At 29.5% G+C, this 288,358-nt stretch overlaps 2 protein-coding genes across 2 annotated transcripts in view; one reads left to right on the top strand and one right to left on the bottom strand.

Annotated features, from left to right (window-relative positions):
- The window catches only part of LOC122271476 (agrin), a 405,090-nt gene extending 370,228 nt beyond the window's left edge, over nucleotides 1–34,862 (top strand). Inside the window, exons 16-29 of the mRNA XM_087168482.1 lie at nucleotides 4,351–4,611; nucleotides 7,584–7,769; nucleotides 11,867–12,065; nucleotides 12,845–13,057; nucleotides 14,290–14,411; nucleotides 15,515–15,622; nucleotides 22,374–22,508; nucleotides 23,530–23,779; nucleotides 25,669–25,780; nucleotides 28,587–28,890; nucleotides 31,163–31,262; nucleotides 32,546–32,779; nucleotides 33,559–33,662; nucleotides 34,602–34,862. Coding sequence (XP_087024608.1) covers nucleotides 4,351–4,611; nucleotides 7,584–7,769; nucleotides 11,867–12,065; nucleotides 12,845–13,057; nucleotides 14,290–14,411; nucleotides 15,515–15,622; nucleotides 22,374–22,508; nucleotides 23,530–23,779; nucleotides 25,669–25,780; nucleotides 28,587–28,890; nucleotides 31,163–31,262; nucleotides 32,546–32,779; nucleotides 33,559–33,662; nucleotides 34,602–34,738 — 2,465 coding nt within the window. The 3' untranslated portion in view covers nucleotides 34,739–34,862. The remainder of the gene's footprint in view (nucleotides 1–4,350; nucleotides 4,612–7,583; nucleotides 7,770–11,866; nucleotides 12,066–12,844; nucleotides 13,058–14,289; nucleotides 14,412–15,514; nucleotides 15,623–22,373; nucleotides 22,509–23,529; nucleotides 23,780–25,668; nucleotides 25,781–28,586; nucleotides 28,891–31,162; nucleotides 31,263–32,545; nucleotides 32,780–33,558; nucleotides 33,663–34,601) is intronic.
- Nucleotides 34,863–95,562: 60,700 nt separating this feature from the next.
- On the bottom strand, nucleotides 95,563–210,877 carry LOC107448483 (agrin). The gene is made up of 29 exons (XM_087168484.1): nucleotides 209,517–210,877; nucleotides 168,148–168,183; nucleotides 160,657–160,869; nucleotides 158,523–158,756; nucleotides 156,898–157,113; nucleotides 155,461–155,676; nucleotides 154,057–154,269; nucleotides 151,351–151,445; nucleotides 147,604–147,718; nucleotides 142,425–142,667; nucleotides 137,527–137,772; nucleotides 135,722–135,889; nucleotides 134,590–134,682; nucleotides 132,751–132,912; nucleotides 131,702–131,845; nucleotides 129,167–129,418; nucleotides 124,328–124,528; nucleotides 123,248–123,452; nucleotides 121,158–121,370; nucleotides 119,463–119,587; nucleotides 110,296–110,403; nucleotides 109,359–109,493; nucleotides 107,537–107,783; nucleotides 106,118–106,229; nucleotides 105,394–105,697; nucleotides 103,717–103,798; nucleotides 100,916–101,149; nucleotides 99,649–99,752; nucleotides 95,563–98,155 (listed from the first exon to the last, which is right to left on the bottom strand). The coding sequence occupies exons 1-29, from the start codon at nucleotides 209,905–209,907 to the stop codon at nucleotides 97,998–98,000; spliced, it is 5,265 nt and encodes a 1,754-aa protein (XP_087024610.1). The 5' UTR covers nucleotides 209,908–210,877; the 3' UTR covers nucleotides 95,563–97,997.
- Between the last annotated feature and the right edge of the window lie 77,481 nt (nucleotides 210,878–288,358).

Raw genomic sequence — 288,358 nt, forward strand, 5'->3', positions numbered from 1 at the left:
GTTTTCCTGTTTACAAATATCAAAAATCTTTTTAAGATGGGTTAAATGTTCATCATAAGAATTAGAAAATATAATGATATCATCAAAGTAGTTTGTAGCAAATTTAATTTTATGTTTATTTAAAATTCTACGAACTGTACGTTGAAAAATGCTCGGGGCATTCTTCCAGCCAAAAAGTAATCTTAAGTATTCAAATAGACCATTGTGAGTAGTGAATGCTAATTTCTCAGTGTCATCAGGATGAATACGAACATGATGATATCCCTGTGATAAATCTATTTTAGAATAATAACTACTATTAGACAATTTTTCTATTAAAGTTTGTATTAAAGGTAGAGGTTCGGAATCTGTTTTTGTAATTTGATTTAATTTCCTAAAATCTATACATAAACGACTCTTTTTATTTTCATCTTTTTTAAACACTAAAGTTACTGGGGCAGCATAAGGGGATGAACTTTCTTTTATAATGTTATTTTTTAACAATTCCTCTATTTGTAAATCAATTTCCTGTTGTTGTTTTGGGGATGTTTTGTACGGCCTTAGAGATATAGGTAAATCTGAGTTTAACCTGACTCTTTGCGGTTCCATTCTAATTTCTCCTACGTCATGTTTGTGTTTCGCAAAAATATCATCATAACTTTTTAAAATTTCTTTTAAGTCCACATTTTCTATCTCGCTTTCATTTTTTATTTTTTCGTCGATATTAACCTGATAATGTATGCATCCATTACCTAGATCTATCTTCGAATCATTTAAAATTATTGGACATTTTTTCTTTTTCCTATTTGTCCTTTTCCTTTTATTTTTGTTACCCTTTACATTATTTTTTTCAATGTTTACTTTTACTGAAACATCTTCAACTTTTCTTTTTTCAACATTTTTAACCTTAACATTTTGAGAATTTTGCTGTCTAATGTGCAAAGATAAATTGTCATTGTTAGAATTAGCAGAGGTGATCAATCTCTTACCAAATTGAGTAACAACTGGCTCGACACAATCAATAAACAAACAAAAATCTTTGCAAGTCTGCAACCCAAGTAACGCATATGGTAAATCAGTATCAATTACAAAAAACTTAACTGACTTAAGAATTTCGCCTAATTTAAGGGGAAACTCACAAATTTTGTTAAGAGTTAGTTGTCTTTTCGTTTGGGTAACCTTTAATTCCTCTCATTTTTTAATAGGAATATTCAATTTTAACACCAAATCTTTTGGTATTACATTCAATGTTGACCCGGTATCAACATTCAATAATATCTCTTTGTTTATTTTTTCATTTTCATTTTGTTTTGGACGTCCCTTTAGGTATTTATTTTTCACTTTACCTCCATTTAGGTATTCATTTTTAACTATATATCCATTTAGGTACTCATTTTTAACTATATATCCATTTAGGTACTCATTTTTAACTATATATCCGGATATTAGTAATTGCTATTGATTACTTGTCATATTTTGAACGTTCACATCAACCACATTATTAGGGTAGTTTACACACGTGGAGCCCATGTGAAATTGATTCAAAAGTCCTTTCTTTGAGCAATATTTACATTGATTCAATGGGTTCTCCTGTGTAGTATGATGTATTTTGGGTTTTGTCACATTCGGGGTTACATTTTTATTTTTAGGACAAGCCGGGGCTTTATGTCCTGGTGCATTACACTTAAAGCACTTAATGTCATATTTCGGGTTTTCTAACTTCTTAACATATGGTCCCTTAATAGCTTGAAATTTATTTTTATCTAAGTCACTTTTAATTTTTTCATAAAGTTTAGGTTTTTGTTTAAATTCAAAAAGATTACTGGCTCCATAAAGAACTGTTATATTATTTGTTTTATTATTGTTTGTTTACTGTTTTATTATTTGTTTGGTCTGGTATTCCTTGAATTATGTAAGTGATTAGAGCTAAGTCATCAATATCACTTTGAGTGACTATTTCTCTCATTTTAAGGAAATATTCTTGAAGAGTTTCATTAGACCTTTGTTTTCTTTTTTGCAACATTGCATGTACTTCTGCACTATTGCAACTAAGTCCAAGTTCTTCAAGCAAAAGATATTTTAATTTTTCATACGAATTTAACTGAGTTTCACTTCTAATTAAAGTTAATGCATTTTGTTTCATATATCTTTTTGCAAATAAAAATTTTTGCATATCAGACAATTTAAATAAATTAGCATAAGTTTCAAAATTTTCAAACCAAGAATTTATGTTATCATAGCGGTTTCCATTAAACATAGGGGTAACTGCTTCAATATCTGAAAAACTAACTACTAATTTTGTTTCATTTTCCTTATTTATATTATTACTAGAACTTTGACTATAGGATACCATATCTTCATCAACACTACCTTTTGTACATATAGAATTTAAACTAACTTGTGTAAATTGATTTACATAAGTTTTAGTTGGTAAATGTGGTTCAAAATCAGTTTGAGTTTGTTTACTTTTAAATTGAGTAGCTTCCTCCTCATCTTCGGAGGGGTTTTCAATTACTATAGAATTTTGTAAGTATTTAAAATCACATAAACAATTTAAAATATGCTTGGCAATTTCCTCCTTATTTCCTTCACTGGAAATGTTAAGAATGTCTGAAATTTTGACTACATCCGAAAAATTAAAAGTATCACAAATTTCTTTTAGTTTGTTTGCAAATTCATTATCGTTAGTTTCAAAAGAAAATTCTGAAAAATTTAGAATTTTGTTACGGTTTAATCTAGACAAATCATTTGGAAACAAAAGTTTAAATAATAATTTAATTTTGTGTGCCTTCGCTACTTTAATTGACGTTTGAACCACATCTATTTCTTTTAAAAACATTTTAAAAGCAGTATAAATGCACTATTCTATCATAAAAAATAAAAAAAACAATATAAACACAAGAATGCACTTCATATAATACTATGATTCATTCAAAGATTCGTAATAATAAAAAAAAATTCAGCTTATTAAAAAATGCAATAAAAATTATTCATTACCGAGGAGAAAAAAAAATATGCAGATGTTCACGGGATTCATTTTTGTCACACTTCGAAGAAGAAAATAAATCTTTTTCCTATGAAGGAATTTTCCATAGGAGCAAAAGCTCCTCTAATTTTTCTAATAAAAAACGCGCACATAATTGGTTTTCTTCTTCTATATTTTGTTTTCACAACATTTTCTTTATCCCTCGGTGCCGACTCACTGCACTTTTTTTTTCTTTTTCACAACATCATGATTAGGACTTTTCTAAAACACTAATCCGCATAAATCGCACACTTCCATTGTTTTTTGGGCACTAACAGGCACAAAACTTCATGAGGGCTCAGACAAAAGCGAACGGTCTGACTCCATGCATCAGCATTCCAGTAGCGATAAGGAACAGATTTTTGACGAAGGGATGAGGAATCCTTCAGAACGGCGTTAGGCGATTTCTTCCGGGTGTATAGGATGGGAAGCCTTTTCATTTTTTCCCCACAATCGAAAACTTTTTAATCTCAGAAGTCCAATTAAGTTTTTCTCTTCTATTCAAGGGGGTGAAAAAGGGAGTTCTAAGGCGACGAAGTAGCAGTCAGTTTAGGCCTAGCTTCCACCGCGAAGCCACATCCTTGGCGGCTGATAATAACGGTGTATCCACACCGTTATTGTTTTACTTAATTAGTAGTCAAATCAGCATGATTAAGGAGTCCAGTTTCAGCATAATATTTTATTTTACTAAACGATGGAGAAATAGCAGTTTAACCCCTCTCCAAAGCGGGAGAGGGGGAACACATATCCCGTCTAAGCTGACGGATTTTCTTTAAGCATGATAAACAAAAAAAAGCCACGCAAAAACACTCGGTCCTGCGTTTTATAGGATGATTACAAGTTGTAAAGCGGCCAGTCATTATTGCCTTTTTCTGTATTCTTACGCCTCATCAATTTATTTATTACTCATAGCAAATCGTTTAATCTTTTCTTATATGGAAGTGAAAGATCTTAAAATAACTTCTCTTTTGAAGTATAAATCTAATTATTATTCATTGGCATGTTTTTAGCCTTGAAGTCCCAAAATAGAATTTCTACCCTTATCCTTTACTAAAGATATTTTATGAAAAGGAATGAAGTTTTAATGCTTTTATTAATACAAAAGTATTTAATTTTTGTATTACATATATATATATATATATATATATATATATATATATATATATATATATATATATATATATATATATATATATATATATATATATATATATATATATATATATATATATATATATATATTCGAATTCGAAATTAAAAAAATGCTGAGTTTAATTGTTATGCTTAATTGAATGTCATTCATTTATTAAGCTTGATTGGATTTTACATGCATGATTATTCCACAGCTTCCATCGCAAAAGCAGTGACAGGGTCATGTGATGAGCTTGAATGTTCCCATGGAGCTGTTTGTAAGGAAAAGAACGGTCTTGTACAGTGTAATTGTGATTTCAAATGCACTAGTGATGATAAAGGTACTAAAGCTCCAGAAGATCTTACGGTGTGTGGCTCAGACGGTATTGCCTACGGATCTGAATGTCAACTACGACTGTTCAGTTGCCGTTACCAGAAGCCCATTGAAGTGATTGGAGAAGGACCTTGTACAAAATGTAAGTGTGATACTTAATAGTGGGATTATCTGCTATAGCAATTTCGGTACTTTTCCGTTAGCCTGCCGCAAATGTCGCCAAGTGTGAACCAAACGCGAGCCAAGCGAAGCGAATGACAATACAGTCAACGGGAAAAAAGTCGAAAACGTTCAACTATAAACAAATATTCTTTATAGTAAGCGAAACAAGTTCAACTATAAACAAATATTAATGAATTGTAAACGAAACAGTTTTTCCCAAAAGGAATGGGGTGGCGGCGGTCTTCCTGCTGTCGACCCAATTTTGGCTCCGTCTGCGGAGGGTTTGGCACTGCCGCTCTTCAGGTTTTGGATCAGTCGGGCATCCTTTGCTCTCGATCGCGACTATGGTGCTCCAATTCTTGTGTGACTCGGGGCCTTGCCCGGTGTCCGCATATTGCTTGGTCCTCGTGCCGAGCTGGATTTCAAGTCGACAACGGGGCATCTTACATTTGGCGTATGGGCCTGGGTCGCCGTAACTAAATTCCCTTACCCAAAAGGAATGCTTATAATAATTGGTGCTTTGTTTTGAAACGCGCTTCGTTTTGAATGAATTCAGATAATAGAGCACGTGGCCCCTAACTAATATTCCCCTTATGGTTGTAAGAAATTTGGCGAAAATCTACATTATTTGGTAATTTTTCGGAAAAGTGCCGTTATTTCATAACATTATTATAAGGAAAATTTATCAAAGTAATTTCGATTTTTACCTTTATCAAAGTAAGGTGTGGAATTGGTTTAGTGATTATTTCCATTCAGTTTTGTTGATATCCCGTATCTTTGCTTTCTATGACATCAACTTTTGTTCATCGCATTTTTAGTTTACCCTTATGGGATTGGTCTTTGATTTATTTTCTTATTATATTGGTTTATTTCGAAATCGTCATGTATAACAGGGGCCTCCGATTATAAACTGTTACCAAATCTTATATTAAGCATTAAATTTCAAAATTTTTTTGGCAAATTTATTATACTTTCACTAATTTAAACTCTGTTCTCTAGCAGTATTGACTTCACTATTGATTTTTCAGTTTCTTACAGTATATACTTATTGTACCTAAAAATATAGTTAGTTCTTATAGTTATATTTATACTTGTTATTGTTAAATTTATTTTAATTTATTTTACTTTACATTAATTTATTTTACTTAAATTTAAACCCGTTTTACTAAATTGAATTTGTATTTTATTCCCATATTTTGTGAGCGACTTTGTGTTTTCTTTTTCGAATTCGCTTTGATTCACGCCTGGTGAATCTAGAGAGTGAATGACTATTTTCGAGTGCTCAAAATATCTTGATTTCTCTACTTTAACAATTTTCAAAATTTGTGAAGCTACCAAGTTACAATGACCAAGTAAATTTATGTGTGTTAATTATTGTACTTATTCCACGCATTTATTGAGCTTTTAGTTTGTCAAACGCAATCTTACGATGCGGGAATGAAATTTATTTAATTTTCAGTATAAAGTGAAATTTATACGCATTATAATATTTACTATTAAAAACATGTGTATATGTTTTAAATAAGTGTTTATTAATTTTACTTTTCATAGTCATATTTTTGTATTTAAAATAGCTTTCTCAGTTTTAGTTGCTTGTATGTTACATGCATTTGCCATATCTATTGATTTATGCTTTTCTCCGTTGTAGAAGCTATTTTTTTAAACTTTTTTTCTTCCTTTTCACATTTACATCGATTAATACTCAATAAAAAAGCAACTATTGAAATCAAGTATTTTACAACAATAATTTTTATTGAATTATTCAAATTTATTTATTGATATGTTATTTCAATTTTAAAGAGCATTATTTAATACGCTTATAGCACATGTTTATTAAATTTTTATTTTCATAAACAAATTATTGATACTATAACAATACACAGTTAAATTTTAATTCCAACAGTTATTAATGTATAAATATAATGCTACTTATTACTAAAAAATATTTCAGAAAATTTTAAATTTTCCTTTAGAATAGTTAAAAAATTCTTTTTATTGGTATTTAGTGTTGATTTATTTTGAATATTTATCGCATTTATAAACACAAATCTATTACATTCAATTTGTTAAACGTGTGCTTAATTATATTAATTAAATTAAAGCTTACAGTCCGTGGACAAATTATTAGACGCACTAAAGATTCTATGTAAAATCTTAATTATCATATAATACTTTACAGCTTTATAGTTTTTACACCGGTTTGCACTTTTTTACGTTCGTGTATTAGTTTTTTAAATTAGACGATACATATATATAGAATATTTATTATATCAGGTATCATATTAGTATATTGTAATAATTCGATCAAATTATTAGACGCACTGTAGTTTTTTAATAATCACATGCTTTGCTCGAGTTTATAGGCAATACTTTTATATTTAAACATACATGTAATGAGGTTTCATTCAGGAGATTTTTTATATGTTTCCTATTTGTATTTATTTTTATTGGAGTGCGTTACAATGTTAACCAATTGATACACGAACGTAAACAAGTGCAAACCGGCTTCAGTCGTGTAAAAACTGTAAAACTGTATAATATTGCATTATAATTAAGATTTTACACAGAATCTTTAGTGCGTCTAATGATTTGGCCAGGGACTGAGCATTTCAGCATTATTTCTATAAACTAAGTATTGCTTTAAGTGTATGCATACTTAGTACACATTCGTTAAACAAACACAATAATCTTAATCCACGAATTACGGAATAGTTAAATTTCAATTGTAATGTCATTATATATGCATGTGCACAGTTATAAAACAATCAGTACTAAAATATCCTATCATATTTTTCTTTAGAATATTTAAGAGATTTATATTTAATTCTTTAGTTAGCGTTTATTTTAAATATTTATTGCACTTTCAAACACAATTCTCCAATGTATATTCAACATTCAATTTATTAGACGTAAGCTTAATTGTGCCAATTAACATAATGGTTTGTTGTGCAGTTAATGTTACGCAAGCTACCATAGCTTTTCCAACTACCGCTCCCCCTCCTCGTCAATCAACTGAAGCCTCAACTGCAACTACAACGGCAACTGAAACGAAAATTGTGAGAGAAATTACAGAGAGTCCTTCCGATAATTTACTGCTCACATTGAAACCTGCACTGAAATTTCCGGTTTTTCCTAGCGGTAAGTCTTCTTTAATTAACGAAAGGTACGTATAATTACACGTTTGGACAAATGATTTCAAAGTTTGAAGTAATAAAAGTAAAACTGAAATTTCTTATTCGCCATTTTCTTTTTAAATTTAATATTTTAAAATTCCTATTAAATAAGAATTAAATAGAACTAGTAGTAAATTTTTTTTCAGTGAAGTAAATTTCATTTTATTTAACGACAAAACAGTAAAAAAGTTCAGATCAAATTTACAGTACTGTTTGGTATTAATATTTCTGATAAAAAAATATATAAATAAATAAACAAAGCATAATTTTGGTTAATAAAATCAAAATGTACGGTATTTAAACCATTCGTTTGGTAATTTTTTCGCTCATATGGTAACAGTTTACCAAAAGTTCTGTTTTCATAATTATAGTTCTGAATTTTTCTCAGGCTTAACAATTTACCACTGTAAAAATACATTAAAACTGGGAAATAACTTGCATGGTTCAAATTATTAATTTTCAAACCCATGTTCTTGCTTAATTTCTTGAAAAAATATATACTAATATATGTTAAAAAAAATCCATTTTTATGGTAAATAAAAGTCATGCTTTATTGTTATTTTTACCAAAATCACTACCGATTTGCTTTGGAAAAAATTACCAAGATTTGTGTTTCCATAGAGGCAGAAGCATGGTAACTTTTAAGACATTTTGGTATATTCTGACCAGTGGTTAAGAAACTAAATTATTTTTGTAGTTTACTATAACTTCAAGTACTTTATTACAAATGTAGATAACTACAGCTACAGCTATTTTTTTTTTAAATGTAGTGACTGCAAAACTTTCAAAATTAATAGCTACTTCACTACTTTAAGGAGACAAACTTTGCTGGAGAACTTAAGTCACACCTACGTTCAAAATGGTTTTGGATCAAAAATTGGCTCACATTAAAAATGAGGTTACACAAAAAATTATTAGTAAAGATTTATTCATGTTCACATGAGCCAGTTTGTCTTGTAAAACAATTTTTTTTTCAATTTCTCCATTAAACTTTCAACTTTCAATGCCGTCCTCGACATCGAATATTTAATTTGAGAAATATTGGGAAATTATCAAATATTAGAAATTTTGTTAAGTGCTTTATGCTCTTTTATTTCCTCTAAGAAATTAAGTGAATCGAAAATACGTTCCCTTCTTTTAAAAGTGTTTCACGAGTGTGCATTCGCATGTGAAAGTATGACCAAAGTGATAAATTATCTATTATACGTAATGGCTGACCTAAATATTATGAAAAAAATATGCAATTCTTGTTAATTCACAGGGGCATTTTAAGATGCGTCCTCCCCTATACACCCGCGAAGATTTCTACCCTTCAAATTCAAAAAATGAGTAGTGTTAGAACCCTGTTTCTTTACTAACTTTACGTAAAGAGTAGTTGTCAGGAATCTCTACAACTACTGTTTATTTTTGTATCGCACTGCTCACTATACTATTTTTTTAAAGTAGCACTCTACACTACTAACTACAATAAAAAGTTTACTACAATAGTTTCACTACTTGTAGTGGTGTACTTCCGACCACTGTTTCTGACCATAATTTTTTTTTCTCCGTGTTTGGTTAATGAATTAAAATTTATTTAATACACTACTTAATTCAAAATAAATTTTTAGCTATGATATACTATAATTTCCCCACAGTTTTTGCAAACAGTAATATCTTAAACCCTCAAGTCTTTAAGTGTTATCAATGTTTCGAATCTGTTTTTGTTTAACTAACCACTGCAATATTAACTTCTTCCATGCCTAAATATGCTAATTAAATCTTAAATTTATCATTGACTCTGCCTTCGATAACTTTCTTTTATCTATAACGACTATCATCATATGAATAGTTAATTCAGACTCCTCGGAAAATGTTGACAAATGCGTTAAGCGAAGCGCCTGAAAGTGGTATACGTCAGAAACGTATTAAGGAGGTTTATGTTCAGCTGACTAAATTAAACTTATGTTTCCTTTAACTGTTTTAGTTAATGTCTGAACATGCTAATTTTCTCTTAATTTATCATTAAATGTGCCTTTTATCTATAATTTTAAAGAAGTAGCACCAACCGTCGTATGAAACGCGAATTAAAGCTCTACAAAAAATGCCTTAAATTGCTCAACGGATAAGCAATGTTTTGAACCTTTCTTTCGACTGATTAACGAATTTAAACTGAACTTACTCCTTACCATTCTTGTTAATATCTGAGCATGCTGATTTGATCTTAAAATTGATCATTTAAAATGCTTTTTATCTATAATTTGAAGGAAGTACCACCTGCCATCAAAGAAACGCGAATTAAAAGCTCCACAGAAAATGCCTTAAATTGCTCAACGGATAAGCAACTCTTCTAAGAATTTTAGCATATTATAAGCTCATGAAACGTAATCCAAAGCAATAACTAAAATTTAATTTCGAGGGCTCCAGCTCGACGGATCAGAATGTGGGGGAAAACTAACATGAATTAAACTAACATGAGCCATCGAATAATGAATTAAAACTAAATTGCCAAAACAAAGTATTTATTAAAAACTTTAAAATAAAAACAGACTTAGAACATACTCGAACTTCCAAAATAGTTGGGAAAAGAAACTATGCGCCCCGAAGCTCGCATAAAAGCTAAAGTAATAAAAATAAATAAAACCTTGAATTATTTGACGATTGAATTCTAAGGTAAACACGCTATACGAAATCGCTCATCCAACTGACAAGGAGACAAAATATTGCAGTTAGCAAGAATTTCAGAGAGCTTGCGTTACAGAGCAACAAATAATAAATAAGAATAGATTTCTTCTAGCAAGTTATTGTTAAATTATTCATCTACGGCTGAACAAATACCACCTACCCGTCAAAGAAACGCGAATTAAAACTCCACAAAAAATGCCCTAAATTGCTCAACGGATAAGCTATGTTTTATAAACCAGGGATCGAAAAACAGCCCGTCCGCCCGTCCTCGGCGGTCAAAAATTCCCCGCGGACAACGAATTTCTCGAATCCGACGTCCGCGCGGACTGCCATTTTCCCGTTAATGTTCGAGTTACATTTTCAATTTTTGTTATCTTACAAGAGTCTTACAGGTTACAAGGCAGCAAAATGACCCACAATACAGCAACATACTGCGCATGTTGGAATTGATGTTTTCTCTGTCTGGGAGTACTGCAGCGGTTGAAAGGGGCTTTTCAGCAATGAACTTACAAAAAAACACATTATGTACTTGTCTTAAACAAGAAGCTTTAAACGCAATTATGAACATCTACCTAAATGGAAAACCCCTTTCATATTTTTGTGCAGAAACCTCCGTAAATCATTGGCTTGATTGTGGAACTGGCAAACGTCATATTTGATTCATTTAAAAAACGCAGTACCCTCGGATAAATTGACATTCCAGATAACTTGACCTTTGTCATTTAAATAAATTATTTCATAAAAGAAATACTAGGTGACTATTAGTAACGTAGTATTTCTTTTATTACTGTATAATGTAATCCTAGTAAGTACTAATTCATTGTGCAATTTATATTAATGTTTGTAATAAATAAGAGAAAATTATATTTTTATTTATTTAGAAGCTATGGGTTAGTTTCAAAGGAGGACGGGTTCATTGTTGGACAAGCCGTCCTCGGGGACGGGTAAAATTTCTGAGTTTTTTCGAGCCCTGTTATAAAACCTTTCTTTCGACTGATTAACGAAATTTAATTATATTTACTCCTACACACTCTTGTTAATATCTGAACACCCTAATTTGGTCTTAAAATGTATTATTTACCATAATTTTTCTTTTACATAAATGTTAGAGCATACCCCCTACCATCATATGAATCGTGAATTCCGATTCCACAAATAATGTTGACAAATGCTTAAAACGTTTGAAAGTGTAGGCTTAAACTAAGTTTTAAGCTCGTATTTGTTCGTCTAACTAAATTAAACTGCATTTACTTCTAACCTAATGCCTGAATACACTAATTTAATCTCAAAATTCATCATTGACTATACCTTTTATCTATAGCATTAAGGAACAATCTGATTATTTAAAGTCCATAACTTTAATTAAAATTAATCGAGTTTTTTTTTAACAATCTTTAGCTAGTCCAATCTCCATGCCCTTTCTTGCCGGAGACTCTTACCTTCAATTACCAAGACTGGAGGCGAAAAGTCGACTCGAAGTTGAGATCGAAATCCGACCCTTGGCAAATGATGGAATTATCCTTTACAATGGACAGAAGGCTACAGGAAGAGGGGATTATGTCTCTCTTGCCATCAAAGATGGATATGTCGAATTTAAGTAAGGGGAGACTAATTAATGAAAGTCGCTTTAAAACCTTTATGTGAAAAGGCAAGTCGTTTGGGAGAAAATCCTTCTTCAAACTCTGATGCCTGTCTTTATGCTCTAGTTAAAATCGATTATTAATTCTGGTTAGAAATTTCAGTGAATTTCTTAATAAACTTATTCTAATGGTGTGTTTTTTTTTCAATGGTTAACAGAATTATCAAACTTACACTTTAAGCGAAGTTATTTAATAGTTTTTGATTTAAAATGAGGTTTGAAATATTTGGTGCTAAGGAACTGTCCTTCGCAACAATGAAATATATAATTACTTTTATTAATAATCAGCTTCTGATGCTATAATATGTCAAGATTGAACAATAAATGTTTGACTCAGAGCTATTTAAAAAAAGTATCATTTTTCTTTATAAAAATATACTTGTAAGATATGCTAGTAGAAATATATTAACCACAACAGCTTTCTCTGATGTCTTTATACTCTTTTTAAAATTCATTATTAATTTTGGTTTGAACTTTCAAAATGGAATGTTTTATAATGAGATGTTTTTTAATAGTTTCAGAACAATATTATACAATCTTTATATTGACCTAAGTTTAAAGATTGGTTATCTCCTTGCTTTCGATTATAAAATAAAGTCTTTATTTATCAAATAGTTCAACAAACAAATTTTTACAATTATTTCATCGGGGATTGCATTCAGCAAGATTTTTATAATAATCAATAATTACGTGGATTTTAATTTCTTAAGTAATAAACTTGTAACTTTTTATAACAGGTATGATTTGGGAAGTGGTGAAGCGTTTATAAAGTCATCCGAAAGACTTCATCTCGGGCGATTTCATCGAATTACAGCCAATCGATACCAGAGAGACGGAATTTTAATAGTTGACGGTCATGATGAAAATGTCGGTGAAAGCAGGGGAGCGAAGAGTTTCTTAGATCTGAATGAAAATTTATACATAGGCTATGTTCCTGGAAATGTCAGATTGTAAGTAAAAGTGTTTGATTCTGCATTAAATTAAATGATTCAAGAATTTTAAAACAGAGTGTTCAATAATCGCTGCCTTTAATATATATATATTTTTTAAATTCCGGGCAAGAATGAACACAAAAATACAGAAGTGACATTGACATACATTTTAATAATTTCAATAATTACTGCTTGAACCTTAATGGCTCAGGGGATAGAGCGTTCGCCTTATAATGAGGTGACCCGGGTTCGATTCCCTGCGATGGTTAGTCGATACGAATTCCGCATCCGGCTTGCACCGACAACAGTGCTGACGTGAAATATCCTATGTGGTAGACAAATCATGGGTTAGAGTCCCCTTGCCGTCAGGCAAACAGTGGGAGTTTCTTGTGGTCTTCCACTTCATGTAACGCAAATGAGGGTTAGTTCCATCAAAAGTACTCCACGAAGGAAAATTTTGCCTAATACTTGATCCAGGAGCCCCTTTGTCTTCTGGATTGGGCTCAAAATTACAAGGCTACGGAGTTGACCATTAGTAGTCGCAAACCCAAAAACAGGGTCGGCTGTTCAACGATGGTTATAAAATAAAATTAAATATTTACTGCTTAATTTACTACCTACATACTTAAGCGTACAAAATACATACAAAATTACTACTTAAGCAAGAGAAGAAAAGAAACGAAAAACTTTATTGAAGCATAATGACGAGGAAAGAGAGATTCAGAACATTCGAAACCTGTTTGATTTCCAGAAAAAAATTAGAAAAAAATTGAAGGTCATTTTTAATGAATATTTTCAAGTTGCATAGGACAATTGAATAATTGTTATTGTTTTTATTCCATTTTTCTTCATCAGTGATGTGTCGAAGTTTAATAAGACTATATCAATTCAAGTTCTCTTCGTTATTGGTTGAAAATAACTAAATTGTCATTTAAAAACGATAATGTATATACTTATGATAAGGATTTTTAAACTGTGATTGCAAAATTCCCTGTGCAATCATGCATTGTAATATCTTATTCCAAGACTATTTTTCTTCTTTAATAATTTACTTTATAATGTAAACACTTAACTAGTTTGTATACTATGTTAAGATCGCTGCAAAGAATTATATTGCTTACAGTGTTCTCAAAAAATAACTTATTGTTTTTTGCATAGTTGTTGTATGTGTTATGAAGCAGTTTATTTTAACATTAACTGAGATTTTTTTTATTCAAATCAATATGTTTTCTATGAAAGTATCTTTTTAGAATTTATGATAATATTGGAACAACGCATGGTTTTCATGGTTGCATCCGTTATCTGAAAATTGGGGGAAATTTTATGGATTTAAGATTCCCTGGAACTAGAGTCTTACATGCCGAAAATATAGGTAAGATATCTTTAAGATATGTACTTAAAGGCAATATTTTCTTATAAAAATTAATTTTCGATAACAGTCATAAAATATTAGAGAAAAAAATTATATGCTTTTTAGCTTTGATTATTTGAATTTCTTACCTATTGTACTCACTTTGCTTACCTATTGATAAGTATCTCTGCTGAGTGCTCAGTAATAACAGTTATTAGAATATATTCATAGAAAATTTATGTACATAATGTAAAGGCAAACTATGCTGAGTACTCAGTAATAACAGCAATTAGAATATATTTATAGAAAATTCATATATATAATGTAAAGGCAAACTATTTTATTTTTCTAGGCAAACACTTTATTATAAGGGCAAATTATGCTAAGTACTCAATAATAATTGTAATTAGAATATATTTATAGAAAATTTATATGCATAATGTAAAGGTAAACTATTTTATTTACGGATAGTATACGACAACGAAGTCAAATAAAATTCAAAACAAAAGGATTTTATCAACAAAAAAAAAGATCAAGTTTCTAAATTTTACCAAAACATATAATATATCGTATTTCTTATTGAAAGACCCAAACGTGAAGTTTGTATAGAAAAAATCAATTACTATTGACGCTATCCTTTTTGCTTAAAATATGGTTATAAATCTTTACATAAACTTCATAAGGTTTAATCCACGCTTCAAACATTACAAAATCCAAATCCTCTTATTTTAAGAAAGAGTCTGCAAATGTGCGATTTAAGTCAATTGAAAGTTAATTTCAGGTTAGCTAACACAAGCAGTCTTTTTCAACAAACTTGCATTTATAGTTATAATAAAAACATTACCATTTGTTTATAATATTTCTGAGAGATGGAGCTCTGCCAAGTAATGCTTTATTTTTAATATTCTGATACTGTAAGGTTAACATTACTCTTCATTATTGTTATTAAATATATTTTTCTATTATAAAGCTTTTTATTATAACTTATGCTACTCACTGATCTCATGTGAATTGACGAAAGACTGAATGGACCCCGAGATTATTGAATTTCACATCATTATCAAAAACTAATTGATTGGAAATTGCAATAGTTCTTATTGTATGTTTTTTTTTTTAAATTTCAGAACGATGTAGTGACGACAGTTGCTCAAGCATGCCTTGTCTTAATGGTGCTTCTTGCATATTGTCAGATGAACACATGTACTTATGTAATTGTGCACCTAATTTTTCAGGTACAGTTTTTAAAAACTTTAAAACCGCTCTTTTACATTTTCAGTTGATTAAAAAGTAGGCTCATGTAGTGAAGTCTTAACAGTTATAAAAACGCTGTGTAAAACATTTTTCTTAAGAACATTGAAGATCGTAGAAATTTCAAAGAACTATTTTTAAATAAAAATTATTTCTAACTAAAGGTACGATTATATTAATTTATGAGCTTACTTCAAAATTACATAGTCGAATTCTGTAATTTCTTCGCATAATGTTATTGCTAACTCATAGTCAACATGGGTTAACCCATCTGTTAACCCATGTTGACCCAGCGTGACATATATACCTTGCTAATTACAAGAATTCTTCTTATCTGAAACAAAATTGTTTTCATATCAATCAAATATTTTTTTATTCTTTTCCAAAATCAAATAGTTTTAACAGGAGGAAATATTCATTTAGCTAAAAAAAATAACTGCTTTTTTAATAGGAGCTTTTTTATGACGCGTGACAGAAAAAATTCCATCTTGAATGGGTTTTAATGACAGACTAAATGAATAGATATAATTTATATTGAAGATTGAGTGCATTATTTAGTTGCATTACTTCAACTACATAATTGATTTCAACATAATTGATTTTAATAATGTGTTACCGAAAACATTTTTGGATAGTGCAGAATTAATATTATGAAAAAAATTATTTCCTGGAGACTTGTAAAAATGATTCAAATCTTTATTTTTTATTTTATTTTAAATTTTTATAATTTGTTTTCACTTTTTTGAATTTTTGAAATAATTTAAAATTTTATAATAATTTTGAATTTTTATAATTTTAACTTCTCACATCTTATGAACACTCAAATTAAGCAGTATTGCCATCAACGATGCTAATAATTTTCTGAAAACTAAAAATAAAAAATATTCTGAAAATTATTCTTTAATTTTTTATAAGGTGATCACTACATGTCATTTTTCACACATATTTTTTTCGTTTACTATTAGTATTCTTATTTTTAGTTTTAAAAATGATTAATTATAAAGATTCGGATACCTGCAAGTGACGTAGTGTGGGTTTCTCGATCCTGATTAGTTGTAGAAACGTGACATTTGTTTACGTTAGCAACTGTTCTTCCCTTTATATTTCGAGTAAGCCAAGGAAATCAAGTATCAATTCTCTTATGCGGCACATTTTAAATTCTTTCTCAAAGATTCGTTCTCAAAGATTTCAATTCTTTCCCTATCTATTTACACAGAGACTTAACAAGAAGACAAGCACGAAGTCATGTGGAACATAAACAAACTAATTATGCATCGAAGTTGCCAGGTACAACAAACAAAAATATATTACTATTACAATAAAAAACATAAACAACTAATAATATTAAGTTAAGTAAACGAAATAATTATATTTCAACTAATTCGATGGGCGATACGACTCTCTATTTAATTAACTTATTGTTATTTAACATTCTAACTTATATAGAGAAACTTAGCTCAACTTTAATGCACCATTTTGCTTTTAAAGATCGTCATAGCTCACATGTGTATGGGAGACCTCCTTCTTGAAGTACCTAATTGTAATAAAAATTGCTAATAAAAAAATTTAATATTGAATACATTTAATTTGAAAAGGACGCACCTGACACCTTTTGTCAAAACATTAAGATGATACTTATAAAAGTGCACCGTTTATGTTCCAAGAAGGATTTCAATAAAAATCTTAGTTTTAAAAGAAAAATAAATAAATATAATTTGGGATAAGTTACCATAATTTGAAAACTTACAATCTTGAAAATATTTTTTTAAAAATCCCAGCATAGTGAAACAAATCCTTCCCGGATGCGTATAAATTGGATATCTTATCAGCGGCTTGAACTCAAGTATCTAAAGACAGGAACTCAAATATTAAATAAATTTTAACATATAACGACTTTGTTGTTCATGTGTAATACTTTATATTGGGTTCTATTTGCAGTATTAATGAACTGGTATTTTTTTTTTTTTTTTTTGAATCATATGACATACACTCGAACAAAATTTCGGGATAAAATATATTTGTCGCAATAAAACATTTGCATATTTATGTGAAGCTTATTGAGGTCAACAAATGAATTTAAAAACAATTCTTTAAATAAATAAATGTACTTGAAAACATTTCTTTAAATAAATAAATGGGTTTTTACCTCTAAAATATATTTTAATGACATTTTATTTAAAAAAAAATTAGTATTTTAACACTGGCATTTCAATAAATGTTTTTGAAGTGTAATTTTTTTAGAAACCAATTTTTGAACGTAGAAGGAAAACGTAGTAAAAATTGCGGGTTCATCATCCGTATTTAATTGGTTGAACAATCTTCATCTAACTCTTATCCTTTAATGGAATATTGTACGTTTTTAAATAAATTGATGACTTGGTTTCTTATGATTCCATTATTTTTTTTTTGAAAAAAAAAGTTCAAAATGCAACGGTGAAATGTAATTAAAATTTATCTCATTGTGAAAATTCGATTGTTTAGAGAACTAATTAGTAGGTTTGAAATGGAATATCCATTCACAATCGGATGACAGTTTAAGTCTTTTCCAGTGAGTTTCATCTAACTAACGAGTTTGTTAGTGTATTGCCATTACGGAACGTAATTGAAGCTTTGCATATTCACTACGATTTAATACCATAACAACGATAACGGCTGACATGCATGAAACTGGTTCTTGCGTAGAATCAATTTAAACGAAAACCCCGGATTGCGCTTTAGGTTAAAATCTTATGAATGACTCTGTTATATAAGAATTTGAGTGTGAGATTTCGCTATTCCATTTGCCTTCAAGCGAGATCATTATTATTATTATTGACATTCATAATTTAAAACGATGATTTAGTTATTCTATCAAAGTTATTTAACTTTTATTAAAACTGATAATGTGTGCATTTTGTGGGAAGCATTGTTATGTCAAAAACTGTATGAATTAATTGTGGATTATTCATGCTTGAGAGGATACGAAAAAAGCTTAGATATTCTATTTTGTTAATTTTGTGAGCGATTTAAGGTGATTAGAAAAAAAAGTGTCACCCCAATTAATCTCGAAGCTTGGGATGGGTGTATGGCAGTATAATGCCGTGTGTCAGGAAATTGAAAGTGAAAGCGACAAAAAATTTAAAACTGAGATTTTTTCACATCGGGTTTTTCTTGAGATAAGCTACATATTGTAATCTTTTTAATTTATTCTCTCAAGAATTATTTCAATTGCATTGTAGGTTTACTGCTGCTTTCTATATTACATATTATTCTTTATAATGCGTCTGTATCGCTAAATAATAAAAATGCAATTGAAAATGAGTTTAAGAAAAAAGAAAGCAGAAAACAAACTTACCGATGTGAAGTAAAAGTTTAAATGCCTTCAAAATAAATATATTAATCTAACAGTTACAAAAGATATAAAACAGTGCTTATAGCTTAAATCATGCAAAATAATTTTTATTAATATTGAAAAAATATAAAGCAAATTATATAGCAGTGCTGCCGCCATCTATGAAAAAAAAAACACTTCAATAAAAAATTTTATATATATATATATATATATATATATATATATATATATATATATATATATATATATATATATATATATATATATATATATATATATATATATATATATATATATATATATATATATATATATATATATATATATATATATATATATATATATATATATATATATATATAAGCCAAATATTTTCTATCAATGGTTGAATAAAATTGCCATAATGGATTTTCAGGTTCCAGTCTAATATAATGTTCATGCCATTCAGTGCAAAAAGGCATGATATCATGAAGCATACTAAAATTCAGCATGATTGCAAAAAGCCGGGTAACCACATGGTCTTTGCACCGCACTTTCAAACCACCCTACCTTCTTTCTCGTAATAAACCTGTTTACCTTCTCTTCAATTTAAAGTAAGCCACCTTAGAATGCGCATGCGCCAGTATTGTTTTCAAAGCATCCTTAAGCCCAAATTTAATAATTCATAAGTTCAGCTTTAGTAATAGGTTAACAACAAAACCAGTGTTTTTGGTAGAAAAGTATTATCCTTTTGAACAATGACTATTGTATTTTAAATGTAAATAAAAACTAAAAATATGACAAAATATTGTTTTAATTATTATCAAGAGTAAGAAAAAGAATATCTTTAGGTACGCTAGGTATGTTTAGGCATGGGAATATATTTTAAAGAAACCGTACGACTTGTTGCTAAATTATTATCACATTCTATTATTTCAAGGAGGTAATCGATTTCATTTCATTAGTTTTTAAAAAAATTTTAACCCAATTGATGAAATGATACTATAGTCGTTTTTTACATTGCAATAAAAAAAGTCGTTATGAAAACTTTAAAACGAAGCATGTAATTTTCCTTTCTTTCAAATACAAATATCTTTACATGCATTAAGAGAAAACTAATCAAATCTTCAAACATATCGGGTAAAATATTGCGCATTATTGTCTGAAACTTGTATATCAATAATAAATTTGTTAAAATATGGTATTAATAAATGCGTTAAAATATTTGCAAATTCATTAAAATATAAAACTCGGAAATGCTAGTAAATGAAATGGCTATTCAGAATTTAAATTTTGCTGACAGAAGTTCATCTTGAACATATAAAATATTAATTGACTAATATCATCAGAACAGACTAAGAATTTTCTATTCAGAAAGATTTCAAATAGTGTTTAAATAATTGAATATTTCTCATTCAGCTTTATTCGAAGTTTAGAGATTATTCATATAAAAGGAAGATACCTGATCTAATGAACTGCTTGGAGGGCTTTGAATATGAGTTGGAAAATAATTCTACCTGAAAAGATTCCGGTGTCCACTTTCTACGGGGTGCAGATTTTGAGAATATTTCTACTCCTTTAGGATTAAAATAGATAGGATGTAGAATGTTAGAAAGTTTTAATACTCTTTAATGAATATTCTGCTATTTACTCTTATTAAATATCTGCAGTCGGACCGGATAAAAGAAAAGGAAATACCCATTCTATCATATATTTTTTTTATTTCAAGAAATAAGCATTGCCAAAAGTAGTCAATAATAGAATGGTGATTATTATTTTTTTTTTGTGTGTATTTCTCCTTAACGATGTAGCAATTTTTCTCCATTAGTTCATAACTTATTACTTTTATTTCAATTACCGTTGTTTTTAAGTTGCTTAGTTTTGTAAAAGCATAGTTTAAATGTATAACTATAAAAAAAAACTAAACGCGCATGGTGTCAGATAGCTTTAGAAAGATAAATGCAGTGCCCTATGCTTCCACGCTCAAGATGGCCATCGATTTTATTTGCCGTAACGAATAAAAACATAATTTAATATCAAATAACGTGCAATAAATTCTCTTTTTGATTAATAAGAGCCATAACCTAGAAAAAATCACTTATGTTATATATATAAAGAGTTTAATAAAACAAAATAAACTGCAGTTGCAATTTATTCTATTAAAATAATTGCAGTTGCAATTTATTTCAATAGCGAGTTCTAAGACAATTATAAAATTCCATTTTTCAAGCCTCTCTCAAGAACAATGAAGTTAAAATTTTTGTTCTATTTTTAGGATCAGTGGCTGAAATTGCCCTGTCACCCATTGCCTGAGTTTCAGGCTTCAATGGTTTGGGAAACAAATGGTTCTGGAGTTGTAAGAGAGTCACACTTAGACTTAGAGATTTGAGCAACTTCAAGGAGTAAGGCACAACGACCAGAAGTCTATTGTACGAGTACTTGATCATTTAAGCGGAAAAGCTTTCAGACTGAAATAAAGTTCAGGAGTATCCAGACCTTAACACAATGTTGTGAGAAATGCTCAAATCTTTCAGCAGAAAAGATCTCGCAAAGAATATGTCGTGAAGTCTCCTCTTCAAGATGAGAATCACGACAAATTGGGTCGAGAGCAATGCCCATAAAGTAGAGGTATCTCTTGAGGGTGTAGTGACCAGTGAGAAGACCAATTACCTTTCTCAAACTGCTCCTGTTAATCTTAAGAAGTTATTTTTGACGCACACCGGGTTTAACTCATGATTTAACTCTTTAGGAGACAGACAGACTTTTCATTTTATTATTATAAGATACATCACCAAATTTCAATGCTTTCTCTAACTTTATATTTTTAGTGTATTTTGAAAACGCATATTTTTAAGCACGGAATTTTAATTAAGTTAAAATTATACAGAAATATTACTTTTTTTTGTTGAACTTTTTCTTTTCTTTTGTTTTTGTTTTATTTTTACATTGACGTATGGCAGCGCAGCCGAGTGGTTGGAGTCGTTGTCCTGACGAGACAAGGATACCGAGTTCGATCCTAAGAACTCGAAGAAAATGTAAAAATCTACAAATGTAATATAATCTTTTATTTATTATTTCTGCTTCTCCTAGAAAATTTTAGAATGTTCTAAGTTGTCATTTTCTGTTCCGTTATTGAGTCCTATAAAAGATCAGGTGTTTTAAGCCGAAAAGCCAGTTACTTGGTTCCCTGTACGTTTAAAGGTTCTTAATAAATGTCTCTAACTTTCTGGACTGATTAAATTCATTCTACGTGACAATATAAAATCAAAAATGATCAAATAAAATAAAACAAGTTTTTATATATAATTGGTATTTTTTTAGAAATAACTGTTGATTTATTTTACCCGACTGTTTATATTACTGTACGAAATATTATTAAAGCAATAAAATAGATCAATTTTGAGTCCAAATTGTTTTTATTTTAGGACGTCACTGCGAGTTCCAATTAGATCCCTGTGCTTCTGATCCCTGTGCCTATGGGGGAACTTGTATATCTTTACAGGGGAACAAATATTCTTGTCTGTGTCCCGCTGGTAGCACTGGTGATAATTGCGAAATCGGTGAGAAATTCCTGCTTTCCCGAGTTTTATTATTTAATGCCAAAATATTTTTTTAAATAATTTTTTAGTATTATATACAGTCAAACTCCGCTATAGTGAACACGATTTAAAGTAAACTCCCGGACATTGTGAAATAAATGTTCGCTCCCGTGCCTGGCTACACCCCTATAATGTTATTTTTTGTGGATATAGTGAACCAAAAAACGAGACGAAGTTGGGTATTAGGGTCTTTTTTCTGTCTTCGACTGATTTTCTTCATTTTTTTTAATAAGTTTTAAATTTCTACTTCAAAATAAGTACATATACCGATTTTTAGAACCATCAATTGCATGGAATGTAGCCGTAAGCATTTTTTCCCTATTGCTTCATTATTGAATAGGCTCAGCATTCAAAGAAGCCGCAATCTACCAGTATCTGGACAAATGCTTCAAGTCAAAGCCGATGAATTTGCTAAACGATTTGGTGAGAGTAATTTTATGTGCTCTAATGGCTGGTTAGACAGGCTTAAAAAGAGGAATAACATAAATACAGGAAAAATTATCGGAGAATGGGGAAATGTTTCCATATCTGATGTTAAGGATTGCTAATCAGCTAAAGATTACTATTTTTTTTTTTGTACGCAAGACGAAGAGTAATAAAAAATAAAAGTTAACACTTATTTTGTTACTACGAATTATTTTTCAGTCATTTTTGTATTTCATTTTATGGATCTTTTATTTAAATAATGTTTAATAAAAGGGAGGAGTTTGGAACCATTAGTTAAAATTGTTTGCGGAACGGATATAGTGAAGTGCCGGTTATAGTGAACCGAAATTTCGATACCATGAAGGTTCACTGTAGCGGGGTTTGACTGTATTTTATTTTATAGCCGTCTTTGAACATAATAAATTTACCGTGGTTTATTTCTGATATTTCTATTTTTCTTTTCATGTGCCAACTATGAGCTATTTCTGTTTTAAAACTTATCTTTAAATCATTTGTTTTACAATTTTATGACAAATTTTGAATATATTTACCACAGAAACTTCAAATACCGATGAATCGGGAGTAGTATTAGATTTCTATGGAGACAGTTACTTGGAATTCCCAACCCTGAAGCGCTCAGCCCATACCTTGAGTGTCGAAATATGGTTCTTAACTAGAACAAATAATGGTCTGCTTCTTTACAATGGACAAAAGCCCAGAGGAATCGGAGATTTTGTGGCTTTGACAATAATAAATGGATTCTTGCATTTCACTTACAATCTTGGAAGCGGCAAAGCAGATATTTCGTAAGTGATACTTATTTTTAAGGATGTAATTAGTTAAACGTACTCTGTATTGATGTATTTATTATTTTAACACCCTCTGAATCTGGTTCTATTCGACGCGTTTTTAGTTGTGGATCTCGCACAAATTTTATTTTCAAACAATTGAATTTATTTTATTAATCATCGAAATATTTTTCAATAATTCTTGCAGAAAATTATATTAGCGCTGATTTTATGAATTGGATCGCGGTCCAATATTGGGTCTCGCACAAATTCTATTTTCAAGCAATTAAATTTATTTTATGAATCATCAAAATATTTTGTTTAATAATTCTACAAAAAATTATATTAGCTTTGATTGTGTGAATAAAAACAACAAATTTTTTTAAGCATCGGAATATTACAGGGCCATTTATAGTATATTAAAATACTAGTTTTTATTCTATTCTTAATGAATATATGAAATTGATGTAATTTCTCGTTGGTTCTGTTTATTAATATTTGACAAAATCATTCCTTGATTTTAAATTAAGATTAGCCATCAGATCAATATTTCTTAACACCTAATGAAAATTACGTTAATATTTTCTCACCATTTTTTTGTTTGAAAATCAATTTTGTGTTATAAATTATGCATATTTACTTAGTTTACATCATTATTTTTTTTATTTAACAAGGAACAGATGCAAGTAAAGGTTTTTTGAAATATTTATTACCTAGATACTTTTTAATTATCAATTTATACTTTTCTCTATACTTTATAAAATTTATCCTTCAATATCTTTAATTGGCTTCTAAAATAAAATGCCCATTTAAAAATCTTAATTATTAATAAATTTAGAAAATAAGTATTCTAAAGCTTTATAACTTTAGAAAAGAAAAATTTTATGATTTGACAAAAATGGCATAAAAGCGCTGCTGTTTTTAATTTTCGAATTCGCATTTTTAGCTAAAACGCTTCCTTTTTAGACTAGTTGATTATTCTACTAAAGTTTGGGATGTGTAGTAGATTACTTTACTGTAGATTAAAATGTCTTGAGTTTCGTTGATTTGTGGATAAATTCAACGCGCGAAAGTAGACTTATTTAATAGACTAATTTAGAACTTGGGTTGTTAAAGTAATGTAAAAAACCGACACTGAAGAAAACTGAAATAACTATTAAATTATAATTGTAATATGCATTATCAGCCTTGTCATTGAACTAAGCAAAAAAAATATAGCTAACTCAAATCAAGAATATTATTTATTCATTTAAATTATTCAAGAAGTGCAAATGACTTTCCACGATACATGTTTCCTTTCCTCATTCAATCATCTAAATTGTTTTCAGAAAGTGCAAACGACTTTCTATGTTATACTATTTTTTCATCGTATATTTATTTAAATCGTTTTAAAAAAGGGCAAAAGACTTTTTATACCAATTTTTTTAATCGTATATTTATTTAAATCGTTTTTAAAATGTGCAAAAGACTTTCCACGAGCGATCGTTTTTTTATTCCTTCTAATTAATTTTAATTACTTAAATTTAATCATTATTTATAAATTATTATGACTTCGATTCTTAATAGCTCAGAATCAGAATTTTAATATCAGGAATACTGAAAAAAAACTGAGATAGTATAAGAATAAAACTAATTTGTTTATTAAATTATTAAGGAAATGTCTAGTTTCTCTTTTATATGACATATTAATTATTAAAATTATGCATAGTGACTGTTCAATAATTCAAATTCTTTAACTCTAATGCAGCCATTTAGAAGTTTTGAGGTAAGTGCTATATATTTGTTTTCCCAATTTTTATTATTTTCTAAAATCGTTTTTGTATCGTAAAATCGTATTCTTTTCTAAAATCGTTTTTGTAAAATCGTTTTTTTATTTTCTTTTTATTGCTTTAAATATTTTATTGTAGATCTCTTGAACCAGTTAGTTTGGGTGTGTGGCACTCTGTAAGAATATCAAGATTAAGAGAAAAAGGAATGTTGCAAGTTGATCATGGCCCAGCGATTGAGGGGGAGTCAAAGGTAAAATAAAATATGTTTTGATAAATTTATTAGAAGTAATTGATTTTTATTAAAGAAATGACGAGATTTAAGTAAATTAATTAACTCAGTGAACTGTTATCAATTTATTATTTTTTTGTTTTATATTACTTTATTTTATATTTTATAATATTTTTTAATTTTATTATTTTTAATTTATATTGTTTTAATTTATAATTTTTTAAAATTATTTTTTCCATGCCATAGTTAAGAAAAGTTTTTTCCACTGGTCGTTTACAGATTATATAACAATTATATTTTACTTAATATGAATAATATTATTTTTTGTGAAAGATAGTTTACATCGTTGGCAGCATTGAATCAAAGTAAAGTTATCATGGAATAACATAATTTAAAAATGCGTACGAATCTATAGCATTTAGAAGAAGAAGCATTGCAATAATGATGCAAACTCTTTTTCAACTTTTCCTTTGTGTTTATTCAGTATTTTTGCCTTCCTTGGTGTTGGAATGCTACATCGAATTATTTTAAAACTCCAGAACCATTTATGCTGAAATTGGTTCTGAAATTTGAAAATAAACAACAATTTAACCCTCGATCCTAAAAATCGTTTATACGTTCATGAGAGATGATTAGAAAACTATTATAACATATGATTTACTTAAAAAAAATTGTGATTTAATTGTTTTTTATTTAACGAACTGGATTTTTTAATAAATATCTAAAGTTTTTTTTTAAATAAAAAAATTAATTATGAAAATATAAAAATATTGCATTATAATTCTTAGGGGAAAAAGGGATAAATTGAAAAGAACTATTTATTTCTGAAAAAGAAGACTATGTTTTAAGAATACAAACTTTGTTGATAATACATAATTTTTTCATAAGATTTATAATTCAGTTTTGAAAGAAGTTGCACTCTTTGGAATAAGAAAAAAAAAGTCTTGTTTTCATAAACTTCTCGTTCGATCCAGAAAAGGCTTAACACTCCACTCAGAATAAGTTTTAACCCTTTGACGGTTATGAACGAGTTCGGCTCGTAATCGAATCGTGCTTCATAATGCGCTCAAACAAGTTCCGCTCGGGAGCAAGATTTCGACAGTAATGGTTAGTAACAAGCACTACTCGCGTAGTGAAATTTTTCCCCAATGCGCGCTGACGAGCTGAGCTCGTTCGCCATTATTATCCTGCTTTTATTATGTTAAAAACGAATCCTGCTCGCGAAACGTAGTTAGTTTTACTCCCTACAGATGGAATGAATTTCTTTTCATAATGAAGGGGGAATTAATTTTTTTACGTTGTTCTTGTCCATGAGTATTTTGGCGCGTTTTTCAGGATGTTTGTAAAGTAAAATGGCTGAAAAGTGAAAGTTAGATAATTATAATGATGATTATGATTGTGATACAGAAAGCTCATCAAGCTTTGAGTCTGATGAACACTTTGTTCACAGTATTTAGGTAATTACTGTATTTAAGTGCTTCATAAAGTTTTATATTAGTTGTATTTATTTAGTCCTTTCAATTTAATATTTGTCTTACATTTATAATTAACTATTATTTGTGTAATTGATTATAATAATTTTTTAATTTACTATTAATAATTATCATTTATTAACTATTTGAAAGTACGTAAAAACTGTTATTTATGTACTACAAATACTTTAAGAAATTTTTAAAACGCGTGAGGCGAGCTAACTACGGCATCGCCAGAGAAGGGTGACATTTTCGAAGGAACGGCTGGGGAAAACAGCTGCCACATTCCACTACTGTTTGCTCGTAATACTGCGCGAATTAATGAAACGAAAACTGCTCATTTTCCTAACCGTCAAACGGTTAAAAGAAATTGCACGATTTGGAATAAGGAAACAAATCTTCTTGTTTTGATAAACTTCTTGTTTGATCCGGAAAAGGCTAAACACTCCATTCATAATACGTTTTAAAAGAAATTGCATGCTTTGGAATAAGGAAAAAAAAAATCTCGTTCTGATAAAACACAATACCGAATTCGGTGAAAAGCCATAATTATAACTAAAATATAAGTTGACTATATGGATGATAAAGTTGTATCAGGTTAAGATTGCTAAAATTTTAACTAGTGTATCTAATTTCAGACCAGTTTCTAAGCAGATGCGTATGGGAATGGGAAAACAAGAATTTCAAAAATTGTGTTTTAAACATAGGAAACAATACTTTACTTGTGTAGATAAGAATATTCAACCCGTAAATAAGTATGAATAAGTAATTATATTTTTTGTGTAGTATATATACTAAAACCCTATAGATTTCGAAGATATAAATTCTGTGAAATTAGTTTTGGTTTCCTCCACATTCAGCATAAAAATGCATAGGAAACATTGCATTCCTTCAATAGTTAACTTTTATTTTGTTTGAGCTTTCGAAAAAAATTCGATGGCTTCTAAAGCTGTCAGAACTGAGCTTAGCTTCCATAATGGGCAAGTTAATCATTAAAATTACCTATTATGGATGCTAATGACCATTAATTACCTATTATGGATGCTGATGTCCATTAGTGTCTATAATGGGCATTTACCGTAAGTTTTTAAACAATTTCAAGCTTTCTAATTGATTTCATATTGTGCTCTTTTTGCGATAAAAAAACATTCCTCAATTCATTCCTGAAAAAATTCGTATAAAGCTCTTATAATTTAAGTTTTTCCATAGAAATTGTTTTTCAAAGTTTTCTTATAAATAGTACAAAAATACACAAAATACCGATTGTAAAAATAAAAAGAAATTTATCTGAAGTTTAAAAGTCTTATCGCATTGGTGCATGCTCTGCATGAACGAACATTCATATTCATTTGCAGGGAGCTTCGTACGAATTGAATCTTGGTCAACCATTCTACGTTGGTGGAGTTCCAGACTTCATTCCCCTGAAATACACATTGGTGGTGCAAGAAGGTCTCAATGGAGCGATTCAAAGAATAATCGTCAATGATGAGGTATGGGATGACGTACTCGGTTTGGCAACTGGTCAAAGAAACATCGAATTCTATTCAGGTCCGCCATGTCTTCCTAATCTTTGCCAAAATGGCGGCCATTGCATTCCTAATCTGAATGATTTTAGGTGCCAATGTTCAAAAGGATATGGAGGGAAAGTATGCAATGAAAGTAAGTGCAACTATTCAAGTATAGACACGTTTCAAAGGTATATACAATCCCTGGCCGAATCATTAGACGCACTATAAGATAAGATTCTATATAAAATCTGTATTATCAGTTGATACTATACAGCTTTAGTGTTTTTAGGTGACTGAAACCGGTTTGCACTTGTTTACGCTAGTGCATGGGTTAAATTAGACGATATATGATATAAATTTGACGATAGGATAAATGAGACGATATATTATATAAATATAGAATATTTATTCTATCAGGCATTATATTAGTATATTATAATAATTAGTTCAAATGATTAGATGGCACTGTAGTGTTTTAATAATGACATGATTTGCTCAAGTTTATAAGCATTACTTTTATATTTATGCAATGGATTTTTATTCGGGAGATTTTTTATACACTGATACACTTCCTATTTGTATTTATTTTTAACTTATTGCATTGCAATGCAAACCGGTTGCATCAGAGTAAAGACAATACAGCTGTATAGTCTCACCTGATAATTATAATTTTACATGGAATCTTGTAGTGCGTCTAATAATGTATCCAGGGACTGTATCAATTTTAACGAAGCTGACACCCATACCAAAGAAATGTTAAATGAACTATAGTAAACAAAAATTACAAAATATATCTATATTTTATTCATTCATTAACGATCGTTAAATCGAGAAACATTTCATTGAAGATCTCAAGACCAACTTGCTAATATTTTGAAAGGGAATTTGAATATATCTGATTAATGGAATTAAACGGAAGTGTTGTTTAAATGGGAAAATGGGATTAATATATAAGCTTATAGTAAAATTACTATATATATATATATATATATATGTAAACAATAAATTTTTTTTCCCGGTTTTATTTTTCCGGTTTTTTTAAATAAAATTTCATCAATTTTTTTTTATTTTTTATATATAATTATTATATAAACTGTTTGTTATTTTTTACTTATTATTCGCCCCCCCTTTTTTTCCATATGTCTATAATTGTTCTTTGTTTTATTCTTCATTTTGAACTTTTATATTTATATATATATATATATATATATATATATATATATATATATATATATATATATATATATATATATATATATATATATATATATATATATATATATATATATATATATATGTATATATATATATGTATATATATATATATGTATATATATATATATGTATATATATATATATATAGCTAACTATATTTATTATAGTAAAATTACTACATAAATGTTTTATTATTTTATCATTTACCGTTAACTTATTAAATTCTATTCTATTTTAATCTCTCACTGTAGGTAACTTTGAATACGTGACATAAATGGATTTAAATGTATCTTTTGTATAAATTGATTCATAAGAGAACAATTTTTATAGTCATATAGTTTTTTTTAAAAGAAATTAAAATTTGAGCTTTAAAGAGCATTATGGGTTTTTTAACAGCAAAGTTTACTAATGTTGAATTTTTATACTCAATATCATAAAAACTACTGATTTTTGGAAGTCTTTTTCATTGAGCTTGATGTCGGTGATGATGCAAAAAATTCATTCTTAATTGAAATAAAACGTTATCATGCGAAGAATCAATGCATTGTTAGCTTAAAACGTGATCCTGTAAAGAATTCATATATTGTTCATTTAAGTAAAACATAATTTATTGCTAGTTTATATTATATGTGTTCATGCAAAGAATTCATACATTGCTAATTTCAATGAAACTTGATCATTCGAAGAATCAATACATTAGTAGTTTAAATGAGACATGAACGTGCAAAAATTTATGTATTGTTAATTTAAATGAATCGAAATTATGCAAATAATTCCTATATTTTTTAATTTTAATGGAACGTGATCTTGCAAAGAATTCATACATTGTTAATTTCTAATTTCTGTTGAATATCGTGTTTTACAAATTTTATTAATAGTTGAGATACAAAATATTGTTTATAGCTGAAGAATCTACAGAAATGATTGATGTTTACTTAAACCTCATATATTGTTAGAATTCATATATTGTTAATTTAAATGAAACGTGATCATTCAAAGAAGTTACACATTATTGTTCAAATGAAATATTATCATGCAAAAAATCCATGCATTGTCAATTTACGTGAATCGAGATTATACAAATATTTCATTTATTTTTAATTTCAATGAAACGTGATCTTGCAAAGAATTCATACATTGTTAATTTCTGTTGAATATCGTGTTTTATAAATTTTATTAACAGTTGAGATACAAAATATTGTTTATAGCTGAAGAATCTACAGAAATGAGTGATGTTTACCTAAATCCCCCAGTCAGATTTGAAGGATCCACTTTTATGCAATTTTCAGAGGGCATCAAAGGGATGAAGTAATTATACCTGCTATTTTTATACTTCGAGTTCCAATTCATTTTGTACAATCTATGTTTATTTTTTATTAGTGATTGCATTTTACAAAATATTTTAGGATAAAGTTGAAAATAATTATATTTACGTATTAAATTAATTTCTCCATTAAAAATGAGCAATTAAAAGAAAACAAAAGTATCTTATTATTTTTTATGTCAAAATATTTATTAATAATTTTTTTGTTTGTTTTTATGCATTTCATATTATATTTTTATGGCACATTTAGACTTAACTCTCGGCATACAATCTCCAACTGGATCAACTAATGAAAATAAAATGAACTATTATATAATTTTTAAAAAAAATTCAAGCGTAATAAATATTGACCCACAGTAATATTTTATTTCCTAAATTGTGAAATTTCTGTGATAAATATAATAATTTGAATTACTGAAATTCACAGAAAAATCGCGAAATTCATAACTTAAGTGGCAGTTGTTTGGAGGTAATAAAATTAGAATATTATAAAATATTAGATGAAAGTGGGGGCATACATTCCTATAATTAATAAATTTTTTTTATAAGATTGTATAAGAGTTTTGAGTGTTTGAATGGAAATAATTAATTTAAAAAATAAATATTTTAAAATAATACATCTAAGATTTATGCGCAGGTAAAATATTTTAGAATTTGAATTATATATATTTTTTCCACTGCCACCCACAGCTGTCAGAAAATTTCAAATTCATATTTCTCGAAGTACCCATAACTGAAAATTTTTTTTAGTGAAATATTTATAACTTTGGTTGTTCAAAGTATTATACTATTTTCTTAAAATATTTTCTATTTAAAAATATTAATTATAGTTATTTTATAGATGTTAAAACATAATAAGTGATGAATGCCTTCTCCATATTGTAAATAAAAATAATTGATAAATATTATAATAATTTTTTTAAATATTTTCTATTTAAAAAATATTAATTGTCGTTATTTTATAGATGCTAAAAGATAAAAAGTGATAAAGAACTTCTCCATATTGTAAATAAAAGCAATTACTAAATACTACAATATTTCTTTTAAATATTTTCTATTTAAAAAATATTCGTTATTGTTATTTTATAGATGTTAAAACATGATAAGTGATAAATACCTTCTCCATATTGTAAATAAAGAAAATAAATGTCTTAAAGTTAAAAATGTTTCAGTTTTGTTTTCTAAGTATAGTTACATTTATTTTTCTGTTTCTATATTCTATCTGGTATCTATATATCTATCTATATATTTTTTTTTCCTCCAATAGATTCTCTAAAACTAAAGAAAACATCATTGAAATAGTTTTTCGTACCTCACACAAGAGCGGACTTATTCTTTGGATGAATAAGGGGACGAATGTGAGAGGAGATTATTTGGCCATTGCTTTAAATAACGGATACGTCCAACTTAGTTACAATTTAGGAAAAGAAATCAAGCCACTCATCTTGGAGAGTCCAGTCCTAATTGATGATAATTACTGGCATACAATAACAGTCAAAAGGTACAGTATTTCACACAACTTTATCCTACAACTTCTTGAATTGTCATTTAATTAAAATTAAGAAAGACTACCAATATTTAGAAAAATAAATCATGCAATTAATATAAACAGTTGACCATTTTATACAATATCAAATACTAATGATAATGGTACTTTTTATAGTACCGAAAGTAGTGGCTGTTCTTTTAATTTAACTATTGTTGATGGTATTTGGTTTAGTATCGAAATGGTTTTGTCTATAAAATATGATGGTTAACTGTTTACACTGTTAGACTATTTGTTACACGTGCTCTTCTTTTCGAGAAAATAGATCTTAAAAAACCTTTCTATCCCGATTAGCATTTTGTTGTTTTCGTTAGGTCTTCCCAATACGCCATAAAAATACTCGTATGACTCGTTTGAATTTATCCTTACTTTAGGCTCTTACTATTTTATCCTTACACTATACTCGTGTAAGTCTTACTATATTTTAAGAAAATTTAGCTGAGAAACTTTTTCTATTGCAAATCGCATTTTTTAAGTATTCTCAATTATATATTAAAATCCTGAACTTACAATCGATACATCTTGTTATACTCAGAAATGTATCAATAAGCTCTTATTGATATATATTGATATCTGATATATTTGATATATTTTGATGTATTTGATATATTGATAATATATTGATTTTTTAAAAAATGATATTTTGATATATATTTGCTATAATGATATATAGCAATAAGCTATTTTTAATTTATTCCTTTTGCCTTTTTCATGCTTTAAATTTTTATTGACAGGAATAAAAGACTTGCTCACCTTATAGTTGACAATTTTCCAATTGTTTCGAAAACATCAGAACCAGGGGCAACAGAATTAAACACGGATGGAATTCTATGGATAGGTAAGTATATTTAATTTCACACCTGCGTTTGTTAACTAATGCTTTAATATCGCCTGATGACTAACCCTTGTTCTACATTTTCATGAAGCTTAATTCATTTATCTATCATGCATGCTAAATTTGGTTTTGTTTCAATTCATTGCGCTCTCTGATATCAAATTATAATTTTTTTCAAATCATTCTATCAAATTTGAGCACAATGTGGGTAAGCAAGGTGCCAAATATTAAAATCAAGAGCTTATAATACCTCGTGTGATTATTAACTAGTTGATGTTAAAATGGAGATTATATAATAACCATTCTTATGTGCTTGTATTGAGAAGATAGAATGTTACAATACGAACTAATATTTTGGTAACTATTAGTTTGCATCTGCGTCGTTTGGTTTAAGAGAAAACTGCGTCATTTAATTACGACAACAATAAATATTTTGAATGAATTTTTAGCATAAGTGTTTTCAATTAGTTCAAGATACCCTCACCTTTTTTTCAGCCTTGCAATGTTATATTCATGAAGTCGAATATCCCTCATTGATACAGTCGTTTGTCGTAAAAACACCTAAAAAAAGTAGAAAACATCTAAATTGCTTTATATTTTAAACATTTTACAATGTTTAGATAGGACCCCAAATAAGAAAAAGTGTTTTACAATTTTAAATATTTAATTACATTTATCACTCTATTATACACTTATACATATTATATTTTTAACATATTACCGTGTTCATTATGATCCCAAATAAGACTTTTAATGTGTTTTACAATCATAAATATTTTATCACTTTATACACTTATACGTAGTATAATATTTTTAACACATTACTATATTCATTATGATACCAAATGAAAAAGCCTTCAAAGTGTTTTACAAACATGATTATCTTATCACACTACCATAATTAATAGGTTAATAAGTAACGGGGCTCTTAAATTGTTTCAGGTGGTTCGTCAAATGTGCCTTCCGGTTTACCGGATGCATATTACCGCGGTTTCCATGGGTGCATCTCTTCAGTTACAGTTGACAGTGAATCTCTGAACCTATCTGCAGGTTTTTTCAAATACTGCCACCCCTCTTGACAACCGGAAACGAAAGTATATCTACCTCCCAACACTTCCGAGTAATCTGCAGAGTCTGCAGTAACATAACAGAGCACAAGAAGTAAAAAAAAAAAAAAATATTAAACTTCGAATGAAACGTGCCGCCCAGATATGCAAATTGTTCTGCTTCCAAAAACATTTCTGTATGTTTTATGTGTGTATGTGTCATTTTATGTGTGATATATAAGATTGTTGATATACAACGTTGATATTTAGCGTCTCACTCTATGTGGAAAGACCAGTGTGGATGTTATTTAGGTTACCAGCAGAAGATATTCAAAGTTTCAAAAAGGTGTTTAGGCTATATATCAGAGAAAGAGGATGTATAAAATTGTTTCCTATGAGCTAGTCAAGTTGAATGTAAAAAATAAATCCATACTGCTCTATTTTCAGAGCTCTCAAAACGGGACAGTGTATCATATCAATGAAACCATAAGAGCTATTATATACGATGGTTGTTATCTTAAGCTATTTGCCAAAGCTAACATACATATCTATCAATCAATGAAAGATATTAATATATATTTTTACGTTATATCCAATTGTACAACTTAATATACATGTTACCGTGAATGACAGAAATCAAGAGAATGTCGACTTTCAATCAACAATCACATAGTCGCTTAGGTGAATGTCCGAAATATTTGTTATATCCGATTTGATATTAATTTATTGGTTTATGTTATTGTATTTATTCGATATTTTAATATAGGCTGAGGATAGATCAGGAGAAACCGGTTAACCGGAGGAGCACCGGTTAAATGCATACCGGGCAGCGGCACTGAACCTTGCAAAAAAACATCGATGTAAGGTATACTGACAAATATATGAACTTAACTAGACCGAACAGTGGCACTTAACTGGACCTAGTATGTATTACCAAAGAGACAATGTGATTGTCGACATTCACCGGTGGAAGTCAACAACCACCCATTTCTGTCATTCACAGTAACATAACCATATTAAAATTAACGTCAATGTTTCGTTTATTACACTGAAGTGAACATATCATTTATGACAAAAAGATATCTATAAGCAATAAGAAAATTGAAATTTAATGTACATGAATTTACATAAATTTAATACTTAACATGATTGATTTATTAATTAAATTGAAGATGATATATTATTTATGGCAAAAATTAATTATACACAAGCAATAAAAGACAAAAATATAACTTTTTTCAATCAAAAGTCTTCCTGTTTTGTCCTTATGAAAAGTAAAATAGGGTGATTTTGTACGTAAGCAATTAAAAAAAGTAACCTTTTAAAACATGGTATGGTATTCCTATGTAAAATGTATCTATTTATTGGAAAACAAATAATAAAAAAATAATGTTAAAATTTCCAAAATTTCTTACAAATAATTCAATCGTTTGTTTGCAAGAAAAGTAGTTCTTATAATAATAGAATTTTGTTGTTAATGGAAAATAATTTCCATGTAAAATACTGCAGAATAATCATTACAATAATAACGTTAGAATATGCAAATTTTAAAAGAAATAAGTCAATGGTTAATTGGCTAAAAAGGTATTTTTTCATCACATCTATCTTTGCAGATTGTTTTGTTATTTAAATACACAACATAAAATTATTTAAACAAGCGGATAATTTAAACGCTAACTTTTATAAGAACTTAGGTTTTTTGCGATTTTGTTTGCAACTTAATTCCAATAACTTCGAAAGAATTGAATACTGTCCAGCTTGTTATTTCCTTTTCCAAATTAATATTCTCAGACGCATACGTGACTTATCAAACAATACATTTTGAAATTAAAACTTTTTGAGAAGTTTGTTTTAGGCATTATTACTTAATATCCAAAAAAAAGACATTTTATGGGTTATTTCGACTTCAATACTTGATTACGATGGGAATTTAGCTCAGGCATTTGATAAAATTGGGTGCAATTTCTTGTTATGATTGACTAGTATTAGTTGAAAAAAGAAAATTTCGTCATATATTTTTATGTATTTTTCACTAAAAATGTTTTTAAATTAAAAACTACATTTATCGTTCAACAATATTGGGTACCTGCGTTTGCATTTTTATGTATATACTTCGTACTTTTAATGAAAAATTGAACTTTTAAAAATAAACTGTACTCTAAAAAGAATAAATTGCTATTAATGTTAATTATAAAACAGCCACACGTTTTATATTTTTTATTAGGACAGAACGATTTTAAGGAAGAACTTGAAATCTAATTAAAACAAAAATTAAGCATAATCATTTTTTAGAGAAATATTTTGTCATTTAAATATATAAGTAACATAAACATATCACATAAGGTTAAGAGTTAAAAATCTAAGATTATGTATTTAGTTTCTATTAACAGTTTAAGTTAATTGTTGTTTAATTTTTTATTATAAGCGATCACCTACTGCATTTATGTCAGCTTAAAAAAGTAAGTTACAGAACAGCAATAAATATATTTATGTTTTTTCATTGATTCCATGAAACATCCAACAAGTTATTCTCTGAAATAGCATTATCTATCTTTACTGTTTCCATGGCAAAATCTTAATTGTTTACGTTTAAATTGTTTACGTTGTTAATATCTATCAATATCAATATATAAAAGGTGTTTCATTAATAGAGGTACCGTTAGCCGCGCTATGTAACCGTTTGATATAATTTACTTTTGATGATTTTAAAGAACAATAAATTTGATGAGGTTAAGTAAAAAAAAAAAACGTATTCGCAGTTGTAAAATGAAATTCATTCGACTTTTGACATGTTTAAAGCATATCTAATAAAATACAAAACATTAAAATAAAGAAAAAATTATTTTTTTGATTCTCTTTTATTTAAAAATATTAATTAAAAATGAAGATAAATAAACATCTCTAAGTTTTGTCAGAACTCTTTCAGAACTTTTTCACAATTTTTAGTGTTTGTTTTGAGATTTGTCATTAAAATCTATCTTATCTTATTTGGTTAATACAGTTCCCGAAATTTGTATCTACTTATTTTATTTTAAATTTAATATTACGCATGACAATAAAGATTTTTGGCTTAATATATTAGATTATTCAAAAAAGGATGTTATGTTCTACTTTTTTTTATGTTTTATTACCGTCGTTGAACAGCCGACTCAACTTTTGGGTTTACGACTACTAACTCCTTAACCTTGAAATTTTGAACCCAATTCAGAAAACAAGGAAACTCCTGGATCACGTATTGGGAGAATTTTGCCTTAGTGGAGAACTTTTTGATGGAACTAACCTACATTTGCGTTACATGAACGGGAAGACCACGAGAATCTCCCACGGTTAGCCTGACGACAAGGGGACTCTAACCCATGATCCGTCTACCACTGAGGATATTTCACGTCAGCACTGTGGTTGGTACAAACTGGATGCAGAATTCGTATCGAACAGTCATCGCCGGGATCGAACCCCGGTTCACCTCATGGGAAGGCGTTATGTTCTACATTTTTTTTTCGAGTTAATTTACGTTGATTTTCAGATCATTATGATGGAGGATAAAGTTGAGAAAAAATAACATTTTCAACACCGCCTTTTTGCTTTTAAAAAAGATTTTAAGGTTACAAAACGTTCTTGTGACATTTGCGTTGTGTATGTAGATAATGTCATAGCTGAAGGAAATACTCTTGATCGGTCTGCCAACTTAAAATTGGAAGTTTTGATTTAATAGACGCACCTCGCTTTGGCCTTCCAGTTGAATTTCATAAAAAGCAATGAAACCAACTTTTGCACGAAACTTCATGCCAAACTACAAGAGCAGATAAATTGCAATGTCCTAACGTTTTGAGCTTGGAAAAAATTTTAAAAAAATGACGTTACTGAGTTGGAAACCCTATATTTTTCACAGAACGTTCGCCTTCCATTGAGGCGAACCGGGTTTGAATCCCAGGCGATATGAATTCCGCACCCGGCTTACACCGACCACAGTGCTGACGTGAAATATAAACGGTGGTAGACGGATCATGGGTTAGAGTCCCCTTATCGTCAGGCAAAGCGTCAGAAGTTCTCGTGATCTGCCTCTCCATGTAACGCAAATGCGGGTTAGCTCCATCAAAAAGTTCTCCACGAAGGCAAATTTCTCCCTATACTCGATCCATCAGTTCCCTTGTCTTCAGAATGGGGTTCAAAGTGACAAGGCTACGAAGTTGAACATTAGTAATCGTCAACCCATAAAATTGTGTCGTCTGTTCAACGACGGTTATAAAATAAAAAAAATAAAACTCGGTGAATTAAACAAATCCACAAAATACCAGGTAGCATATACAAATTTGGATTTGAAGAAATATTAACAATCAAATAAAAATGTATGAAATTTTGATGCCCATCACCCTTTAACATTGGTAACTCTATTAATGTTTATCTTTGTACATCATCTTTGTTGCAAAAGTACGTTTAAAAATGGATGTTTGATATTTTGATAACAATTATTTTTCGATGAAACCTAAGATGATTGAAGCAGTATCCCAGATTTCGTTTGAAACACATGAAAACGATTTCTATATACTTTGAACCATGTCTTCCATATTTGTTAATTGTATAGGTATTGTACTGTTACCACCTGTAATCACCTGTTACTAGACACGTCTTAATTAGCACTTTTTGAAGTGACGTATTCAACACTTAACAAATTAATAATATTTTTTTTTATCTGTGAGTTTTACTATTCTAACTTTCTCATGGTTGAATAATTACGAACATAGTTATGAAAATATTAAAATTTTTATTTCAACTGTATTTTAAGACACTATTGTGTTTTACATATCAAATTACTTCCCTATTAATTAGCAATTTTTGAAGTCAGACGCATGTTTCTTTGAACTCTACAAGTTTATTTAAACTTTTTATCAATATTTTATAATTCTTTCTTCAGGAATTCTAATTGTTGAATAATTATAAACATATTTAATTAAAAATTGCTAACTTTACGTAAATAGTGTTTTAAGACGCATTTCTTTTTAATTCTTTATTTATTAGCACTTTCTTAAAAGAGAAATTATGTGCTCCAACAAAATAATTATAACACATAATTATAATTTTATATCAACGATATTTTAATAACTTTAAATTAATTTTGATATTTGAATATTTATGAATCTAATTATAAATAAATTATAATAAATTAATCTAATAATAAATTAAGGAAATTGTGTTTCAAGGCGCTATTGCGATTTTTTACTAAACTTTATTTTGATTTTAATTAACTTTTTTAAAATGACAGTCTCAATTACAACTTATTAATTTTAACAAATCAACAATGATTTTTATCTATTGAAATTTATAAATTCTGATTATTGAATAATTGTAAATATAAGTACGAAATCGTTACAAATTTACGAAAATTATGTTTTTAGATAGACTTTCATCAAACTACTTGGTTATTAACTATATTTTGGTTATTTATAAAAAAAATAGTTTATAAAAACATGTTATTCTAAAAATTACATTTATATTTAGTTACTTAATGTATGATAACTTAACAAAGTTTAAAATTAATTTAAGGCTCTCAATCTATTTCGTAAGTTAGATTTCATAAAAATCTTAAATAAATCATTTTATTCTAAGTAACGAATGTAACACAGAAGATTAATGTAACTAAAATTTAATAAGTAATTTCATACCTAATAAAAGACAACCCATGGAATGAAATTAATTTATATTGATTTAATTCCTAACTAAGAGGGAATGCATTTGAAGTTTCTGTAATTAAAAGGATTATTATGAAACAATGACAAGTAGTTAGAAACTCTATTTTAACAGAATTAATGTAAGAAATCATTTTCTTAAGTGAAGTTAAACTTTGTTTTTTGAAAAAAAGCTTTTTATCTTTATGTTTTGTCTTTTATACCAGATCCTTTTTACAAAAAAATTAGAAAAAGTAAAAAATAAAATATTTATTGTTAAAAAAAAATAAAAATAAGTCATATTTGAGACGGGATTATTTTATTTAGTCTTATTATTTATTTTTTTTATTGGAGGATTTATTTTGAAAAAGTCTAATAGTGGCCTAATTTGGTTTAAGCTCAGATAAGACATTTTTTTTCTAGTTTAAACTGAAAAGTGAAAGTAGAGTATGGATTAAAATTTTTCTTTATTCAGAATTAGATGTAATTGTTAAAAAATATGAAAGGGATCTTTATCTTATTAAAAATAAATAAATAATATTATTTTAATATGAACTCCAATTAATTATGGAATTCTGTTCAGTATATCTTTATGAGTATCAACTTAGCTAATGCAAAGTAAAAGGTATTTACTTTATATTTTTTTTTTTTACTTTTCTTATCAAGTTCTTTAAAACAAATTTTTTCTTATTTCTTAAGACCTGACGTATTCCATTTATTTGATTTAATTGAAAAATAAACAATACATGATTTAAATTTTTTAAAAATTGAAAAATCAAAGTTCCCATAGCAGTTTTTATGTTTTTGGAAATTTTAAACAGAAAAAAAATTCTGCTAAAATTACCCTACTTGTATGGTAACGACATTTCTTGAAAAAGAAAAAAAAACATAATTATGGTAATGAAAACAAAAGATTTGGTATTTAAACCATTCACGCGGCAACGTCTTACCGGATATTCTAATTTTCAAAATAATGTTTTTTTTTTACCACATTTAGTAACAATACAAATTTTAAAAGTAAATTTAACCAAATAAATGGTGTTTGTGTTTTGCTCTAAGGCAGGATTTCTTAAGCATTTTGGTGTGGGGACCACATAATATTTACTGAAATTCTGTTGGACCCTATGAGCAAAGCGCAAATCCGACAAACGTGAAACTGATAGCATCACAAGCAAAACAAGTAATATGAATCTATTATGAAAAAATACGTCAAGAAGTTTCGGTTTTTCTTTGTCTCTATGGTTTTTTTTAAAATTATTTTCAGATACATTGTGTAAAAATACTTAGAAAATTGTAAAGTTACTATAATAAGTTAAAGAAATATCAAAATTACTAAAATTGTCAGTATTGTCATTGCCACTCACAATTTAAGAAACTCTGTTCTTGAAGTATTATGACACAATTACCAAATTTCATTACATTTACTAACAAAGAGCATGGTAGTAAAACCATATATTATTGTTAGTTCTTTTTCCTCTAAAAATTATATTTTTTGGTGTTCCCATGCAACCAGAAACACGGTAAATTTCACCCTATTCTGGCAGTTTTTACCCTATTTTTTTCTCAGTTTATTATAAGTTTTACAAGAATTTTTCTCTTTCGTATAAATTGCTCTATATTAACAAGTAATCAAAAGTATTTTGCAACAATACTTTTCTCGTTGTATCATAAATGTGTTATTCAAATTGCAGTTATCTTTTGTAATCCTTTTTCGTGTTGTGTTATACTTTTAATCCAAAATTGATATTTAATATCTACAGCTTATATAGTAATGTGTTTTTATCTTTATTATACGTAAATGTATGAGAGAAACTTATAAAATTAATGTTCTTTATGATAAGTCTGATGTTTCTTATTAACATCGAAACTGACTATAAAAGTATTAATGAAGTAATTAAAATATATTGTATTTAAAATATATTGAAATAAAATTTTAGATTTTTTTGAATACTAATTTGATTACTGACTGCCTATTTTTCTTAACTACAAATTTTTAAACATAAAACTTTCAGAAATCCATAGTTTAACATAAATAATTTAACATAATGTGGAATTCTTATCTCAAGCAGATAAAATTTGTAACTTTAACAGTTTAAATTATTTAAAATTATTATCCATTGGCAAAATGGGTGTTGTTTTGGGTTTGATGGCTTGCTCACCTTATTTGGACGTCATCACACTTTTCGACTGTGTTAGTTTGGACGTCATCACACTTTTCAACTGTGTTAGTTTGGACGTCATCCCACTTTTCAACTGTGTTTTCAAGATTAATATTAAGCAGTGCGCATGCGCCGTTATTGCATGCGTTGCTATGGCGACCGTTACTGTTTGATAATTTTTTTTAAAATTCCTTTTTTCACTTTTAATTTTGTTATGCATTAAGCTGGTGAGTTCATTTTTGAGATATGGGACCAGAGAGATCGCAAAAATACTTCTTGAGTTGTGAATAAAAGTGAATTTTTATATTCTTTTTGTTATTAACTTATAATTACTGTCTCGACGATGATTTTTAATATAAATATGAATACTGACGAAGGAAGAGTGTTTTGTGACGTCTTGAAACACGTATATAGGCAGGATTTGAAAACCTATCCGATGACAAGAGAGAAAAACATCAATTGAAACAGTTTTTGCAACCCATGATTTGAAATGTTGTGGCGTTTTTCGCAGTCAATCCAGAAAAGGAAAAAAAAGCACTGAAAAAGCATTAGCTGAAGTTTTCTTGTTACTTTCAATACGAAACAAAACAATGCGGAAAAAATAAAATTATTTATTCAAAAGACACATTTACACCTTGAATCAGTGATTTAAGAATGCAAATTTTTTTTATTGAAGCTACTTTTGAATGCTGTGTCCTGAACATAGATATTTACAATAGTTTATTGCAATTTTACTCACTTTATCAGCCTTGCTCCAAAACAGGCTTCTTGACGTACTCTAAAAAGCTTTCTACATAAGCTTTCAAACTGTTTAAGGAGGAACTTTTTCCAAAAACCTAATCCAACTTTGGTTCTACATGCTACTAAACAAGCACCCAATCACTATAGAATCACTGCAAATAAAACTCCCTTTGCAAAAGTTTCGAAATTAGTCATGTCAGTTATTTTGCGTTTATTATAGAAATATTAAAATGTCCTCCTACCGTTTTGTGCAAATAACTTATATTTATGTTCCTAATAAATTTCATGTAAGCATGTGTTTTGTCAATCTATGCAATTAAATTAATAAATGTAAATTAACTATTTAAAATTCCAAATAAATATTATGAATTGGGACTAAATAGTTTCTTTGGTTGCTACAGTAACCACAAAACAAATTCTTACGCATATTGGTTTTATTTAAACTACTTTGTGTCACCGAAATCAGAAATTAAATCTAGGAAACCAAATCTTCGTTTAAAAAAAATTAGGATCATTTAATTTAATAAATTTTCATTTCGATGAAACTTTTTCTTTATTATCCAGAAACAAAAACTGTAGCATGGGGTTCGGCGAATAAAGTGAGCAGGGGACAGAATCCATGGTGATTTATTGATTCGTTTTGTTACAACTGAAATATTTGATCTCTAACTATATATCAGGTTGTCAAGTGTTTCACAAATTGTTCCCAAAAAAGAAAAAAATATCCTTAATTTAAATTTACTACTTCGAACTGTTCTAAAAGCATGAAATATCTTCTGCTCGGGACTGCTCCAAAATCAATAAATTTTGATTTTTTAACTTGCTTAAAAAGCAATAATTTTTTTTTAAATTGCCCTAAAACCGAAAAAAGAAATGATATTTTTGAATTCTTTCAGAACCAAAATAAATTTGACTCTTTAAATTGCTTCAAAACCTATAAAATCTAACTTTTTTTGTAACTGTTCTAAAACCAATAAAAATTTGATTTTTAAATTTTTTTAAAATAAATAAAAATTCGATCCTTTAAATTTCCCCTAAACCAATAAAAATATGCTTCTCTAAACTGCTCTGAAACTAAAAAGAAGAAGAAAAGAAGAAGGCTCAAAAAGCAATAAATTCACTCTTAATATAAATTCTAAAAATTCCGTTTGACCAGTAAAATTGCCATAAACATACCGAGTACTGAAAAATTAAAAGCATACTTCACATTAATAAGGCAAAATATTTAAAATTCCATCTTTACCAAGAGATTTCCAATACTGTATCTACGGGAAGAAAATTTATACTCCCTTTATCGCAGAAGAATCCACGCGGCTTAAGAACAATTTCCCCTTCAATCAGGCTAAAAAGAGATTAAAAAGTCTACCGATCTTTTTCCCTTCATTTAGAAAAAGAAAAATCCCCAAAAACCATCGCCTTACACGTTACCCTTTTTTTTTCACCTTAAGAGTAAAGAAAAGGGAAATATACGGGCACTTCCTCTTCATCAATTTGAAGGTAGGTAAAAGTTCTATCGTAGTAGGGGGATATCTTCCCTAGAAGCTATAATACATCGTCCGAGATTGAAATTTATCTCCCTTTAATTCACCTTGCCAGAGCAATAGTGCATGGCTTGCGGAACAACGAAAACACATTGCGAGGGATATTCTCGCTTCAGCAGGCTTAAGAAATGGGGATTATCTGTCTCAGAGAAGAACTAACTATTGTTGAACTGCAAGACAAACTGCTTAAGCTGAGGAAAGCGTACCTGCACCTGAGAGCGAATACCACAAAAAAAGGGGGGAAATGGAAGTTTTTTACATATGCATGGTTGACCGTGTAAAGCTAAGCACAGATGGCGCTAGATGGACTATTTCCGATCGATTTTTAGGCCTATGCTTGAAATAAGGCGCCGCCAAATATTATTACACTGGTAGTGTTTACAATATAACGCATTCTTTCAATTTAAAATCTCAAAGAAACAAACTAAATTCGGAAGACTCCGCTAGTGTGCTATGATGTAATCCCAAAAATTACAAACGGTGATATTTGAAACCGTGATGGCTCAGGGGATAAAGCGTTCTTCTTTCAATGAGGTGAACCGGGTTCGAACCCCCAGCGATGGCTGGTCGAAACGAATCCGCATCGGGAAAAATCAAACTTGTGAAAGGGAAAACGGTTAGACATTTCACACGAGAGGGAAAAACGAACAAGAACAGTTTTTCCTTCTTTTTAGTTTCGCAGATGTGTGCATAGGTTGTGCTCGTATTGAGATGTTATATTCCTAATTTATGATTTATGTATTTATTTTTGTCTTATTAAATTTGTTGTGTTACTAAAAAGATGTCTCCAATGATCCGTTTCAAGCTTAAACACGTTAAAAATATACTAGGGAAATAGTTTAGCATCTCTGGAATTTTAATTTGGAGCAAATAACTTTTAACTCAAAAAACAAGAGGCTTAAGAGTCAATTACCTCATAAATCCCGGCTTCTTTTTTTAGAGTAATACCCGCATAATTAAATTTGACAATTTTTTCACTTATGATTCATCTGCATTAAACCCCTACAGGTGATATATATGTCCAGCTCATTACAGTCGTTACACAACCTGGTCGGCAGGACTCCAGGTTTGAAACCAGATTGTCGAAAACTCCCCGTGTAGTAAATGGTGGCTGGTTCACGTTAAATCTGCCTGATCACAAAGTCCTTTATGTTTCCATAAATTAAACCTCTGGGAGTACTGAATTGGAGATGGATCGCTCTCTGGTTCAGGTCAAGATTACGATCAGTGGATGAATGAATGAATCCGCCCTATGAACGGGTGTGACGTAGCGATTCGGCAGAAGTAGAATTCTCGGCCTTAGATGGCGCCACTAGAAAACAAGAACAATCGTACCACTCGCCTTAAGGACGATAACAAGAACAACAACATTACAATCATAGTTATTGCGAATCAAGAGCTGTGTATAAAGTCATCGCCATTGACTGATAGTTCCTATCCAACATAATCTAAGAAGAAAGCACTTGAAGGGAAAAAAAAAACAATTTAGTTGTGTCTCACCTAAATTCATCTAACGTGATGTTGAGAGTAAAAAAGAAGGCTTTTTATTTTACCCCACAAGCTTACGTAAACTGTAACTCAACCGTTTTTTGAAAAAGGATTTTAGTGTATTATATTTTGGAAAATGTGACTGCTAATATAGTACATAGAGCTATAACTTATCTTTCAGAAAATTTAATCTCCTCTTTATCGTAAAAAGTGTTTAATTTGATTAAAATAATTTGGGTTTTGGGTTTTCTAAGTCAGTTTTTAAGTCTATTGCGTTACTGCTCATTGATTTACTTTGAAGAACTACGTAAACGCTACATTATTCAATTTTTGATATTACATGCATCTTAAATACATATCTCGAAAGTAAGCTAAGTACTATATTAGTTGTTAGGTAAGAATCATTTAATGCATGCTTATGTTATATTAAATTACTAATGTTCAATTACAATTTGTTTTAAATATATTTTAAGTAACCCTTTCAATTTTTTTTTTTAAAAAATACTGTTTTTGAACACGGCATTTATATACAGTATACTCTCGATATCTCGAACTTCGATGTATTGAAAACCGTGTTATGCCGAAAAAATATTATTCCCCTTTGAGTTATGTTAAGTTGTTATTCATGTTATGTTATTCATGTTCATTTGAATTCCTATATCGAAGAGTTTCTTCTCAAAGTCTTGTTATGTCAAATTGTTTTCGAAATATAAGTTTACTTTTTTTCGGAAAAAACACAATATAAGTTTATTGTAAGCCAATACTTTTCTATTTAATGCCTAATTGTTCTGGTCTTACTTTTAGAAATGAAATTATCTTTGTTGCATTTAGACTTATCATTACATACATATTTAATGTTAGCTATTCTAATGATTCGTGTCTCTACTCTTTAGAGTAATATTTTAGAATATATTATTCTACTTTTTAAAACATATTTTGTTCTGAACTTGTTATCTCAAAAACTCGCTATGAGATATCGATCGTATACTGTATGGCATATTTTCATTATGTTACTTCTGGTGTGTTTATCATTAAAAGTTAATCCAAATTGTTGATTATTTAATGTGTACATTCTGCAACACCCTTAATGCATGTTTTCAAAATCCTTCTGATAAATTAAATCTTAAATACTGAGTTCCCTATCTTAAAATCATCGTATAACCAAGATTTTTCTTTTTTCAAAATATCTCCAAAACACATCTCCCTACTTTTCTTTTCAGAGGCTTAGTGGTGTGATCTAATGTGATTATTGCGACTTCAATTTTTTCTGGTCCTAATATGGCGTTTTAATCCCGTTTGCACTTCATAATGTTTTGTCACAATTTGTATTATTAAATTTGTATTCATATTAAACGTTTTCTCTTTTTTTCCTAATTTAAGGGCTCCTAAATATTAAGGATTTATTTAGATTTAATATTAAATCTAAATAAATACGTTTAAATTAATTATAACAAAATATATTTAATTAAAAATATATTTTATAAAAAAATTTAATATTAAATGTTGAATATTTTAGATTTAATATCTGGAAAAAATAACCTTTTTCTTTTTAAATATAATTTTATGAGTCACTTGAATTAATCAAACAAAAATTTTAAAGCCTAATTAACGTTATTTTTTCCTTCTAATTTCACCCTAAAAAAAAAGCCAACGATCACTAAGTGTTTACATATTTGAAACAGTTATCAACAAAATATTTTATTTAGTAGCAAAACTCCTTATAAATTCGATCAAACATTGCATTTTTAATTTTTGTATTAAGCTCTAATTATCATTCTATAAAAATTTCGAGTCAAGTTTATTTACAGTATTTTTAAAAATCTGTTAATTAAATACGTGCTTATTAATTACTATTTTTTAAACTGCCGTTGAATGTTTGCATTGAGTGAAAAGAGAGATGTTTTCTCTCTTCTTTAAAACTCATTTTCTGTTAAATAATGAGAAGTTTTTCCTTTCACTTTAAGCTCTCTTAAATAATCCTTTACTGATTGTCAAGCTCACCTGTTGCGGAAGGAAATCTGACAAGTTTAAAATTTAATTCAAAACGTATTGCTTTAGATTATTTATTATAAATTTATTTTTATTTCATTGAATATTTAACAATTCAATAACTACGCTTTTAATGCAAAATGCTATAAACATTTATTGTTTAAGAAAATAATAAAATTAGTGCTACTTTTTTTAGCGTATCTTAACATTTACTAAATTTTTATTGTATGTAATATAATAATAATTCAATAACTACACTTTTAATGCAAAATGCTATAAACATTTATTGTTTAAGAAAATGATTAAATTAGTGCTAGATTTTTTAGCGTATCTTAAAATCTACTAAATTTATATTTTATGTAATATAATAATAATTCAATAACTACACTTTTAATGCAAAATGTTTTAACATTTATTGTTAAAGAAAATAATTAAGTTAGTGCTAGTTTTTCAAACGTAATTTAAAATTTACTAAATTTATATTTTATGTAATAAAATAAACATGTTTTAGGCTAATTTTATTTTATAACCGTCTTTGAACAGCCTACCCAATTTTTTGAGCTTTAGACGACTAATATTCAAATCCATAGCCTTGTAATTTTGAACCCAATCCAGAAGACAAGAAAACTCCTGGATCATATATTGGAAAAAATTTGCCTTCATGGAAGATTTTTTATCAAACTAACCCGCATTTGCTTTATACATGGAGAGGAAAAACACGAAAACATACCACGGTTAGTCTGGCGAGATGGGGACTCTAACCCACAATCCGTCTACCACTGTGTATATTTTACGTCAGCGCTGTGGTCGGTGCAAGCCGGATGCGGAATTCGTATCGCCTGGGATTCAAATCCGGTTCGCCTCAATGGAAGGCGAGCGTTCTAGCTGAAAGATGCCAGCTGAAGTGGAATTTGTATCGACCAGCCATCGATGGAATTTGAACCCGGTCGCCTCATTTGAAAGTGAACGCTCTATCCCCTGACCCATCACGGCTCGCTTTTGTCTAATTGGAAAATCTGTCACTTTCTAAATGTCACCTCTATTTTGCATTAAACCAGCCTAATTAGAAAAGTCTCACGTGTTTTTTTATTTTAATTTTACGGCCGTATATTTTTTTATCTTATTGCAATCAGTGCATATGAGACGCGATGGCTCAGGGGATAGAGCATTCGTTTTCCAATGAGGTGAACCGGGATTGAATCCCAGCGATGGCTGGTCGATACGAATTCCGCATCCGGCTTGCACCGACCACAGTGCTGACGTGAAATATCCTCAGTGGTAGACGGATCATGGGTTAGAGTCCTCTTGCCGTCAGGTTAACTGTGGGAGGTCCTCGCGGTCTTCCTCTCCATGGAAACAAGTCCATAAACAAATGCTGGTAGGTTCCTTTAATAAGTCCTCCAGGAAGCGAAGCTTGACCCCCACCCGCCTCCGAAAGGAGGCATCCAGGAAGTACTGAAGATCGTCGCTGGTGCAATCCTCGAATCAGCCGGTGGACCCAACGGCGCATGGACACGAGGCTCCATGGCCCCGAGTCACGCCCGACAAAAAGCAACACAATCGATCGACGGACAGAGGAGGCCGAAAGGGACAAGTCCGAGACGGGTGCGGCGGTGCCATGATCGGCTGCAAACGACTCACGAGGAATGTGGCACCGAGAGACAACCGCCACACCACGACCCATCGAGGCATCCTCCGACTGGAAGGCCACAAACCACCAAAAACTTTATTCAAAAATACATTAATCAAAATCGTCCGCCGACTTGACGGACTCACAAAGAAAAATATAATAATAAAATAAAAGATTTGAGCACCCTGGAAGGGGTGGAGGACGCCATGTTCGGCTCACAAAAAGTGGGGGTAAGTATTACTTGTATGAGATTTTTTTATCTTTAAAGTCCTATTGCCCTTTGGTTGGAGAGACACTTCCTTGTATGTGCCGTATGGTTGACGTTAAGCTTTAAGCTATATTTTCTATTTGCAATGTCGCAATTAATTCACTTGCTTTTAGTCTTACATTTACTCATTCTGTGGCCCTCGTTACCGCAGTTGGCGCAGGTTTCGTTATTATTGCAGTCTTTAGCCATGTGTTCGAAACGGTTACATTTGTAGCATCTCAGAGGCCTTAAATATTCTCTTATTTTGTATATGGACCAACCAATCTTTAGTCTTGGCTTTTGCATGATGCGCTTAAAAACACTAGGATCGACTTCGATTACCCAGTGTTTTCCTTTCCTGCTTTTAATGGAAAAGCACACTTCGAATTTTCTCGTCTTCATCTCGCTGTTTTGCTCGTCAATTTTAGTTTGAAGCTCTTCTTTGCTCCTCAATGTCAAAAAGTATGACTCTTGGGGACTTGTTGGGTGGTATAGTACAATTGTACTCTTCTTCAAGGCCCGAATGTTCAAATTCGTCCTTAATCTTTCCGTTTTGGTTACTGTTCTAACTACAATGCCTCCGTCTTTGAGTTTTTTAATGCCCTTTATTCCGACTTGAAGTTCTGCTGGGTCAACGTTTTGCTTTATTGCTCTTTCCGTCTCCTCTGTTATAAGAGGTTTAATCGGACGTACGACTACTACGTGTTCTCGGACTACACGTTGGGTCTCAGTTTGAGTATTTCCTCTAGCTGTCTCAGCATAGGTTTTCTTTGGTCTTTTCGCATTCTTGCTAATTATTTGCTTTAAAGCATTTTGAGCCTCATGCTGCAAAACCCTTTGTGTATGCCAAGACTTCCCCTTGACTAGTAACTAATTGAGCGTAGCAAAAGGCAATCTTATTGAGATCTAGAATTTTCGTTACGTCAAGCTTTTTGTTATAATTTTCATTTACGAACTCTTGATATGCAGTGTTTCCGCCTTTATTGACCATTGCCTCTGTGAAAGATAGAAAGACTCCTCAAAATCCTGGCTGTCGCTCATGAACTCAGACTTTGAGTTCAAAGTGGTTTGCTTAAAGTTTTGCAGTTAAGCTCGAAAGTCAGCTCTTCTTCCTGACTCCGTCTCACGGAGTGAGCACTGTATATGGATGAGCTGACTCTGTACTCAGTCTGAGCACAAGCCAGGTGAGCTGTCTTCGGTCTACCGTCCCCTCTGTCTGCGTTAGCCACCGAAAGGTGTTACTCCCTCGTACCGCGAAGACGTGCAGAGCAGGTGCTGTAAAGCTGATTTAGATGGTAAGTGGTAGACCTCTTTAAGAATTCGACGCAAGGAATAGACTCTTGGCCGTTGTTCCGCTGCGAGTATTCGTTCTCGAAATACTTGTGTTAGCTCGTTCGAATTCTAAGGGACACGAGGGACACCTCCAGGAAGGCAAATTTCTCATAATACTTGATCCAGGAGTTCCTTTGGATTGTGTTCAAAACTAGAAGGCTACGGAATTGAACATTAGTAGTCGTAAACCAAAATTTGGGTTGGCTGTTCAACGATGGTTATAAAATAAAATAAAATCAGTTCATATACTTATAGGTTAATTCGAATGTGTGCAAAGAATTACTTAACTTGAATTTACTTTGGTTGGAGCAACTGTTCTTTCGGCAGACTTACATCTCGTGGCACTCGAGCTGAGGAAATCAAGGCCGGTCTGAAATCATCTTACTTATGGCTCAAGCTGAATGTTTTGTCTTGAACCGAAATAGCCTGGTTGGTAGGGCATTGGGGCTCATGTCCAAGAGGTCGATCCCCGCCGGCCAAAGTCTTCCCGTGTAGTAAAATGGTGACTGATGTACGCTAAATCTGTCGAGTCACAAAGTCATCCATGTTCCCGTAACATATCTCACCTTTGGTGTTATTGATCCAGGAGTTTCTTTGTCCTCTGGATTGATTCAAATTCCCAGAATTGAGTTGACTGTTCAACGACGGTTATAAAAAGTGTTCTGTCTTTGTGAATGAACACGAGGGAACTTGAACGAAACATCGAAGCAGGTGATTTCGTTGAACTTTTTTTATGTTGGTTACGATTGCTTCAGTATCTAGGATTCGTTTCAGTATTTACGAGATATTCTACATATTCACCGGAAATAGTTTATAAAATAAATCAATAGGAGCACATTTAATGAGCTCAGGACATTTTAACAAAATTATTTCAAGCTTTTCCAATTCTTTTGACTCATCAAATTTCGTCTTCTTGCTCGGGTTCGCAATCCATTCATTTTTTTTTTACAATTCGAAACTGATCCTGGATTTCATTGACACTGACAACTCCTTTATAAGCGATATGCACTTCTCCGCAGACACAGAATGTATTAACAGGATAAAATATTTTCATCTGTCTTTTGCGAAATAATTAAATTACTTGCTTCGTCAAGGTCTTCTGGCCAACAAATATCGATATCTTCAAAATATAAGTAATAAAGGTTTTCTAAAAAGGCTTTTTGTATCGTTATCTATCTCTTGGACATGGTGCAAACAGCAAGCAGAATTTATAAATGAGGCAAGTAAAAAGCATGTCCCCTATTTTTTAACTCATTTGGTAACTTATATGGTAATGCATCAAGGCAAAAAATATGAATGACAAAATTCAGGAAGCAGAAACTATCAATACAAGGAATCTATTAAAATGTCATTGTTCGGAAGCTATTGAAGAACTTCATTGAGGTTGAATTTCATTCCCATCATTGTCAAATAACACTGCTTGAACGCCGTCACCTTATAGGTAAGAATTTTTCTCTCAATCGGTCGAATTTCAACAAAAAATAATGATTATGCCACTTTCCACTACTGTTTGCTCGTAATACTGCGCGAATTAATGAAACGAAAGCTGCTCATTTTCCTAACCGTCAAAGGGTTAAAAGAAATCGCACGATTTGGAATAAGGAAACAAATCTTCTTGTTTTGATAAACTTCTTGTTTGATCCGGAAAAGGCTAAACACTCCATTCATAATACGTTTTAAAAGAAATTGCATGCTTTGGAATAAGGAAGAAAAAAATCTCGTTCTGATAAAACGAAATACCGAATTCGGTGAAAAGCCATAATTGGTAAGTAAATGGTTTTAATGAAATAAATAGTAGTGAGGAAATAAATAGTAATGAAATAAATAGTAAGTTCCCTTTCCATAATTGTGTTGTGTAGCCTAGTTAACAGTAATTATAAAAATCACGTTTCTACCGAGATAGAAGCATCGAATGTCGATCTTAACAGAAAAAGAAGAAAATTAAAAAAATAAATCGAGGATTCATTTCGATATTTCGTAATTATTTTGGGGGGAGCTAAGCAACCCATTCTAACCAAGTGTTTGCCACCAAGTAGCTCATTCCAACTTCTGAAGCTCATTCCAGCTTCTGAGCTGCTTAACCGGAAGGAAGTGAGTTCGTGTATAGTTTGTCTATACAAAGAACTCCCCTCGCTACGAAGTCTAAGGCCGTCTGTTGCTATTGAAACAGGAAATGTCGCATTTCAAAGAGGGGAGCTTCTTTCTTATCTGATTCCCTTTCTCTCGCCAAACTGATCCAAAACCTGTCTTAAAAAATGACACAACACCCCCACTTGAAATAGTTTAACCTAGTAACCATAGTCAAGGTCCCTATTCCAGGCGAATGGCTAGGGGAGTTCTTTACATACACAAACTGTAGGTACCCGTTTATATGGAACCGCTAAGCAACCAGTTTGTGTATGCCTTTGTTTGTGTATGTTTTACTTTGGAAATTTAGAGGAAATTAAGGAACTATTAAGTTATTGACGGTAATACTAAATTTTTACCTTGAATGAAGTTTCAAATTTGAAACAAGCTTTCTTTACAAAATAAATAGAGCAAACTAAAAAAAAAGTGTCATTTCGATATTTATTATTAGAAAGTTTTGAAATAATAATCTGAGTATAACTAGGTATAATTAACCTAATTGACAACAGTGCTTAATGACGCGTTTTTTATCAAGATAGAAGTTTCAAATTTGGATATTTTGTTCTTCATGAGATAATAAGGAGAAGAATTACGCGACTTAGATAAATGTGCCCATACGCAAATTAAGCTGATGCCCCGCCGCAGTCAAGCAATCCACGCAGCACGGAAGGCCGTAAACAGGACTCAATTGGCACAAGGCCCCGAGTCATGCAAGAGTAATAGCACCACATGTCGTTGTCAATGAGCGAAGGAGGAAGAAATGAATCGAGAGTCTGGACCCACAGGGCGGCGGCGTCAAACCATCTGCTGTCAGGCAGGGCCCGACAGCAGTGGGCGTCCCCCACCCCACGATCCATGAAGGCGTCCCATGACTGAAAGGCAACAACTAACGCTTTATTTAAAACAAAACTTGCAAAATAGAAGGTGTAAAATACAATAAATGAATTGTAATAAAATTTACAAAATGTTGTAGGACTGTCCTTACGGGCTCACAATTCCGGAACTCAGGAACAATTTAATATTTGGTGTTTCGCTGTATTCTTTCCTTGACCCACTGCCTTGGCCCACTGATGTACAACTTTGGTTCCATGCATTGTGATTAACGCGTAGCTTCATGTTGTATCTTAGGTTCGCTTCATTGCAGTTGATGCAGGAGCTCTTGCTGGTGCAGGTATCTCTTTTGTGTTCTATTTCACCGCAGTTGGCACAAGTTTCTGGATGTTCGCAGAACTTGGCCAGATGGCCTAATCTCTTACATTTGTAAAAGCGTGGTGGTCGGATGTATTCTTTTATGCTGATCATTGTCCAGTTAAGATTAAGTCTGCCTCATTTCATGATTTTGCTAAACACGCTCAGTTTCGTCTCCACTACCCAATGGGTGCTCGATTGTCCCTTAATCGAAAATTATACTTTGGGTTGTGTGCCATCGAATTCTTTATTGAACTGTTTTAAAATTTTCTCTAGGTCTTCTTTGCTTTCTATGTCTTCCACCTCATAGAGTATGACTCTTGGGTTTCTTCACTTGATCTCTTCACATCTATATTCCTCCGTTAGGCCTATTTCCTCTAATTCCTCAATCAATTTCGTAACGTCGTTCTTCTTTTCAACCTTTACCAGGATGCCACCGTTTCTTATTTTTTCCCCCACTTTTTTTAGACCCAACTTAAGATTAGAGGGGTTGATTTTTTTCCTTGACTACCTTCTAGATGTCGGTTTCGATCTCTTCCCCCTTGGGCTTGATGGTAACGCAGTGTTCCGCAGTTGGTCCCAGATCCCCAACACGGTTGCTCTTTAGCGTGTCTGAATAAGTATTTTGTTGCTTGCTCTTTGACTTTTTACCTTTAATTTCATGTCTCATGCTCTCATAATACTTTCTTGCCTCATGCTGAAGCCCAGGACAACACCTCGTTCTGCTTAGTAATGATGTCATTGAACTCAAATGCAATAGTGCATAATTACGTAGCTAAGACCAAGTTCAGTGGTTTATTTTGGTTTTTGTTGATGAGCAGTAATAGTTTTTCCCTCATGAAAACACCGGATATCGCCCAATCCAGCATGGATTCTTCAAATGAATCATTAAAAGTCGATGTCGCTCAGGGACTCAGACAACACTTTAAAGTTTGTTAAAAGCGAGCACTGTATATAGGTGAGCAGTTAAAAAAAAAAGAAAATATTTCGAAGCTCAAAGAAACTTCAATTCTAGAGCTAGAAGCAAGAAGTCTCTGTCTGCGTTAGCCGTCGGAAGACGTTTCACCCTCGAACCACGATGAGGTGCAGAGCGGGTTTAAAATAAAAGTAAATTTCATGTTCATTGGTAGACCTTTTAAGAGTTTAGCACAGGGAATAGACTCTGGGCCTTGTTCCACTGTGGGTATTTGCTTTGCAAAGTACCTTTTAATGCTTCTTACCAAACTCTAAGGGACTCGAGGGTAATAAGAGTAATAATAAGAAAAACTAATAGTTCATGGGACAATAAGAAAAACTAAAAAAGATTCATTTCAATCTATATATACATTTCTCTTACACGGCGACAAAAAAAAGCCTCATTACAACTCCCCGAATGGCATCGCTAGAAAATCAACCAATGATTGCCGCTAAAAATGTCACATGCCAAATCTAGCTGAGATGGCTCAACATATAGCGCTTTTAAAACCGGAAAGTGAAATAACCAGAGAGAGCGTAAGCTAGGCAGAAGTGAGTAGTCTTTGTCGATAGATCTCTATTTTAGTATTTTGTCGAAAGCGCTTTTTTTCACGAATTTATATATTACGATTTTTGATTTATATCACGAATTTATTTGTTTTACTAGAATTTATTTGTTTATGCAGGTTTTTCCATTGCAATGCACTTATTTCAATTTTTAATAGTGATTAACCTTTAACCTTTTAACCTTTTTAAAGAGATATCAGTTTTAGAAATTTTATCTTAAGATTTTATACTATAGCACATTTCTAATAGGTTTAACGAATTACATGCCATTTATTTGAATTCAAATTTATTTAATGACTTAGTATTTACTAAAAAGATGTAATTTTTTTTAAAAAAAATAAAAAGCTGTTATATGGATTTGAATGATTGTTTTGAATTCTTAGAATTTTGTGCATTTGCAATGTACCTAAGTTAGAAGCGAGCGAAGATTGAGAAGATTGATTGAGCGAAGATTGAGTTAGAGTCCATATAAGATTGGGTGGCAATTTTCGGGGGTTGGCGAGCGTTAGCGAGTAGGGGGCGCAGCCCACTAGTATTTTATATTTATTGGGGAAATGTGCCTACTTGACGATAAATGCTAAATACTTTATTAGCTTTGGCCGTCATTAAAGTGAAATTTAGTTTTACCAGGCTTTGTTTTCAGCAAAATTTCAAAGATGGCGCTACCAAAGTGAAACTTAAAACTCTTTCCCTCTTTTTTTTCTTCTCTCCTTTATAATGATCCGATCCTATTTCATTTACCCCTTATTTTATTTTGTATAAAGAATGTTTTAATAATTTTTATAAACTTCTATAAAGAATGTACTTAAAATTACTGGATAAAAAATTAACAAGACTATTAAAAAAAATAATTTGAACCTAAAATTTGCCCTTTTCAGAAGTTTGATTAGTTGATCCAGTCATTTGGAAACAGCTTAAACGATTAAAAATCAGATACTTTTCCATCACTAGGTATTCAATATGAGGACTCTTCGTAACTTTAAGTTATTAGTCTGTATAATTAGAAAAATTCTATTTTTAACGTTTTGTGTTCTGAATGTGAAACATTTTACATTTGTGAATAATTGAAATAACAATTCATCATATTTAATTTCATAAAAAATAAGGAAGGAATGGATCTATAATATTAATAATTTTTAAACTGTTTAATGTAGAAAAAATTACAACCTGAATCATAATTTACTGTTTTTTCGAGAAAGAATGATGGAAATAACAATGTAATAAATGTATATTCTGGGTAACATTATAGCAGTAATTTTTGTTTCAAAACTTTATCATATGCCACGTCTTTTCATATGTCACGTTTTTTATCATATGCCACGTTTTTCTCATATGTCAGGACAGGAACTTTAAAAGCCTTTTGTAGCCTATATTACTATATCTTTATTTTTTTAAGAAGTTTTCGTCTTGTATAAATTTTGCTTGAAACAACAAAACCGTTGTTTCCAGTTGTGCTGCCATCTATTGCATAAAATTAAATGTTCAAATAATACATATTTTTCAAAACTTAAATCATTTATCTTTCATAACAGAATTTCCTTCATACATGCAAAATTCCACAATTTTCCTTATTTTCGATACGTAATAAATCATTCATAGTGAGGGTCACCATAGAATTTCACTGTTTATAAATACTAGTAGATAAACTTAAAAATGACGGAGAATAACGCAAACTAATTGAAAGTGTAAAAGAATCTAAAAATTTGACGAATATGAAATAAATTACGAAAAAAAAATGAATTATCATTATATTCGCAAAAAGTATTGAACGAAGTATGCTATTAATTACCCGAATGAATATTATAAAGTTACATAAACCTGTGAGACCGGAATTTATTGCAGACGATTTTACCAATAAGAGTAAACTTGAATCTACTGCTTTGTGTTATCCATGTGTGAAAATTAACTCAATTTTTAAAGCAGATAGCACGGTTATCTTAAGCTATTCAAGGTTACGGCAGAAATCGAGCTTGCGATTGTTACGGTTTTGAATGTTTGGCGGAAAGCTATGGAGCTTATCGGCTATGAAGGCCTCTGTATTTTTTCTTTCTTAATTCAATCAGTTCTTAACTTTGCACCAGCTTAAATATTATTGTATTATTACCTTAAAAGAGATGAAAAATTCAATATTTAATTGCTATTTTTTCACAGTTTAGTATTTTCTTGCAATAATAGTTTAAACACAATTTTGCTAGTTTTTTCCTTCAATGAAAACATCTTTTGATAAATAATATATGTTATGCAATGCATATATGTTACGGTTTTCATTGCTTATTGTTTTGTCATTTTGATTATTCAACTTTTGCTTGCATTTATTTTATTCTAACAAGATGGGGATTTCGAAATTTTTCTCATTGCGTTATTATCTACTTTTATTGTATCTGCCAGCTATGTACCATCAGGCTGTAACTGTTAGCTATCATGAGCCCGTTTTTGCCAGTCTTTCGGCATACAAGGCAGGTACTTTATTTACATAGCACTAGAGCTGCACAATGGGCTATTGGCGATGGTCTAGGAAACATCACTGAGGATGATCCGAAGACATGCCATCACAATTTTGATCATCTGCGGAGGGGATGGCACCCCGGCTCGGTAGCCCGACGACCTGCACGCGAAGTCGAGAACTTTACGGTAGAACAGTTTAACGAGGACATATACCGCACACTCTTGGTCCCTCCGCAGACAGATCCAAGAGGTCACTCACCCGCACATTGACCGCAGTCAGTGATGCTTGACTGCCGTGATCTGCTAGGAAACGTGTCTTAACGATTAGTCCGCTGCGGGACCGTATGGAATTAATAAATATATTTGTCAAGAATTATTTCGAAAATATTCCCTTAAATAACTTCCTACAGTTGCCTGAAATAGCTTAATACTAAATGTGAGAGTACCAAATTATTATTCATGTATTACAAACATACTGTGTAAAATTAGAATTTCTGTTTGTCTCTCTGACGTGGAATGGCCCATAGATGGATATCACAGAGAAAATAAAAAGGTTATAATTGGGAATCGAACCCGCAGCGTGCGATTTAATCCTTTAAATCAGTATTTTATTAAACATATTTTTTCCATTATTTTGTATTAATATAGGTCAAAACAAGTGAAAAATATTACAGTTAGCAATTAATTTATGGATATGAAATTATATGGATATGACATTTTTGTGGATATGAAAATTTATGGATATGACATTTAATTTGGGGATATGAAACGCTAGCATGAAACACCGATGTTTTTTTTCTGAGTTAAAGGTAATATCTTCCAAACATTTCAAAACAATAATGTTTCAATTTTAAACTTATTTGTTGGGATTTAGATATAAGAGAAACAGTTATTTGTCTTAAAAATGTCTTTAATTTAGAAAATCATTGATAAATTTTTGAATTTGAATAATAAAAAAATTAAAACTAATTTTTTGGGGTTTTATATTTTAATACAAATATTACTCTGATAATCTAACAGATTTTTAGTACCTTTAAGTGTCTTTTTTTTTAAGTAAAAGATGTAAAAATTCATTTAAGTAAAAGATGTAAAAATTAATTTAAGTAAAAGATGTAAAAATTAATTTAAGTAAAAGATGTAAAAATTCATCGCAGAAACAAAATTCATAAATCTTTAATCCCACGATCAAACCGGGTTGGGCCTCCCAAGACAAGCAGTGTCACCTCTTCACTTTCGAAATGCTCCGTCCCGCAGTGGACTGATCGTTAAGACACGCTTCCCAGCAGATCACCGAAGTCAAGCATCACTGACTACGGTCAGTGTGCGGGTGCGTGACCACTTCGATCAGCCTGCGTAGGGATCGAGGGTGTGCGGTATTGGTCCTCGTTAAACTGTTCTACCGTAAAGTGCTCGACTTCGCGTGCAGGTCGTCGGGCTACCGAAGCGGGGTTGCCATCCCCTCTGCAGAGGATCAAAATTGTGATGACATGTCTTCGGATCATCCTCAGGGATGTTTCCCAGACCGTCGCCAATAGCCCATTGTGTAGCTCTAGTGCGACGTAAATGAACAAACAAACAAACAAATCTAAAAGCTCCGTAGCGTTTCGGTAGTAGGTTCGATTTCCACTGTAATTATGGGTATTTTTTTTTTGGTGTCCTTCCCCTCTTTGCTATTCGTTTTTCGACTTTACAAGGGCTTATAAACTGTGTTGAATAATGAACAAACATGACTATATATATATATATATATATATATATATATATATATATATATATATATTCGTAACAATGAATAAAAAAGGTGCTTAACGGGTGGGGGGTTCGTGAGACCGTTCTATCTAACACCCCAAAGCTTGGAGATAACTTATTCGAATTCCGCAGTAACCATCGATGCAAATTTGTGTTGCCCTTCTCTCAACTCTTGTATTCTTCATCCTATCAATAGTCCCACGTCCCACTAGAGTCGACGAAATAGATTACCTGAAGAGGTCAACGAAGTCAAGCTTCACTAGAAGTGGTCAAATTGTTTGACCTCTAACCAGACGGCTACCGAAGAGGTGGAGAAAATATCAAAATTGTGATAACATGTCTTTGGATCATGCTCGGAGTACCGCAGTGAAATAATCGTAAAAACACGGTTGTCAGTGCATCACTGGCTGCGGTCAGTAAGCGGGTGGGTAACCACTTTGATTAACTTACATAGGGACCGAGAAAATGCGGTATCGGTCCTCATTTAACTGTTCCACCGTTGAGTGCTTGCCTTAGCGTGCTGGTTGTCGGGCTACCAAAGCGGAGGTGCCATCTCCTCTACAGAGGATCACAATTGTGATGTCTTCGGGCATGTCTTCGGATCATCCTCAGAGATGTTTCCCAGAACGCCGCCAATAGCCCATTGTGCAGCTCTAGTCCGACGTATATTGAGTACTACTACTTCTATTATCTTGACAAGGTTTCAAAAGCCATTTTTTATAGTGAGCACAGATCCATGCATATGTAAGAATAATTAAATGAATACAGTGCGAGATTACCGAGAGGCTATAATGTCTAGTACTGCATCAGTGAAAGTAATAAGTCTAATTGATCATGGGTCAAATTGAAGGTCATCGACACTTGCAAGCGAAATTAATTGATTTAAAATAGAACTATTGACTTCTCAATGATCTGTTTCTTTCAATTGCTCTGCTTATACGAGACAAAAGCGTTACTTATTTTCAGTGTAGAATTGAATCGAATGTCTTGATATAAATTTATTTATAATATAAGAAATTGTTGGTTATAAGTTTCATCATATATTATAAGTTATGCCCTAAGGTTGATGACTAGACTAATTATTTAAAAATGTATTAAAGATTTTTTGTGTACATAGAAACAAGTTTCTGTCTATATAGAAATTGAATTGAAACTTTTCACCGGTTTAAAATACTATTGTGTATATAGTTTTCAAAGAAAACATTTTAAATGACGTAAGCTGTGATGCTTGACTAAGTTTGCTGATTGAAGAGATAACTTCAAAGTTTATTAACTATGTTGTCCCAGGGGTCGAAAAAGACGCTCGGAATGAAAAACGGAGGTTTGATTTTGATTTAATTTCTTTACTGTATTATTTAATTTAGTTTGATATGTGTATGTATGATATTTGGCATTCAGAGCAATTTTCTTAATACACGTAACGTTTAATACATATAATATCTTTTTATGGTTGCCAAAAACTTACATGGTTAGCGTTTTTTTTTTTTTTTTTTAAATTTATAAATTTTTGCACTAATTGAACCCAAAAAAAAGCCCTGCAGTTTGGATGCATTTCTAACAGTGATGTTTTTTTAAAAAGCTGTTGATTTTGCTTGACAGATGTTAAACCAAGAAAGACTGTAAATTTTAGATTTATGAAAATTGTGATTTTTACAGCAGCAAATTATTTTAAAACTGCAGATATCTTTTCATTTTTTATTATTAATAAGAATTATGTGTTTAACTACAATAAAAAGATTTGTGTTATGTAAAATCTAACGAATTTTAAGAAAATGAAAGTTAGCGCAAGAATGAAAAAAAAAAGCATGTGAGAGAACTAAGTGAATTACTTTCCAATTTTATTCCGATATTTATACTTCATAGATATAGTTTATAAATATTTATAGTTCAATATACATATGTCTATAGATATTTATAACTCAAAATTTTAATTTTTGACTTTTAAGATTTTGATTTCTCAAATTTTAAATTTTAATTTTTAATTTTTTTGAAATTTTAAATTCATTACTTTTGTTTAGTATTTTAAATTTTAATGTTTGAAATTTTTAAAATTTAAAATCCTTTAAATGTTGAATCTCTTGTTATTTTAATTTTTAAACTTTCTTACTTTATTTACAAAATTAATATTTTTTTCAATTTTAAGTAACTTTTTTTTTATTGAATACGCAATTTTATATATATATATATAGTATTTTTAAAAATTAAAAAAACTTCGTGTTTCCAGCGAGCATATACTGTTAAACTTTTCGTGAAATATTTCGCGTGTATTTGCTTGATCAATAAAGTGCAGTGGTACTGCCAACATTTAATTACCCATATTTTTTGTGAGCATCCGTTAGTTATTTTTGATGTGTCATGTCAAACAAAACTAAGGTTGAATGTTAAATTTCCTAAACCAGCTGAATCTGTAAATCTGTCTTTTATTACCATAATCATCACTAAATTTTTACATTTGATTACACACTTTATTTTGAAGTTTTCAAGGAATTAGTACACATATTTAAAGCAGTATGATGTTGTATTTAGAGATCATTGATTTTTACGATTTCTATGGTTCTTTATTTTATCAAGTTGGCTATAGCTTTTGAAAGTAACTGTAAAGGAATAATATACTTTATTATAAAACTTCACTTGGTTTAAAAAAATATGAAGATTGAACTAAAAATCGACATTTTTCAAGCGCTAAAAAATAGGCGCCCATTCTCATGACTTGCCAGACATAAATGAGAAATACAAAAAGTGATTTGAAACTTAAAACCTAAGTTCGAATCACTCTTGTTTTCCTCATTCATGCCAGACAAGTCTTGAGAATGAGCGCCTATTTATGGACGCTTAAAACATGTCGATTTTTATTTTCGTCATATTTTTTAAAGTTAACCGAAATTTTTTTATGAAGCTCAATAATATTTTTTAATGGAAAATAAAGTTTTTAAAAACTATTAGGACACGTTTTCGAAAATTAAATTTAAAAAAACAATAATAATAATTTTTTTAATCAGGTTGAAAAGTAATAAATTTGAAAATCAAAATTTTACCAATTCTTCACTTAATTGATAAATTAGCATTAGTCTTTGACAATTTAAAATTAGACAATACATAAATTTAATAATAAATAAAAAAAGTACTTTGCTTTCGACTCATTCCCCACTAACGATGTTCTGTTATAACTGCCATTGATATATCTAATTTAAATGTCCTTGCTAAGAATATGGTCTGAAAAATATGCACATTGTGGACTCCAATTTAGTGTTTGAGAGAGGAAAAAACAGAAATGTTACAGAACTATGATGAATCACTACTGAGGGAGGAAGAACTAAAATTCAATTTCAAACTTGGGGATATCTATAATAACTCCCTTTCATTTTCGACGGCAATCAAACAGGTTCTGGTAATTTCAGATGTGCCTTTCTCAGAAGTTATTTGTTAGAATTCCATAGTATTTATGTGTTTTCCCAATATGAATGTCTCATTATTGACAAGGATATAAATATTTAAAAATATAACAAAAATGTATAGTTAATATAATATTATGTATATTTAATATGTAATAAATTTATTTAAAAAAAAAACTTGAATGGAAAAGCTTGCATATTTTAGAAACAAACTCATCTCTTAAAAGTTTAGCTTTATTTCAAAATATTATATTAAAAATATTTAAATGGTAGTATAAAAGGGAAAGAAAATCGTTTATAGAATTTAACAAATATTATTTAATTTTGTTTTTAATTTACGTCTAAAGAAAACGAACAAAACAAATTAATTTTATTAATTTGTTAAACGCGTGGTTGATCAATTGATTTCTATGGAATAAAATAATTAGGAGGAACAGGACAGTTATTGTTACCAATAAATTTTAAATTCCAAGACCAATTTTAAATTTGTTTCAAAGTAATTTCAGATTAAGGATTAGTTATTTCAAGTCGAAGTTTTGTTTTATTAAAATATATTTTATTGTAGTAATTTTATTGGAGGTGTCTTTGATACTATTTTTTGAAACCCACTTCTTTCTTTATTTAATTTCAATATTTATTATAAATTTGAATGTTAAATAGATGTAATATTTTGTGAAGGAAAAATTGCTGTCGAAGATAGATCTCTTGTGGAAATAAACATTGTAAATTTAAAATTAATATTTTGGAAAATTTGAAGTTAACATATGAAACTAATTTTTTTAATCTAATTTTTACTAGATTTTTTCAGAATTTTTTTACTGTCCCCTATGTTCTAAATTGTCCCTAGTGTCTCCTCTCATTCTTTTCTAGGTACTATTAGAATTTTCGGAGTTGTTTCACATTGAAACATAAGTTACAAAATGTGTCATTTACATTATTAAAACATTGAGCTTTAATTCTGAATATTTATATCGATATATCCATAATGAAAATTATAAGTTTTAAAATAGAAAACTGTCTTTACTTCATTTCTTCAACTGATCGATGTTGAATTCTCTGAATTTTATAGTGCAAAATAATGTTTTTAAAAATTTACAAGAGATGGCAGCACCACGGATTTTTCCTTCTGAACCATATATAAAATAATAAGACTATAATTATATTTAGTTAATCATAGAGGAACTGAGTCTTTATCATCTTAAATAAAAGGACTTCATTAATTATGCTATTCTATTGAGATTGAGTATGAGAAAGTAAAATTATTTGAATATGCTATAAAAATAAAAATTTTCCGCATTCCTCAAATTAGACTGTTAAATCACATTTTTAGCAGTAGATGGCGTTAAAACGAAATCTTATTTATTGTAGAATGTATTTTGAAAACATTTTGCGAGGTGATTCGTTTGATTTGGATCGCTATAAATAAATTCGTTCGCTAAAAGTGAACTTTAAGTATTTTTTAAATATGGTATAGAAGAAAGGAACATTGAAAATTGAAGGTAAATTGTAGCCGCAAAATACTTCAATCAGATCAAATATTTGGGCGGAAGAATTTTGTAAAATATGTGAGGTATTGTTTCGAAATTAAAGTTATAATTTTTATTTACGTTTCAAAGAAATTACTTTAATTAATATAATTTATTAATTCAAACTTATTAATTAATATTATTTAAATAGAATTATATTTAAAGAAAATTAAATAAGTTAACTTTAAGTATTGAAATAGTGAAATTGTAGGAGACATTACAGAAAAAAAAAGCATTGCATTACTAAATTCTGTTTAGAATAATATAAAATAAAATATTAATAAATTAAAAACCTGCAAAAAAGTATTTGCAAAGATATAAGAACTGTGAATGCATTATTTTACTAAGCCATTATGTTGTGAAAAATGAAAACTATTGTGCTCAAGCGTGTTATGGTGGCGCCATCTATGATCATTTGCAGAAACTTATATTAAGATCAAAATATACAAATTCTCTTCATTATTGCCGAATCTTCTTAAACAAATTAGAATCAAATCTTTCATTTTTATTTTCACATTTTTATCATATTTATTTCATCTGAATGTTCTTATTTTTAAGAAATATTTTTGGTGATATTACTGAATGAGTTTTGTTTTCGATTTTAAGGGACATGTAATCTATAAATTACATGCTTACAGCCTATAATATAAAGGCTGATTTACTATAACAGGAAAAAAAGGAAATTAACTTTACTCTCTAGTTACTTTATGTACAAATTGAAATCTTTGTTAAATTCTTTAATTATTTTTGTTATTAAATTTAAGGGCCGTTAATAAGGTATAACGCACATATATTGGATAATATACTGTTTGATTGGCGAAGATCGTGCAAAATGAGAATGAACACTATTTATTTGTTATTTAGCAAAAACCATCTATATTATATAAAACGCTAATACGTACGTATGTATCAATAAAACCGATTATATTTCTTTTCTCGCTCTGGCAACAGTTTTCATTTTTAATTGATTGGATTCGGCGCGCAAGAGCACGTAGTGAGCATCATATGGCTAATCTATATTATATAAAACGCTAATACGTTTTAATTGATAGGCTTCGGCACGCAAGAGTACGTAGTGAGCATCATATGTCTAATCGGGTGAATTCTCATCGATTTATCAAAAAAATTCTCACAAAATAATCTTTATCGAAGCCGATGCTTTACATCCGGCTTTCAGTACTATTTCATATTGTTTTACAATACATGGTTTTAGCCCCTCTGGTGGGGAAGACTTTAAAACAAAATTTACAACAGTTACTTTTCTCAACAACTGAAATTTAGAATAGTGTGATTAAGAAAAATATGTGAACTGTTTGCAATTTCAAATTAATATTGAAATGCACAGGTTTAAAATTTTCTACAGTGAAAAGTTTTCGGAACTTCAGTGTTCAAAAAAGTATACAAAAGCTAGGCGTTAAGAACGTATCCAATGATCGAGCAAAGCGAGCATCGGATTGCGAAGCAATCCGAAATGAACTGCGAAAGCAGTTCCGGGGGTTGGCGAGCACCAGCGAGCAGGGGGCGAAGCCTCCTAGTTTTATAATAAAAAAGAAGAAAACAAAACTCTGCTTTATTTAATGCTATATTTTAAATGCATATTAGTTGCGAATTAATATAAAATATCAATTTACTTTTCCCTTATGATAAATTTTATTTGTTCTCTTGTATATTCAACATTTTTATGTGTAAAAGTTTATATATACCCTGCTCAAATGTTGTGAAAATTATATTTGTCAGTATAAGGCGCGGATGTTACCAGTTTCAATGTGCAAAAATTTGAAGCCGTGTTTTTATTTTATGTTTTATAACTTGTTGAGGGGGTAGACAGGAACATGTTGAGGGGGTCGATATGCGGACTGTATTTACGAATGATTAAGTACAAACGATAACTATTTAACAATTTATTAACAAACGATGAATGACGCCATTTGAAGACGTCCGACTATATCAAAAACAAAAACAACAAGAGCTCTTCTTTCCGCCAAATGAAAAGAAAAACGAAGCCAAAGCCGATAGAGGCGCCAACATACCGCCCGGCTTTGAAATATGCATTTCTAACAAATACATACACAACAATAAATGACAATTTATAATGCAAATGACAAAAAAAAAAAGTTACAAATTTATGACTAAATAACCAAATAACATAATATTTTTCAAAAGCAAACTAAATGCACACAATCACATTCTTTATGACAACAATGAGAAAAAATAAACATGTAAAACTAATTAATTGTAGACTCATTGATAGGTAAAACGCATATATTTGATATGCACTGCGTTTAAAGAAACCTTGTGCAGTTTTTACAATAACAACTCGAATTTTTCCATCATTTCCTGGGATAACCTCATGGATACGACCAATAATCCATGAACAAAGGGGTAGATTATCTTCTTTAATTAAAACTAGTGTTCCTGGTTTAACATTGTTTTTTTCGAATAACCATTTACTTCTTTGCTGTAAATTATTTAGATAATCTCTTGACCATTTTTTCCAAATAGTTTGATTGATTTTTTGTATCCTTTGCCACCGAGAGAGTCGATTATCAGGAATGTCTGCAACAGGAAATTCCGGAATACTGTTTATGGGTCGCCCAATTAAAAAATGACTGGGAGTTAGGGTCTCAAAATCATTGGGGTCCGAAGAAAGGGGAAAAAGTGGTCTACTGTTTAATACACCTTCAATTTGGTTTATAACCGTTAAAAATTCCTCTAATGTTAATTTAGAGTTTCCAATAGTTCTTTTCAAATGGTGCTTAAAAGATTTGACTCCCGCCTCCCAAATGCCACCAAAATTTGGCGATCTGGGAGGAATAAATTTCCAAACAACGAATTCATGGGATAAATAAGAAGCAAGATTTTCTGAATTTTTAACAATATCATGCAATTTTCTCAATTCAGATTGAGCACCAGTATAATTTGTGGCATTATCGGAAAATATAATAGAAGGCAGACCTCTTCTCGCGAAAAACCTTTTAAGGGTGGCAATTAATGCTTCTGCTGTCAAATCACTTACTATTTCCAAATGAATGGCACGAGTAATTAAACATACAAAAATTACAACATAGATTTTGTTTAAGATTCCCTCCCGCTGATTTTTATATTTAATAAGAAAGGGACCGCATAAGTCGGTGCCAGTTTTTGAAAAGGGAGGGCTTATGGTAACTCTTTCTTTCGGTAAAGAAACCATAATTTGCTGTTCTATCTTAGGTTTAGCTTTGAAACATGTTATGCAATCGTGAACGATTTTTCGAGCAGTGTTCCTACCATTCAGGGGCCAAAACTCTTGTCTAACACAATGAAGCAAAGTTTGCGCACCAACATGCAAATTTTTTAAATGAAAATACTGGAAAATTAAAGTAGTTATTTTATGATCTCTTGGAATTAGCAATGGGTGCTTTTGATCATAAGATAAATTCGAATTGTTGATTCTGCCCCCTACTCTAACCAAACCATTAGAATCAAGAAAAGGATTTAAATTACTTACGTGGCTGTCTTTCAATTTTTTTTTATTTTTTAATGCATGTATCTCCTTCCTAAATACAATTACCTGTACTAACTTTACTAGAGAAAGCTTTGCATACTGAAGTTCCTCTCTAGTGATGGGACCAAACATCCATTCCTGTTTCCGACAATTAGAAGTGAACCTATAAATGTAACTCAAAATACGATTTAGTTTTACAAAATTATTACTTAAAGTGAGAAAACTATTAACAAAGTCTGAGTTGGAAGACAAAGTAAGAGTTATATTCGATGATTTTTTAAGTTCAAGCTCATAAAGTTCACTGTTCAAAATTTCAATGGATTGTTGATCTGTTGGTTGAATGTCTAAATTCGATGGTCCAGAGAACCACAAGTCCAGTGACACCAATTCGGAAGGATCGATTCCTCGCGAAATCAAGTCAGCAGGATTCTCTTCAGATGGTATATGTCTCCAGTGAAAATTATTTGAAAGTGTTTGAATTTTGGATACACGATTTCCAACAAATGTTTTCAATTGGTGAGGAGATGAGTTAATCCAAGCCAAGGCGATGGTAGAGTCTGAAAATAAAGTGACCTCTTTGATATCCATTCTTAAAGCAGCTATAACTTTTTGAACTAACTTAGCAAGTAAAAGGCATGCACATAACTCCAAACGAGGTACGGATATTGTTTTCAAAGGTGCAATTCTAGATTTACTGGCTAGGATTTTAAAGGCAGAGTTAGAACTGTCAGCATAAAGATATATCACAGCTCCGTACGCTAAAGTGGAGGCATCAGCAAATCCAACGAGAGCAATTTTCTTAACTTTAGAGGTTAGAACATATCTGTCGATTCGAATGTTCTCTAATGCTTTCAGGTTACTGACAAAACGATTCCATTCTCGAGCAATGTGCTCCAGCAAATTTTCATCCCAATTAAGGTTTTGAGCCCAAAGTTTTTGAAGCATTATCTTAGCTCTACTGATGACGGGTCCAAGAAAGCCAATTGGATCATACAACCTAGCAATGACTGACAATACATCTCGTTTGGTATAGGTTGATTGTTGGGACACGCATACTTTGAAAGTGAAAGTATCTTGTCCCGGTTGCCAAATTATGCCTAGTGTTTTAGTAGATTCTTCAGTCTCGAAAGAGAATTCTTCGTTAAAGTTGCTGTCATTGATCAAGTCCCTGGAATTCGAGTTCCATTTGTGCAAGGTCATACCACAACTATCAAACATTTTTACCAATTGAGTCTTTAACTCTAAAGCCGATTCAAGATCTGTTGATCCAGTAACTACATCGTCCATGTATAAATCAGAAAGAACAACTTCTGAAGCAAGAGGGTAATTCAACTGTTCATCCATTGCTAACTGCTTCAATGTTCTAATGGCCAGAAATGGAGCGTTTTTTGTTCCATACGTAATTGTTTTCATTCTGAATACTGTAGGCACTTTGTCTTCTTGAGTTTTCCACAAAATTCTCAATAAATCTCTTTGAGACGGATCGATTAATATTTGACGAAACATCTTCCTAATATCAGCTGTTGAGGCAATCTTGTGTTTTCGAAATCGAACAATCAAATCAAAAACGTTTTCTTTCACTTCTCCGGTTAGCAATATGTCATTTAAGCTTTGTCCTGTCGATGTAGGCGTAGAGGCATTAAATACGACTCTTAGTTTTGTAGAAGTTTTGTCGGGGCGAAAAATGCCATGATGTGGCATATAATATGATAAAGAAGGTGAAACATCATCTACAACCTTTTCCATGTGATTCAAATTTTCGTATTCATTTATGAATTCACAATAAAGTTTCTTCATTTCAGGATTGGTGTTCAATCTTCTCACGGTCTGATTCAAGCGTTTCTGAGCTATATAACGAGATTCACCCATAGTTTCCAGCGCTTCCTCACGAATAGGCATTTTGACCATGTAACGACCGCTTTCTGCTCTTTTATGATTCTTTTGAAAGTGACTTTCGCAAAATGCTTCTTCATCACTCAAAATTCGGGAATTATCTATTTCTTCAATTTCCCAAAATTTCTTAATGCTATTTTCAATGTTTTCTGCACGATAAACTAAATTACAATAATGTTTTGGATTTTTGGATTCATATGAACCACTAGCAATAAAACCAAAAACAGAATCTTGAAATGTTAAGTTTTCTGAAGTGCGATATTTATTTTCTTTAATGATTTAAAAAAAATGTTCAGCACCTAAGATCATATCAATTTTTCCAGCCTTAGCAAAAGAGGGATCAGCTAATATTAAATGATTGGGAATAATAATATTCTGTAAATTCAAAGTGTTAGATGGAATTAAATCCGTAATTTTGTTGACTACTAAAAATTCAGTGCGAAGCGAAAACGATGAATCTTTATTAGAAACAAGAGCATTCAATTTATATTTAACATTTGTTTCATTTCCTCCTAACCCACTTATTGGAATATTTATTCTTTCTTTTTTCAATTCGATTTTGTTTGCGAAATCCGAAGTCATAATATTTACCATACTTCCACTATCCAACAATAATCGTCCTTGAACGAAACAGTTACTCACAGGATTCCAAATCCAAGCTAGAGCCGTTGCGAGAATTATGTTTTTATTTCTACAAGTGTTTGTAGTAGCGAACACATGAGATATTAAATTATCATTCGAAACATTATTTATGTCCTGAGAAGTTGGATTACAGACTGGCGCCTGCGATTCTTGCTCTATTAGAGATTCCGAATGAATCTCCGTTTGGCGAAAATTATTTTCCCTGCGATGCAATAAGGAATTATGCTTAGCTTGACAGAATTTGCATGTAAATTTCGATGGACAGGAATTCAGTTTATGTGATGCATTTAAACAATTAATGCACAGATTATTTTTCTTAACAACATCAAATCTGAGTATTGGTGACATTTTTAAAAAAGAGGGACAGTTGTAAATTAAATGGTCCTTTGAACACAAATGGCATTTATTGCAATTCGATTTCACAACAAAGTTGCGTGCTTTGTTTTGATGTTGAATATTCTTAGCTTTATTCACAAAAAAGTTTCCCTGAAGATTTTCTAATGTTTGACATCTTTTTTGAATAAATTCCATAAATGTATTGAATTTTGGAAGTTCAGTAGAAGTTAAACTCATTTCATACTGTTTGCGACTTTCCTTATCCAATTTTTGAACAGTTATGTTAATTATTAATTGTTCAACAAGATCATTAGTTTCCAATTTCTTTAACTTTAAACCTCTTAAACTTTTATTTAAAGTATCAATTAAATGTCTCAATTCTTTATAAGATTCTACAGAAATTTTTTCAAAATTCAAAATGTTCGAGATATAATTGTTTACAATTAAACGAGTATTTTCAAATCTTTCTTTTAGGATTTTCATCAAGGATTCAAAAGTATCTTCTGGCGTTTCAATATATTTAGCATCACCTTTTAAAGCTGAACGTAAATAAAACAATTTCTGCATGCTATTTAAAGACTGATTTTCAGTTATCAAACTATCAAATTGAAGCTTAAAGTTATTCCAATTTTCGATTTTTCCATCAAAACAAGGCAAGCAAATGTCTGGCAATTTAACATTTATTTTACTAGTACTTAATTGTTCATTGTTATGCAAATGAGAAATATTAGAACTTCTTGAATGAAAAAGTCTTTGTAAGCTTACCTTGCAGGATTCTATTTGTTCCTCCATTTCATCAAAATGGGATTGATAAGCTTCTAATTCTTCATCCTTCAAAATTGAATAATAATCCAGTTTTAAAACTTCAATTTCTTGAAGAATTAATCCTATGCTATCGATACGAGATTGCAGTTCGAGACAATCAGCCTCATTTCCATTTGTAGAAATAAAGCTTTCCAACCTAGTTATTTTGCTTTTAGAGCTACCACGACGACGATTCAATTGTTTTAAGCTCTTTTCATATTGTTCCTCAGTGTTTGAAGTATCAGGCATTTTTATAAATCGAAAATGTGAGTACCAAAACGAAGTTATGACGAAACGAAAACGAAAGTTGATCAAAATTGTTATTTTCAAATTATATCAGGTTTTAACTCCGGGTAGACAAGAACATGTCGAGGGGGTCGATATGCGGACTGTATTTACGAATGATTAAGAACAAACGATAACTATTTAACAATTTATTAACAAACGATGAATGACGCCATTTGAAGACGTCCGACTATATCAAAAACAAAAACAACAAGAGCTCTTCTTTCCGCCAAATGAAAAGATAAACGAAGCCAAAGCCGATAGAGGCGCCAACATAACTGGTATTGAACAGCCGACCCAATTGTGGGTTCACGGCTACTAATGTTCTACTCCGTAACCTTATAATTTTGAATCGATCCAGAAGACAATTAAACTCCTGGATCAGTACCCCCAGAGGAATGATTTGTTAAGGGAAATGGAGGACTTTGTGAACCGACAGATTACTCGTATATCAATCACCATTTACTACACTGGGAGTCTTCGGCCGGCGAGGATCGAACCCACGACTTCTTGAACATGGGTCCAGTGCCTTACCAACCAGACTATCTCGAGCCCCTGAAAACGTGTTTAAATATTTTTTAAAGCTTTTTTTGAAAAATTTCTATCTTCTATAACTAACTGGTAAGAGTCGTGGTAGCTCAATGGATAGAGCGTTCAACATCCAATGAGGTGAACAGGGTTCAAATCCCTGCTATGGCTGATAGAAGTGAATTCTGCACCCGGCTCACACCGACCACAATGCTGGCGTAAAATATTCTCAGTGGTAGATGGATCATGGGTTAGAGTCCCCTTTTAGTCAATCTAACCGTGGAATGTTTTCTCGGTCTTCCTTTCCATGTAACACAAATGGGGGGGGGGGGGGTAGTTCAATCAAAAAGTCTTCCTCGAAGGCAAATTTCTCCTAATACTTGATCCAGGAGTTCCATTGTCTTCTGGATCGGCTTCAAAATTACAAGGCTACTTAATTGAACATTTGTCGTAAACACAAAATTGTATCGGCTGTTTAACGATGGTTATGAAATAAAACAAAACTAACTGGGATATGTAATCCTTTTTATTACACTATATTTTTAGATCAGAGATGGGGTAGAGTCAGTAATTGAAATGTTCGACTCCAATCCCGAACTTTTTTGAGAACATTCTATGAAAAAGTTACTTGCGTTTTATAAAAAATGTTTTTTTGTAATCGAACTTTTAGAGAGTATTAATATTATTAGTAACTAAATGTGTATTCTAAATATATAGATGTTTTTTTAAAGTACGATTAAAGTTGAAATTATTTTAATTAAAATTTCTCTTTCTGTTATAATATGAAAATGGAAGAAATTAATTTTAAAGAAATATAATTGTGCAGAATATTGAAGTTGTGAAAAGAGTTTTGTATCCCACATTTACATTATTTAGTGATATTCATAAACTATTCTTATGATACAATAAAATCATAATTCATTTATATATTTTTAAATTATCTTCTTTACTTTAATATCGATTTTAAAGTAATACATGTAGCAAAATATGTTTCACAATCGCATTCTGAGAATCGAATGATTAGATGCAGATTAACACCGAGTTAAGCCTAGGCACTTTAAATAAAATATTTTTTCTAGAACACCGTATAACAATGTTTCATTATTTCTTTTCATTTATGAATAGCCTTATTTTTTCCTATGTTACATAACTGAACACATAATACTCTACACTGCTCTAAAAAAAAAAAAAAAAAAATCTATCACTGACAATTCAACCTTATAATGCTGATAAGCACTTTCGTTTTCGTTTTACTTCTTTTCATTTTCATTATTCTTTCGGTAACTCAACCGCTGTAATATCTGTGTTAGGTTTTAGATATATAATTTTAAATTCGCAAAATATAGCATAAGAATGTTTCGATAATTGCTGCAAGTGCAACTATTATCGTGTCAGTGATTGCTGTCACAGTCAGCAAGAGTTGCGGATTCTTTTTTCAAATCCTTATTGGATATAGCAAAGAATGTTTCAAATTCTTAATCTAATAGTCGAATGGATGGTAGCAGATTAGCACAGAGTAAAGCCTATACATTTAAACAATGATATTCCCGTGATTGCTACCACAATCGTCAAGAGATGCGGATTCTTTTTTCAAATCTCCTTATTGGATATAGCAAAGAATGTTTCAAATTCTTAATCTAATAGTCGAATGGATGGTAGCAGATTAGCACAGAGTAAAGCCTATACATTTAAACAATGATATTCCCGTGATTGCTACCACAATCGTCAAGAGTTGCGGATTCTTTTTTCAAATCCTTATTGGATATAGCAAAGAATGTTTCAAATTCTTAATCTAATAGTCGAATGGATGGTAGCAGATTAACACAGAGTAAAGCCTATACATTTAAACAATGATATTCCCGTGATTGCTACCACAATCGTCAAGAGTTGCGGATTCTTTTTTCAAATCTCCTTATTGGATATAGCAAAGAATGTTTCAAATTCTTAATCTAATAGTCGAATGGATGGTAGCAGATTAGCACAGAGTAAAGCCTATACATTTAAACAATGATATTCCCGTGATTGCTACCACAATCGTCAAGAGTTGCGGATTCTTTTTTCAAATCTCCTTATTGGATATAGCAAAGAATGTTTCAAATTCTTAATCTAATAGTCGAATGGATGGTAGCAGATTAGCACAGAGTAAAGCCTATACATTTAAACAATGATATTCCCGTGATTGCTACCACAATCGTCAAGAGTTGCGGATTCTTTTTTCAAATCCTTATTGGATATAGCAAAGAATGTTTCAAATTCTTAATCTAATAGTCGAATGGATGGTAGCAGATTAGCACAGAGTAAAGCCTATACATTTAAACAATGATATTCCCGTGATTGCTACCACAATCGTCAAGAGTTGCGGATTCTTTTTTCAAATCTCCTTATTGGATATAGCACAGAATGTTTCAAATTCTTAATCTAATAGTCGAATGGATGGTAGCAGATTAGCACAGAGTAAAGCCTATACATTTAAACAATGATATTCCCGTGATTGCTACCACAATCGTCAAGAGTTGCGGATTCTTTTTTCAAATCCTTATTGGATATAGCAAAGAATGTTTCAAATTCTTAATCTAATAGTCGAATGGATGGTAGCAGATTAGCACAGAGTAAAGCCTATACATTTAAACAATGATATTCCCGTGATTGCTACCACAATCGTCAAGAGTTGCGGATTCTTTTTTCAAATCCTTATTGGATATAGCAAAGAATGTTTCAAATTCTTAATCTAATAGTCGAATGGATGGTAGCAGATTAGCACAGAGTAAAGCCTATACATTTAAACAATGATATTCCCGTGATTGCTACCACAATCGTCAAGAGTTGCGGATTCTTTTTTCAAATCTCCTTATTGGATATAGCAAAGAATGTTTCAAATTCTTAATCTAATAGTCGAATGGATGGTAGCAGATTAGCACAGAGTAAAGCCTATACATTTAAACAATGATATTCCCGTGATTGCTACCACAATCGTCAAGAGTTGCGGATTCTTTTTTCAAATCCTTATTGGATATAGCAAAGAATGTTTCAAATTCTTAATCTAATAGTCGAATGGATGGTAGCAGATTAGCACAGAGTAAAGCCTATACATTTAAACAATGATATTCCCGTGATTGCTACCACAATCGTCAAGAGTTGCGGATTCTTTTTTCAAATCTCCTTATTGGATATAGCAAAGAATGTTTCAAATTCTTAATCTAATAGTCGAATGGATGGTAGCAGATTAGCACAGAGTAAAGCCTATACATTTAAACAATGATATTCCCGTGATTGCTACCACAATCGTCAAGAGTTGCGGATTCTTTTTTCAAATCTCCTTATTGGATATAGCAAAGAATGTTTCAAATTCTTAATCTAATAGTCGAATGGATGGTAGCAGATTAGCACAGAGTAAAGCCTATACATTTAAACAATGATATTCCCGTGATTGCTACCACAATCGTCAAGAGTTGCGGATTCTTTTTTCAAATCTCCTTATTGGATATAGCAAAGAATGTTTCAAATTCTTAATCTAATAGTCGAATGGATGGTAGCAGATTAGCACAGAGTAAAGCCTATACATTTAAACAATGATATTCCCGTGATTGCTACCACAATCGTCAAGAGTTGCGGATTCTTTTTTCAAATCTCCTTATTGGATATAGCAAAGAATGTTTCAAATTCTTAATCTAATAGTCGAATGGATGGTAGCAGATTAGCACAGAGTAAAGCCTATACATTTAAACAATGATATTCCCGTGATTGCTACCACAATCGTCAAGAGTTGCGGATTCTTTTTTCAAATCTCCTTATTGGATATAGCAAAGAATGTTTCAAATTCTTAATCTAATAGTCGAATGGATGGTAGCAGATTAGCACAGAGTAAAGCCTATACATTTAAACAATGATATTCCCGTGATTGCTACCACAATCGTCAAGAGTTGCGGATTCTTTTTTCAAATCCTTATTGGATATAGCAAAGAATGTTTCAAATTCTTAATCTAATAGTCGAATGGATGGTAGCAGATTAGCACAGAGTAAAGCCTATACATTTAAACAATGATATTCCCGTGATTGCTACCACAATCGTCAAGAGTTGCGGATTCTTTTTTCAAATCTCCTTATTGGATATAGCAAAGAATGTTTCAAATTCTTAATCTAATAGTCGAATGGATGGTAGCAGATTAGCACAGAGTAAAGCCTATACATTTAAACAATGATATTCCCGTGATTGCTACCACAATCGTCAAGAGTTGCGGATTCTTTTTTCAAATCTCCTTATTGGATATAGCAAAGAATGTTTCAAATTCTTAATCTAATAGTCGAATGGATGGTAGCAGATTAGCACAGAGTAAAGCCTATACATTTAAACAATGATATTCCCGTGATTGCTACCACAATCGTCAAGAGTTGCGGATTCTTTTTTCAAATCTCCTTATTGGATATAGCAAAGAATGTTTCAAATTCTTAATCTAATAGTCGAATGGATGGTAGCAGATTAGCACAGAGTAAAGCCTATACATTTAAACAATGATATTCCCGTGATTGCTACCACAATCGTCAAGAGTTGCGGATTCTTTTTTCAAATCTCCTTATTGGATATAGCAAAGAATGTTTCAAATTCTTAATCTAATAGTCGAATGGATGGTAGCAGATTAGCACAGAGTAAAGCCTATACATTTAAACAATGATATTCCCGTGATTGCTACCACAATCGTCAAGAGTTGCGGATTCTTTTTTCAAATCTCCTTATTGGATATAGCAAAGAATGTTTCAAATTCTTAATCTAATAGTCGAATGGATGGTAGCAGATTAGCACAGAGTAAAGCCTATACATTTAAACAATGATATTCCCGTGATTGCTACCACAATCGTCAAGAGTTGCGGATTCTTTTTTCAAATCTCCTTATTGGATATAGCAAAGAATGTTTCAAATTCTTAATCTAATAGTCGAATGGATGGTAGCAGATTAGCACAGAGTAAAGCCTATACATTTAAACAATGATATTCCCGTGATTGCTACCACAATCGTCAAGAGTTGCGGATTCTTTTTTCAAATCTCCTTATTGGATATAGCAAAGAATGTTTCAAATTCTTAATCTAATAGTCGAATGGATGGTAGCAGATTAGCACAGAGTAAAGCCTATACATTTAAACAATGATATTCCCGTGATTGCTACCACAATCGTCAAGAGTTGCGGATTCTTTTTTCAAATCTCCTTATTGGATATAGCAAAGAATGTTTCAAATTCTTAATCTAATAGTCGAATGGATGGTAGCAGATTAGCACAGAGTAAAGCCTATACATTTAAACAATGATATTCCCGTGATTGCTACCACAATCGTCAAGAGTTGCGGATTCTTTTTTCAAATCTCCTTATTGGATATAGCAAAGAATGTTTCAAATTCTTAATCTAATAGTCGAATGGATGGTAGCAGATTAGCACAGAGTAAAGCCTATACATTTAAACAATGATATTCCCGTGATTGCTACCACAATCGTCAAGAGTTGCGGATTCTTTTTTCAAATCCTTATTGGATATAGCAAAGAATGTTTCAAATTCTTAATCTAATAGTCGAATGGATGGTAGCAGATTAGCACAGAGTAAAGCCTATACATTTAAACAATGATATTCCCGTGATTGCTACCACAATCGTCAAGAGTTGCGGATTCTTTTTTCAAATCTCCTTATTGGATATAGCAAAGAATGTTTCAAATTCTTAATCTAATAGTCGAATGGATGGTAGCAGATTAGCACAGAGTAAAGCCTATACATTTAAACAATGATATTCCCGTGATTGCTACCACAATCGTCAAGAGTTGCGGATTCTTTTTTCAAATCCTTATTGGATATAGCAAAGAATGTTTCAAATTCTTAATCTAATAGTCGAATGGATGGTAGCAGATTAGCACAGAGTAAAGCCTATACATTTAAACAATGATATTCCCGTGATTGCTACCACAATCGTCAAGAGTTGCGGATTCTTTTTTCAAATCTCCTTATTGGATATAGCAAAGAATGTTTCAAATTCTTAATCTAATAGTCGAATGGATGGTAGCAGATTAGCACAGAGTAAAGCCTATACATTTAAACAATGATATTCCCGTGATTGCTACCACAATCGTCAAGAGTTGCGGATTCTTTTTTCAAATCTCCTTATTGGATATAGCAAAGAATGTTTCAAATTCTTAATCTAATAGTCGAATGGATGGTAGCAGATTAGCACAGAGTAAAGCCTATACATTTAAACAATGATATTCCCGTGATTGCTACCACAATCGTCAAGAGTTGCGGATTCTTTTTTCAAATCTCCTTATTGGATATAGCAAAGAATGTTTCAAATTCTTAATCTAATAGTCGAATGGATGGTAGCAGATTAGCACAGAGTAAAGCCTATACATTTAAACAATGATATTCCCGTGATTGCTACCACAATCGTCAAGAGTTGCGGATTCTTTTTTCAAATCTCCTTATTGGATATAGCAAAGAATGTTTCAAATTCTTAATCTAATAGTCGAATGGATGGTAGCAGATTAGCACAGAGTAAAGCCTATACATTTAAACAATGATATTCCCGTGATTGCTACCACAATCGTCAAGAGTTGCGGATTCTTTTTTCAAATCCTTATTGGATATAGCAAAGAATGTTTCAAATTCTTAATCTAATAGTCGAATGGATGGTAGCAGATTAGCACAGAGTAAAGCCTATACATTTAAACAATGATATTCCCGTGATTGCTACCACAATCGTCAAGAGTTGCGGATTCTTTTTTCAAATCTCCTTATTGGATATAGCAAAGAATGTTTCAAATTCTTAATCTAATAGTCGAATGGATGGTAGCAGATTAGCACAGAGTAAAGCCTATACATTTAAACAATGATATTCCCGTGATTGCTACCACAATCGTCAAGAGTTGCGGATTCTTTTTTCAAATCCTTATTGGATATAGCAAAGAATGTTTCAAATTCTTAATCTAATAGTCGAATGGATGGTAGCAGATTAGCACAGAGTAAAGCCTATACATTTAAACAATGATATTCCCGTGATTGCTACCACAATCGTCAAGAGTTGCGGATTCTTTTTTCAAATCTCCTTATTGGATATAGCAAAGAATGTTTCAAATTCTTAATCTAATAGTCGAATGGATGGTAGCAGATTAGCACAGAGTAAAGCCTATACATTTAAACAATGATATTCCCGTGATTGCTACCACAATCGTCAAGAGTTGCGGATTCTTTTTTCAAATCCTTATTGGATATAGCAAAGAATGTTTCAAATTCTTAATCTAATAGTCGAATGGATGGTAGCAGATTAGCACAGAGTAAAGCCTATACATTTAAACAATGATATTCCCGTGATTGCTACCACAATCGTCAAGAGTTGCGGATTCTTTTTTCAAATCTCCTTATTGGATATAGCAAAGAATGTTTCAAATTCTTAATCTAATAGTCGAATGGATGGTAGCAGATTAGCACAGAGTAAAGCCTATACATTTAAACAATGATATTCCCGTGATTGCTACCACAATCGTCAAGAGTTGCGGATTCTTTTTTCAAATCCTTATTGGATATAGCAAAGAATGTTTCAAATTCTTAATCTAATAGTCGAATGGATGGTAGCAGATTAGCACAGAGTAAAGCCTATACATTTAAACAATGATATTCCCGTGATTGCTACCACAATCGTCAAGAGTTGCGGATTCTTTTTTCAAATCTCCTTATTGGATATAGCAAAGAATGTTTCAAATTCTTAATCTAATAGTCGAATGGATGGTAGCAGATTAGCACAGAGTAAAGCCTATACATTTAAACAATGATATTCCCGTGATTGCTACCACAATCGTCAAGAGTTGCGGATTCTTTTTTCAAATCCTTATTGGATATAGCAAAGAATGTTTCAAATTCTTAATCTAATAGTCGAATGGATGGTAGCAGATTAGCACAGAGTAAAGCCTATACATTTAAACAATGATATTCCCGTGATTGCTACCACAATCGTCAAGAGTTGCGGATTCTTTTTTCAAATCTCCTTATTGGATATAGCAAAGAATGTTTCAAATTCTTAATCTAATAGTCGAATGGATGGTAGCAGATTAGCACAGAGTAAAGCCTATACATTTAAACAATGATATTCCCGTGATTGCTACCACAATCGTCAAGAGTTGCGGATTCTTTTTTCAAATCTCCTTATTGGATATAGCAAAGAATGTTTCAAATTCTTAATCTAATAGTCGAATGGATGGTAGCAGATTAGCACAGAGTAAAGCCTATACATTTAAACAATGATATTCCCGTGATTGCTACCACAATCGTCAAGAGTTGCGGATTCTTTTTTCAAATCTCCTTATTGGATATAGCAAAGAATGTTTCAAATTCTTAATCTAATAGTCGAATGGATGGTAGCAGATTAGCACAGAGTAAAGCCTATACATTTAAACAATGATATTCCCGTGATTGCTACCACAATCGTCAAGAGTTGCGGATTCTTTTTTCAAATCTCCTTATTGGATATAGCAAAGAATGTTTCAAATTCTTAATCTAATAGTCGAATGGATGGTAGCAGATTAGCACAGAGTAAAGCCTATACATTTAAACAATGATATTCCCGTGATTGCTACCACAATCGTCAAGAGTTGCGGATTCTTTTTTCAAATCCTTATTGGATATAGCAAAGAATGTTTCAAATTCTTAATCTAATAGTCGAATGGATGGTAGCAGATTAGCACAGAGTAAAGCCTATACATTTAAACAATGATATTCCCGTGATTGCTACCACAATCGTCAAGAGTTGCGGATTCTTTTTTCAAATCTCCTTATTGGATATAGCAAAGAATGTTTCAAATTCTTAATCTAATAGTCGAATGGATGGTAGCAGATTAGCACAGAGTAAAGCCTATACATTTAAACAATGATATTCCCGTGATTGCTACCACAATCGTCAAGAGTTGCGGATTCTTTTTTCAAATCCTTATTGGATATAGCAAAGAATGTTTCAAATTCTTAATCTAATAGTCGAATGGATGGTAGCAGATTAGCACAGAGTAAAGCCTATACATTTAAACAATGATATTCCCGTGATTGCTACCACAATCGTCAAGAGTTGCGGATTCTTTTTTCAAATCTCCTTATTGGATATAGCAAAGAATGTTTCAAATTCTTAATCTAATAGTCGAATGGATGGTAGCAGATTAGCACAGAGTAAAGCCTATACATTTAAACAATGATATTCCCGTGATTGCTACCACAATCGTCAAGAGTTGCGGATTCTTTTTTCAAATCCTTATTGGATATAGCAAAGAATGTTTCAAATTCTTAATCTAATAGTCGAATGGATGGTAGCAGATTAGCACAGAGTAAAGCCTATACATTTAAACAATGATATTCCCGTGATTGCTACCACAATCGTCAAGAGTTGCGGATTCTTTTTTCAAATCTCCTTATTGGATATAGCAAAGAATGTTTCAAATTCTTAATCTAATAGTCGAATGGATGGTAGCAGATTAGCACAGAGTAAAGCCTATACATTTAAACAATGATATTCCCGTGATTGCTACCACAATCGTCAAGAGTTGCGGATTCTTTTTTCAAATCCTTATTGGATATAGCAAAGAATGTTTCAAATTCTTAATCTAATAGTCGAATGGATGGTAGCAGATTAGCACAGAGTAAAGCCTATACATTTAAACAATGATATTCCCGTGATTGCTACCACAATCGTCAAGAGTTGCGGATTCTTTTTTCAAATCCTTATTGGATATAGCAAAGAATGTTTCAAATTCTTAATCTAATAGTCGAATGGATGGTAGCAGATTAGCACAGAGTAAAGCCTATACATTTAAACAATGATATTCCCGTGATTGCTACCACAATCGTCAAGAGTTGCGGATTCTTTTTTCAAATCTCCTTATTGGATATAGCAAAGAATGTTTCAAATTCTTAATCTAATAGTCGAATGGATGGTAGCAGATTAGCACAGAGTAAAGCCTATACATTTAAACAATGATATTCCCGTGATTGCTACCACAATCGTCAAGAGTTGCGGATTCTTTTTTCAAATCCTTATTGGATATAGCAAAGAATGTTTCAAATTCTTAATCTAATAGTCGAATGGATGGTAGCAGATTAGCACAGAGTAAAGCCTATACATTTAAACAATGATATTCCCGTGATTGCTACCACAATCGTCAAGAGTTGCGGATTCTTTTTTCAAATCTCCTTATTGGATATAGCAAAGAATGTTTCAAATTCTTAATCTAATAGTCGAATGGATGGTAGCAGATTAGCACAGAGTAAAGCCTATACATTTAAACAATGATATTCCCGTGATTGCTACCACAATCGTCAAGAGTTGCGGATTCTTTTTTCAAATCCTTATTGGATATAGCAAAGAATGTTTCAAATTCTTAATCTAATAGTCGAATGGATGGTAGCAGATTAGCACAGAGTAAAGCCTATACATTTAAACAATGATATTCCCGTGATTGCTACCACAATCGTCAAGAGTTGCGGATTCTTTTTTCAAATCTCCTTATTGGATATAGCAAAGAATGTTTCAAATTCTTAATCTAATAGTCGAATGGATGGTAGCAGATTAGCACAGAGTAAAGCCTATACATTTAAACAATGATATTCCCGTGATTGCTACCACAATCGTCAAGAGTTGCGGATTCTTTTTTCAAATCTCCTTATTGGATATAGCAAAGAATGTTTCAAATTCTTAATCTAATAGTCGAATGGATGGTAGCAGATTAGCACAGAGTAAAGCCTATACATTTAAACAATGATATTCCCGTGATTGCTACCACAATCGTCAAGAGTTGCGGATTCTTTTTTCAAATCTCCTTATTGGATATAGCAAAGAATGTTTCAAATTCTTAATCTAATAGTCGAATGGATGGTAGCAGATTAGCACAGAGTAAAGCCTATACATTTAAACAATGATATTCCCGTGATTGCTACCACAATCGTCAAGAGTTGCGGATTCTTTTTTCAAATCTCCTTATTGGATATAGCAAAGAATGTTTCAAATTCTTAATCTAATAGTCGAATGGATGGTAGCAGATTAGCACAGAGTAAAGCCTATACATTTAAACAATGATATTCCCGTGATTGCTACCACAATCGTCAAGAGTTGCGGATTCTTTTTTCAAATCCTTATTGGATATAGCAAAGAATGTTTCAAATTCTTAATCTAATAGTCGAATGGATGGTAGCAGATTAGCACAGAGTAAAGCCTATACATTTAAACAATGATATTCCCGTGATTGCTACCACAATCGTCAAGAGTTGCGGATTCTTTTTTCAAATCTCCTTATTGGATATAGCAAAGAATGTTTCAAATTCTTAATCTAATAGTCGAATGGATGGTAGCAGATTAGCACAGAGTAAAGCCTATACATTTAAACAATGATATTCCCGTGATTGCTACCACAATCGTCAAGAGTTGCGGATTCTTTTTTCAAATCCTTATTGGATATAGCAAAGAATGTTTCAAATTCTTAATCTAATAGTCGAATGGATGGTAGCAGATTAGCACAGAGTAAAGCCTATACATTTAAACAATGATATTCCCGTGATTGCTACCACAATCGTCAAGAGTTGCGGATTCTTTTTTCAAATCTCCTTATTGGATATAGCAAAGAATGTTTCAAATTCTTAATCTAATAGTCGAATGGATGGTAGCAGATTAGCACAGAGTAAAGCCTATACATTTAAACAATGATATTCCCGTGATTGCTACCACAATCGTCAAGAGTTGCGGATTCTTTTTTCAAATCTCCTTATTGGATATAGCAAAGAATGTTTCAAATTCTTAATCTAATAGTCGAATGGATGGTAGCAGATTAGCACAGAGTAAAGCCTATACATTTAAACAATGATATTCCCGTGATTGCTACCACAATCGTCAAGAGTTGCGGATTCTTTTTTCAAATCTCCTTATTGGATATAGCAAAGAATGTTTCAAATTCTTAATCTAATAGTCGAATGGATGGTAGCAGATTAGCACAGAGTAAAGCCTATACATTTAAACAATGATATTCCCGTGATTGCTACCACAATCGTCAAGAGTTGCGGATTCTTTTTTCAAATCTCCTTATTGGATATAGCAAAGAATGTTTCAAATTCTTAATCTAATAGTCGAATGGATGGTAGCAGATTAGCACAGAGTAAAGCCTATACATTTAAACAATGATATTCCCGTGATTGCTACCACAATCGTCAAGAGTTGCGGATTCTTTTTTCAAATCCTTATTGGATATAGCAAAGAATGTTTCAAATTCTTAATCTAATAGTCGAATGGATGGTAGCAGATTAGCACAGAGTAAAGCCTATACATTTAAACAATGATATTCCCGTGATTGCTACCACAATCGTCAAGAGTTGCGGATTCTTTTTTCAAATCTCCTTATTGGATATAGCAAAGAATGTTTCAAATTCTTAATCTAATAGTCGAATGGATGGTAGCAGATTAGCACAGAGTAAAGCCTATACATTTAAACAATGATATTCCCGTGATTGCTACCACAATCGTCAAGAGTTGCGGATTCTTTTTTCAAATCCTTATTGGATATAGCAAAGAATGTTTCAAATTCTTAATCTAATAGTCGAATGGATGGTAGCAGATTAGCACAGAGTAAAGCCTATACATTTAAACAATGATATTCCCGTGATTGCTACCACAATCGTCAAGAGTTGCGGATTCTTTTTTCAAATCTCCTTATTGGATATAGCAAAGAATGTTTCAAATTCTTAATCTAATAGTCGAATGGATGGTAGCAGATTAGCACAGAGTAAAGCCTATACATTTAAACAATGATATTCCCGTGATTGCTACCACAATCGTCAAGAGTTGCGGATTCTTTTTTCAAATCCTTATTGGATATAGCAAAGAATGTTTCAAATTCTTAATCTAATAGTCGAATGGATGGTAGCAGATTAGCACAGAGTAAAGCCTATACATTTAAACAATGATATTCCCGTGATTGCTACCACAATCGTCAAGAGTTGCGGATTCTTTTTTCAAATCTCCTTATTGGATATAGCAAAGAATGTTTCAAATTCTTAATCTAATAGTCGAATGGATGGTAGCAGATTAGCACAGAGTAAAGCCTATACATTTAAACAATGATATTCCCGTGATTGCTACCACAATCGTCAAGAGTTGCGGATTCTTTTTTCAAATCTCCTTATTGGATATAGCAAAGAATGTTTCAAATTCTTAATCTAATAGTCGAATGGATGGTAGCAGATTAGCACAGAGTAAAGCCTATACATTTAAACAATGATATTCCCGTGATTGCTACCACAATCGTCAAGAGTTGCGGATTCTTTTTTCAAATCTCCTTATTGGATATAGCAAAGAATGTTTCAAATTCTTAATCTAATAGTCGAATGGATGGTAGCAGATTAGCACAGAGTAAAGCCTATACATTTAAACAATGATATTCCCGTGATTGCTACCACAATCGTCAAGAGTTGCGGATTCTTTTTTCAAATCTCCTTATTGGATATAGCAAAGAATGTTTCAAATTCTTAATCTAATAGTCGAATGGATGGTAGCAGATTAGCACAGAGTAAAGCCTATACATTTAAACAATGATATTCCCGTGATTGCTACCACAATCGTCAAGAGTTGCGGATTCTTTTTTCAAATCTCCTTATTGGATATAGCAAAGAATGTTTCAAATTCTTAATCTAATAGTCGAATGGATGGTAGCAGATTAGCACAGAGTAAAGCCTATACATTTAAACAATGATATTCCCGTGATTGCTACCACAATCGTCAAGAGTTGCGGATTCTTTTTTCAAATCTCCTTATTGGATATAGCAAAGAATGTTTCAAATTCTTAATCTAATAGTCGAATGGATGGTAGCAGATTAGCACAGAGTAAAGCCTATACATTTAAACAATGATATTCCCGTGATTGCTACCACAATCGTCAAGAGTTGCGGATTCTTTTTTCAAATCTCCTTATTGGATATAGCAAAGAATGTTTCAAATTCTTAATCTAATAGTCGAATGGATGGTAGCAGATTAGCACAGAGTAAAGCCTATACATTTAAACAATGATATTCCCGTGATTGCTACCACAATCGTCAAGAGTTGCGGATTCTTTTTTCAAATCTCCTTATTGGATATAGCAAAGAATGTTTCAAATTCTTAATCTAATAGTCGAATGGATGGTAGCAGATTAGCACAGAGTAAAGCCTATACATTTAAACAATGATATTCCCGTGATTGCTACCACAATCGTCAAGAGTTGCGGATTCTTTTTTCAAATCTCCTTATTGGATATAGCAAAGAATGTTTCAAATTCTTAATCTAATAGTCGAATGGATGGTAGCAGATTAGCACAGAGTAAAGCCTATACATTTAAACAATGATATTCCCGTGATTGCTACCACAATCGTCAAGAGTTGCGGATTCTTTTTTCAAATCTCCTTATTGGATATAGCAAAGAATGTTTCAAATTCTTAATCTAATAGTCGAATGGATGGTAGCAGATTAGCACAGAGTAAAGCCTATACATTTAAACAATGATATTCCCGTGATTGCTACCACAATCGTTAAGAGTTGCGGATTCTTTTTTCAAATCTCCTTATTGGATATAGCAAAGAATGTTTCAAATTCTTAATCTAATAGTCGAATGGATGGTAGCAGATTAGCACAGAGTAAAGCCTATACATTTAAACAATGATATTCCCGTGATTGCTACCACAATCGTCAAGAGTTGCGGATTCTTTTTTCAAATCTCCTTATTGGATATAGCAAAGAATGTTTCAAATTCTTAATCTAATAGTCGAATGGATGGTAGCAGATTAGCACAGAGTAAAGCCTATACATTTAAACAATGATATTCCCGTGATTGCTACCACAATCGTCAAGAGTTGCGGATTCTTTTTTCAAATCCTTATTGGATGTAGCAAAGAATGTTTCAAATTCTTAATCTAAGAATAAAACGGATAGTAGCAGAATAGCACAGACATAAGCCTACCCAAACCTCAAAATTCTTGATTATCCCATCAAAGCATTTTGATGGTTTATGTTGGTTTCAGTGCGATTCATGATGGTCCAACATCATTTGATGGTCACCATCATCCAGCATTTTCCATTATGCTCTCATGGTTTTTGATATGCCAACAAACTTCCATCATTTCCTGATGAAAAATGCTACTCTAATACTATGATGGTAAACCCCCAAGAGAAGTTTGATTCTCATGGACCAACAATCCATGATGATTCCAACTATACATTTCCATGATGGTTTAATGGGAATTGTTGTTGTTTCTCAGGAACAAAACATTGAAACAATTTTGTCGTTTTTTTATTTTGGACCATTATAAATCAGTCCAAATTCCTACATTGGGATGATGGTTGCTCATGATCGTTCCAATATTTTATTTCTAAGAAACTATCATGGAAATTTCTGTGGGTTCAATATGAACAAACCATCAAAACATGTTGCTATTCTTATGTTGGACCATCATTAGTCAGCTCGAATTCCTAGATCGGGATGATGATTTCTTATGTTGGCTACCATCAAATATACAATGGTTCGTGATGGAATTATTGATTGTTAACATCAGGATTATGTTGGCCCGTCAATAGAAAACCATCAAAAATTGTGACTTGGGCATGCAGTTAAACTATTACAAGTTTTCCCGAAGTACCACGCGACAATTAATTTCTTACTGTAAATAGTTATATTATTCTATAAGCCATATTATTCTTTATTCTTAATTGAACGCTGTTATTCTATACCACCGTTACTCTCAAAACCAAAGCTATCACGGACAATCCAACCTTATAATACCGATAAGCTCTTCTTTCTGTTTCCTTTTTCTCATTTTCGTTTATTCATTCAGCGACCCACCGTCTCTACCTATCTGCCAATTGAGTACAGAGGATATAAATTGGGAAAAACTCCGAGGATGGAGTGCTAGGCGAATTCCAGGCTGTAAGTGCTCGTCTAATGCGCTTGTCTAATCCGGGAAAGGGGCGTGAAAGTGCTTAGGGTTAAGCCCCGGTACGCAGCTGTTTGCGGAAGCATAAGAAGGCGAGCAGGTTTCAGGGGTCCCAGATAATCCGGGACGATATTTTCGACCGCATGATTGAACACCTTCTACTTTAGCAGACTTAACAAAAGAATAGGACAAGAGGATTGCATAACCAATAACGATACAAATGGTGCAAGTCAAGATCTATAGGGTTTAAAAATTTTATATAAAGCAATTGAACAAAAAATAAACATAAATAATAATAAATAAATGTATATAAAAAAATCACTGATCAGAATACAATTAATCAAGTTTTAAAAAAATCCTCTATAGACTAAAATTTGTCTAACATTCACACATTTTTCTCTTATAAACCCATCAATAGAAATTAAATAGATGTAATGAATATTACGTAGCTCTTCATTTTCTAATAACTCCAGTTTCATTTATTTTGTTTAATCTATAAGTTGACCACTTATTTCAATTAACCGCAGAATCTATGCACAGAAAGTAATTAATTACTCGAGTGTCATTGAATTTTCTTCATAAGTGATTCTTAAAACCAAATGGTCAGACAACATTGTTTTTCTACTTTGTAAAAAATAAATTAATGAATGGTAATTAATCTTCTTTAAATTCTAAATAAAATTTTAAAGTCATGTTAAAGAAATTAGTTGCATTTATCTATATTTTGATTTGTATTATGAATTAAATAATATAAGAAATAACAAATAATAATTATCTATAAGTTGACCACTTATTTCAATTAACTACAAAATCTATGCACAGCAAGTAGTAATCTTAAACTGGTTTTGCTGCGCTTCTATCTTCATCATAGTTGGGTCTTAGAAACAAACGGTTAGATAGCATTGCTCTTCAAATGTGTAAAACTAAGCTTTTTTTTCCACGGGCTGTTAAAATGTTCTTTATTTTATTTTAAGATCAATGTAACAATATGTCACTATTCTTTCTTTTACAGCGGCTTAACTACCAGATACCTTTGATACATATGTTACAAGTATTCTGAAGGAGAAAAAAAAGTCACAGTTCTAGTCCTTCTAAACCATACATCACTTGTCAATGTCATTCCCTAACATTTCGCCTTATAAATGAAACTTTCATCCCTGGGATCGAAGTTTTTCCCTTCTTTTTCTTCAAAAATGTCCGATTTTCCTTTCCCCATTATGTATAAGAATCCATGTTCAATTCCCCTCCATTTTTTTTTCAAACAGCATTTTTCTTCCTTTTTCCCTTTACAAGTGATGTGTTAGCTCAGAAATTGGGGGATTTCAGCCATTTTGAGATTACCCAGTTTGCCGTGTGAAAAATTGTTCTAGAGCCTTTGAGTTTTATGCTATAAATCCATTAGAAATAGGGAAGATGTAGTCTTTTACTCAAAAGCTTCCTTTCTCTCGAAATTCAAAAGTGTTTCTTTTGTTTATAAATTTATTAAGTTTTCTGTCGTTTGAAGAGTATGTTGAAAACTTTATTTCGCATATCTTTGTCTATTTAAGCATGCACAAACTCTTAATACAGTTTTTTGAACTTTTGGTTTATGTGTGTACTCCGTTAGTTAAGAAAATTAACGAAAAGATCATTGCGGTATAGTATTCAAGTAATCATCCGCGACTATATAATAGTTCCGTTTTATTTCGTTATCAAATTATACGAATATGCTTTCAAAACAATATAAAAGCTTTTAAAAGTTAAACATGTCAGACAGAATTTGTTCTATCAATTACGATATATGTGATAGAATTATTAAAAAAAAGAATATAGTTTCGTAGTTTTACTGGAATTCCAGACTTCGACATATTTCTAAGAAGAAGGAGAACATTCGTTCTTTAAAAAGAAACAACTATATGACGTTGCAAGAGTATTGGATTTGATTGAACCAGTGAAAATAGCGCGTCTTATGCTAACATGAAATTAACAAATCAAATGCGAGATAAAGAATTTTTACTTTTGTTTCGCGGTTTTAGAAAATCGTCTGCAAGAAACAATATTTAATTCTTTCATCAGTTTCCTTAAATGTGAACAGAAAAGCGTATATTTGTTACGAGTTTTAGATATCATTTTTATTAATTCTTACAGCTTGTCACCTGATCATTCAATAAGTTTGTTTTCCCCATTTCACACCGTTTAAGAAAATAAGCAAAAAACGACTGTGCAACGTCGTTTTGAGAGTTGGCGATGTTGATATTCGTTCGCGCTGGAAGCTTGACATTCATTTGGCAAGCACTTAGATACAAGCAGGCTTTCTCCATATGGATAACGGTTTTTCTAAACTTGCAACAGAAAATAGTTAATGTTTTATAAATTGCGAGAAAAAAAAATTTTAATTCCGAAGAAATAAAAATTTCATGCATTCTTTTTGCTTTAGAAGGGTTTCTTTTATTTACAAATTTATTCTTAAGTTTAGTTGAGTTTTCTGATGTATATTAAAAATTTCATTTCGCATCTTTTGACATAACGTGATGACCAGCATTGTTTGCTAACATTTTAGTTTTTGTGAAGTTAGCATTGTTTCAAAAAATTTGCGACATACAAAGAAAGGGAATTTTATGAGTTCAGTTTTCCCTACCAGATGGTTTTTGTTTCATCAACAAAAATGGGAATTTTTCGAATTCCATTTCCTTCAGAAGTGTTTCTTTTAATTACAAATTTAATCTTAATTTGAATTCAACTTTATGGCGTTTGTGGAACATGCTGATTTTTTTTTATTTCACATCTTTTGTTTTAACTAAGAACACTAAGCATTTCAGTAATGTTTGTTAAAATTTTTGTTTTCGTGTAGTTAGTGTTGCTCCGAGGCAAAAATTTTCAAATTCCGAAACAAAGGGAATTTTTCGAATTCCCTTTCCTCAAGATATATTGCTGTCATTTACGAAATTTCAATTCAATATGTGGAATTCGCTAAAAAAAATTTTTCCGTAAAATTGAAGTTACAAAATGGCTAAGAGGCTAACAAATAAAATCCGATAAAAGGGACTTCTGAAAAAAAAAATTTGAAATTTTTCTTTCGTTTACAAATTTATTTTTACAATGAATTCAGTTTTCTGGTATTCATGGAAATTTTATACTCGAATAGAAATTATGCAGAAATAGATCTTGGTTAATGCTAAAAAGGTCCCCAACAACAAGTTTAAAATAATCGCACACCAGAAAGCACGCACCGTTGTCAAATGTGTAATACAAAATAAAAACATTCTTTTTGCCTTCATTTCTTTATTTTTTTTATAATGTAGTTCACCAATCATCTTTGTTTTATAGTTAATGTACTGAACAGAATTTTTCTTTAAAAAATATGCATTCTTAGCAGTTTATTTCAATACTATTGTATAATCAGCTGACTTAGTTATTGTGAAACACTTCATCATAATCATAAATTGGCGTTGATTTGTAAGAAACCAAAAACTCTGTTTTAATTCCCAATAATTCCATTTGAAAGTGTATAAGAATATATTATGACAAATGCTAACATTAGCCTAAAAACACAATAAAAATAACTGCATGTCAACAAATTAGTAAAAAAGGACGTAATAAAGGCCGCATTTGTCAAAAGTGTAATTAACACCAAAGCCATTGATTTGCTTTCACGAATAGTAAACAATTATCTAAGTCCATTAGTTAACGTACGGAAAGTTTCTCTATTCGAATGCGCATTCTTGGTTGTTTATTTTATCCACCCTTGTTGTTGGTTGTTTTCTGCGTTTAGAGGGGCCTGACTTAACGCCTTTTCTTCTTATCAACGCTTCTGATAAGGAATAGACGCGGACAACTTATCTTTCTCAGAGTTGGTATTTGTTCTCTGTGAGATGTACTTCATCTTGTAGTAATCACACGTTCTTGGCTTTCGACAGTAATTGGCTTTCTCGAGAAATTCGCCAACCTTAGCGTAGAGATTTTGGCTTTCCCAAATGCGAGGAAGGATCATTGTTCATTACATTTTCGCAGTCCGTATTTTTGTCTCTGTCGGGCAGTAGATAAAAGGCAATTCGTTTATGTCGTCAACTTTGATTGCTGACATTATCGCAGGCGTTTAAGGTGATGCTATTTTTTTTTTTTTTTTTTTTTTTTTTTTTTTGGAACCGCTTGAGTTCCTTCACTAATAGAAAAAAAAATTGCGATAAAATAGATTCAAACATTCCAAGGTTTCATTTAAGGGTTCTTTTTGATTAATAAATTTTTTGATTTGTAAATAATTTTCACAAGTCAATTTTATTTTTCCATTTATTTAGAATAATTTTGTTATTTGATATACTGTTGATATACTGAAATACCGTACATTTTTAGTTTATTCAGTTATAATTATTTATTTAGTTATTATTATCTAAATTGAGAAAACAAATGAAATTTAAATTATCTAGTTAATTTCGCATTTTTTAATAATGTTATTTTATCTAGCTATAATTTTTGAGCTTTTTTGTGTAAATAATTTACACTAAAATAAATCTGGTAAATTTGTGGCACTAGACTTTTTATATTGAGAAAGTTATTAAATTCCCCTGGACGCAAGAAAAAACTATATATTGTTTATTAAATTTTCGCAGTCAGTTTTTTTTTTTTTTGGTCTCTGCCGGGCAGTAGATAAAAGAAGATTGCCTTATGTCGTCGTCAACTTTGATTGCGGACATTATCGCAGGTGTTGAAGATGATGCATTTTTTTTTAGTTTTGAACCGATTGAGTTCCATCACTAAAAGAAAAAAAAGACAGTGAAAAAATAGTTTCAAACATTCCAAAATTTCATTTATGGTTCGTTTTACTTAATATAATTTTAGATCTCCAAATAATTTAGAGATTAAAACTGGCTTGTGAGAAACATTTACACTTATATCCATTTATATAGTATGATAGTATGATCTTCCATTTATATAGAATGATTTTGTTTTTCGATATCAAATAATGAGCATTTTTAGTTCATTCAAGTAAGATCTAAATGAAAAAAAAATAATTATCTATTTATTACATTTTATTTAATTATAATAATTGACATTGTTTTTGTTTAGCAAAATTAGAGCTGGAAGATTTTTTTTAATTTTGCAGAATTTTGTATATTTTTTATTATGTAAAAAGTAGTTATATGTTTAGCATTTTGATATTATTACGCTTTATAAAAAAATGAAAATATTAAACATATTCTAAACAAAGCCAAGAACATATATTTTCTACTGGAGTTAATTTTTTAAATCGTTCCATATACATAAGAGCTTTCAACTTCAAGTTCGTCATGGATAAATTTAAGTCTTTCGTTTCCAAGTTATTCATTTATTTTGAGATTAGGAAAACAATTAGAAAATTTAAATGAAAGCGTTATTGAGATTAAAATAACATATATTTCCGAAATTAAAATTTTTTTTCATCCAATTGCATCACACTATTTATATTTCGAGATTACGAAAACCATTTGAAAATTTACGAGGAAATGAGATAGAATATTAAAATTGCAATGGATGTTTCTGAAAATAAATTTACTTATTTTAATTATGATCTTCCTAATTTTTTGAAATCAGTATTTTTTAAAATGAATCATTCTTTGAAATGGCGTAATACGCTTTGGAGAATGGTGTAATACGCTATTGTTTGAAGCAGAAAATGTTAAATCAAGACTTTTATTTTTTTAGAGCTACGCTGAGCATTTTAATTATACGTTAATTTAAACATTTTGTACATCAATATTTTTTTACACGCTTCATTCTTTAAAATGGGGAAGTATACTATGAGTTGTAATTTTGTTTGAATCACAATTTAGAACTTCTATTTTTCTACTGTTTGAATCACAATATTCGAATTTATTGGATATTAGTATTTTTTTATGATAGTCATTATCTAAAATAGTGTATTACAAAATTTAGTTGAGATTTAAAAAAACAAACATTTATGAACGCAATTTAGCTGAAAATAAATCAGAATTTTAAAATTTTATTTCACTAACCTATCATCAATTTAAACGTTAATTAAACATCAATTTAAACTTTCATTAAGGAATAAATCTTCAGATAATTACGAACTATACGTGCAGGTGTCTCTGATATCTTTCTGTCTTTTTTTAGGAGATATTCTGTTTTATTAGTCTCCTATAGTTTATAGAAACTTTTAAAGTTATTTTCTTTAGTATAAAATATCGTAACTTAAAACAAATGTGAAATAAATAATATCATTGAACTTCTTTTCAAAAAAGTTTATTTCCTCGGTAAATACAGTGCCATACTTTCGTAGTAAATTTACATCTTATGTTATATTTCTCTGTGGAAAAAATTTCGTGTCAGAAAATATTTGAAATTATCATTGATAAAAATTTATGAAAGTATATATATACACATTTTCAATATTCGGAGAATTGAAATTTAACTAAGCTACTCAAATTTCCATTGTCATATTTATGTTACCGGCATTGCATGGAATGCCTAGGCATTGTATAGAATGCCTAGGCATTGTATAGAATGCCAAAAATTAGCCGGCAAAGTATGAAATGATTTATATTTCACACATTGCCCAGGCATTCTATAGAATGCCAAATGAGAAACTGGCAAAGTATACAATACATCTCCGATTCGTCAAAATGTCATTCAAAAGTGACAAATTCAAAACGTTATCCGATTTGATATTAATTTATTCGTGGATATAATTGCATTTATTCCATATTTTAATACTTACTGACGATAGATTAGAAGAAACATCAGTGTAGGGTATACCGGGCAATGGTATACCGGGCAATGGTATACCGGGCAATTGTATACCAGGCAATAGCACTTGACATTAAAAAAACATCAGTGTAGTGTATACCGGGCAGTGCCACTAGACCTAGTATATATTTCGGACATTTACCAAAGGTCTAGTCATACTAGGTCTAGTTAAGTGCCATTTCTGGGTATACATTTGCCCTGTATATCCTATACTGATATTTTTTTAAGGTCAAGTGCCATTGTCAGGTATATATTTGCCCGGTATACCCTACACTGATGATTTTTAAAGGTCAAGTGCCATTACCCGGTATACATTTGCCCTATACTCCAAACACTAATGTTTCTTCTAATCTATCGTCAGTAAGTGTTAAAATATCGTAATAAATGTATTTATATCTACGAATAAATTAATATCAAATCGGATGTAATAAATATTTCGAACATTCACCAAAGCGACTATGTGATTGTCAACATTCGCCGGTGAAAGTCAACAACCACAGATTTCGGTCATTCACAGTAACATGCACATCATTTACATATTAACCTCATCAGGACGTTTATGTCATACTTTGCCTAAATAGCATTTGGCATTCTATAAAATGCCTAGACATTTTATACAATGCCTAGAGAAAGTATGTAATACTTCTCCCATTTCATACTTTGCCTAAAAACATCCGGCATTCTATACAATGGCGGCGTTTCATACTTTGCCGGTAACATTTATATTAAACCGAGAAGAAAATTGTTGTCCTTACATCTACAATCTGTTGCTTAAAGCATCATTCTTACAATGGGTATAATACGTTGTGAAATACATAAAACAGTAAATTGCTTATACACACAAAATATTTACATAAATTGTTTACAAAATATATGTAGCGTTCTATAATACATAGTTTTTATTTCTTAAAAAATATCAAAGGTAGTTTATCATTTCCATTAGAATTAGAAAAATGTTTAAAAAGTATCAAATTTAAAAGTTTTAAGAGTTCAACAAACTTTTAAAATTTCTAAAAAATCCCTTTCCAAAACAGTTTCTTTTTAAGGAAGCAGTTTTTAGTGCCGAAATTCTTTTGAATTCTTACATGCAAAAAACATCCATAGTTTTCAAACATTAAAACATCCGTAACTTTATAGTTTGCATTCACACACGAAAATTTTAAATTTATATGAAAAATTCAAATTTATATTGTGTTCTGAAATGTTTCGTGAGCGCAGCACATAAATGGCAAAGTCTATCAGCTCTTTTTCAGAAAGTACACCCAAAGCCACTTAGAAAAAACTTTTCTGGTCATATCTTCTAGTCAGTCATCTGGTCATAACTTATCTGATCAGAGCTTTATTATTTTTTTTAAACAAATTTTTAGTTGATGGTTTCAGTTTTCAATTTCTGTTCACGGTCTTAGCACACATTTCATGTATTAAAATTGGTAATATTTTAAGTTTGCAAAACGCACAGTACTTGATCTTGTCGTTTATCCAGAGACTTTTATCCAAGACAGTACTAAGTAAAAGTAGCTGGACGAGACATTTATCTGTGACTTTTTTCTAGCTACAGTCAAAATGACCAACCTCACCTTGGTACCACAAGAGTTGAATATTGGTCTTTTTAATATTATTCCGCATGGATTATGTTGCTAAAAGCTAAGATAGTATCTTAAAAAGTTTTAAGAAAACGACGCATTGTAAAAGTTTCACATTTGCAGTGGCAACATAAATTTATCTGAAGTCACACTGTCACACCTTTGTAGGATTTCAAATCAAGAAAATGTTCCAAAATCCCGATAATGATGCAAAGCCCCGATATTTTTGGGGCATATCACTTACTTACGACATTAAAGTTTTTTGCCAGTAACTAAAATAATTTTTAAAAAAAGTGTCAATGTTTCTGATGGACGTTTGCTTTCAAAACATATCAATTCATAACCTTTGAGCTTTCGCACCTTTGAGTGCTTCCTTTTTCAATGATTAGTTGATGGGCCGGACTTTTGTCGATAATAATTGAATCTATGCAACCAGAGAAACCGCTATAATAATCAGATGGCAATCCTAGTGGTAATTTTGGAGCGCCACCTAAAGTAAATAAAAATATATATATAGTTTCTGATTTGCAGTGGTAAGTCTCAGCATTATTAAAACTAGGTATATAATATATAAATAATTCGATTTATATAATTTGTAATTTATCTATCGTAATTTGTATAATTCGATACATTTGATAAGCATTTCCTACAATTTTTAGTCAAACTTTTCTAAACATGAAACATGCAATGGCTCGTGTTTAAATGAATGTCTTAAAAATTTCACCGCTTATTTTTTCAAAACTATATATTTTACACTTAAATATATGATGCTTTCTTAAAATTCCGTTGTGCTTATGATTTTCTTCAGTTGCATGATGATCTCCTAATGTAAATACTGCAAAATACCAATATTATTCAAAATCCTACAAAAAATTATAGTGCGTTTAAAAAAACTAATAAAATTACCTTTTTTGAAAATGGCGGATTGTTGAATTGTATTAGTATAATTTTGAAAAACAAATCTAGAATAATGAACACTGTATTTCGTTTTTAAATTCCTTGCATTTTATACATGCTTTGAACTATTCGCTTATAAAGCGAAAGATAATTTACAATATTTTTATTATTTCACATTAAATACATATTAACTTCTTTATAAAAAAATACATTATTATTTCAGATTACAATTTTTTTATATATAAAATAGGAGACTAAGCAGGAAATAGTAAGAGTCGAAAAAGTATCAAAATATGCATTAACCTGCATTTTAACATTTTTAACAAATGACTACTTTTTGTAAAAATTTTCTCATTGTTAAAATCAAAAAGCTAGACATTACAATAAAGAGAATTAACCAGCATTGTTTACTTCGGTTACATGTTCTACATTGTTTATTCCTCTCTTCATCAACGGAAATCAATGTAAGCTTCTATTTTCGAAGACGCGAAACCAAGTTTAATTGTTTTCCAACATAAAGACTTTCTTAATGCAATACATCTTTGAAAACAATCGAAATTTCTAAAGAATGCTTATGAAAGATTCCGGTATCTCATAATAAAGAGGAACGATATATTGTATTTCTAATAATGAATAATCTTTAGGGAATATACAATAGAATGCATAATTTTTCTATTTCTCTGTGCGTTTTTGATAGATTCAGTAAAATAGAATAAGGTAATAAATAATATAATAAGAGCATATTATAAAATTTATTTATAAATTTACGTATTCGGTTTTTTAAAAGTCACTCAAATATCCTTAGTTAGCAGCTAATGATATTTCAAGTAGTTCTATGACTATTAGGTTGACCATAACTTAAACAATTATTTAAATTTTTAAGATATTTTATTTTGTGAAGATGCTCACGTGATCGTACTCAATCGTCAATGGGGTGTGAATGTTCGTTTCCTAGTTATGAAAATCAATCAATGTAATTAATATAATAAATAATTCGGCATAGTAAAACTAAAATGACGTAATATTGTATGGAAACCACGCAGTACCGTATAATAAAACAAGTACAAATAAATAAAGTATACTAACCTATCCATAAGACCCCATCAGTATGTAAGTCTATTGATCCTGATTCTGATACATTTGAAGCAAAATAATTTCTGTCCACTCTTATTTCTCCAAGACGCTTTCGCCTAAAATAATCGAAAAGCAAAACTATATTAATGTTAACAATATACTATAGTATATTTTCTCAAATTTAGACGTCATTACGTCACACAGAATGAGTGTTTCAAGTAGAGTTTAAGGAACATCAAAAGCATAAGGATTGAGATTTGCACCACAATCCGTAGCCTAGCCGGAAATATGCTGTCAGGCCGGAAATATGCAATTTTTATTTATTAGCTAAAATTTCGTTAATTTCATTAATTATTGCTAATTATCATTAATTTCATTAATTATTGCTTATATTAATTACATAAATTTTAATTAATTTCATAAATTATTATGTTTGAAAATTGCATTCTAATAGCTACAGATGTTTTGTTGTAGATTATTAATTTGGCGACTAACTTGCAGAGGTCGTATGTAGCGTCATTTTCGATGATAAGTTGCTCTGTGATTTGCAATATTAATGGTGTACTTAACTTCCTTTCTAAATTTACAAATGAAATTGAAAATGAATAACCCTGTATATAAAGTATAGCTTTTATATTATTTCATATCAAACAATTTTAATATTAAAATAACTATCAGCTTTACATTTTTGAATTACACTGGTGTAAGAAATTCAGAGAATTTGCAGGCTTGGTCCTTTATCTCTAGAACTAATTGGACCAATTTTAATGAAATTTGATCTGTAAATACATTGATACACTAACAAAACAAATGACCATTCAACAATTGTAATACACACGCATCATCGTGTGTAACACTCGTTGAAGTCGGAAGGTATGAAATTTGTCACAGCAGAATTCAGGCCAATTGCCACAGGAAATGATAAACTGCCTTACGTCAAGATCATGCTGCAAGGCCTGTATATGCGTAAGAGGGGACCCTATTCCCTATTAACTCAACTTTTTTTTGTTTATTCTGCAACCGCTGTTTCATATTTACAGACCTTAAAGAGTGTTACGCACGATCATGCGTGTGTATTGTATTACAATTGTTGATTGTTTATTTGTTTTGTATTATCAATGTATGTACAGATCAAATTTCATTAAAATGGGTCCAGTAGTTCTAGAGATAATCGAACAAGTCTGCAGATTCTCTTAATTTCTTACACAAGTGTATATTGCCAAATATTTTTTAAACAATTTTTAGCAGCAAGTAATGAATAGTGTAAGAGACTTTATACCTGTGAAATGAAACTGAATGCCACAATCCATCATCCACTCTTTGATCAACCCTCACAGACAGAGGATGCTTTTGTTTTCCAAGCTTGAAATTGAGTTCTGGAAAACCATCAACAATTGCAGCAGCCAGATAATCATTCTGCAGATCGGATCCCTCATTTGTCCAAAACAGTAAACCAGAGGAAAAAGTAGTTCGAAATCGAACTTGGAGTCTGTTTGATCTGCGTCTTCTGGACCTATTAAGATGCATAGTAGTATCAGCAAGTACAGTAAAATCTGTTCCAAGTTGACTGCTCGTGAGACTACAATTTGATAATCCACATCGAAAAGTGGTCGACTTATAAAGAAGGGAGAAAAAGTTCGCAATCGAACTTTGAGTTCGTTTATTCTTAATAATTAAGAGCTTTAATAGTAAATAGTGTAAACAACAAAACTTTTAATGGTGTTTTTTGTAGCAGTGCATTGAGGAACAAATTCTGCTGTACTGTTAAACTTTAATTACTCGTATTTACTTTGATAATCTCTAAAACGTTATAACATTTCAGTTAAAAACTAGTTATTACCCATTGGCAAAATGGGTGTTTTGGGTTTGATGGCTTGCTCTCCATATTTGGACGTCATCACACTTTTCAACTGTGTTCTAGAGTAATAGTAAACAGTGCGCATGCGTTGTATACGTGGCCGCTGCTGTTTGACATTTTTTTTAAAATTCTTTTTACTTTCTTTTTACCAGCTTGCATTTTTAATGTTTTTACGTAAGATTAATTTTAAGTATTTTTATGTTCTATATATGATTAACTTGTTCATAATTACTCTCTTGGCCGATGAATTAATATGAATATGAATATTGAAGAGGGAAACGAACTCTGTAACGTTTTAAGAAATGTATATTTGGTAGCAATTGAAAACCAATCCAGCCCTTTGAACGTGAAGAGGGCAGAAATCAATTGAAGCAGATTTTTTCAACCCACGACTTGAAATGTCGTGGCTTTTATGACAGTCTGTCCAGGTTAAAATAATTACCAATGGGTAACCAGTATTTGCTATAAAAAGCGATCACATTTTATTAGCTATTTTTAAAATTATTTATTTATTTTTATTTTTTTTAGCTTTTTTTTAAATAGTTATTTAACATAGGAAATAATTTAAAATAAATATTGATAGATTTCATTGCTCTCAATCATTATAATCTGGAAGCTTTTCAGAATAAAAGATTTTGTTTTTGTTCTATTTAATTTATTTGATGCAATTCATTTTGATATATATATTTATGATATTTGACAATATTTTGTGATATTTGAATGATAATTTATGAAAGTAATGGTTTGAAAATCTAACACTTCAACACTTTGAAGCAGAATTTTTTTCGAAAAAACATATTTTTCCTGTTTTTTTTTCTTCATTATTTTGTATTAATTTAGGTCAAAATAAGTAAGAAATATTATATTTTAATAATCTATAATTATGAAACACAACATGAAACACAGGTGTAGTTTTATTCTGCGTAGAAGGTAAAATCATCCAAACATAGCTCACTTCCAAACTTTTCAAAATTGCACTTATTTGCAGTTATTTAGATCTAAGAGAAGCAGTTATTTATTATTGAAACTTCCTTAATTTACAGAATCTTTTATTGATAAATTTCTGAATATGAATGAGAAAAGCTACTTTTTTATATTTTATATTTTGGAACAAATATAAAATAGACTTTTTTTAGTCACTATTAGACTACTTTTTATTCTTAAATTCCAAAATATATTTTGGCTTGTAATTAGAGCACCAGAATAAAAATATAAAAAGGACACCGGTGTCCCAACTGTGTCAAAAGGTTAAGAAATTTACTAGTGTGTTGAACCATATTATGATTCAAATTAGTTGTAATTTTAATATGGGTGCTGAATTAAACCATATTACCGCGCAAATCTGTCCTGTTTAAATCTAACTACAAAATACAATGTTTTAACTTTAATTGAGATTCGATACTATGTAAAAGTTGCAGCAAGTTTAAAGGGTGTTAGGTTTAAGGAAACTAAATTATGACTTAAGTCCCTAGCGTTGACAATTCTGATCCCCACAATAAATAGTGAAAATTTCAATATTTTCGCCATTCACTTTGAAGCATGAAATATTTCTTTCACTCCTTAAATACACTCCATGATTTGTGACATTGGACTCCTATAATTCGATACTCACGCCTAGATGGCAGCACCATTCAGCTGGTCACAAAATAGTCTGGCATTTCTCATCTCTTACGAAAGATGAAACAACCAGATAAAGTAATTAAACCATTCACCCCGGTTCATTTAATAAATCATAACTCAACCACAACATACTTCAAAGCCCGTTACCTAACGAAGAACAATCTACGTGTAAATTTCTTTTTACGGTGTTGAAACCATGTTAGTTGTAAATGGTTAAAGAAAAGCATAATGTTGTATTCACGGTTTTTTAACCATACTAGTTGTAAACAGTTTAAAACTGTAAGGATGAAAAATGTCTTTTACAGTAAGCTTTACGGTTTATTGGATGGACGGCTATTAGTTATTTTACCGTAATTTTAGAATGAAATTTCCTAGTACAGTTTTGTTACTACACCTTCTTTTCTGAGAATATAGTTATTCACACAGACAGAAAATAATATTAAATTTATATTCATTTCGCTTTGATATTCAAAGAAATAAAATGTAAAGTGTTAAAAGCTTTCAAAATTTAAAAAAATAAATATTTTTAATTTAAAAGCATTTAATTCATTTGAGAAAAAAGAGATAGTCTTTAAAATGAATTGGGGTAAAGTGTAGCTTACCCTTTAGTGTTGGAGTAAGGGAAAGTAAGAAACGTTGTTCCGTTAAAAGATATTGCTCGTAGTAAGCCATTTCCACTAATACCTAAATTAAATAAAGAATTGTGTAATTTAAAACATAAAAAACGTACTAGTTTCCATTTTTTTGCTCTTAAAAACTATAAGACTTACATAAATATTAAATTAAAAGATATTTCAAGACGTATGCGCTATATTTTAAACTTTTCATTGTGCAGTCCGCAAAAAAAAGTGAAAGAAACACTCTAAATAGCTTAATCTAATGGTCAATTTTTCACGTACTAGGACTCAGTAGGTGAATTATTTAATATGCTAATTAGGTAGTTCAAAAGGTATTTAAAGATATGAAATCGGGCACAAAAACAAACTTTCTCTGAATGAACATACCTTTTTTCGTCGGTTTGCTGACTCCCGATATGTAAGAATTAGCCACAATCTGGGAAATATGGCTATAGAAAGCGGTCCAAAAGAAAAAAAAACGGTGCAAAATTTGCATCGCGGGGAAAGCTGTCCAAAATTTACACCCCTTAATGTTAATTTTACTTTTTGCATATTTCGCCATATTTCGAAAAAACCTTTTATGCGAATTGAAAAGCATTCGGACACAATTGCGAAATTCTTTTGTCCACAGACAATTCTACACACATAAAAAAATAAAATAATATTTATTTTTATTTAATAATAGTCAAAGCAATTTTAAATTGTGAGATATCCAAATATTTGCATTTTTTTTTAGTATGCATTTTTGTATGGAAAAATACAAAATTTGGACGAAATTCGTCGAATAATTTCTAATTCGATTAAATTCAATTTCTCAGGAATTATTTAACTGATTTCCTCCTAAGTTTGTATTTTGCCGAATAAAATTATATGCTTCAAAAAAATTTAAAAATTTGTATACCTCAGAATTGAAAATTGTCTTGACAATTATTAAATAAAATAATGAGAAAAAAAACAATAAATAATTATTTAAAACTATGTTTTGCATGAAATTATCTTTCGATAAACAAATTTTATAAGAACGTGCAAATTTTTTTCAATTCATTTAAAAAGTTCTTGAGGAATGGAGGAACACGCAAAAAGTAAAGTTAAAGGGGTCCAGATTACGGCGTTTCTACTTTGTCTGCACACCTTAGAATGAGAAAATATGGAAATGCGATGGTTCAGGGTCGCTGCGAGTTAGTTACGAATCGCTGTTAGTTACGAATCCGCATCCGGTTACACCGATCGCAGAGCTGACTTGAAATATCCTCAGTGGTAGGCGGATCACGAGTTAGAGAAAGTTAGAGCTCTTAGTTAGAGCTTCTAGACGAGTTAGAGCTCTTTCATTAGCCCTTTGCCGTCAGGCTAACCGTTGGAGGTTCTCGTGGTTTTCCTCTCCGTGTAATGCAAATGAGGGTTAGTTCCATCAAAAAGTTCTCCACTAAGGCAAATTTCAACCACCACTTGATCTAGAAGTTCCCTTGTCTTCTGGATTGGGTTTAAAATTGCAAGGCTACGGAGTTGAACATTAGTAGTCGTAAACCTAACAATCGGGTCGGCTGTTCCACAACGGTTATAAATTGATATAAAATTAGAAAATATGGATAATATTTTCCCCTATCAACAAGTGTATTTTGTGAAAAAACTCATTTTTATGAAATTAAATAAATGTATACTTACGTTTTTCACATTGTTTTCCTGTATACTTTTGCGGACATCGACACTTAAAAGAAGTGAATTCAGGAATACAGACGCCACCATTTAAACATGTTCCATGTGCGCATGGTTCTCCTTTAAAAGCTTTTACTCCAACAGACTTCACCGCTCTTTCATTTAAATTGCTCCAATCTTCACCATTAAACACAATTTTTTGAATTGCACCATCAAAACCTATGGTTATTCTCGAATCTCTGTGCACATATTTAATATGGGGTACTCCGCCTATATACAGTGGTAAAGAGAGGTTTAATTCCGCCAGAGGGGGCTGTAAATGAAATAAAAAAATGTTGAAAACATCTATTCAAATAAATTAAAGTAATATAACCGTTCATAACTATATAAATTGCTTTATCTTCAAAATAACATTCCATTTTAATTGATAAACTATTAAAAATGCTTTTTTTGTAAGTATTTATCCATTACTGTTTTTGTTGTCTTATACCATTTAAGCAAGGGTTGCGGAAGAATTCAGAGAGGAAAATATATTCAGTCAATATTCATTCAAACTAAGGAAAAGATATTCAGTGTGCCATTCTATTTAGATTTGTATTTTGAACACTCGATGTTCAGATAGATTATAATTAACCTTTTTCTTACAGCTGGTACAATAAGTGAACCACACGTGATAGTACATCATAGTATACCGTAGGCAAATTGTTAAATATTTCTTATTAATTTTACTTACTTTTGATTTACCAACTACTGTACTGTCATTGTCTACCTTCAATGTTCCTTGTCTTCTGAGACGGCTAATTTTAATAGAATGCCATTGATTTAGAGAAATTTGCCTGCGGGAACTGAAACAAAAAGAATGTTAAAAATAAATATTGCATTTTATAAAATGTATACAAAATGTTAAAAGAAGTGCTATCTATAATTAGTTTGCAAAATAGTTAATGTCCCTACTTCTAATGATGCTCCGAGCAAAATTATATTATAATTAATTTCCCGATAAAATTACTGCAGTTCATTCAATGACTTTTATAAAGGTAAATAAGGTGAACAAAACTCGATGGGTTTTTATTTTGATTCATTGATTTTAAATGTGTGAGTTTTTAAAATTTAACCTAATAGACTGTCTTGACATAACCTAAACGAATGCAATGACCTTAAAAATTTTCATAAAACTACTTTTAAACAAATTGCTATATAAGCAACAGACATTTTATTATATTTTAAATGAATGGTTTTCATGCCATGCTCTAACGATGACAAAATTACCAAATTTTTTAATGTATTATAAAACCTTATTTTATTTCAAATTTTGCCAAAATCATCACCATAGCTCTTCATTAAAAATTATCGAGCTGTTTAGTTGGTTCCATTAAGCCAGAAATACGGTAAATGATACCATATTCTGGTAGTTTTGACCATACATATTTTTTCAGGGAATTATTAGCTTCTCCTAGAATATACAGTCCACGGCAAAATTATAAGACGCACTCTAAGATTCTATGTAAAATCTTTATTATCAGATGGCACTATTCAGCTTTATTGTTTTTAAGCGGATGAAACCGGTTTGCACTAGTTTACGGTCGTGTATCATTTGGTTATATTAGACGACATATAACATAAATTCAACGATTGGATACATTAGACGATATATTATATAAATATAGAATATTTATCATATCAAGTGCTATATTAGTATATTATAATAATTAGACCCAATTATTAAACGCATACTGGTTTTTAATAATTGCATGTTTTGCACGAGTTTGTACGCAATACTTTTATTTTTAAACATGCATGTGATGGGGTTTCATTCAGGATATTTTTATATACTTCCTATTTGCATTTATTTTTAACGTATTGCATTACAATGTTAACCAATTCATACACAAACAAATGCAAACCGGTTTCAACCGCGTTAAAACAACAAAGTTGTATAGTATCATCTGATAGCTAAGATTATACATAGAATCTTGTAGTGCTTCTAATCATTTGGCCAGGGACTGTAGTTGAATGATGTTGTTACAGAAAAGACCACAAAAAAATACCCTGACGGCAAAGTTCCCAGAACAACATTCATTTGACCAATGGTTAATAAAAATTGTTAAACATTTAAAGAAAAATCGAATCATGAGTTAAAAGTTGTTCTTACGTTATGTTGATAGCTCCACTTCCCAAATTATATATAAAATTGGCGTATCCATTTTCTAATATTAAAGCTATGAAATCTCCTTTTTTATTCATGAGTTGACCATTATAGAGCAGCATTCCGTTTTCCATTCTTGGATAAAACCATATCTCTAATGAAAATGCATGTTTTGCATTCTTTAATGTTGGCATTTCCAAATACGAGTTGTTTCTGAAATCTGGAACTCTCATTCCAATGGAGTGCTTTTTGGCTGAAATAAAAAGACACATTTATTATATGAAGTGCTTTTTTATCACTCGCTCTTAACTTAAATTTTTAGAATCTTTATTAAAATTAAGTAGCTTTAACCGCTTCCCTGATTATCCCGAGTTAACTCGTGTATGTATAGATTGTAAATATTTATTATCCCGAGTAAACTCGGGCATGGCAGAATTGTTCAAAACGTACTGTTTTTATTCAGCCGGAAGAAAAACAAAAAAATAAAAATAAAATAATAATCTGCTGTGATTGGAAGTTTGCCAATATTTGTTTGGGAGTTTTGCTATTTGTGGGACTGCAGACGTGTTGTACAATTGTATAATCTTTTGTACAATTGTATAATACGATGGTGGATGAATTGATATAGAAAAAAAAAAGTTTAAAAAAATGGCGTTCGCGAGCGAAGGGGAAAGTAGTGCAGATGATTTTTCAGATTATGAAGATGTGAACATATACAAAGACTAATATTTAACTTTTTTTCATTTGCCCGAGATCATTTGGGATAGTAAACTAACTGATGGTAAATTTAATATTTTTTACACGTAAAAAAATTCAAATTTCAACTTAGAACTTGAGTATTATGATTTGTTTTAATTCCTTGTATTCATAATTAAAAAAAAATCTGTCGATTTTTTGCATTTTTTTAAAAAATTGGTTAGGGGAGCGATTAATCAACATGTTAAAGTAAAGCACTGCTGTGTCGGCAAGTTGTTGGCGTAGGGCAGTGTTTCCCAAAGTGTTCCCGTACCCCCAGGGGTACGGGAACAGTTTAGCGGTGGTACGCGTTCTGATACGAAATATCAACAAACGAAAATTTCAAAAAAATTTATTTGAAAAAAAAGCTAGCCATGAAAATTTACGATTACGTATTTTTCTATTGGCTATTTTTTGCAGAGTTAACAGTTAATAATGAGTGGCATCAACAGCTAGTTACGTTTTTTAACTTTAGTGCAATTTTTTATAGTAAAAAATACACTAATTTTTTTATTAGTGGTAAAAAGCGTTACGGGAAAGGGTGCACACAAGTCATAAGTTTGGGAAACACTGGCCTAGGGGGTCATGGTGTATAGTTTCTCATAATTTCCTGACCGATGAGATGATAGTGACAAAGTGGAAAGCTTAGAGCGCCAGCCACTTTTACCACCCAAACAAACTAGTATTTATCTCTATGAAATCTTGTGGGTTTCAAATCGCATCTATTAGAACCCTGATCATTTACAATGACAGCTAAATGACATAGCCAATATGCTATCACAGCTCAATCTACGCATTAAACATTAATTGAATCTATATTTTTATGATAAAAAGGAAATATGTTATTACTAAATGACGAATTATTCTCATAGTCTAACACTTTTAAGACATGACTGAAACCACTAAAAGTATTGTTTTCGTATTATATTAAACGAAATTATTTTTATTTTTGTATTTATAGCCTACTTTTTCTATCAAATAATCGTTTATTAGATTTTAATTTCATTTGTTACTAGTTTTCTAAAAGTATATGGTAAGGGCAGTGCATAAAAAACACCTTATAGGACACTGATCGTTAAATTTACCGACTTACGTTTGTCGCATAATTTTCCTGTTCGTCCTTGTGCACATTTACATGCAAAACCTCCATCTAATAATTCTTCACAAACTGATCCTTCTCCACAAGGACTTTTACTACATGGATTTTTACTGAATTCACAATTATTGCCTGAAAGAAAAATGTTTATCTTATTCAAAACATTATCCATTAATCCTGAAAGAGGTTTTACTATGATTATAATAAATTCGTCTGAATATAATGTAGTATTCAGTTACTACCCGTCAGTTATTTAGTCACATACACAATTACTACTAAATTAATATACAATAATATACAATAAATTAATACAATTATCAAAAAAATATTGTTCATAATCTGTATTATATTCATAATAAATACTCAAACAATATTCTTCATAACATTACTACAAAATTCAAAATTATTACCTAAAGGTGTTTTCGTATAATTACTACTAAATGTATAATTATTTCCAAATGCATTTTTTTTACATTTCTGCCTAAATTCTCAATTATTACCTTTAAATGTTTTTAATGTAAGTTTTATTTTCAAAAAAGATGTTACTATATACGAGTGTGTCTCACATATTTAGAAATGGATAATTTTGTAAGGAAAGATTATTGGTGATCGATATCTGAATCGTATAATCATAAAATCACAATGCACGGACATAGGTTACACGATTAAGTAATTTTCTTATAATTAATCTTGCAATTATTAAAAAAAGTTGTGAAAGTTTTATTTTTTGCAAAAAACTAATTCAAAATTTCTTAAGATAGATATTCAGTGCGATGAATTTATTCTGTATTAATTTTGAAACGTATTTAGGATTTATTTACTAATCCTGCTTGTTTTCTATACAACAAAGTTATTTAAGAAAATAAAATCTAAACTAGAATTAAGTAATATATGTTTGCAGATGTAATAACGTTGAAATAAATTGTATAAGTACCTGTATAGTTTTGAGTACACTGGCATTTGAAGTTGTTTTCCTCATGAGCGACGCAAGTCCCACCATTTTTACACTGCATCATACTACATTTATTTTTTGTACAATCACCTATATAATATATTACAAACATAAATTGAGCAAAGTATTCTTTTGCATTTTTTTACAAAATATAATAATTTTTCAACATTATTTGCTAATACAGTATACTCTCACTACCTCATGAGTTAGAGCCCCTTTTCCGTCAATCTAACCATGGGAGGTTCTCGTGATTTTCTTCTCCATGCTCGTTAGTTCCATCAAAAAAGTCTTCCACGAAGGAAAAATTTCTCTCAATACTTGATCCAGGAGTTCCCTTGTCTGCTGGATTGGGTTCAAAATTACGAGGCTATGGAGTTGAGAATTAGAAATCGTAAGCCCATAAACTGGGTCGGCTGTTCAAATATCTCAAAGTTGAAAAGACGCTAAAAAAATTGAGATAGCGAGTTTTCGAGATAAAAAGTTCAGAACTAAATATGTTCTAAAAAGTAGAAAAATAAACACTCTATAACAAAAAAATCGACTTGCCAAGAAGCAATCATCTGATTGTTTTGAAATTTCGTATGCATGAATGTTTTGAACAGATCAGGCTGGAATGATGCCGACTGGGAACGTATAGTCTTTAGCGACGAATCCCGCTTCCAACTGCGTCCTGACGATCATCGAAGACGTGTTTGGAGACGCACAGGGCAGAGGGAGGATCCTGCCTTCACTATTGCACTCCACACCGGCCCTCAACAAGGCATTATGGTCTGGGGTGCCATTTCCTTTGACAGCCGGACTCCTTTGGTCGTCATTAGAGGTACACTTACTGCACAGCGGTACGTCAACGACATCCTAAGACCTGTTTTGCTACCAATCCTTTTGCAGCTCCCTGGGCTGGTTTTTCAGCAAGACAATGCCAGACCACTTACGGCACGTGTTGCTATGAACTGTCTGCAAGCTTGTCAAACTCTTCCTTGGCCTGCCAGATCACCAGATCTCTCTCCCATCGAGCATGTCTGGGATATGATGGGAAGGCGATTGCATCTGGACGGAATGTTGATGACCTCGTTCGACAATTGGATCGAATTTGGCAGGAAATACCGCAAGAGACAATCCGGGAGCTCTATTGGTCTATGCTACGCCGTGTGGCAGCTTGTATCCAGGCTAGAGGCGGGTCAACACCTTATTGAACTTGTTACTGTAACTCTGCAATAAATTATTCAATTGTTCTGAAATTTTAATCGTTTACTATTATGTACAGTCCGCAAAAAAAAAAAACGAATCACCCTGAATAACTTTCGTTCCAATGATCGGATTTTCACGAACTAAGTGTCAATCTTAATGGTTCCTGGGGGTGACCTCAAATATGCTAATTAATTAGTGCTAACTATTAATTAAGTTACGAAATCAGACACAAAAACGTACTTTCTCTGAATAAACATGCACTTTTTTTTACATATTTGGATTTCTTATCTTCAAAATATAGGGGGTAGCCGCAATCTGGGAAATGTGGTCCCCATAGTTTGGTCAGGAGATCGATTCAAAGTTCGTACCCCTTAATGTTAATTTCGCTTTTTGCGTTTTCAGTCATATTTTCAAAACTAATGAAGCAATTCAAAAAAAATTGCACCCACTCATAAAACTCATTTACCCAAAGATAATTTCAAGCAAAAAATAATTTTTAATAATTATTTATTACTTTTTATTATTTAATTAAAGTGAGGATGAAAAAATATTGAATTATAAGGTATGAATTTTTTTATACCATATTAATCTACATATTTTTCAATTTAAAAATCTAAAGTTTCAACTGTTTTTATTTATTAGAAGCTGAGAAAAATTAAAATTAATTATTTTTAAAAAAATAATTTGGCGACAATAATGAAATAACAAATTGGGGCGATTAATATTAAAATGTGATAAACTTGGGAGGAACTTGACTTCGCGCGCGTAGCGTAAAATTTCATTCATATTTTTTTCGCTAATAATCGTTTGATAATCTTTTCATTTTTATTTCTTTCACAAATACGAATATCCAAATACGATGTTTCTTTTTTAGTCATTTAATAATTTATTTGCAATTTAGTAGGGAATTTTGAATAGAAAGCACTTTATTCAACAAATGTCTAGTTTTAAAAAAGCGTGCTTCTGATTGAATACACCAGATTGTGGTTATTTAATGTGATTATTATTTTTTTTTTCATTTTTTTTTTCAATAACTGATACAATTTCAATAATATACATACGTATGCATAGATTTGGAATAATATATTTATCAATTTCTTGAATATATATTTTATAAATATTAATAAAAATACGTAGTCAACATTTTAAAACATCTCTCACAACATCGCAAATTTCTCAACGTCTTATAGGGTAAACTAAACAATGAAGGAACACTTAAGCTTAGCTTGCCTTTAAAAAAAATTCATAAAAATTTCAAAATTTGTAATTTTAGCTAAATGATGGTGTCGACATATTTGTTATTAAATGCAAATTATGTAAAAAAAAGTTAGATAACTTACATAATATTGTTTTAAGCTTTTGGTGGTTTAAATAATAAGTAGTAAGATGACCAAGTGAAGGAACTGTTCTTACCAGTGAATAAACACTAAATTTTCCAGAGAATGAACACTTAAAATTGAGAATGTTTGATGCTCGTTAGGAATCCATAGGCCACACAAATGTCTAAAAACAAGATTTTTCTTGGAATTACGACATATAACCATAGTTAATGTGGAAAATAATACTTTTTTTTTCAGTCGTGGAATGGAAAGTAAAATATGTTTGAATACATAATTTTAAAAAAATGTTTTTCATTTTTTTCTCACAGTTTAATAGTCCGTTCTAAATTATGAATGTTTATCATTGTGTAATCCGATGATGTTTTTATTATTATTATAATTCGATCATTTTTTTGTTTACACTTTTCCCTATATTTTTTAAGCTTTTTTAAAATCTTTTTAAGTATTTTTTTTTCTCTTCGTCATGAGTAATTTTTTTCTTTTAATTTAACCTTCCTCTTTTTTCCAAATTTTTGGCCAATGTATATGTATCTTCGAAATTTCTTTTGATTTTCCAGTTCCATTTCCAGAATTCCTCACTGGATAATAAATGAGAAAAAGGAGTTTCGAAGTTTGAGTAAAACCCATCTCTCATTGACTAATATCTAGTAGTTACTTATGAAACCAATTGTTTTTGCAACTAACAATGCCTCAAGAGGACTTATCTCAAAATCAGTTTTCAAGATACTTTCATTATTAATGTTAGTTGTCTCAGCTTCAGAGCCAAAATTTGATTATACAATTGTTCTTTTTGAAATAAATTCTTCAATATTGAGAAAAGCTCAGGCTATTGGATATTTGGGAGATTAAACTTTTCTGTCAATGTTCCTTTAAAAATTTGCAACATAACTTGTGAGACTTCCTTCTCAAGCTTCTGAAGAAATAGCGCATCGTTACTCTCGAAGCATGCGTTTTGTTGATAAGTTGTCTTGCTCATTAACTCTTGGTGTCTGTTTTGCATGCATTTGTTACAGTCAACGTTTTCTACATCGAATGAAAAAATATCACATTTCATAAAAGCATTTTAACTTCATCAGTTGATGCCTCAAATCTTATTTAAAAATGGATGTAAAATCTTCTAGACATATTGTTTTACAATTCTTTTGTTTTCAAGATCTAACGAGATTTCCAAGAATTACGTAGAAAACTAAACCAGAAAATTTGTTTTGAGGAACAAAACTTGCTCAGTTTCAAATTGATATAAGATTTATACCAATCCAGAAGAAGCAAAATATGGAATTTGATTGCATTTTTAATTAGCCATGGGTAGAAACATTTGCAATATCTTTGTAAAATGTTGCTGCGGTCATCGTTTCATTTCATGAATAGCTTTTTCCAATGAAATATGTAGCAGGGACTGTTCTGTAATATCTCAACGAATTCTTCTGTAAGAAAAACTACCAATGGAGGTACTTTTTCTTTCCTAGGTACTTTAGAATATAAATCCTTATAATTTTTAAGGCCTCAGATTTTTCCCGTTTAAGGGCAGTATTCAACTCTTGTTTCATACGCATTGTAAATACAATCACTTTATAAAAGGATGGCAGGGCTACTTCCCTCCTAAAGATTCTTCTGAAGTTCTTAAAACCAGTATTTCGAATATTATTCTCTAAGGGAAGTTTTGCCTTTTGAAATTATCTTCGCATTGCACTGAGTTATCGGTGGATGTCGCCTTAAAAAAACTTCACCCATTTTTCACCTAGATAATTGTCTTTAAATGGATTTTTCCTACCAGTTCCCGTTAGGACATTAAAGACGGCAATAAGATAATAATTTAGCTAATTATTGGCACAAAATCCTGCAAAGAAATTTTCCATTCAAGCTTTTATTATTATATTTAATTGTTATATTTAGTTAATAAACATAGTTTATTAAGGAGTCTAAGGTATGATGTAATAACTAATCACTACATTTATAAAGATAAATAATAAATTAATTATTATTATAATTCTTTAAATAAATTTAGCAATTAAATTTGCATATTTAAATGAAATTGTTATAGGAACTTTTTATACAACACTTAACTGAATTTTAGGAGTCCTCTATGCCGCTGAACTACTAATTATCCATGTAAAATCATATTTCACACATACTATTCATTCACTGGGAAATCTATTCTCAGTGAAGGAACATGCCTGTTCCTTCACTGGTTAGAAGTTGTTGTTTTTTATTTTTAACATAATTTTGATTTATAATATGACAAAAGGTACAAGAAAATTAAAATTTTTCTTTTATTTTCATTAACTTGAAAAAATCCCAGTAAAGGAACACTTGTCTATTCATTGGTTTTTCATCGTTCGGTAATCCAGTTAATAAACACCCCCTAATCTCAGTACTTGCTTAGGTTATGATGCTTAAAATAAATAAAACGTAACTTGAATGACCACATTTTGAATTCTTTTTTTCACAATGAGAAGAAAAAGCATTATTATATGCAATTAATTGTAGTTTAAACGGATAACAACAAACACTGTCCTTATAATTTTGTCAAAGAAACAAGGCGTTGAACAGATACTAACAAATTCAAAACTTTTTCCAGAGAAGACTCAAAGACCAGGTAACTAAATGCATTGTTAGATGACTTCCTATTGTTAGGTAGTAAGCTACTGTTACCAATCAACCTAAATTGAAACGTTTAAAATCTTATTTCTAAGAAATATCTATGAAATGCTCCTTCATTTGTTGGTTTACCCTATATCATCCTAATCTTAAAAGAAATTTCCGGAAGTGTATCGCAGAACTATTTTACCAACTATTTAATTAAATTTTAACATTTTAAAATTCTTATTCTTTACCATTTTACGTTTATTATTTCTTCATTAATATACTAATAATTTTTTTAGAACTTTAATTTAGATTTTCTTTAATTTAGGTTTCCTTTTCAAATTCTAGTCAAGTTTTTTTTAAAGAATTATTGTCTGCTAGCTAAGAATAAAACCTTGTTAAGAAATTAAAAACATTCAGCTGTTTAAAATTATTTAATTCAAAACAGCTGATTATTTACTTAGCATACTATTTTTTTTTTGAAAAAAGAATATATATTATTGATTGTCCTTTTTTTGTTTCTAGTGACTTCAACTTAGATTATCTAAAATAGTGTTGATGTTTTATAAGTCACTACAAAGAGGATAAAGATACTGAACATAAAAAGCTGTGGAATAAGTAGCCAATTTTTTAGTGTCTTAAAATATCTCAGTATCTTAAATGTCGTCCTACTATCTTAGTTGTGAAATTAAATTTTAAATTATCTGATCACGTGTGATTCACTAGTTATTTCATTATATCTTTTACTCTTTATGATACCAAGTAGATTTTTTTTTCTGATAATATACTAAACTATTTAGTTTAATTTTTTACTTTAGCATGATTTCCAACATATTATTGTAGTATAATTTGTTATCGGGAAAATGCCTTATTTTGTTAAGCAGGAAATACTAAAAATTGAAATTTGTAAGGATTCCGAAGCTGTGCCAATTTTAGAGTCATCTGATTTTCAAAAAAATGCTATAAACAATACACAATTTCCGAACTTATTTTAATAAAAAAAATTTTAAAAAAAACGTGGCAAGTAGGCTAACATACTTTTTACAGAAACTGTGAAAACTAATTTTTCCTATATTTCGTCAAAAGAGGATAAGAATGATATTGCTCCAAGGGACCTACTCAATAATTTCGCTATTTCCAGAATGAAATCTGTTTGATCGAAACATATTATTCCTTGAAAATTAAAACGAGGGAAAAATTAACTTTTATTATTTATCTAAGCTTATTCCATTTATTTAATGATAGCGGTATTAAGGTTAAGGATATGCGTTGGAAGCTCCGTTTATTACTATACTATAAATGCATTAAATCATGTAGCTTGAATAATTTATTTAAAGTAAACTATTTAATAATTTTAGCAAATAAGGGTGTAAAAATAAACTCGATCGAAATACTCCGAAAGTATACCCTGAAATATATGTAGAATGAACTTTGGAATCGATATATAAAAAATACTTTTCCAAACAATTTCGAGTAGGACAGAAACGCTAACTTGTTTAAAAAGTTGTCCTTGAAACTATTTAATTTCGATTCCTGGTAGTAGGGGACATTCCTTTTTCACATTCGACTTTTGAAATTTCAATTGCAAACGGAATTTTTTTATGACCTTAAATTAAAATGTTAAGGCTTGCAGCAAAAAAAAAATTTTTTTTTACTGCATTAATTTTTTTACAAAGTAGTGAATTATTATTTTTTCTATCTAAGAACCTATGCCCATAACATATGTAAAACTTATTTTAATATCGAGTGAAATAATTTAATATGTTGTGTAACTAAATGGATAATCTCAAGAAACTGAATCGAAAATATAAAAACTTCATTGATTTAAAAAAATAATAGATGATAATAAAAATAGACATGTTTTGAGCGTTCAATAATAAAAGTCACAAGTTATCCAAGCCTGACAAGTCTTGAGAATGGGCGATTATATTTGAAAACTCGAAACATGTCGACTTTTACTTCCCTCTTCATATGTTTTGAAGCCAATTGAGTTTTTATCGTCAATTATACTGCTTTACATTTGGCTCTTGATCATTATTTTGATAAGGATTTTACACTCGTTAAAGTAAACATATGCATTTTAATATTTTACCAGGATTCATATGGTCTTTAAAAACGTAAGAACATCAATATTATAAAAGTTATATTTAACTTAAAAATTAACATTTTGACACCAGATATTTTGAGTTAATGAAATTAAATATTTTATCTTTTAAGTTTTTGTGACCCCATTTCAGTATCTTAAGGATCTTACGAGTTCTGTTTAAAAAGAGAGCATCAGATATATATAAGAAAGCAAAAATAACCATAATAGCACTATTTGGTGGTAAATGTATCTTATCGTAACTGAAGAATATGCTGTGCGACATTTTATGGTGAATTTGCGAACGTATAAGTTTCAGAATGTATCGAAACATGAGGATGCTATTTGCTAATCATCTTTATCCAAAGGAAACGATGTAACCTAAATATCTAGCAAAATGAAGCAATTTTTTAAACAATGAATCATACAATATGCAACATATTATTTCAATATCTTATTCTTAAATATAACATATTTCAATCTTTTTAAAATGCCACTAAACATTCAGCAATTCCTTGAGTTATAGAAAAAAGAAATATCGTAAATTATAGAAAACCTTGTGAATGTGCATTAGAATTATTATACAATCTACATTTTATTTTTCAAGCACTTTTTTTTTCTTCAAACTTTCTTGCCTAGAAGACTCGATTAAAGCTGTAAAAATGATTATCCGTAAAATTTTGTATATAGCTATAATAAGTTATGCTCATTTGATTTTAAGCATAAAATCCTCGAATAAATATACTAAAAACAGTGTAATCTAAATAATATCAGGTAAAAAGTTCATGTATTTAAATTCTAAAAACTATCATAAATAATTTATATATCGATTCAAATTTACTTTTCAAAGGAGATTAAAATAATATTTTTTTTGCTTTTTGGACAGAAATCCCCTAAAAAAATTGTTTATGGCCTGGAAACTTCGAGATATTTTCTATTAACAATAAATTAAACCCCTCAGAGCAATCACTGAACATTATTTCAATTTTTTTACTATCAGAGCGTGGTTGCGTAGCAACCTAGTAAAATTAAGCACTCCTCTTTTGAATTAGTCAATGGGTTATCTTAAAATATTTATTTGCGCAGGCGACTTTTTTTGGCGGTTTTCTGGACTATCGCCAAATATATAAACCTTAATTGCGGCCCAATTTACCACCCAATTTTTTTCAAATTTTGTCTACCCCCCCTAATTCAAGGGTCTAGATTCCAAATATGTAAAAAAAATTATATGTTTCTTCAGAGAAAGTACGTTTTTGTGTCTGATTTCGTAACTTAATTAATAGTTAGCACTAATTAATTAACATATTTGAGGTCACCCCCAGGAACCATTAAGATTGACACTTAGTTCGTGAAAATCCGATCATTAGAACGAAAGTTATTCAGGGTGATTCGTTTTTTTTTTTGCGGACTGTACATTGTCTTCCTATCCACCAATTTTCGTTTTAATCGAACAACTCCTTCTTGGTGCGTCGATTTTTTTGTTATAGAGTGTATTCTGAAACATGACTATAAAAATTAAGTCATGAAATGTGGAAATAACTTCTAATAATTATGTATGTAATGATTATGTAGTTGATTATAAGTCTAAATACAACTACTTTAATTTTATTTTTGAAAGTAAGACAAAAAAAATATGCATTAAATAGAAAAGTATTGACTGATAATAAACTTAAATTGTGATTTTTCTGAAAAAATTAATTTTCTATTTCGGAAAAAATTCAACATAACAAGTTTTTGAGAAGAAACTAGTAAAACTAGGAATTTAAATTAATATTAGGTAAATATATAACGCCAAGGGAATTTTTTTTTTACTTAAGAAGGTTGTCGAGAGTATACTGTACTTACAAGAAAAGAGTGAAATGTATTTAACCAAATTTTTGGTTAAAAAATGTAATATTATAATGTAAACATTATATTTAAAATCATTATTATTAGAGAAGTTTATATTGCCTTACTTATTCCACGACTTGTCAGTATTTCCTTTGAGGATGGAAATTTCAAATTTACTTCACGTCGATCAATTTTCAAACGACGTATACAACCAACAAGACCCTGATCAACTCCAATGTTTGCAAAAATTCTATGAAGCAAAAACATTTTAAGTTTTTTTTACTATAAACACTGATCAACAAAGTTTTAAACAAACCTGATCTCCATTTTAAAAAAAAGTCAATTCTTACTTAGGTCAACAAGGAAAGATTTTATTTTAGCTACTTTTTATTAAATAATTAAAATTTTTTCTCCCATATAAAACTAAAATTAATTAACTGAATTTAATTTATGAATTAATAATTGAAAAAACTGTATTAACATCAAGTGTCATAATGTAATAATGTAGTGCAATAATGCAATGGATGAATAAAAAGTATTTCATTAACGATTTAAAATTTTAATAAGATAAATATATATATAGGGAGAATGTGAACTAATTGCAGGAATTGAAAAAAAAAAGGTGCGTGGTATCAGACAACTATAAAAAGTATAAATTTGGTGACGTGGAACACACGTGCTACCACGTCATGTTCTTCATTGAATTTATCTGACACAGCGAATATAAAATAATTGAATATCTAAATGTGTGCAATAAATTGATTTAATAACTGGAATAAACCGATCCGATGTTTGAAATTGCAGTTTTTCGAAGCATCGGAAATTGTGATTTACTGAGATGTGTACGATATTTCCCGATGCATCGTTGACATCGATGTCTACAAGCCCGATGTTGAGCCTCGATGTCTCGATAGTACATCGATGTACATCGATCGCTCGCGCAAAGAGCATTTTCTTCAGGAAGAAGTGCTGTGATTATCGTTATCTTTCCCCGTCTTTTTTACATCGTGACTCATCGTTTTGCTGACATGATCCGAAGGTGATTGAGAATCGAAGTGTTGTTGAATCTCCTAGTTATGGAAGGGTTTTCTTTTAATTGTGTGTGTGTGCAAATCATGTTGATTTTTTTACAATCAATCCAGCCGTTTAATGTTTTTTAACTGCTATTTTGCAGATATCGACGTCTTTAAATATTGAAAAATAATTACAAAACGTTGATTTTTAAAAAATGAAACTTACTAATTACGAATTTACGCAGTACTAAATGTAAAACATTAATGTACCGAAACATCACGATGCATCAAAATATCGCGATGTTAGCGAGACGTGTTTAAAACTGATTTTATCAATTCCCCGAAAATGTAATTCATCAGACTATTTTAACATGTTTTTCTATTACCAATCGAAAAATTCCTAACTATTTGTAATTCCCTCATAAAGATTCCACGACATCCTAATTTTTATGTCTTTTATATGTAGCTCTTCTTGTTAGTTATTTTTGCATTAACCATAGATTTTAGCATCTTATTTAACTGAAAATAGGGCAGTAAAATTTCATTTTGCTCATGTGGTATTTAACTAAATATTTAATACAATTTCAACAGAAAAAAATTAAACTCGTTATTTGAGCTTTTCATAACATAAATATCCAATGGTAATATCACCCAAATAGACAACAAAAAGATTAAAAATATATATTAAATTTGTCTCTATGTAACTATTATTCATATTTCAATAGAAATCCAAGTTATAAAAGCATACTGAGTATAGGGAATACATATTCTAGAAATTAAAAAAAAACCATCTTCAACTATACTTACATTTTAGAAAGTCCGGGTACGTAACCAACATATAGGTTTTCGGTTAAATCTAAAGATTTCAGAGTCCCTTGGCTTCTACCAGATACGTTTTCTTGGTTTTCTATTACTAACATTCCATCTTTATAAAATCTTTTCGCAATAACTTTCACGAATTTTCCCAGAGGAATTCTCTCTGTTGATCGCAATGCAACAGTTCCACTTCCCAAATTATATCTAAAAACAATGATTTATAGCTTCAAAAATGGTCAATATGAAATACACAGTTTTATTTTAGGAAGTTTGGAATTATATTATAGTTTTAATAACATTTTGTTTCATTCTTTTACAAGTTCTGAGTGCGTCTTTCGAAAGTAGAAACTAGCCATTTTGAAACCCAGGTAAACATTTGGATCACAATATGCATTGAAAAATCTATTTTTAATTCTAAGAATCGAAAATTATGTAAATATACATCGCGATAGAGTGTGAAAAAAATTATCACCCAAATGCAAAATGAATGAATTATGCAAATGCAAATCACGATGTAATGTTAAAAAGCTATTATTCAAATGTAAGATTCATAATTACGTATGTGCAAATCACGATATTGTGTTGAAAAATTGTTGAAATACAAGATTCGTGAATTCCGTAAGCGTATTTCACGATATAGTGTTGAAAAATAGATCATTCAAATGTGGGATTTATAAATTGTGCAAGTGCAAATTGCAATGTAGTTTCAGTAAGCTAGATTGATTTATCTCGTGTATAAGACTCACGATATAGTGGACAATATAACGAAAAAATAGCTTTAAAACTAGATCTAAACTTAACTAGATTTAAAGGTATTATAAAAAGATTCGAATATTGTAATTTGAAAGCCACGAAACTTTGTGTTGTCTTATACTGTATTGTTTTTCTAACCAAAAATGAATAAGTAAATAAATAAATAAATAAAATAAAATGGTCTAACAAATTGATGTCTTATAATTTAATAGTAATATGAAGTCTAAGCTGAGTGATTATGAATTTCAATATTCTAACAAAACGATATTCTAACAAAACCATTACGCGTGTTTTTTCTTTAATAGTTTTGTTTAATTAATAAAAACTCTAAATTCGATATTAAACATTTTGATTATTATTGATGTTAATTTAAATCTTTGTTAATGCTAGCTGTTTTTATAATTTAATCTTTATGTAAAATATTGATAATATTTTAAAAATAAGTATAAATTTTTAAATAAGTAAGTTTTTATTAATATAACTTATTAAATATGAAATAAAAATTAATACTAAATAATTATAAATTTTTATTTCATATTCTGTAAATATTATTCTTTTATGATTATCGTTGAATAATTGTTATTCACTTTATTTTTGTTCTAAACATGTTCTAAATAAATATTAAATTTTATTTGAAGTTTAAATAGTAGTAGTTATATTACTATTGGTATTATTACTATTGGTATTATCACTAGTGGTAGTATTAGTAGTAATAGTTATTGAAGACTAATATATGGAGTAGTTATATTAGTCTTTAATAACTATTGATTTTGATTTTTATAAACAGTTTCATTTACTATTGGCAATGGTAATATTTATAAAAATCAGCAAAGATTTTACTTTTTATCTTTTGCTCTGAAATAAATTGCATTAAGATAAAATATTTTAAATATTTAGTTAAAAAATGAAAGAATTATGAAACAAATTATGTGCTTCATATTTAATTCAGAAAAATGTTAATCAGCTGCAAAAAGTTTCAGAGCTTCATAGTTTATCTTTTCAAACTAAACAAATAAAAAAAAACTGAAACAAGACAATATCAAGACAAGGTGAATTAAAAACTTATTTTTTAATAATTATAAGAAACTTAAACTAGTTTCGATATAATATTCTTAAACGGTACGGAAATTATGAACATCCATTAAAAAAAATTATTTTTTTGGCTTAAAATTTCCAGAAATTCATGGAGCTGGATTTAAATAAGTCCTCATTTACATAACATAAGCATAATAATTAAAGAATGAGTAAATTATGCACAACAAAAATTGTAATTTGCTAATAAAGAGAACACAAAAAAATAATAAAAAATATAAATGAAGATACAGTACCTAAATTCAACAAATCCATCTGTAATGCTTAGTGATATGAAGTCTCCGTTTTTTGTTGATATTTGACCATTATACAACAATATTCCGTCTTTTGCAAAAGTCTTGAACTCTATTTCTAGGGACATTTTAGAATAGGCTTCAAGTTTATACAATTCCATGTATGATTTTCCAGTAAATGATGGGACTTTTACTTCTGAATGAAATTCTGTAAAAAGAAAAGTTTTATGCTACAATTCTGAAATTCACGGATTAATATAGGGTGTATCTTAATCAGCGTTCTTAATACAGATGTTTTAAATCCTTGTCAAAAATGAAGACTATATTACGAACATGCAAGCTACGTAGAAACAAAATCGAAATCTTTCGAGTCATTATATAGGAAGACGATATAGAAAATGTTAACCAATTTAAATGACAGAAAAAAATATAGTATTGGAAAAGTAGAATTAACTCCAAGCTTCATATGGCAGTTAAATTGGTTTTTATATTTTACCCCACCTTCCTCAATAGTGATTAGACAGTATCGATAATATAATTCTTGCTTAAATTTTAATTTACGAAACCTGAGACGTGGTAGCTGAGGAGATAGGGCTCTCGTCTTCGAATGCGGTGACCCAGATTTGAATCCTTGTGATGGCTTGTAGATAAATTCAGCACTCGGTTTGCACTGACCATATTGCTTACGTAAAATATCCTCAGTTGTCGACGGATCATGGGTTAAAGTCATTTTTGATGTCATGATAACTGTGGGCAGTCTTCATGGTTTTTCTCTATATGTAACGCAAATGTGGATTAGTTCTATCTAAAAAGTCTTCCAGGAAAGCAAATTTCCCAGTACTTGATACAGGAGTTCCCTTGTCTTCTGGATCGAGTTAATAAGTTCAAGTCAGCAGAGCATTGATAGTCGTAAACTTCGAATTGGGTAAGCCGTTCAACACAGGACGATAAAATAAGATAAAAGTGAATCCTGATTCTTATTTTTTTTTTACTTTATTGTTGACAAGGATTTCAAAAATACATATTAATTGTGTAGTCATTACAAAACACTCTAGTCTTAAACAATTTAATTAAAATGCTTACTTTTTAACAAATCCATATCCGATTGCTTGTATACTGTCGATTCATTCGCAAATGGTGAGCTCGTTGTCATGTACAGATTTTGAGGAAAATTTGTTTTAATGGTCACATATGATGAAGTCTGTTTGAAGTCAGGCATTTTACCGTAACTACGTCTTTTGGGTATTCTAAAAGGAGAGTCTGTGGTGGTCACATCTGAGTCTCCTAAAAAACAGAAACCGAATTTAACTCTAAAGCATATCAGTAACCAAAATTTTCGTTATTAAAAACGTGTATTTTGTCAAGATTTTGAAACTGCGTTTAACCATCTATCATAGTGAGTTGACTGAGTTCAGTGTTCTTATTCGTTTAAAACATTAACATTTAAATGAAACCACATTTTCAGGATCAGAAGTTTTGAAAAACTCACAATGTTGGGCTTATTATGGCACAAATACTTTTAAGCTTCGTGTTCATGTACAGAAATATGCAAACTACGAACAATAATTATGTGAACCAAACAATACAGTTGCTTTTTTTTAAAAAAACATGCATGAGTTTATTAAAAATAGCGATTGGAAAAATGCAATTCTTGGGGAGTTCTCATGAAAAAAAGACTTGGCTCACACTGGCCTTCTGAGCCAGGGATTATTATTATTATTGAAAAATAGTTTTTTCTGTCAAGAATTATTTAAAATTTCCGAAATTTGAAATTACATTCGTCCTAGTTTTACAATCAGCAAAACTGCATATCTTTACTATTTCGTAAAAGAAGCTATTAATTCTAAAACACTTTTCTTAATTTTTATTATTTTTAAAAAAATAGAACTTAAATATTTTCCATTATTCATTCCTCCTTTATCTATAGTATATATTTAATTTGATTGATCAAATTATTTATGAATAAGTTAATAACTTTTTACCTTATTAATTTTTAATTAAATCTACTTGATTACATTTCGGCTTTTTCGGGTATCCATGGAATGATAATTTCATATAAAGCTTTCATTATTATAATTACTTGTTTGACGTTACGTAGATTTTTAATAATATACTAAGATCGTAATTACATTTTTACGACTCAATCCTTGCCTAGTAATAATAATGAAATAAAGGATAAATTTTTTCCGGAATAAAAAAAGATTATCAGAATTAATTTCCAATAATAATCAATTATCCCCTCTAACAATTTTTTAACGTAAAGTTTTAAGTAAATTATATTAATTTTATGATCGAAAGGCACACTCTCATTGCAATAAAAATTATCACTGCAATACAAGTAATAATAATGTTTTTGGTGATAAATAAATAATAATAGTGGTCATGGATAAGGAATATCTCTTCATTCATTTTACTTAACCAATATTATTGTGTTGTCTTAAAAATGTTCGCGAAATTCGAAGATAGAAATTTATAAATTTATCATTAAATTCAAATGCTTTGACATCATATTATATTATAAAAGAGCAAAACCACGGACATTTCTGAAATAAAAGGAATAAAAATAGTTATCTGCTAATGAAAATTCTATAATGACAAGAAAATATAATTCCATTGATAGTTATACAAATGAGTCACTTGCATCAATGCAATAAAATCAAAGCAATATAACAAGAAAAATAAAGATAATAAATATTCTTTCATTTTTCACTACCATAATTGGTTTGTTATTTTAAAAAATTCAAAACAGTGATGATAGAAAAGATTATTTTTAAATTCAAATACTTTAACGTTTACTTTAGGATATTGCTTATTTATACCTTGACCCGCCCTATTCAGGGCACACGAGAGTAGAACAAAATTTACTTTACTTTAGGATATACAATTGCTTGATATAGAACCTTCCTTATGCAATAAAATACATTTAAAAAAAATCGAATTTGGTCATTGATTAATTTAATCAGCAATTTAATATAAATACCAAAACATTTATTTTTACTTTGAAACTGAATCTCTAAACAAGTTCAAAATTTACAAAAATTATCTTTTAATAATGTGGAATTGATATTGAAATTTCTCCCAATACTAGATCAAGAAGTTCCCTTGTCTTCTGGATTGGATTCAAAATTACAAGGCTACGGAGTTTAACATTAGTAGTCGTAAACCCAAAAAATTGGGTTTGCTGATCAACGACTGTTGTAAAGTAAAATAAAAACCTAAGGAACTGTCAGCCGTAGTTTGTCATAATAAAACTACTATCCTTACGTAAATATCCCTTCCTGCACACTCCATAGTATTTAATGTTTATGGTTCTCATGTTTATGGGTCTCAGATATTGGAAACTGAACGCATCATTTGGCATTCTGAGCTCTATGTGTTGTAATGATAATTGCTTCATACTCAAAGCATGTATAAACTAATAACCATAAATTTTTCCATTATTTTTGTTAATACAATCTAATCAACTGTGCGCCTTGAGTTTAAAAATAAAATTACTTTCCTTACTTAAATATTCCTTCCTCCACACTCCATAGTATCTAATCTTAATGGGTCTCTGATATCGGCAACTGAAAGCCTCATTTGGCATTCTAAGCCTTATGTGTTGCAATGATAATTGCTTCATACGTGCCTTATAAATCAATTGCTTCATATCGAAGCCGGTATAAGCCAGTTATCATTGCATTGCCCATTATTTGTGCTAATGTAGTCTAATCAGCTGTGAGCTTCCAGTTTATGAAAATAAAACTACAATCCTTACGTAAATATCCCTTCCTCTACTCTCCATAGTGTCTAATGTATATGGTTCTAATGTTTATGGGTCTTTGATAACGGCAACCGAAAGCCTCATTTGGCATTCTGAGCCTTACGTGTTGGAACGATAAATGCTTCAACTGGCCTTGGGTTTATTCTGGAAGCTGGTATTATTATTTTGTTCACTATTTCTACTATTATTATCTTATAAACTGTGAGCCTATAGTTCATTAAAATAAAACTGCTATTCTTACTTAAATATTCCTTCATACAGATTCCATAGTATCTAATGTTTAAGAGTCGCTGAATTCAGCGAATGAAAAGCCTCATTTTGCATTTTGAGCCATTTGTGTAGCAATGATAATTGCTTCCTGCTGGCCTGGGGTTTATTTTGGAAGCTGGTATTATTAATTTGTCCATTATTTGTACTATTATTATCTAATCAACGGTGAGCCGATAGTTAATTTAAATAAACTACTATTCTAACTTAAATATTCCTTCCTCCACACTCCATAGTATCTAATCTTAATGGATCTCTGATATCGGCAACTGAAATGACTCTCCATAGTGTCTAATGTATATGGTTCTAATGTTTATGGGTCTTTGATAACGGCAACTGAAAGCCTCATTTGGCATTCTGAGCCTTACGTGTTGGAACGATAAATGCTTCAACTGGCCTTGGGTTTATTCTGGAAGGTGGTATTATTATTTTGTTCACTATTTGTACTATTATTATCTTATAAACTGTGAGCCTATAGTTCATTAAAATAAAACTGCTATTCTTACTTAAATATTCCTTCATACAGATTCCATAGTATCTAATGTTTAAGGGTCTCTGATATCGGCAATTAAAAAGCCTCATTTGGAATTCTGAGTCTTATGTGTTGTAATGATAATTACTTCATACGTGCCTTATAAACCAATTGCTTCAAGTCGAAGCCGTTATAAGCCAATTATCATTAATTTTCCCATCAATTGTGTTAATGCAATCTAATCAAATGTGAGCCAAGAGTTCATGAAAGTAAAACTACTATCCTCACTTAAATATCACTTGCTACACACTCCATATTATCTTGGTCTCTGATATCTGCAACCGAAAACCTCATTTGGCATTCTGAGCCTTATGTTTTGTAATGATTGATTCATACTCGAAGACAGTATAAACCAATTATCATTAATTTTCCCATTATTTCTATTAATACAATCTAATTAACTGTCAGCCATAGTTTATCATAATAAAACTACTATTAGTACGTAAATATTCCTTTTTACACACTAGTGTATAATGTTTATGGGTCGCTGATATCGGCAACTGAAAGCTTCATTTGGCATTCTGAGCCTTATGAGTTGTAATGATAGTTGCTCCATGCTAGACTTTGGTTTATTCTCGAAGCTCGTATTATTAATTTGTCCATTATTTGTGCTATTATTATCTAATTAACTGTGAGCCTATAGTTCATTAAAATAAAACCTTCCATACGTAAATATCTCTTCTTACACACTTAATAGTACGAAATATCAGTGGGTCTCCTGTTTATGGGTCTTTGATATCGGCAACAGAAAGCTTCATTTGGCAATCTGATCCTTATGTGTTGGAATGATAATTGCTTCATACTGACCTTGGGTTTATTCTCGAAGCTCGTATTATTAATGTGTCCCTTATTTGTGCTATTATTATCTAATTAACTGTGAGCCTATAGTTTATTAAAATAAAACTACTATTTTTATTTAAATATTCGTTCCTACAGCAGTCTCTGATGTTTATGGGTATCTGATATCGGCAACTGACAGCTTCCTTTGGCATTCTGAGCCTTATGTGTTGTAATGTCTTGAGCCAATTGTTTCATATCGAAGCCGGTATAAATCAATTATCATTAATTGTCTCATTATTTGTTTTAATGCAATCTAATTAACTGAGAGTCTATAGTTTATCAAAATATTTACGAAAGCCTCATTTGGCATTCTGAGCCTTATGTTTTGTAATGATAATGTAATGGGTGCCGTATAAACTAATTGCTTCATATCGAAGCCGTATAATATCATATATAAACTAATATCATGTATAAACAGTGTTGCATAAACCAATTATCATTAATTAGCCGATTATTTGTGGTAATGCAATCCAGTCAACAGCGATTCTATAGTTTATCAAAATAAAACTACTATCCTTACTTAAATATCCCTTCCTGCACACTCCGTAGTGTCTGATGTTTATGGGTCTCTGATATCTGCAACTGAAAAGTCTCATTTGGCATTCTGAGCCATACGTGTTTCCGTCGTATCCACACACAGGATCTCTACTGTCTTCTGGTGAACATTTAAAGTCACAGCTGCATTGGGGTTTCGAGTCCCTCTCCACACACCGGGCACCGTGATAGCATTCCAAATCATCACAAGATTCTACCGTTGTATTCACTTGAGATTCTAGAAAGGAAAAAAATCAATCGCAACATTAAATTTCATTTTTTTTTATTCTTGTCACATTAACTTAAATGTAAAGAAGTCTTCCAGAAGGTTGACTAAGGTAAATGTATAGAATAAATAAGTCCTATAATAGAATTAGAAATTATCGTTTTCTTAGATCCACTTCGATTGGGTTATACTTAAAAATCGACTTTTTCAAGTAAGTACAAATACTGATTATTTATAGTGATGTATTGTGCGTTTAAGCAGGCTTTGGCATGCATTAAAATTCTTTATGTATTTAACAGCAAGATTTTCGGAAGCAGATCAGTTTTTGATAGTTTAAACTGCAGCAGTAAAAAATCTATGATCATTCAGTTTTTTAAAACCTTATTAAATGAATCGTTATAAGGTGTACCAGATAATTGACAACTCGAAATATATGTGTAATATAATAGAATTACGAGTTTTTTTATTCACACACACTGATTAAAAATCTTTTGTTAACAGGCTTCCCAAAGGAAATTCACACGTATATTTATAATTGTGCATTGTGTGATTGGGAATTTTACGATGCAACATGGTTTGCCATAATTAGAGCTTACGTATCTAGTTTTTACGCAGCTTTTGTTAAAACCCAACTAAACTATCAACAATTCTTCCAAAATGTTGACGATTTCAATTCTATGGATTTTATAACGGAATTACGAACCGTTAACTATGTTCCATTTGTTACAAACTACTTCAAATCTTACTTCTGATACAAATTAAAATGTTCTGACTCAGATATTAATCGCCAGGCTGGAAATTGGCATTCATAGTTGCATTATATTATGTGCAGGGCTCGAGCTAAGCATTTGCCAACTCGCCAAATGCGATGAAATCGTAAATTTGGCGAATAAATTGGGTTTTGGCAAAAGTATTCGCGAATGATTTTTTCCACTGAAAAGAAGTTGAAATTTTGTCAGAATGAATTTTTCTAAACAAATCAGTAATTTTTATTCGATTACAGTAATTTTTGGAGGATACGCCGCAACCAATTAGAATTGGATCCAAATGATATAAGTCTGAAACAAACTACTGAAAAATAGTTTTCTATGGAAAAAAATGAGTCATTTAAAAATTGCATTTGGCGAAGACTTTCGAAGATTGGCGAATACTTTTTGATATTTGGCTAATTTACTGGCTGATGATTTGAAATCCTTAGCACGGGCCCTGCATCAGGTGCATATAATTACAAGGAAATTTTTGGACACTGGTAATTTATTTGACGATATTAATCATAGTTAGAGCTTCAAATAGCATGTTTTACAACAATAAAAAGAACGCTTTTAAGAACGCTAAAAAATTGCACCTAGCTTTGCATTTAAGAAACTTAATCTAATACTCTCTACACTTTTTCTTATAAGTTTTAAACAGTTTTGTGCTGTTTTTAACCGTATTTCATCAGCTTTCCATTTCAAACACTTGTTTTGGACTTAAAAAGACCAACCTTTATTTATGAAGTAGTTATTACTTACTCATAATAATTAATATCTAAATTATTTCAGTTATTTTCGAAGTGTTTGTTAGTGATTTAGTAACGGAAAACAATATAGAAACTGGTCATTAATATTTTATTTTGATTAGCATTTTTATTCATTTCAAATTTTTTTTTGTCAATTTTTTCGTGAAATATTTGACCTAAATGGTAAAATATTAGAGAGAAATTTCTTTAATGTAAGAACTGGAAGTATGAGCTTAAAAGTTTTCATAAACATTAAAAAATGTTATTGATAAAAATATTTTTCATTAACTATTCGAGCACTCAGTAATGCAGAATTGGAAAAGTACTTGATTTAAAAACATTGTTCTCATTTTTTTAGTAATCAAAGTTTTGGGTTATTTTATAAAAAATATCCTTTTTTTAAATTTATACAAACTATTTTAATTTATAAAAACTATTTTAATTTATACAAACTCTTTTAATTTATACAAACTATTTTAATTTATACAAACTCTTTTAATTTATACAAATTATTTTGAGCAGCAGGTCATCACTAGCTATACATTTTAGGAAAATATGATCGCCTTTTTAAAAATAATTAAACCATGTTTTGCAATTTTATTAGTATTGTTCACACATAATTTCACTGTTTTTTTTTTTTAATTTTGGAGGTACATTTCTATGCGACAGTAGACATTAATTTGGAATCTTTATTGTATTTAAAGTTGCAGAGCATACAACCAAGTGCTAAACAAGAAAATCGGCTGTTAAATGATCAAATCCCACTCATGGGGACAAAAATTCAGAATCGCACTTACCATCCATGCATCCATCAGGACCAAGAATCGTACCCAGAGGACAAAGATCACATTTCATTCCCTGAATGCCATGTTTACAAACGCATCTTCCCGTGTTTTGTTCACAGTCGTCTCGTATAGATCCATAAGGGTTGCAATTGCAATCTGTAAATTATTTCTAATGAGCATTTTTGTAAAAAATGAAAATTATAAAAATAATTTAAAATAACTGAGCGGCATAGCTATAAAGATTGAAAATAAAAGATTACATATGAATGATGAAAATTGATTAAAAATTACTATTGCGATTTATTATTGAAATAATTGATGGAAATCATTGAAAACTGCTGTCGTGAAACTTTCAGATATTATTTTGAATTACTTATTGTGAATACGAATGACGAATGTGAATAACTATTCAAATTTACGAATCAATCATGAAAATTACTAATCGGAACCAGTATTGAAAGTTACTAATGAAAATAATGATTGAAAATTGCCAATGTGAATGAATATTGTAAATTACTTATAGGAGTCACTATCAAAATTTAATAATGGGAATTATTATTATTAATAATGTGTACTGCTATTGGAAGTTTTTGCTGAAAATTACTAATTAAACTATTAAAATATAAATTGAAGCTTTAAATATTAGACCTGAAAAATTCTATTAAATGCTAAAAAAATTAATATTATAATTAAAAAATTTAGAAGTGAAAATTTCTAAAGTAGCGAAAAAAATATACATATTAATAAAAAAAATATTCTCGTACCTGAATATAGAATTACTTTCAAAACACTACTGTTTTTAAAAGTCTATATTACAAATTTTTAAATAATTAAAATTTAAAATGAAATAAAAAATGATAATTGGTAAAAATTTTTGAAAAATTGTCAATTGTTTGGGACTAATTAGAACATGTAAAATTACCAATGGAATTACCAATTATGTAGAAAATTGTTACGAAGAAAGATTTGAAAAAATATTCCTAAATTACTTACAAAAAATAAATACTAATAAAAATGACAAGTTATGCAAATGGGCAAACAAGCATTTAAATGATATTTACGGGCACATCCGCTATTTCCGTTTAATATCTTGTGTAATCCCCAGTAACCTGGTTCACAGCGATCACAGCGAAGTCCTCCAACTCCTGGTTTGCAAGGACATTGCTTCGATACCGGATCACAAGTTGAACTGTAAGAACCCAATTTATTGCAGTTGCAAACACCTAAGAAACAGAAAGTAACACTTTTAATATAGTATTTTAACTAAAAGAAATAGCATACATCACGTAAGAAAGACAGAAGTAAAATATATTGTCAGTACGTAATTTGGTAGGTAGTTAACATAAGATTTTGTAGGCATTGAACTTAGGCCTTGTTTTGAAGATTGATAAAAAAATTGAACTATAAGACCCCAATTTTTTGCAGTTATAAAAGCCTAGAAATGTTTCCATGAGGTGAACCGGGTTCGAGCCCGGCGATGGCTGGTCGATACGAATTCCGCATCCGGCTCGCACCGACCACAGTGTTGACTTGAAATATCCTCAATGGTAGACGGATCATGGGTTAGAGTCCCCTTGCCGTCAGGCTAACCGTGGGAGGTACTCGTGGTCTCCCTCTCCATGTAACTCAAATGCGGGTTAGTTAAATCAGAAAGTTCTCCACGAAGGCAAGTTTCACCCAATACCTGATCCAGGTGTTCCCTTGTCTTCTGGATTGGGTTCAAAATTACAAAGCTACGGGGATGAGCATTGGTTGTCGTATACCCAAAAATTGGGTCGGCTGTTCAGCGACGGTCATGAATTATAAAAATAAAATAAAAGGGAATTATAAAGTTAAGAGAAATCATACTCAGCATGGAGAAAAAACGGCGATAATCGAGGTTACCTGTAAGCAATTTAGTATTTAATTACATACAGTGTTTTATAGGTATTTAACATAGTTTTCTGAAAAACTTCAGCAAGAGGTGTGATAAGAGAAAGAAGCGCCTGACCAGGTCCGTACACTAAGAGATTATTATGCGTACGCTCGAGTCCGTACAATTTTCCCCGTTATGCCTAATTTAATTTAAATATTTATTTAAAATCATTACTGCAATTAATATGCTGAAATTTACAGTTTATAATCACTGATAGTGTCTGAATTTACTGTAATGAAATGACCACGATATAAAAAAAAATTGCAATACTGATTCAAAACATACAAAATACTATCTAGCAAACTGCAAACGCCTACGTAAACCAATGAGCATTCCATCATTTTCACACTCTATCAAAATATAAACAAATACCCAAAATGTAGTAATACTCTTTTATTTTATATTTTATAACCGTCGTTGAGCAGCCGACCCAATTTTGGGTTAACGACTACTAATGTTCAACTCCGTAACCTTGTAATTTTGAACCTCTCTAGAAGACAAGGAAACTCCTGGATCAGTACCCCCAGAGGTATGATTTGTTATGGGAAAATGGAGGACTTTGTGAAACAACAGATTTAACGTGCATCAGTCACCCTTTAATGCACGGGGAATCTTCGGCTGCCCCACGACCTCCTGGACATGGGCCCAGTGCCCTACCAACCAGGCTATCCCGGCCCTTGTTCAAGCCTTTTGGAAGAGCTGAACACCCGCTGTTGTTACACACCTTTAAATAACTAAGATTAAAAAAAAATACTAAAAACTGAAAGTGAATATTGAGTTAATCCTCTATAATTTGTATTTAGAATGGACTTCAACCGCCATCAAGTGTTCTTTTATTGAAATAAAACGTTCATAATAATGATCATGGGCTGCTTGAGTCAGAAAGACTCCTCATACATGCGATACCATAGGACGTGAAGGGACCGTACCATGAAGGGGTTAATAAAGGTAATACTTATGAACATCCCTTTAACATATTACTTACTAGGACAACCACCATTATTAGGTCCTTGCACAGGATTCCGGTGATCAGGGCAGCAACCAAATGGCGTATCTTCACAACTTTTTATTAAAGGAGCTGAAATATTAAACAAGGAAAATGTTAACACGCAGAGCTAAATCATTTTTCCAAAGTAACGACTTGACACAGAATACCACGACTGCTAAGTATTATTGATATTTAGCAGTTTAACCCTAAACATACGAACACTTAATCTATATCTATTTCTACCATAGCCGGTCAAATGAAATGACTTTGTTTCTTGATTTAATGCATGAAACATGGATGTTAGGAAGGAAATAAACTAAAAAAAAAACTTTATTACAATTAAACAAAATTGCCAATTTTTATGTATTACAAACACAAAGAATAAGAATTTTTAATTCATTACTCAACACATTTTTTACATATACACGGTGTTTCCATTGTACATTTTCCGCAAACATATTTCTTCTAATTATTATTAATTCTTACATATTCTTATAATTATAAGAATGTGTAAGAATTATAATTCTTATAATTAATATTATTTCCTGTAAGAACTTGTGCTGTCTTAATTGTTTCGACATTTTTTCTGGGTAGAAACTAATAGTTAGTTAAAAATGAAGCTAAGCTATCAAAATAAAATATAAGCTACTTACCAAAACCTTTTGTTTTTGTCACTTTTTCTTACACAATAATATGCCAATCTAACATTTTAGGTACTTTCTTGGAGTTTGAATTCACAGTTATTCCGATTGAACTAACTACGCAACAGTATTTGCAGAAATGTGCAAACAATCAAATGCAATACGTTGAAGACGCATTACATCATAATTTCTGATAAGATAACCGGAGCAATAAATTTTTCTTCCAGTCAAATGACCGGTTGTGGAAGAAGTAGGTATGCGACAAGTACTATTCGAAGCACACAAAATACAAAAAAAAAACAACAACATAATAATAGAATATTAACTGTATTAGTAGAAAAGTCATGAAGTCAAATGCGCATAAACGATAAGATTATAAGCGCATTTTCGATGCAAAAGTTCTTAAACGGCCATTTGATCGATTATGTTATGTTTAGTGTTAAAATAATTGAGGTTAAAATTCTAAAAACAAATTTTTCAATAATCACCTGCTTTACAACATTTGGCGAAATATTCAGTAACATGGCATACGCTACCAGCAGGGCATAGCTTTGAAATTGTTCCCGTCTGCCCGATACCTTTGCCACAGTAGTAATCTTTTCCCGTTGCCGGGTCTGTTACTGGTGGTTCGCCGTCGCATGGTATATCGACGTGATCTATGAACAGTGAAATACATAGTTTATAATGTTGTAATGCACTTTCAATAATAATATTTTTAATGTTGTGTAAAATGATTCACAAAAATTCCACTTTCTGAAATATGGCAAACACATCAACCAGAAGTTCTTGTTGAACTATGTCATTAATAGCTTCCGGTATTTCCTTTGAATTTCTCCATCAGGTTTAAAGAGAAATTTTAAAGCAATAAAGACCTAAATTTGCAGCCTAAATAAGCTTAAGGTTTATTTTGTTTTCGTCATAAATTTAAAAAAAAAAAAAAATTTCTAAATTTGTTTCGAAATTTTTTCTCACTAGGGCAATTTAAATGAAGATTTTCGAAGCTTTAACTAGAAATGTTTTTTTTTTAATTTTAAAGAGGTTGAAATACAGTTGTATTTTTTTTTTTCATTTTATTGCTCCTTGCTTAGTGATATTTGTAATTAAAAATTAAAATGAGTAAACTCAATATGCGCTGTAAAATGGGAATAAAAGTCTATCCAAATACTTACACTCATATTTTAAAAATCCCGATAAAGTTGTCCTATGCAATGCATATAACATTTTATTCACAAGATATAAATGTTTTACTTATCGTTTCATTCTTTCAAAGTGTTTTAACCCTAACTTTAAAAACCTATTAAAGTTGTTTTAGTCTGCAGTATTTTAAAAACCTTGGCTTAAATTAATATTTAGGATAGCTTTCTATTTAAAAAAAAACTAATAATAAAAATAAATAAATAAAATGACATTAACATCAAATGTAACGTTTATATAATAGCTAAATCAAACGATAAAAACAAAAGTGCAATACTATAATTCATTTATTATTCATTTTTATATTTTTCTCATTTTTTTATTCTAAGTTCTCATTACCAAATCAGTTTTAAACAGTTCATTCTTCTATTTTTTCTTCTCGATACTAAACAGTTGAAATTTCAATTGACAATGGCTAAAACAACAATAAATAATAGTTTTAGCTAAAACTTTAAAATTCTAGCAACGTTATTTTAGTCTGCAAAATTTAAAAATGACTTAGCTTTATTTAATCTTGATAGATTACTACTTCAAAAACTATAATATGACATTAACATTAAATATAACGTTTATATAATTGCTCAATTTATTTGCAATCTACTATTAAATCAAACAATAAAAACAAAAGCGCATTATTATAATTCACTTATTATTCATTTTTCTTTTTTTTCCCTTCTCATTGCGAAGACATGTGAAATTTCACTTGTGAAATTCCGAAAACAACAATAAATAATAGTTTTAACTCAAACTCATTATTAAACAAACTAATTATTTAGCAAAGTTATTTTAATCTGCAAAATTTAGAAAAGACTTAGCTTGAATTAATCTTGATAACAGTTTTCTATTTCAGAAACTATAATATTACATTAACATGAAATGCAACGTTAATATAATAGCTCAATTTATTTGCAATTTGATATTAAATGAAACGATAAAAACAAAAGCACATTATTATAATCCACTTATTCCTCATTTTCTATTCTAAGTTCTCATTACTAAAACAGTTCTGACCAGTTAATTTTTCCATTTTTTCTTTCATTGCTAAAACAGTTGAAATTGCGTTTGACAATAATAACAGCAGGCAAACATTATTTCTCACCAACACAAACTTCGCGTGATGATGTCTCTATTCGCTTCTGTAACAAACATGACTCTTCTCGCATTCTGCATTCATTATCATACATTCGTCCATCTGACCCACACACGGGTTCCTTAATTGCCGGGCAATGGAACGTGCAGACACAAAAAGGTGCTCCATCCACGTTGAAGTCACAAGTACCCCCATATTTGCACTGTTTATCTTGACAACTGCTAATTTTCCTTTCCTTCAGAGCTGGTAAATTGCCTACAAGAATAGAAAAAAAATTGGTTCTGAAAGTTTCACAAACACTACTCTAGGCTCATTATAGTCTGGTAATTGTTCTTGAAACACCTAGAGCAGTACTTGGCGCAATTTATCATTGGCTGTTTTGGCGGCAGATCGTTTATATGATTTAGTGGCACTCGGTATTGTTTTTGTGAATAATTCAAATGAATAATTTAGAACGTAATCTTAGGTGGATGCCTTTTTCCATTTGGCTCTTGGAAATCTTTTAGAAGTACAATGTAAATCAAATTCGTATTAGTAATTTAAAACAAATTTTAGTAAAATGACCTCGGCTAATATTCGAGAGTTCGTATTCATAATTAAAAACAGTTATTTCTAAGTTTAAATTTATGATGTGACTTCCACCTTTTTTAAATACAGTCGGGCTTCTATTTAACGAACTTAAATTTTGCGAATTTCTCTATTTGTAGTTTTTTTTGTCGAGGAATCAAGAATATTTTGGAAATTTCCTCATAAAATAACTTCCAAATAGCGAAGTGAATTTTTTATATAGCGAACCTTTCTTTGAGATACACTTTCCCTATTTCCCAAAATATTTCAGAACATTTCAAAAGTATTTTACGGGGACCTTGAATTGATTTACGAAGCCACTTAGCTTATTCCTTTCCCTTTTTGCTTGCATTTCAAACGAAAAACTCAGACAAAATTGACGGATTTTATCAGTAGCAATTAAATTTGAAAACGCATGTGGTAATGTATGTTTAAAATTATTTTCATAATAAATGCAGCTATAATTCTATACATAAATTTAGTTTTTTTTAGTTGAAAATGTATGTAGCAAGGATACAATGGATAATGTTTTGCTCTATTCTTGCTTTCCATGCAGATTTCTTTTATGGTTAAGATGTATAAAATAAATAGTACATACTAGTGGAGAAGATCAAGTTGTATCAATTGCTATTTAAATTATATCTAGTGTTTATGAATTGAAAACCTGTTTTGTGTTGTTTAATGTACTTCAAAATATGATTTTCATTTAGCGAATTTTCCATATAACAAACTTCTTATCTGGATTTTGCAGCTTCGTTAAATAGTGGTCCGATTGTATACTTCTTAATAATTTTTGAAACAATCTTGAAAAAAGTATGTATTGTTTATAAGTATATTCATTATTTATCTGAAGAAATCAACAATTAAACCAATATTTGATCATAATTGCACACTTTTTGAATATTTAACTTTTTCGAGTGTTAAAAAGAGTACTTTTTTAACCCATGATAACTAAATTCAAATCACCTTTTTTAACTGATTGAACGAGTAACTCATCATTTCGCTCATGGTATACGAACTGTAGAGTGCTTATTTTTATTTATTTTTCTTCCTTATTTATAAGTTTAACAAATTAAAGCAATTTTTTAAAAACCCTTATACATTTTATATTAAAAGGGTTAATTTCACATTTTCTATACTTAAAGACGTTAAACTTTCTGTAAAAACTAGACTTCACAAAATTGGATAAAATATGCATTGTAATTGTTTAAATATCTAATGTTTAAGGGTTTTTCATTCTATCTATTTAATTGATTTAAGGAATTAAGTAGCATATTTCAATAGCTATTTTTTTAAATCAGACTACATTTTTTCTATGTAGGAAAACATAGTTTCAAAATTTGGTCCCACTTTAATTACTTTTTTTCTCCATGAAATTGGAGAAATATTTTAAAAATATAATGCCATGAAGTAGCATGGGGAAATTAATCTAAAGTAAGTGAAAACCATCAGACATACATAATTTTTCTTAAAAAACACAAGGAAAAAATAAATATAGCATAATACATATATAAGCAGAAGAAAAGAACAAACAAAATGTGAACGAATGAAAACGAATATTTATATAAAAACAACAAAAAAATACAAAAACAATATAAATTCAAGAAAGGAAAGCCATTCTTGAATTTAAGAATAGAAAAATGTACATATATGCCTGCAAGGAAGAAAAAGATATCAATAAATTCAAAAATTTTGATGGTTTTCCATAGATGAACCATCATAATCTTGATGGTAACCATCAATAATTCCTTTCTAAGCCATTTTTGATGGTAACGAACATAAATAACCATCACCCCAATGTGAGAATTGGGACTGATTTATGAGGGTCCAACATAAGAATAGCAACATGTTTTGATGGTTTGCTCATGTTAAACCAACAGAAATTTCCATCATAGTTTCTTAGAAATTAAAAATTGAATAACCATCATCCCAATGTAGAGATTTGAACTGATTTATGATAGGCCAACATAAAAAACCTTCACGGAAATTTATAGTTTGAACCATCATGGATTGTTGGTTCATGAGAATCAAACTTTTCTTAATGGTTAACCATCATAGTATTAAAGTAGCATTTTCTCTCATGGAAGTTTGCTAGCATATCACAAACCATGAAAGCATAATGGAAAATGTAGGATGATGGTGACCATCAAATGATGTTGGACCATCATGAATCGCTCTGAAACCAACATGGACCATCAAAATGATTTGATGGTACCATCAAGAATTTTGACTAGGGTACACCTATATAAGCACACATACACACGTAAACAAGAAAACCCTAACCTTCCCTAACCGTAACTGAGAAAGCGAATGAATTGCCTCATAAACAGTTCAGTTAGACTAGAGCTTCCCTATCTTTATCGCCACGGACCAATCAACACTTGATAATTTAACCGCGGACTCTGAGGGATGGGGTACATTGGTTGTTTATATTTTAGATGGATTTGATTTAACAATTTAATTGTATTTAAACACGCGCGTTCGGCATTAGGTGACGGCTCTCTCTGCTCCCATGTAACCTCTCGTCCATAGAAAGTCACACAAAACCGAGAGAAATACACCAATGTAAATAAATGCATGTGTTCTTTGGGTGGCCCGTGCATTAAGAACCACTACGCTTGGCAAAGAGCAGTTAGAGTCTAACTTTGGAGATTATAAGCTGTAAGAAGGCGCTCGCCTTAAGAACTTGTGAATGAAGTACGATTATTTGTTAAGTTTAAAATAACTAGTTTAATGTGATTAAAATTTGTCTTTGCTTATGAAATGATCTGAAATACGCACAAAGCAAATTTAAGTTAATATTAATCACGACGCAAAGAAGCAAAACAAAACACTCAACACAAATATAAAAACATAACAATGGATGAAAGAAATGTAAAAAAAAAATAGTGCCATGTTATTCAAAGTTTAGAAATATAGCAATGAATGAAAGAAATGCAATAAAAGGTACACACGAAAAACAGAAAAAAAAAACTAGATGCCTACGAATTCAAGACACAAAAAAACAAAAACAAGTTGTTAGTATACAATCCCTGACCGAATTATTAGACGCACTATAAGATTCTATGTGAAATCTCAATTATCGGGTGATACTATACAGCTTTATTGTTTTTACGCGACTGAAACCGGTTTGTACTTGTTTATGTTCGTGTATCAATGGGTTAAATTAGACGATATATAATATCAATTCGACAATTGGATACATTAGACGATATATTATATAGAGTATTTATTCTATCAGGTATCATATTATAATAATTAGACCCAATTATTAGATGCACTGTAGAGTTTTAATAATGACATGTTCTGCTCGAGTTTATAGGCAATACTTTTATATTTAAACATACAGGTAATGGGTTTTTATTCAGGAGATTTTTTATATGCTTCCTATTTGTATTTATTTTTGACGTATTGCATTACAATGTTAACCAATTAATATAAGTACATAAGCAACTGTAAACCGGTTTCAGCCGCGTGAAAACACTAAAATTGTTGAGTATCACCTGATATTTAAGATTTTACATAGAACCTTGCAGCGCGTCTAATAATTTGGTCAAGGACTGTATACAATAGCAAAACGCAGGAATAAAAACAAGAATACAGTTTTGTTAGAAATGAAAAAAGGATCAGTAAAACTAAACAGGCCAACACTTAACGTATACCTATTTCTACCATATCTGGTCAAATGACCGGACTTTATGTTTCTTCATTGAATGTATGAAATATGGATGTGAGGAAGGAAATGAACTAAAAAAAACTTTATTATAATTGAACAAAATTGTATATTTCCAATTTTTATGTAATACAAACACAAAGAATAAGAATTTTTAATTCATTGCTCAATGCATTTTTTACATATACAGGGTGTTTCCATTGTACATTTGAACATTCAGTTTTTGTCACTTTTCCTTACGCAAAAATGCCAATCTAAAATTTAAAGTACTTTCCTGAAATTTGAATTCACAGTTATTCTGATTGCACTCACTACGCAACAGTCTTCGCAGAAATATGCAACTCATCGAATGCAATACGTTGAACACGCATGACATCGTCATTTCTGATCCGATAACCTCATAAAGCAATAAATTGTTCTCCCGGTCCATTGACCGGTTGTGGTAGAAATAGGTATACGACAAGTATTATTGGAAACAAAAAAAAATACAAAAAAATAATAATAATATATTAACTGTATATAATTGTTAGAAAAAGTTATATAGTCAAATGTGCAAAAACGATAAGATGATAATCACATTTTCAATCATCAAATGACGTGAACGGTCATTTGATCGGTTATGGTATGCTAAGTGTTAAACTTATTCATCATACATTTTACCACATACCTTCTTCGACTCCTAAGTTTTCAGGAGCTTCCTCACAAGCTCCGAAAAACTGTACAGACAAGTCTCTGCTTTTTTGACAAGCGACTCTCTTCATTTCGCATTCGTTCAAATAAGTTTGGCCATCATTTGCACACACGAATTGGCGTTGGTCATTGGCGAAACTATGTGGACAATCTGTTGGACACACACATTTTCCACTATCACATCGGGCTCCATATTTGCAATGAACGTGGTCACATTGTTCTGCAAGTGAAAAAAAAATAATCAAATAAATGGTTATTTGTATATTTATTTATTATTCTTGCATAAAAGCTATTGTTTAACCATGCACTGAAGTTCGAACTAAATTTCAATCATTTTAATTTCTTTAATAAGAGTTTGGGTCCTGTCATTCCGAATTCTTATATTTTGAGTCGGAAATTGTTCATTCAAGACAAAGTACAGTTCCTGGCCAAATTATTAGACGCACCATATGATTCAGTGTAAAATCTTAATTATCAGGTGATACTATACAGCTTTATTGTTTTTAGGCGGTTTGCACTTGCTTACGTTCGTGTATTAATTGGTTAACATTGTAATGCAATACGTTAAAAATAAATACATATAGGAAGTATATAAAAAAAATCTCCTGAATTAAACCTGTTACATGTATGCTTAAATATAAAAGTATTGCCTATAAACTCGTGCAAAACATGCAATTATTAAAACACTACAGTGGGTCTAATAATTTGATCTAATTATTACAGTCTAATAAAATAGTACCTGATATAATAAATATTCTATATTTATATAATATATCGTCTAATGTATCCAATCGTCGAATTTATATAATATATTATCTGATTTAACCCATTGATACACGAACGTAAACAAGTACAAACCGGTTTCAGTCGCGTAAAAACAATAAAGCTGTATAGTATCACCCGATAATTGAGATTTCTCATAGAATCTTATAGTGCGTCTAATAATTTGACCAGGGACTAAATTTTTGTGTTTTATTTCGTAACTAAAAATGTTGCCTGAACTAATTAATCAGCATATTTGAGGTTGCTCCCTCGAACCATTAAGATTGAGTCGTAGAACGTGAAGATCCGATCATCACATCAAAAGTTATTCTTGGTGGACCGTTTTCTTTATTTTGCGCACTGTTCATAACTTTGCTTAGGGTAGTATAACCCACGCGTGGATCTATTTCTACAGAACAATCACAGAACTTCTAATAAGTTGCATCTAGGCCGTGTGTCCCTTAATTAAAGTGGTTTAGGGATTTAGTGAATATTTTTAAAAGCAGCGAAAATACCTTTTTTAATAGATAACTCTTTATTTTTTCCACAAACAGTACAAATAAACGTATCTCACTTGTTAAATGAAACTAAATCTTTAATTCATTTACTAAATTAAGTCTGAATAATTCTTTCGCTGCTTGAGTTATCAATTTATAAATTCTGAATTTTGAATTGATATCATATTGATGTATTCATTTTAATTAAATGTTATACAAAACAAACAAGGAAATAACATAGTTATTAATACTTAATACGTGATGATAAATAAAAAATTCTAAATTATATCTGACATAGAAAACCATCTTTTATTAGTCAAGTTCAGATTAATTTCTAATCAGGTAAGCCGACATGCGATATATATTCTTAAATTGGTTTTTCTGAATCGTAATATTATATTTTTCGTTCCCCGAACTTAGATGGATCATATGTTTAATTTTATTGTTGCATTATTAGATTGTATTCATAATGTTACAGGGCTGTTAGCTTTCTACGCTTTTTGTAAACATTTATTCTAGTCGTAAAGAAGTTTATTGTTTATTGTATTATTTTTATTTATTCATTTATTATTCATTGTTATTTCATTATTATTTCATTGTTAATTTCATTATTTATAATTCATTTATTTATACTTATTTTCCTCGCCATAACATATAAATGAATACTATATGAAATATCTTGCGAAAAGCTTAGTAGTTGGCAGGCCTGCTGATGCTACATTGCATTCCTCCAATATTTTATTCTTTAAAATATTGCAATTACTAAATTATTCCAAAAAAAAAAAGGTTAATCTCGTTTTTTAAACAAGTGAAATGAATGCCACCATGCTTACATGTAACGTCGTTAACAATAAATATTTCAAGATCATAGAAATAATACCCCGATTGATATTTAACTTGAATGCGATGATTGTTTTTCTGTATTTAAAAAAAAAATCACGAATGTATTATTTGTGAAAACATTTATTCAATTGCTAATGATCTTGAAAAGCATGAAAATATGTATGTAAACTTATATCCCACCAATTTTTATTAATATAAATCTTTAAAACCTTTTTATTTAACCGTAAATTACAACTTCATCAAATTCGATAGAGAAAAAAACTCCATCTACACAACTACATAGCTTTCCAAATTGAGTGACAAATTAAATATCAATTGTTATCGATAAAAAGTTTCTATAATAGAAACTACATTTTTCTTGAAATAGTAATTTATTTTTTGTAATGCAATTTTTTTTAAAAATACAAAAAAAGATCTCAACGTGAAAATAATTCAATTGTTATTCTATGCCTGTTATTTTAATAAAGATTTAAATTCAAATTATCAATAAATTTTAATTATTTTTAAAATGTTCTCATTATATATTTGCAATTTTAAATTATCTTGAGATAAAACTTAATTATCTTCAAACAAAGTCACTATTTTTTGCGTTTATTTTTCCAATACTTTTTTCTTTAATCATGAAGAATAAATTCGAAGTAATCATTTTAAAAAAGTAGCTAATTAGAACTATAATGAAGACAATATTTTCTAAACAATTCATGTTTCAAAGAATGCTGAATTTTCGTCGTTTATAATCATTTATTATAAACACACAAGTAAGGAATAATTGGTTGGGTAATTTCTATTTTTTTCTTCCACGTTTTGTAAAAATTTAATCAAGAAGTTTCAGTAATAGAAATTTTTTTAAATTTAGAAACAGTACAGTATAAATACAAATAATTAACATTTCTATCACATATACGATGCAAGAATAGCTAACTTAATAATGCTTTCAAAACAGCTCTTTACGTCATGTTTATAATATTCGTAATTTTTTCTGCATTTATCTAATATCTTCTGGAAAAAAAACCATTCAAGGTTTTGTGTCATTCACAACTTCATTAATAATCATTAATTGAATAATGAATGACGATATACTTTTATCTATCATTCATTGATATTTTATATAAAGTTTTTCTCGAAAGTTTTGCCTCCTTTTCGTAAATATTATTCATCTAACCCAGTTAATATCCATTTTTTGTATCATCGTCAGACTTAGTTTAGCAAGCCATTTAGTTTCGCTTCTTTAAATTCCCATTACAGTTTAAAAATGACAAAATATAATTGATTTTTGTTCTTGTGTTATAAATTACAATAACAAATGCCTGAGCCGCGATGGGTCAGGAGATAGAGCGTTCGCCTTCTAATGAGGAGAACCGGGTTCGAATTTTCAACTATGGCTGGTCGGAACGAATCCGCATCCGGCTTGCACCGACCACAATGCTGATGTGAAATATCATCAGTGGTAGACGGATCATGGGTTAGAGTCCGTTTGCCGTCATGTTAACCGAGTGAGACCGTCAATGCAAACCAAATTGAACTCACGATATTGGGTTGCGTGTATACAGGCCAACCAAATTGATTTGTTGAGACCCTTCATCCTGTTGCCATAAAAAACTGTCTTTGAATAAGTATGGTGTTGGCTGTTCTGTCTCGACGAGCTGTTGACATGAGATATCGGTCATTATTTGCTGTGGTTGGACGTGGAAGATCTTGTCCTGGACGACGTCAATCATGCCCTGTCTCATGGAATCTATTCCAGTCTTGCAATGACCACTTCTAGCCATTTCAACGCTTCTTCGTGTATGCCCTTATTCCAGTGTACCAGTAATATATGCCTAGTTATGAATTCTGGTAAATCACGTTATCGTGACATTTTTAAGTACATTTTTCTTAAAGGTTGAATTTTACCACTGAGAAAATGCTGCTGCTTTTGCCCATAAATTCTTCTGCTGGTTTTTGTCGTCATTAAATTTTTTTTTTGCTTATAAAATTTACTTATGCTGTTCTCATATATACTTAAGAGTATGGATATTTTCTTTCAACTTAATTATCGGAAGAAATATTCGCTTACGTTCGTGAAATTCATGTGCTCATGTAATTTGTTTGAGCTGTGTATATTTAATTTTGAGTACCTATTTTGGTTTATATCGAAGAAAAAATTTATCATTAATAATGTATGATGACCCTTAATAATAATGTATTCAAAGTAGTACCAATTAACTATTCAAAAAGTATAGTAGTAATTTACAAAATTGGAATTATTTTTAGTAAAAATAAATAAAGGAAACAAAAGTAAAGTAAAAATAAATGAATGAATAATGCATTCTAAAAAAACGGATTATTTCTTAGAGAAGTGGAGAAATTCATCCGGGAGTTACTCTTTAAAATAACATTAATTATTAGAAATAATAAGGATCTTGAATGTGTGAAAAACAGAATCAACTGCAATGACCAATTTTAACACGCATTTTACGCTTTGTCTAGAAAAAGATTTTAGATCGATTTTAGATCTAGAACGATTTTAATTTTCTTAAACACGCATTTTTTACTGTGGTCATATTTTAAAACACTCATTTTAAGTCTTGTCCATTGCCCCGACCGCCCTGTGTAGGGGTCAGGGAACTGGCCTTGCATCAGAATGTTTCTGTGTTCGAATCCCGGGAAAGGCATGGTTTCTCTTCCCTTCTCTGTACTCTATCTGTTCTTACTGGGGAAGCAACTCTGGCCACACCTAATGTGGTACCCCTGAAAGAATGGCCTACAACTCTGCTCCTCAGATGCCTATATGACGAAACGTCATTCGCCAGCTTGCCATTGGTGGAAAAAAACTTTACCCATTTCCTTGAGAATTCTTTTTAGTTTGGTCTAGGTGTTTTTCGTTACATGAATTTAAAATTATGTAAACTTTCTTAAATATGTATTTTTAGCAGCGTTTCTTTTAAGAACACGCACTTTAAGTAGTTGCAAAAATAAAAAGCTCACCGACGTTTGGAATGGTTCCTAGGGTGTTCAATATTTAGAGGGGGGTTAAATAAGAATATGGAATATTATTCGCAAACAGAATATTACCACACAATCCTTTAGTTGATACAGCTATGTACTGTTGCTTTTTGCATGCATTTACTCTCAGCTCACACTCATTTGGGTAGCTCACATTATCGGTGCCACAAACAGGAGCGTCAACCTAACATAAAAACAATAAAGAAAAAATAATAAAATAGGAATATTGAATTTGAATAAACTACTATAAAATAACTTAAATTATAAAAAATAATGAAATTAATATATATATATATATATATATATATATATATATATATATATATATATATATATATATATATATATATATATATATATATATATATATATATATATATATATATATATATATATATATATATATATATATATATATATAATATTATATATATATATATATATATATATATATATATAATATTATATATATATATATATATATATATATATATATATAATATTATATATATATATATATATATATATATATATAATATTATATATATATATATATATATATATATATATATAATATTATATATATATATATATATATATATATATATATATAATATTATATATATATATATATATATATATATATATATAATATTATATATATATATATATATATAATATTATATATATATATATATATATATATATATATATATATATATATATATATATATATATATATATATATATATATATATATATATATATATATATATATATATATATATATATATATATATATATATATATATATATATATATATATAATATTATATATATATATATATATATATATATATATATAATATTATATATATATATATATATATATATATATATATATAATATTATATATATATATATATATATATATATATATATAATATTATATATATATATATATATATATATATATATATATAATATTATATATATATATATATATATATATATATATATATATATATTATATATATATATATATATATATATATATATATATACGGAAGAGCCATTACATTATGACAACCCTGCTAATAACATGTAGGACCACCTTTAGCCCTCAAAACTGCTAGCACCCGCCGTGGAATTGATTTCACAAGGTGCTGATAGGTAGTCTGAGGCATCTGGTACAAAGCGCTCACCAACTGGTCCTGCAATTCCCCCACCAACTGCAATTCCCTCACATTGCGAGGGGGTAGCGTGACAGCACGAATTTGGTTTTCCAAGTAGGACCACAAATGCTCTATTGGATTAAGGTCAGGTGAATTTGGGGGCCAAGACATCACTTGAAAGTCAATGGAATGTTCCTCGACTATTCACCCTTATGACATGGTGCATTATCCTGTTGGTAAACACCATCCCCCGAAGGAAAACTGTTGCCATTAACCTGGTCTGCAACTATGTTCAAGTAGCTTACAGACGTCAGGAATTGTTCTATGAGGATTATGGGTCCTAATGTGCCCCATGAAAACATTGTCCCTGGGCGAGAAACCATGTAAACCTGGGCGAGTCCATTGTTATAGATGGAGGGTGGTCATAATGGATATATATATATATATATATATATATATATATATATATATATATATATATATATATATATATATATATATATATATATATATATATATATATATATATATATATATATATATATATATATATATATATATAATATAGAAAATTTTAATCAAATTGGTTGCAATTAATTCTTTCACAAATTTTTATTTATTAATGTTACACATATACATAAAGTAAAACTTTTAGAGTTAGTAAGCTCCTACGAATGTTAGCACGAATTCAATACAGGAAGGAGTTAATATATTTGCAGATTTAATATATCAAAATGCATATAGAATTAGGTTGTAGATGTAGTTCAATAATGTCGAACAAGTGCTGCATCATGGGCTATTGGTGATGGTCAGGGAAACATCCCTGAGGATGATCCATCACAATTTTGATCCATTGCAGAGGGGATGACACCCCCGCTTCGGTAGCTCGATGACCTACGAGCGAAGTCGAGCGCTTTACGGTAGAACAGTTTAATGAGAACCGATGCTGCTCACCCTCAGTCCCTATGCAAGCTGATCAAAATGGTCACCCGCCCGTTTACTGCCCGCAGTCAGTGATGCTTGACTTCGGTGTTCTACTGGGAACCCGTTACTTTACGATCAGTCCTCTGCGGGACCGAATAAAATAGCAACATATGTGATAGGTCATCCTGCTTAAATGCGTTCGACTCTGGCTCAGAATCTTTCATTCGTCTTCTGGGAGTCCTAGAAGCAAATTTAGTTCGAAAAAAAATTAAATGATATTTTAAACGCCTGTCACTGGCACTTATATGCAACTTCGGTAATCCTTTTCATTGTTAGTTTCTTATATTACTGTTTGATTGGCATATTTTTTGACATGAAACCGTGATTGGTTGTTATCTAACACATTTGCATGTTTCTTTCCACTTCTGCAACAAATTGCAGTTCCTGTAATTCAAATTGACTTTGTCCCTTGTCCTTTGTGAAACCTTTGTCCAAAATGAATTTAAGAAAGTACATACTTTAGGGGTTGTAAATAAGTGTAAGCTAAAAAAAAGTAATAACACTATCGAAATCTAATGAATTTTTAAGAAAGACAGAACTATGAACATCAAAGTCTGTTTGATTACGGGAAAGAGTATAAAGATGAACTCCAAACAGTCGGAGAGTCAAACTTGTTTTTATACTGATAATACAGCCCTCTTAATGAATGATTTATCAGTTATTGATATTCATGAGGATAAAATAAATTTCATATCGAAAAATATATATTTCAGTCTTTTGGGATTATTTATTTAAGGTATCTATAGTATTTGTGCCTTCTTATTTATTTAAATATTAATTTTCGTTGCAAACGTTATACGTTTTTCATTACTTTTTGACCAGTATTCTTAAAATATGTATCAAGGGTGGTGATTCTACATCACCTTACTCGCGTGAAACTTTTCTAATGTTGTCCAACCAAATGAATTTAAGCATTTTTTTTCGATATGATTTAACGTTAAAAATTATTATCAATGATTTAGTTTATTCAAAAGATTTGTAATTTGCATTTATAAATCTGAAGAAAGACAAGTATGCAAACAAATATTGATCGCAAAGCATTTAACAAATTCTAGCAAATCACTGTTTTCCAGAATTCTGGTAGTTGTGATAAAATCCAGTAAATCACTGTTTTTCAGAATTCGGGCAATCGTGAAAAAATCCAGCAAATCACTGTTTTCCAGAATTCGAGCAATTGTGACAAAATCCAGCAAATCACTGTTTTCCGGAATTCTGGCGATTGTGACAAATTCTAGCAATTCACTCTTTTCCAGAATTCTGGCAAAAATGACAAATTCCAGCAAATCAATGCTGTTTTTCTTCAATCTGTAACAAATAAAACCGAATTCTTTTTCCCTGTCATAGAAAACTGTCACTACGCTGACAAATTCTGAAATATTGACTGAAAAAATAACTGCTTTCAACAGTAATCTCACTTTAAATGCCCTTATCTCACGATACGACTAAAACGCCGTATCTAGACCTCCAAAAATAATGGCCGTCAATCTATCTTTAGAAAAAGAAATAGAAAAGCTTTGATAAGATATAAAATGGTCATATAAAAGACGAAGAATCTATCCGGAGGCTGTTTAAGATAAATACTAAACAGTTTTTCGTTGATTGGAACTCATAAAAGAAGCATTGAGAATTTTTTTATGATTTCCTGTGAATGTCTTACCTTAATGCAAACCTCTGGACAAACACATCGAGTTTCACCCATTCCAAAGCTTTCACAGACAGCATAAAAGTCGCACTGTTGGGCGTAACAGGTATCTAAAAGAGGAGGGGTGTGGAGGTCATACACTAAATCAATTTAAAGTGAGAGAGATACTTTTGTATTCTATTTAAGAACATGGAAGATATTAAGTCTTTTTTTATGGCCTTTATCCATTACACACTCGAATTTCCCTTATCTAATGATTAACATTATATTTTTTCTGTTTATCTGGGGAGTATTTTTTGAGTTTTCTTGTGGGGAAAATAAGCTGTTAATTTCCTTTGAAGCAATTCATTCGATAAATTATTAACCGGTCCCCTGATTATCCCGAGTTAACACGGGTATATTGCAAATATTCATTATCACGAGTAAACTCGGGCATATCAGAATTCGTCAATACGTTTTGTTTTATCACGTTTTTATTCGGCAGGAAGCAAAACAAAAATATAATAATAATCTGCTTTGATTGGAAGTTTACCAATTTTTGTTTGCGAGTTTTGCTATTTGTGGGACTGCAGATGTGTTTTATACAATTGTATAAGCGATGGTTGATGAATTGACATAGAAAAAATGAGTAAAAAAATGGCGTTCGTGAGCTAAAGTGAAAGTAATGCCGATGAATTTTCATATGAAGATGTGAACATAATACAAAGACTAATATTTAACTTTTTTCATTCGCCCGAGATAATTTGGGATGGTAAACTGATTGTAAATTAAATATTTTTTATACGAGAAAAAATTAAAATTTCAACTCAAAACTTGTGCATTATGTTTTGTTTTAGATCCTTGTATTTATTAATAAAATAAAAAAATATGTTGATTTTTAGAATTTTTTTCCAAGCAAATTGGTAAGGGAAGCGGTTAATAACTTTATCAATATGTTAATACTTGTTTAAATTTGATTTGTTTGTTTATTCGCACCACGGAGAGCAATACAAAATATTAGGTTGAATCATGATAATGAATCTCAAATATGTGGTATTAGGTTGATTCATAAACGTATGTTGTAAGGCTGAAATTCGTAGTAATAGTAGCTATAAATATATGGTGTTTGATTTAGCCGTCATATATAGCATTAGGTTGTGCCTTTATCCATTACACACTTGAATTTTTCTTATCTAATCATTGACTTAATTTTTTTCCTGATTATCTGGGGAGTATTTTCTGAGTTTTCTTGTTGGGAATATAAGCTGTAAATTGATTTCGATAAATGATTAATAACTTGAGAAATATGCTAATACTTTTTTTTAAACTTTATTTGTTTGTTTATTCGCACCACGCAGAGCAATAATGTTAATTTACTGAGCTATGCAAAATATTGGGTTAAATCATTATTGCATGATATTGAGTCTTAAGTATAGGGTATTAGGAATATTCATAAATGTATGGTATAAAGTTGAGCTTCATAGTAATAGATTGAGATATAAATATATGGTATTAGGTTGAGTCTCAAGTATATGGTATTTCTTAAATGTTATATTTACAATAGAATTAGATTATATGAGATTCTGTTAAACCTGTTCTGTTAATTTGATATTAAGTTCAGTACGAAACAATTACGATTGCAAGACGCTAGATCTGTAAGAGGTTGTAACAGGTACTGCACAATACCGATTGTGCAGGTACTGCATGTGCCATTAATTAAAGTAAGAGATGTCTTTATCTTGTATTTAAATAAATCAAAAAATAATATGAATTTTTATGATCTTTATCTGATACACACTTGAATGCTTTTTATCTGAAGTTGAATATTTTTTCCCCGTATATCTGGGAGATGTATTCCAAATCTTTTAATCCGGAAAATTGTTATCTAATTTTGAAACATTTTGCGAAGCATTAAATACGTTTTCCATTATTTTTTTAAAATTTATGCATAATGTTATATTTACAGTGTTATAGTTATATTTACATAATAAAGTTATATTAATTAAAAATTCGATTTATTCTCTTATAGAGAAAGAGCAATACAGATTATTTATAAAGCTGTGCAAGGTAATATTAAATAGCCTCATAAATATATGATGTAAAGTTGTGTCGTAAAATATTATATAGTTTCTTACATTTATGACTCAGCAGCAATTCATGGTTCAAGAGTGACTCAATAGGTTGAGTCATAAATATTTGGTATTAGGTTGCGATATAAATATGTAATAAAGTTCGAAATAAATGGATAGAATTAGAATGAGTCTCCCATTCATGTCCTTACCTAATACTATAAAGGCATAGTGCTCGATTGAGTCATAAATGTGTGATATTAAGTTGAATCATAAATATTTGGAATAAGATTGAGTCATAAATATACAGTTTTATTTTGAGCCATAAATATACGTTTGCAATTGGAAATGAAAATTTTGTCTAGTCTATACTTCTAACTGGCAAAATTTAATTATCCCCAATACTCATTTTAATTAATTGCCGAATAGCGCATACAGTCATGGGGTTACCGTAAGGCATGTTTTTAAAGCTAACTTGCTGAGTGTTAATTACCAAACGCACTTCAAACTTTCTTCCACTCAATATCACCATTAAAACTGAATTAAAAATAAAATACATTCAAATAAGTTTCAATGACAGAATATTCATATCAAGGTTTTAACACCTTTCGATTTGAGGAAGTTTTAAATCAAGCAAAAATATAATTAAAAAAAAAAAAAAAACTCTACTCACTACAAAGTCCTTCATGGGAGACTATAATATCTGTTTTTTGTTCACAAGCCTCTCTTTTAAGTTTGCAGGCATTTGTGTATGAAATGCCGTCCGTTCCACAAACCGGTTCAAATTCTTCTGCACATGTTGGACATTCACAAACCGCTTGACCATTTTTTACAACACACATTGCTCCATAAGAGCAATGATGAGTATGGCAAGGACCATGCTCTCCTTTTAATTCGGGAGAAAAAATAATTAATACTTTAGAGTCTATAATAAGAATAACTTAGTTTCAAAATAAAAATAAACTAAAGTAATAACAAAAGAAAGAAAATTGAGCTAAATAGGGTAAATTTTTCATAAAGGTAGACTTTCTTGATTTTTCTATACACTCAATCGGTTCATAATATTGATACTTTGAACCATGTTATGGTGCAAACTTGATGCAATTCTAATAAAAATTAAATTTAACCATATTCTTGATATTGCAGTAACATTCGATAGTCGAAATGATATTATTGTAGTATAAAAAGTTAAAAATAATGTCGCGTAATAAAATTTAAGAACGATAATATGGTATATTGAGATAATTAGATAGGACAATGTTTCAGATAATGTTACTATAGTGTCTCTAAATCAAGTTTATAAAGCCCGGTAATATAATTCAATGGAGTACAATATAGACTTTAAGATAATTACTTTTTAAATTAATATTTTAGCATCGTATTTTTGGGCCGGAATAGCCTGGTTGGTAGGGAGTTGAACTCACGTTCGCGAGTACGGGAGTTCGAATCCAGCCGGCCGAAGACTCCATGTGTCGTAAATGGTGACTGCTGCACGCTAAATCTGTAGGGTCGCAAAGTCATCCATGTTCCAAAAACAAATTATACCTCAGGAGGTACTGGATTGGAGAATGATCGTTCTCTGGTTCAGGTCAAAATTACGATCTGTGGATGAAACAATGGATGCATGAATGGGTCCACCCCATAAACGGGTGTGACGAATGGGTGAGGCAGAAGTCAAATTCTTGGCCATAGATGGCGCCACTTGAAAACGAGAACAATCGCATCCCCAGTGCCTTAATGACCTACTAGAACGGCAATCGTATTCAATTATTTTAATGTAGAATTTTGATACGAATTTCAAACCACAACCTTCACCAAATAATAATCTACAGAAGTGACGTATACAAATTAGCGAATTGATGTACTTCATCACCTCAGGGAATATGGATCTTAACGATGTCTATGGATCAAATTCGTATATTTATTTTTATTATTAAAATAAAAGCAACTCAGCAACTTTTTCAAAAACAGGCTGTTTTAGATCATCAAGAGAAAAAACTAAGCATATTTTTCACGTTTACTGATTACAAATATGTTTTTATTAAATTTCAGTGCTATTTTTAAAAAAACAACATACCACATTCTCCTGTGTGAATGATTGTAAGTTCTTGTCTCAGAAGACAGGATTGTCTTTTGAGTTCGCAATCATTGTCAAATGTCCTGCCGTTTGATCCACAGATTGGATGCACTTTTGATTCACATGTTGGTGGACATTGGCAAGACGCGACCCCAAATTTATCGATATCACATTCTTGACCTGGTCCGCATCTAATCAAGTCGCAAGGATTTATTCCTAAAACATAAGCAACATTATACAATCATTTTCGACAATATATATTTAAAAAAATTGAAAAAAGCTTAACTTTAAAAAAAAACTGAATTTTTTATTTGATTTCCAAAGTTCATATACTTTAGAAAAAATATTATTTTACTTTTAAGTAGAGACCTATACTATAAAATGAATTTTTTTTTTGTAGCAAATGAATGTCAAATGCAGATTTATTTATTCAAAAGTTATTAAAACTAAAACTAAAAGATGCTTTTTACTTAAAAAATTGCAAATTAACAATAAGCATTGATAAGCATTGCACAGATCTTTACTTCAAAAAGACGACTGTAAAAAGCGCATAAAATGCATATAAAAACATGAGTATTATTGAAGTTTAATTCGAACACTAAGCTTTCAAAAAATGACCAAAAGACATGCTTATATTATTATGTCCTACAAATATCTTAACAGTCTAAAGAAATATAATTTTCAAAGTAAATGGAATCATGGTGGTTTCGAAATATTTCTGAGAACGTGTAAAATAATGTGTATGTCACAAGACAGACGGCCAGTTTGTACAGTAACGAATTCCATCATTAATGCTGGGGTATACAGTCCTTGGCCAAATTATTAGACGTGCTATAAGATTCTATTTAAAATAGTAATTATCAGGTGACACTATACAGCTTTATTATTTTCAGGCGACTAAAACCGGTTTGCACTTTTTTACGCTCGTGTATTAATTGGCTAAAATGGACGATGTGTAATATAAATTTGATAATTGAATAAATTAGACGATATATAAGTATAGAATATTTATTATATCAGGTATTATATTAGTATATTATAATAATTAGACCCAATTGTTAGACGTGTTGTAGTGTTTTAATAATGACATGTCATGCTCGAGTTTATATGCAATACTTTAATATCTAAACATACATGTAATGGGTTTTTATTCAGGAGACTTTTTATATACTTCCTATTTATATTTATTTTTAACGTTTTGCATTACAGTGCTAACCAATTGATACAGGAGCAATAAACAAATGTAATTCGGTTTCAGTGGCGTTAAAACAATAAAGCTATAGAGTATCACCTGATAGTTAAGATTTTACGTTGAATCTTATAGTGCGTCTAATAATCGCCTGAGTTTGTAGAGTAAAACTCAATTTAGAAATAGTAGAGTCAATCGAATTGCAAAGTTAAAAGACATATTCTGAAATGCATAGAAGAATTAAGAACCTATATTGCAGTCCCCGGAATATATAACTCTAATGCTTTTATGTGTTTTGCAAGCCTCCACCCTCATAATGCATTCGTTGTTGTAAGTTTTTCCGTCAGATCCGCATACTGGCCGGAATTCAGGATTGCAAACATCATTGCAACGGCAAGTTGGGTTTCTGTTGTCATCGAGTTGGCACATCTGGTAAGTAGGACACTTTATATTTTGGCAAGGATCTGTAAGAAAAAAGTTATTTTAAATAGCAGCTCATAGAAGAGAAATGTACTTTTCTTAAAATATTGTACAAATCTGTACAAATATTTGTTATTTTATGTAGAGTATCTACCACTATAAAAAATTAATTCCAAGTCACTAGTATGTAAGACATGATAATTCGATTCAATGTTGGGGTACCTCTTCATAAATGAAGCTTGACACTGTCCTAAACTACTTCCCCACATTGGTGACCTTCGGACGTGATGTGAACATGCCTACCTTGACAGAAACTCCCACTTCGATATGAACACGCCTATCTTGATAGTAACGTCCACTTCGATCTGAACACGCCTATCTTGATAGCAACGTCCACTTCGATCTGAACACGCCTACTTCGATGGACGGTCCCCATTGAACAGTTGACTTGCTACTTGTGACCACGACATTGTCCTCCTTACGCTGATGCTTCTCAGTCTCGATCACACACAACGTACGCACTCGACTGCTAAAGGCAACACAGGAGCGACCACGACCGTGTACTTAATACAGCTCTCACAATCAGCATTCAAGAATTACGGTGATCTTAATACAGTTCTACCAGCTTTGAATTCACTAGTGGTATCCATTCCTTGAATTCTATCACAGATATAATTCTGGTAGAGGAGTACTGTAGTCTATCTACCACTACGAAAGTGTAATTCCAATTCACGAGTAGATAAGACATGTTAACTCTATGTGGACTATGGTGGGGTACCTTTTCATAGATGAAGGTTGACATTGTCGATAGGTACTTTCCCCACACTTTACTAAAAGGAACAAAATTGGTTTATGTTACTTCAATAAGCCGAAAATGGATCGCTTTGAAAAATCAATATAAAAATATGAAGAAAATATAAATAAATAGTTTGTAGTTCTGTTTAAGAAACAAGGAATTTGTTCTCACCTAATTTCTAAATTAGTTACGTAAAAGGCGATACTATTAGGTGTTAAAACTGAGAAATAATATTTTCAGCTGCATGTAATATGATAATAAACTGAAATATTTTTGTATTTTGTTGTCTTATCGTAATATAATTTTTGTTATCGTGGTCGTTTTGTCATCTTGTGAATATTAAGTCTTAAAAATTTTTTCAAGTTAACAGCACCATCCGTTGACGAAATTTCTAACTAATTTTAAAAATTTAAACTTTAAACTCCGCATTACGCTTTTATTCCAGATAATTATAGACATATTTTGTCATGAACGTCAAGTTTAATACGAAATCTGCTTCTAAAACGTTATGAAATAAAGTCTATGAACATTTTGGAAAGTATTTTGGAGCCACGATACGAACTAAGCAGAATAGCTCCATTTTTCAATCTAACTTTCTAGAAGTGAATGTTATTTATTCTATTCACGTTACGCTGCTCTAGTTATTCTATTTCTTACCACACTGTCCCTTGTATCGCACTTTGATCTCTCTCATTTCGAGGCAAGATGTTCTTCGTAGTTCACACACATTAAGGTAGTCTTTACCATCGGTACCACATACTGGCCTTGATCGACTATCACCGTATACGGCACATTTCTCTGGGCATATGCATTCTGCGGTTCTGCCGTCTAGAGATGGTTGGCACTGTGCTCCAAAATGACATTCTTTCTCTTGGCAGGGATCTTTAAGATCTATGAAAATTAAAAAATAAATAAAAATGCAATTTATTTCAAACAATTACGTTAATTAATATATTTTTAGGCAAATAAGTTATTGATTGTAGCTTGTATGTTTATTTGTCAATTTTCTTGTGCGTAAATATTGTAGCTGATAATGCGTAGTCACAGGTTACTGACAGGTTCCACGTACTGACAGGTTACTTTTTCTAAATTATTAGGTAAAAATAAAATGTGTTTTTATTTTTATTTTTAGGCATATAGGATATTGATAAAATGCTATTGAGTTTTATTTAAACAGTGTATAAGTATTAGGCTAATAAGCTATGTATCATACACGTTTAGTCATAAAATTCATCTTATGTAAATACATATATGAAAGCTGTTAACAGGAGTGATAGTCGCAAGTTGGTAATTAAAAGATAGAATTAAAATGTGTTTTTTTAGGCTAATAGGATAACCATAAAATGTCCTATTCTTAGAATAATAAGTTATTGGCTGTAGCATATATGTTCAGTTTAAAACATAAACGAATATATTATAGCTGTTAATAGGTAGTGATAGTTACAGACAGGTTACTCTTTTTGAATTAAAAGGTCTACATTATTTTTCGTAATTCCTTTTTGAGTCAGTCGCAGACTTGTGTTAGCCGAAACATTATGAGATTTGCTTTTTAATGAAGTATTAAGTGATAAACGTATCCAACGAAAATAAAAACAGTCACTAACTACAATATTTTAATATTTGACGAAATTAGAACGATATAATGATAAGGCACATTTTTTAAATGCTACAGGACACCGGTTTTGGTGAAAAGTTTTAAGAGTTCGATTTAGGATGCTTCGGAGTGAAATGCAATGCATTTTAGTAACAACCTATTGTTAGCCAAGGGGTCATGGAGGTTAAGGTTCCACAATTTTGCGACTAACAGCATGATGGTAGCAATGTGGTCAGCATTACGTAGCGGCCACCTTTATTTGCTACAGCTGGTACCCACCGATCTGATTTAAATGAGCTTCAAACTGCCTCCGGTGATCGAACCTCAGTTTTTTGTAATGACCGCTCAATTCTTTTATCACTGAGCTTTTTGCTGCTCAATGTTATGGGGTATTGTACTATTTAGATGTCTCGGCATATTGTGTCCCTATATAATGAAAACTGAAATAATACTTGCCTAAAGGTAATAATAAGGAGCAATAAGAATCCACTTTCGGAAGAAAAAAAATTCTTATTATACAGTCAAACCCCGTTATAGTGAACATGCTTTTTAGTGAACTCCCGGATACAGTGAACGAAATGCTCGCTCCTGTGCCTTGCTTTACACATATAATATTATTTTTTGTAGAAGAGAGGAAATTGGATATTATGAACTGTTTTCTGTCTTCGACTGATTTTTGCTTCATTTTTTTGATAATTTTGAAATTTTTATATAAAATACATATACCGATTTTTAAAACTATCTATAGAGTGGAATGTAGCCATATACATTTTTTCTTGTTTGCTTCTTCTATCTCAGTTTCCCATCCCTAAATAAAGGCTTTCTATAAATTTTTTTGTACTCAAAGACGAAGAGCAACAGAAAATAAAAGTTCACGCATTTTTTGTGACTACATTTTGCTTTTTAAACATTTTTGTATTTCTTTTTATTGGTAATTTATTTAAATAATATGCAATAAAAGGGAGCAGCTCTGAAAAATTATCTAAAATTGCTTGCAGTACGGATGCAGTGAACTGCCGGTTATGGTGAATCGAAATTTTGGTCCCTTGAAGGTTCACTATAGCGGGGTTTAACTGTAACAATGTCCCAAGAGCTCTAGCAAAAATTAAGATGTATGCGTCTGAAACGACATCTATGAAAGTTAAATGGAACTAAGTAAAAAAAAAATGTCGAAACAAAATGTAATGGGTAACTTACCACAAGGTCCTTGGTGCTTAGTAAAAATTCTTTTCTGTTTAGTGCATGATGCCATTCTCAGCTGACAGTCACTGGAGTATGTAACACTGTCACTCCCACATACTGGTGCAAACACGTCCGTACATGTTTCCTGACATCTACAGTGGGCTCGCTGCGTTCGTTTGTCAACAACACACAAAGCACCATACGCACAATACATTTTTTCACATTCCGCTAAAATAATTGAAAGTAAAATAGTACAATTTTGAAGAATATTCTTTGCATGCAAATTTCTATCTAAATCGGAGTTTTTAGTGAGTGATTTGCGAACAATGCTTTTAAAAGTAAAATGAATCAATGTTGTTTTTAATTTGTACTAAAATTAAATTTAAAAAAAAAAAATTATTTAATATTTTTTTTTTCAAATTCGGTGCAAAATGTTCCAATATTTTTTTAGGAAAAGGTTTCTGGTTCGTAAACGTTCTGGTACAAAAGTATTTTCTAACTAAATTTCGCTTTAAAATAAGGAAAAAAACATGGGCAAAAAATAACGTTAATAAAGCACGAATAAAGTACGGACATGCTATAGTTTTGTTACTCTAAACAAGAGCCTTTTTCAATGTCTAAACACCAAATTGCAGTTGAAAAGTAAGGAATGAAATGTGTGCAAAGGGGCTTAACCAATAAGAACAAAGGAACAAGCTTGGAGATGATAATAATAGGAAGGATGAAAAGAAACAGGTATGAGCTGATTTGGCTGGAAATATAGGATGCGAAAAATTAAACCTGATTAGATTTCCAAACAATGATATTATGCCAGAGATTAAGCAAAGACTAAATGCTGGAAATCGCAGTTTCTTTATATTTAAGAGATTGCTACCATCAAAAGTAATAACGAGGAAAACAAAGCTTCAGGTTTATAAAACTATAATCAGACCAACCGTTATCTATGGATCAGAGACATGGACTCCAACCGAGAAACAAGAAAAAAATGTTGATTACCTAGTAAAGAAAAATTCTTAGAACTATTTTTGGACCTGTCAGAGAGGGCGATCTGTGGAGAAGACGATACAATTTCGAAATTTCAAGACTATTTAAAGAAAAAGAGAAGAGAATGACTAGAGTAGATGTAAAAGCAAAGAGAATGACTAGAACCATATATGGCAGTACTTTTACTTTCGTTACTTGTACCGCCGGTACAAGTAAAAAGTACGTACTTTTACTTGTACTTCGTTACTTTTTAAATTTAGTACTTTTACTTGTACTTTCGTTACTTTTTTAGGGAAAAAGTACAAGTATTTGTAACGGAAATGTCGAATGAAATCGTTACTTTTTTCTAAAACTCTGTAAGCTTTCTAAAAATAAAAAAAAATTAAATTAAAAAAAATGCTTATGTTTTTTTTTATTTATAAAATTAATATGCAATATATATGCATTAACAGCTAACTTCGTGTTTAAATACCTTGACCTTTTAAAATTGTCATTCCTGAAAAGGAAAAGACGACGTAACAGAAAAAAACCAGGGATTTTAAATTTTCTAAAGCTGAAAACATCATGCCAATCACCAGCGACAGAAGAATTTATGGCATACATGAGCTCAAAAGTCGAAACGGAAAGCATATCAATTTTGAATCGATATCCAATCGTAAAAAAATTATATGTGAAATATAATACTGCAGTACCTTCTAGTGCTCCCGTGGAGAGCTAATTCAGCGTGGCTAAGCACGTTCTGAGAAATTCTCGCAGCAGACTCAGTGACACAACTTTCGAAATGCTATTATTTTGCAAAATGAATAAAAATATTACTTAGCAAGTTATTTTCATTCATTTTCGAGTTTTATACATTTATTTAATACATTTTAAATAAAAAATGTTGGATTTTGTTATTACGCTTTTCAATTTTCTTTTTGAACTCACTAATAATACATTCTTGTCTTTATACATTTTTTACTAAATACATTTTTATCTTGTACATTTTTTACTAAAATTACGTATATGCCCGACCTTGTGAAACAACGCCCAGTCAAATCTCTAAGAACTATTTGTGCTATTGAAAACTATTATAATTACTATTTTAACTCTTGAAAACTCGAAGGTATTAATTTAGCCGCTGATACTAAAATTCGTTTACAAATTTTAATTATTCCGTTAGGCAGAAATGTTCGGAAAATGATTTTCTCGCATGACTTCAGCATTAGCCATTGTTACAAATAAAACTGTAGACTGTTCTGTTTCAACTTATACTGCACATTCAATTATTTTTTACTAGCTCAATGATTACAAAGCTATCTGGAACCCCGTGTTTGCTTTGTTCATGTTTGTGCTTTTAAAACGCATTTCTATAGAGTAAAACAATTTAGATAGAGTAATTTAAATAAATAAAAATAATAAACTAAAAATTAAAATCAATAGATAAAATTTCTTTTTCGTGCAAATCCATAAAAAGTTTGATATTAAAATTATATTTGATTTTAAAATTATATTATACGATTATATTATAAAATTATATTATAATATTCTTCCGAATTTAAAAATAAATTAATGTCCATAACTTTCAAAATTAAAAATAATTAAATAAATAACAACAATTTTGCAAAAACATTAAAGAACATAAGAATATTATTCAATAAAATTTTAGGTTACTTTGAATTTTCGATTTCCTAGAAATGTACTTTTAAATCGTTACTTTTTTTGTTTAGTACCTGTACTTTTACTTGTACTTTTTACTCGTTACTTTTCATAATAGGAACTTTTTACTCGTTACTTTTTTTAAAAATACTTGTACTTTTACTCGTTACTTTTTAAAAGTAACGTTGCCATATATGGCTAGGACACCTTGAGAGAATGGAGGAAAACAGAAGCACTAAGAAGATATTCAAGGGGCAGGGCCAAAGGAAAAGAGGAAAGCCGACCAAGAGGTGGTTAGACGAGGTGGGGAAAATTTTAAAGGTCCGAAACTGGAAACAAAGAGCTAGAGGCAAGCAACTGTGGAGAAATATTGTTAGTGAAGCCATGGTCCAACATGGACTGTAATACCAGGGAGTTAGTTAGATTTCCAAACACAGAGAGAAGTTGGAATTCTTGAAAAATCATTAATTAAATTATTAAAATTTTTCAAAATATTGAATGATTTCAAAAAATCAAAATCGGTAGATGAAGAAAGGGTATTGAAGGATTTTATCAGAAGAAAACTCAATCTTGATTAGAATTTCATTTTTGTAAGGCAATCATTTGATATTCTGATTTTTGGCATACCTTTAATGTTTTTTATGTCAAATTAGGGTAGATTTAGTTAGTTCAACCTGCGCTGACAAAAAATTTGTTAATTAACCTAGCTGTTGCAAAAATTTAACAAACACTAACAAGAAATGTATAAAATTTCATATCAGCTTGGTCTTGAGTATATTTAGCAAAATAAAGGTATCCTTAAATTTTGATTTTAAAAAAACATGAAAAATGCGTCAAATCAGGATTGATCGAAAATTCGATTGAATTCGAAACATATATTTGCGTTATCTACTACCACTATACTCTTCACATACGGAGCTTAATTTTTAAGAATTATTCCCTATTTTGAAAAATTCTAATTAATTATTGTTCTAGCATTCCACCCTTTCCAAATGTTTGGAAATTTATTCTCATTTTATCTTTTGCAGCCTGAGGTACCACACCTCTTTCTTGTCACCATCATCTTGTTCAAGCTTGTTCTTTTGTCCCTATTGGTTAAACGACTTAACACGTGTTTATCCCCCTTACTTTTCAACTGTCTTTTGATGTTCAAAATAATAGGGTATACTTTGTGTTAAGTTAACGAAATCAAAAAAATAAATAAAATAATAAGGAGATAACCTGAATAAAGCACACAAAAAATATAGAAATGGACATATTACAGCTGTAAATGAAACACACATAGAGTATAGAAATGGACATATTCAACTTTGGGTTTTATAAACAAGAACCTTCCTCCGCGTCTAAACACTAAAATCGCTTGGTGTTTAGACACCTAGGGAGGTTCTTATTTAGATGTTCAACATTATATATATATATATATATATATATATATATATATATATATATATATATATATATATATATATATATATATATATATTTGTTATTATATTATATTATATTATAATATAATTAGAATAACGAAATAAAAAAAGTAAGCAAAATAAAAATTAGAATATCAGTATTAAAATTTTAATTTAATAATATACCAAAATTATAATTTCTGGGATATGAAAATTTAAAATTTAAGCTCTGCTCTTTTGAAGTTTTTTATTTTGTTCCAATGTTTATCAATAAATTTTCTTTATTTTTTTTTTCATTTGCAATTTAATGATAATAATAATTTATCTGAATAAGGGAGAAATAAATTTGATTGTTATAAATTTTTTTTTAATTTTCAACTATCCTATTTTTTTTTATTCGAATTAGATTTTAAAAGTTCAACCACGTATTAAATATTAATAGTTTTCTACAGAATATAATTCGTTTTATTTTTGCAATATTAAATTATTTATTATTGTTAATTATTGATTAAAATCTTATTACATTCTTCAAGAAATAAACTAAAAATTAAAAGTTGTTCAATTTTTCATTGGAATTAAAGACAAAATAATTAATTCAGGAATTAGCATTTAATCTCTTTGAGAGTAGAACTCTATTCCAGCTAAAAAAAATTTACATCTTTTCTTTTTAATCCAAAATAGCTTTTTGATTATAAATTTAATTATAATTCAAATAAAAATATGGTTAGAATTTAATTAAAGCCGAAAAAGTAATTAATAAGCTTGCCATTTTACGTATTAATTAATATTTAGTTTACTAATATCTCAACAAAAAAAATCTTAGTACTTATTTCAATCAAGAAAAATAAAAATCTTCAAAGCAAATTTTTTAAGAAAGAAATTTATTATATATTTTTCCTATAGAAATTTTTTAAAAAAAAGGTATCGAGTGGTTTAATGGTTAGCGTTATTAATATAATTTTTAACAGCTTCCCTGATTATCTCGAGTAAACTCGGGCATAGAAAAATTCGTCAATACGTTTTGTTTTCTCACGTTCTTACTCGGATGGAAGCAAAACAAAAAATAATAATAATCTGCTTTGATTGGAAGTTTGACAATTTTTGTTTGGGAGTTTTACTGTTTGTGGGACTGCAGACGTGTTTTATACAATTGTATAAGCGATGGTTGTAGAATTGACATAGAAAAAAAAAAAAAAAGAGTAAAAAAAATGGCGTTCGCGAGTGAAATTGAAAGTATTGCAGATGATTTTTGAACATATGCAAAGACAAATATTTAACTTTTTTCATTTTCCCGAGATAATTTGGGATAGTAAACTGAAGGTTAATTAAATATTTTCTACGCTTAAAAAAATTTAAATTTCAACTTATATTTTGTGCATTATGTTTTGTTTCAGTTCCCTGTATTTATTAATAAAAGAAAAAAAAAATTTTTTTGCTTTTTTTTTTTCTTCTTAAAAAAAATAGGTAAGAAAATCGGTTAAGACATAATATGTGCTCCTGGAATTAACGTATCTCTTTGAAGACAAAGCTCAGTTCAATCGAAAGCACTTAAACTTACGATATCCTTTTCTTTATAAGTCTGAAACAGTATTCTGATGATAAAAATTTTCAATATATGTCAAATGAAAAAAAAAAAGTAGGGCGAAAGAATAAAATAAAGACGAAATAACTGTCTGGGGAAAGGAACGACGAACAATCTTTTAAATCGGATTTTCTCTCGGAAAGCAAGAGGCGTCAGGTGTTAAAGCTGACAGTCCCCGTTTCCGAGAATGTTCGGCCAATGGCTGGGCCCACAAAACAAGCCTCCGTCTTCTGAATTTGATCCTTTCCACTTAACAAGAGAATGGGTCTGGCTTCGACAGGACTTTTATTGGAAATACTTATCTCGTCTGACGAAGATGAGGAAAAGAAATATAGAAACTAAAAATGAATTTCGTGACAAGAAATTCGATTTCATAGTTTTTCTTCTTCTATATTTTGTTTACTACGAACTATTTTTATTTTTTATTTTTTTTATCTGTCTCAAAAAGTAGGCTTCAGCATTCTTTCGACACTTTTACAAACAACCAGCATCTAGTTGATTGTGATTGTATTTATGATTAGATTTTTCTTCTTCTTTTTTTAAAGTTTTTCGTTCTAAAAAGGTATATAAATGAACAAGAAAAAAGAAGGATTTATGAGTATGTGTGTTGTACTTGATTTATGGCATTGATAGTTAAAGCTGTGAGGCTTTCTTTAAGGATATCTTCAAAGTTTGAAATATGTAATAGAATTTTTAAAAATTCTTCCTACAATTTTTTCTTCATTTGATACTCAATATATTTATATAATGACAGAATTTTTTTCCTGTTTAAAGTTACCTTGAGAACTCAAAAGGGTATATTTTGTTAATTTCGCTTTTGACAAGGACTTTAAAAATACGGGAAGAGTATAATTAAAATTGAACTTTCATAAGATAGTAAATGAAGAACCACTTGGAAGAATGGCCTTATACTTAATCTGAGTAATCCGAGTAAATAATGGGAATTTATTTTACTAAAGAAAATAAAAGTATTTCAAAAATGACCGATAGATGGTGCTGTGCTCAATATGATATGCTGTCACATTTTTTAGAATATATTCTAATTATAGGATGCTAATTAAATTAAGTGACTACACTCCACTCACTAAACTTGTGATAAAAATGAGGGGGACAAACTTGTTCTTATTACACTACATCTGAGAAGTAGTCAACTTTGTCATTAAATTCAAATTTACCAAAGCACATATTTCAGAGCAAGTCTCATGACGAGTGCAGTTCCATCTATCGGTCATATTTTTTACTATTTTTCTTCTTTCGCAGAACAAATTCCAATTGCATAGTTCTAAATTTACTCATGTAAAATATCGTTATAATCAATGACTCCTTTTCTCAGTCCTTTAAATGCACAAATTTAATTATAATCACCCATTGTGCTATATGTTTTATAAACATTAATAAATCGAACTTTAATGAAATTATTTTTTCTTATATATTGGGACTTAATGGTTGAGAGAAAATTTTATTTTACAATAGCAATTTCTGTAATATTGCGAAATTTATAAAAAAAAACAAAAGTTAGGAACTATTCTTATTTGTTTCTAACAATATGAGGGTTACCCTTTTTTTATAACTAGGTTCGACAAAAGTTTCAGAAAATCGATAAAGGAAAAAAAAAGAAGAAGCAACGATTCAAACTATAATTAAAAACCACGCTTGCAGCCAAATAAATTTTTTCAGCAACTTTAGCTTGTCTTTTAGATGGCTTAGTATTACTCCCAAAGAAAAAGCGATTAATTTCTTTATTAAACATCCTAAAAAGTACAAAAGAAATAACAAGAAAAAAAAAGCATAACTAGCCTGATGTCTTCGTATGAACTTTAGCTTAAAAAATTAGAATAATAATAAGAGGGTTGAGGGAAAAAAATCGAAATCTATGAATATTAATATTTGTCTTACTTTCTTGGATATTCTTTCTTGTCTTGGGGGGCAATCCTAGAAAGAAAGATAAAAAAAAGAATATATAATTCTCAACTTATAAAAGGAAGTATGATGATGAAAAAAAAAATCAACCGTCTATTATTGTTGGATGGAGCAACGCATAGAAGAGGAAAATGATTTTGCATAATTTAATAACCCAGAGTTCATTACTTATTTAGCAGATCATAAGGCATTTCACACTGGAGTTTTAAGAGAACCGCGAAAATCTAATAAAATAAGACGATAGGAATCATGAAAAGAAGTTTTAATAAAATGAATTATTCATATTCAGAAGGAACAATAGAATGGCGAAGCCCTTTCTAAACTTGTTCATTTCCTCCATTTCTAAATTTGGCGAGATAATGAAAATGGAGTAGCAACCGATGAGCCAAGATCTTTGCTTACATCGAGTTTTAACACCAAAAAGAAATCTTCTTTTCTGTAGAAATTAAGACGGGTTTCGACTAGTTCTGAATTCATTATTTGCGTAACAATGTGAACTGATCTCATTAAAGCGGCCAATCTGGCGTATTGTAAAAATAAATAAATAAAAAAAATCTGTTTTATACATCATGGAGTTAACTATTCAACAAAGCTAAGCACATAATATAGTTCGTAATGTCTAATCATGGTGGATTTTAAGAACGTAAAAAAAAAGAATATATTCTTTTCGATAACATATACGATAATATTCTTTGTGTTTTTATTTTCTTTTTTTTTCAATTTCTAAATGTTAATTTAACTTATTTAACTTGATTAACTTCGTTTTACTTCGAATACAAAATGTAAATAGTTCCATTTAATACGAAGAAGTGAATGATAGTGGTTTATTTATTTTAAAAGCGCAAATGCAAATTATATTTCCTATTTAAGTTATTTACAAAGTAACCTGCAAATAATGAGGATTTTATTAAAAAAAAAGTAATATAACTTGAATGTATATAATCTTACATTGAAACAATAACTTAAGTTTCAAAGCACAGTAAAAATGTATTTTTTAATTATAAAGTAAATTTACATAATCTCATTAGAACAATCTGATTATCTTTCCAAAGAAAAGTGCACAATGTTATATGATTGTGAATATATTTACACTGAAATATACAATTTTCATACTTTAATATGTTAGTAATTTTTAATTATTTGTGTGTTAAATCAAGAGATAATAGTTAATATTACTAAAAATATTAATTCCAAATTTTTAAAATTTATATCTGAGTTTTTGCTGTTTAGAATGCAACCAAGAAATGTTTCAGTAACTAAGCTTTATCAATCTAAAGTTTAATATTATTTTCTAAAGCGCAAATTAAAATTTTAATCTTTTATGATAATTTAATTTGTATTATTAAGTATATATAATTATTTGAGAACATAAGCTGTTAAATAATAATGTTTGTTTATGATTTATTTAAAAAAAAAAAAACTCATCAAACTCTCGCTTTATTTCGATTATCCAATAGGATCCTGACTCATATTCACTCGCTATATTTTATTGAATCAGTATAGTTGGTGCAGCTCAGGCGCACAATACAAATCACTCAATCATAGTTGGGATTAACCCCTTGCCAGTGTCGCCCGAATCCAGTTCGAGCAACTACTACTTGCAGTATTTGTGATGCCCGAACTGATTTGTTTCTACTTTAGGATATTTAATTCACTATTTTCCTAATAGATGGCATTAGTGGTCGACTTCAGTCGAGGGAGGGAAATGTGGGTGTTGTTTTTGGGATATACCATACTGTAAAACATCTGTAAAACAAATGTATTCGAAATCATATTGTTGTGTTTTTACATTAAATTATACTAGTTATATTACATTTAGCTTCAGAATATTGTTTAATTTGCTCTAATTGAATAAGATGTGTGTGTAATCCATTATCTTTTTATGTGTATGTAAAAATTTCAAATACAGTAGTTATTGCATTTAAAATTATATTTTTGTAATAAAAAACCATTTTCTAACTCTTATACTAATATAAAGAGCAAAATTAAACAGTCGAAACAATTTTCCGTTTTTGATACATTTTTCTGAAATATATGTCACTGTTAAGGGGTTAAAGACGGAATGTGGTGAAAAAAATTAAAAATTGTCAAACAGCATGTTCTTTCTGCCATAGAGTATGTTCTAATTAAACAATATTTAAATAATTCTAAGTAATAATGCTTCGAATTGCAATTGAAGAGCTTGAGGTTTAAACTTAATAATTAACACTCTTGCTTTAAAAAAACTTATTAGGTTTCATCCCAGACGGGTAGCGTACAAATTTCTGAAATTTATTCTTAACAAATAGCACAATACACACATAAACACTATATTGTCTACATGGAAAGCGTGGTGTTGATTACCAAAAACTCACTTTGAAAATATTGCCTACCATTATATAGCCCCACTTTCTTAGCGTCTATCTAATACGCTTGTTCATGAAACTTTAAGAAAAATGGATGCTATAGTGACACTTTCACTCTAAAAAGTTCAATATCACATTTTTTAAAGTTATTGAAAAGTTAATTTTATTAGTTTAATTTATAATTAAAAATAAGTAAGATGTGATTTAAAATGCATAATTTGTACGTACATAAAATTCATTAAGTATCTATCAATAAAAATCGTGGCTGTACAAAAGAAGCGAGTTAGAATAGAGTCCCAGAAAGTTAAAAATGTTTAAATTTAATAAATAAAAAAAAAATTAAAAAAAAAAACGGCAATATTAAATTTATCAGAATATTTACTTTAAGTAATGCATCATGTATTATAATGTAAGTAATATATAATGTGTGTGTATATATATATATATATATATATATATATATATATATATATATATATATATATATATATATATATATATATAGATATATAGATATATAGATATATAGATATATAGATAATATGCACGTGTGTATCGCTATTTTTTTACTCCAAGTTGTCTGGAACAACTGATATCAAATCCATCATTTAATAAAGACGAGTGTAACAAAAATTCGATTGTCCTGTTCTCAGTTGTCACATCTCTTTCCAACAAATCAAAAGACAACCTTTCAGAAATCGACCATCAAATGAACAATACAATAATCAGCTTAGATTTTTAGAAGTTCTGGGACACATACTTCAACTGAAAACAGCCTCAAGAAATATCGATATACATCTCGAAAAATGTGGGAAGTAGTTTCCTTTTCCCAACAAGTACTAAATAACTTGCTTTGATAAAAGAAGCTAAAATCAGACAAACTGCCTTCTTTTTCCTTCAATTGGTCTGTCCCACCTTTCGGTATTCATTTTGCCTACCCGAATAATCTCCATCAATGCCTTCTGGGCAGGGCTGGGACACCCCTAAGCGCCCTTTCTGGAATGACTTGTGGAGAGTGGAGGCGGAGAGTATGTGACCCATGGCAGAAGGTCACAGGGGAAAGTCAGCAGCTGTACTATGTGTTCTGGAGTTAATTTCGCAGAAGCACTTCAGAATTGTGGTTAATATTTTATTTTGTAGGGGAGCAAATATGAAAGAATTAAGAGGAAATGTTAAGACAGTAATTCCGCCAGAGAAATTAACTGGAGATTTTGATAGGAGATTCAGGAAGTTAATAAATTTTCTTTGGAAGAAATTATGAAGTATTTTCCTAAAAATTAATTTTGATATTAATATTGTTTTGAAAAAAATATTTTGTAAATGATTGCATAAAAATCTAATCAAGATACTAAATCTAATAAAGATTCTCAATATTTCTAATCAAGAACTTATTTGTTTTTTATTAAATAAGGGCACAAATTACTGATATGTTCAAACTATTATTTGGCTTTTCGGAGAAAAAAAAATACCGGAAAAATTACGGTACTGTATCGTAATAAAATTTCTGGTAAAAAAAAGAATTTTTATTACGGTGTTTATGACCAAAATATACGGTATTTAAACCAGTCATTTGGTAAGGTTTCGGTTCATTTGGTATCGGTTTACTGAAAATTTTGTTTTTCTAATTTACAGTTCTTATTTTCGCACATTTAGTAAAAAATGCAAAAAATAAACTTAACCGAAAAAACGGTTTTTATACCGTGCTCTAAAGCAGCTGTTTCCGAATGGTGTTCCGAGGAACCCTAGAGTTCCTTAGAAGGACGACAGGGGTTCGGAAATTCGGGAAATTTTTAACCAGTTATGATTTTCGAAATCTGTAAATAAATTTATATTTAATTAATGATATAGTTTGGCTTAATATTTCCGTCATTTTTATGAAATTATTTAATTGAAATGCATGAAAAAAACAATGTTTTTTTTTCTTATAAGAATAAAAAGAATGAATTAAGAAAAGGATATATGCATTTATGAAAAATTTTAGTATTCATTCGCATCGAACAAAAATAACCTAACTCAACAAGGAGAAGTATGCTTCTGCGATAACTATTTTCAGCGTTTATTTTCTTTCTTTTTTGTTTTTATTTCAATAAAAACTATGTTTCATTTCATTTACTTTCAATTTATGCTTGAACTAAAATTACATTTAGAACAAGACTATAAACCACATCCAAGACAAATACTGATAAAACGATATGGTGAAAATACTTTACTTTTCATTCATTCACAAAGTATTTTGAAAATGATTAATAATATTTCATTAACCAATATGTTCACAATTGCTTATGAAATTTATTCATTAATTCTTCAGGTTCCTGATAAACTTGTTAATTTGACCACGATCATTACCAAATTGCTTCGGTAAAAAAAGACGGAGAAAAATAATAATTTAACGCAATAAATATTGGACAGAATATTTGACTAAATCGTAATAAAATTTTATTGATAACATGTAATAACTTTATCAGTACATAAAAAATATGAAAATCAAATCAATAATATTACAGCTATTGTTTCTAAAACGAAATTAATAGTTAAAAAAAAGCATAAAATATTAATTTCTAAAAGTTTTTCATGAGATTTTTTTCAAAAAATGAAGTAAATAAAAAATAAAAAAAAGTGCGTGGAGTCCCTCCACGCGGAAGAAGTTAAACTTCGTAAATTGCGACGCTAATTGTAGAAGAATCACCAGTCGTAGACGGATCACTAGTTCTATTCAACGACTCTTTTTCCTGCTCCCTAGTAAATTATATGTGTATCAAAACAAACTAAAAAAATATTTACAGAAAAACAAAATTTTTATGACTTTTATGACTTTTATGTTAGTGAGAACCAAAACAATATGGAAATGAATGAGGGAAAACTGGATTCTACCACGTGATTTCCCGGCCAATAAAAATGTAGCGTTAAACGTTTAACGCTTCCTTGTTGGAAGTCGCATAAGAAGTATAACTTCAAAAAAAAAAAAAAAATGCCAAACTAGTAAGAAGTAAGATTGGTAAAAAGTAAAACTTAAATAAATCACAGTTATTAAGGATAACTAATTAAAATTAAAAGTTAAAATTCATAAAAAAAAAACTGTCGAGATTGATAATTTTGATAAACAAATTAGTCAAAAGATAAGATCGGTAAATCACAGTTCAAACAATATTCTCAGTTATTTTAAGTTGATCCAACAAATAGCTGGGCACCAAGATATAGTCTGTCCATCAATTAAATCAGTCAAATGCAAAGTCATGTTACGAGTTCATTAGTTCAAATAAGGTTAAGTGAACCTTAAACTAAAAACCTTTTAGTTTATGGTTGATAGAAAAAAAAATATCTAATGATGTGTTGTTTAAAAAATATACATACAGTCCCTGGCCAAATCATCAGACGCCCTCTAAGATTTTATGTAAAATCTTAATTATTAGGTGATACAATACAGCCTCATTGTTTTTTTACGCGACTGAAACCGGTTTGTACTTGCTTTCGCTCCTGTATCAATGGGTTAAATTAGACGATATATAATATCAATTCGAAAATTGGATACATTAGACGATATATTATATAGAGTATTTATTATATCAGGTATCATATTAGTATATTATAATAATTAGACCGAATTATTCGACACACTGTAGTGTTTTAATAATGACATGTTTTGCTCGAGTTTATAGGCAATACTTTTATATCTAAACATGCATGCACTGGGTTTTCAATTCAGGAGATTTTTAATAAACTTCCTATTTGTGTTTATTTTTAACGTATTGCATTACAATGTTAACCCATTGATACACGAAAGTAAGCAAGTGAAAACCGCGTAAAATCAATAAAGCTGTATAGAGTATCACATGATAATTAAGATTTTACATAGAATCTTATAGTGCGTCTAATAAGTTGGCCAGTGACGGTACATAAATACAATATAAGACTGTACAATAATTATAAAGAAAGCTTTCAATTCATAATATAACCTAACCGAAAAAAAATTTCTGTATTTTAAAGACATGGTGCATTTTAGGAAAAGGTTAATTTTTTCAACTACTTCCATTTTATCACATATTTCAGAGGAAAAAAATGAGAATCACTCCCCAGGAAGTCACTTGTACACAGCTGGATCGCAAATAAGGCGGGGTCATTAAATGAACAACTGAGATTTTATTTTGTTTTTGTAGGACACCCGACCGAGTTCCTCGTGTAACGGTGTGGGCCATTGGTTGGTGGTCTATAATCGGTGAAAGCGTTGCTGGTTTTTGAAAAATCATAGATTTCTCTAGGCTTTCATAGCCTAACATAGTGTTTAATTGAAAATATTGAAAGCTATCACTTTATTTTTTTAGAATATGTTATTTGAATCTTCGCAGATAACAACGCCTTTTATAATTAATAATATTAAAATAAAATAAAATTATTCTCTATATTACTGTTTATTTTTTTTTTTTTCGTTTTGTTTTTTCTTCCTTTTTTTTCAACATTATAAAACTATAAGTTTTTGTTCCAAATTTAAATAATTTGACTGCTGTTAATTAAAATTATTGAATACTTTTCAGATTCTATATCAGATTAGATATTTTTTTTTTAGGAAGGATGCACATTTTTCAGTTTTTGGTGTGAAACTAAGGCACATTTATCACCTTCTTATATTTTTTATACGAGTATTTACATAAAATATAACGAGATTAATATTTACGAACAACGTAAATATTATGAAAACGAATTAGATTTTCTTAATTTTTTTTATTTTTACTTTCACATTATTAAATTATAAATTTTATTACTTTGTAATATTAAATATTGTAGTCACTAGCTTCAGGTGCATTAAGATTTTTGCTAGATCAAAAATTTTTTTATAAATTTAATTTTTTTAATATGTATAAACTGTGCCAATTTTTTATATTTTTACAAAATCAGGAAAGTTTTAATTTTTGAATGTTTTTTAAAACTGTAAAACTGTTAAACTCTTTTGATAAACTCAGACATTTTCAGAAAAATCTGATTTATTTTTAAACATATATTAATGTATAGACATATACTAATTTTAATTCATTTATTGAAGTTGAAGTAAATAAAAAAAAGCGTTTAAACTTTAATATAACATATATTTTACAACAGTATTGCCTCTTGTAAAATCATGATATTTTTTCTCTTATTTAGAATTGTTGTACAAGCAGCCGCGATGGCTCAAGGGATAGAGAGTTCGCCTTCCAATGAGGTGAACCGGGTTCGCTCCCAGCAAAGGCTTTTTGATACAAATCCGCATCCGGCTTTCACCGTCCACAGTGCTCACGTGAAATATCCTCAGTGGTAGACGGATCATGGGATCCCTTTGCCATCAGGCCAACCCTGGGAGGTTGTGCGGGTTAGCTCCATAAAAAAGTCCTCCACGAAGGCAAATTTCTCCGAATATTTGATCCAAGAGTTCCCTTGTCTTCTGAATTGGGTTCAAAATGACAAGGCTTCGGAGTTGAACATTAGTAGTCGTTAACCCAAAAATTGAAGCTGCTGTTCAATAACGGTTATTAAAAATAATTAAATAAACAAAACGTGTACAATAAATGAATTTATACATTTCAATGTGCCAAAAATTTAAATAAAAATTTGGAATAAAGCAGAGCTGCTCATTGTAAAAAACGTTTTTAAAAAATCTGCTTCACTCTAAGAAACTTTCCGATTTTCTTTCAACTTTACACCGTGGATGATAAAATAAACCAGATTTAATACCACATCTTGTATTTTCTATTTCTTTATGCATTATTGCAATTGAAAGAGAGCAGGCGATAATAATTTAAAAAGATCTGACGATTTTATTTTTTAAGAACTTATAAAGAAAGACTTTGTAATTACCATTCCTCTTCTCTGTGAGCAAATGTATTTATTAACTACATGAATTCAAAGGAAGTGGTTGAAATTTAAAAAAAAATTATGAAAAATACATTCTTTCAAAAGCGTTATCGAGAGCAAAGAAATACAACAAACATAATCGAGAAAGCAACAAAACTATGTCGCCAATACTTCAGGTCCTACATTCTAACTTTAAAATGAACAAAAATGTCGTATTATTTATAAATAATTTTATATAATCACTATTTCATGGTTGCGCTGTTTTCCTACTTGTTTATATTTACTTGGTAGAAAGGTGGAATAACTTGGTGTTTTAATTTACTTGGTTTTTAAAGCATAAATTAGGAGTTTAGAAGGAATAAAATGAAATAATCGGGATTTGTGTAGTGTTTTAAGAAAAGATGCACTTGCTTAAATTTATTTGCAGTGAATAAAACAAATGTAATTCCAAAAACAGATAAATTAACTTATATATGAACTGCAAAAGATCCTTCTAATACAAATTTTCTATGCAACCAAGTGTTGCCACATTTTAAGATGTTTGATTTTAAAATAACCGCATCGATTTTCTTCACCTAAAATAAAAAGGAGAAACGGATCTTAGAAAATTTCCTATTTGATTCTCTCTCCTGTCACGTGGTTTCATTAGAAGGACAAAAATTATCTTGATGTGTGCACTCTATTTAAATATTTCCTCTGTGTTTTACACTATAACTAAAATCAATACTTTCTGTGAATGTGCCAACATCCCAAAAAATATTAATACCTATGAGAGAGCAGTGATGGTTCAGGGGACAGTGCGTTCGCCTTTCAATGGTTTGGGAATGGAACGGGTTCGAATCCCAGCGATGGCTGGTCGATACGATTTCCGCACCCGGCTTGCACCGACCATAGTGCTCAAATGTTGGGTTTTTTTTTCAGACAGATAAGCTGCAGGAAACTATGGTGTTTTCACACCCGTTTATGTTTTAAGGTTATCTGCTTATAATTATTTGCCTTCCCGGTGAAACTAACTTGTCTAAATTACTTACTTTTTTTACATTCTCTTTGAAGCATTTCCATTAGACGTTATCAACTGAGAGAAAAAAAACTGAGTTCATGTTTGTTTTCAAGGTTAAAAAATTTGAAGTTTAGAATAAAAGAATTAATAAGCGACAGAAAGGAAATTTTCACGTTTCTCACGCATAATCAATTCAACGTATTAGGTATAATCAATTCAACGTGTCATTAATTACGCATAATCATTTCAAATAAGCCGCAGAATTTGTATAAATATTTTATTGTTAAATTATAACTATCCAATAGTTTTCAAATGGCTAAAGGTAAATGTGTTATTTGCAAAATAAATATCCCTCACGGATTTCTGAACATAATGATTATTTCCTATCCCGTCCCTCAAGTTATCTCTTATAATGCAGGGCGTTGACGAAATGACGCTTCAAAAACTGGGGGCGGAAAATGGGGAGCACGACCCCTTGATATCAGAGAGATGATCTGTCATGTTGCCAGTTGGGGTATTTCTTAAGCTCCGGCATAATTTACGACTAGGACGGCAAGTTGTGAGGGAACAGCCTCCATACGTTTTATTGAAGCAGCTTCTTCACATTTTTTGTCCTTTCATAATTTTACTTACCGAATATTCAATGGCTCACAAACAGTGCAAATCACATAGATGCTATATTTTGTTACAGAAAATGCTTTTCTTGTAAATGACACGAGAAAAAAGTAAGGAAACACCCAAAAAGTTCTTGATGATCAAACACCATGGCGATTTTTTTCTTTCCTTCTTGTCAGCATTCTTCCATGGGAGAAGGAAAAAGAAAAACAGGCACCCTTGGTAATTAAGAGCCCTCGGGCTCAAAACTGAATTAGAACTCGTGTCGCCCTACTTCAGTGATCACACCAAATTAAAGCCATGTCTCTTGTTGGCTGTCACTCCGGCTCTCAACGAGACTGACACTTAAAAGAAATGACATTTTATAATTTAGTTGCGCAAGACATCAATGTTGCGCTAAAAGAATAAGATTAGGTCTGGATTGATAGTCTTTAAATTTATTCGAGTGTCACTAATCGGAATTGTATCGGATACCGGAATTCCATCCGCATTATCCAAACTTCAGATAATTGCATTAATATATTCTCTGCCTAAATGACTCAGTTTGTATCGATTACATCAACGGATACTTCTGGAGTTGTTTTTTTATTCCTTATTCCGAGATTAAAATCTAGTGGGGAAAAAAATGTTTGTTCTGGTTATAATGCAGGTATAATACCACAGTTGGAAACTTTCTGCGCTTTTTACGAAAATTTTTTCCAGTTGGAATTAGGTTTCTGTTGTAATGTATAATTCTTTGCTAGGTACATTTGATGTCAGTTTCCACACCACTACATGATTCAAAAATTTGCATGGAATGCCGTTGTTTTTCTCGTGGTGAGGATTTTAAAATGTTGCCAAAATCACAAGAAATTCTAAAAGCTTCAGTTTTTAATTGTCTATCAGTTTATAAAAATATTTTGTAAAAAGAGTAGTAGTTAGCAGCCTTCCATTACAAAAGGTATAGACGACAATTTTTTTTTTCTCTTTGTAATATTTATTTAATTACTTTTGTTCTGCAAGAAAATTCTAAGTAAATCGAAAATTAATGAACCAGTGCCAGAATCGAGGCGACATTGTCGCAGAATGTTATAGAGTTCTTACATGAAGACTTTTCTTTTGAGAAGTAAAAAAAAAAAAAAAAAAAAATTCTTTTCTTTGGAATTTGACACGTAAAATTTGAATCACTTTTTGACGCTCTCAATTTAGATTGATATTATCGTAAATCCATGTAATGTTTCAGTTGTATTTTCGACAGTTATTGATATTGATTTTCACGTGGTTTTAATGAATCACGTGGTTTTGATATATTTCAGACGATATGGGAAATTGGAATCGTGCCTATGAATATTTACTTAATAAGACAATAACTCTATTGTTTTTCTGGCAGTTATTGCTATAGATTTTCCTATAGTTTTAAAAATCCGATACATTTTATACAATATTATTTATTACAACAGTCTAATCTTGAAAAACGAAACAATTGAGTAACCCCTTTTTGAAGAGCCCGATTATTCTGGTGATTTCAACGTCGATCTTCCTTTTTTTTTTTTTTTTTTTTTTGTAATTACTATTTTATGTTTTTTATTATTTGTTTAACGTGATTATTTATGAAATGTGAAAAAGCAAATAATTTGTGCGACCCCCACATAAAATTCCAGAATATCATCCATTAATATTATAAATAAAAGAAATATTTCATGTTCAATTAAAAAAAAATTTATCTACTGTTTTTTTTGTGTAAGCATAGCACTTTTGTTATTTTAAATTAGCAACATATATGCTTATTACTATTAAAAATACCTTGAAGAAAGATATTAGTGTTAGAGAGTTTTGTCACAGAAAACCTCGAAAATAGGTTAATGGCTTTATATAACAGTAAAAAAATAATAATATGAAACCTTTTCTCATTGTTATTGGTGCATTCTTATTGGAGAAAAAAATCCCACGATAAGATTTTTAAATAACATGAAAGATCGAGAATACATTGGTTATCGTCAATTTAGAATAATGCGAGTTATAATGGCTTTTACTTATGAATTAATTTTGATTATATTTTATTCTAGTATCTATTTTATTATATTTGCATTATAGAAATAAATTAATATATTAAAAGCTTAGAAAAAGTATTTATTTATTATGTTATAAGGGAATTACGTATTACATTTTTATGAGAATGTTATTCAGAAACAGTTTTACAATTTCAATTGCAGAATGAGTTAGGATATGCTTTTGAAATAAATTATACATGAAACTGTGTCCAGTCAAAGTGCGCATTTAAAATACAGACTACAAAATAGCTAGTTAATGTTATAACGCAATATAATGGCATGATTTTTGCGCTAATGCTTATTAATTTTTTTTTTTGGTGACCACTACTCCATGTTAGCAATAAGAAGTCTCTGTGTATCTCTCTATCATTTTGTGCGATTCCTGGAAAAAGTTAAGAACTTATCAGGAAACCATATTAAAGAACAATTAACTGTAAAAACTTTTACTTTCAGGAAAAGCGTGGCTTATAATTATATTACCACAAGTCCTTTTATTAAACAATAATGTTTTTTTAAATTTCGTTAATTTTTGTGACGAAAAAGATCTCCTTTCATTAAAACTATTTTTCAAAGATTATTGAAAACAGTTTTGATGTTATAAATAAAATCACTTATCTTAGAATGATATTTAGAATAGCATGTAAGTTATTCCAATTCCTCTAACAGCTTCTGAATAAAGCTATCAGTTTCTTATGAGTCACTCTGGGAGGTATTAACAAAGGCCAATCCCCCAATTACTGTTGAGCCTAACCTTAAACCAACGTTAGTTGTCAACTATTTTCTTAAACTTCGTTCAAAAATACGTCCCAAACTAAGTCGTAAATATTACCTACGCAAGAGAAATATCTTGGTCTCAAAAGCATCAAATATCCTAAGTGATACACCCTCTTCTGATCAAAACGGTGGGTCCAAATATCTCATTTCTGCCAGATATATATTTTTTTTTTTTTTAACCTTTATAAAATATCAAAATACACACTGAATTTTTTTTTCTTCGCCTCAATTTAGTGGTGCGCTATCTTTTTTTCTCAGCCTTACATGAGGGTGTTGCCGTGAAGAGTGCCTTGTAGGAATGGGTGTGGGAATCCTGTTACCGGCGTTTTGGTGAAAGATTTACGGCATTAAAGCTATTTTTAGACATTAGTGTTTCTTAAAAAAAGAGATTGTTCGGTGAGATATACTTGGATTCAATAAAGTTTATGGTGTGCTTCTCATACACATCTTAGTTTTAAGACATTTTGAAATCTGAAAGATAAAAAAGTGCACTTAAAAAAAAGCGGTAATTGTTTTCACTCTAATTTGAAAAGGGAATAAATTGTCTTTTGTATTAAACATTTCGTACGAAACAGATTATTTCTTTAAAAAGAACTTTTTTAGTTCAGTTAGCGAAAAAGAGAGAGAGAGAGAGAGAGAGAGAGAGAGAAAGAAGAAGCATCAAGAATAACTTTTGATCTAATGATCGGATTTTCTCGTACTATGACTCAATCTTAATAGTTAGAGCTGCGATGGCTCAGGAGATAGAGCTGTTCGCATTCTAATGAAGCGAACCGGGATAGCAGACGTAAAATATTCTTAGTGGTAGACTGATCATGTATTAGAGTCCCCTTGCCGTCAAGCTAACCGTGGGAGGTTCTCGTGGTCTTTCTCTCCATGTAACGTAAATGCCGCATAGCTCCATCAAAACGTCCTCCACGAAGGTAAATTTCTCCCAATACTCGATCCAGGAGTCTCCTTATCTTCGGGATTGGGTTCAAAATGACAATGCTGCGGAGTTGATCATTAGAAGTCGTAAACCCAAAAATTGGGTCCGCTGTTCAACGACAGTTATAAAATAAAATAATTGTTAAGGGGTGGTGGTGGCCTCAAATAAGCTAATTATTAAGCGCAGACGATATTTTAAGCTACCAAACCAGACAAGAAAACCTACTTTCTCTAATACCTTTTTTCCAACGGATTTGGATTTCTGTTTTAAAAATGTTGAGTGTAGCCGCAATCTGGAAATCAACAATAGTAAGGACAGGAAAGGAGTTGAACATTTAAATCCTTTACTTTTTACGTATTTTGCCAGATCTCGAGAAATGTTTAATCGAATTGAACATTTTTGCTTACAACTAGGAGATTCGTTTTTACCTAAGATAATTTCATGCTAAAAATAGTTTCTAATAATATTTTGTAAAAATTTTATTCACTAATAGTCAAAAAATATTTTATTGTTAGGTATACAAACTTTTACATCATCTTAAAAAAATAATTTTCTAAGGCAAAATACGAAATTCGAACGAAATTGATCGAAAAGTTCCTGAGAAATCGACATCATTAAAATCGAATTTTTTTAAATGCGACATCATTAAAATTCAATTTCTCAGAAAATATTCGACCAATTTTGCTCTAATTTTCTATTTAGCCACATAAAATTACATTATATTAATTGGTGTAAAAATTTAAGTACCTTACAGCTCAAAAAGTTTATGACTGTTTTTAAATAAAATAATAAAAAGTAAGACTTATTAAAAAGTTTTTTTTGCTCCAATTTATCTTAAGAAAAACAAATTTTATATTTTAGTTTAAAAACTTTTCAATTCGTTTAAAAAGGTTTCGAAATACGGCAAAATACGTGAAATTAAAATTAACATTTAAGGGGTTCAAATCTTCGACTGCCCTCCTGACCAAACTATTTTGACCATATTTCCTAGACTTCGTTTACCCCCTATATTTTTGATGTCAAAAATCAAAATTCATCGAAAAATGATATATTTATTTATGAAAAATGATGTAGGGTTTTTCTGTCTGATTTCTTTAAAATATCATTTGAAAACAAAATAGCGTCTATGAGGTCACACCCTTTGCACCATTGATTGAATTACAGTACTTGAAAATCCACTCATTAGATCAAAAGTTATTAACGTCGTTTCGTTTTTTTTTTTTTTTTTTTTTCACACAGTACGTAAGGTATAACTATTTAAACAGTTATAAAATGATTTATGCAAACAAAATATATACTTCCTATAAAAGAGATATTTTTTCAATGTAAAATGGATTTTTTTCCTATACAATGAATATTTCCTGTTAAGAAATATTTTAACTATATTATTAATATTTTTCTCTACAAAATAAATATGCTTACATGCATAAAAATGTTATTTTTAACTAAAAGTTTATGCCACAAAAATCTTTTCATTACTAAGCGCACATGTTTTAGTTTAACGCATATATTTTCTCTGTTATGTTGAAAGTTTTCTCCCTATATAAGATTTTTTTCGAGTGAAACTGGACATTTTTATTATAAAACTATGCATTTTTATTATGAAAAAAAAGAAAATGAATTTTTTCACTGTGAAAAATTGTTTTTACTATTAAACTGATAAATTTTTCGATGAAAAGAGTTTTATTCCTATTTTAAAATATCAAACTCAATGGAAAGAGTAAGAAATTATTCTTTACACAAGATACCTTAACTCCTTTATGCATAATTTTTTTTAAATCTTCTATTTCAACGAGCATATTTTTCTATGAAATTATTTAGCATTAAACGCATTCTTTCCAACTCATTCAGTCTTTGTAAAAAACTTTTCTCAGAGGGAGCAAAAATAAATGAAAAGTTTTAAAAAAAATCGATAGTTTTAAAAACGATTAAATTATATATTTTCGATCTCTTACATGTATTTCCAAATTATTTATAGGTACACTACACAGTCATTTTTTTTAAAAAAAATTTCACCAAAAAATAAACTACACAGCTTGGATTTTATCACCCTATTAAATACAAAAATAAAACTGTCAGGAAAATCCCAAAAAATTGGCACCTGCGGAAGTGAATAATTTTTACAACAAAATTAGTTTTTTATCTGGCAGAATATAGTCCGATGCAAATATATGCAAAAACATTTGTCAGAATATTTCAGTATTATGAGTTTAATCTTTTGTCAGAACAATAAATTGCTTTATTTTATCACCATGAATTGTAAAATTGATTAATTTATTAAATCAATTTGCTTTCTTTTAGTATATTTTTCTGTAAGGAATTTGAAGTCAACGTTATTTTTTTTTTTCATCACTAACACGAGATGAAGAGAATGTGTTCGTTAACAGTCAGAAAGAGAAAATATAACAAAATAATTTTTTACTTTAAGCCTTGAATTCTGTTTTAGTTTTAAAAAAATAATGAGTTTGAAAAATACTTCTAAATTAAATAAATGATATTTTTTGATAAAAATATTAAACCTTATCTACCCACAATTATAATTGTACCATATAGTCAGTACTAACTATGTAATAGCCTTAAAATAAATATCGATGAGTGATCCACAGTCTTTGTTTTTGGTCATTAAAAAAAAAACAATATGGACTTTAAATTGTATGTAGTTTAAATTCAAATGAAAAATGAATAATCAGTCAGAATACCATATTTTTCTGGTTCTGAACTGTAACACTTCGCGTTCAAAATGATAATTAACATTAAAAAATCTTTTTTTTCTCAAAAATTAAATTCCCTAATTGTAATTTTATTAAAACACATTTTATCGATTGTTCACGATTGCGGGTTAATGATCTAACACCAGTATTCAAAACACAGAGTTAGGGATCAGAATATTCTCGGGTAAAGGTTGTTCGTGAGTTAACAGTCGGTTTTTGTTTCCTTGTTGTCTTCAAAGGAGGATTTTAAAAATGAAGGTTTTCTCTTGGTTGTCTCTTAGGTTAGCCTAGGTAAAACCACGTAACTTTGTATGCAAAATAAACACATGAAGCAAAATTCAGTGAAAGATGAATTTATACGAAAAAGAGAAATAGAGTAAATATGAAATCGTAATTTAATTTCACTTGAATTTATTTCAGTTTATTTCACTTAATTTTATTTCATTTTAAACTTAGTTTTTAAAATTATTTCTATTTATTTTCAAATTTCAATTTCCAAGTAATATAATTTTCTCTTTTAAACATTTCAGTCTTCTTTAAAAAAAGCTATTGAAACTTATAGGTTATACTGGGTGTCAATATCAATTTGGAAATAAATACATTCATTCAGTAATACAAATAACATATAATAAAAAAAAATTTTCATTTAAATTATTAGAAATTAAGAAGGCAAAATTTATTTCCATTTTTTATGTAGTATAATTGCAATAAATTATTAAATCTGCATATTTTGTTTAACTTATTTACAACACTTATTTTTGTTTAGATTCATTTCCATAATAAATATATTGATATTGATTTTCAGTTTTAAAAAGGAAACAAAACCAAACTCTAGTTGCGAAATGCTTTATCTTGATTAACATAGATAAATATATATTTTTTACATTATGAAAACCAAATGCATTTTGTTGGCAAATTTTTCATCACATTCTAATAATTCCTGTTATAAATATACTTTGAGATTTCAATTTGATTTGCGATATAAAAAGTCTGATAATGTTTGTTTCATGATAAAAATAACAATACAAGAGAAAACAACGCAGTAGATTACTAAATATTAAAAATTCAGTTTACAAAATTTAATAATTTATCCAATGAAAAACTATTTTGCAAAATTAAGTCATGTTAAAAATTGCTATCTTTGTAGTGCAATTGTTTACTCAGTTTTTTTCTTCTTCTGGTTTTAATTGTTATTTGGTGATCTGTTTTATTTATTCTAACATCATTCATTATCAGGGACCACGAAACAGAGGGTAAGAGGGGCCTTCAGCCCCCTCACATTTTCTAAAAGAAGAGGACACGGCTCCTTCTAAAGCTAAAATTTTTCACTCAATATTCATGTAATTTAATTTATAATTAAAAAAAAAACAAATTTTTTTTTGTCCCAATTTTTAAAAAAAAAATTTCTTGTTCAAAAGTGAGCTCTAGCATTTCTTTGGGGAAAACTGCAACGAAATAATCCCCTACTCATATTCCCGCAAAGGAAATATAATTCCCTATTCCTGCCCGATGGGAAAATTCCGGGTTTCGTTAGTCACAGTCAGCAGAATAATAAGGATATATATATATATATATATATATATATATATATATATATATATATATATATATATATATATATATATATATTATTTTGTGATTTATAACCAAAATAGATAGCGCCAGGAATCAATATCCTATGTTAATAGATTGATTAGATATCCTCCTATTTGAACATGTCTTGTTGCATGAATAGAGAACCAATTTTCTGGCTCAAAATTTATTTCAAAAAATTTTTCAAGGTGAGTAGGTTTTATGCTATCATTTTCCTGGCTTCTTGAAATCATTAATAACAAAAACTACATAGATTTATCTGAGTTATTTTAAGAAATACTGTTGTTTTCTGCAGAATATAAACGTCTTCGTACAAAATATTAAATTAAAGTAAAGTTATATGCTATAAAATGGCGAATTTGTCTTTATCCTGGCTGTCATTTTCCTGGCTTATGAGTGCCAGGACATTGAAGTGTTACCAGAAATTCTTTTTAACTGCTAATACTGTAAAGGGGGAAAGCAAATATTAACCTAATACCAAGTTTATGTATGATTGTAATATGCTTGATGTAATCAAAGTTATTTATTTATTTAATGATTGATTATTATACACAATTTTATTCCGCACATATCAGCAACAAAAATTTTTTTGTTTCTTTCTACAGTGGATAAAAAGAATTAATTTAAGCTATTTATGGTCCATCTAACATAAAGGCTTAAGTTGTTTTACTTACTATTAACCAGGTAATATGAAATTTTCATGGCATTCAAGATTTGGTGAATTTCTATTTTATTTTTTTTCTCGAGCAAATGTCTCTAAACTACACTGCTGTCTATAAGATATTAATAAGTGTAGCTAAAGAAGTATGCAATAAAAATTTTAGATTATTTTGAAGACTTTAAATTTGAAGAAATCTTTAGGTCCGAATTGTCATGTTTTGTGAGAATCACCCATATATATTAAGTAATGTTAAAAGAATTATATATTTAATATAATCCAGAAATAGAACTTGTATCTAACGCGTAATCATTTAAAACCTTTCCCACAAAGAAAATAATAATATTGATCTAATTATCTCAGAAAATGTGATTATGTGTCTTTAGTAGCTTGCGAAATTGATCAGTCCCACGTTACTAAGATCTATTAATATTTAAATATATTGTCCAGAGAGATATAAAAAACCCTCCTCCCAAGGTTCATTCACTCTTTTCTATCTATCCACCAGCATGTAATGTTCTCATTTGTGGGCCTCTGGTCCTTACTTTAAATAAAAGTATATGATTCCTGTATATATATATATATATATATATATTAAAACAGATTCTACGATAATTGAATTTACAAAAAAAGTTACTTTTTGCAATTTTTTGTTTAAACATTTTCCCTCGAAACTTTTTTCCTTTTTTTATTCTTTTTGAGGGTGAATAAAAAAAAACTCTTGTTTATTCATAGAAACTGTAACATTTCAGAAGTCACTAAGTATTTTTCTTCCAATACAAGTAATTTTCGAGTACCCACTTCAGATCCCTTAAAAGCTCCCCTGTCTACATATTTGCACAGATTTTCAGAAGATTTCGTTTTCATGTATAATCAGAGGGAACAACATTTCTATTTAGACTTTACTTTTGCAATGAGTTCCTCTAGGAAAATAAAGCATCTACTCGGTGAAGGAATTTTGCTTATATATTATAATTTATAAATATATATGAATATATTGTGCTTAGAGAATAAATATTGCTGAGTTATAAGAATTTATAATAACTATATGAATTGTCATATTTTGAATAATAATAAATGACGAAAAGAAATCTTAGAAGAGTGCGAATTTTTTAATAATTTTTTTAAATTATGATCATTTATCCAAAATTGGTCACACCCTATTTTATTGCTCGCAGGAGAAGAGAAAAGTAGATAATGAAACGAAAAATTGATTATTTTCATTTGAACATACTGATCTTTCTGTGTTAATGTAAATATGGATCTATGTAAATAGGGAATTTATTTGCATATATTTGTAAAAATGGTGAACTTTTCGCATTTAATATTATTTTAAACTTTCGCCATTAGCATACGGCTAAGTTTATAACGCCGCACATTTCTTCATCCTCGAAGATCTAATTTTATCCTCGATTCCCCAGTTTTGTCCTCGAGCCTCTAATTTTGTACTCGAGCCTCCAGTTATGCTATCTCTGGCATAATTTCTTTTCCCAAAGGAAATGCTTCGAGTATTTTGAAAAGTATTTGGATATATAGAAAATTTTTGAGACGATTCCGATCTAGGAGATAAGATTTAAAATACAAATAAGCTAAACTATGGATAATTGAAAATAAGTTCGGATTGATTATAAAAGATTTAAAATGAGTATAATCAGTCTACATTAAATCACTAACAAAACTATAAACATAGGAATACAATTGTGTGTTACAATTTTATTAACATTTAAAAAGCCACTCCAGCTCTGCAGTGTCTAGGCCAACGGTTCCCAAAAGGAGTACCACGGAACCCTACGGTTCCGTTATAGGATGAAAGGGGCTCCAAGAATTGGGATATTTTTAGCCAATGATATTTTTATCCAATCAATAATCCATAATGTATTTAATATTTTTCTTGTTTAATTGAATCATGTAAAATGCTAATAAAAAAGTAGAAAATTAAAAAAAAAAATTCAATAATAATATATTGAATAAATTATTAAAATTTTATTAGTATTTTATCATTAATTAAATTTTATCAGCATTTATTAAAACTTTTATCAGTATTTTTCATCGAGCTTTTCAATTCAAAATAAAATAGCTAAATTCAAGAATAAAGAATTTGTTTTTCTGATAACTATTCTCATCTATAACAGTTCTTATTTAGAAACCATATTTCAGCTTATTTTAATAATTTTCCGCGTATATATACAAGAAAAAATCATATTATTAATTATTTTAATCTATAAATTAAATAATTTCAAAATAATTAGAAATATTTTTTTTACAATATAGTATATTAACTGCCGCTATATAGTATATTACAACTGCTATTTTCTTTAGTATATTTACAGCAGCTAATGAACTTTTTTTTCCGCCTAAGGGTATTCCGCCTAAGGAAGCTCGATCATTTAGAGTTCCATAGCCGAAAATAAAAGGGAACCAGTGATCTAAACTTTTAAATATTTAAAGAAAACAAATTTTTCATAGGTATTTTAAAACTTATAAGTTATTCTAATTTAAGTCTCTAAAATTGACGGATTTTTTAATATTGTTCTTAAATTGAAACTACTTGTGATTTCTTTATGGTATTTCAAATATAAATTATAGATGCGTAAGTTTTAGCACGATCATTTGTTCTCTGAAGAAATCTTATCTATCAGGGACAATCCTTTTGTTATTTGAAGTAAATATAACAATTTATAATAACCTCTTTTAAAAAATAAAAAAAATATCCTTTTGAAACATTTTTCAAATCGAAACATAGCGCCATTTTTATCTCATCTTATTTTGGAATATTTACAATCCCAACAGATGGATGATATCGAGTAACAACACACCCTTCTTCATTACTTATATATTTATGTTTTCTTCTTCATTTCTTTCTTTTCTTCAAATGAAAAATCTTATACATATGAATGAGGGAAGAATGAATTCGACAGTCTATTATCACTTATCTCGCTTCGAGATTTCCAGTTGTGTCCCGAAGGCGTAAAAAGATTTGTAGAATAGGTTGGTTGAAGCCCGAGCAATTTCAAAGGAAGGATTGGAAGCTATCATTATATGGTATTTTTCGAATGTCGGTTGATGTTTTTACAGGTTTTCTTTTTTTTTTCGGTAGCAATTGAGAATGATAAAGACATTTAGAATCAAACGAAGACGAGGAAGTTGATCGCGGAATAAATAGTAACAAAAACTAAGTAGCAAATATGAATAAAATTGTACGTAAAATCGATGTCCGAAAATAATTCTTATCATAACTGAAGTTTAATTATCTAAAAAGTAACAGATTATTAAATATAATATGCATCTAAGTTCCCAATATTAGTTAATATACGTTAAAATTGTCGTTTGCAAATTGCAAATGAAAAATAGTTAAAATTGCAAATGTCATTTGATGTTTTTTCAGGTTTTAATTTTTTCCGGTCGAAATTGAAAATGATAGACATTTAGAATTACATCGTGTGAAAATGAATATATGGAAGTACTCGTCAAATAAATAAGAATTGAAAATAAAATAAATATCAATCGGAAGTAAAATCGCAATCTGAATTTTCTTTTCTTTAATATTCATAACTGAAATTTAATCCAAGCAACACATTAATAAATATAACATGTATGCTAATTACAATTATTGATATTATACAAGTAAAATGTTTACAAAATTATTTATTATGCATTACAATATTCTCAAGATTAATTATTATATAGTTATGCATGTTAACAGCATTAGTTATTATACTGTTATCATTTTTATCAGTTCAAATTTAGCCTCGAGAAAAATAGCGATCTTAAAGCAATTTTAATTATAAAGAGCAAAATGTTTAAAATTTTAATGAATGTTTCTTGATGTTTTCACAGGTTTTATATATTTTCGGTAAAAATTGAGAATGATAAAAATATTTAGAATTGCAGCATGTCAAAACAAATACGAGGAAGCGAGCGCCCAAGTAAAATCACAATCTGAAAACAATTTTAATCATAATGGGAAATTTAATCAAAACACCGTATGTAGAAATATAACATGTACGTTATTTTATAAGATTTTGCGTTATACAGTAAAATGTTGGACGGGATAGCCTGATTGGTAGGGAGCTGGACTCTCGTTCGTGAGAACAGGAGATCGAATCCCCCCCCCCCAGTCGAAGAATCCGTATGTAGTAAATGGTGACTGGTGCACGTTCAATCTGTCGAGTCAAAAGCCGGGATAGCCTGGTTGGTAGGGCACTGGACCCATGTCCAAGAGTTCTTGGGTTCGATCCCAGTCGGCCGAAGACTCCCCGTGTAGTAAATGGTGACTGATGCACATTAAATCTGTCTAGCTGCAAAGTCTTCCATGTTCCCATAACAAATCAATACCACTGGGGGTACTGATCCAGGAATTTACTCGTCTTCTGGATTGGTTCAAAATTACAAGGCTACGGAGTTGAACACTAGTAGTCGTAAACTCAAAATTGGGTAGGCTGTAGAACGACGGTTATAAAATATAAAATTATAAAATCTGTCGAGTCACAAATTCTTCCTTGTTCCCATAACAAATTACACCTCTGGGGGTACTGGAATAGAGATTGATCGTTCTCTGGTTCAGGTCAAAATTACGATCTGTGGTGGAATAAATGGGCAATAAAAGGGTGCACAATAAACGGATGTGAAGTATGGGTGTGACAGAAGTCGAATTCTTGGTTATAGATGGCACCACTGGGAAACAAGAACAATCGCACCCCCAGTGCCTTAATGACCTACCACAATAACAGTAAAAAAAATTAAATTTTTTTTTATTACATAGAAAACGTTTACAATATTATTTATAATACAGTTATATGCTTACAATATGAGTTATTATACTGTTATCACTTACCTCACTCCAAAATTAACCGTAAAAAAAGTAGCGATCGGAAAGCGAATTTGATCGAAAGAGAAATTTTTTCACCTTAAAAGCAATATATTAATAAATAAAATATGCATATTAGTTTACAATTTTAGTTATCATACAGCAAAATATTTACAATATCCATCATTGTACTGTTATTACTAAGGATTTCTTAGTGTTATTATATCTTGTAATCATCTATCTAACTCCAATATTATCCGTAAGTGAAATCATGACATGCAACAATTTAGATTAGAAGTTAAAGTTTACCACCTCAGAAGTTGCACATTAATAAATTTTATACATAGTTTACAATATCAGATGCAATACTGTTATTGCTTAGGATATGACATTATGACATTGCTCTCACTTATCCTAACTTGGAGATTTCACATTTTAACTTTAAGACATAAAAAATGAGCAGAAAAAGTTTGGTTGAAGTTCGAGCAATTTGATATCAAATATTTCAGTGTTATGGAAAGCTATCACTAAATGGTATTTTCTTAATGTGGTTGATGTGTTTTTTTCTAGATTTTTTTCTGGTACTTTTTTAAAAAATTGATAGAGATATTTAGAACCACAACTTGCTCAATATAAAATCAGAGAATGAGGACATTTACTTGCCACGAAATATCTCACCAAGGAATGTCTTATTTTATCTAACAACAAATAGTTATGTAATGTAAAATTTATATGAATTGTAAGTAAAATGGCGATTACGAAATTAATAATTATTACGAGTGAAACTTAACTATTATATGTAATCTTAGACACATTATATGAATATATAATAGAATATTCTTTGCAGTTTAAATAGATATTTTGAAATAAAAATGTGTTTATAGTATTTCAAACATTAAAGGAAATTCTTGAAATTAATATCTTGTAATTAAATATTTTAAAAAATGATCATATTATAGACCATTTTTATATATAATTCAAAACAACGTTGATTTTAAGTGCATACTCATTCAAATAATACGCTATAAATCCGTTAAAGTTATTCAAAAAATAGAAACATAATTTAATTAAAAATGCCTTTCTATAAACTATATTTTGTATTTTAAAACTAAACTCTACTTTCAAGGAAACAGCATAGTCATTTCTTTTGTTAGAGATAAATATGCATTTCATTGGAGAATTATTGTAATTTCCATATTACGATATATATAATTTACAATTAAAGTAAGTTTAATACAGTTTAATTTTTTACTATTTTGTGTAAAGTTAACAAGTTGGTGAAATTTAAACATAAACCGGAATTTACTCAAGAGTCTGAGTAAATAGAGAATTTAAATCACTGCCAAAGCTGCGCCAATGAAATATTTTAAGCGTAATAATAAAAGAAACTCCACGAGTGTTAAGCAAATATGTTCTAAGTTCTCAAATAAAAGAAAAGTGAATTTTTAAGTGGAAGAATATGTGAATGAGTTTAGAGAATGTCATACGCACTTGAATGTTAGGATTTGATTCGCATGATTTGATTATATGTCTTATAAAACAATGCTTACTTCCGTCATTTTTATGAACAGTTAAGTTTCATTGATTTGTTTCGAATTAAATATTAAGTTTCTATGGAGATTCAGTTTTAATAATTCATTTACCTTTTATTGAATGCTTTAAAAACAGTCTTCTTAATATTCACTTGTTAGTGGACAACATTTTAATTTTCCATTCATACTTTCTTTCATTATTTGCCTATGTAATTGAAAATTTATTGCCTAGTAAGAGAATAGACAAATAATGCTTTTGTAATAAATAGAGAACTAAAATTTTCCAATTCCAATTTTTTTTTCAAAATCTATTCAGTTTTATAAAACTATCAAAAAAAGGCTGGGTGCAGAAATTTGCAAATTTGTGATAATTGATTAAACTTTTTATAACCGTCGTTGAAAAGTCGATCCAATTCCGGGTTTACGACTACAGATGTTCAACTCCGTAGCCTTGTCATTTTGAACCCAACATAGAAGACAAAGGAACTCCTGGATCAAGTATGGGGGGGATTGAATTCATTCGTGGATGACTTTTTGATGGAACTACCCCGCATATGCGTTACATGGAGAGTAAAACCGTGAAGAACTCCCACGGTTAGCCAGACGGCAAGGGGACTCTAACACATGATCCGTCTACCACTGATGACATTTTACGTCAGCACTGTGGTCAGTGCGAGACGGGTGCAGAATTCGTATCGACCAGCCACCACTGGGATTCGAATCCGGATTTACCTCAATGGAAGGCTCACGCTCTATCCCCTTAGCCACCATGGCTGGACTGAACTCTTAAAAAAGTTTTTCGTCAAGCATTAATTTTCTGACAAAACAGAATGCAGCAAGCACAGGGGACTAAACACTGGGAGTTTCACATTCGCCTGACTACCCAATTGAAATATTTGCTCCTGTACCTCAGAATTCAATGCCAGGAAAGCTGGGATGGGGAAGGTAGGCCTTGACCCTCCATTGACTGTCGCTCCACTAAGTTCAAATTTTTTTTTTGTAGCAGAAAATCTAAATAATTGATAAAGAATTTTTTTAGCTAATTTGGCATTAATTGTTATAACTATTTCGTTTTCACCCGAGTTTTGAAGCGAAACGAGAAACTCTTGATTGATTTTTCCTTTGTATATTTTTCTCAATAATACTGGGAAATCTTCGTCACATTTTATATAATGAAATTAAAATTCTTAATTTCACACAATAATTTCGAATGGAATTAAGTTTTTTAATTCGACTTTTTTTCCGATTTTGTATTTTTATTGTATTCAATAATAATGCGGAGTCTTCTTTACATTTTATAGTGGAATTTAAAATTTTAATTCAAAAAATGACATGCTTAGTATTTCCGAGTATCATTGTTTTTAAATCCGTTGTATTAGTCTCAGCTACTTATGATTGTGAGAATTATGGAAATCTATCGAAATCTATTAATACTTTGTTGGGTTAATAACGATGTCGGTAATTGTTTAAAAAAGTGTTTTGAGCTCTAATGTAATAACTAAGTGATTTATGTAAAGGTTGTATGAAATATAAAACCTGAAATTTACCTGATTCAATGTTCTACATAAAATAAAAAATTCTGTTTTTGATTGGATTTCAATATAAATCATAAAAATGAAAATATAATTTATAAATGATGCTAATAGTTACTGAAAAAAAACATACCTTAAGTAGTGCCCATTAAATATTAAAGGCAAGAGTACTATGTTATGTAAAAATTCCCTATTTCATTTTATTAATTTTTTCTATTTTCTCCATTTTTCGGTTAAATATTTCATTATAAAATATAAAAATAATCGTACAATATATCGGAAATAATAATAGAAAAGAATCTAATATTAAAAATACGATTAACGTTCGAAAAATTTAGAGTCTGTAATTCACCGAATAATTTAATATATTCTAGCAATTTAACCGTAACTCAAATTTATTTTTGCAAGAATATGATTTGTTCTCTATTAAAAAAAGAAAATTTAATTTATTATCGAAAATTGCTTTTATAGTAAGATTTTGTTTGGAAGAGAGAAAAAAAACAATTTATTTAATTTAATTATGTTTAGTCTTGATTTTGAATTCAATTCGAGATTTTCCTTTTTTTTTAGAAAATCATTTTATAAAATTTTTCTAATTGCTATCTGAATAATGTTTTAATATTAATAATACTTTATGACTCGAATTATTTTTAAAAAAATAGAATAAGATTCGAAGGAAATTATTAAAAAGAATAGAGAAAAGTAAATTTTTTGTTCTACCTTTACGTCCATTTATAAACAAGAAACGCTTTAAATTAGTATGAACAATGCATAAAAATTTAATTTAATATTATCGCTTTAAAAAAAATTATAGTTATAAAATAGTAAAAAGTTAATTTAGAACTTTAAAAAGAAGTTTTTAATTTTTAGTTTTTCTAAAAAAAAATTCTAATAATTGATATGAGATGCAAAATTTTAAATGCATAGATTCGCTCATAAGTTCTGCAAGTGAAGAATTGATGGTGCATTAAAAAAAAAAATCTAATAATTTCGAGATATTTTTTTCTGATTTTTTTTTCTGTAATAGATATTATGATGAAAAATAAGAACTATACATTGCGATTTTATTTTTTATTGAATTAAATGTTAATGGAATTAATTATACTCAAATTTCTTATATAAAAAACGAAGAATGAATGATAAATTCTGTCGATATGCTTCAGTTTTTAGTAATAAATACAATCGAAATTTTTTAAACTGCGAAACGCGTATGCTGCAAATACTAATCATATTATTCCTTAAATTTATTTTTATCATTCATAATTACAACTTAATTTTTTTTTTACTCCAGAAATTTTTTAAGTTAAAGGGAAAACTTACTTGGATTATTAATGCAAAAGGTTGTTGTATAATTCTTATTGTATTTTTTAGAATCTTAGTTAAAAGTATGCACAACTTGATGGATTGCTATGTACATATGTACACATGATATGTGCAATCCATCAAGTAGTTTATTATCGAAATTATTTGAAAAACTGCTGAGCAAAACATGATGCTAATTTAATATTTTAAAGAAATTAACTCATTTTTAATAATCTTCTTTTAACGTTTCTACGTGTCTTCTAGCTATTAAATATATTTTGATGTTTTCAGTCCCACTTTCTTCAGTAGTTATTCCTAAAAATTAGGTGACGTTTATATACTAATGGTCTTTATTATGAGTTGCTTTGTATAACATAATTTGAATAGATACTAGATTTGAAATATCTTGTACTTTATGCATGTTTTTAATCACTCAACATTTAGTTTGTATTTGAAATGCTAACCTAAAAAGGGAAACTAGATTCGAAATAATAGTTGAGTTATCACAAATCTTGTAGTTTGGCGAGTCAGGTAGAGATACAATTGTTACCGATTGTATTTGAAATAATAAGTACTTTACTAAATAAGATGCTTCATTAAAAAAGGGTGCTAAAATTAGATTTGAATAGATACTGGATTTAAAATATGCTGTACTTAATCACTCAGTATTTAGTTTGTCGAGTCAGATGAGAAAATAATTATGACTAATAATGTTTAAATAAGATGAACTGGAGATTATTTAACTGAAAGTATTGAAATAAATACTGAAAAATAATAGTTTTTCCGTGTGCCTACAGGCCGGATAAAACCGTCACTGTAACAATCAATCTAACACTGGCGCCTGTTTTTCAAGGTTTGGGTTGAGCCCTGTCTTGACAGCCTACGTGAGACCGATAAAATGATACACTGGAAAGAAAAAAAAAGAAAAAAGGAAAACCATGGTATCTAATCCGAGCCTTACACGGCCCAATGATTGAATAGGTTTCTAACATTACAAGATAAGAAGACGAATTTTAGCTGTTCGATGAATCAAAGGAAATAAAACAAGTAAAAACTGTACACTTTGTTTTAAACTTACAAACAAATTCTGTTTAACAAAAGAGTAACATCTAATATAAAGACATTTCTTATTTAAAAATTTTGCTTTGTTTCAACGGAATTTCGCAGCCTTTGTTTTATTTAGATTGTTTTGTATAGTTCACATTTTTAAAATATTGTTTATATTTATTGGGATGATTGTATTTGTTAAAAAATTAATGAATATCGCTAAAGATATTTTCCGAATGAGATGTAGAAATTTCTCCGGATACTATAAAGTATGCAAGACTCATTTATTTATATGAGGCTCGAAATTAACTGTGGCTTATGGGTCCAGGATCGTTAAGTTTGTAACCGTTAGAAAATAATCCGTAAAATAATAATCACCGTAAAACAAAAATTATTTTTCAGTGACATGTTTTGCTGCCACAAAGTGTCACACTGCTCATCCATAATTCAGCAATCACAAAATAGTATCTCTCATCATCATAATTGTGGACATTTAAATTCATTTTACTAATTTTTGTTTTTACAAAGAAAAAAATCTATTAAAGACGAGTTAACGGACCAGTAGATATGTGTACGAACTGGTAATATGTTTTAATCACTGGTTCGAGATTTTAGGCACTGACTCGCGAACCAGTAACTAAATTTTCTTAATTTCTCCCCCTGATTATGTAGTATAAACAATAGATGACTTAGCAAGTAGTCAGTAGTCAAAGTTACAAATAAATTTTTAAATTAAGAAACTGCATTTGAAGTCTGAAATTGAAATCAGATCTATTTGTTAAAATATGGCAAAATTTTGTGCAATCGTATAAATTTAAATTGAAGTAAATAGGTTAAAATATTCACCACTGTTAAGATATTAAGCCATGAAATGTTAATGTAAAGTCCATTTTTTCAATGTCAAATCGATTTTTAAGATTTGGACCTTCGGAAATTTAAATGCAATAGGAAATTAGTTCACCAGTTTTACCACCCAGTCGGAACATCTGCTCTTGCATCCCAGAGTCCTAAGGTCAAGAAAACTGAGATGGGCACAGTATGTATTGGCTGTCGCGATGGACTGTCGCGCCACTGAGTTTAGTTATAGTTAGGAAGGGAAATTAATTAATTTTTTTCCGTTACGGAATAACCTCAATTTGATTTCAGATTTTTCTAGTGTTAGTGATTTCTCAAGACACGCCAGTTTTGTATGATGTTAGAGGCTCAGGTAAGAATTTTGACAAAAGTCATCAAATTACAATTATTTTTGTATAATAATCAAATCATCATATTATGACAATAAAGGTAACATTTATTAATTTTTTTTATTTCTTCTTATTTGTCATACACCTCTGAGGATGTAGTTATTTTGAATTTGCATATCTGCAAGTAAGAACTTTGCGACATTGTTATGCATCAATTTTTCCTCTAAAAAGGAACTTATGTTAATAACAAATAAATGATACCTAACTTACGGAACAATTATTTTCTCTCTTCCGTGCATTCTGTTTCAAAATTTAGCAGAAAGTAGCTGACATTTTCAAAACTTTCAAAACGTTGCCATCTACAGAGTTAGTTGTAGGACCAAAAGAACGTGGTCAAAATTGAATACTTTATTACTAAGTAATCTTTATTTGTAATTAAAAAATTCAATGCTTAACGTTCCTTACTTTTATTTTGCTAATTTCAGGTTAGAGTACAAATGCAATTTTGGAAGAATCATATTTCATTTGATACAAGGTTGCAAAAACAATTACGCAATGTTATAAAAATAAAAAAAAGTGGTAGAAATTTAACAAGCCTTCGTGTTTTTTAATAGCATTGAGCAAATAGTTTATCTTTCTATAATTTTGAAATTTCTGTCTTATGCTTCCATTTTGTACAGAAGACAATTTTTCTACAGTACAGAAATAATTAGAAAACTACGTTAAATGCCCAGATTTTTTCTCTCCTTAGAACAAACATATTGACCCATCAAAATACAAACTACAATATTTCAAACATCCAAAAAATGTAAGCTTAACACAAAAATAAAATAGCTTAAAGATATTAAAAAAAAACACGTGACGTCACTACTACCTTATTGGCAGAGACATTTTTAGTCAATTTAACAGTTAACCAGGCATTAATGAAACAAGTGAAGCACATGACATTATTCTTTCCTCTTCAGGAAGCAACATGTGGTAAATATGACATCTTCTGGATGTCGTAGATGGATTTTAGACGTAAATGTGCAAACAGATGTTGACAAGGAGACGGAAGGAGGAAGAGGACTGTTTATTAGAAGAAAAAAAGGGAGAAAAACGAAAGGAATCAAAGAAGAACACTGACACCATCGAATGAAGTCCGGGTCAGACCCAGTTGTAATCCAAGGTTAGGCGCTGAAGAAGCAGCAGCTAAACACCTCTCCTCGTCTCTTGCGTGATCTGTTTTCACTCCTCTTATATGACCCTCATTGTTGGGTTCATTACATACCTCTTATCTCCTTAAGAAATTTCACGACTAATTTTTTTTTCAACATTAAGATAAATATGAATTAATAATCCAAGCACATTGATAGTTCTAGAATTATTAAAAAATGTAAGGCATAATATTCGTTTAAATTGATATTTTTATTTCATTTTTTTATTATATTGCAGATAATATAATATTTTATGGGTTAAGTAAAATTATAAGTTATGAAATACACAAAGTGTAATTAAATGGCTTGGTCAACACAGTGATAACACATACTTTTCAACCAGGTTCAATTTCTAAATCAAGCTTGCTCATTAGCGTTGTTTCCAAATTGTTCAGTATGATTCAGGAATTTTCTATGGGTCTGTATCAATTAAGATAGCTTATGCATTACTTTAAATTTGCATAACTTTTTATAACCATCATTGAAGAGTATAACTATAGGTTCAACTTCGTAGCCTTGTGATTTTAAACCAGATCCAGAACCCAAGAGAACTCCTGGATCAAGTATTGGGAGAAATTTGCCCTTGGAGAGGACTTTCTGATTGAAAAACCCCGCATTTGCATTAATTGGAGAAGAAAACCCCAAAAACCACTCACGGGTAGCCTGACAGCAAGGGTGCTCTAACCGGTGATCCGACAACAACTGAGGACATTTTACGTCAATGTGAGCTGTGGTCGATGCGAGCCAGTTGCAGAATTCGTAACGACTAGCCATCGTTGGGATATAAACTCTGGATCCATACCCTGCTCCACCATGGCTCTACTCTAAACAAGAAAAAAAAAACACTATACGGAATTAAGGAAAAGTGAGGTGCAGTGAAGGTATAACATCAGGGGTATAACAGGAAGTATAACATCGATTGACTAAGTAGTGCCAAAACAATTTTTTCGAATAATTGTAATTAACACCAAGAAATTTTCTTATTAACCTACTTACTTAAAGGATACTTTTTTAATCAGATTTTTATTTATATTTGCTTTATGGTGTTGATGAATTTGGCATGTAAAGCTTCATCCATATAAACAGTCTCAAACAATTTTAATACAATTTTCTGAATCGGATGATAATCATATAATATTAAAATGAATTTAAATTAGCTGTTTAATGTTTGATAAATTAGATGAGGCAATATAAGCTATTGTAAATCAATAATAAGTAACCTATGTCATAAAATATTAATTAAAATGTTTCACAATTTAAAAAGTTTTTGCTAAAATTTTCATTATAAAATATTAGATAAATTTAAATTGTTTACTTATAATTATAAGTGCTTAAAAGAGTAAATTGTTCATCACTGTTAATTATAGAGAATATAAATTGTGTCGTAAAAACCTCATTGTTTAGAAAAAATAATATAAAAATTTTCGTCGTAGTATAATACTCTTTACCAATTATTAAATATTTACTAAAAAGACAATGTCACTAGAAGATACTTAATTGCAATATATAACAACGACATTATTATATTAAAAAAAAATAGTTTTAGCTAGGATTTAATATAAATTTAAAATTCAAATATTGTTATCATTCTACGTAATTGCTAAATTTAAATATCGTAAATAACAGTCAAAATGTTGTAGGGAACAAATATAATACATATATTAATTTCAAAAGAAGAGTAAATTAATTTATTTAAAATAAAATTTGAGTCTTTTAGAATAATTTTTTATTAAAAAATTATTTGTCTAGATAATGTTGAATCGGTATGAAATGCACAAAATGGTATAAACATCTGGAGCTACAGTTAAAAACTTTGCTGATATTAAATAGTATTCTTATATTATAATAAAATAGCATATTATCTCTTATAACAATTAAATGACTAATTCCCTTTATTTGCAATTTTTCTTTACATTGTGTGTTATCTTAAGCCTGATCAAAATAAAGTAGTGGGTATTCAATTATATTTTAGAATAAAAACAATTACAATTTGTTAAACAATTGGTAGAGTTTTCAACAAATTTTTATAGAATTTTTAACAATGTTAGCCCGATTATTTAGAGCAGCTGTTCCCAATTTTTGTTTCGTTTATGGAAATCCTTTAATTATCAGTCTTCTTCCAGTTGAGCTCTGACTTTGTAAATTAAGTATATATGTAGACAATTGTAAAACGCATTAACCAATAAAAACCTTCTTTGCTTTTAAAATATTTAAGAAGTGATATGAAATTCATTCTTCGTTTGACTGTTAAGAATCTGAAATTATGTTTCATGTCCAACATTTGAATTCTTAGTCTTGAAGCTGAATGTAAGGGGATATAACAGGGGTGGCGAACCTTTATGCACCAACGTGCCATTTTTTCCAAAAATGTTTAATGAGGTTATAGAAGTGCCGTCAAATAATTTTGACTTAGTGATTTTTGGGAAAATAATGATACAAAATAGTATCAACTCTTTATTTACAATGAAAAAAAAAAACATTTTGCAGTGTCTCAGTTATACGCGCAATTGAGCTTAAAGTGACTTTCGTTGTTGCAGATAAGATGACAAATAACTTATATTAGGTGGTAAGATGTCAGTTTAAGCAGGACTGTTATTATTATTATTTTTTTTTGCTAGTCATATATTGTTAGCTTGTTTTTTATGGTTATTAATTGTTTTTCGGCATTAATTGTTAATTTTTTCGTCAATAATTGCCTATTTTTTTGTTCTTTGTGAATTTTAATTTAATTGCTAATATGCTTCATAGTGAACTTGGTGATCGGAGGCGTGCCCAAAATATTGTGTCACGTGCCATAAATGGCACGCGTGCCATTGGTTCGCCATCCCTGGGATATAACATTGAGTATGTCAGCCATCATCTATCAAAAGGTACCTCAAGATAGAATAAAGTTAACATGTCTTATATACTAGTGAGTTGGTATTTAATCTTTATTGTGGTAGATACGCCACAAATGTATATATCAGGGGTGGCCAAGCTCCTTAATAGTCGTGCCAATTTTCAAAATTAGAAATTTTTCGCGAGCCGCAATTAAATACGTATTTAAAAGGTATGCAAAAAAGGTATTGAAATTTTTTTAATGAAATTATATTTATTGAAAACAAATAAATAAAAGTACAAAATATGTGTATTGAATTTAAATATTAAAAAATGAACACATTTATTTTACTTCACTTGATAATTCTTTAAAATTTTGTGAATAATTGGTGTCAGCACTTCTCAGTAAGTCTTTGAGATGCTGGTTAGTTAATACTGATCGGTGTTTGGATTTCACGAATTTCAAAGTGGAATACAATGATTCACATAAGTACGTTGTTCCGAATATTGAAATAATTCGACAAGCAACCTTTTTAAATTCAGGATACTTCGATTCTGGTACAAATTTCCAATATTCGAAACATACGGAGCGATAATAATTTTTTGAAATATAATGGCACAAAAATGAAAGGGGAACTCGGGTACATTTATCGAGAGCCACAAATAATCCTTTAAAGAGCCGCATGTGGCTCGCGAGCAGCAGGTTGGCCACCCCTGGTATATATTGAAGCTCAGTCTTGAAACTGAAAATTAATTTGTTTTTGGCGCAAATGTATTAGGTAAGAATTAATAAAATAAGTAGAAATGAAAACAAAAAACAAATGTTATTAATGCTGAAAATGGTAATCAGGGAAATATATTTTCTTACTAACGAATTTAATTATTTTCCTTATGATTTGAAAAGGTGACTAGGAAATGCTCATGTAATATCTTATAAATGCGCAACCTTTCCATAATGTATTCTATATACAGTATACTCTCGATACCTCAAAGTTGAAGGGATGCTAAAAAAATTCGAAGAAATCGAGTTTTCGAGATAGCAAGTTCAGAACTAAATATATTCTAAAAAGTAGAAAAACATTACTCTAAAAAGTAGAGAGTCATGAAACATAAGAATAACTACTACTATTAAATATGTATGTAATGATAATTGACTTTGACAACAATTATAACTTTATTTTTTATATTTATTATAACAATTATAACTTTATTTTTAAGCTTAACACCATTATGCATTAAATCGAAAAGAATTGGTTTACAATAAACTTACATTGTGGTTTTTCTTATAAAATTCATTTTATATTTCGAAAAAATTCGACATAACAAGGTTTTGAGGAGAAACTCTTCAATATGGGAATTCAAATTAATATTAAGTAAATATATAATGCGAAGGGGAAAATATTTTTTGACATAATAAGGTTTTCGAAATATGGAAGTTCGAGAGTGTACTGTGTATTACAAAAAAAAATTATATTTTTAAAACAAATATTGCTATTTTTTTTTCATTGTCGTTTCACTTTAAAAATAATTGCATAAAGACAAGCGAAATATTACCTTAATATTGGGTTCTTAACTGGATCTAAATAAAATTACAAGTTTAAAAATGTTAATATAAAATCCTAACTTTCGAATTTCCCATCTTCCTTTGGGTTTCAAAGAATATCAACCGCTGATTGAGAGGGTCTTTTACTAACCTCAATTAATTCTCTGTTAGTAACTTCGTATGTGTGTGAGCAAATTGTCTTTTTCACTTTAAGACATTGTAGAACAATATCCATTTACAAACACGAAAAGTGTTGATAGGTTTAATGTTAAACAATAAACAAAAGAAGATGCTATAAAGATTCTAGTATGCATAATTCTAATTAGAATATAGTCGCACTTATGTGAAGCCATACAGATTAGTTTGAAGGAACAAAATAAATCTATTGTAAAGTGAAACAATGGGTTTTGTACTTTTAAGCTGCATAATCATTTATTTAAATCATTGATATGGCCTTGAGCTTTAAAAGGCAATGATTTACGATTGCTCTTAACCAGTAGTTGGAAAAACATTATTTGTTACAAATGTTATTAACTATGGCTAAAACTACTTTTTTTTTTAAACGTAGTAACGACAAACTACTTTGGAATTTTAGTTACTACTTCACTACCTTAAGGAGACAAACTTTGTTAGAGAACTTAGTTCTAAGTTAAAAATTGTTTTGAATAAGAAATTGGCTTATATTAAACATAAGAAAATACTTATTCATGTTTACATGAACCAGTTTGTTATTCCGAAGCATTTTTGCTGTTCGTTTAACCTTTTTATGCTTTTTAAACAGAGAATATTTAATTTAAGAAATGCGAAATTATCAAACATTTGATATTTTTTAAGTTCCGTAATACTCTTTTATTTCCTCTGAGAAATTAAGTCTCCTTTGATTTTTATCAAACAATTTCGTATAAATTTAAAGCATATATTTTTACGCTATCAAAGTAACTTAGTTGATCATAATTAAACATACTATATTTAAAAAAAAACTCTGTTGAACAGTTAAAAATGTATTAACAAGAATTAAAATTTTCAACAATTGCCAAATCGGTTTTCAATAGTTTAAACAAAAATAAAAGCGAAATTGAAAAAAAAAAATTAAAAGCCGCTAATATATTGCATTAAATTACCCTTCCAAAGAACGTAATTTTATTGGTTTCCATGTTTTACTCGTAAAACATGAGTTAAGTTCTGAAATAATTCAGATGTCATTTCTCCCAATATAGTAAATCAAAGCCTTTATTGCTCCTATGTTTGAAAAGTGCAGTACTGATGTAATTTTTGTCACTTTTACCATTTATAGACTATCTAAAAATTTATAACAAAAATCTATTAAAACAATAAATTAAAAAAATACCTACCTTAATTTTTCTAAATAGATCGGCAAAATTGCTGTTAAGATTTTTTTACGAAAGTGAGTCATAGTTTTTGGATACACAAAAAAGAAACCCATTATCGAAGACATAAGAACAAAAATCACCGAGGAAACAAAAAAAATTAAGTTTTAGATATTCTAAAAATCAAACTTCAAGGAAAAAAACCAAAAATTAAAGTTATAATTTTGGGTTTCAAAAACATTTTTCCTCAAAAATTTGTAGAGAAACAAAAAGATCTTGAAAAAAAAATCAAAAATTTTAACTTTAAATCTTCATGTAGAAATAGGGAGGTATGAAATGATTTTTCGTTTCCGGCTACAGGAATTTATTATCAAAACTTTGTTAAGAGCAAAAAGAAGTCAGGGAAACAAAAATTAAAATTTTAACCTACTTAAACGCTTATATGGTGAAATAAGAATTTCTTAGTTTACAAAAAATCTATCATCAAAAAATTAAGAATAAAATACTTAGAGAAAACATAACCTAAAACTCTACATGTCTTAAAAATGACTTGTAAGATTTAAAAAAAGAGAGAAAAAAACGGTTCATAGTTTTAAGCTACAGAAAATATTTAACCAAACTCTTAAGAGTTTATAACTAATTGAGTAAGTGACTATCAAAAATCAAACTAAAAACCCCTCATGGCAGCGAAAACGATTTATATTATGAATTCATAAACAATCTATCAATCAAAATTTATATATATAAAAAATAAAAATTCGAGGAAACGGAAATCAAAAGCGCAAACTGATCTCTACGATAAAATGACCTCCAAGCGAAAAATGATTCATAGTTTCAGGTTTCCAAAGATATTCTTCTTTCTGTATATCAATACTAAAATATCTACGTTAATAATACTTTAAAAATGTGTCAAAATTAGCACTCCATGGAACATTTTTAACCATCATACCGCTTAGTTTTTACACGGAACGTACAATAATGCAATATATCACCCAATTTCCTTGAAGTCACGGAGTACACAGAGACGTGACGCTCTGCTATTTAACATACCACGATTTTTTATAGTAATTTACAAGTAAAACTTCTTCCCACTCTCTTCTTTGTTCTGTTGTTTGCACGCGCAGAACACGAGCGTCTCCAACAACTCATAATTAAGTTGTTAAGATGCAAATGGACCCTCTATATTTCCCAGAACAGGGCGGTAACAAGATTCCATTATCAGGGCACACACACCTAAAAAATTGGTACCTTTTTTTAGGTTTGACAAGATAATCACGTATTTATGTGGCTATTATAATTAGATCGAATGCCACCATTCAACCTTGCTTATTTTCAGATCTTAAACACATATTTTTAAACAAATGGTTCTATGGGGTTGGTGTGAAAACTTACAAATTTCATGCTTGGGGTATGTTGCGTTTTCATATACCTTTTAAAAATCTCTTCGTACTCTAAATATTTTTTTGCTTTTTCTGGTAATGACAAATATTTACCATAAAGATTTTTATTTTATAACCGTCGTTGAACAGCCGACACAATTTTGGGTTTACCACAACTAAAGTTCAACTCCGCAGCCTTGTCATTTTTTGAACCCAATCTTGAAGACAAGGGAACTCCTGGATCAAGCATTTAAGAGAAATTTGTCTTCGTGGAGGACTTTTTTGATGGAACTAACCCGTATTTGCGTTACATGGAGAGGAAGATCACAAGAACCTCCAACAGTTAGCCTAACGGCAAGGGGACTCTAACCCATGATCCGTCTACCACTGAGTATATTTCCCTTAAGCACTGGGGTCGGTGCGAGCCGGATGCGGAATTTATATCGATCATCAAATTGCTGGGATTCGAACCTGGTTCACCTCGTTAGAAGGCGAACGGTTTATCTTCTGAGCCATCACGGCTCAATATCTAACGTTGGAAAAATCGTTAATTTACAGTAAATGAACATTACAATTATTTATATCATATATATTTTCAGTCTAAAACATGTAAAAATTAGGCATTCTTTTTTAGTTTTCGGGAAAAATCAAGTATTATATGGCTGTTATAATTATATCAATCCTTGCGTATTTTCACATCCCAAACACAGGTTTTTAAACAAAAGATTAGATGCGGTTGGTGGGAAAAATTACACCATGCGTGGAGAAAATAGCGTTGTAAATATTTTTAAAAATTTCTTGGTTTTATATTTTTTGAATTTTGGGATTATAACATCCGATATTTAAAATATAATATTTTGAATCTAATATTTGAGATATAATATTTACAATATCTACATATAATAATATTGAAAAAGCTTTAAGTTACAGTTAATATAGATTACAATTATTTTAAAATATTACTATCAGGGAAACAAACATAAAAGCTCTTAATTTTTTTTTTTTAGTTTGAGATGCTAATCACACATTATAGTGCCTGTTATAATTATTAGAACTTTCTCTGCTATTCATTTTTGCTTATTTTCACATATTAAATACACGCATATATACATAAACAAATGATAATGTAAGGTTTGTGTAAAAATTGCTTATTTTATAGGTGGAATATTTTACGCTCTTAGAACTGACTTAAAAATTTATTTTTGATTTGCTTGATTATGCCATCTAATATTTACTATACTTAGCTTTTAAAAATCGTTAAATTACAGCTATTGTAGAATATTACTATCAGGGTAGCACACGCCAGAAACAGTCACATTTTTTCCCTTCGATTTGACAGGATTATCACGCATTTTGTGGCTATTGCAATTAGATCAAAAGCCACCATTCATTATAGCTGATGTTCTATAAACACACAATTTTAAGCAAATGATTCCATGCGATTGGTGTGAAAAATTACAAATTTTGCTACTTAGATTTCGTTTTTGGAATAGCTTTAGATTTACTTTTAATACGTCTTTAATTTACGTGAATTTAACATTTAATATTTGCATTATCTAACATTTCATTAACATTACGCTTAAATATTAGGTGGACCGGAAAGTAATGTCGTTTAGGTGCATTTGATATTTGTGATCAAGATTTTATTTTTCAATCAATAATGTATTCACCCTTGTTAGCAACAACCTTTCAATGCCGAATCGAAAATGAATCGAAATGGATGGACAAAAATGAATATGTTTTAAGACAAACGAATATTTAATGCGACGAAACGGCATTACTTTCCGGTCCTCCTAATATATAGTGCGTCTTATAATTTGTCCAGGGACTGTTCTGTAAAGTTCTAGGCAATGTTTGAGAAGAATTGTTTGAGAGCGCAACCGAAGCATTGTTTGGAGTGGAGACCTGTTGATTAGACCTGTTGATCTGCTCTCCTATCTAAACTTGTGGTTGTGTAGCAATCTCTTGAGCCGATTTCGTTTCCGGATCAAAATTAAAGATAAATTCCTGATGACCGCCGTTAGTCATAACTCAATACGACGCGTTTACAACAAAATGAAAACGAATCACAATCTTTCAAAGAATTTTAAGTTGTTCTTCTAATGTGTAACAATAAATTATGAATCAAATGAACTGCTTTTCAAACAGAGAAGTGGGATTAAGGTTTTAACATAACTAGGTTTCATTTCAGACAAGCTAAATGCGCGTTCTTCGTAAGGGATGGAAAAAAAAGTAACCAATCAATAGATATGAGCTAGTCTACGCTACGAAATGATGCACAAAACTGAAAGACATGTACCGTCCTACTCAAGCTAAAATAATTTCACTTTTTTATTAATTATTGCTCTACCCGGTGGCTTTATGCTATCAGATTAAGTAAACCATTTTTTTAGAAGTTCATCCTTTCAAGATAAAGATAATTATATAATTATATTCAACTTAAAAAAGCTTATATTCAGCTTATATAAGTTAATAGAAACACGCTTGAAAATCGTAAAACCAATAAAAGAAGCACGTGGTTTTATACATCTTTTAACATATGAACTCGATACCAAAAAAATTTGTAATGAAAATAAAACTCATTAGGTAAAAAATGCAAAACAAAAAATTGCAAAATAAAACAATCAAGTAAAAGTAGAAAATAAAAATTCAAGAAAGTACAGAATAAGACTCAAAATGTAATATATAAAGTAAATAGCAAATTAATTCACTCTCATTTACAGGAATATTTCAAAAATGATTTAAAATATTTTTGTAACAAGCTTGCCAGGTTTATTTGCGTCATAATTTAAATAATCTATTTATAGTCATTAACAGACATAATAAATCATTTAAAGTTATAAATGGATTTCATTATTAATTATTTTGCTATATAAATAGCTGTTTTCTATTGAGTAGTTAGAGTTTGCTATTTACAAATTTTTTCTTAAAAGAACTATAAAAATTTTTACTAACTATAATATGTGAAAAAACATCCGTTTCTGCAACACCCGTTCTTTATAAATAGGTTTCATTATCAATTATTTTGCTATAGAAACAGTTTTCTGTTTAATAGTTAATGGCTATTTACAAATTTTTAAAAAAACTATGAAATAAGAAAAACTATAAGAAGTTTTACAAGCTATAACATGTGAAAAAACATCCGTTTCTGTAATATAAATAAAATATAATAAAATAAGATAGACATAATAATAAATCTCTCACCACTAGCAGCTGATGCAGCCTTTTCTAAATTATAGACCGTAACCCTTACTACACTGGAATTCAATCTCAAATGTCCATTGTCCATTTGATTAACAAGAAATATTCTTGTGTCCCTCTCTCGGACATCACTGTGACAGATATTAGGATCACCAAATCCTTCAACTATTACAGTATTATCTGCTAATGTCTGATCGCCTTTTACAACTCTTTTCACTTTGATCACTCCTTTGTAAACGGCAGCTCTCGATTTATACAGCCTTTCAACAGTTCCTGTAAAGATTATTCTTGCTGTTTGGCCCATCTTCTCTCTGCAGTTTTGAGAGCGACGTCTTCGACCCTCTGTGCACATCAGTAATAAGCAGAATATCGATACAGTTAGGAAAAATCTCATGATGAAATCAAAAGTTATTCAGGTTTTATGGCTAAATACCACGAAATAAAACTGCAAATCAATTGACAAAATTCAACGTCATCAAATTGATAATCAATTATATACAAGTGCAATAAAATATATCATTTGAATAGATTCAACGAAATAAAATTAAAAATCAATTGGATAATATATTAACGGAAGACACTAAACATAAAGCAATCTGTGACTTCAATAGTACCCATGTTCATTTTCATGTTTTGATCGATTGAATAGGATGCAATTTTTGTTCTCATTTTTTAAAACCATTTAGTAAATTAAACGTAATACAGCTTCCATCTATAGATCAATCAATTTCAATCGCACACTTCATCTGTAAATCAATAAAAAAATTCAACTTGATAAATTTCCAGGTTTCATGGGTAAATCAATTGATACTTTTAATATGGTATGTTTGCAACTATCATCTGTGACTCAACTAGTAAATTCAACGTGATACATTTTCCTCTTTCATATTTAGCAAATAAAATAAGATTCTTACTTCTAAGCACCATGATACCTTATTTCAGACCTTCCTCTATCTCACACCAACGAAAAAAATGTTGCAAAATTCGCAAACAAAATTCGAGGAATTCGAACACGATACGGCAATTAATAAAAATTTACACCATCTGGCTGATAAGAAACTTTAAATTAAAAGTCCATATAAACATAAAATGAGTAGATTTGACACTGATTGGCAACTTTGTCGATGAGAAATTAATATTCCGAAGAGTGGGTGTCAATGCGAATATTGGTACAAGCTTGACACCGTGTCAAATAACCAGATGGTTTGTTTTCAAAGACATCATTCTGAAAAACACACGGCACTCGATGATCTCTTACAACTTTTGATTCCGGCCGCCTACGACCTTGGCTTAGAGCGGCCCTCAGATTGGCCAAAATTTGGGACACACCTCCTTTAGTTCGTTCTTCAAAGCGGGCTTAAAATGAAATCTTTGGATTAGGATCCATTAATAATAATCTCACAAAAAAATAGTTTTTATTTTGTTTATTTTTACCTGTTAATGGCTCTTACTGAAAAGGCTCTGCTAATATATCTTAATCAACTTCGTTTTTAGATAATATTATGTTCTTATTTCATTTAATTATTTTTTTTATAAATAATAAATTACTTATAATTAAAAACATTTTGTGAAGCTTTAAGTAAAGACTCATACATCATTTTTACTGTTAGAGTTTTCTATAAAATTTTTTTCCACTAACGTTTCTTTGTCAAGTTCGCTCAAAGTTCATTCGATATTATTTCATTTAATTATTTCTTATTAATACTGAATTACTGATAAATAAATGTATTTTTAGGAACATAAAGAATTAATTCAATTTTTCTGGGATTTAAGGTTATGGTTCGTACTTAATTTTTTCTATACATGATATTTTTTTGAATTTCCTATTTTCAAACTCCCAATATATATTATTTTGAAAGTGATTTCAATTAATCTCACAGAAAAATTAATTTTTCCTTAATTACTTTTAACTGTTAGTGATTCTTATTATAAAAGCTCTAAAAATAAATCTTATTCATCCCCCCCTCGTAAATTCGTTGAAATATAAATTTAAAACAATTTCTGCTGTTCTAAGTAAAAATTGATGCAAATCTCTTAACATTTTTACCTATATTATTTTAATTATTGATATAAATTGATATTGTTTCTACACTATTCAGCAAAACTTTTGAAAAAATAGAACTTTTTATTTATGCTTAGAAATATGAATTCAACTGTTTTTCAATTGCGTACCTCAAACAATGCTTACTTAAGCAATGTAACTTTTAACATTTGGTAATGATTTATTCTTAATACTTTATTATTACTTAGGTTAATGTGGTGTTATGTTTCAAATTGGTTATTAACTTTCTTAAGTATTTTATCTAAAAAAATATTTTAAAGAATTTAGATAATGAACAAAATCTCATGAATATTTTCCTTTCTAATTGTTACAAACCACAACTGAGTTCAAATTTACAACAAAATGAAATATTCATTGCATTATACATAATTAGAATTACTTTTTTGAATTTAAAACCTGTTTTGTTTGAAACTTTAAATTTATTTAAGTTTATTTCACATTGTGTTATTATTAAAAATAAGTTGTATTACAACAAATTTTATTTACGTTTTCGACCCAAGAAATCTTTTATTTGTGAAATTTCATTCAATAAATTCATCGATAAAATAATGTTTAATGCTTGTAGCTATAAAAAGTTAAAATAAATTTACTAAAATATAAAAATAGTTCGTCATTAAATATTTTAATTGCAATTTAAGGAACTTTCAATTGAAATTTTAAAAAACTTTCCTAAAATTAAACGTTTTTATTTTTTCGTTACAAGCCTATTCAAAATATGAATAGATTAAAAGTTTGTGAAACTTTGCTCTTTCTTTTAATATATTAAACAAAACATGTTATGTTGATTGCATAAAACAAATATCAGCATAATATCAAATTAATTCAAAAATGCAATAAAATTAGCCAAGTTTCTTTCAACGAATGTGTTTACATCAGTTTCTGCGCCTATTGTTTTATTAGAGATTCTTTTTGCTAAAAAGCATTTTTGCTCTCAAGCAATAAATTTCAGACGAAAAAATAATCAGAATCATATGAAATCAAATTACTTAATATAAAAGATTATTTCATGCCAGAGTGAAATTGTTTCTTAAATTAGAGATGGTTCATAATTCAAATTAAATAATTTCAGGACAGGAAAAATATAACATAATAAAAAATTCTCAGAATAACGTTATTTTTAAGAATATAATAAATTTCCGACTTAAAGAGACAATAAATTTCTAATTTCACATTTAAATAAATTTTTTAATGTGGCAATTGTTTAATGTAATAAATAAAAATTAAAAAAAGTTAACTTGACTACTTATTTTTAAAAATATGATAATTTTATCTTAAGTTTCTTATTTGCAATAAAAACTGTCATTTCAAGAAAGAAAAAAAAAAAAATCGCTTTTTTTCTACTCAAGTTTGTTTTGACTTTTCTACTTGAGTAATATCTAATAGAGTTTGAAATAGTCTTAGTTTGCATTTCTGATTTATTTGCTTAAAATTAAGTTCAAAAAATGCATATAATTTTTTTTAAAAATCAAAAATGGTCTATGAAATAACACCTCTCTTAGAATATATCTTCAGTTATTTTGGCTAATTTTTTTGGAAACACTCGCTACTCACATTAACTATACTTCTGGTTCTACTTTTCTGTTTAAAATATGCAATATTCGTATAGAATATAAAAATATTTTTTCAGAGAAAAGGATTAAATATTATTCCGAAGAAAGCTTTGAAAAAATACATTTTAAGCAACCCTCGTTCCTAAAATGTTACACTTTGTTAATTTACAACAAAAAACCATTTTATTGAAAAAGGGTAAATTTCGTATTTCTTTTTTTTTTTTCATCTTATGGTGTGCTTTTACAGATTTTTCTTTAAATTAAGTTTTTGTGTTACATTCGAAAAAGTTTTTTTTTTAAATTTTCGTTTTTTTACGCGATCATCTATTTCTTATAACGAGATTATAGGATTTTACTTTTAATTCAAATTTTTAAAGTGTTGATAATCTTATGTTTTAACATACAAAGCTTTAAGAAAATACAAAATAATTTTTTTTTTGGAATTTATGTACTTCTAACGTGGAGAATTTATATAAAGTGAAAAAAAAAATTGTCTCTTGTATTATTTCAGTGAACCAATCCGAAATTCTACAAAAATATGCCCTATTTTTTAAAACAATGTATATCAATATTTGTTTTTCCTTTTTTTTGAAACTAAATATTAGTTATCTGAATTAATATTATCCAGATATAAAGTTTATTTTTACTTTGAATAAGGTGATCTGATTATTAACACTTTTCGAAAAATTGGTAAATATTTCGAAAATAACTTTAACATTTTTCGCTTTTTTCTTTATTCAATAATAAATTATACTTGATTAAAAAATTATTCTTTTTAATAATTACAGAAATTATATTTGTCACATGGTAGAAAAATCGTTCCACCCTCTAATCCGTAGTAAATATTTGATTTATTATAAAATTTGGATGAAACTGTGAAATTCTGCTGAAAAAAATAAGACAATAAATATTCTATCTTAAACTGAGTATTCAAAAATTTTTTTTTGATGAAACAAAAAGGTGAAGTTAGTAAAGAATGTGGGAAGTTTTGAATTTGAAATTCCATTAATGAGGTGCCAACTGTTTATTATTTTTAGCAAAATTACAGTGCTAATTTAAATATCGAAATTAAACATCGAAATTGTTCCTAAAAACATTTTTTCTCTAATAGAATGAATGCACTGGATAGAACATATTCCTTCAGCTGAATCTCATTAAAATTTCTTAAAATTATGGAATCCAAAAAAGACAATTTTAAACTCGGTGTTAAAAGAAATTCGTTCATAAAATTAAACTTTGCATGAAGTAGGTCGACTTCGTTGGAAACCAGAGTATTTCTTTTTAAAAATTAACCAAAAATAAAAGAGTGCATATGGCCCTGAATTTCACTCGCAAGAAATAATTTCGTTAAAAAACGCTAATTTCCTTTGATAGGGGTTGTGTTTATATTCTATCCATTTGTGCTTCAAATTAAATAATTATGCATAATAATAATGCATAATTATGTTACGGGTAGAATTGGCAACCAATGCATACTTGCTTTTTCTTCGTGCATTTTATTATTTTTTAAATCTTTACTCTTTGTATTTTAAATTAAATAAAATCATCTGATGCAGAAAAGAAAAGTTTTGACAAATATATTGGCTTAAATATTGGCTCAAAATTTAACCAGGGAGGAAAATAAATTTAAAAAAAATATGTGATGAATCATTTTTTTGGCATATCGTAATACCTATGCATCTAATTTTCGTATTTGTAATAAAAAATAAAAATTTTATATCAGTTTTTAAACTAAGTTACTTTAAATTATTAAACTATTTTATAAAATAAAAAAGGTTTTTCATTAAAATATGCTACTAGAATAAGACAAAAAATAAAGTAATAGGTTTCCAAATATTACTATTAACCAACATTTTTCAAAAAAATTGTAAATTAACTTTCGCAGTTAGAATAAAAATCAGATTAAAATAATATCTTGAAATTAATACACTTTATTTTTAACAAAGTTAAATCATTTAAATGCATCGCTGAAAGGAGCAAATTAAAAAATCTTAAACCTTATCTTTATATCCTTACGCTTATTTATGACTCATTATAACTTATTCGGTTTTATTTAAATACTTTAACTTTATTACTTAGGCTGCCGACAAGCCGTCGGTCAGGCGGTCGCCTTATTCGTGTAATGAACGACCCTCGGCAGGTTATGAAAATTGTTTTTTGCATTTTTTCTCATCTTGTAGTCTTCTCTTGATTTAGAAGAGATTAGAAGAAATTATGAGGCCAAATTATTAACATTCAACATGTTTTTTTTTCTTCATTTTTTACAGGAACACTTTCGTAGTCTAAGCTGTGCCTAATAGTATCTTACTTGAATTAATTTTTAACTGGCAATATATTTATTTTCTTCCGTTTATCGGTCACAAATGTTTAGAAAAATTAGTATTAGAAAATAATCAAACTATTTAAAACATATATGAAATAAAAAAATTATATTTTATATGAAATTTCATAAAATTAGTGAATTAGTGAGTATATGATAAGGAGTGATTACCCTAAATGAAATTACGCTTTATTATATATCTATTCTTAAAAAAAACGAGATAATAACGTAATTGTAAATAAGATTAAAGTGAAAAAAGTAAAGAAGGAAACCAATTTACCTGTCATTGTATAATGTAAGTGGTAAAAATAAAGTAATTTAAAATTCAGAGCTGCTATCTATAAAAAATACACTTTAAAATCAATAATAGAATTTGGAGAAATGTAAGATACAGAACTTAGAGAAAGAAAAGAAACTTATAAGAAATAAAAAAAATGATAAAGAATTCTAATTTCCACAAACCATTTAAAAATTTAATTTAAACTGAAAAAATTAAATCTGATTAGATTCAAATTAAAAATTGAATTCAATTCAAATTTCAAATTAAAAATTGAAAACTGAAACTTTAAATTAAAAAATTTAATTTAAACTGGACTTAACAAACGCAAACTAGAAGCAGACCATTTTACTGGATTTCCTACTTACATAGACTAATTGTTCATAGGTCAAAGGAGCTAACATATTTAGATAAAAAGCCGTTTATAGACTTTACCCATCTTGCAGACATTATTTCATAACAGTAAAGTTTATTGTATATATGTTACAGTAAGTGTATAGTATTACATTCGTTAGGGGTGTCTGCCCGTATATATATATATATATATATATATATATATATATATATATATATATATATATATATATATATATATATATATATATATATATATATATCACTGGCTGACCCCACACATAAAAATACGATTGTTCATGACATAAAACATGCTTGGAGACAGAGTATCTCACTAAATTGGATTAAAGCACACGCGGGGCATGCTGGCAATGAGGAGGCGGACCAACTAGCCAAAGAAGCCATCAGACTTGACACCATAGAAAATACTACCTGGCTGACCCCCATTCAGATCAAATCTATAATCAATAACCATATTATGGCTCAGTGGAAATTGGACTGGACCAACAGTACAAAAGGACGGCAGACTTACAAATTTTTTAAGGATTCAAAAACTACAAGAATAAAGGCAAACTTTTATATTAATCAGTTCTTAACCGGCCACGGCGTGTTTGGCACACACCAAGCAAGATTTTTCGGGAAATCTTCAACATGTACTTATTGCAACTCACAACAAGACATCCATCACCTAATTTTTCAATGTCCGAAATTTCAAACACGACGAGGCAACAATTTTCACAACAAAACAGAACACCAGATTTACTTTAACCTGACCTGCAGATCAATCATCAAAGACATTATCAAAACAACTTTGGAAGATACATTAAACCCACTGTAAATTTTTACTAACTCTGGCCGTCCAACTACCGTATGGATCAGCGTATCCATATCCCCTGAGTCAACTCCAATTCTCTCGCTTTAATTACCTCATCACTGGAGACTCTGGTTCGGCGATTTTGATTTTTAGCCGGGATGACTATCCTTAAAACTGGACTTTTAGTGACTTTAAAAAAAAAAAATTTTTTTTTTTTTAAATCTCATGGTGTTCTTAGGTAGGATTTGAACTGTCCTCGTCATTCACACCATTTTAATCCACTTTTACTATTTAAACACTAATTTGATGATTTAACTATTTGTAACTCGATTGTTTCCTTAATAGGCAATTTGCCCTATGATTAGTTTTTAAATTTTGTGCCTTTAATATTCTGACTAATTGAGATAACTAATTTTGTTCAAGAGTATTGTTCGCCCGCAAAGTTTACAGGCTGTTGCCATTTGACTTTTGTATCTTATGTATTTTATGCATTTTTTGTATTTTATGTTCTTTAATGTTTTTTTTACTTGGTTTTTAATAAACATTTACCCGTATGCCCTCAATTGGGGCAGGTCGGGGTAAATATTTTCAATATATATATATATATATATATATATATATATATATATATATATATATATATAGTGAATTTCCCGTCACAGAAATTAGTAGAGCTATGTTCTATATAGCTCTATTAATGACAGTACAATACAGTTTGTGTTAATGATTCCTCCAGAAACTTGGCTCAATTCAATTTGTACCCGTTCCCTGAAATATGAAGCAAACAACCTGATCCTAAAAGTGATTTTCCCGTCACAGACGCATCTAGTGAGACGGAAAAAAGGGTTTTACAGGGGAAATACAGTCTTACGATTACACGGACATAAAACACGTGTTTCTAAATCTCCTCTTTATATTTCACTCTTTCCTCTCGACGGTCCACTTAAAAAGAGGTGGTTGTAAAAACTACTGGAAAAACACAAGTACTGATAAAAAGCTTTTGGGCTACTGAGTGAAAAATTCAATCTCACCTTTTAAGTTATTTCTTGACTCTTTTTTTTTTTTTTTGCCGCCAACTGTTATCCCGTTTTCGCCGGATCTTGGCGAAGTATTTTTATGGAGTTAGTGACGATCGCTCCAAGTTTTCTTTCTGATAACATTTCTTTTTTGGACGTGTTAAGTTTTGGCTGTGATTTGTGTCGTGGGAAGAATGTTCAAGATGTATAGTGGACTTTTGAAGTTTATCGCATGGGTTAAACTTTCGTTGATGCAATTTTGTTAAAACGTGTAATATGATGTTAAGAGTTATCTTTTCCTCTTAAACTGAAAATTAGTTTTCTGACAAGTAGTGAAAAATGTAATTAAGTTTTTGAGTGGCTTGTGTTCGCAAATAAATTGAAGGAGTACGTTATTGCTTTGATAAAAATGTTTGATGAGATAATATTTAATTTTTAAAAAAAAATGGAGTGCGTTTGATTTAAACTGTAATGAAAGCTAAGTTATAAATCCAGGATTATTTTAATTCTTAACTTTAATAAAATTTTAGGAAGAACATTGGCTGTTATATTCTTTACCTTTTACAATATTCCCTTTAAATATTTATTTTTAGAATGCATTTCAAAAACTAGGTAAAAAAAATGTTTACATACTAGAGAAATTTAAGTACACTTTCAGAAATTTCTTTGAAAAAATTGTTACATAACAATTTAATTAATTGTTAATTTACCATATTGAAAAAAAAACAGTCAAAAAATTGTAAAATTATAAATAATCTGGTAAATAAAATGTTTACTGTGAGAAAAAACGTTTATTAACTGCTTTCACCTAATACGGTTAAACGGCCTGAATTTTATCAAAACCAACTAGGTCCACTTAATGAACCACTTAGTTTTTACAACTGTGTACATATTACTCCAATCAGTCGTGAAGGCTTATCTGTAAGTCTCATAACCGACAGAACTAAGGTTCGAGTCCCGGCGTTGATACCACAATATTTTCCCTGTTCGCTTTAACATATGAGGAATTTCCAGTATCCTACACACTCCAATGACAATTAAACTAAAGGCCTATATCCAGTTAAATTTCTTTTTTACGGTTTTAAAACCATGTTAGTTGTAAATGGTTAAATAACCGTATAGTTTTGTATTCATTAGTTTCATAACCATATTAGTTTTAAACAGTTTCAAAACCAGAAAGATTAAAAAATGTATCCTACCATAAGCCTTACGGTTAATCGGGGAGACAGACTGCCGCTGGTTATTTTACCATTATTTTAGAATGAAAATTCCAACAGTGTATATATATGTATACACATTAATGCGCACGTGTATAAGCAGGCATGGTAAACTATACACATGAATTAATATTAAAGAGAGAAAAGAGCAAAGACGCAATCAAAATTTATTGAATTATTAGAGAAGGTGGAATGAAATAAAGGAATATTTTAATGTCTGATGAAAATTGGGCTGATAAAATTTGTAACTTCTTTTCTAATTTCCTAAAGCATATCAGGACTATGATTCTTTTATGATATTTCTGTATACTTAGCCGAATTTTTCTTGTAATGCGAGTAAAAAGAGCAGAATTTTTCACATATTTCCATTATAAATATAAGGATATTTAAGATTTATTTAGATTTTTTTCTTCATATGTTCAGTAATTAAATCACGATATTTTTTTTAAATTACCAGTTGACACAGTACCATTAATTTTTAATAATTCATTCAAAAAATTCTGATAATGTTACCGAATCGTATGGTTATGAGATTTCTGATAAAAGAAAAACCCTTTTACAAATTATATAATCAAAATATACGATATTTAAGCCTTTCATTCGGTAATTTTCTCGTTTCTATGGCAACGGTTTTCAGTAATTTCGGTTTTTAAAATTATAGATAATAACCTGGGAAGAAAACTTAACAGACTAAATGGATTTTATTCCATGTTGTAAAGTATCGTGATAAAATGGCCTCATTTTATTATATTTATTAAATTTAATCTTATTCTACGAAACCATATTTCTTTGCCAATTTTACTAAAATTTTCACCAAAGTGCTTATGTGAAAATTACCGAGCTGGAGGGTGTTCCCAGTGGCTCAGAAACCACGGTTTTCTAGCAGTTAAACCTTATTATCAGTAGTAAAACCATTTTCTAGTAGTTTTGAACATACTTTTTCGGCACTTTTTTGATAACAGTTCGGCAACAAACATATACATTTCAGAAAGAAAGAGTTTTAAATGCTAAACTAGTTTTAGCAAGGGTGTATAAAATTCTAGTGATATGAAGGTGTTTTTGAAAAAGCAATATTTTCATATTTTCTTATTAATTTTCTAATAAAACTGTTCTTTTTTAAACAATTTAACGTTCAAAAAGTAATAAAAGAAAGAAATATTTGGAATATTAGTGCAAAATGGAATTTTTTTCAAGAACTTTCCAAAAAATTTCAAGATTTTTTTTAATTAATTTTTTGCATCATTATTTTACTTATTTTTCAGCTGCGACTATTTTTAATTAGAATTTTAAAAAATTGTGTACGATTTTTTTAAAAAATTTAAGCGAAAAAAGTATTAAATATTTACACTATTTGGGTTTAATCAGTTCACCTCCTGATATTAATAATCGAAATTGGAGGAGAGAACAATAATAACGGGATTCTGTTCAAAGTACTTCATATAAAACAATGCACAAAAAATATAAATAATTATAAATAGTTTAAAAAAAATATTAAAATTCCTTGGCAGTGGAAGCAAAGATTTATTTATTTTTTATTGAAAAAAAAATTATTCATTTTATTGAAAATATTTTTTAGTTAATCTAAATATTACATTAAAACATAATTACAAATTAATTATAGAAAAGAATATAATGCCTAATTAAAACAAATTACTGTAATATTTCAGAGTTACATAACAGCATTATAAAATCATCTTAGGTATTAGACGTCACATAAAAGTATGGAGGCCGTCTATAGGTTTTGTAATTTAAAATCGTGACCACACGTACAAGAAACAGTTCGCCATTACAATTAATATCACATTTTTGAAGAGGACTGAGGTAATTATTATCTCAAACGTCCGACAGATATGCCAATAGCTTTTCCTCCTATTATCAAACTATACATTGTTTGATAATGTATACATATATCAGTTTCTTATTTTACACGCTACCTCTCAGCACGATTCAACACGCTTAAGTGTTTAAATCGTGATATCTGGAAATTTGATTGATATCTATTCTCATCTCAGCAGCAGCTGGCGCTTTATATAATTTTTTATACCTAGAACAGTTATCTTATTTAGGGAAATTTCCGCTCTATTTTGACAAATATAATTTATGACCTTTTATTAAAGCTTGACCTAGCACTAATCTTCGAGGGTTGGAAAAAAATCCCTCTGAATTATAAGGGGCATTCAAATGAAACCTGCTCACTAGTGTAAAGTAATGGTAACGATTTTGATAACTCACAAATGTAGTTATACACAGGGCACACATTCAAAAATAGTCGTCAAAACGGTTAGCACATTTATCCCATTGCGACACTAGCCGGTCTATTCCATCTTAGAAGAAGCTAGTAGGCTGCTGTCGGATCCTGGTCTGGACCCAGTCACACGCGTCCTCGTCCGCTGTGAATCGATGCCCGCGAATAACTTGTTTCAGAGGTCCAAAAACATGACAGTCAGACGGTGAAAGATCTGGACTGTGCGGTGGATGTTCCAGCGTTTCCTACCGAAACTCGTTGTTCCTGCTTACTCCCCTGCATGTTTCGTAGAGGACGATAACTTGTATGACCACCATCTCTTCGACGTGTAACCACACTGTCGCTATGCATACGTCAGTCTCTCTACCAAAAGATGGTGCCGCCATACAGGCAGTTACGTAGAGCCCCATTACGTCTAATGCAAAGTTAGACGCACTGACTATGTTTCACTTCAATGACCCTCATAGTATAAAGAATATATTAACTTAAATTAATGAATGATATATTACTTTTTCTAATTTGAGGAATAGTTTGCAATTGATCATTATTTCTGATTTCGTTTATATGAAATTTTGATATTCTCTACAGTTTTTAAATTAATACTTGGTAAATTAAAAAAAGTCCCCCATGATTTTGAATGTGGAATAATAACTTAAATTGATTAATAATGCTCCGATTTTTGTGTTCTAATTTTTCCCTTTCTCAATGATAGACTCTACTTTTTATTTAAATTACAAAGAAAAAAAAACTATATATATATATATATATATATATATATATATATATATATATATATATATATATATATAATATGTAACAATACATGAATAGAATCCCTTTTACTGAATTTTTTTTCTTTGAATTTCGACAAATATGAGTCTTAACCTTTGCTTAAAATTTGATTTTTCACTTGCTAGTAAAAAAAAAACTTCTTTCTAAGAAAATCATAATATTTATTTGATTTAAATATTCAAACGCAGTTATTTTTGAGTAATTAAAAGCAGAAAAATGCTTGATTAGATATCTTTTAAGTAAATTAATTGTTATTTTGGGGTCATAATTTCAATAACCAATTTATTTAATAACAGAATTTCGATTTACCTGTATTTTAAATAGTTGCAAATGTAAAATGAAAATATTTTGGAAAAAATTTAATTATTTTTTAAATTTCTCACTAGAGTTTTTTATTATAATAAAATGAACTGAATATGATATGAGGTCAATTAATGCATATATTTATGCTTGTAATTTTTTAAAAGCTTCTCTTGAACAGAACGAACCTGTAGTTAATTGTGACCCAACCTAATGTTTGGACAGATATCAGCAAATTTGATTCATCTTTAGTATGGAATCAAGTTGAATCTTATTATTATACAAATTTCCATATCCTAAAGAGCTTCACCTTAATTCCATTAAGGGACTGTCAGACTATATAAATAAAGTAGGCGACCCAAGACAATGGAACTAGGAAAAAATTGGGCTTGGAGCATGGTACAAAATGCAACATGTGCAGAGGTGCCACATATCTGACAAGCTCAAGTAAAAAGAAGAAGAAGATTATACAAATTGATCCTTGTTAACTTCGGTTTCACTAAGCTGTGTTCTAATTTGAATAGAAGCATGTTTCAATCATATGACGTAGAATCATCCATTTTTATATAACTTTCTTTTGAATGAAAACTTTAAAAACTGTAATTATTTTAACATTTGAGAAAATAAAAGAATGTTTAAAGAATAGAGAGTTTTACTTTAAATTTGAAACATAACATTTAGTTAAATACATAAACTCTTGTATTTAACTAAATGACGTGCTGAAATGAAACTGAAATTGTACGTTTATACTCTAGTACTGGAAAAAAAGGAAAAACAATCGAAAGTAAAATAATATATTTACTATATAGATGTTAAATTTCCATACGTATAGATTAAAGTAAATATGTTGTGCTATCTAGTTTGCACTGAAAAATTTTCCATTCTTCATTCCATAAAATAAGAAATATACAAAAATAACGTGAGAAAAAATAGCTGATGGGGTTGGGACACAAATAATTACAGGTACTAACACAGGTTGGGTACCTACAGATACTTTCTGTTCAAACGAAATTTTTTAAAAAAATTACAAGCATTAATATACAGATTAATTGAGCTCAAATCATATTTAGCTCATTTTGTTATAATAAAAAATGAGAAAATAAAATAAAAAACATTTTTTTTTCTAAAATATTTCAATTTTACAATTGAAGTTGTTTAAAATATAAGTACATAAAAGTGATTTTATTCAATAAATTCGTTATTAAAACTATCGCTTCAAAATAGCAATCAATTTACTTAAAGGGTATTTAATCAAGCAAATTTTGTTCTTTTAATTACACAAAAGTAACTGCATTTGAATATTTAAATCAGATAAATGTTATGTTTTTCTCAGAAGTTTTTCTACTAACAAGTGTAAAGTCAAATCTGCAGAGCAGATTCAGTGTTTAGCCGTTGATGAATAATTTAACAATAACTTGTTGGAAGAAATCTTCTTATTTGTTATTTGTTGCTTTGTAACGCATGCGCCCTGAAACTCTCACTAACTGTAATATTTTGTCTGCTTGTCAATTAGATTAACGATTTCGTCGTGTTTACCTTAGAGTTCAATCGTCGAATTCTTCAAGGTTTTATTATAATACATAACTATTTGAAATTATACATTTCTTCTCCTGTGCTCGAAAAAAAACATTCGAAAATAAAATAATATATTTACCATATAGAAGGTAAATTTTCAAACATATATATTAAAGTAAATATAATGCGCTATCTAGTTTGCTTTGAAACATTTTCCTCGTTCCATAAAATAGGAAATACATAAAAGTAGCGTGAGAAAAAAAATAGCTGACGAGGTTGGGTCACAACTTACTGCAGAGGCACATTTTAAAACAAATTACGAACATAAATATACAGATTATTTGGGCTCAAATTATATTTAGTTTAACATTATAATAAAAAAATGAGAAATTAAAAAAAAATTACTAAAATATTTTAATTTTTACAGTTTAAGTTGTTTGAAATAAAAGTAAATAAAAGTACTTTTGTTCAAACAATTCGTTATTAAAACTATCACTTCAAACTAGAAATTAATTTACTCAAAGGGGTATTTGATTGTGCTTTTTATTACTCAGAAATAACTGAATTTGAATATAAATTTTATGTTTATACTGAATTTGAGATAAATGTTATGTTTATACTTAGAAAGAAGTTTTTCTATTAACAAGTGAAAAATCCAATTTGCACATGCAGTTAAATATATAAACTATTTAAAATTATACGTTTCGCTTCCAGTGCTCGAAAAAAAAAAGAAAAAACATTCGAAAGTAAAATAATATATTTACCATATAGATGTTAAATTTTCATACATATATATTAAAGTAAATATAATCGGCGATCTAGTTGCTTTGAAAAAGTTTCCTCGTTCCATAAAATAGGAAATATCTAAAAGTAGAGTGAGAAAAAAACAGCTGACGAGGTCAAACTTTTTCCACTGAGTTACTATCAGCGGATTTGACATATTGTCTCGGACCTGCAAGACCAGGCAGAAAAATGTCATGCATTGTCAACTGCAAACGAGTTACAGATTTCACGTGTCAAAACTTGAACAAAATAATTCTTCTAGCTATGTCGACAGTTTTATCATTTTCAACACGTCTTTACGTCTATTTCTTTACTTCAAATAATATTTAACTTTAAAGTTTAAGTGACTACCATAGGAACTATCTTTTGCGACCCTATGTTAAGCATCGTATGAATAAATATTAATTGTAATCGTAATTTTTTTTTTTTTACTTTTGTTCACATAATATGTAATATAAAAATATAATATATAATATAAAAACGTATAATATAATATGGAAAAAAAATGTAAATATGATTTGAACAGTTTTCTTTAAATTTTTTTCTTAAAAAACTAACTCGATCATTTAAAAAAATAATATTTCCTGTTAGATTTATAGTTAAAGCTGCAGAATTTTCATTATAAAAGTGCATACTGTGATGCGATTTCTACTAAGGTTTTCATAAAGTAAAATAAATAAAAAATTAAAAAATCTGAAAAAACCTAAAAAAGTTACTTTGATCATTTAAAACAAGTCATACTTACATTTTGACTTTTAGTAAATACTACAAAATTTTCCTTGAATAATAAAAGTAAACTAATATATAATAAATATAAAATAAAAAGCAAAATAATATACGTAAAATAATTTATTCATTCGAATTTATAGAAGTAGGTCAAATAATTAATGATAAATGCATAATTATTTTATAAAATATTTTAACTTATTTGTAAAATAATTACAATAGTTCACTTCTAAGCTTTTAAATCAATTTAAATTTTTCATGCTTTAAAATGTGATACAATATTTAACTATACATCTAAACAGGTTAACGTCCTATTCCACAAACACTTAAAAATTAATCACTACAATGGTGAAAAATGATTGCATTTAGCATATTCTCCTCTTTTATCTTTTTCCTTATTTTATCATTTCTTAAAGCATTCAAAAAGCTTACTAATTTGATATACTCTTTATCAAACCAGAAATTGTTAATACAGTTCTTTTTCTCAGAGAAAAAAAATGTTTGAAGGGCTTAGTGCAATAATAATGTAAATACAGATTCATTAGTTTAACAGTGTTTTTTACGCTATTTTCTACGCAGTAAATAACTGATTTAAAATTAGCGCCCAGTGTATAAATTAATCGTATCAGCCATATTATCCACCATAAAATGAAAAAAACAGTTATTATATCGAACTCTTTAATTATTGTCACAAAATCAAATTTCAATAATAGCAGCATGTTAAACAATCTTCTTTGTGGAGTAGGCTAATAGCAGCATTTGCAAGCAATTTCAAATTTTAAAAAAAACATGTATTCAAATGAGAAATTACTCGTATGTGTAAAAAACAAAATAAAAGAATTTCAATAATAGTAGCATGTTAAACACTTTTTTTTATGGAGTATGACAATAGCAGCGTTGCAAGTAATTTCAAATTGGAATCAGAAAACACATATTCAAATCAGAGAAAAAAATATGTAAAAAACTCTCTAATATTTAAAATATTTCTTTTCTCGTTTTTTTTCATTAAAAGTTAACATCCTTTGAAATCCCTTAGCGACATAGAATTTAAGTTTCTGACCTGAAAAATAAAGAAAAAATAAATAAACTGCACTAGCATATAGCACATAACTTAGAACGCACATTTCATCTTCTTAAGTTCCTGTGGTAAAAAAGGCGTTAACGCAAAACTCTGACATGTTAATAGCAGTCCTTGAGCAACATGAGGTTTCCACCTATTATTTATAGAAACCACAATTATTTCCTAACAAAATCTCATCTTTATATATATCTCCAGTTTTCAAAAAGAAAATATTTAAGTTGGGCTTGTTCAATCCTCATTAAAATGAAATTAATTGAGAACCAATTGAAGTTAAGTAATTAACGTGCCTAATTTAAAAGGGTTAGGCTACACTAGAGAAGAAAAAAAAGAGCACATTTTTGGTACTTTTTTCTGCGAGACAGTGGAATTATTGAAAATATTGTAAAAGTCTTTAATACAGCGAAGGAATTGGGAAAAAATTCCGTAATAATGGAAAACAAAAGTGGGTGTGCACCAATTTCTGCAATAAAGCCTTTTTTTATTAGGATAAAAAATAAACCTGAAAATTTTATAGGAAAAAAAATTAGAGGTTATTTGAAAGACTTATTTTTTCTTGATTTGCTGATTTTTGTAGGTCTTCACTCTGAAAAACAAAATCGAAATTTCCTTAAAAAGCCATCCATAATCCCTATAAAATAGTTTATAGGAAAAAAAACGTGTATTAAATATTTTTATTCAATAAAGATAGTTATTTTAAATTTGTAAATTAAATTTTACGTCAATCGGTGAAGATTTGTTTGAAGTCGGTCTATTTTGATGATGTAGGTCCAGAAAAATGCCTATTAATTTTTGTGGGCTTGTGCTGTAAGGTGTTACGAACAAGTCGAAATTCGGCTACTTAGATATTTCGTCTGATCTTAAGCCTCTTAGGGTGCGTAACCAGATTTTTCAACAAGAAATAAGCACCTTTTAAATACTTATTAAGCACAAAAAAATATTTGTAATCACCTTCCAAAAAAATTATAATTAGGATCTGTGCAGTATAAAAAATAATTTTTTTCTAACGTTCAAATTTCTTATTTATAAACAAATTTCTTAATTACAATTATAAACATAAAATCAATATAAATTTAGAAACATTTTCACAAACTTTCCATAATCACGATAAAATAACTAGTTCCTGATAAATATTGCAGCGAAAATAGTGAAAATCGTGCATTTTTCTGTAATCAAGAACGACAAACGATATGGCAAGGATAGAAAGAAAAAAGATTTTCAAAAGATAGAAAATTAAGCACTTTTACAAAACCCGAATAAAAAAGCACCTCTAAGGGCTTTTAAAAGACGTAAAACAAAAATTACTTCCTTTAAGCATTTTTTAAAAACGCTACGAACCCTGCTTTCGGTATTTTTTTTTTTAAGATAAATAACCCCGAAGACAAAACTGAGATCAGCAACATAATACGAAACTTTATGTCATTAATGTTGAAAAGCTAAATCTTGGAAAAAGAGGACTGTTCAATTATCTGGGTTCAAATACCATACCAAGGTTATCAACAATTATTTGAAAATTAAAATAAAAGAGATTCTCTCCAGAGCAAATGAATACTTCCATAACTTCAAATCTGATGAAATTTCTAACTATTGGACTATTAATTATAATTCAATTTTAATATCTATAAAACCCTAAAACGATACTTATTTTGCTATAGGTCTGTGGATGTGGGGTTTTTATCAAATAACAAAACTATTGTCTCTGAGCTGCAATGGCTCAGGTGATAGAGCGTTCTCCTTCCTATCAGGTGAACCTGGATCCATCCCTGCAATGGCAGGTCGATACGACTTCTGCACCTGGCTTGTACCGACCAAAGTGCAGACATGAAACATCCTCAGTGTTAGACCGATCATGGGTTAGAATCCCCTTACCGTGGGAGGTACTCGTGGTCTTCCTCTCCATGTAACACAAATGCGAGTTAGTTCCATCGAAGTCCTCCACGAAGCAAATTTCTCACAATACTTGATCCAGGAGTTTCCTTGTTTTCTGGATTGGGTTCAAAATTACAATGCTACGAAGTTTACTTGGCTACTCGGGCGAAGGCTACTTGGATCAGCTGTGCAATGACGGTTATAAAATAAAATTAAAAAAAAAAGTCTTGTCCAAAAACTATTGTATTTTTCATGTCTATAAGCATGAAAAATCCTAAGAAAAATACTTGACGAAGCCATGAAAATAAAGAATCGAACCTTTAGGGGACAATTTCGTAACTTTAAAATTTGTGAAGCATACAAGCAACTTAATATTGAAAGTTTCACAATACAAAAGGATTCAATGACTTGGCTACATATTTTATATCGAAATTACGGAAGCGATAAAAAAAAACTCACATTTACTCATCCTTTAAAAAATTTAAAAAAACGAGGAAAACTACACAGAGGTTACCGCAAGGTTGCCGTACTCTATAATAATAACTTTTTTGATAAAACGACTCAATTCTGGTTAATAAAATCACAATGTACGATACTGACTCCGTTTATTTGATAATTTTTCCATTCATGCGGCAACAGCTTACCAGAAATTCTGCTTTTCTCAATAATATTTCTTATTACTATACATATAGTAAAAAATACATAACTGAAAATTAAATTTTACCAAATAAATGATTTTCATGCCATTCTCTAAGATATCATGATAAAATTACCGAGTTTTACCTAATTTATCAAATTTTGACACTTAATACAAATCATATTTAATTTTTAATTTTAGCAAAATCATTGTCAAAGTGCTTTAGTAAAAGCAACAGAGCATTTTGGGTTCCCATACAGTCAGAAGCACTGAATTTTAACATATTCTGGTATGTTTGATCCTACATTGTTTCTCAGTACACCAATCAGGTAACTAAAATTAATTGAAAAAATATTTGAATTTCATATATTTAAGGGAAACCGGAGGGTGAAACGAAATGGCTAAAAATACTTTGGATGGCCTAGACGTGCGACAGGCTGCAGTGTCTTAGAGGAGGAAATAAGAAACCTTTTATAAACAAAAAATAAATAGATAAAAGAAGTCCAATATCACTAATTCACCAAACTGCATCGTAGTATAAATAGCTATCTTTCATACGTTACGAAACAAACTTATTTGAACTAAGTTATAAATTGTATTTATTGACGAAAATATTGAATAACCTGAGTTTCTAAAGAGTTTATTTATTGATTATATTGTAAAGAAGATAAAATGTCATATGACAATGCCGAATAGAAGAAAGTGTTCGTTAACTTGAAATTAATAACTTGCTCAACAAACTCTTTATTACTGAAAACTAGATTTTTTTTAAAGGCTTACATTATATAGCTATAAATAGCTTTAAATTGCAACTAAAATTAACTGTAAGATTATAGCAAAAAGAATATAAAAAGAAATAATAATAAATAAAATCGCGAAAAACTTTCTTAAAAAATGAGAGGTTGTTCTTAATTATGTAAAAATATAAAACATAAAAATATTTCCATGAATATGGGAAATTATTCTTCCGAAACAATCAGAAATAGAGACTAAAATTTGTTAAACTTTTTTTTGAAATATTAATAAAACAATTTTATTTACATTTGCTACAAAGATATTTGGCATTGAATAATGTTAGGAGTAAGGAGCAAGTAAGGAGCAAAATAGGTGGATTGCCAATGCAATAGCTTAATTGCACATAGGGGAATACAAGAATACGGCCCTATTAATCACCCTTAGAAATGAATCATACTAAAATCGTCTATTTAAAACAATGTAAAATTTTCTGTGGGAATTCTTAATTTATGAGGCATTTGAGCTTAATTACATAGTGCAGTACAAGAACACGGCCCTCTTAATCACCCTAAATATGAAAAATACCAAAAGCGCCGTTTTAAAACAATATAAAATTTCTTGTAGGAATTCTTAATTTAAGAGGCATTCGAGGATTGTGTAATTAAATTTAAGAGAATTTTAAGAGGATTGTGTAATTAAATTTAAGAGAATTTTAAGAGGATTGTGTAATTAAATTTAAGATAATTTTAAGAGGATTGTGTAATTAAATTTAAGAGAATTTTAAGAGGATTGTGTAATTAAACACATCGGGCAATACAGGAATACAACCCTATTAATCCCCCTAAAAAATGAAAAATACCAAAATGTCTATTTCGAAAAAATTAAAATTTTCTGTGTTAATTCCTAATTTAGGAGGCATTTGAAAATATTAAACTTTACTTTCACTTAGTACTAGAGGCAAAAAAGCTCATTAAAAAATAATTTTTCAAAATCAATCATTACCCACTTAAAACTGTAAACATTTAAAACCAAAATCACATTTAGCTTCAACAGTAACTCGTTTCTGATATTTAAACATTAGTCCCGTTAATTAGTTCCATTTTACGCCTACTAGAAAATTGAGGCGATGAGTGAAAAAAAAATTGTATTTCGAATCAGATCTTGAAGAGGTTTAAGTTTGTTTACACCACTTCCAGTATCTGTTGAAATTTCCTTTCTGTAAATTTCTTTTTTATTTGCCGAAGACAATAGTGAAATTGAACACCATTTTCAATGCCATGAAAATGTGATTACGCGTTCTTTGTTGGGTTTCTCTTGAATAAAGGAGGAAGTTGAAGTCGCGTTATTTGTTTGAAACGCACTTTTCAAACTGACGAATGTGGATTCCATAAGGAATTAGCAATTTTACGTATGTAAATTGTCATCAAACTTCTGTCAGTAAGTTCACATCGGTCGGTTCGTAGTGCTGACCACATTTCCACCAACATGCTGTTTATGTAAAATTGTACTTTTAATGTAAAATTGTACTACTAAAATTGTACTTTAGTTAGGTAAAATTGTAAATCACAATAGTTTTGTATTTAAACATACATGTAATTGGTTATTATTATTTATATAATTCTTATTTGTATTAATTTTTAACGCATTGCATGAGAATGTTAGTTAATTGATACACTAACGTAAACAAATGCAAACCGTGTAAAAACAATAGAGCTGTATAGTATCACATGATAATTAAGATTTTACATAGAATCTGATAGTGAGTCTAATAATTTGGCCAGGGACTGTATATTCTTACGCCTAACATTACCACGCATTACAGTAATGAAATTAATCGTAATTATGATTAAGGCCAGGGATTGTACATTCCTCTGTTTTCAGAGTTAAGACACATTACCCATCCATGGCCAATGATCTAGTCTAATTTTTAGGGCTCTATCTTTCAGCGACCATGGTAGGAATACCACGTAGTATTGACTTTGGTCAGAAAACGTGGGCAGTGCCTGAATTGGTACCCCTCTCTCTTAACTGCCACAACACAACCCACGAGAAGCACGAAAGATTTAACGTGCACCTTGCTGCGTATACACGGCGTTTGTTTTGTCGGATGACGATATCGAACTCACTATCCCCTCAGCTTTTTAATAAGCGATATGAGCGATTACACCACCGAAGTGCTTTTTCATAATTGGCATAAGGATGAACAAAACGTAAGGTAACATATAAGTAGTTGCTGCAAACTCAACCGTATAAAAAATCATATTATTTACTAAAATGTATTAATTTATAAGACGAAATCCATAGAAGAACAATTTTTATTTTTAATTATTATATTCCTCCTTTTACATAAATGTTCTAGGAATGGATAAAATAGTTATGAATAAATATTACGAGCTCAAAACAATAAAAAAGGGCTGATTATTTGCTGAAATGTGTTAATTTATAAGACGAACAATTTTTATTATTATTTATTATATTCCAACTTTTTCATCGCTGGCATAGATATGAACAAAGCTTAACCGAACAGTTTTTCAAAACTGTTATGAACTCAATACACTCATAAAAATATTATATTATTCGTTAAAATATGTTAATAAGAGAAACGAATCTTTCTAAAATAATTTTTACCTCTAAAAGATTTATTCAAACCGATACTAATAAATTTTAAAATTTTTGGTATGGGAAAAATTATTAAATTTATTCAGAAAAACTCTTAATATGTTCAATTTGTAATGAGAAACTTTGTTTTAAGAAGACAATAAATTGAGAATTAAAGTTGGTTTCCGAATAATTTATCACATCGAGGAAAAATTTCTTTATAAAAATGAAAAAATTCTTAGAAAAATTAATCTCCCCTAATTTCATTATTTAAAATAATTGTTTTAAATATGTTTCTACATAATTTAAGTTATTGATCAAGAGGCTAACAAGTAAGCATTCTACTCAAATAAAACATTAATGTTTAAGTTTTCTTACATTTATAATCTAATTAATCGATACAGAGCACAAAATTTTTGTAGTCATTAATTTCTTTAACCAATCAAAATTAGTGATTTGGAATTCTAAACTATTGTCGCAGCAATTAGAATTTACTCAATATAGTTCAATTTTGGTGATTCAAAATTGTGAATTTTCTTCACCGGGTGGGAAATTTACTCGAAATATTAGTTCAATGTTGACAATTTTGAATAATTTTTGTTTTACTCTGAGCCTAATTATTTGATAGTAGATAATTTAGATTATTGATTAATAACTGTACTGTCTAAGTGATATTAGTCATTAATTTCTTTAACCGAAATTAGCGATTTGGAATTGCAAATTTCGTCGCAGCAATTAAAATTTACTCAAAATAGTTCGATTTTGGTGATTCAAAATTGTGAATTTTCTTCACCGGGATGGAAATTTACTCGAAATATTAGCTCAATGTTTACGATTTTGAATAATTTTTTCTTACTCTGAGCCTAATTATTTGATAATAGATAATTTAGATAGTGTTTTATTTTATAACCGTTGTTGAACAGCCGACCCAATTTTTGGGTTTAAGATAACTAACTAATGTTCAACTACGTAACCTTCTGCAATCCATGATCCGTCTATCACTGAGGATATTTCACGTCTGCACAGTGGTCGGTACAAACCGGATGTGAAATTCGTATCGAGCAGCCATTGTTGGGATTCGAACCCGGTTCACCTCATTGGATGGCGATCGCTCTATTCTCTGAAAATTCTTTAAATTATTACTTTTTTAAAATTAAATTTATCAAACGGATTAAATTTTCTGCACAACTTAGATTAGTAAACAAGCATTTAACCACTATTTAAATTTCCCCTATAGTCCAATTTAACAATTTTGACGAGCAAATTTTTATCATGATTTAAATATATTTTTAAATGACTACATTTGGTAACCAAAATAAAATTTAAGTGATTAAATTGTTAAAAATTTGTTTAATGCGATTTTAATAACATTTTCTGCTAAAAATTTGTGCATGATTTCTTTTAATTATTGATTTTATTTTTAATATACCGAAGTAAATTTTAACCGTAAAATAGGAAATATAAGGAAAATGTATTATTTTTTAGAGTATTAATTTATTTTTAATTTGTTTTGCCGAAATTTTTCTTTTAAAAAAGTAATATACTCAGGACTAAATTTTCTTTCTGATTAATTTATTACTCCAGAGAAAAAAAATATAGAAAAGTTCGATAAATTCTTTGATTTACCTTTACTTCTTTATTCAAATTAACGAAGGAATTAAGCCTTTCTACATAACTTAGATTATCGAACAAGCAGTTGACAAGACGGCATTTCACTTCTTTTTTTCCAAATAAATTTTGCAGAATCAGGTTTTATCAAAAATGTTCAATTTAGCAACTTCTAACAGCAACCTCCTGTCACTAGAATGTCATTATGTTCTTAAATAATTACGTACTTCACAGAAAGGTCCGCCTTAGTAATTAATTAACTCCTTTTTTGCAAACATCATTCCGAGAATTGGCGACGTTCGTAGAGTATTTTAAATTTTTACGAGTAGTTTGGCATTTTTATTTTCTCGAAAAATTTTACTGGGAGATAATGTTTTTCCAGAAAAAAATGGCTCGACAACTCAATACTTTCTGTTCGTCTTTCTTCTTTGTTTTATTTTTTTATTTCATTTTTTAATTTTTCAAAAATTCTGCAGAGATTTCTTTTTTTTAAGATTTCTTAATTACTTTAAGCGAAAACTGTTTGCTGACGAATTCTCGTTTGTAAAGCGATCGAATTTTTTTTTCGTTACAAAACATGAAAGTAATATTTGGAATGTTTTTTTTTATTGCTTTCATTATCTTTAAAGTTATTCTTTTAAATCAGTAATATAAATTTAATATTAATAGATTTTTCTTTAAAAATAAGCTTATACGTTCTTTTAAATTTTCATAATTTGACTTTCATGATTGTTCATGGAAAAGTTAATTATAATTTACACTTTTATTAACTGAATTATGAATTCACAATTTTTAGTTTTTGAAATCTCATTAACGTATGTTTAAAATTTGTAATTAAATTGGTTTTCAAATTAGAAAACGATGAATTTTTATATTTCAGCAAGTTACTTTTAAACGATCAAACTTCGCTTTGGAAATAAAACTATTTCGGGAATAATTTGATATTTCGCAGCTATTTTGCGGGAAGATCAATTATATCGTTTTTAACTGAAGAGATAGCTAATTAATTTTCGCTACCTCATTATTTTAAAATAATTTTTTTCCCGAGATTTATTTTAAAAGTATGTTTTGTGCCTTAAAATTGTTTTCACAAATATATTTGTTTTAGGTAATGTACGAATTGCCGGTATTGTACAGCATCACAAATACTCTTAAGGAAAAATATGATATAGTTTGGTTTGGCTGATGAGATTCAAAGGAAAAAAATTATATTTTTTCTACTCTTTTTTTAAAATATAGATTTTACTTAATTGGCTACCATAGAAAATAACATTTATTCTTTTCATCATTTTTTATGAAACACAAATTTTCCTCCAAACGGCCTAATGGGTTTTAATAAATATATAATCTGGAATTTATACTGATATGTGATGGTCCGACACAAAAAACCAAATTGTTTTGATGGTATATTTATGAGAATCTATAAGAATTCCCAGTAAACCATCGTGGAAATGTATAGTTGGAACCATAATGGATCATCGTGGATTGTTAGTCAATGAGAAACAAACTTATATTGATGGTTAACTATCATAGTATTAAAGTGGCATTTTCCATCATGGAATGATTGAAGTTTGTTAGCATATCAAAAACCATGAACACATAAAGGTGTAATCACTTGTTATTAATAATCAAAGTAATATTCAGCATTTTTGCTTTGCATTAAAATAAATCAAAATAAGTCTAATCTGTATGAAAATACTTTCAACCAATGCTAATAAGTAATAATCACAATAGTTAAATGTATGAACTAATTATATTTCGATTATCATATTTCGAAGGTTTATCATTTACATTATATGCAATGTTTATGCAATAAAATACTTATAAAGACAATTTAATGAGTTATTTCTATATAAAAATAATTAAAATTAAAGCAGATTGGTATGTATTGGCCCATTCTAGTAATTAAATTTCCCCAGAGAAAGGCAAATTTCACAGCACGAGGTACCTTTCTCATATTTTTTCTGTAATTTTTATTCAAATTTATTTCTCAACATAGTAAATATTTAATTATCTCAAATTTGTAACGTAGTTAATGCTTAAAATATTAGCGGATTAGTGAGAGCTAAGGCAAAATTTATCTTTTTAATATATTTTTATTTAGAATATCCATATTCATATTTTTAAATTATTATAAAAAGTAACACACATATCTAAAAATAAAGCTTTCATAGAGAAGAAAAAAATAGATGGAGAAATATTTAATGAATTTATCTTTGAAACATAAAAACCAGTTTTTATCAATTGTTGAATCGTATTAAGGCATTCTTCCCGGCGCCTTACTGTTTCCTAATTGATCATTCCGGGGTCGTTTTAAGTTGATTAAAACTTAGAGGCGTATACATTACTAAGGTAAAGAAAATATTAAAACAAAAATGTAAAAAAATTTGTTTTATGAGAGGCATTATTTTATTGCTATCATTATTAGTTCTTAATTTCTCATTCAGTTATGTTGCCAGTATGTGTTATTTAACACCTCTTTGTAAAATGCATCATTATAAACATGTTCCAAATGGCGAAAATATTTTTAAAAAAAAAGTAAATTTACATTTAAATATATGTTTTTTTTAAATTCTAATTAGGGTAAACTAACCAGTGAAGGAACACTTAAGCTTCGCTTGCCTTTTAAAAAATCATATTAATTTCAAAACTCGTCATTTGAGTAAAATGGCAGAGTCAACATATTTGTTACTAATTGCAAATTATGTAAAAAAATTGTAGAAAACTTACATAATATTGTTTTAAAGTTTTGGAGGTTCAAATAACAAGTAGTAAGAAGACCAAGTGAAGGAACAGCTCTTACCAGTGAAGGAACACCCAGTAAAGGAACACTTAATTTTGGTAATTTTTTAATCCTCTTTATGAATTTATAAGCCATACAAATATTTAAAAACAATCCTATTTTTGAAGCTATAACATATAAATACTTGAAAAATTTTAACTTTTTTTTGTAATCATGAATTGAAAATTAAAGTGTCAACATATTAACACAAGCTGTTCATTCACTGGGAAATCTATGCCCAGTAAAGGAACATGCCTGTTCCCTCACTGGTTAGAAGTTGTTTTTCGTATTTTTAACATACTTTTGATGAGGAACATCACTAAAGGTACAAGAAAATTAAAGTTTATCTTTTATTATCATTAACTTAGAAAAAAACCAAGTAAAGGAGCACTTGTTCCTTCACTGGTTTTTCATCGTTTGGCGATCCAGTGAATAAACACCCCCTTATCTCAGTACTTTATTATGCTATGATGCTTGAAAAAAAATAAAACGTAACTTCAATATCTATATTTTGAATGATCCTTTTCACAGTGAGAAAAATAAAACTATTACGTGCAATTAATTCCACTTCAAACATATAAATACAAACACTCACCTTATAATTTTTTCAAAGAAACAAGGTGTTGCAGAGATAATAACAAATTCAAAAATTTTTTAAGAGAAGTCTATTTGACCAGGTAATCCTAAACATTGCTAGATGACTTCCTATTGTTTGGCAGTAAGCTATTGTTACCAATCAATCTAAAGAAAAACTTTCAAATTCTTATTTTCAATCAATATATATGAAATGTTCCTTCACTGGTTGGTTTACCCTAACTATATTATTTTTATCAAAAAGTAAATAGAATATTTTTTAATTGTCATAACTTTTTATCGTTAAACAAATTCAGCAACTGGCGGAAGTGTTATCCTATTATTACCATGTTTACCACGTGTATAGAGTCTAGAAAATGTATTAGTTATTAATATTTTTTTCTATAGTTGTTGATCTTTTCTTATTCTACTATTGGGTTTACTTATTTTTGTCTGTCCTTGTGTCGGAAAGTTGTCTTTAACCTTTTACAACTCCAGGACACTTTAGAATAGGATCCTGAAAATTAATTAATAAAGAATAATTTTTACATCAGATCCTAAAAATCCTTCAATATTTTCTATTAGTATGTTCGGAAGATACGTTTAAATTTTTTTTTTTTTCATAATGGTAAATGACATTAACCAATGCTATTAATTAAACTGTAGATGATTATGCTTAAGACATTAGCACGTGTTTCTGTTAGATTTATTGCACGTTACTTTTTAAAAATATTTTTGACAAGCTCAATGATCAACGTTGATGACGTCTGGTCTATTAATATTTCTAAAACTATCTTAAATTACTTGTTAATTTTGATTATAATTGTGAAGTTGAGACTTGTAGACGTGCTTCCACAAAATTATATAGTTTAAAATCGACGGTTATTAATATAAAGAAAATGTTATGTTCCAAAAAGCAAAGTTAATGGAGAAAAAATACTGATTAGCTTAGGAGAACCGAAAAAAGCCTCATACTATCACAAGCTACTAATGCTTAATTAAGTTTCCTAATTAGACCTACTAGTATTACGGTAATTAGTGCTGTTTTTAATGTGTACCAAATATAATAATACAAGCACTACTGCAAGCACCGTGGTACTGTTTTTTTACTGTTCATCTGAATAAGTAACGGAGAAAATTGCTTAATAGTGGAAAATTTTGACTTCCGTGAGTTGGAGTCAAGCAACAGCATCATGGAATATAATTACATTTAATCTTTAATTTGATGGGATGAACTTTTAATAAAGTATTTTTTGTCTAATATAATAACACAAAGCTTCCGGTAATGGCAATGAATTAAAAAGGAAAATATTTTAGCTTTATTTATTTTGTCTGTGTCGGTCGTTCAATTTTGTACATAGTTTTATATTGATCAGAGCTGCGGAGTCGGTAACTGAAATGTTCGAATCTCACTCCAAATCTTTTCCTGAGAATTCGACTCCTGCTTTGACTCCGACTCATACTTAATTTAAATTTCCACCAAATACCAGAAAAAATATTAATTGATTAATATTCTTCTTTTATTATTATTTTCAACTTTATATTATATGTATTTATTATGCTGTTTTATCTTCTCTACTAAAAGTATTTTAGATAATTAGATATCTATGTTTTTCTCATGTTCATTCTTTCATATGTTATAGATGTTTTTCTCTTTAGTTATACGCAACACAAATACATCTGAACTTAGATCGTGGTTTACTAGTAGTGCCAAGTTTACAAAAATGAGAAAATATTGGAAAAATAGAAGTATATTTTAGAAAAACAAATTAATGAATCCTATGATAAAATGCAAAATAAAATAATTTTAAAGTACTTTAAAAAAAACTTTTTTATGGTTCTGCATAAAAATTAGGATACATAATATTCCGTGCAGCTTATTGGACTCGGGAGAGAAACTTTTTTAAAGAAGGCACATGAAAAATTGATGACTTTCAATAACAAAATAATCTTTGCTTTTCCTCTGCTTTCTTAAAAAAAGTTTGGAAAAAATTCTTGCAACATATTTTAAGATAAACTTTGCGTAAAAAAAAAACATAACGCCTGGAAAACTATTTGAGACTTTATAAACTCGATTCTTAATAATAAACTAATTCTAACTTCTTAATAATAACTTTAGAAGATTTGAAAGAAAAATCAGCTTACATGCAGAGTTCGATGAAACAACAAAAGTATCCAATAAACAAATGAAGCAAACTTGAAGAGTGAAGGTCCCGCAGTGGACTGATCGTTAAGACACGGTTCCCAGCAGATCACCGAAGTCAAGCATCACTGGCTGCGGTCAGTGTGCGGGTGGGTGACCACTTGGATCAGGCTGCGTAGGGACCGAGGGTGAGCGGTATTGGTCCTCATTAAACTGTGCTACCGTAAAGTGCTCGACTTCGCGCGCAGGTCGTCGGGCTACCGAAGCGGGGGTGCCATCCCCTCCGCAGAGGATCAAAATTGTGATGGCATGTCTTCGGTTCATCCTCCGGGATGTATCCCAGACCGTCGCCAATAGCCCATTGTGCAGCTCTAGTGCGACGTAAATGAACAAATCAAATCAATGAAGAGTGAAGCAAGAAACTGCATTAGCGGTTCTGGAATTTGGTCTATAGAGTGAGCAAGCGTAGACAACTTAGTTTAAATAGTAATGCAAGTTCAATAAATAGTGATCCCATACTTTTCCACCATGGTTGAGATTCTCCATTCGTCACTGTTTTGAGATCGTTCACTTTAGTAGTGTAGTCGTGTATAATCGTGTAGTCGTGTATAAGTAACAAAAACCTTCGAATTCCTTTTTTTCTCTAAATGTTTAATTCTTAAAATAACGGAAAAACATCTTTTCCAGTATTTGTGAAACAAATTATAAACCGAATTTGAAATCCCTTAAAATGCTGCGTAAAAATTCTGATTTAAAATTTTTTAACCATACAAAAACTAATATGGTACAATAACATGCTGTACCATATTAGAAAGAAATACGATTATAGGGTGATTCAAGTCAAAACTCTTGATAGTTCCAGCAAAAAATTTTGATGGTTTATGCTGGTTTCAGTGCAATTCGTGATGGTCCAACATCATTTGATGGTCACCCTCATCCCAGATTTTCCGTTACGTGTTCATGGTTTTTGATATGCCAACAAACTTCCATCATCCCACGATGGAAAATTCTACTTTAATACTATGATGATTAACCATCAAGAGAAGTTTGATTTTCATGAACCAACAATCCATGATGGTTTCAACTATACATTTCTGTAATAGTTTAATGGAAATTCTTGTTGGTTCTCAGGGAATATACCATCAAAACAATTTGTCCTTTTTATGTTAGACCATCATAAATCAGTCCAAATTCCTACATTGGGATGGTGGTTGTTCATGATCGTTCCAACATTTGATAGAAATTCGTGATGATTCAACATGAACAAACCATCAAAACAAGTTGCTTTTCTTATGTTGGGCCCCTCATAAATCAGTGCGAATACCTACATTGAGGTGAGGGCTATTTATGCTGGTTAACATCAAAAAATACAATGGTTCATGATGGAATTGTTGATGGTTACCATCAAGATTATGATGTTCCATCAATGGGAAACCATCAGAAATTCTGACCTGGGGAAGTACAATAATATGTTTCAACTTTACATCTTATTAAGGTAGAAGATATATTATGGTTCAATACGCACCAAGAATTATAATAATATGTTATAAGAATTCCAATTTTTAGGCAGTTTATAAGTTCTCAAACCTTTTTGAGGCCGCACTGTTATTGAAAGATCTATTTCTATTCAAATCAGGTCGGAAACATTTGTCTCTTGGGCGCCACATTATTTAACGGCGGTCCTTTTTCGAAAACTGTGTGACTTTAGTGTCATTTTTATCTTTGTAAATACGTAGTCACGTGCTTCAGACAAGATTGACTGAGCTGATAAAAACAGTTTTTATTGCCTCCCAGCAAAAGAAATTTTTTTTTTCTAATCACAAGTATTTAACATGTTGTCTTTATTACGTTTTTCGTGTATGTATAAAAGCTACAAGAAATGTTTTTTATTTTACCTAAATGCTCGTGCCGAAATGCCACATAAATAATTTTTAAAAACCAGTCGCACGCAATTTTAAGCACTGAAAATTTGATGTTTTATTCCTCTAATTTCTTTCTGGATTGTTTGGAATTTTTTTTTTAATGATTAAGGCAGCACTCATTTTTTCTTAAATTGCAATTTCAAGCCTCGTGTATTAAATGGTTCATTCTGAAGTTTATTTTAAGTTTTTTTTTTAAACTTCAATAATGGCATTTTTTACAAAAAGTATGCCGATTTTCTATTCCTATGCAATTATAAGCAATTGAAATTCAATAATTTGTTCCTAGATTATTGTTTAATTAGTTTAATTTATTGTTAACTAATAATACACAGCCGTGGGATAGACGCTCGTCTTCCAATGAAGTAAACCAGACTCGAATCCCAAAAATCGAATCAGCTGGTTGTTACGAATTCCACATCCGGCTTGCACCGATAACTGTGCTGACGTGAAATGTTCTCAGTCCTCAGTGGTAGAAGGATTATGGATTAGAGTCCCCTTTCCGTCAGGCTAACCGTAGGAGGTGCTCATGGTCTTCCACTCCATATAACGAAAATGTGGTTTATCTCCATCAAAAAAATCCTCCACGAAAGCAAATTTTTCTCAATACTTGATCCAGGAGTTCCCGCGTCTTCTGGATTGGGTTCCCCGGAGTGGGTTCGAAGGCTACGTAGTTGAACATTAATAGTCGTAAGCCCAAAACTTGAGCTGTTCAACGACGATTATAAAATAAAATAAAACTAATAATACCACTCAGGTTTTCTGTTCAATGGAAGTTATACGCATTACAGATTTGATAATTTATTCAAAAAATTGTTTTTATTTATATTTCTGCATTATATTTTCGCATTTATATACTATTGTGAACATTGTAAAATTTCTCAATTCACAGAGACTTTCATGACTTGGTGACATTGAGAGAGTATCTGATCAAGCCCATGTGCAGCAGGCCAAAAGGTAGGCCAAAGAAAAGTTGGGAGGATGATATCTTGCATGAACTTTAAAGCTTTCCAACTGGAAGACCAAAGACAGGACAGAGCTGCCTAGAGAACCATTGCACGGCAGGCTAAGGCTGTAATGCTAATATTTAAGATTTACTATTAAACATTATATCTTTAGAAAATATTTTTTATTAGATAGTGTAGTATCTTTTTAAACATTTTTGTTTAATTACCGAATATAAGAGTATGAGTGATTAATCATGTTTTAATCAGCGTACAAAGAAAAGTAAAAGCAAATAAATTTTTAAAAAATTGTGAAATGTAGAACTTCTTTTCTCAAGATTACACACTTGTCTTATTCTATTTTTTTTGTCAGTTCTAAAACTATTTCATCTTCAGATTTTGGTAAACAAGAAAATCCTGTCAATTAACCTGTTAGCAGTATATTGTAAGCCTTAAATTCCTAAATAAAAAATAAAAAAATAATAAATTTACAATTTTTTCCTTTAAAAACACTCTATATATTCTAAATGATTTTTACAATATTCATTTCTTATGTATAAATTTCAAAATACAACTAATGGTCAATAACTTATAGAATAAAATTATATTTTAAGAATAATGATTGTCAAAAAATTGGAACTAATTTGACAAAAAAAATATTGTTTACTACTAAACAATTGGAAAACAGAACCCCGATACAGAAGTTTTTCTCTTTTGAATTTAATCCGTGAAAAATGTTCGAAAAAAACTAAGATTGACATTTTTGAGTTTTTGAAATACATTGAAACGTTGGTATTTAAGAATAAATAACGGGTATTATAATTATAATATAATATACACTTTCCTTGAAAAAAATACTGTAAAGAAATATAATCCTAATAAAACATTTCTTAAACAAATAACTAATGTGAGAATAATTTAACAGTAAATATCTTAAAGTTAAAAATTGTATTTATAAAATTGCTACTTGCATAATCATTTATATTCTTAAAAAGCTTTATTAAGAATGCATGTTAGAACGAAAATAAGGAGAAGAGAAATTCGAATACATTATTTTTATAAAAAGCAAAATAATATTGATCATAATAAAGTAAAATAAATAAATATTCGGAATTGATTTGATGAAACATTTTGTTATCTAACAACTAAATCTGAAAGTAATGAAATTTAAAAATTGCTGTAGTAATTGAAATACATTTTAGAATACAGTTAACATAAAACAAAACTTAGAATACAAATTGATTTAAAAATATATTTATCAAAAGCAATGGATACGACAAAACAAATTATTAGTCAACAAGTAATCGAATCGTTATTCTGAAATCGGATAATTTAATTTCAAAACTGATTTGATAAAAATCTACGCTTATTTTAAAATATATCCCTGAAAATCATATTTATCAAGAATTTTTCGAATATAAATAATGATAAACAGAGAACTTATTTAGAATTCAACTTCTTTAAATAACAAATAAATAAGTGTCAAAAATTCGAAGCTGATTGAATAAAAACAATTTGATAACCAATGAAAACAATTTATCCAGACTAATATCGCCAAATATTTTCGGAAGGAAACAGATTCGCCAATCTGGACGCATTTTTGAAAAATCCGGTTTCAGTTACTTAGCCAATTTGACGAGGCGTGTAATTGAAAAACTTTCATTAATTGAGCATCAAAGTTTGATATAGCTTCATCAAAGCTATCTTGATTGAGAAACTACTCTTTCTAAAACAGTCATTTAATCCAAGTTTCATAATTAATTCAGAAACTGACTCCAAGCTTTCTTCTTTTTTTTTAATTAAAAAGAAAAAAAAAACACTTCAGTAAAAGTTAATAGCATTATGTGAGTTTTACCATTTACTTTTCTCGTAACTATTAACACTAGTTAAAGACTTAAAATGGAAAAAATTGGATTTTCTTTATTAAGGAAAGACAAATTTCATTTCGTTTTTGAATCAGGAAAGCATAAAATAAGAAGAAAAAAAGAATTATTTTTCGGAAAAAAATACTTTAATGAATACAATTAATAAGCGTTTTTTTAATAATTTTTTAACGTAATTATGGAAGTGTTAAAAAATTGAGGGAAAAAAACATTTAAATCTATAGTTTAAACTTTAAATTGGGTACTTGAACTACAAAACCCACGCACGTGACTTATGACGTCATTTTTATCTGTATATATAGAGTATTAAAATGGCGCTAAGTTTCTCTACATAACTTAAAAATACTAATTAGCATTAAATTAATTCAATACAGAACCGTTTAACACATCGAATTTTTTGAAATATCTTCTCTCTAGTCTACTTCTGTTACTTGACTTCGATTTATTCTTTGCTTTTACATTTTATGGTAACCTTGATATACTTTTGTTTTGTGTACATTGTAACTTCGATACATAGAAAGTTTATGTTGTGCATGGCTTTGTGCCTGTCTTTGTGTTTAGTCTTTGTGTAAATATATAGTGGTAGAATTGAAATCTTTGTGAAAGATTATAGGCCGTGTTACTGAAGAGAATTGGTACTGGATAAACTTGGCTTACTCGAAATAGAATGGATATAACAGTTGCTAACGTAAACAAATTCCACGTTTCTACAGCCCATCAGTATCAAGATACCCACTCTACATCACTTGCAGGTATCCCATTATTTTTCAGAAATGAAAGAAGTTATAGACTTGAATGGAAAAAAATTAAAATAATCATTTGTTGGTTAATTAGTATTATTAATCAAACGTGAGTGAATATTATGTCACATATTTTTAAAATAATATTAATTCTCTTTATGATGACCATTTAATTTAAAATTTTAAAACTATGTACTATTTTTCTCAAAAAGATAAATTTTCATAACTCAAATTTCTGATAGAAACGAGAATCATAACTTTCTTAGATACTTAAACGAATTTCATAGCAGATATCATTATTTGCTCTGAAATTCGTTTAAGTAACAATAAGCACGAATTAATTAAACAATAAGCACTACAATGATGTTCAACGTGCTGCGTTATGTTTCAGATGTTATAGTTTAGATGTTTAATAACCGTAAAAAAGGCAAAAGCTAAGATTTGTATCATTTTCAAAATTCGGTCCAGTTATTTTTCCAAACTTGAACTGAAAATAACAAAATTATTTGTTTATTAGTTAGTATTATTAGTTAATTAATACTTCGTTAAAGGCTAATGATATAGAAGGGTGTCTGCACTTGTTTCCAAAATTATTTTCACGCAAAATAATAAAGGAATAAGGCTTTTTTTTCATTATCCCGATAACTATCATGAACTTCTTTCTGTTATTAAAAGAATAAATGTTTTAAAATATACCTTTTCTTCAGAATTAAAATATTGATGTCATCGATTTTTAAAAAAATAATATTATTTATTAAACATACTCCCAACCCTATTGCTGGCCTATATTTTACTTAAATTGTTTAAGTAAATATTTTAACACAAAGTGTTGAGTAATGATTATAACATAAATTCCTGATAAAAACGAGAATGAAAAATTTTCTCAGTTATTTTCTTATTCTGTCAGCTTAAAACGCCGCCTGGAGTAGGTTTTGAAGTAATTTATCTTTCTTGTTGGAAAGAAAAGTGATAACTTGATGATGATCGCTAATCTTACGGATGATTCCATTCCTTTTGACTTAAGGGCTCTAGAATCAACCGAATCATTTTTCACTAGGTGGCTAATGCAACTTCTTTTTTTTTTCTTTTCCTCTTATCGCAACTTTTTTTTCTTCTTTTCTTGGCTTTTTACTGGAATCAGTAAAAACATGGAACATCACTTTAGAAAAGGGTCAAAAGATTGTAACTTATTATAGCATTTTAAAGCTTCTGGGTATTTATGCACAATGCTGTAACTGGAATTGAATTTAAAAGTGTTTTATTGCTGCAATGTTAAAAAGAAGAAAAAATGTTACCTTTGTATGATAAGAAATTTGAGATTATGTTTTGTAATACTGGGGAAAATATTTTTTTATATTTTGTGTTGCATGAGATTTTTGAATGGGTCTTGGACACCTTTACGTGGCTGATTATAGAATTGCCATCAGTTTCTATCTCCAAACTACAGTCTTTTTATAAAATGGCATTTTTATGCGATTTTTGACGAAATCTGCAGTTAAAATACCCTCGCGTAAATGTTTTGAGAAACTTCTAGGTGGATTAGGATGGCATCATCAGGATTAAAATTGCATCCGTACCCTTGCCCGGAAATATCATCATACGCCGCTATGAGCGTTCCCCTATCATTAACTGTTTCTTCATGCGAAAGAGGTCATAACTTGAAAGCGATCCTAGCCGTGTATGACAATTCCGAACATGGGTTCCTATACATTTTTAAACCTCATGATCTGCCCTAGAAGTTTGTCTCCTGCTGCATATAACATTTTCAAATTTGTACGTTTCGACAAAAAATAGACTAAAAATGTCGATTCTGAAAATCTAAAGCTTCATCTATTTCCAGATATGCGTTTTAAGCTTACTCCATTGCAGCAGTGATTCTGCTTATTTATAAATTTACCCCTACACTGCTTTCGTAATTTTTCTATCTGGGTTTATTATACACTTATATATACTTGTAGACCCATTATAAAGAGTGATTTCTATTTTAGGACAATTATTCTTTATTTTGGAATATCGCATTTATCATCGTAAAGGAATACGTCCTGAAGAGAATTTTACATTTTCCCATTAAATAAATATTTCTATTTTATTAAAAAAATAATTTTATTTTATGTATTTTTATTTTATTAAAAAAATTATTTTATTTTCCTAAGTGCGTATATTACAAAAAGAATTGCATATACTTTCAGAAATTAATTTTTATCGTAATAAAGACAAGAATCAATTATTATATACACGCATGAAAAAGGAATCGTATTAATAATGCGATTTAAAAGAAAAGTGAGTTAGTTAAAATATACCACATAATCCATATAGCCCTTCAAAACCTCTTGTGTCTTTTAATTTAAAAAAGTCAGAAATTGGCTTTCAAGTTTAAATTAAACATTCAAGGTATCAAAGTTTGTACCCCCAGATATACTTAATTCCGTTTCAGTTTCAGTGTTCACTTTGAAAACAAACTCGTCAATAGATAGTGCGTAAGCAATAAGTATTATCTATTGACGATCGATATTATTAAGTATTATCTATGGGCAGAAAATTTATTTGATGTAAAAGGAGATTGCGTATACCGTCAAATAACTATTTTATGCTAGAAGACAATAGAGATACATTATGTATACAGTAAACATGCAATACGCAATGTATAAATGTTATGTTATCGGACAACAATCGGACAGTTATCGGACGATATTCTGTTATCGGACATTACGTAAATGTGGCGTATGGTCTCAATTTAAAATTATAAATCACTAGAAAGATATGTAATCAATACGCTAACAGAAATTACGTAAATATTACGCAATTAACATTAAAACAGGTTTAATTGGAGGGTGAAACTTGAAAGTGTTTTACAATTGTCTTCCCACCTTCCGCATTCAAAATTATTTTTTATATATTCTTTATCTGTGTTGTGATTAGTGAGGTTTTTATATCGTTTATAGTATTCCTTTTCGCTAAAGATTAATTCGTAACCCCCAATTGTGTGTGTTTTGGATTTCAAATTTAATACGGCTTCCAAAAATTATTTTTCAGAGTAGAGTTTATGGAACACCCAACGTAAATTTTATCAAATTGGACAAAACATTAAGTATACAAAAATTACATAAGCTGTATAGGACTAGAATAATTTCCGCAATTTTGTTATAACGTATCATTGTATAACGTATGTATAACGTATCATATGTATAACTTAAATATATAGCGTGTTACATGCATAGCGTATCATATGCATAATGAATCATATGTATAACGTATGATTGGTATCGTGTGTTGCTAAATAATTCCAAAAGCCACCCTAATAAATTTAATCATTGTAGGAAAAACAAGAAATGAACTATTTATAAGTTGAAAAACAATTTACAAAAATAATATGTTCTACATCAACTCCTTGTTAAATCTAGGGCAGGGCCCTTAAGAACAAAACAAGCCACATAAATCTTAATATGCTGTAAAGACAATTTGCAATATCAACAAACCTTACGCTAAACATCCATTACAACTAAACCCTATCATTAAGTTTTTATCCTGCGAGATTGAATGACAAGAAAAATCGAAATGATTTGATGAGGCGATAGTATCTCATCAGCTTCCAAACTAGGGAATGCCTTAAAAGCCGAAATTTATCGACATTCGGTGGTTTATTTCGGCTTTATTTGACGCCTCCAGCTCCATTGCAGTTAACCTCGTAAGCTCCTGTCATCGTAAATGATTCTCGACTAGAAATATGCTTCTGAGATTTCTTAAAAGATGGAATGCCATGTTTTGACAGACAAGTCACTTTTCCAGCTGTAAACTCTGATTGAAGGAATTTAACAAGAATTTTTCTGGTTGTTTTCGCTTACGGGTTTAAAATATCATGTGAAGCCAGTCTAAAGTGAAATATTTCTGAACCGCTGAGAAAATTGAATTTAATGTACAGTACAAGGATAGTTGACGCAATGTAACTTTTTATTGTTCTGATCTTTTTGCCCTAAAAAGATCACAACAATAAAAGTAATATTCTTAAACTTGTCGAAATTAAATTTAATGTACAGTACATGGATAGTTAATGCATTTTAACTTTTTATCGTTGGGATCTTTTTGCCCATTTAAATTTGTTGAAATTAAATTTAATATACAGTACATGGATAGTTGATGCATTTTAACTTTTTGTTGTTGGAATCTTTTTTCCCATTTAAACTTGTTGAAATTAAATTTAATGCACAGTACATGGAAAGTTGATGCATTATAACATTTTATTGTTGGGATCTTTTTACCCATTTAAACTTGGTGAAATTAAATTTAATGTACAGTACATGGATAGTTGATGCATTATAACTTTTTACTGTTGGGATCTTTTTTACACATTTAAACCTGTCGAGGATAGTTGATGCATTTTAACTTTTTATTATGTTAGTATCTTTTTACCCATTTAAACTTGTCGAAATTAAATTTAATGTACAGTATATGAGTAGTTGATGCAATGTAACTTTTTATTGTTGTGATCTTTTTACAAATTATACTTGCCGAAAATAAATTTAACGTACAGTACATGGATAGTTGATGCAATGTAACTTTTTATTGTTGCAATCTTTTTACCCATTTCTGCTTGTCGATTAAGCATCATTTTCAGGTAAAATATTTGCTCCAGTAATAAAATTTTAATTTTTGAAAAATCTGATTTTCCTATGGATATCCCTGTTTTATCTCATAAAAAAATCTAACTCAGAAATTGCTTGACTTCATTATAGATTTTCTGACTTTTAAATATCTAAGTTTTTTTTGTTAATATAATGTAGGTGATTGACGTTCTTATATACCGTTGGGTGGTTGCTTTCATTCTATCAAAAAAAAATGTTTGAAACATTGGCTTAGATATCCTTATCATGTTTGCAAAATGCCTTTGTAATGGTATTTTTAGTGTCGATCTTGTAAAAGGAACTTAAAGCATATTTTCAATCTCCAGATGTAGATTAATATGATCAGTTTCGTCTTCAAATTATATTGGGATGCTAAGATTGTTACTGACTGGTAAAAGATGTCATATTCGAGTTTTGCTTCTCTAGGATTTCGTGATCTATTCTTTGCTTCGATATTCTTTATCGAATTTAAGTTCATGTACTTTAACTTGGTCTCGTTCGTTTGCTCTAAGATTGTAAATGATAGGACATCTGCACGTGATGGATTTAGTAATGCCGTAAATAACCAATGTATACACAATGACGTATGATTCATTTCATGATTTTAAATGATTAGGAGTAATTTATAATAATGAAGGTTAGTTCGACATTTAGTTTGAATATAATCTCAAAATCTTGAAGTAACACACAATGAATATACCAGCTAGAAGTTGAGTGAGAATCAGCAAAATTAATTAATTTTCATTTAATTAAACACAAGTAGATATATTATGCTTTTGAGACCCAGTCTTGTGCTTCCTCCCGTTTCATAATTATGACACGTCATCTGGTAGATGAGCACTAAAAAGAAACTTGCAATTAGTTATAATAAGATTTAAGCATAAAGATAAATTTTAAATAATAACATTCAATTTAATTTGTTAAATTTGAGACATTTGTGTTGTACAAAATAATTTTGAGCAGGGACCCATAAATGCACCTGTGAATACTCTGAAAAGAAAAAGTATTGGGTTGGGGGTCAAATTTGAAGCATTTTTGATGTCCGAAAAAATATCAAACTTAGTTTTGGAATTTAATTGCCTGATTTAGATTTTTGGAATTTCTAAAAAAATATATATGGTTAAGAATTTATAAAAAGGAATTTTTTATGTTGTCTGGTTCATTACCAAGTTTATACAATTTTATTTTATAACCGTAGTTGAACAGTCAACCCAAATTTTGGGTTAAAAATTACTAATGCCCAGTTCCATAGCCTTATAATTCTGAACCCAATTCAGAAGACAGGGGAACTTCTGGACCACGCATTGGGAGAAATTTGCCTTCGTGGAGGACTTTTTAATGGAACCAACCCGCATGAAGATAAAGACTACGCGAACCTCCCACGGTTAACCTGACCATAAGGGGACTCTAACACATGATCCGTCTACCACTCAAGATATATCACGTCAGCACTGTGGTCTGTGCAAGCCGGATGCGGAATTGGTATCGACCAGCCATCGGTGGGATTTGAACCCGGATCACCCCGAGCCATCGCGGCTCAATTTATACGATTTGGAACAATTTCAAAAGGTGAATGCTTCTTTTAACGTTGTCTGGTCTATTACCAAGCTTTTAAAGTCAGTATGTGAAGCTTTATTAACTGCTTTTCCCATGCAGAATAAGCCTGTGAACCATAAATACGTTATGATGTCTGAAGCAAAAACAACTAACCCGTGATAGATAAATAAATGCAATTATATAAAATTACGGTCTGTGACCTGTATTTGTATTTGTTAGTTTAATGATCATAAGATTCCTCAGTGTTTAAATTAAGTCAATCTAGATGCTGACAATAAAATCACCCGAAATACCTGTGCAGAAATTAATGTTACTCACCTACAATGATTTCAATTTTTCTTTCAAAGCGATTTCAGTTTCAAAATGTATCAAGTTTGAAAATCACCTATTCTCAAGTATAGGGAAATAAAACATTGGAAACAAATTAACAATATCTAAGTAATAAATCTTTAAATTTAAAGTTAGTTAAAATTCATTGAAATCAAATCATAGCCCTCGTATGATAAGTATAGAAATTTCAGCTAATACACTTTTTTTCACAATTATGAAGGAATTTTCCAGAATAGGCTGTAGTGGAGTGAATTGCAACAATTCGGAAGTAAATTATTTGGGTTTCCAATGATGTCTACGTTTAGAAATTAGTTTTGAGGCGATAATTATGAAAATAGCGAAGGAAAAAAGAAAAGATCAGCAATCTGCAACTTGTAACGATACAAATTAATTGTTTGCAAAAATTGAATTTTTTTTTACTTGTTACTGTTTTTGACAACGTCATTTTTTCATACAAAAATTATTAATCTTTCAAATATTGATTCGAAATATTTTCTTTTCAATATTTTTTTACATAAAACCAGCATCAATGAATAAGGCATTTTGTATTTAATTTATTTTAGTAAAATTTGTATTTTCTTTATAAGAATGTGCATTTTGTTTATCAATATTTTTAGTTCATTTATGAAAATTTGTGTTTTTTTTTTAAAGAAAAGAAATAACATTTTAAATTTTGTGTGCATTTGCTTTCAAAAGCATTATTCATTTATTTACTCGAGCAATAACAATAGATATATGCCTAATAATTATGGTTCATTGTATGAAGAATATGAAACCAAACTTTTCACCGCTCTCTGGGTCTTAAGTACTGACACCATATTTTCCAAATCATGACCCATATTTTGTGGTTCAAGAATCTAAATCCGTTGAAAAAAAGTCTGCTTTCCTAGAGATTTTTGTATTTGATACTGTTACTTAAAATACCATCTCTATACTAATGAAAAATGTATGGTCAAAACTACCATAATATGGTGAAATTAACCTTGTTTCTGGCTAGATGGAGATACCAAAAAGCATGGTAATTTTTAGCAAAGCTCTTTAGTTATGGTATTGGTAAAATTAACAATAAAATATTGTTTTATGATGCATGTTAAAATTTTGTAAATGTCAGAATTTTATCATAATACCTTTTAAAATATGGCAAAAGAACTATTTATTTGGCTAAATTTATTTTTCAGTTATATTTTTTACTGAATTTGTAGTAACAAGAACAATTAAAACAAATTCCCTCACAATTTATGGTGGAATTTGGAAACCAGGAATTTTCGATAAACCTTTCCTATATGAATGGAAGAATTACCGAATGAATTTGGTTTTATTAACCAGAATTATTATTTTTGATCAGAAACATATTACTATTCAGTCCGGTAATTTTACCCGAGTTTTTAATACAATCAGCAGAGTTTGACTCTTACGGAGAATTTTATCGTTTCACTTTTTAGCTACTCAACGAATAATTTATTATTTATGAAGCATATCTATTAAAAAACTGCAATTTATTTCATACCAAATTAGCACTTTTAAGACATCTTCTTAACAATTATAAAAATATTTCGCCTTGTAGCATCTCTTAAAACCAGAGTTGTGTAGATTTATGGACTTGTTAAATAATTTTCTGTCTTAAAACTTGTTTTACGATCCATTATTCTATCTAATTTTGAAACAAAGAACATTTTTCCACGCTTGAATAGCAAATAATTAAAATAGTGTAGTTGTATACGATAGAAATAGTGTTAGACAATATATGCTATCTTTTTTACAGTAGAAGTAAAATACTCCTGCTATTCGCAATCCTTATAATTAAGAGAATGACCAAATTTTTTATGCCTTTGCATTACCCAGGTGATGATAAAATCATTAAAAGAAGAGGCTTTAAGTGAGAAGAAGAAAAATTAAAGATAAAAAAATATAATTGAAAATGAAAAAAAAAGATATTTAAATAAACTTTTTTTTTCCAATTCAGTAGGAATATCAAAAACTCATATTTACGTTTTTTTATTGCAATGAGAATTTAAGAGATTCGGAAGCATTTCAAAATGCATGAATTTTTTTGGATTTGATTCTTTGTGGTTATATACCATTTATTAATACCCAAAATATGTTCGAAAGCTGAAATCAGTCTTCGTTTAATTCAAATTATTATTTCATATACTGTTTACTATACTGAGAAAAAATTTTATACTGTTACTATACTACTGTTACCGTCATTAAAAGTACCGTACTATAAGCTAATGACATTTCTGATTGGAAAAAAAAAACTAGAATTCTGGTATTAAAAGACACGTTTAAACTATTCATTTGGTGTTTTTTTTTTCTCCATAAATATTGTAATGCCTTACCTGAAAATCTAGTTTTCAAAATTATTGTTCTTATTACCATAGATTTAATATAAAACGCAAAACTTAGTCAAATAAATGATTTTTATGCCCTACATGATATAATTATTAAATGTTACCAAATTTTATAAGTTATTATAAAAATATAGTTTATTTTTAATTTTACCAAAATTTACCAAAGCGGTTCTGCAAAAGTTACCGATCTTTTCAGTGTTCTAATAAATTCAGAAAAACTGCTAAATTTAAGATATTCTGGAAATTTTGACCATGCTCTTTTTCTCTCTGACGAAATTTTTTGTACAATATTTGTGATGGGTTTTTTCAAAATTTCAAACAGGGCATAGATGTGTTAGACTAGTTATCACTGCAAACTATGCTTGCATATACAATCCAATTTAATGTACAAATACATTCATCTTTTCAAGAATAAGGTTGAGATGATCAGAATTTTAAATTTTAATTGATCAGATGATCAGAATTTTAAATTAAATTGATTGTGATTACCAGAAATTTAAATTGTAATCATCAATATTCAACAATGCAATTCCTTCTGCACTCATCTTAATTTAAACACGAACAGACAGATTATCTTTACGAATAACCATTTCGAGTTCATTGAAATAATAATATTTTATGTGATATGTCTGCTAGAACTACAAATAAATATTATGAAATCTCATACAATCTAAGATCCAATCTGAAGTAATTACCTAATCTGTAGTAATTATTAATTTAATATTTTAATCTGAAGTAATTATTAATTTATTATTCTAATCTGAAGTTATTATTAATTTAATATTCTAATCTGCAGTTATTAATTTAATATTCTAAGTTGACGTAATTATTAGTTTAATATTCAAATCTGAAGTAATTATTAATTTAATATTCAAATCTGAAGTAATTATTATTTTAATATTCTAATCTGAAGTACTTATTAATTTAATATTATGAAAGAAGCAAAGGTTTTCAAATTTTGTGGAACAATTTATTTTATGTGACATTTTTTAGAACCACAAATATAATTAACTAATTCTATGCAATCTAAGGTGGACCTTCCTCTTTAGTCTTATAATAACCCTAGCAACAATTTTACTCCAGTTGGGTTCAAATTTGGCTCGATATGAGTCCTATAAAAGCATACACCAAGGAACCAATTTTGGGATGTCTAAATAGTTTAATATTGGTCCCAGAATGGCCTTTATAAGGCCAATATAGAGCCTAATTTGGCTAAATAATGGATATAAAATATCGGATCAGCATGACAATTCTATATAGGATCAATATCGGTTGTAAATTGGTTGTAACAAATCGGGTGAATTGGAAAATTCTATATTGGGTCAGTATCTGAAAAATAAAGGCACTTTGAACCCTTACTGAGCCAAGATTCATGAATTATGGCTCAATGAGGGCCCAAGTTATCTTGATGTGAGGGAAATTTGTTTGACGTTTTACATTTTATGTGTTTGTTAGTATATTTAGCAGTTTCGAGTTCTACGAAATAATTTATTTTTATTTGATAAATTTCTTATGAATAGAAATTCTTAACGTATCATAAATGATCTCATTGAAAGTTTAATTATTCCCGATAAATTATACACTAATATACATTATACATCCTATATACATTTTACACCAATTCATTAGTTAATGCATATGATACAAAATTCAATTCTGTGGACTAATCAAACGTTTCAAATTACGAGAAACGTAACTTATTTTTGTATGATAAGTACACTGTTAAATTTTTTTTCGAAAATTATGGTAAAATAAATGGCAGCTGTCTGTCCATCTGATTGACCGTTAAGTTTATAATAAAGAACATTTTTTTTCCTTTATGATTTTGAAACCATCTACAAAAAGTACGGTTATAAGACTATGAAAACAAAACTATATTGTTTTTTAACCAGTTACAACTAGCATTTTTCAAAAACGTAAAAAAAATAAAATTATTATTATTATTTAACTAGACATAGGTGCTCGGCTTTTTTCGTAAGGCAATGGTCATTAGAGAGTGCCGGACACTGAAAATTCTTCATGTGTTGAAGGGAATGGAGAAAATATTGTGGTGTCAACACAAGGACTCGAACTCCGGTTCTGCTGGTCATGAAATTGACAGATATGATGTGTACGCAGTTGCAAAGAACTAAGTAGCTTCATCAGGTGGTTCTAGTGGGTGTGATAAAACTCTGGTTGTTTAACCATATTAGGTGAAAGCAGTTAATAAACAGTTTTTTTCAAACTTAACAGTTTGATTACCCTTTTATTTATGGTTATTAGACTGTTTTGATTAAGTATGGTAAAATAACCATTCAATAAATTGTTATTTAACCTTTTTTTCCGAGAAATTTCTAACAGTGTATAAATATACTAATTTACACTTATCATATGGCCATTGTTATAACTATAAATCATTATTAACTAATTTTATCCGATCTAATCTGAAGTGCAAATAATTATCACATATTTTCCGCCAAAAACTAGGCTGAGGGTCCTCATTCTACAAGGCAACTTCTTCTCCATTCATCTTAATTAAAACGCGTTTTAAAATTCAATCTTAGCGAGTTCCGTTAATACGTGCTTTGCACAGCAAAAGCGTAATATGGGAGAGAAATAAAACCCACATGATGTTGCTTACGGCTTCTTTGTATCTGATGAAATGGCCAGCAAGTTTAAAAAAGAGTTTTTAAAGTATTTTTTATCTTTCTTAACTCGGAAATAAAACTGCCTAAAAATTCGCCTACACTTCGCTCCGAAGTTTTATAACAGTGTCCCAGTCATATTTTTAAGAACGAGAACCGCCTTAAGAATATGAAAAATTTTATACAAAATCCGTTTTTAGTTTCCTTTATCGCGGAAACATAAGTTAGCTTTTAGGAGGGGTGACGACCTTAAATGACATGGGCGTGTTATTACTTGGCCGATCCCTTGCGAAAAAAAGCTTCTACTCTTAAATATTCATTTTATTCAGAAAAAAAATTGAGCCCACCCGACAGGTATGGCTTTGATAGAATACGAATTTTAGGAAATCAGTGTAATGGATTGTTTGACCGAAATCGTAAAGTATCCAAAGCTTTCTGGGAGTATATCTAGCTTTAAATAAATATAATATCAAAAATAGGCTATTTTAGATAGAAGTGCAATATATTTTATGCCAGTTGAAGAATAGCGTACAGCTTTACTATGTGAATCACTCAGAAATAAATATCTATTAACTTACTAGCCAAGAACATTAAAATTAAATACTCATCAAATTTAAAAATTCTTTAATGGATTGGGTCTTAGTCATTTTTCGATTTTGGTCCAATAAGTGTCTTTTAATTTATTGTATTAACTTATTTTACTGTTACAATAAGTATTCAGTGATGTAATAATAATTTTTATTAGATGCCCTAAAATGGGGTTACTTGATGACAGGTGGGGGTTACTTTTAGATACTCGAGCTTCTTGCAAATGGCTTCAAATAGCAAAAATAATAATAATTACTCCAGAGTTTTAGTTTAAACAGCAGTCTTAGAGAGTAAAACAGATGTCGTTTCTGTGGTAGCTTATTAGGCAGCTAAAATACGAAAATCATAATTTGATTGATCTTCTTTTGCTGTCGGCTACATGTAGGAATACATTATGGTAAAACTACCGTAATTTATAGTACAAGCATTTATGGTAAAAAAAATAATAACTTTGGTAATAAAACCAAACTATACGGTATTTAAATCCTTCATATGGTAACGGTTTATCAAAAATTCTGGTTTACAAAATTTTAGTTCTTAATATTACAGGTTTAGTAACAATTACCAAATTGAAAACTACATTTAACTGAATATATGGTTTTCCTGCTATGTCTTAAGGAATCTTGACAAAATTATCAAATTTTATCACATTAACCATATTTCCACAGATTATAAAACAATACTTAATTGTTAATTTCATTCAAATCTTAAAAAAACGCTTCGGTAAAAATTACTGAGCTTTTGGTTGCTCTCAAAGAGCCAGAAACATGGTAAAATTTACCGTTTTCTGGTAATTTGGACCTTTTTTTCTCGGGTACAAAAGAAATTAAATTTTAAAAAAAATGTGTCATTCCTTCACACAATTTGTAATAATTTGCTTGATGTTGATTTTAAAGATTAATTTTAAATAATAATTTTAAGTAATTGATAATAATTATAAGATAATTTACAGAAATAATAGAATTAATAATAACAGCAGAAATTGTAGTAATAACAGATTTACACTAAATTATATATTTTTATATTCTAAATTTTAATTTCTCTTAAAAAAAAAAAAAAAAAAAAACACTACTCGTTGCAAATTTTTACACTTAATTTAGAAATTAACTGTCAATATATCTCGAAGATTTATTCTGTGCCAGAATAATAATATAGTCGTTTTTATGTCGATAAATTATTATCCATTTTGCAAAGTGTTGAGGTGTTTTGCAATCACCACCCTTAACATACGTTCTTAAAAAATACTTGTCGAAGATTGAGTTAAAAGTATACACGCATATGTTAATGTGAACTGAAGAAAAAACCAAAAACTTAATTAAAGTCTAACGAATCACTGATCAAGCAAATTGGACTATACTATAAATACGTTTTATTTCGCGGCTTAAATCGGACAATCTAAGTTACATCAGCAATTATACTGGTTTTGTTACTTCACATACCGCCTTCCTAACTATTAATTTGACTCAGCTGGATAGCGTTCTTCCCGCTCTTAAATACTAATTTTCGATTTCTATTCTACACGCTTGTTTCATACGAATTATATATTAAAAGACCAATTACGTTAAACTCATTTAATTCCCCCCCCCCATTGAAATTATGTTTTCGTACTAACACAGAATCGTCTAGAAAAGAATGTTACGAAATAAAAATCTAAATTTTTGTTCTTTCAGATTGCTTTACTCCTCGTTTATGATAATAATTTTGTAGGCTTCACCATAAATTTTTGGGGGAAAAAGGATAATATAGCTTGTAATCAGAATTTCGTAACTAGCCACATTAATTGAGCAACTAATGTTGAAATAACAAAAATAAGAAGTCTTAAAACAAATCGGTAAATAACGGAAAAAAATCCCTTAATAGTGCTAATCATACTGGTTTTGTTGTTTTTCATACCGCCTTCCTAACTATTAATTTAACTCATTTGAATCACGTTTTTGCTTCTTCAGCACTTAAATACTAACTAATTTGCAATTATGTTTCCGTACTAAGACAGAATAATCTAGAATCTAGAAAGAATGTATCAAAATAAGAGTTTATATTTTTCTTCTTCTTTCAGATTACTTTACTCTTCGTTTATGAAAATAAATTTTTCGACTCCTCCATTACTTTTTGTAAAAGGGGATAACATAGCTTGTTATCAGAATTTCATAACCAACCACATTAAGGCTACAGTAAACTCTTAATAAGTTTCTCTTAAAAAAATTTTACATTGCTATAACTTGCAGAGATTGTTTATATTTAGATAGGGAACATGAAAAAAAAGTAATTTGTTACATATTTCATGCTGTGACATGAAAAAAAAAATTTTCCGAAACAAAATGTCGATTTATTTTGAAGTTCAAATCTATCGACAATAAGCGCTACATTTTTCCTTAAATTCAAAGATTATTTGTTAATTTCAACTCTATTTACATTTCTCTTCAAATTGTATGGAAAAAAATTTACACATTTTTTTACTAATTATCATACAGAGTAGAAAAATCAATTTTCGGAAAAAAGAAAATTGTGCCCTTATTAACGTTTTGGAGCATTGAAATCACTATAAAATATGTTGTGACACCCTATTTCGAAATTTTTTCTGTAAAATTTTTTTTTATTGGTCTAGAGAAAAAAAGTTATGTAGTGTGTCAAAAATGTGAAACTTCTAAGTAAGTAAGTTCCAGTTCGAAGCAAAATTTTTGTTTTGAGAAACGCTACACGAAACACTCTCAAAAAGAAGTTTTTGTAAAAAAAAAAGCAAAATAACACTAATATTGTCAAATGCTTTACAAACTTTTATGATTTTAATAATTAAAATGCTTTTTTATATCATTTAATTAATATAAAATGGTTGAAATTAGAAAACCGATTTTTCTAGTGATTTTCACGATTTTGGGTGTCCACTGCGGCCTCAATGTGATCAAATTATGTTAAGATATAAAAATGAATCGTGAAACAAATATGTAAAAAAGAAAAAAAAACACTTTAATTTTGATAAATTTTTTCCTTTAATTTAGAACATTTATTTTCATGTACCAGATAATTTTCGAACTTTCTTTTCAATCTCTTTACTATGTTTCTGAAATGGTAATTTATGCATGAACTTAACCGTAATAATTTAAAATTTATGTTTCTGTATATTATTCTAAGCTTTAAATTTTTGAAAAACTATCTGAACACTTGAAAAAACTATCAAAGAACCAAATTAGTAACAAATAAAGTTTATAAATAAATTTAAAGAATATTATGTACTAAAAATTATATACTAACCATTCTAAAAAAACATCGTGCTTTCGAGATGACATTCTCTACAAAAATTCTGAAAGGATATATTTTGGTGGGTTTTCAACAAAGAAAGAAGAAAAAAATTATTTCAGAAAATAAAATTTCACGGCACAAAAAAATATGTTAGTGAAAAAAATTACCGCAAGCAATTTCTTGTTCATTAAAAAGCCCTTTTCACGAAGGCTTTTTATGAAGGTTGCAAAATGCGTTAAAAAATAAAGTTTCACTTAAGAAGAAGCTTTTAACTATAAAACAGTTAATTATTGATGTTGTGAAAGATGAATTCTTCGCTTGGTTTTCTATTTCGCCTACGCTAAAGTGCGTTGAGAGATTTTTTTAATTGAATAAAAGAAGCTTCAGTTTTAAAAATAAATAATAAATAATAACTTTTAAAAAATTAACTCGTAAATAAAGCTTTTATTATTTGGATAAATATAAATTGTCTGCTCAGCTGTTTATCGTAAATATTAATAATGCATCAGGCATTTCATTTAATATATATATATATATATATATATATATATATATATATATATATATATATATATATGTGTGTGTGTGTGTGTGTGTTTCTAACATTAATAAGTTCTTGTATCATGCTCTCTCTTACTTCTTATATTACTTAAATATTATTTTTTGTTTTAATACTCATTCCTTTTAAATTTTAAATGACTTTTGCCATTTTGACTTAAAAAAAATTACATTATAAAGATTTCAAAATAATATCAACATGAACTTAAGGCATTATAAAAAAGATTAATTTTAAGAAATGTTGATTTTTTTTTTTAAAAATGCCGAGATTTTTTTGAAAAATATTTTTTAAGCTTGAATGTTTGACGTAAATGTTAATTTTTTTAAAGTTTAAAAGTTAAACATATTTTTTTTTAAAGTTAAAATTTTAAATTTATTTTCTGAATATTTTTTTTATTGTACACTGGGTAAAAATATATCATATCGAATAACTTCGTTCTTATTTCCACTACTAAGCCTTATGATTCAAAGGAGGGATCTCAATTATGCCAATCAATGAAAGTCGAAGCACATTTTAAGTTACAAAATGTACTTATGTGTATGCTAAAGTAGTTTAAATATAAAGTACTTGACCTAAATAACCGCATTTTTTTGATTTAAGCATCATCTATTTCGAGCATCAAAGACATATTTTTGATCTTCAAAACACGAGTATTAACTATTATTAGCAAAACGTGGTTCTAATTCAGACAGAATCATCAAATATTGTTATATTTCAATTTTAATTTCTCTTTTTGAGTATTTTAGTGAATCGAAAGAAAAAAAATTATTGCACCCTATTAAAAATTTTGTTAGTTCAAGGATAATTTATAAGATTCCAAAATAATGTTTAATAATTATTTATTATTTTAATAAATAATCCGAGAAAAATACATAAAGATTTAAAAAGCGGCTCTTTTAAAATTTTATTACTCAGGAACTGTTTGACTTATTTCTCTTACATTTTGTATTTTGTCATTTAAAATTTCACAAGTCAAAATGGCGTATAATTTTGTATACTTTAGAATTTAAAATTTTTTTTTGAAAATAGAGTAGTAAAGAATAACAAATAATTATTGAAATTTACTTTTACATGGAATTAATTTTGGTCTGCTCTCCTGACAAAACTTTCAAGGTCATATTTTGTAGATTACGGTAAACCCCAATATTTTGATGGTCAAAAGCCCGTATTCTTCAAAGAAAGATATGATTTTGCAGAAAGTACTTTATTGTGCCTGATTTCGCAACTCGAATATCGTCCCTTTTTTATTGATTAACATATTTGAATTCACCCCTTAACTATTAAGATTAGACTTGAGTCAGTTCTTATTTTGAATTTTTTTCTGAAGGTATTTGGACTGACGGAGCTGGTCTAGCCATTGCCTAGAATAAGCAACAGCAAATATTGAGTAATGTGGTCGGAAAACTAAATTATTTTTGTAGTTTACTACAGCTACGTCTCGATGGCTCAGGGGATAGAGCGTTTACGTTCCAGTGTGGTGAACCGGGTTCGATCCCAGCTTTGGCAGGTCGATACGAATTCTGCATCCGGTTTGAACCGGCTAGAGTCCCCTTGCCATCAGGCTAACCGTTGGAGGTTCTCGTGGTCTTCCTCTCCATGAAGCGCAAATGCTGGCAAGTTCCATCAGAAAGTCCTCCACGAATTCAAATTTTTTCCAATACTAAATCCATGAGTTTCCTTGTCTTCTGGATTGGGTTCAAAATGACAAGGCTACGGAGTTGAACATTCGTAGTTGTAAACCCAAAAATTGGGTCTGCCGTTCAACGAAGGTTATAATATTAAATAAAAACTACTTTACAACAAGTGCAGTTAACTACAACCACTTCTACAAACTACTTTGAAATTGTAGTGACATTTTCACTACTTTTAAGGAACCGTACTTCGCTGGAGAAATTAATATACACCTGTATAATTTACACTGCTGGGGAAATTATTTTACACATTATATTCAACACGTTAGGAATAAAAAAATGGCTAATGCTAAACATGAAGAATTATTTAGAAATATTTATTCATGTTTACATGAGCCAGTTTTTTATTATAAAACATTTTTTTCGAATATGTTCATTTAGTCTTCAACTTTTTATGTCCTTCTTGACAGCGAATATTTAATTTAAGAGATTCTCGGAAACTATTAAATACTTTTAATTTCGTTAAGAATGCTCCTTTATATCCTCTAAGAAATTAATTTCATCGAAGATATGTTTATTTCCTTTGAAATATCCGCAATGTTTTACGAAATGATTCACAATGTCTTGTGAAAGTATGGCGAAATAAATAAATTATCTATTATTCATAATGGTTAGTTTGAATATTACACATACTAAACTCGATCTAAATACGTAATTCGTGCTAACTCACAGTCACACGACAAGGGCATTGTCCATCCACACGACAAGGTCCTTTGAATGAGTGGCGGAGATTTGTGACTATCAAATTCGAAAAATTAACTTTGGAATTTGGTAAGTATTTCACTATTGTAAGGAGACGAACTTTGATTTAGAAATTAAATTTACACACATGTTCAAAATGGTTCTGAATAAGAAATTGACTTACAATTAATATAAGAGAATAATTAAGAAATACTTAGTCATGTTTACATAAGCCAGTTTGTTATTATGAAGCATTTGTTACGTGTTTGTTAATTTAACCTTCAACTTTTTATGTCTTTTTCTAAAGCGAATGTTAAATTTAAGAAATGCTAAATTATCAAATAATTAATACTTAATATTTTTTAATTGTTTAATGTTTTTTTTATTTCCTCTAAGAAATTAAATAATTCGAAAATACGTTCCCCTCCTTTGAAATAACATCAATGTTTCCCGAGTGCATTTAGTGTCCTAAGTGTAACCAAGGTGATTAATTATCTATTTTTCGTCTAGTTTAAATATTAATTACTTGTAATTTTAAGTACGTAATTTCTGTTAATGCTCAGTTGTATTTTCATTGCATCCATTGACTGAACCACAAATATCTGAACCCATTAAATTAAAAAAATAAAGTTGCGTTTGAACCTTGTTTCTTTTCTAAACTAACGTTAATAGTAGTTGCCAGGAATCGCTGCAAACTGCTGATTTTTTGTATCGCACTATTCATTATACTACTTTCTTTTTCAAAAAAAGTATCACGCTACACTACAAATAAAAAAACGCTTAGTGACAACAGTAGTTTCCTCATTTTTAGTGTGCTACTTCCAACCACTGAATTCAATTAATAAAAGCTATTAAAAGTTCAGTTGTTTATATAATTATTTTCACCAAATATGCGGGGCAGTTTTTATCCCTCTAACCTTCCTAGTGTAAAGTTATGCAAGTCAGCTCTACTACCTTTAAGCTTTACATTCTGGTATGTAATAATTATCTTTGCTATTTACTGTACTTTAATATAAAAGTAATAATTTATGTAAGACTAAGGGAGATAACATCTTTCGGAAGTATCTTCAATTTTTGAATCGTGTTTTATAAATCGCATTTTTTTCCTAACATTTCCTTAACACTGAACATACCAACACATAATAGATACTTATTTCTACCACTGCTGGTCACATGACTGAACTTTGTTTCTTGATTGAATAAATGAAATATGGATGTTAGGAAGGAAATAAACTAAACATAAACTTTATTATAATTAAACAAAATTGTATATTGCTATGTATTACAAACACAAAGAATAAGAATTTTTAATTCATTGCTCAATGAATTTTTTATATATATACAGGGTGTTTCCATTGTACATTTTCCGCAAACATGTTTCTTCTAATTATTATTATTTCTATAATTCTTACAATTATAAGAATATATAAGAATTATATTTCTTATAATTAATATTATTACTTCTAAGAACTTGCGCCGTCCTGATTGTTTCGACATTTTTCGGGGTAAAAACTAACAGTTAGAAATGAAGTAAAGCTATCAAAATAAAATATAAGCTACTTACCAAAACATTTGGTTTTGTCACTTTTTCTGACACAAAAATGCCAGACTAAAATTTTTGGTACTTTCTTGATATGTGAATTCACAGCTATTCTGATTGAACTAACTACGCAACAGTCTTTGCAGAAATCTACAACTCATCGAATGCAATACTTGAACACGCATTACATCGTAATTTCTCATCCGATGACCTTACATAGCAATAAATTGGTATACGACTAGTATTACTTGAAACAAACAAAGTACAAAAAAAATAATAATAGAATATTAACTGTAAATAATTGTTAGAAAAAGTCATGAGGTCAAATGTGCAAAACCGATAAGATGATAAGCCCATTTTCGATGCAAAAGTTCTTAAACGGTCATTTGACCGGTTATGACATGTTTAGTGTTAATAAAAACACTAGCCAGCTGTCCAATCAGATTCTTATGATAAATTAAACTAATAAGTAATAATTTATAATAATTAATAATTGCTAAATAAATTTTTATAATAAATAATTAAAAAATTCTAATATAAAAGTAATAATTTACTTAGCAATAAAAGAAATAACATATTTTTAAACATCTTTTATTTTTGGATCGTATTATATAAGTCGCATTTTTTTCTAAACATTTCCTTAATAAAAACACTGGCCAAACTTTCAATCTGATTCTTATAATAAACCTGCTTTTCGGTATCAATACATCAACTATTTATATTCTTTTACTCGTATAAAAGACTTCTTTTCATAGCTGCAAAAACTATTACTGCCTTGTATACAACTACTACTCCCCTGTATCAAAGATTACCAAACTTCTAATGATATATTTCTAATTCTTGTTAGGATATTTTTGTCTTTGGGAAACTTTTTTTTAATTTTCTCATTTCGGGTTTCTAATAGTTTCTTTCTTTTGAAAACAACCTTAGAATAAGTTTGAGACAAAAGTGAATAAAAAAAGAAGCCTTGGATCTTGGCGTTCCAAGCGGATTAACTTTTATTTCACTCAATTTCTCTCCCCCCCCCCCTACTTTTCATCTGTGGGTTCTGCGTCTTCATTCCCAGATGTAATCATACCCACAGAAGAAGTCCTGAAACATTCATTACTTCATCATACGAAATTCTGAAGCATGAACCCCCTTCTCTATCGTCTCCCCCCCGAATCCTGCGGTGATGAAATTCTTGGAAGGGATTCGCAATTTTCTTTAGGTTTGGATGGAAGGAAATTGAAATTACCTTAGATAAAGCAGTTACCTTTAGTTTTCAAAACTTTATTTCTTTAAGAGAGGACTATGATGGAAACAAGGGGGAACAAAATAACTAGCAATTAAGGAGTTTTATTGCTGTGCGTTAATTTGAGAATCAAAATATGTACCTTTCGAACTAAAGTCCCTGCCCAAAATTATTCGACGCACTATAAGATTCTATATAAATTACCAGGTGGGCAATTCCATATGCGACGGAATGACATTTTGACTTGCAAAATAACAATCAATTGAAGTTTCTATATATCTAATTTCAAATAAACATTTTTTTTCCTCATGCATATCATTATTATTGGCATAATGCGCTTCATAAACTAAAAAAACAGGATTTTCTATCTTTTTTACTTTTAATTTTACGAACTTTTTATTTGCGTGACGGAATGACATTTTGGCAACCAAGCTTTTGGCATGCCGCTTAGAACTGGTAGTTTCTGCGAATTTTGCAGCTATTATTTTTCTGAACTATTTCATACTTTTAGTATAATGTGTAAGCAATGTAAAATGTGAATTTGGAAAATTAACCTCAGGTTGGCTAGCAGTTATTAACATCTATTTGCTGTGACGGAATGACAAAAAGTTTAGTAGAAGAAAGTCTTCATTTAAAAAATGTTTTATTAATAAGTAAATGATAAACAGAATGTAACAGATAAACAGAATTAATATTTATGTAAGAATTAGTAAAAATTTCAACAGTTTGAAAATTAGGTTGTCTCTGAAGAGGTTTTATATCTAACTTGCCAATGTCACATCTTATCTTCGTTCTCAGGAAATTTATGCATTATTAAGACATGTGACGGAATGACGTAAAAGAAGTTACTTTTATTTTATATATTAAACTTAAAATGATAATGTTTTAAATGTTCAAATTTTGTACTATATGCATATTTTTATCAAAATATTGCAAAAGAAAGATACATTTCTTTTATTTTATAAGTATTTTTCAAGAAAACAATTTGAGCACAAATGTGAACAATTCACTTGTCAGCCATGTGATTACTTTAGAATGCTGCCAGATTCAAATATTTAAAATTATCAAAAATGAAACGGCAATATGAGGACTTTGGCTATTTTTGAACATATTTTTAAAATTAAAATATGCAATTCATAAAAAAAAAAAATTTCACTTAAATGTTGACACTTCCGTGAAATTGCCCAGGTGATATTAGATAAATTAGGTGATACCAGATAAATTATCTTAATTACCAGGTGATACTATATAGCTTTATTGTTTTTATGTGATTGAAACCGGTTTGCACTTGTTTGCGTTAGTGTATCAATCGGTTGAATCAGACGATATATAATATAAATTTGACGATATATTATATAAATATAACCGTTTATTATATCAGGTATTATATTTCTATATTATAATAATTAGACCAAATTATTAGACTCACTGTAGTGTTTTAATAATGACATGTTTTGAACGAGCGTATAGGCAATACTTTTATATTTAAAAAAACATGTAATGTGTTTTTATACAGGTGAGTTTTTACACACTTCCTATTCGTATTTATTTTTACATATTGCTTTACAATGTTAACCAAATGATACAAGTACGTAAGCAAGTGTAAACCGGTTTCCGTCCCGTAAAAAGTAATAAAGCTACATAGTATAATCACCCAATAAATAAGATTTTAAATAAAATCTTAGAGTGCGTCTTATAATTTCGCAAGGGACTGTATTGATTGGATTTCACAAGGAAACATATGACATTGTAAAATTCATTTCATATCTAAGCATCATTTTTCACAAGTATTTGTTAGAAAAAATTAAAATTACCTTAGATAAGGCAGTTACCTTTTAGTTTTGAAGACTTTATTTCTTCAGCTTTAAAAGCGGACTAGATGCTAGAAACAAGGTAAAACAAAATAACTCGCAATCAGCTGGTTTTATTGCTGTGCTTTAAATTAAAAATCAAAATATGTACCTTTTGAACTAGTGACTTGATTTCATGCAGGGATTTAGGACATTTTAAAATTCATTTTAGATCTAGGCATCACTCTTCAAAAGGTTTTGATGGGTAAAATTGAAATTACTATAAAGTAACATCTAAAAGTAACATCTAACAACGCAGCGCTTTCGCTATTTTAAATAAAATTTAGGCATGCGGTACTATATAGCACACAAATGAAATAAAAATAAGAATATTGAAATAAAATGATGAATCAGTACTTTTATACGGATCAGAAGCTCAGTACAACTTTACTATAAATACAAATAAGACTTTTTATCAATTAATGTATCAAAAAAATTCTTAATATAAAATGGTTTTGCAAAATATCTAACTATAATTTATTCAAAATAAGTAAACGAAAAAAGGAAAAAAGAAATAAAAAAATAAGAAATCAGAGTAGCAAATGGCGATGGATAGGATAGCTATCAGAAAACAGGAAAAGTTAAAAGTACAAAAAGAGCTGTACTGTACACCCGAAGGTAAATAAATGAAAGAGAGGTAGACCTAAAAGGACCTGGTGTAAAATTATTACGATTAAATTAAAGACAATATTACGCTAATAAAACGAAACGAAAATATGCGAGAATTAAAACACCTGTCCACCTGCAGGTAGAGATGGAGAGTCATGAGCTTCTTACGGAGTGAAGAGTGATAAGAGGAGAGAACAAGCAAACTCTCTCTGAAAAACAAATATTTTTTAAGAAATTAATACAATTATTTTTTAGAGCTAAAATTGAATGTAGATAATATCAAAATAACATGTGCTTCAAAACAACAACGAGTTCTTCGGGGAAAAAAAAAACTTTTTTAATTTTTATGTATTACAACATTGTTAAGTATTTTGAAGTATAAAAAGGGATACAAATTAATTCAAAATGCCTTACATACTTGGAAAACTAAAGTAAAATATTTTTTTAGTTTTTATCATAATGTTCTGTATTTTGTGAATGAAAATGTTGCGAAAATTTTGATATAGAAAATTGTTATGAAATTTATATAAATAAGAGAGATATTTTTTTTTGTTCTGATTATATAGAATAATTTATTGAAATTAGTTATTAAGAGATGCTTATTTTTTTAAGTTATGTATTTTTATTTACACGTTTATTTCAATTTTCACCCTATACAAAAATTACACATCTGTCGACTGCACGTAAGTTTTTTTTTTCCATATTTTTTAACCATTTTTATTCAATGATTGTTTAAAATTTTTCAAGTAATCTGCAAGCAAAAAGCGCGCTGTTAATTTGTCTAGATATAGTTTGAAACAATTAGAAAAATGTAAATATTGATATCGTGTATTCTATGATTTTACATACTATGCGATGCGATCAAAAACTATCATAGTTTCTGTTTATAAGGACTTTAAATTCAAATTACTTCTAATTTTACCAAACTGAATTTTTTTAATAAAGTTTCAGTTGACACTAACTAAACTAAATTAAATAACTAAACTAAGCTAACTAAAATTAAATAACTGTTTAATAAAGAATACATTGGTTACTGATTCTTTAGGTTTCGTCCGTAATAATGATTTTCAGTTCCTTTTTTTAAGCCATAAAAAGAAGTATCGCCATCTAGTGCAAATGTTTGAATGTAAAAATTGTAATAGGAACTTTTTGATTTAAATTGGGTAAGGTATCAAGTATTGAGCACTATTTTATAAATAATTTATAATGAATTAATTATGGAAGTTTACTCTATTTCCATTGCAATTTTAAATAAATTTCTATTTATAAATAAAAATTTATAGAAAAAATCTAGCTTTGCAAAGAAGTTTAATCTTTACTGTTTCAAACTATATATAATAATATGGAAAGGAAATTATGTTTTTTTTCTCCCTTCAAAACACTGATTTCCTAAAACTTGCGATTTGTAAAATAATCTAATTATTATTATTTTCAATTTATTTAATTTTTAGTTGAAATTTAAATATTCTAAATTGTTGTTATTTAAATCAGCTCTTATTATTTTAGTTATCTGTGTAATTACACTGATATCCTAAAACTAGCGATTTCTGAAACAAATATAAAAACAATAATTTAATTATTATTATTTTTAATTTATTTAATTTTTGTTGATATTTAAATGATTTTAACTGTTGTTATTTAAATCGGCTCTTATTATTTTTGAAGTTATCTGTGTAATTAAAGTATTTTTTCAATTTTATTACCTACTATTTAATGTCTCTAAATGGTTGCTAAAGTATTTCTAAACCGTTTAATACATTTTCTACTTCAGATATGAAGTATTTTGAAGAATATTTAATCACTTATAGATTAAAAAAAAAATAGCTTCTAAGCTTGCTTGTGTACTGTTTCCTAATTAAAAATTAATTTCATGTCATTCAGCAAAAAATCATGCCCTGTTTGTTATCATCCGAGATTAATTTCTTTTAAAGCTTAAAATCTAGTCATTAAGTAAAGAAAATGAAAACTAAAACTGGATCAGTGTCAATTAAAGGGAATTTAAACATGTTTAGAAGACATTTCCGAACCAAACTAATTAAAACAGTAAATTCTTTAAAAATGCTGCCAGCTAAAACGTTAGATGCTCCAGCGAATTATTTAGCCTACGATAAATGAAGACAAAATATTTTCAACCGAATAATGATTTAGTTTCGATGAGAAATTAATAAGTTTTTAAACTTTTTTTTAACTTGCTTTAAATTTTGAAACTTTTAATTTAATTTTGATGACTTTTTAATTTATCTAATTTTTATTCCTTTTAAGTATTCATAAAAACATTGAATTAGTTAGATTTTAAGTATTTCATGTAAGATTAAATAAGTTAATTTTTTAATATTAGATAAAAATTAAATTGATTTTATCTATTTTATAGAAAATTAATTTAGTTTAAATTAATAATTATTTTAGTTAACTTATTTAAATGAATTTATATTTAAGATGTAATTATTTTAAATTATTTTATGACTTAAATTAAATTTAATATAAATAAAAAATAAAAATTACCTAATTTTGAATATTCATTGAAAAATTTATTTGTTATTATTTGAAAATTAAATTCATTGAAGCAAAAACGTTTGAAAGTTATTATTTTTTCTGTATTCCGACAAAAAAATTAGCTGAATAAGTTGTTATGTTTCGTACTTTCGTTTTTCCATACGTATTAAACTGTGTTAATAAATTTTTTGAAACTTTTTTTAATTACATTAAGTTGTTCATTTATTTAAATCTCATATAAGTTAAAATTATTTCACATATCCTTATTATTTCGCACTTAATTAAATTCCTTTATTTCAGACATTTAATTGCAATTAAGTTTAATTCTTCTAATGGGAAAAAAATAGACTTTTGTCATCATTTTTTCTCCCAAACTTTTTCGAGAAAAGCAAGATTTGTTACTGAATTTATTTTAAATAAAGCGTTTTAATATAATTTGAAAATTTTTGATGAATTCTCAGTGTTATTTCAATTAATTCTGAATGTTCAATTAATTCTGAATGTTCAATTAATTCTAAGTGTTAGTATTAAATTGCATTATGCAATCATCTAAGATGAATCTAATTATGATTTAAATAATTTTTTATTTAGAATTAATTGATATTTTATGTTTCATTTTATTAAAATTTAATTTAAATTTTAACTTAATTGAATTTAATTATAATTTAATCCAATCTCATTTTTTATTTAATTCCATGTAATTACCCTAGTTAGTTTAAATTGTAATCAAAAAAGTAATGATATATATTAATTATTTTTTTTATTTTCATTTATTAAATTTTAACTTAATTTAAATTTAAACTAAAAATTAATTGCTTCAATATTGACTAATTAAATAACTTTTATTTTCTATCAGAAACAAAAAGTACAACAAGACAAAATAAAAAATTAACTTCCAATTTCAGAGTAACTTTATTTCTTCAATTTTAAAAATAAATTTTAAAATCCGAAAATATTTCATGTTTAAAAACATTGTTTTGAAATATGATTTCTTTGCCTTCGAAACATTTTAATGTTGTTTTTATGTATTGTGCTATGCAAATTTTAAAAACACAATTTATATAAATTTTATTTGAGGGAAAAAACATATCTTTCAATTAATTGTTTACTGCAATTACATAATTAGAGAATAAGCAAGGTGTTTAGCACAGATATTTTTATGAAAAAAAAATGCAATTGCATTTGCTTTTTTTAATCGAATTTCGAGAATTATAAAAATTCTAATATTTTTCTGAAGATAACAATGGCATTCGGTTCATTTTGTAATTAGCTTCAAAAGTACAATAAAAACCGCGTTGTATAATGGAATAATACATAAAATTCCAAAAAACTAAAATATTATTTTTTATTCTTTCAAGATTTCACCACCAATGGCAAAACACTTAATAATTTTGTGCAATTTTTATAATAATCTGTAACATTACATAAAAGCGTTTTGTAAGTCAACCACTCACAAACTTTCGATAAATACATCCCTTTCAAATAAAAAATAGAAAATTCCAATATTTATTATTTTTATTTCTTAAAATCTTTAATCTCGCCAACGGCATAGAAATCATTTAATTTTGGAACGCCATCTAATGAACAGTTTAAAGCTTGGTTGAATATCAAATTAAATATACACGCGATCAATTTTACTAGATTAATTCTCTCGACTTCCATTATACTAAATAAAAATATGCGAATTTCGCCAAGTCATCAGCCAAATTCTGACTTAAAACTTCTTTCTTTGGAACAAACTAATAAAAGTAAATAAAGTAGAAGTCTTTTCATATGATAATTTCCTGACTCTTTTCATGTTTATAGAGATAGGATGTGAACACCTCTTATTGTTCCAAAATGAAAGATTTTGAAGATAATTAAGAGAAAACGGGACAAAAATTCTGAATAAATTAAAGGAGTGGTAAGCATTTTCGGAGTCAGGTGCTTTGAAAATGCTTCCTTTTTTAGAATATTTTTAGGGAATAATAAAGTTTCAGCTAAATTTAGTTTGATTCCGTAGATCATATGAGTTTTAAATTGTTTGCATAACGCGCAATTCTAATAACTTCGTAATTATATTGGATTTTCATTATTCAGTATCTTTTTGTTACAAGATTTTCTAAGCGGTTTCTTTTCTTTATTACACTTAAATATTGATTTCATTTTTTTTTCAAATCTTGTTTCCAGCGGATTATTTTTTAAATATTGGACGGTATTGGAATTTCGACATTGATGTTAATATTCTTAAATTTATTTTTCACTCTAAATTCGCTTATATTTCACAAATAGCTCTTTGCTAAAAAAATATCTGTGTAATTTTGAATATTGAAAACAAAACTCGATTTAATGAAAATTTACGAAAAAGTTTACAATATTTTTTTTAGTACACTCAAAATTTATTTCAATTTTTCTCGAATTACACATTGCCTAACTTTCTACGCAAATTGAAATCTTAAGGAAAAATGTCATTTTGATGAGGGTATTGGAAGTATGACATTTATAATTAATTCATAATTTATTCATTACTTAATTTAAGCGTTTTGCGAATAGGACATTGCTGAACTTTCTAAGTGAAATTCTATAGTAGAGAAATGACATTTTGATGAAGTATTAAGAGTGACGTAAAACTTAAAACTCAAAATCTATTTTAAAATCTTTCACAAATAGCTTAATATATACAGACTCTCGACGAGAATTTATTTTCAATATAAATTGTACTATATTTTATAGATTTAGAAACTTATTCCGGTCTAGGGAAAAGTTTTTATAGCATCAAATAAGTACTATTTTTTAATTTATCTATTTATTTTTCGCATTTCTTATGATCAGACGATATTAACTAGTTTTACAATAAATACTATATAAGTGATTGAGAAAATGAAATGAGAAATGAAAGATCAGCATATTAGTTTGAATATACACAGTTAGAATTTTCATTCTAAAACTATGGTAAAAGAACCTACAACAGTCTGTCGATTCATTTAACCGTAAAGTTTACAGTAAGGAACAGTTTTTACCTTTACGGTTTTGAAACCATTTACAACTTGTATGGTTAAAAAAATGGTTACAATATATGGTTTTTCAACCATTTGTATGGTTTCAAAACCGTAGAAAAGAAATTTAACTGGACATCGGAACTAGGTTGTTCTTGAAATGTGTTTTACCAAATAAACCGTGGGATGTGGTTTAATTAGTTTTTTGCTTGTTTCACCTAACGTAAGAGATGGGAAAAACGAAATTTTTTTCGTTAAGCAGATTTATGGTTCCTTTATCAAAGTGTGAATCAGAGTTTCGTATTCTAACAGTCCAGGATCACAAATTGGGGAGTGCAGGGCATTGGAAATGTTTAAGGGATTGCAGGAAATTTTGTGATGAAATTGTTGAAACTTGAACCTCCCCCCCTTTTTTTGTCGGTCATGAGATTAACCCTCTAGGCTAAAATAAGTACCCAGCTGCAAGGAACTATGTGGTTTCATTAGGTGCGCACAGTTGGTGCGATAAAATTTGGATCATTTAACAGTATAACGTGAAAGCAGTTAACCAAACAGTATTCTCACTGTTTGAACACCATCTTATTTATGGTTATTTGACTTTTTTACTTGAATATGGCAAAATAACGATTAAATAAATTTTTATTTAACCATTTTTTTCTGAGAAATTTCAAAACGTGTAGTGGTGAATCTATGTCCGTGTGGCTGTCTCTGTTATAATTCCAGAAGCGTTTAAGCAAGCGTTCTAAAATTCAGATAGAATGTGAAAGGAACAACTTCAGAAAAATCATTCCAAAATTTCAATTACATAGTTAGAATGAGAAGTTTGAAAAGAGACGTTTTTTCATTGATTTGAAATCGTTCCATGCCAACTAGTTTTTTTTTCCAAATAAAACTATAAATATCGTGATTTATCAAATATTTTAAAAGAGGACATCATTGATATCTGATGGCCTATAGCTCTGATCAATAAAGAAAAAGGAGCTTATTGCGCATTCTTCAGTATTAATTTAGGGCTGTGGTGACCCAATGGTTGGAGAATTGGATTCCGGTCCGGATTGGCCGGGTTTCGATCCTCAACTCCGCTAAGACCCACCGAAGACATGCTATACGCGTGCTCGTAAAATCAGCGGAATCGAAAGTCCTGTGGTTGGTCATTGCACAGTACCATGAGTACAGCGATCTGGAGAAAATTTCCTTCGCCTTCAGATCTACGCCTAAATTGAGGAAGTGGCCTCACAAATGAAATCCCCTCTGCAAAAGTTCAAAATTTTGATGGTATGTCTCTGGATCATCATTAGGAATGTTTTTAGACTGATTGTGCAGCTCTAGTGCGACGTGGATAAAGTATCTACCTACATGAGTATTAAAATATATTTTAAGTGGTATGTGACTTAAGTATAGGCGAACTACGTCACCAAATTAATATTTTTGAAACCTCGGGTATTTTTTTTTATTTGAAGCTATGCGTATATAGTTAGTTATAAGTCCGTGTTTCCTTAAGACTAAATTGTTTAAAATAAGCGCTAAATAAAATTTAAAAAAAAAGGATATGTACTAGTTCTTTTAAAAGAAATCGGCCAGTGGCCGAGCGGTCAGTGTGCCTGACTTCTTAGCGGTTCGAATTCCGCTCAGGGCATGGATGCTCTTTCTTGTGTTTGTCCTCTTTTGTATAATTGATATGAATAAATGATATGAATAGGTGGTTCCCTCAATGACCAGGTATCTATGACGTTGCGGTTTCAGCGTCTAAGGTTCAAAGATGCCTGCCGAGTAGCGTACCGTTCAATGAGCAACACTTCCGGCATCATCGGAAAGTAAGAGAAGTTCAGTACCTGCCGTTAGAAAACAAAAATTTAAGAGAAATGTAAGATGTTTACGCCAATGATGTTTGATGAATTTTGATAATAGCTAGTATTAAAATAAAAAATAAGTTATTTACTAAATGGTAAAATGGATGGAAAAATGGTACTAATTCGGTTAGGAAAAGCGTAAAAAAATCGCCGTAGTATTATTAACCAATAGTGTGCAGTTTTAATATAGATACTGTAGAAAGAGTTTTTTTAATGGCCCCTTCGAAATGCATAAGAGTAGAGCAAACTACCTGAGTGTGTAAAATTTTGACTATCATGAGTTGGCCTCGAGCTATAGCATCTTTCCATGTGATACTGAGTGCAGTTAATCTTTATTTTGATTGTATAACGTATTCTGCTAATAACGCAAAGACACCAAAAAACTGCAAATTAGTAATAAATGAAAAAGAGCTGCAATATTTCACATTAATTTATTGTGTTGGTAAATACCTTTCTATTTTGGGCATTATTTTGTAGAGTTGGTGCTGTGCAGTTTTGATTTGTTGATTATTTTATTTTTCCCATCCCTCCGTACGTAAGAAAGGATGTCCAGCAAATACGATAATTTGTTGAACAATCATTTTCTTTTTTTGTTTTTATTCTTAATTTTCAAAAAGTTAATCATTTCCTTACCAAGAAATTACTCCTTCGACAAGCTTTGAATTCACATGAACAAGTTCAGTAAAGTATTCCTGCATCTATTTAAAAAATCAGTACTTTTGCTGTCTTTAATATCAGTTCACTTGAATATTTATGTTTACAAAGTTAGAAGAAAAAATTTAACAATGTGAACATAAATATATAAATATCTCAGGCAACTACGACAAAATGAACTTCAGACATCACTAAAAGCAAACCTAACTGCCTGAGAGCTTACCTCGTGATTTCCAGGCATTACTTACATGATGCCCTAAATTTAATTTACCGTTTTTAAATGTATTGTAATTAGAAAATGATCAATTAAAAAAAAAATACTGCAATGAATTCCGACAGCTTATAAATCTTTCTTCACAATGTTCATAGCTTTAGTTCAAAATCCTCTCGTTGGTCTTACAGAATAATATTTGTCTCTTACAGAATATTTGTAAATTAAAAAAAATTTAATCACATCTAAATTTTTCGAAATTTTTTCATGAATATTTTCAAAATGTCTACCAACAGCCGCAATTAGAAGTCGGAATCGGAAGACAACCTTAAAACAAGTGGAGAAAAAAGGGCAAAAAAGAGCTGTAGACTTGCACAGCCATCTATTGAAAATTTTTCGAACTAAAATAGAAATTTAGAGAAGAAAGTTTATGCCATATAAGACGAATGAACATAATTTTTTTCTTGTTAGAAGTTTTAAACTGATACTCTAGCATAAATGTCTGCAGACTGTTAGTTTAATTATAATACCCTGAATATTCTCTTCTTCTAATTCATATAATTTTCATGAACTTATATCTAAACACGGTTTGAGTGCATATGATGTTTCTCATAGATATTAATGGTGAACTTCCTTTTGTAAAAAAAAATTTAAAAAAGCTTTAATTTAAAAATTCCAGGGAGAGCAGTAATTTTAAACGATATTTATATACTATTTTACCTAAAACAAATAGCTGAGCATTAGAATAAATAAATAAATATTTTAAAGGTCATTTAATTGTTTAAAAAAAAATCTCGTATTTTGCAATTTTTTTCTACCAAGATAAGAATTATTAAAACCAATAAATAATTCTCAGTTTTTGCAGGCTTTTAAGTGATAAACTTAAGAAATGGACCACACACATTTCCATTTTCACAAAGCTTTGCCTATTCTGCATGCGATATTTCTATAACAGCAACATTCCAGCAACATCCCATTTGTAATATTCCTAAAATTAGCATAGAGTGCTTTGCCAAAACTTGACCTTATAATCATGAACAAATGTTGAAGAATATCAATAAATATGAAAATATAGCACAGTATTAGAGAAAAAATTTCATTTCACGTGATGACAGAGCCTTAGAATGACTATCGATGATAATGATGCGATCTTTTTGGCACTTATTATCGGAATGGAACATTCTAAGTACTTACACAATTACACAACATTCCAAAAAATCAATTTGCGTTCAAATATGACTTAAAGAAGAATCGAAAAAATGAGTACCGAGCTGAGTTTTGTACTATCGAAGCTACCGAGCTGAGTTGATACTATCGAAAAATAAGATACAGATTCTTCAGATTTTGGATCAAAAAACGAGGTTTTACTTACCCAAAACAAAACATTCTGAAGGTCGTTGAAGAGTTTTCGTAATTTTTTTTTTAATTTTCAAGTCAAGTACTTTTCTTTATAAATTTTTTTTATAGTTGAAGTTCTTTTATGCACTGGCGATTAGAAGCTTTCACGGTAAGAAAACTGTAGGAAATATTGTGATTTTTATATTTGTGTTTTAATTGTGTACAGTGTGCAAAAAAAGGAATAATCTTGAATAACTTTTGATCTAATGATCGGATTTTCACATACTAGAAATCAATTTTAATGGTCTGTTGGGGTAACCTCAAAGTATGCTAATTAGCTAGTGAAAACGTTATTTCAAGTTATGGTATCATACACAAAAACTTACATTCTCTGAATAAGCATGTTTTTTTTTGTCTTTTTTTATGCGTTTGAATTTCTGATCCTCAAAATATGGGGAGTAGCCGTAATTTAGGAAATACGGTCTCATTACTTTTTATCATTTTATTTAATTATTGTGTTTTTGAGAATTGTTAGGTGTACGGGTTTTTTGTGCAAATAAGTATAATATATTTAAAATTTGATTTGTCTTGAATTCGCATAAATGTTATCTTTCACCTTAGAAATTTAAATTTTTTAAAATGGTTTAAAATTTTTATACTTTACAATAAAAATTTCTTTCAATTTTCAATAAATAGTAAAATAATTAAGAAAATATGTCATTATTAATAATAATTTTTTCCTTGGTACTATCTTTGGATAAATAAATTTTATAATTGTGTGCATATGTTTTACATTTAGCATAAAAAATTCTCGAAATATGGCAAAATATGCAAAAAGTAAAATTAATATTAAGGAGTCGAAGTTATGGACAGCTCTTCTGACCGAACTATTGGGGCCATATTTTGCGATTTCATTGCTGCTGCGCTTGCGAAGCTGCGTTTTTAAACATATATTTTAACATAACATACAAAAGTTATTGATGTTTGTTTTTTCTTTTTTTTTTGTATTATCAAAAAAAATATTTTATGTAAAATAGTTTCTCAAGCAGAATTCAAGGCTATTGATGATAATTCCTGAAATTAGGTCTTGTAGACGTCAAAATTTCTTTTATTTGAAGGGAATTATAATAAAGATATTTAGTATTAAAATATCGTTAATTTTTAAAAATAAAACTTAAAAAAAACTTAGACACAAGTTATGGTAAGATTAAAAGCGAATTCCCCCAAAATAAGATCATCTAAAAAATTTTAAACTGTTAAAATATCTTTGACATAAAAATGTAAGAGAGCATAAGGCATAGCTAAAATGATTTTTTTTTAAATATATATTTTACATTTTTCTAACTTAGTTCAGAAGTAAGTTAAACTTATGTGATTCCTCCAACTTAGTTCAGATTTAAGTTACACTTGCATGGTTCTTCGAACTTAGAACAAACTTAAACTTATACAGCTCCACAAATAGAATTTCAGGTTAGAGACGAGTTCAAAGCAATGGAGGAAACGACAATTACGATTTCAATATTGAATCAAGATTTTTTCAATTTATCTCGCACATGCAATTTCCTGAAAGTCTCATTTTTTTTCACCATAAGGGGGGGGGCGTAATGTTCTGCGACTAGTGGTGAAAAACTATTTCGTTTTTGTGTTTCAAATATTCAAGAAAAGAGAAGTCAAACGAAAGAAATTTGCATATAAATAATCCCTCGGATTCCAAGAAAAAGGCAGAAACGATTTAAGAAAATTACAAAGATGCATTTTCCTAAATATAAACTTATTTTCCCTTTAACTTCGAATAGACTGAATGGTAAAGCGGGCTTCGTTAAAACATGTTTATTTTCGAAAATGCACTTGAAACTGAAACAAAGAAAAGATTTTAAAAAAATGGTGCAGGCACGCCATGAAAATAACTAATACACTAAAGATTGCTGTCGTCAATTGAAGAAAAAGATATTTTTTTATATTTTTTGAAACAGTATTGTTTAATACTGCTTAGATTTTTTTCAGTTCGAGAGAGTTCAGTTTATCACAAAAAATACCTCAAATTTAGGATTTTTTTAAGAATATTTTTAAAATCTAACTTGTACAGTTATTTTTCAGAAAACTAAAACATAAAATGGACATCATTTTCATAAACAACCTGTACTCTCCGACATCAACGTATGTTTTCCAACCAGTTAAAAATGTACACTATAAATAACCTGTTCCTGAATATAAGAAATAGTGTCAACTACTTTACCCTAAAATAGTGTAAAAAGTGTGTAAGTAGTGGTAACAGAATGTGGTAGTGTGTAACTAGTGGTGTGGTAGTGTGAACATCGGAAATGATGTCAACTACTTTATCCCAAAGTGATGTTCCAGTAGTGGTGCTACAATAGTTGACACCGTTTTTGGTGTTCCTAAAATGGTATTTGCAACCAAAATGGTGTCAATCTGACACCAAAAATGGTGTCAACTACTTTACCCCAAATCACTTCTACTTCATCAAAACCCAAGGACAGTTCCCGGTGCTGTGAAACATCTAGAATGCTCTTTTACTTTAATTGGTGTAAAGTGGCCTCCACCAATTATCATACACGTTGCTTAGCATCTTACTGTAAATTTATATTTACAGTAAGATATACTCATGTGAATCAGTAAAGTTGTTTTTAAGAGAACTTTTAATGTCAGAATTAGTAATTTATGTTGTATATAAACACTTATTCTTAAAAAAATGAGTTTTTAAATCAAACATACTCATAGCTACGAAAATTAGTGGATAAAAATTATACACTTATACAATTATTGAACACTGTTTGCAGAGACTTGAAAATTTAAATATAAATATCCGTATTACACAACTAAATACATATTTTTACCTACAAACTTCAGTTTCAGCAGATAAAGAGCAACATCGAAAATGTCAGCTAACACTAGATAACTTTTTCATGGATTGTAAACAATTACAGACTAAGTCAAAAAGCGTGCCAACATTGGAGTTCTCGGTAGCGAAAATATTTAACGTTTGGTGTAAAAACGAGTGATCTTGGTGTAAACTTTTGTCATTTTGGTGTTCAAGCTTTCATACCGGCTTTAATTTGCATAAAATAGTTCGATTTGGTGTCAAATTGAAAGAAGTATTCTTTCGCACAACTTTCAAGATTATTCAACATCAAATTCGGAGAAATATTAAACCACAGTTTTTTCAGTTTAGAAAAAAAGAACCCCCATTACGAGTCCCATATTATTTTAAAAGTAAATAAAAAACTTGAACTTTATCAATTTCTTCTGATTTATTACTGAAGAAGGTGCGATTGATAATACAGAAACCGATTTGTTTATCCAATGAGACTTGTAGTTGCTTTTATTATCACCATTTAATATCTATTTTCTCCTGCAATCATCTCTGCCAAGTTTTTTTCAGTAAGGAATCGTTAAATTTCAATTGCGTTTTTAATTTTATTTTAATCTTAATATTTATCTGTGATTTATATGTGGCAGTTATAAAATACGTTTCGCTTGGAATATTAAATAGATGGCTCTGTTCAAGCGAAATAGACCAAAATAGAAAAATCTCCTTGCCGTCATGTCACGGATTAATAGTAGAAAATTTCGTGACCAAAAAACAGTTAAAGTAATTTTCTTTAGAATTTTCGGACTAAAACTACAATTAGGGGACCATTTTGAATTTTAAGTAATTGAAGATGATAGTTTGTTCGTTAAAAATCTTTACATCTTCATTAATTGCAAAAATCTTCTCAATTTTATTGCCATTTCAAAGAAAAATTTGTAAACTATGTAAATAAGCTATTAAAATGCTCAAAATATTAATATAAGTTTTTAAAAAGTTAAATAAAAATTTTTAGAAATTTTTGGTCAATTTGAGGATTTTTTTTAATCGGAAGTGTCAACTTTCACTGCTTCATTTTTTTCTCATTATGTTACATATTATACTTCTCAACATAAAAAAAAAATCAATGAACAGTTTCTTTTTCATTTTTTTTCTTTAAAAAATAAAAATAAAGGTTTTTAACGAAAAAAAAGTCATTTATTCAAAAAGTCATCATTCATAAAAAAAAGTAAATTTTTACAGCGCAAAAACAAAATTACTGGGCCTCGATTTTTTTTTCTATCGTAATGTTAAATATCATATTTTTCAACATAAGCAAAATCAAGAGGTTGATTTTAGGTTTTGGTCATTAAAAAATTAAAAAGGTGGTTTTATGACAAGATTTTTTTTTACAGCATAAAACTTTTTTGAACTTAATTTTTTCTCGTTATGTTAAATGCCATAGTTTTCAAGATTGAAAAAATATTAAAAAAAATGATTTTTGTTTTGATAAGTGTCAAAATTTATAATATTGCTAATATACTTCAAGATTTTGTATATCATCTAAACAAAGTTTCTTGACCTTAATTTTTTGGAATAATATTAAAATTAGACTGAATAACATTGCCACATACGTAGAAAGACCGAAGGGGCCAGTATGGTCCTGCATAAATTGTTTATATGTAGATCAATTAGACGCCTAAAATCTTACAATTTAATAAAAGCTTAAAATAATATACTTCATCGTAGAATATCTATAGTACTTTTTCGATTTGGTTAATTAAAATATTTGATTAAATGGAGTATTGATTTTTCAATAATTTCTTAGATAATTTGCATTATTTTCTTCAGAAATACTAACTATGCAATTATATTTCTCAGTGAAAAGTTCCTGAAATTTGCCAAAAAAATTATTTCAATAAAACTTTTTAAAACATTAAAAAAAATATTTTCAACATTTTATTTGCTTAGTTACACATTGTTGACTTTCTTCGTTCTAATGATTCGAAAATTCATAAAATAAGCATCTAAATTTAGCATGTAAATAGAAAAAGTTACAGTTTTTAACATACGAGCCACAACCTGAAGTTTCGTAAATTGAGTAAAATTTCCAAAAAGTATTTTCGCTAACTTCCTAATAGTGTTTTTACTCCAAAATTCTGAAAACAAACTGGTTTTCATTAAGACCTTTCCTATAAAAATTTTCATGAACGTTTGTGACATGATGGCAACGGCCATTGATTGATTTCAGTTGCAATGATTTAGATATTAAGGGTGGTAACTACGAATCACTCTGTGTAACAGAACATTTATTTTCAAGCTCGAAATAACTTAATTTTTCTTCAGAATTCTTTTGAATACCTTGGTTATTTTTTCTGCAATGGTTTGCTGTTCTTAACCCTATCGTCTTGTGATTCGTTAAGTTACGATTGCGTTTTTGTTTGTATTTCCAGCTAAAATATTAATTATTAAATTAATATTTTAGCTAGATCATTTTAGCTCAATATTTTAGATACTTTAGCATTCTCATAATTAAAAAAGGATTTTAAAAATACATATTCAGAGTGGAACACTCTGTAACTTATTACCTCATCTTAAACTGTAGTTCCAATGATATAAATCAAGAACGAAGCTTTTAATTTAAAAGTTCAAATGATAAGTAGATTTAGTGAAGATTCTTCGCAATCCCTTAGAATAATATTTTTTTTAATTACATACAATTTAATTATCTCAATCTAATCATTTAGATTTAATTCCAGCTTAAAATTAAGAGCATTTGACTGTAAATTCTAACATAAATATTAATTAATGTATCTTAATATCCGTCGAAATATTTAATATCTACTAAGTTTTACAGTGAAAGTATTGTAAATAGTTAGTTATTACTCTTTCTAGAGCAGTTATTTTAACACCACCTTCAAAATCGTAAAACTATTAAATTAGAGTTTTCAACTTATATTTCAACAAACGAAAACGCCATATTTTGTGTAAAGAGCAATTGATTTCTCTTGTGAATTATCCGAAGATTAAGTTTTAATCAGCCTCATGCAGAAACATTGCATTTAAAACGTATGAAATTTCGCTAAACGCCTTCGGGGGCTGTTCTCCGAAATTGTCACGATACGGCCATTTCCCATATCCGCCAAGAATGCTCGCCAATTTATTCAATCTATATCATCCAGGAAACGAGTTCATTAACGGCCGAGTATAGAGTCGTGACTCTCTCTCTCTCCAACAATCTGAAGAAGGTTTCCAGCATGAATATTATCGGCAATTGCTGAAGCGAGCCATCAACAAAGACATTGTATTGAATGCTGGAATAATTTGATAACGCGCCATATTCGCAAGCTTCCTTGTACAAACACTCCAAACAGCATATCCAAGAGACTATTGTATCCTTTCGATTCCCCAGACATAAATATTAATTTGAAGATGCAGTCCCAATAGTGTAAACGTTTTAATTATGTTCTGAACTTCTAGTTCTGTTTAATTATTTCGACGGATAAATGTCGACGCAGTTGCATGACTTTGAGATGAGGACCAGAACTCAACCCTTTCATTTTCTAGGCTGAGGGTTTAAGAGGCAGAGGGGCTTAAGTCCCCACTTGAATTGAAAATCAATTTGTCTTTACACCGAAAAGGTAGAGTGGAGATTTACATCTATCATTTCAGTGAAATTTTGATGTGCGTGTATTGGATGAGTGTTTTCTCCGAAAAGAAATACATTTCGGATATTGTGAAAGTTTCATCGGAAAAATCACGGAAATGTGTCCCCCTTAAATCATTTTGAATTCCCCCAATGCAATAAATTTGTTATTATGTTTGTTCTCTTTTGTTTTCGTTTAATCCATACTTCTTCAATCAATTTAACTCCCTGACTTTGGTTTCCAGATTTTCCGATAGAGAGTAAGAATTAAAAAGAATATAATCTTGGAAAAAAATGTACAAAAAAATGGATAAATCGTATATTTTTCTTTTGTTTGAGAAATATACGGCCGAATATCTAAGGAGAATTCTCATTTCTTTTCAAAACTAGTTAAGAGTTTACTTTTTAAAATGATAAGTTTTCATTGAACTAGTATCTTGAAATTTACAAAATTCCAAATTTTTTGTAAGAATGTTCCTATGAAAATTTAGGAAGGTGGTTTAAATTGTTTGGAATTGGAAATTGTTTCATTACAAATGGTGGGGGAATATCATTCTTTTAATATTCCTGTTTGAAACGGTGATTTCTTATTTGGTGAAATAAACTAAATTAGCTTCAAAATAATTTTTAAAATATAATTTATACGCCAAAAAAGTAACTCATATTTTAAAATACAATAAAGACCAATACATGATATAATAAAATAAAAAAACACATTTGTTGCATGAAGAAAATTCATTTTTGTCGATTATTTCATTTAGTAACTTTTTTTAATGATAAGAACGCTTGCTTAGGATACATTTATGGTAACCTTAAGACTGACTGCCTACAAAGGGACAGATGAAGCAACCTTTTTTCCTTCTAAAATGGGACAAATTCCATTACCGTCCAAATTGGAAACGTCTCGAATGCTTCAAAACTATATCAAGTGCAATAATAACGCACAGAAACTCAAATAATAAAGTTAGCAATGACAGTTGATTGGTTGTGATACCATAACAAATTAAAATAGAAAAAAAAACTGACGAGTGGAAAGGAGGGAGGGACATTAAAACGTAAAACTGCAATTGTTAGATGAAATGTTAAGTTATCTATAATAAGTTGTCGAATAATCTATGTTATCTTAATAAGTATGGTTAAAACTACCAAAATATGGTAAAATTTATCGTGTTTCTGGCTATGGGAACGCCAAAAAGGTCGGCAATTTTCATCGAAGTGCTGCGGTAATATTTTTGGTAAAATTAACAATAAAATATGGATTTTTAATATGGGATGAAATTTGGTAAATTTAGTAAAATTTAGACAGAGCATAAAAACCATTTATTCGGTTGAATTTACTTTTCAGTTTTGTATTTTTTACTAAATGTGTGGGGTAAAATCTAGAATTATTTTTTAAAAACAATATTTGTGCTGATAGATGGTTTTCAGTTTTTTACATGATTTCGTAGTGTTGATTTATACCGATTTTTTTTTTACTCTTTTCTCTTTAAGAAAAATGGATATTCAGCTAGTACAGATAAAAAGAAAGTAATATCGGAAACGAAAACCATACCAACGGGGTATGGTTTTCGTTTGTAATAAGTCAAATTTTGAATTGGTAAATAAAATAAGTCAAATTTTGAAACTGGTTTAAATAAGGGCATAAAGTTTGTTTTCAAATATTTGAAATCATTAAAAATTATAATAATTTAATATGGAAAATTTTATGATTTATATGCATGATTTGATCAAATGAAATTTGATTCCCAAAGATGTTTGACTAACATGGTATGTAAACAATTGTACAAGATCTAATAACTATGATTTATAATGATTTTGATTACTATTGTATATAAACAATTACACGAGATCAAATAATCATAATCCACAGTAGTTTTGATTATCATGGTATATAAACAATTGTCAGAGATCTATTAATCATATTTTAGCATGATTTTGACCACCATATCATATAAACAATTACAAGAGATCTTATAATCCTGCTATGAAAATTATAGGCCCTCACAAAAAATTGAACATATTCTGTTTACCTTAGTTGTTATTTCACTTTTGAACTTTAAAAAAAGCAAGGAGCTGTAACATACGAGTAAGGAAAATAATTATAGGAAATTTTTTTTTTCGTATAACATCCATAACCACTCACTTAACATCATAACAGTCACTTAACAGTCCATTCATTTTCTAGACATGAATTGCTCGTTGTCGAGTCAATAGAAAATTAATACTAATTTACTTGTTCTATCACAAAATAACAAATTGCTAATTTTATTAATGACATGTTCGAAATATTTCATAAACATAATACGTATTTTCCAAATTAGAATTTTTAGACATTTGTTGCAAACCATTAAAAATATTTCTCTTTTTCATAAAGAGTAAAATATGTGCATTTTAGTAATTATTATCACTTATAAGCTATTTTTCATTATGGGAAATGTGTCAGCCTTTTTTCGATTTGAAATTATTCTAAAGAAAACACGATAATGACTATGATAAAGCATTCAAGAAGAAGAAGAAAAAACCTTAAAATTGTTTTTGAATCATCGGGTGGAAGTATATCTTTTTCTGGGTACAATGCAACATTCAGCTGACAAAAATCGCTCAACTGTCAAAAGCGATTCTTTCTTGTCGGGGAAAAAATCTAACGACACATAATGATATGAATTTGAACTCCTAAATTTCAGACAGAGAATGAAGAAAAATGGAAAACGAATTCTTCAATAAAAAATGCAAGTACTATGTTAAAGTATCCAATTTAGCGAAAACAAATTTGAAATGAAGAGAGCTAAAAAAGAATTTTAAGGTCCATTCAAACTAGACAGGAAAAAACGTCTCAGTAATAACAGACCTTGAGATACTCGTAGTATCTAATAAAACAAGCAAGCTAGGACATTGTTGACTGATCTTCGGGGAATCGAAGAAAATGCGTAACCAAAACATGATTGATGAGGGGGGCCACCAATTTGTCGAAAGAAAACCCGGAACGCCCACTTTCGCCCCAAACTCGGGATGAATTCGAGGAAAGGGACTTAGAAAAAGGGAGATCAGGGATAGATCGAATTCTAGTGATTTGGGATAAAAAAAGTTCGAAAAGGGGTTCAGAGTAAATAAAAAAATGCAAGGAAAATGCTCGCTTTGGAACTATTTCATCGAAAAAAGATTCAAAGTAGTTCATGCTTCCAAAGACAAGTCCACTGTATTTAAATTATTCCGGATTTGGTTAAATTGTTCGCTTTCCTTATCTATTGATAAGAGCTTAAGTTTCCGGAGCGATATTGTTTGGAGAAGTTTAAGAAAACGATTAAAATGGAAAAAGAAGGAATTTGGATGCTTATTTTTAAGGAACTTTGGGTGCTGTGGGGTGGGCGGGTTAACTTAGTTGCTCCCCGTTTCGTTAAGTATGGTAACGACAGAGACATTAACTATCCTTAAGCAAATCTTGGATTCTTTTGGACAGAATCTTTTTTCAGAATTTCGTATTCGGGGCATAGAACGTTTAGATAAAAGCTCGCAAGGTAAATGGTTTTAAATTAATACGCTTTATATATGATTGAGATAATAGTTGAAAGAAAAATCTTTTTTTTTCCATTTAATGAACGGATAGTTAAAAAAAATGTGAATTGTATGAAATAAATAATGATAAAAATTTTGTTAAGTTTTAGGAGAGGAATTTAAAATAGCAATAAGAAAAGTAAATGTAAAAACCTTACAAAATTCACCATCGACGTTTATTCTCAATTACTTTTATATTTAAAGTTTAAGTGCAACTTGCGTTTCACTTTCATTTTTAAAGTTCAAAGTAAAAAGGGAAGTTCATATTGAGGATGAAGAAACTAGTAAACTTATATTTATAATGCATAATTAATTGCTTAAGAAAATCACATATTTTCTTAAAATTATTTTAATTAATCTCAGATCTTAC

The sequence above is a fragment of the Parasteatoda tepidariorum genome, chromosome 7, assembly GCF_982258835.1.
Source record: "Parasteatoda tepidariorum strain Cologne lab strain chromosome 7, Ptep-v5.0, whole genome shotgun sequence".
Taxonomy (NCBI): domain Eukaryota; kingdom Metazoa; phylum Arthropoda; class Arachnida; order Araneae; family Theridiidae; genus Parasteatoda; species Parasteatoda tepidariorum.

Bases quoted from the DNA above. Each gene is read 5' to 3' on its own strand.
- LOC107448483 (XM_087168484.1), bottom strand. From the start codon at position 209,907: ATGAGATTTTTCCTAACTGTATCGATATTCTGCTTATTACTGATGTGC. The intron at 155,677-156,897 runs GTTCTTAATTCT...CTTATGTTTTAG, and splicing joins TTCCGGGGACTGCAATATAG to GAATAAATCCTTGCGACTTG. The intron at 134,683-135,721 runs GTGATTATTGAA...TTAATATTTCAG, and splicing joins CGCCAAATGTTGTAAAGCAG to CTCCTTTAATAAAAAGTTGT.